This window comes from Aotus nancymaae, unplaced genomic scaffold (genome assembly GCF_030222135.1).
Source record: "Aotus nancymaae isolate 86718 unplaced genomic scaffold, 86718_ANA_hifiasm-v0.15.2.pri h1tg000067l, whole genome shotgun sequence".
In the NCBI taxonomy this organism is placed as follows: Eukaryota; Metazoa; Chordata; class Mammalia; order Primates; family Aotidae; genus Aotus; species Aotus nancymaae.
In genome coordinates, this window is record NW_026988482.1 from 8,136,211 (window position 1) to 8,424,568 (window position 288,358).

The window sequence follows — 288,358 nt, forward strand, 5'->3', positions numbered from 1 at the left end:
TCAGCCTCCCAAGTAGCTGGGCTTACAGGAGACCACCACCACACCCGGCTAATTTTTGTATCTTTATTAGAGATGGGGTTTCACCATCTTGTCCAGGCTGGTCTTGAACTCCTGACCTCGTGATCCACCTGACTCGGCCTCCCAAAGTGCTAGGATTACAGGTGTGAGCCACCGTGCCCAGCCGCCTTTCTTGTTTTGAAGTTGTAGACTGTTTGCACAATAAAATAAAGTTCCTCCCAAATCAATAATCTGTCATCTTAGGTTCTTCCACCTGCATTATCCTTCAGCCCACATTGTTCCATTTGACCATCAGAACGTTTATATATATGTGTACATATGTATGTACATATGTTGTATGTATACATTCCCTTTATTCAATACCTTTTTCCTGAGCATTTCTTTAGCCCGGGGACCGCCTGCCACCAGGTAGAGACCAGGGAGGTATGAAGATGAGTGAAGCTTTCAGTTCTGTGGTGAAGACAGATGTGGGAACATGATCACAACACAATGTGACAAATTCTCTGGGAACACAGAACACCATCACTGACTTTTCCTGATACAGTCAGGAAGGGGTGACATTGGAACTGGGTCTTAGAGTCATGTTTCTTCTCCTGGTGGAGAAGAAGGGCACCCTGGCAGAGGGAATAGCATGAGCTCAGGTACAGGGGCACGGGTGTGCAAGGCAGGGAGGATGAGTTGATGGGGCTGCTGGGTTGCAGGGTTCAGAAAGGCACTAAGTTTAAGGACTGACCCTGGTGCTTGACAGATCCTGCCTCATCTGTTCCTGCCGCAAGTCTGCAAGGTAGTAGGGAGCAACCTCAGGAGTCCCGTGCTTCTCCTGACTTTACTGTTCCAAACACAGCTTACATTTCTGGATATCTTAAGCACCTTCCCAACTTTCTTCTTCTCCTGCCCTTATTTTCATTTGTCTACTGAAGGTGAGTCCCTCCTTCCTTCACCTTTTGATTCCTGCTTTTTAAACATCTGTAGGGATGGAGGAGGGTTGAGACCAGCAGGCTGTGAAGCACAGGAGACTTCAGCTGAAAAGGGAGGTGGAGAAGAGCAGAGCAGAGACCTGCTTGTGGGAATGGAGTGCAGAAGTTCTGCAACCAGCATGGTGGGGAGTGGGCTCCGGGCATCACCAACTGTGACTGCCTCCAGCTGCATTCAGCAACCATTGAAAGATCACGGGGATGCCTTTCCCAAGGGGGAAATCTGCTTTAGATCCAACCCAGGCATGTGAATGCAACAGATTGGAATTTTTAAAAGCACACAGAGCCCTTTGCAGCATTAACAGCAATGGACATGTCTCCCAAGTCAAAAGAAAACATGGTCTTACACAATCTGTGGTGGTGTATTTTCACACTTTTTATAATACATATCTATGCATTCAGTCTTGACGTGTGTGTTTCTCTGTGTGTGTGTATGTGTGACTAACTTAACACACTGAATGCATTAGAATACATTAAAAAGTTTTTCAGCAGGCTTCTCTGCTTTGGCCTCTGCTATGGTCTGAATGTTTGTGCACCCACCAAATTCACTTGTTGAAATCCTAACCCCCCGGGTGATGGTGTTAGAAGGTGGGGACATAGGGAGGTGATCAGGTCGTGAGGGCAGAGCCTTCATGAATGGGATTATTACCCTTTTAAAGGAGGCCTGAGAGAGACTGCCTTGCCCCTTCCACTGTGTAAGGACACAGGAAGAAGGCACCACCTATGGGCCAGAAAGAAGGCCCTTGCTAGATGCTGAATCTACTGGTGTTTTGATCTTGGACTTCCCAACCTCCAGAACTGTAAGCAATAAATTTTTGTTTTTTTTTTAAAAAACACCCAGTTTATGGTATTTTTTTTTATAGTAGCTCAAATGGACTACGACAGCCTCTCTGACTATCCTATCGCAATACATCCATTTCTCCATGAGAATCCATTTCTGTGTGAGAATATATAAGAACTTCAGGTGATTCATGCCATAGTTGCACAGAGGAGTCTCCTGGGTTCTGGCCGCTTGCCTTGGGAAGCACATCACTTGGAGCCTCTCAGACACATTTGGCCACTGAATAGCCAGCCACTCACTATGGAAACACAGCCCAAAGCATTCTCAATCCTTTGGACCTTAGCTGTTTTCTGGATCTATGAAAATGTCCATGCTTGATGGTGCTGGCAGAGTGCAGAGCGCCCAAACCTCCTATGCTTCATAGGAGGAACCTCTTTGTAAATCTCACATAGCAGGTGGGTGACCAGAGGAGCCATTCCAATACCAGTTATTGCTGGATGTTTCTGGAGTGCCATGCCCAGGTGCCCGGGAACTTATCTACTCCATCCTTCCACTCCAGTCCAATGGATGGTGTGTCTTCTTCTTCAGGCCCTTGTTCACTGTTGCTGCTTAGGAAATAGTTGCAGAATGAATTGTTGTTGTGGTACATTCTTAAAGCCCTTTGAAAGTAAGATAAAAAAATGAATGACTCTTCTGTGGGAGAAACTTTTATCATCTTTCCACTTGTTTAGATGAGAAAGAATACAGAGCAATGAGATTAAAGTCTCCTAAAACTTTTGGAAAAATTGTTCATATCCTCTACAGTGTTATAATTTTACTATTGTCCCCCAAAGGGACTCAGATAAACAGCCTTTGGATGGAATGGTGAGCTAAAGGCAGCTTTGAATCCGTACAATTTCATGGTGTTCTGAATACAAACTAAACACTAGCTATGCATTATGCAATATTTAAAGGAAGTAGAAATCCTCCAAATCAGCATCTCCAGAGTGTTTTTCAGAATGAGCAAGAGAATACAAGAGATCAGCAGTTTTCTCCTTCAAGTTGTTCTATAGGAAAAAAAAACTATCTGGCCTCAGAGAAATTCTATAGGAATTTATTAACCTGTCATTTATTAACCCTATCATTTTCCAATCTCTGAACTCAGAAGTCATGGTGGAGTGCCACATGGCATGTGTGTTAGTAAGCTGCTATACCAGAGACTCAGCCATATAATGACTTAAACAATAAGTTTACTACTTCTTCTTTTTTTTTTTTTGAGATGGAGTCTCACTCTGTTGCCCAGGCTGGAGTGCAGTGGTGCGATCTTGGCTCACTACAGCCTCTGCCTCCCAGTTTCAAGCGATTCTCCTGCCTCAGCCCCGAGTAGCTGGGATTACAGGCATGTGCCACCACACCTGGCTGATTTTTGTGTTTTTAGTAGAGACAGGGTTTCACCATGTTGGTCGGGCTGGTCTCGAACTCCTAACCTCCGTTGATTCACCTGCCTTGGTCTCCCAAAGTGCTGGGGTTACAGGTGTGAGCTACCGCGGCCGGCCTTAAGTTTAACTTCTATCTCATGTCACAGTCCAGGACAGATTGGAAGACTGCTTGCTCCATGCAGTTATTCATGATTCTCTAGCTTCTTCCATATGGGTTTTCCATCATGCCCTAGAACAACGTCTTTATCTGTATGGTCAAAACGGAGTCACAGGCATATCTGTGTTCACAGGTAGGGGAAAGAGACTGAAAGATCACATGTGCAATATTTTATGACTCAACCTGGAGGTGGCACACATCACCTTCTCTCACATTTAATTAGTACAAACTTAGTCACATGGTCACTCCTCACTTCAAGGAGGGGTAGGAATTATGGTCCCTAATGGGGAGGCCATTTCTATATTATTTCTCACAACTACAAGTCTGTTATTGTGTATCATGGTTGCCCCACTAGCCTGCAGCAGAGCAGGGGCTGGAAGCTAGGTCTTCCAACTCCTAGTCCAGAGTTTTCATTACCACACTATCATTTCTGTAGAGTAAGTTCTCACTTAACTTTGTCAGTAGCTTCTTGGAAACTGCAATTTTAGGTGAAATAATGTATAACAAAACCAATTTTGAAATTTCTCATCAACATTATAACTAAGTGATGTTATTTGAGGAACTGCTTACATAATTTTGCTTGAAGTCCAAGTTTCCAAGAACCTATGGATGACATTAACTGAGGACTGTGTTCAGCTGACATATCTCGAGTCCTCCTATGTGCCAGGCTCTATGTCAATATGAGGGTGGAAAGTCTTACAAAACAGAATCTCCTAATTACATATTTACTCTAGTATCAAGTTTTATTAATGGATAAACGTTCAGATAGCTTTGTAAAGCTATCCCAAGCTATCTGATAGATTCGCATGATGTTCCTTTCATTTATTGAGAACATACATATTTTTAATGAGGAATTAACACATATAATGAACAGAGTAGAGAATGTGGAAGGAGACCCCAATGCATTTGAAAAATGGGTATATAAAAAAGGCACTTAAGGCTGGGCACGGTGGCTCATGACTGTAATCCCAGCACTTTGGGAGGCCGAGGTGGGCGGATCACAAGGTCAGGAGTTTGAGACCAGCCTGACCAACATGGTGAAACCCTGTCTCTACTAAAAATACAAAAAAATTAACTGGGCATGGTGGCACGTGCATATAATCCCAGCTACGCAGGAGGCTAAAACAGGAGAATCACTTGTCCCTGGGAAGTGAAGGTTGCAGTGAGCTGAGATTGCACCATTGCACTCCAGCCTGGGTGGCAGAGCAACGCTCCGTCTCAAAAAAAAAAAAGAAAAAGACATTTAAAAAATGGAACCAAGGCCGGGCGCGGTGGCTCACGCCTTTAATCCCAGCACTTTGGGAGGCTGAGGTGGGTGGATCACGAGGTCAAGAGATCGAGACCATCCTGGTCAACGTGATGAAACCCTGTCTCTACTAAAAATACAAAAAAATTAACTGCGCATGGTGGCATGCGCATATAATCCCAGCTACTCAGGAGGCTAAAACAGGAGAATCGCTTGTCCCTGGGAAGTGAAGGTTGCAGTGAGCTGAGATTGCACCATTGCACTCCAGCCTGGGTGGCAGAGCAACACTCCATCTCAAAAAAAAAAAAGAAAAAGACATTTAAAAAATGGAACCAAAAACATAAAAAACATAAATATGCATTAAAATGGAGGATGTTGGGTCCACTAACTGAGAATATATATATATGTTCTATATACATATATTCTATATATATTCTATATACATATATTCTATAGATATTCTATATACCTTTATATTCTGTATATATTCTATATACATATATATTCTATATACATATATATTCTCTCTATATATATTCTATATATATAGAGAGAGAGCTGGATTTTCCTTCAATTCCCTCTTGAACAAGGAATTGCTTATGCAAGACTCCAAAGCTGAGAACCAGATTGTCTTTTAGTTGAAACAGGAAAACCATATGACCTTGTGCAACCTGGAAAGCTCCCACTTATGTGCCAACAGATAGTGAGGCAATCAAAGACTACTAAATACAATTTAAAGCCAACGAGAAAGACTCCCTCACTTCCAAGTATCTTACCCTATTAGAACTAGAATATCTCACCCTAAAAGAACTCTCACCAAAGATTGGATTAAGTCTTCCTCCTTTTAGTCTGTAAAACTTACTCTTCTAGGCTGGGTGCAGTGGCTTATGGCTGTAATTCCAGCACTTTGGGAGGCCAAGGTGGGTGGATCACGAGGTCAGGAGATCGAGACCATCCTAGCCAACATGGTGAAACCCCATCTCTACTAAAAATACCAAAATTAGCTAGGAGTGGTGGTGGGGGCATATAATCCCAGCTACTAGGGAGGCTGAGGCAGGAGAATCGCTTGAACCCAGGAGGCAGAGTTTGCAGTGAGCTGAGATCGAGCAACTGCACTCCAGCCTGGGCAACAGAGTAAGAATCCATCTCAAAACAAACAAACAAAAACAAAAACACAAAAAAACTCTTCTTTCAAACTCTTTCCAACAACTACTATAATGAAAGTGATAGTAGCTGACTCCCTTATAACAGTAAGTTTTGTATAAACAGCCTTTGATTAATTCTATTTTGTTTGTCAAAGAAAATAATTAAAGTTTGGTCAAATAAAATAATTAAAAGAAAAAGAAATCATGGACATTCTAGAAGAAAACTTTTATTTGAGCTTTACTGCTGAAAAAGAAAACATTTTAAAAAGTAAACTTGACTGCACAACAAACTATCAACAGAGTAAGCAGATGACCTATAGAATGGGAGAAAATATGCACAAACTCTGTGTCTGACAAAGGTCTAATGCTCAGAATCTATAAGGAACTTAAATCAACAAGCAAAAAACAAATAACCCCATTTATGTCCTTTGCTCACTTTTTGAGCAATTCTCAAAAGAAGACATACAAATGGTAAACAATCATATGAAGAGATGCTCATCATCACTAATCATCAGAGAAAAGCAAGTTAAAACCACAATGAAATGTTACACACCAGTCAAAATGGCTATTATTAAAAATAATACATGTTGACAGTGCTGCAGAGAAAAGGGACTGCTGTTGGTGGGAATGTAAATTCGTTTAGCTACTGTGGAAAGCAGAAGATTTCTCAAATAACTAAAAATATCATTCAGCCCAACAATCCCATTACTGGATATATATCCAAAGGAAAATAAATTGTTCTACCAAAAGACAAATGCACCTATATGTTCATCACAGCACCCATGGCTGATTTTTTTTTGTATTTTTAGTAGAGGCGGAGTTCCACCCTATTGCCCAGGCTGGTCTCTAACTCCTGGCCTCAAGTGATCCACCTGCCTTGGCCTCCCAAAGTGCTGGGATTACAGGCATGAGCCACTGTGTCCGGCCTAGTGTTGTACATTCTATGGGTTTTGACAATTGTATCTAACCACATGTATCCACCATTAGAGTATTCCTATTTTTACTTTTAGCCATTGTGGTAGGTATGTAGTGATATCTCATGGTGATTTTCATTTGCGTTTCCCTAATGGTTAATAATGCCCAACATTTTTGCATGTGCTTGTTTGTCATTTGTGTTTTCTACTTGGTGAAATAATTGTTTATGTCCTTTGTCCATTTTCTAATTCAATTTTTTTACCATTTTGTTTTGAGAGTTCTTTATACAATCTAGATCCAAATCTCTTGTCTCAAATACGGCTTGCAAATATTTTCTTCCAATCCATAGAGTACCTTTTCCTTCTCTTAACAGGATGTTTCACAGAGCAAATGTTTTAGTTTTGTTGAAATCTCACTTTCTGTTTTTTTCTTTAACGGATCGTGGTTTTGTTGTCATATGTAAGAACTCTTGACTGGCCCTAGATCCTGTATTGGTTTCCTAAGATTGCCATAACAGATCACCACAAACTTAGTGACAAAAAACCAGAAATTTATTTTCACTTTTTACTGTGGGCAGACTAGACTTTAATTATTTTCTTTCCTTCCTTCCTTCCTTCCTTCCTTCCTTCCTTCCTTTCTTTCTTTCTCTTTCTTTCTTTCTTTTCTCTCTCTCTCTCTTTCTTTCTTTCTGAGTTTCATTCCAGTGCAATGGTGTGATCTTGACTCACCGTAACCTCTGCCTCCCGGGTTCAAGTGATTCTCCTGCCTCAGCCTCCTGAGTAGCTGGGATCACAGGCATGCGCCACCATGCCCAGCTAATTTTGTATTTTTAGTAGAGATGGGGTTTCTCCATGTTGGTCAGGCTGATCTCGAACTCCCAACCTCAGGTGATCTGCCCACCTCAGCCTCCCAAACTGCTGGGATTACAGGCGTGAGCCACCGCGCCTGGCCCACATCTTTCTAAATATAATAATTATACTTAATCTTAAGCTTCATCTTTTTTTCTATTAGTTTTCTTTCCTTGGGTGTCACTTCTTCTTTTCTGACATTGTGACCTATACCAGATCAGGTCTGTTGGTGCTTAGTCCTCCATTCACCTTTCCATAATCCCTTTTGTTTTCCTGGAGCTTGATGACTGAAATGACACATCCTACATTCCTTTGACAGATGGGTACCAGTTAGGTTGTGCGCATGGGAGACAACCGTGAAAAGACTGAAGTGGGGAAGAAGGGAGGAGTTACTGTGTTTCAGTGAGTGCCATTAGCGGTGGCAGTGACAGTGGCTGCTGTCAGTGGCAATGGTGGGGCAGCTAGCAAGACACGTGGTAAGCACAGGCTCATAGGCTACGATCCAGGGACAGTCACCCATTCTTGGTCCTTAGGCAGTGCCATTTCCTTTTGCTTCTCCAGCCTTTCTGAAATTATTGTAACAAATTCCTTGACTGATACAATTTTTAAAGTGGTCCAGGGACACAGGCTTTCAAAAGTATACATGCAGCGTTGTCTACCTGCATTGACTGGGCTTGAATCATCATGGTGTTATGGCCGGTGAAAGGAGGTGACAGTCCAAAGCATGCAATGGCAAACCAGATACTTAAATTATCATCTGAGATACCTTGGAAGCAGTGCAGCTGTAGCCATGTCTTCAGAAGAGATAAAGAAATGTTCTCCTGGCTGGGCATGGTGGCTCATGCCTGTAATCCCAGCACTTTGGGAGGCCAAGGTGGGTGGATCACCTGAGGTCAGGAGTTCGAGACCAGACTGGCCAACATGGAGAAACCCCGTCTCTACTAAAAATACAAAATTAGTCGGGTGTGGTGGCGCATACCTGTAATTCCAATCTTGGGAGGCTGAGGCAGGAGAATTGCTTTAACCCGGAGAGGCGGAAGTTGTGGTGAGCTGCATTGCAGCTCAAAAAACACACAAAGTTGTGTGGAGTGCCATTGCACTCCAGCCTGAGCAACAAGAGAGAAACTCCATCTCAAAAAACAAAAACAAAAACAAACAAACAAAAAAGAAATGTTCTCGTTTCTTGCCATGTCTAGGGATTTGGGGATGGCGTAGATTGCTGCCGGGCGCACTGACTCTAGCACCTTGCTCCAGTCTTCTGTACTATTATCTTGCTTGGTTACTTCAGTTAAGATTATTTTTAAAAATAATAATTAAGCAAAAATATATGGCAATACTTAATCATACTTAAGAGAAAGTAAGTGATTTGGCCTGTTTCAGTATCCCAACTCGCACACTAACCAGGGCTTGAACTGTAGCTACGACACCCTGGAGGAAATGATTGCGTTTATTTGGTTATTCCAGTCTAAGTAGTAATAGTTCTGTCCTGGGAAAAAGACTAGCCTCAAGGCATTTCTGATTGAACATTTTTCAGTTACAGTCTGTAACCGGTAAGCCACAGAACTGCCTCTTTCTACATGATGGCCTTTGTGGTGGATGGCAGATTTCCCTGAGGCCTCACAAAATGACAGGCTTTCACAATGTCACTGGCTGACAGCCACAGCCAGATCCAGCACAGTCTTGGTGTGGTTTTGGGGCTAAAGTTATTCCACCTTGTGCAATAGCTAAAGCCTGCTCTAGCCAGCTGCATTCTTATAAGTTTAGAAGAAAATACTTTTTTTTTTGAGATGGAGTCTCACTCTGTCCCCCAGGCTGGAGTGCAATGGCTCGATCCCAGCTCACTGCAATCTCTGCCTACCGGGTTCAAGCGATTCTCCTGCCTCAGCCTCTGGAGTAGCTGGGACTACAGGCGCACACCACCACACCTGTCTACTTTTTTGGAATTTTTAGTAGAAATGAGGTTTCACCATGTTGGTTAGGCTGATTTTGAACTCCTGACCTCAGATGATCCACCCACCTTGGCCTCCTAAAATGCTGGGATTATAGGCATGAGCCACCATGCCTGGCCAAAGAAAATACTTTTTATGCCAACCCTGAATCACATACATCAACCTTGAGGCCTCACAGTCCATCAGGAGGGGTGAAGGATGTGGGGAATTAGAAAGCATATGGATTTTGTCGTTAGACAGATCTGGTTCAAATCTCAGATTTGTGCCTTAAACAAATTACTTACTCTCATTGAACTCTAGATTCTTTATTTGTAAAATGAAAGACAATAATAGTTATCACCAAAGGGAAATTGAATATGATCATTCATTTATTTACTAATTCAACATTTATTATTGCCTACCTTGTGCAAAATCTCTGCTGTACTGAAGTTTACATTCTTTTTTTTTTTTTTTTGAGACAGAGTCTTGCACTGTTGCTTGGACTGGAGTGTGCAGTGGCATGATCTTGGCTCATTGCAACCTCTGCTTCCAGGGTTCAAGGGATTCTCCTGCCTCAGCCTCCCAAGTAGCTGGGAGCTACCATGCCCAGCTAATTTTTTGTATTTTTAGTAGGGATGGGGTTTCACCATGTTGACCAGGCTGGTCTCAAACTCCTGACCTAGTGATTTGCCCACCTCGGCCTCCCAAAGTGCTGGGATTACAGGTGTGAGCTACCATGCCTGGCCATTTTTTTTTTTTTGAGACAGAGTTTTACTCTTGTCACCCAGGCTGGAGCGCAATGGCGTGATCTCAGCTCACTGCAACCTCTACCTCCTGGGTTCAAGTGATTCTCCTGCCTCAACCTTCCAAGTAGTTAGGACTGTAGGCATGTGCCACCATGCCCAGCTATTTTTGTATTTTTAGTAGAGATGGGATTTCACCATTTTGGCTAGGCTGGTCTTGAACTCCTGACCTCAGGTGATCTGCCTGTTTCAGCCTCTGAAAGTACTGGGATTACAGGCGTGAGCCACTGCACCTGACCTGAAGTTTACATTCTAATAAGTAGCAACAGACAGTAACACAAACCAAAAATAAATAGGAAACACCATAACAAATGAAACAGTGATGTAATTGACAGTTGCTTCTGTTTCTCTTTGTTTTCTTCTTGGTTCAGTCAGCCTGCTAAACTATATGGAACCTCATTTTCATGGGCCACTTATCTAAGCTGGGGGCCCTTGGAAAGTCTCTCATGTCTCTAATCTCAATGTCCTAATGTGACTTCTCTAGAAATATTTGGACATTAGCAGGAGGCCAAGGCTTTAGATCAGCTCCTTACTTTAATGGTGGACTTGACTTTCCTGGTAGAATTTTAGGCTCTGTGTGGACTGTGGAGATGATATTTGGAGGCAGGCAGGCACTTACCCTGCCTCTGCCTGAGAAAATTCTGTTTTGGATGTCTTGTTGAAGTTGTTGCTGGCGTCCCAAACCCTTGCTGGGGTCATAATTTAATTCATCAGAATGTGTGGCTTGCAAGAACCGCCTCTGATCCTTCCCTTCAAACACAAAACGTGAGTGTGCCAAGAGAGTCCAAGGTGTTGAACGTTGCCACTTCAACCCTAAACTTTCTAGGAACATATAAGTGGGTGGCAGCTTCCAGTCCTTCGGGCTGCTTCTAGGCCGGAGCTGGGATCCACAAGAGGCAGAGTAGGCATATACATGCTTAAGGAACTGGCAAAACAGGTTCTCTCTCTCTCTCTTTCTTCCTCTCTCTCTCTCTCTTTCTCTCTCACACACACACCCACCTACCCACACCCCAAGGTAGCTCTCAACATGTTCTCCTAAATTTTGGAACCAAAAAATCTTGAAAGATGATATTTCAATATCACATTTTGTGTAAGTTTTCGATTATATTAGATTCAAATTACAATTCAAGGCCACAGACTTTTAAATTCAGGGCCTTTTTAACTTGCCAAGCCCCACACCACTCCCCCGCATCCCAGTTCTCAGAATTCATTCACAAGGTCTTTCCTAAATCCAGGGTCCAGGCCAGAGAGTGGAGGATGTGTTCTATTTCTTTCTTTCTTTTTTTCTTTTTTTGAGATGGAGTCTCACTCTATCATCCAGGCTGGAGTGCAATGGCGTTATCTCTGCTCACTACAACCTCCACCTCCCGGGTTCAAAGAATTCTCCTGCCTCAGCCTCCCAAGTAGCTGATACTACAGGTGTCCACCACCACACTCGGCTAATTTTGTGTGAGCATGTGTGTGTTGTGTGTGTTTGTGTGTTTTTAGTAGAGACGGGGTTTCACTTTGTTGGCCAGACGTGTCTCGAACTGCTGACCTCGTGATCCTCCTGCCTTGGCCTCCCAAAGTGCTGGGATCATAGGCGTGAGCCATGGCGCCCAGCTGGATGTGTTCTATTTCTTACCCTATTGCAGTCCCCTCTGACAGTTCTCCCTTCTGAAGCACTCACTCTCTGAACTTACACAGCCTCACACTTGGTCATGCACAATGAACAAGACTGTGATGTGATCATTCGTGTCCCTGACTTATTAGGGCACATCTGTAGGAGGGAGAGGCCTCCTGGACCACCGAGCAATTCATTTACATTAGGAAATTTCTCTCTCAGATGCAGAAAACACATCTTGTTTTCCTGCTGTGGTCTTGACCCTTGTCCCACCTTCTGTTGCTGTTGTAGGGGGCAAAATAAGGGTCAAGGCCTGAAACAGAAGTGCTGTGACTGAAGCTCCACTTGGCTTCCCAAGCCCAAGCTGGGTTGCAGCAGGCTCCCGAGGGTGGAGGCTGTGGGCAGCTGCCAGGCACATGTGTCTGCCCACTGGCCCCTGGCCCTCACTGCATTGGCCAATGGGAAAGGGCGATTGTGAGGTGGGGACTGCTTGCCCCCATGAGTACCAGGCTGTTGAGGCTGGGCCATCTCCTCCTCACTTCCATTCTGACTGCAGTCTGTGCTTCCGATCCATAGCAGAGGGTAAGAGCAATTCTATGAAGTTCCAGGCCGGGCGGGGGACGCCATGCATAGCCTCTGGCTGGCTCTCCTGTCCATAGCAGGGTGGGGGTGGATACAGGCAGACCTCTGGCCAGGGCAGCACTAGTGGAGGCAGATACGCACTAGGCTTCCTCCTCAATTCTCCCACAGCTCCAAGAGAGAAAGGGTTATTTCAGACATTCCTTCCAAGATGCCTGGAATAATCCTTTTGAATTTTGCCCAGTTCTCTCTGTGGCAGGATGCCTACTTAGAAAAAGTTAGGGTCAGTGAGGTGGGAGGTGTGTCCGTAGATGAAGTCCAATTTGATCAAGAGGGACAAGGGAATATATTGTCTTTTAGCTTGACCAGGTAGGGCGAAGGAAGAAGCTTATGTGAAGGCAGTGTGAGAAAACCAAGCTGAGCGCTGACTTCAGACCAGAATTTGGAATCCAGCTCTGCCACTTTATTCTATTCAGCAAATATTTACTGAGCAGATTCTATGGGCCAGACACTAGGTTGGGTTCATGAGATACAATGATGAGTGTGACATGACTGCTGTCTATAGATTTGGGGATATCTATAGGTATGGGGTTATCTTACAGGGTCAACAAGAGGATCTGAGGAGGCTGGGTGCAGTGGCTCACGCCTGTAATCCCAGCACTTTGGGAGGCTGAGGTGGACGGATCACCTGAGGTCAGGAGTTCCAGACCAGCCTGACCAATACGATAAAACTCCGTCTCTACTAAAAATACAAAAATTAGTCAGGCGTCATGACAGGTGCTAGTAATCCCAGCTACCCAGGAAGCTGAGGCAGGAGAATTGCCTGAAACTGGGAGGTGGAGGTTGCAGTGAGCTGAGATCTCAGCACTGCTTTCCAGTCTGGGGGACAGAGTGAGACTGTGTCAAAATAAAGAAAGAAGGTCTAATGAGATAAAATGAGAAGACCCTGGCATGTAGTGGGAACTTATGAAAAACTGTAATTAAAAAAAACATTTTCTGACAGAAGAAACTGGATCGACCTGGTTTTTGTGATGCCTAATGCCATTCACCACAGTGAGTGCTGTTTCTGAGGCATCCTGGTGGTTCTGAGCTGTAGATGCTGAAGGTCAGAGTGGGAGGGATTTGAGAGGTTAGGTCAGCTCCTCTTGTGTTTGAGGACATGGACCCCTGGTCTGGGGAAATTCTGGTTTTTGGATCAAGCCTTACAAGGGGTGACACCAGCTCACTCCTAGGGACTCTGCTAGAAGGAAGGCCAGCTCTGCCTAATTAGGTTGGGGAGATCGGGGTCCCTTTATGCTAGCAGAATATGTCCAAAGGAGCATGATGGTGTCAGCTTGGTCCAGCAAGGCCAAGGCACAAAGGGAGCCCTGCAGCTTCCTCAGCTGTCCCTGCTGCCCTTGGTCTTGAGGAGCCTTAAGGATAGACACAGACTGGCTCCTTGTCTTTTTTTTTTTTTTTTTTTTGAGATGGAGCTTCACTCTTGTTGCCCAGGCTGGAGTGGAATGGCACAATCTCGGGTCACTGCCACCTCTGCCTCCTGGGTTCAAGCAATTCTCCTGCCTCAGCCTCCCAAGTAGCTAGGATTACAGGCATGCACCACCACAACCGTCTAATTTTGTATTTTTAGTAGAGACAGGGTTGGGTTCACGAGATACAATGATGAGTGGGACATGACTGTTGTCTACAGATTTGGGGATATCTGTAGACAGAAGTCCAGAACATTGGGAACTCCATGTTGGTCAGGCTGGTCTGGAATTCCCGATCTCAGGTGATCTGCCCTCCTTGGCCTCCCAAAGTGCTGGAATTACAGGCATGAGCTACCATGCCTGGCCTTTTCTTTTCTTTTCTTTTCTTTTTTTTGAGACAGGGTCTCCCTCTGTCACCCAGGCTGGAGTGCAGTGGTGCAATCACAGCTCACTGCAGCCTCGGTTTCCTGGGCTCAAGGGGACCCTTCCGTCTTATTCTCCTGAGTAGCTGGGACTACAGGTGTGTGCCACCATGCCTGGCTAATTTTTAAATTTTTTTTTTGCAGAGACGGGGTCTCACTATGTTGGCTGGGCTGACCTCAAACTCCTGGGCTCAGCAGTCCTCCCACCTCAGCCTCCCAAAGGGCTGGGATTATATCCTTGCCCTTTTTAAGGTGGCAATAGCGACAAATTTTCTATCTACTCCTCAAGCCAGCGGACCGGTGGTCCCAGACATATGGCTAAAGTCAAGAGGTGATGTCTTTTGGAGAGTAGATGCCTTCAGTCAGGAATTTCAATCAGAAACTCCTTCATGTGGAGAGAGACTTATCCTAAAAACGTGGTGGGGGGGATGCTCTGCTTTATTAGTTCCTTGAGAATGTGTGTGTGTGTATGTGTGTGTGTGTGTGCTCATGTGGATGGGCATGTCTGTGTGTGTGGGGGGCGGTGCATATGTGTATGGATGTGTGGGTGTGGCGTGTGGGTGTGCCCGTGCCTAGGTGGAGGTGTGTGTATGGGTGTGGGAATGCAAGCGTGTGTGTGCTCACGTGGATGGGCGTGTATGTGTGTGGGGGGTGGTGCATATGTGGATGTGTGGGTGTGATGTGTGGGTGTGCCCATGCCTAGGTGGAGGTGTGCATATGGGTGTGGGTATATGTGTGTGTTAAGGGCTGAGTGAAGGCTCTCAGGCAAAGCTCCTGGGAGCTAGGCAAAGCTGAGTTGATTCTTGGTTATGCCACTTATTATTGGGTTGCACCATGTGAAACTGTCAATATTTTACATTTTGACTTTTATTTATTTATTAATTTTTTTGAGGTGGAGTTTCACTCTTGTCACCCAGGCTGGAGTGCAGTGGTGCGATCTTGGCTCACTGCAACCTCTGCCTCATGGGTTCAATGATTCTCCTGCCTTACCCTCCCAAATAGCTGGGATTACAGACACCCGCCACTACACCTGACTAATTTTTATATTTTCAGTAGAGACGGGGTTTCACCGTGTTGGCCAGGCTGGTCTCGAACTCCTGACCTCAGGTGATCTACCTACCTTGGCCTCCCGAAGTGCTGGGATTACAGGTATGAACTACTGTGTCCAGCCCATTTTGACTTTTAAAAATGGCAGTTACATGTAATTCAACCCAGTGGTTGAAGTAGCTAGCATCTTTCGCTCTCCAAGTCTTAGGGTCTCCTACACATTAGAGTCAAAAGCAGGGCTATGGGAAGATTCAGGGCTATTTCAAGATTCATTTGAAAATGCCTATGAAAATTACACTCCAAGGAACTCTTGCCAATGTCAGTGTTCTCTTGTTCCTCATCTCACATGATCCCGTTTAGCGGATTAGGAAGCTGAGTCTGAGAAGCTCCGTGTAATGTTTTCGGAGGCACTGTGATGTGATGGAAAGCTCATGGGTTTGGGAGTCAGAACAGAGTCTCTCAGGGATCATTTTCTTAATACTCAGTTTCCTCATCTCTGAAGGTGAGGTCATTTTCCTTCCTTCATGGAATTGTTGTAAGATGAAAATAAATAATGTGTAAAATCTAGCATGGGAGCTGGCTTCTCTAAGGTTCTAATAATTGCACTCCTACTTCTTCCCCTCAGCTTTCCCATTTGTAAAAGCAAAGCAGGGGTGAGGTGATTTTGGGGGCCCCTTTTGGTTCCGACATTTGAGGATTTTGTATGCTTTTATTTTTTTTAGACAAGAGTCTTGCTCTGTTGCCCAAGTTGGAATGCAGCTCACTGCAAATTCTGCCTCCCAGGTTCAAGTGATTCTCCTGTATCAGCCTCCTGAGTAGCTGGGATTACAGGCAGACATCACCACCACCAGCTATTTTTGTTGTTGTTGTTGTTGTATTTTTAGTAGAGACTGGATTTCACCATATTAGCCAGGCTGGTCTTTAACTCCTGACCTCATGTGATCCATTCATCTCAGCCTCCCAAAGTGCTGGGATTACAGGCATGAGCTACTGTGCTTGGCCAATTCTGTGTGCTTTCATGCCCTTTTCTGCTGGAGGAGTTGGCACCAGGTCTGGTGACCTCTTTCCCCCATACAGCTCTGCCTCCTGCCAGTCCCAGAGGGGACCCTGTCCCTGCATTTCACGGGATTCTGCTGTTGCAACTGAAATTCCAGTAGGTCAAAGTGAAATTTCTCATACATTTTAACATGAAGATAAATGATCACACTATGGCCCTGTAGGGTCCCAAGAACAGCATGGTCCTCCGCTTATACAATTTTAAAAGCAAACAAATCCATGCAAGTGCGAGGTTTGCCAGGAAAGCCAGTGCAGGACAAAGCCAGTACAGCGAATTGGACTTCAAATTGCACCTCTGCCGTCTTTTACTTGTTATCTTTGGGCAGAAATTACTGAACGTGTTTGGTCCTTGGATTTCTTCTATAGGAATTGAGTCTTACCTCCCAGAGTTGTGTGGTCAAATTGAGGTTAAAGGGATGATGGCAGCTGGTGCAGTGGCTCATGTCTGTAATCCCAGCACTTTGGGATGCCGAGGCGGGCAGATCACCTGAGGTCAGGAGTTCAAAACCAGCCTGACCAATATGGTGAAATCCCGTCTCTACTAAAAATACAAAAATTAGCTGGGTGTGGTGGAGAGCGCCTGTAGTTCCAGCTACTCGGGAGGCTGAGATGGGAGAATTGCTTGAACCTGGAAGGCAGAGGTTGCAGTGAGCCGAGATCGTGCCTCTATACTCCAGCCTGGGTGACAGAGTGAGACTCCATCTTGACAATAACAACAGCGATAACAAAGGGATGATGGCTATATAGCAGTGGTCCATACACATCTGCTTGCTTCCGTTCTCTTCACTTATGTGTGGAGCACTTTATAAGTTTATAAAATACTTCTTCATACTTTCTGTCAATTGGCTTTCACAGTGATATCGTGAAGGAAGGAAGGAAGGAAGGAGAGAGTGTAACGAAGTGTAACAATGGCTATATCTAAAACACACAGGTATTTTTAGATGTTTGTCATTTTATATACATGACCCCAACTTCAGAGATGAGGAAACTGAGACTGTGTTCTGACTCCCAAACCTGTGAGCCTTCCATCACATCACAGTGCCTCCGGAAGTGTTACGTGGAGCTTCTCAGACTCAGCTTCCTAATCTGCTAAATGGGATCATGTGAGATGAGAAACACGAGAACACTGACATTGGTGACGGTTCCTCAGAGTTTAATTTTCATAGGCATCTTCAAAACTTGTTTCGCTGTATCTTCCCATAGCCCCGCTTTTGACTCTAACATGTAGGAGAACCTGAGACTTGGAGAGGGCAAGATGCTAGCGATAGAGCAAGACTCCATCTCCAAATAAATAAAACATAAAATAAAAGCAGAACACGAATTATTTTGAAATAATTTTTTTAAATTAGGTACATCTGCACTGATCTTCAGTTGTTATTAATTGCTGATTTTCCATCCAGAGTTAAGTTAGAATGCAACCTTCTTTTTCAACTTTTTCAATCAGAATCCATACTTAGTCTCAGAAATTTCTGAGGCTCCTGTGCTTATTCCCGCTCTTGTATTTTCAGCACTTCTACCCCATGCCACTGTCATGGAGCCCAGACTGATTGCTCCTATTTGTGGAGAAATCTGTCCATAATACTGAAGTGTTGGGGACAAAGTGTTCTCTCAGGGTAGGAGAAAGGGATCTTTGTTTTTAACAAAGAGGGAGGAACCAGAAAACTCCAGAGACCTCTGACTTTGCCCTCTCTCCAAGGTTTGTGTAAACCCCCACTCACCCTTTATCTTTGCGGCCTTCCTTAGCTGCCTCCACCAGTTCACGTATTCTGGATTCTCTCCTCCTGTTCCCCAGTGGAAAAGGACAGAGCCTCACAGATTCTTCCCATTTTAGGAGAAAGACATGCTTGGAGCTCAAAGTTCTTCTCAGGAGTTTTATTGCTTAAGCCACAATAAGAAAGGGCGGAGGTGACAAGCAGTGAGAAAGTTTAAAGATGCGTGAAAACTTTAATGTCTCAGAACAAGAATTCTCCTTAAATACAAAAGGGGCTTTGCTGGTCTCTCCTTGGCTTCTCAAGCAGCTCACCTCTTTTTTCTTATCTTGAGGCTAATCAAGCCTAAGCTGTTTCTCATTTTATTTCCAGCAGCTATTGAGAACACTCTCCTGAACTCTTCAAATTCAGTAGAGGGCGACAAATGTACGTAAATGATAGGAGTGGGTCTTAAAGACCCGTGACACCTGCGGGGCAGCGCCTCAGCCTGATTGCACCTGTTTCTGCTGCTGTTTCGGTCTCGCTTCTCCTCTGTCTGCCATTTCATTCTCAATTGTTGCTTTACTTATAAGATCACATTAGAGCCTGATATTTGATAAATGATGCATCAGATCTACAGCGAGAGAAAAGATTAACGCAATTAAAGATGTCGTAACAGGTAGTCTTCAAGTGGGGATAAATCCTTTGAGTACCTTAGGTCACACTTACATCAAAACAAAAAATCAGTTACATTACAGAGTGAAATTTTAACTATACCAAACAATAGAAAAAAAAAACAGGAGAAAATGGAATACTTACCAAATCTTAGCATGAATAAGAACTGTTTGACATTTAGAGGCAAGGGTCAGGGATGGTGGCTCATGCCTTTAATCCCAACACTTTGGGAGGCCGAGGTGGGCGGTCACCTGAGGTCAGGAGTTTGAGACTAGCCTGGGCAACATCCGAACTGGGTTCTAAAGGCTGAGTGGAGATTAGACAGGGGAGGAGGGGCAGCTAAAGGTGGCCCAGGCAAACAAAGGGTCAGTGGATGTCTTCATGGGACAATGTGTCTCTCGTTACCTGTTTAACTCAAGGTGAGGCTGCCTGTGAATGTGTATATGTGTGCGTGCGTGCGTGCAAGTGTAATATACCAAATGGTCAAACATGTGCCCAGGAGAGGGGTAAAGGAAGACAAAGAATAGGAAAGTAAGAAGGAGGAATAGACACAGAAAATGAGAGAGAAGGAGGGAAAGGAAAAGAAGAAAGGAGCCGGGGAGAGAAGCTGGTTAGCTTTGAATGGAGCAATCTGGGTCATCATTCTTGGGAAACTCAAGGATGGATTCTTGGCAATTTGACTCTTGGAGCTTTCCCTGTGCCTGGTCCTGTGCTCAGATATGGAAAAATTAGAGGAGTGTCATCCATTCAATCACTGAATTCATAATCCTGGTGAGGAAAGGAGACCACACAGGGAATAATGGGAAGTATTACAAATTTCGGGGCAGAAAGAGATCAAGGTGGGCTGCAATATTCAGAAAAGCCTTCCTGGAAGAGTTAAATGCTGAGGAAGCAGTTCGTAGAGGTGGACTTTGGTGAGATGGATGGAGTCCTGTGTAGGTGCCAACTGGGTGTGCTGTGTGGGGTCTGTCTCTCCATGACTGACAGTGCACATGTGAATTCCAGAGCTCAGGATGCTGTTGCTGGGAGCTGTTCTACTGCTATTAGCTTTGCCCATTCGTGGCCAGGATACCATAGCTGAAGAGCCCGGAGTCCTGCTTCCTCCGCCCAAGGGGGCCTGCACAGGTTGGATGGCAGGCATCCCAGGGCATCCAGGCCATAATGGGACCCCAGGCCGTGATGGCAGAGATGGCACCCCTGGCGAGAAGGGTGAGAAAGGAGATCCAGGTAAGAATGTTTTTGTCCTCTTTTACCACAGACCTCCTGGACTGATATAAACTATATAAAGGCATTCATTATTAACTAAGGCCTAGACACAGGGAGGAAGTAAAGCTTTTTTTATGTAAACCATAAGCAACCTGAAGTAGATTTTGGGTTGGTCTTCCAAGGACAAGAATGGGCAGTGCCTCTATAACCAAGACTTTGACTTTGCTGCATCTGCATCTTCCTTCACCATCCCCTTTCCCATCTTCACCCTCATCCCTATTCCAAATACGTTCACATTCTGGTTCCTCTTTCTGTCTACTTAATTTCCATTCCATCCAGTGGCATTCAACCACACTCACTGCATGCCCCCTCAAGGGCACAGTCCGGCCTTTGGGAAACTCTTGATCTAGTTAAGATATCTTGATCTAGTTAAGATGTCTTGATCTAGTTAAGATGTACAAGGCTCTGTTGGTGGTTACTACAAAAAAGTCTACTCTAAAAATGTCACAACTGAATGTGAACAAGTACTCAAAGTATAGAGCATCGAGAAAGTGTGCTCACTGATGACCTGGATGAAGAATAAAAGCTTCAAGGAGGAGGCAGAGCTTCAGCTAGGCCTTGAACGATGGGCAGGCAGAATAGAGGAGGAGAGACATCCTAGATGAAGGGGATAGAGTTGCAAAACCAAGGTTCATAGTGCCAGCACATAAAGGGCTGGCCGGGTGGAGGGTCTATGAGAGAGTCCTGTAGGAGATAAAGATGGAGATGAATTTATGGGAGCCTGCCTGTCTGTGGGAGATGTAGTAGGAGGAATATCTCTCCCCTTTTGGGAGCTCTTATTGATTTCTTGCTCTGTAAGTCAAGCAGGTTGTGAGTAGGAGTCACAGGGACGGTACTTTAGGCTGTAACCAACCTAGGCAGGAGTTCTGTTCTCTGTGGTCACTGAGGTCTTCTTATTCCTTAGGTCTTATTGGTGCTAAGGGAGACACTGGTGAAACTGGTGTAACTGGGGCCGAAGGTCCTCGAGGCTTTCCGGGAATGCAAGGCAGAAAAGGAGAACCTGGAGAAAGTGCATATGTATACCGCTCAGCATTCAGTGTGGGATTGGAGACCCGGGTTACTGTCCCCAATGTGCCCATTCGCTTTACCAAGATCTTCTACAATCTGCAAAGCCACTATGATGGCTCCACTGGTAAGTTCCACTGCAACATTCCTGGGCTGTACTACTTCTCCTACCACATCACAGTCTATATGAAGGATGTGAAGGTCAGCCTCTTCAAGAAGGACAAAGCTATGCTCTTCACCTATGACCAGTACCAGGACAAGAACGTGGACCAGGCCTCTGGCTCGGTACTCCTGCATCTGGAGGTGGGTGACCAAGTCTGGCTCCAGGTGTATGGGGAAGGAGAGCATAATGGACTCTATGCTGATAATGTCAATGACTCCACCTTCACAGGCTTTCTTCTCTACCATGACACCAACTGATACCACTAACTCAGAGCCTCCACCAGGCCAAACAGCCCCAAAGTCAATTAAAGGCTTTCAGTACAGTTAGGAGATTGATTATTATTTAGTCGAAGGCATTTGAATATTATTCATTCATTTACTCATTCATTTGTTCATTCATTCATTGAGTAACTTAAAAAAAATCATATGCTATGTTCCCAGTCCTGGAGAGCTTCACAAACACGACCAGATAACTGATGAGAAAGAAGTAGTTCACAATGCTGTTTTCTGCCCACTGTCTCTCCCGATGCTCACGTCAATTCCGTAAGGCACAGGGAACAAGCATTCTCCTGTTTTTACAGATTGAGTTGAGGCTGAGAGAGTTAAGTGAATGTCTAAGGTCGCACAAGTATTAAGTGACAGTGCTAGAAATCAAACCCAGAGCTGTGGACTTTGCTCACTAGACTGTGCCCTGTTGTAGAAGTACATGGTCTCTGGAGTGTTGGCAGCTGCCTGTTGCCCACCTCACCTGAGAGCCATTGAATTTGCCTTCCTCATGAATTGAAACATTCCCCCCAGCAGAGCTCCCTCAGAGAAAGTGGTTCTGTGATGAAGTCTTGTCCCAGGACTGCTACTCAATGGCCCCTGTGCTAGTCTACTTCCTCTTACCTATGTCCCTTCTCATGCTCTTCCCTCCAGCTGGGAAAGCCAACTGCATCTCAGCGTGCTGAACTCCTCCTTGCTCCTCAAGACCACCTGGCCAGGAGCTTCTCTGATATGATATCTTACTTTTTTTTTTTTTTTTTGAGACAGAGTCTCACTTTGTCACCCAGGCTGGAGTACAGTGATGCAATCTCTGTTCACTGCAATCTCCTTCTTCCGGGTCCAAGCAATTCTTGTGCCTCAGCCTCCTGAGTAGCTGGGACTACAGGCACACACCACCATACCTGGCTAATTTTTGTATTTTTAGTAGAAATGGGGTTTCACCATTTTGGCCAGGCTGGTCTCAAACTCCTGGCCTCAGGTGATCCGCCCGCCTCAGCCTCCCAAAGTGCTGGGATTACAGGCGTGAGCCACCATGCCCAGCCAATATTACTTTTTTTTTTTGCCATGATGAGAGTCCTGGGTATTAGAAACACCTCCAACCAGGCTAGAGGCAACTACCCAGTAACAAATGTGCTTCCTTCACCTCTGAATCCCTTGCAGATCCTTGATAAATGCCTCATGAAGACCAATCTTTTGAATCCCGTATCTACCCAGAATTAACTCCAGTTCAGTCTCTGTGTGTAACCAGTTTTTATCCACAGAAACATTTTCATTTTAGGAAATCCCTAGTTTTTTTTTTTGAGATGGAGTCTCGCTCTGTCGCCCAGGCTGGAGTGCAGTGGCAGTGGCGCAATCTCAGCTCACTGCAACCTCCGCTTCCCTGGTTCAAGTGATTCTCCTGTCTCAGACTCCCGAGCAGCTGGGATTACAGGTGGATGCTACCATGCCCAGCTAATTGGAAATTCCTAGTTTTAAGTATCCAATGCTTATTCAGCTGGATAATATGAATCTTTTCCGCTGAGGTTAGGGATGATTGTGCTTTTCCGAACACTTAAAGAATTTTCCATCAAGAAGGTAGCTTGAGCCTGAAATGCAAAGCCCATTGAGGAATTTTGAAGTCATTCTTTCCTTGAGTGCCAGCAGGGTCAGGGAAGACTGGGCCTGCTGAATTTATTCTTGTTCTTTAAGAATTACAGGTTGAGGTAGTTGATGGTGGTAAACATTCTCTCAGGAGACAATAACTCCAGTGATGCTCTTCAAAGATTTTAGCAAAAACAGAGTTAATAGCATTCTCTATCAATATATAAATAAAAAACCTATTGTTTTGCTTACAGTTTTAAATTCTGAATAATTCTCTCTTACATGTGTATTGCTAATTATTAAGGTATTATCTTTTCCCCATGTAAAGTTTTGTCTTTTAAAGTGTTTGCATATTATTTTCTACAAGTAAAGATACTATCCAGGCTGGGCACGGTGGCTCACGCCTATAATCCCAGCACTTTGGGAGGTCAAGGTGGGCAGATCACCTGAGGTCGGGAGTTCGAAACCAGCCTGGCCAACATGGTGAAACCTCGTCTCTACTAAAAACACAAAATTAGCCGAGCATGGTGGTGCATGCCTGTAGTCTTGGCTACTCAGGAGGCTGAGGCGGGAGAATCACTTGAATCCAAGAGGTTGCAGTGAGCTGAGATTGCGCCATTGCACTCCAGCTTGGGCAAAAGAGTGAAACTTCATCTCAAAAAAAAAAAAAAAAAAGATACTATCCAGTATTAAACATAAAAACACTTGCTGCACATCACTTTTGTTTTTATTTTTGGAGAAAGATAGATATGAGGTTTAGAGAGGATGAAGAGGTGAGAGTAAACCTTGTGTTAGTCAGGACTCTATGTTGTAAATGTCATTCACAACAGAAAACACAAACTATTATGCAAACTATTGTAAGCAAGAAAAAAAAAAGGAAAAGTGGAAAAATCTATTCCTTTGCATAACAGAAATTACCAGAGCTGCCTGTCTTTAGATAAGGCTTGAACCGAGGGCTCAAAACAATCAAGACCCTTTTCTGTATGTCCTTCTACTCTGCCTTCCACATGTAGTCTTTACCCTCAGTCTTTACACAGTATAGTTCTAAGCTTTTCCTCATGATATCAAAAAGACCATCTGGCTAAATGAACATCATGTTTTCTGGTGGTGCCCAAAGAGGAGAGAGGAATCTCCCTTTCCCAGATGCCCCAGCAAGTATAACCTTGGATCTCATTGGCTCTGGCTAAGTTGTGTGCCTGTCTCTGACCAATCACTGGAGTCAGGAGGATGAAATACTCATATTGGCTTAATTGTGGCTTAAGCTATGGGTATTTAGAGGATTTTTTTTTTTTTTTTTTTCTTTTTTTTTTTGAGACGGAGTTTCGCTCTTGATACCCAGGCTGGAGTGCAATGGCGCGATCTCGGCTCACCGCAACCTCCGCCTCCTGGGTCCAGGCAATTCTCCTGCCTCAGCCTCCTGAGTAGCTGGGATTACAGACACGCGCCACCATGCCCAGCTAATTTTTTGTATTAGTAGAGACGGGGTTTCACCATGTCGACCAGGATGGTCTCGATCTCTTGACCTCGTGATCCACCCGCCTCGGCCTCCCAAAGTGCTGGGATTACAGAGGATTTTTTTTTTTTAAGCAAAATTGGGACACTGTTACCAGAAGTGAGAGAATGGATGATAGATGCAAAGTGATACCTGTCCACAACAAACTCTTAATGCTGTGTTTGAGCTTCCTTGAATTTCCCAGAGAGACATTGCTGGAAAATTCCTTTTGATTTTCCCTAAAATTTCAACAAGTATCTAATGTTTGGCCATGCTTACAGTCTCACATCTGGTTGGGGTGGGCTCCTCACAGAACACGCTTTCACAGTTACCCTAAACTCTCTGGGGCGGGGTTATTCCTTTGTGGAACCAGAGGCACAGAGAGTCAGCTGAGGCCAAAACAGGCCTGGGAGAAACTGAGGTCAAGATTTCATCAGGATTAATGGTCCTGTGATGCTTTCAAGTATAATTGCAGATTTGTCCAATTCACTTTAGTTCTGTCAGCTTTTGCTTCATGCATTTTAGAGCTCTGTTGTTAGATACATACACATTTAGTATTATGTCTTCTTGGTGCATTTACTCTCTTATCATTACGTAATGTACTTTTTTATCTCTGATAATTTTCTGTGTTCTGAAGTCTACTTTGTCTAAAAATAAGATAGGTACTCAAGTTTCTTTTGACTAGTGTTTTCATGCTTTACCTTTTTCTATCATGTTACTTTAAATATATCTATATTATTGCATTTAAAACGTGTTTCTTACGGACTACATGTAGTTGGGTCTTATTTTTATCCAGTCTGAAAATATCTGTATTTAATTGGTGTTTAGACAATTTATATTTAATAAAATTGTTGAATTTGAGATGGATGATCATTTTGTTTTCTGTTCACTACTTCTGTTTTATTCTCTTTCTGAGATTCTTTTGGAACATTTAAATCTTTCTCCTCTTTTTTTTTTTTTTTGAGACAGAGTTTTGCCCTTGTTGCCCAGGCTGGGGTGTAATGGCATGATCTCGGCTCACTGCAGTCCCTGCCTCCCGGGTTCAAGCGATTCTCCTGCCTCAGGCTCCATAGTTGCCTGGGCAACAAGAGCAAAACTCTTGTCTCAAAAAAAAAATTAACGATGCCTGGTTAATTTTTTTTTTTTTTTGTATTTTTAGTAGAGAAGGGGTTTCACCATGTTGGTTAGGCTGGTTTCAAACTCCTGACCTTCAGTGATCTGCCCACTTCAGCCTCCCAAAGTGCTGGGATTACAGGTGTGATCCACTGTGCTCGACCTATTTAAATATTTCATAATATTTTATCTTAATTTACTTATTGCGTTTTTGGCTATGTCTCTTTGTGGTATTTTTTTAGTGGTTGCTTGAGGGATTACAACGTACTTAACTTTTCACAGTATACATAGAGTTAATATTTTGCCAGTTCCAGTAAACCACAAAAGGCTTATGATCATATTAGTTCCTCTATTTCCCTTTATGTTATAGTTGTCATATATGTTACAGCTATATACATTGGAACATTATAGGCAATGTTATGATTTTTGCATTCAACAGTCATATATATATTTAAAATAATTTAAGAGGAGAAAAATACTTCATTCAGATATTTATTATTTCTTTTGTTCTTTATTAATTCTTAATGTTCTGTGTTTCTCTCTGGTGTAATTTCTCCTCAACCTAAAAAACTTTATTTAGCATTTATTTTAGAGCAAGTTTATTGATGAAGAATTCTCTTAGTTTTTCTTCATCTGAGAATGACTTCATTTTTTTTTGCATTCCTGAAATATATTTTTGCAGGATATAGAATTCTGAGTTGATATTCTTTCCTCCAGTGATTTATTTTATTTAGTTTAATTTTTCAGCACTTTAAAGTTGTTTTTGTCTTCTGGGGCCCATGGTGTGTATATATATATTTCCCCCTTCATCTCAAAGGCTCTATGGTTTCAGATGAGAAATCTGTAGTTATAGTTTTCCCTCATGTGTAATTTATCATTTTTTCTTCCCGCTGCTTTCAAGATGCTTTCTTTACCTCTGTTTTTCAATAGTTTGATTATGATGTGTCTGGGTGTTTTCAAGTTTCACCTATTTTAGGGTTTATTAAGATTCTTGAATCTATAAATATAGCTCTTTCAGAAAATTTAGAATGTTTGCTGCAGAAGTTTTTTATTTTTATTTTTGAGATGGAGGTGTTGCTATATTGCCCAGGCTGGTGTCAAACCTCTGGGCTCAACTAATCTTCCTGCCTTGGCCTCCCAAAGTGCTGGGATTGTAGGTCTGAGCCGCTGGATTTTCTGGCCCCCAGAACTGTGAGCCAATAAATTTCTGTTCTGTATAAATTACCCAGTCTGTGGTATTCTTCTACAGCAGCACAAAATGGGCTAAGATACTGGGCTGGCCAGATTCCTTCAGGAATATGAATTAGGATGGATGTAAAACATGCAGATTCTGGATTCATGGGTCCTTCTGCCCTGCAGTATAGAACAAGAAGAGGCCCAGCTGTGAGAAAGGAGAGGCTTTGAGAGAGACAGAGTTGAAAGTCAGACAGAGAGAAAGAGAAACAGAGAGAGAGAGAGAGAGAGAATGAGAAAGAGAGAGAGAGATCTTGGATGCCTTCTAGTTTTCGGTTCAGTCCTTCCTGAGCTTTAACTGTATGTATCCCCATGCATGGGTGCCGTAAGACACCAGTTCCTAGATTTTTATGCCATCTCCCCTTTTAACTTACATTAGCTTGAATTTATTTCTTTTATTTACATCTAAAAAGTACACAGGGGGCTGAGCTCAGTGGCCCACGCCTGTAGTACCAGCACTTTGGGAGGCTGAGGCGGGCAGATCATTTGAGGTCAGGAGTTTGAGACCAGCCTGGACAACATGGTGAAACCCCATCTCTACTAAAAATACAAAAAGTAGCTGTAATTTCAGCTACTTGAGAGCTTGAGGCAGGAGAATCACTTGAATCTGGGAGACAGAGGTTGCAGTGAGCCTAGATAGTGCCACTGCACTTCAGCCTGGGCAACAGAGCAAGACTCTGTCTCAAAATAAATAAATAAATAGGAAATAAAAAGTACACAGGGTTAGAAATTACAGTGTGACTGTGCCCAGGTACCAGGCTCAGGCTTACTTAGGGAGAATACTTGGCAACAGGATAAACAGACAAGTCATTAGGCCCCTACAAGATCAAATCTAAAACGTGGCTTCACTTACATGTATTTTATTAGCAATTACCCTCCTAGCTTAGAAATTCCTTGTGGACAGAGATTTTGTATTCCATTCTGAATTATTTACAGAGATCATTGATTTATTCAGTAAATATTTACTGATATGTACTAGGCACATCATCATCTTAAAAATAGAAATAGTAATATAATTATCACTTTGAAGTAGGAGCTTGAAATACATTATTTTCTTTACTCCTTATAACATCCTGTACATTAAATATCATTGACCCCATTATTAGATAAGAAAACTGAAGCTTAGAGAAGATAATTAACTAGCTTAAAGCTGCAGCTAGTATATTGCACAGCAAAGATTCAAAGCCGTAGCTGCCTGATACCAAAAGCCATGCTTTTACAAAAAATAAACCTCGATTTCATTGAACTTTTTTTTCTTTATAGTTTCAAGACATTGGGGGATAGAGTATTTATACAACCTGTAGCCTTAATATTAACAATCCTGTAAATACCAGTAATGGAAGAACTTGCCTTTGTAAAATGAGTCATTCAATTTGCTGTGTGGCAGAAAGTCTGGTTGTTTAAAGAAAATATGATGAAATGTCTCACTCATCATTCATGTGAACAAGTTCTGAGGATCGTACTGAGGTTCTTTGTAGTGTGGTGCAAGGAAATCAGGGTCTTCCAAAATTGTTTATGCCAGTGAAATAGGTTAAGTCAACATTCAACCTTTATTTAAAGAATTCTATAACTTAATGCTGGGTACAGTGGCTCTTGCCTGTAATTCCAGCACTTTGGGAGGCTGAGGCCAGCAGATCACTTGAGGTCAGGAGTTTGAGACCAGCCTGGGCAACATGGTGAAAGCCCATCTCTACTAAAAATACAAAAACTAGCTAGGCATGGTGGCGGGCACCAGTAATCCCAGCTACTCGGGAGGCTGAGGAAGGAGAATCACTTGAATCTGGGAGGCGGAGGTTGCCGTGAGGCGAGATCGCAACCATTGCACTCCAGCCTGGGCAACAGAGTCAGACTCCCTCTCAACACAACAAAAAACCCCAAACAACAAAAGACAAAAACTATAACTTAAAAGTAGAATGCTATTTCCCTAGTTTGATAAAGAATAACAAATTGTAAATAATATCCAACATTATAAATAATAGCGAAACACTAAATAAATCCCCATTAAAATTGGTACAAAACAAGGGTGCCTGCTTTCACCATTCTTACTTTAACAATGTTCTGGGAATTCTGTTGCTCCGTCTTCTTATCTTTGAACGTCCTCTTGTTTTATTTTATTCATGTTCTTATCACAGTCTTCCATAAAACCAGCATTCATGGAGAGCTTTGTGGGTTTTTCTACATTTTGCTATATATGTATATATTTCCCAGCCTGGGTTCTTGGTTCTTCCTTGGGATTCTGCTTGCTTCTTTTTGTTGTTGTTGCTTTCCTATAGCATACTTGGCTGATCCGGCTGGCTTGTGTTGAGCGTGGGTCTTTCCAGACTTTGTTTGCTCTGATACAGTGAGCATGACCATCATCTCTGATACTTGCATGTCTCACCTCCGAGCTACAGAGCAAGAACTGAAATCTCACTTCCTTTTCACTTTTCTGAGATGGAGGGAGGAGAGCAAAGAAGCCGACTCTGCTGGGGCTTGCACAGCCTTTGTTGGGTAACCTGGCTTTTACTCTGTCTTCCAAAATGCTGTGCTGTTTCTTTCTTTCTTTCTCTTTCTTTTCTTTCTTCTTTCTTTCTTTCTTTCTTTCTTTCTTTCTTTCTTTCTTTCTTCTTTCTTTCTTTCTTTCTTTCTTTCTTTCTTTCTTTCTTTCTTTCTTTGTCTTTCTTTCTTTGTTCTTTCTTTTCTTTCTTTCTTTTTCTTTCTTTATTTGTTTTCTTTCTTTCTTTTCTTTCTTTCTTTCCTTCTTTCTCTCTCTCTTTCTTTCTTTCCTTTCGAGGTGGAGTCTTGCTCTGTTGCCCAGGCTGGAGTGCAGTGGCATGATCTCAGCTCACTGCAACCTCCATCTCCCAGGTTCAAGTGATTCTCCTGCTTCAGCCTCCCTATTAGTTAGGACTACAGGCATGCGCCACCACGCCCGGCTAATTTTTGTATTTTTTAGTGGAGACAGGGTTTCACCATGCTGGCCAGGCTAGTCTTGAATTCCTGACCTCAGGTGATCCTTCCACTTGAGCTTCCCAAAGTGTTGGGATTACAGGTGTGAGTCACTGTGCCTAGTCCCATTATTATTCTAAGACAAAACAGATCCTTTCAAAGGAATGGAAGGAATGGTAAACTTGGGTTACGCAATATATTTGTTAAAAAAAAAAAAAGGGATATCATGCCTGTAATCCCAGCGCTTTGGGAGGCAGGAAGATCTCTTGAGTTCAGGAGTTTGACACCAGCCTGGGTGAAACAGGGAGACCTTGTCTCTACAATTTTTTTTTTTTAATTGGGATCATCCTGAACATCTATTGTTTGCTCTGCCTTTTCAAATGACTTGAATGTTTTCCTAATCACAAAATATAATTTTCAAATGTGATTTCTTTCAAATCTGATTGGTACATGTATGCATAATGTTCCATTATATGGATGTCGCTGTGATTTATCTGAGCAATGTTTATGCCTAGAAATGAGACTTGTTGGCAGTGTGTATGCAGATGGAGCAAAATGCCAGACTACTTTGGAGAGTGGTGTCAGAACCCAAATGACAAGGGCGTCTCTACTCTGAGCCAGCTGGCTCAGTGTTAGTCACAACTGGAAAAGGGAGATGGGGAGAATGCCTCACGGACTCATGAATGTGTTTGTTTGTATGATGTTATTAACAGAGTAAATTATAAAATCCAGACCTATAAAAGCTCAACTATTTTGTATAATTTGAGCTTGTAGAAAACTTCCTTAATATTCCACTGCTGCACACACACATCTGTTAACTGGCTGAGGTTTGGCAGAGGCAAATCAGTGTGAAGAGCTGAAGTAGCAGCTCTTTCTCAGATTCACACATTCCTTTTGACTTATTGGAAGTAAGATATTATCTGATTCCTAGTCTTGCTTACTTGGCAGACACCTTTCAGTAAATATGAATACATTAAATCTCAGCCTTAAAGACAAAGCCCTTACTGTCTTCCTTATTCAAGACAAAAATCACAATCACAAAATAGAAAGAATGAATTCTGGTATTCAACTGAAGGAAAAGTTTGATTGGGTTGCTTTCCCACCCTGGAAAACTTTCTCTCAGAGTAATTTCATGATGAATGATTCTGTGAGGAATGAAACAATGCTGTATCATCGCTATAAATGCTGAAATGTCTGCATCCCAAACTGCTTTCAATGAGTGTTTTCTCTGGAAACTGGAAATTGTGACACAGTCCAGGCATTAGCACGTCCCTATCTTCAGTAACAAAAAGAAAGAGTACTGAGTAGAACTCAGGTGTGATAGAGATTTGAGGTATTTCCAAGTGATGCTTGCCTGACACTCTGTCAAATAAAATTAAAAAGAAAAAATCAAAGAGCAAAAAAGGTATTTCTAAGCAGTATAGCATGATTTCCCAGATACAGCAAAAAAGGCTACCGTTATACCCTGCCTTTTCCTCCATCTCGTCTAATGCATCTAGACATATAGACTCATAATTACCTTTTCACTTAATAAAAATCTATAAAATATGATACAGGAGTTAAGCGGGGGGATGCTTTAGGATGATAGAACTGTCAGGAGGTCTTTGTATTGGGGACGACATTTGAACTAGGCCTTAAAAGCTGAAAAGGAATTTGCTAAACTGAGAAGGAGTAAAGAAAGATATTCCATTTACAGTGAAGAGCAGATGCAGGGTCAAAAAACAAACAAAGCATAAACAAGTTGATAAGGCAAGGTGAGAAGTTCGATGTAGCTGAGAGAAGAACATGTAAGACAAAGGTCAGAGACAAGGTTGAGTGTGGCCAAGCGAAGCAGAAACTGGTAGGGTAGAAAGTATCGGATTTCATCTTTCCATAATGGAGGCCAACAAAGAACTTTTAAGCAGGAGCAAAATATGATCAGATTGACATTATGTTACGGTCACCTGCTGGGGTTATTGATAATTGGAGGATATTTGTTATTGGTCTCTGTAAATGGAGACAAAAGCAGTGGTTATTGAATTGAAGAGGAAAGACTCAATCCTGGAGAAATTTCTGCATTAGAATTATACAGTTAGGGTATAAAATAATAGACCACTGCTGTTTAATTCCACTGGAATGGTGGTATGAGCCAGATGAAAGTATGAGTGTGTATCAGGTGGAGGTGGGAGACTTGGCCCCCACTCTCAGAGAATAAACAGACGCGGAGTTTGGCACATATGTCTATCCTATCAGATAGGGACTGTGCTCTTGAGAAAGTGTATGTATCAGTCCATTCAGGAAAATCCTCTCTGACTTCCCTAACATTTGAGCAATTGAAATGGCAGGAAGAGTACTTCCTCTTAAGAAGTCCACTTTAGGCCGGGTGCGGTGGCTCACTCCTGTAATCTCAGCACTTTGGGAGGCTGAGGCGGGCGGATCACGAGGTCAAGAGATCGAGACCATCTTGGCCAACATGGTGAAACCCCATCTCTGTTAAAAATACAAAAATTAGCTGGGCTTGGTGGCACGTGTCTGTAGTCCCAGCTACTCGGGAGGCTGAGGCAGAATTGCTTGAACCCGGAAGGCGGAGGTTGTAGTGAGCCAAGATCGCGCCACTGCACTCCAGCCTGGTGCCTGGCAATGGAGAAAGACTCTGTCTCAAAAAAAAAGAAGTCCACTTTATTAAATATGCCCTTTGGATGCTACCTTTGTATTGAGAATTAGTGCTTTGTAGTGCATTTGTTTTGTCATCTTAGATTTCCATGCTGTTCCGTGAGTTATCTTAACAAAGGGCTATCTGTATGTTGAGGGATGATGCTATGAATAGTCAGGGGTGAGGTCCTTAGAACTGATGTAACTATGAGCCTTATGAAAATGTCTTCTGAGGCTGGTGGATGTCTTTTGACGAAGAGCTTTCAGGGGTTGATTGCAACCAGTAAGAGCCTGATTCTCCAACTATGATAATATTTCTGCTTTACTTTTCAGCCTGTCCAAGCAAATGTTCAGATCAACTATGGTTTCTCAGAAAAGGGCCGGAAGTGCAAATGGCAGAGTCAGTTGGCCAGGTTATCCAGACGCAGCACTTCCCTTTGTCAGCTTATCACTGAGTCTGGCTTCCTCCTCGATTGGGTAAACATCCTTTCCTTATTCCCCTTTTCCCACCACATCAGCACTTTCCGAATGATTCCTGTTTCTGAGCAAAATCTTCCAGAGATCAAACATGAAATCAAGCAGGAGAAATCAGTAAGGCTGGCTGTGGTGAGAGAATTTGAAGTCCTACAATTTGTCTGGTATTTGGAAATTTGAAGAATTTGAAGCAGGTAGCATAACCAGGGCCCACAGCCTGCTATCCCTTCCCTCCTCACAGGGCTGTGTGTCATAATAGGAGACATTGAGAGACATAAAGCTCTCCATGAAAGTTAACTAAGATTACAAATAGATGTTTCTCATTTAAGAGTGTCAGGTAACTTCTAATTAGTACAGTGCTTATATCCAAGGTTGCGGGATAAAACTGCTTCAAAGTGAATTCATTTCTACTATTTCCTGTATAGAACTGGTAATTTTTTCCTGAGCCACTGACAGTTTTATTAAAGGAAGAGTTTTCTTCTAGTGATATCAATTTGATAGCTGTCTTAGTCTATTTTATGCTCCTATAGTAGAATACCTGAGACTGCATAATTTATAAAGAACAGTCCAAGATCAAGGTGCTGGCATCTGGTGAGGGGCTGGTTTCTGCCTCCAAGATGGTGCCTTGCATGCTGCATCCTTCAGACGGGAGGAATGTGGTGCCCTCACATGGCAGAAGAGCAGAAGAGAGGAAACATGGTCAAACAAGCTTTTTAAAATAATGGCATTCATAAATTCATTAGGGAAGAGTCTCATGACTTAAATACCTTCCAAAAGACCGTACCTCCCCACACTGTTGCGTTGAGGATTGAGTTTCCAACACATACCTTTGGGGGGATACAGTCAGATCATAACAATAGCTTGTTTTTTGATATGTCAAATGTATTTTTCAAAAAATGTTTCTGTTAAATAGTGTTCATATTATTTGCTAAACACAGTGGCACATGCCAACCCCAGCTACTTAGGAGGCTGGTGTGGGAAGATCTTTTGAGCCCAGGAGTTTGAGGCTGGAGTGAGTTATAATCACATCACTGAACTTCAGCCTGGGTGACAGAGTGAGACTCTGTCTCTAAAATAAAATAAATAAAAACATTTTTTGTATTATGTATCATAAGTCAGTGTCTAGTAGGAGAACTGATGATGAATTCAAACTGTCTTAGTTGATGTAAATGTTAAGCAGTAAGTTTACTAATCTTTTCTTAAGGCTGCAGGGTATTAAAATATGTAAAACTCAATTTTTCATGGGATCAGGATGAACACTTTACTTGGATCCTTTTCTGTAACAAAAGAAGTAAAAGTGATTCTGTCAGTTTTCTTGATTATTAAACACATCGAGACCAGGCACTGTGGCTCACGCCTGTAATCCCAGCACTTTGGGAGGCTGAGGCAGGCAGGAAAACAAGACTAAGAGTTCAAGACCAGCCTGGCCAACATAGTGAAACCCTGTCTCTACTAAGAATACAAAAATTAGCTGGGCGTGGTGACTCGTGCCTGTAATCCCAGCTACTTGGGAGGCTGAGACAGGAGAATTGCTTGAACCCAGGAGCCGGAGTTTGCAGTGAACCGAGATTGCACCACTGCACTCCAGCCTGGGTGACAGAGCAAGACTCTGTCTCACACACACACACACACACTGAACAAAACCTTTGTTTTGTTTAAATTGGTTTTGACTCAAGGAAAAAAATTTTAAAACAGTTTTGATGGTCTCTCAAATCAACCATTCCTCCTTTTCTTTCTTTACTGGGCCAGCTATTGGGTTGCTTGATGGAGATCAAAAGATAAGTTTGAAAGTGAGACATAGTTTATGGACAGAAAAAGCTCATTAATATAAATAGGTCATTCCCCCACCCCCAAGTTAATCTGTATAGTCAATGCCATTTTAATTAAAGTCCCAACGAAGTTTTCATGGAATTTCCTAGGCTGATTCTAACACTTTTATGAAAGATGAAAGGACTGAGAAAAGCCAAATTTTTCTAAATAAAGAACATGGAGAGAGAGTTTGAGAGAGTTTGTCCTTCTGGAAAATGAGATTTATTCTAAAGCCATAGTAATTAAGACAATGGAGTTTAGTTCATGGACAAAAAATAAATAGAACAAGACATGAATTGGTGAACATACGAGAATTTTATTTTATATATTCATGTAAAATAATCCATAATGAAGGCTTCTTAACAGATCAGTGGGAAAATTATAGATAATTTAATTACTGATACTGGGATTATTGACTTTGTAGATTTTTCAAACCATGAAGTTGAATTCCTTCCTTGCTCCATACAAAGAAGTTAATTCCAAGAAAGACTTGGAATTAAGTTAAAGACTTAAATATTAAATAAAAACTTTAAAGTTTTACTTATTTATTTACTTATATTTTAGAGATGAGGTGTTGCCCAGGCTGGAGTACAGTGGCACAATGATGGCTCACTACAGCCTCAAATCCTGGGCACAAGTGATCCTCCCACCTCAGCTTCCCAACTAGCTGGAACTACTGGTACATGAAAAAGAAAATATTTTATAAACATGACTCAAAAGATATAAATGATAAAGGAAACTATTTATATATCTTGTTACAGTAACATTAAAAACTTCTGTTAATCAGAAAATAATCCTCAAGAAAGTGAAAGAGACAACACATAAATGGGGGAAGTTATTTGTACCACATATCACCGGTAAAAAAATTAGCATTCAGAAAACATAGAGAATTAAAAAACAGTCATATAAAAATTAAATGAATGTATCAAAAGATACATGATTGGTCATTAATATGCAAAAAGATGGCTATTCTTATAAGTAATTTAGGAAATTAAAACTAAAACCACAATAAGATACCATCTAAAAATTCAATTTATAGTAACATCAAACTATTTAAAAAATCTACATTGAAAACTATAAAATATGCTGATATTTTAAAAAATCAAAGTAACTGAAAATATATCATGTTTACGGACTGGAAGTTTCAATATTACTAAGATATCAATTCTCCCCAAATTGATTTATAGATTCAATTTAATCCATGTCCAAATCCCACCAGGCTTTTTGGTAGAATTTCACAAGCTCATTTTAAAATTTATTTGGAAAAGCAGAAGATCTAGAATAGCCAAAGCAATTCTGGGGAAAAAGAGAATCAAGTTGGGTGACTTAACACTACCTAATTTCAATAATATGGCTACAGAAATCAAGAGTGCATGGTATTGGCAGAGAATAGCCATATAGATCAATAGAGAAGAGAATCCAGAATTAGACTACACTTTAGAACACTAAGAACTCAGTAATAAAAAGACAAATAACTATATTTTTAAAAGAGAAACATGAACAAAGATACATAAATGTCAAAGAGTTAATAAAAACATGTTCAAAATAATGAATCATTAGGAAAATGTAAATTAAAATCATGAATATCCCTTCATAAGCCCTAGAATGACTAAAATTAAAAAGTCTGATTATGCCAAGTATTGGTGAAAATGTGGAGCCACTGGAACTCTCTTACTTTGTTGTTAGAAATGTAAAATAGCCAACCACTATAGAAAAGCAATTTGATAGTTCCTTATAAAGTTACACATTTTTCACCCAACCCAGAGTAATGAAAACATCTGTCTGCAAGAAAAGTTGTACATGAATATTCATAGTGTGTTTATTCACAACTCGCAATAGCCTCTAAAAACAAACCAAACCTTCATCGATAGGCAAATAGTAAACAAACTGTTGTGTATTCACCCACTCAGCAATTAAAAGGACAAAATTTCTGGTATTTGAAATAGTATCGTATAGAGCAATTGAAAAAATGTTACATTGAGTGAAAGCAAGCTAAATTCAGAATTGTGAATACTGTATGATTCCCTTTATATACATAGGTGTAGATTGGGCAGAATAAATGTATAATGATGGAAATAAGATCAGTGGTTGCTACATAAGGTGGTGGTGGCGAGGAGGAATTAACTGTAAAGGAACATGAAGGAAATCTATATTTTGATGCAAATGGGAGTTTACACTTTCAAAGCTTACTGCCTCATATACTTAAAACGTGTGTATTTTATTGTATGTAAACTATACTTCAATAAACTCGATTAAAAACACACTGAGGTACACAACAATGTGAGTGTACTTAATGCCACTGAACACTTAAGAGTGGTTAAAATACTAATTTTTATGTTATGTACGTTTTACCACAACAAAAAAACAAAATGAGATACATTTTTCTTTTTCTTTTCTTTCTTTTTTTTTTTTTTGAGATGAAGTCTGGCTCCATCGTCCAGCTTGGAGTGCAGTGGCATAATCTCGGCTCACTGCAACCTCTGCCTCCTGGGTTCAAGCAGTTCTCCTGCCTCAGCCTCTCAAGTAGCTGGAATTACAGGCACATACTGCCACACCAAATTTTTGTCTTTTAGTAGAGACAGGGTTTCGCCATGTTGGCCAGGTGGGTCTCTAACTCCTGACCTCAGGTGATCCACCTGCCTCGGCCTTCGAAAGTGCTGAGATTACGGGCATGAGCCACAGTGCCCAGCCTGAGATACATTTTTCTAATATTATGATATTTAACTAAGAATTTCAAACAGACATAAAAATAGAACCATAAAATTATTCCCTTTATATCCATTCTGCATTGTCTAGATTTAACCATTGTTAAAGCAAATATGGTAACATTTTAACAATATACACTATTAAATTTATAATTAGTGTATATTGTTAAACTATTAAACTATTAAATTTATAATTATATTTATCATAATTATTAAATTAATCAACATCTATTGTTACATTTTTTATATCTGCGTGAAAGGACTTTCCCAGTCTCCAAATTGCTCTTACATCCCAATTAGGATTCAGTCAAGAAGTGTGTTTTGTTTTGTCCTCTTGGTCTCATTTAATCTAACACAGTTACCCTCCCTTATGATACTGATTTTCTAAAGTCACCATGCCAGATGTGTAAAGTCCTATATTCTGGATTTGTCTGGTTCCTCATCGTATCATTCACCTTGTTACTTGATCCCCTTTACTTCCTGTAAAGTGGAAACTTCTCCTAGAGCTTGATTGATTCAGATTGCAATTTTTGACAAGAATTATTCTATAGGTAAATCTACAATAGTTAATGTTGCATTACATCAGGGGACCCATAATGCCAGATAGTCTCATTGTTAGTGATGCCAAATTTGGTCACTCAGCTAAGGTGGTGACAGACAGATCTCTCCATTGCAGTGATGCATTTTTTTTTTTTTTTTTTTTTTTGCATTTTACAAGCAATAGTTTTGACATCCACCAATGATCCCTTGTTCTTTTGGAAGTGAGATACTATTTTAAACCCACTAGGTTGGCGAAAATTTAAAAATCTGATGACATCAAGGGCTAATGGATGTGCAGAGTCATTATTAATTGCTGGTAAGAGTGTAAGTTTATCTAACTACTTTGGAAATTCATATTATCTGGTAGAACTGAAGAGGCTTATAGTTTCTAATTCATCCTCTCTACCTTCCTTTTAAGAGAAACTCTCACGCAGGTGTACAAGGAGACACACACAATAATTTTTAAGCAGATTTTTTTGTAAGACCAAAACTTGGAAACAACCCCAATGTGTGTAAAAAAAAAATGAATAAAGTTTTATGTAGTCAAACAATAGAATACTGTAAAACAGTAATATTGAATTACCTAAAGCCACAATTATCAGCCTGATGAATCTCACAATCATTACACACACACACATATACATACACTCTCTTTAGGAGGAAAGTTGCAAGACTTTTGATAAGGATGCTGAAATTAACACATGCATTTGCCTCTGCTCTTTCTCCAAATTCCATTAAAACAACAGTAAATTTTTTTAAAAGGCATAAATGTTTGCACAAAAGCAAATGAAGAAGAGGGTAGACAGGAGCAATAACAGCTTTTAGGCATAACTAATGATACTGATTTAGCAGCCTGAAAAAGTTACTCTTAAGCCAGCAGGGAAAATGCAAAGAAGTATTATATATGTTTCCCAAAACACACGAACAGTTCTGGAATTGGCAGCACCAAGTATCTTTTGCAATAGGAGTAAATATGGACTAAAAAAAGACAAGTTGGTTTCAATTCTACTCTAAACCTGCAGCATGGTGACTGCCCCTCTCTAGTCTGGTGGAAGATTGAGAGGGTAAAAAAAGAGCTTAGGTATTGGCATGGAAAAGTGGTGGTTATAGCACTAATTTAGCGTTGGACCAGGAGGGTGCTAGACCCTAGGATGCCTGTGAAAATAGCTTAGGTATTCAACAATGGGGTACAGACACGGAGGCCTACACAAGTTCAACAGATTGGTAGAAAGGAGACAAACATAACAGAAATGAGAAGGGAGAAAGGTGTAGTGAGAGTGAGGGAGAGAGAGAATGATTTGCAGATGTGAGGTAAGATTTCAGAGGTGAAGTTCTAGGTGATGACCAAGCCTTTGGTTTCTCCTCAAGGAAATCTTGTTGAGAAACATTCCCCTAAAACCAGGCTTTGATGCCTTGTGATTAAGGGTGATGGCTTTCACTATTTTCGCCACTCTCAATAAGCACCAACAGAAAAAAGATACTCCAGAAAGAATCTTTGTGGTTGCAACATGAGGCAGAATGAACAAAATTGTACAGGCTACTGTTGTAATAGGAAGTAACAATGGGGCAAGAGGTAGTTTTGACAAGCAGAAGAGGCCCTGATGCATCTGGTTTGCCCTCTGTGAGGTACCAGAGTGTTAGCTAACATTTTCAGCAAGCCTGCCTGCTGCATCTTGACTTTATCAACATCTAGAGGACTTTTTTAACCTAACAAGAGGAAGATGAACTGAGAACGACATCTTGAAAAAACCCGAGTCAGGTGGCTAGCAAGATGTCAGAATAGGAACAGCTCTTGTCTGCAGCTCCCAGTGAGGTCAATGCAGAAGGCGGGTGATTTCTGCGTTTCCAACTGAGGTACCCATCTCATCTCATTGGGACTGATTAGCAGCAGGTGCAGCCCACTGAGGGCGAGCCGAAGCAGGGTGGGGTGTAGCCTCACAGGGGAAGTGTAAGGAGTCAAGGAATTCCCTCCCCTAGCCAAGGGAAGCTGTGGGGACTGTGCATTGAGGAATGGTGCACTCTGGCTCAGACACTATGCTTTTTCCATGGTCTTTGTAACTCACAGAACAGGAGATTCCCTTGGGTGCCTACACCAACGGGGCCCTGTGTTTCATGCAAGACTGGGTGGCCATTTGGGCAGACACCAAGGTAGCTGCAGGAGTTTTTTAATGCTCCAGTGGCACCTGGAATGCCAGCAAGACAGAACCATTCACTCCCCTGGAAAGGGGGCTGAAGCCAGGGAGCCAAGTGGTCTAGCTCAGCAGATCCCACCCCCACAGAGCCCAGCAAGCTAAGATCCACTGACTTGAAATTCTCGCTGCCAGCACAGCAGCCTGAAGTCGACCTGGACATTTGAGCTTGGTGGGGAGAGGGTTGTCCGCTGTAAGGTATATTGCCAAGTTAAAATGAGGAAACTGAGGCCAGTGTGAGAAAATGAGAATCCAATTTATTCAGCTCCCGGGTGAGGTTCTGTGGTCCGAGAAGGGGCCAGAGAAGTCGCACTCGGCTTCTCAGGGTGTGGGGTTTTATAGGGAGTGGAGGTAATTGATTGGTCTTTAGGGAAACAAAGAGCAGACAGTTTCATTGGTGAGGAGGGTTGATTGATTATTAGGGAAACAAAGAGCAGACAGTTTCATTGGTGAGTTTCATTGGTGAGGGGGTTTGACTGATTACTAGGGAAACAAAGAGCAGAGAGTTTCATTGGTGAGGGGAAGTCAAGGTGCTGATGGGGCGAGCTGCCATTGGTTGCCAGGTGGGACTACTGGTGGGTTGACCTGCTGGGGAGGTCAATGTTAAGCTGCCGTTGGACAAATCTTTGGTGGACTTTTTAAATTTTGAAGAGGTCGAGTGAGGAATGCAGGAGTGGGTGTGTGGAGCCTGCATAGAGAGACCAGATAGGAATGGGTGTGGGGAGCCAGCATAGAGATGCCAGCATGGGGAGAGATAAGTGTGTCAGCATGGAGAGGCCTGCATGGGGAGAGATAAGTGTGTCAGCATGGAGAGGCCGGCACAGGGAGAGATAAGTGTGTCCATTTAACTCCCAGTGAGGCAGCCGGCCTTATATCCACCATTACTAAGGCATTAGTAGGAGATTTCTCCCTCACACTGTAAACAAAGCCACCAGGAAGTTTGAACTGGGTGGAGCTCACCGCAGCTTGGCAAAGCTGCTGTAGCCAGACTGCCTCTCTAGATTCCTCCTCTCTGGGCACGGCATCTCTGAAAGAAAGGCGGCAGCCCCGGTCAGGGGTTTATAAATAAAACTTCCATTTCCCTGAGACAGAGCACCTGGGGGAAGGGGTGTCTGTGGGCGCGGCTTCAGCAAACTTCAATGTTCATTGCAGCACTATTCACAATAGCAAAGACCTAAATGCCCATCAATGATAGACTGGATAAAGAAAATGTGGCACATATACACCACGGAATACTTTGCTGCCATGAGAAAGGATGAGTTCATGTCTTTTCCAGGGACTTGGATTAAGCCGGAAATGATTATTCTTTGTGAACTAACACAGGAACAGAAAACCAAACATTGCATGTTCTCACTCATAAGTAGTAGTTGAACAATGAGAACACGTGGACACAGGGAGGGAAACATTATACACTGGGGCCTGTCAGAGGATGGGAGGCTAGGGGAGGGATAGCCTTAGGAGAAATACCTAATGTAGATAGATGACAGGTTGATGGGTGCAGCAAACCACTATGGCACGTGTATACCTATGTAACAAACCTGCATGTTCTGCACATGTATCTAAGAACTTAAAGTATAATTTAAAAAAAAAGGGAAGACCAAATAAAAAGAAAACACCCGAGTCAGTAGTTTTCCAAGTGATTTTCAGACTATCAGCATCAGCATGGGAACTTTTTAGAAATGCAAATATTTTGGCATCTATCCTAAACCTATTGAATTGAAAGTTTCTGGGGTAGAGCCCAGTCATATGAGTTTTTAAAAGCTCTTCAGGTAAGCATACTAAAGTTTGAGAATCACTGACCTGGATGTAATTTTTTACAATTAAAACAAATTTTTTTTGAGACAGAGTCTCTGTCACCCAGGCTGGAGTGCAGTGGTGCAATCTCGGCTCACTGCAACCTCTGCCTCCTGGGTTCAAGCAATTCTTGTGCCTCAGCCTCCCAGTAGCTGGAATTACAGGAGTGTGCAACCATGCCCAGCTAATTTTTGTATTTTTAGTAGACTCAGGGTTTCACCATGTTTGCCAGGATGATCTCAAACTCCGCCAGGCGATCTCTCAAGTGACCTGCCCACTTTGGCCTCCAAAAGTGCTGGGATTACAGGCATGAGCCACTGTGCCCAGCCTAGCTGTAATTTTTAGTCAACTTAAGTATGTGTAACCATATGCAATTATGTGCAAAAAACACTATAAATAGAGCTGACGTTAATCTCTAGCCGCTGTTGTATTGAATATTGGTGAAACTCTTTTATTTTGTAATCCTTTTCTTATTTAAGGGGATGTTTCTATCCATTCTCTTCTGTAACTGCTGTTTCCTCTTTTACTGGAAGACAGTAAAGCAATTCAGAATTTTAAAAAAATATATTTTTTGTTATACTTTAGATTCTGGGGTACATGTGCAGATCATGCAGACTTGTTGCATAGGTACATACGTGGCAATGTGGTTTAGTGCCTCCATCCCCCTGTCACCTATATCTGGCGTTTCTCCCCATGTTATCCCTCCCCAACCTCCCTCCCCCTGACTGTCCCTCCCTAGTACCCCCCAACAGACCCCAGTTTATGATACTCCCCTCCCTGTGTCCATGCGTTCTCACTGTTCAACACTTGCCTATGAATGAGAACATGCGGTGTTTGATTTTCTGTTCTTGTGTCAGTTTGCTGAGGACGATGGTTTCCAGATTCATCCATGTCTCTACAAAGGACATGTTTTTTTATGGCTGCATAGTATTCCATGGTGTATATGTGCCACATTTTCCTTGCCTAGTCTATCGTTGATGGGCATTTGGGTTGTTTTCAGGTCTTTGCTATTATAAACAGTGCCAAAATGAACATACATATGCATGTGTCTTTATAACAGAATGATTTATAATCCTTTGGATATATACCCAGTAAAGGGATGCTGGGTCAAATGGAATTCTATTTCTAGGTCCTTGAGGAATCGCCACACTGTCTTCCACAGTGGTTGAACTAATTTACATTCCCACCAACAGTGTAAAGTGTTCCTATTTCTCCACATCCTCTCCAGCATCTGTTGTCTCCAGATTTTTTAATGATCATCATTCTAACTGGTGTGAGATGATATCTCAATGTGGTTTTTATTTGCATTTCTCTAATGACCAGTGATGATGAGCATTTTTTCGTTTGTTTGTTGGCCTCATATATGTCTTCTTTTGAAAAGTGTCTGTTCATGTCCTTCACCCACTTTTGAAGTGGTGAAATTTTTACAGAGATATAGAGGATTGAAAATGTCTGTGTTGTGCTCTTCCAAAGCAGGAATCATGTCATAGTCATCTTTTTATTCTTGTTAACAGCCTTATTGAAATATAATTGACATACTATACAATTCACCCATTAAAATAAGTTCCCTCTCCTGCCATTCGATACTTTTGGGTTTCACGGAATTGTGAAAACATCACTACAACCAATTTTAGGCTAATTTTATCATCCCAAAAGGGAACCTCATACCTATTAGCAGTCACTCCTCATTTCTTTTGAAATCTTCCAGTCTTAGGCTAATCTAGTTTCTGTTCCTATAGATTGCCTAGCCTGGACATTTCATGTAATGCATTACACTATGATGTTTCATGACTGGCTTCTTTCACTTAGTATAATGTTTTGAAGTTTCATCCATGTTATAGCATTTACCAGTACTTTATCTTTGTCAATTGCTTATTATTCCCTTATGTGGATCACAGTAATTTCCTTTTATCTGGGGGCATGTGTTCCAAGCTTTCCAGTGGATGCTTCAAACCACAGATAGCATCAAATCCCGTATATACTACATTTTTTCCTATACATGATAATGTTTAATCTGTAAATTACAAGACAACATAAAAATAAATTAGGCTCAGTAAGAGAATAATAACAATAACGAAATAGAACAATTTATAAAAATATGCCAGCATCACTACTTTTGTGCTTTGGGGCCATTATCAAGAAAAATATGGGTGACTTGAATACAAGCACTGTGATACTGCAACTGTCAATCTGATAAGTTACTAAGTGACTAACGGGCAGGTGGCTTAGACAGCATGGATGCACAGGGCAAAGGAATGATTCACTTCCTGGGAAGGACAGAGTGAAATGACATAAGATTTTTATCATGCTACTCAGAATAAGACACGATTTCAAATTTTTTTTTTTTTTTGAAACAGTTTTCACTCTGTCACCCAGGCTGGAGTGCAGTGGCTCAATCTCTGCTCGCTGCAAACTCTGCCTCCCGGGCTCAAGCAATCCTCCTGCCTCAGCCCTGCAAGTAGCTGGGACCACAGGCATGCGCCACCACGCCTGGCTAATTTTTGTGTATTTTATAGAGATGAGGTTTTGCCATGTTGGCTAAGCTGGTGTTGAACTTCGGGCCTCAAGCGACCTGTCTGCCTTGGCCCCCCAAAGTGCTGGGATTACAGGAGTGAGCCACTGTGCCTGGCCTGCACAATTTAAAACTTCTAAACTGTTTATTTTTGGAATTTGTCATTTCACATTTTCCCACTACAATTGACCGTAGGTAACGGAAACTGCAGAAGGTGAAACTGCAGATAAGAAGAAGCACTACTGTACATTTCATCCACCCATTCATTAGTGGATGGACATTAGTGTTGTTTTCACTTTGGGGCTGTTGTGAATAATGCTGCTAAGAACATTTGTGTACAAGTTTTTCTGTACACATATGTTTTCATTTCTTTGGGTATATACCTAGGAATGGTAACTATGTTTAATATTTCGAAGAACTACCAGGCTGTTTTCCAAAGTCACAAGACACTATTTCAAACTTTGTGTGTGTGTGTGTGACAGATTCCCCACTCTGTCACCCAGGCATTGTACCATTTTGCCTTCCTGGCGTCAGTGCATGAAAGTTTCAGTTTCTCTACATTCCCATCAACATGTGCTATTATTTGTCTTTTCACACCCACATCCTAGTGGGTGTGAAACGGTATTTCATTGTGGTTTTGGTTTGCAGTTCTTCAAGAGCTAATGATGTTGAGCATTGTTTCTGTGGTTACTGACCATTTGTGCATCTTCATTGTAGAAGCGTCGATTTAGATTTTTGCTGTTATTTGTTTATTTAGTTTTCAAGACAGAGTCTCGCTCTGTCTCCCAGGCTGGAGTGTAATGGCACGATCATGGCTCACTGCAGGCTTTGCTTCTCAAACTCAAGCAAACCTCCTGCCTCAGCCTCCCTAATAGCTGGGACTACAGGTGTGTGTCACTACGCCCGGCTAATTTTTGTATTTTTTGTAGAGACAGGGTTTTGCCATGTTGCCCAGGCTGGTCTCAAACTCTTGGCCTCAAGGCATCTGCTCACCTCAGCCTCCCAAAGTGCTGGGATTACAGACTTGAGCCACCACTCCCAGCCTGCTATGAGTTTTATGGTTTCACCTCTTCTGTTTAGGTCTTTAATCCGTTTTGAGTTAACTTTTGTGTATGGTGTTAGGTAAGAGTCCAACTTCACTCTTTTGCATGTTCCTATCCAATTGTTTCAGCACCCTTTATTGAATTGTCTTAGCACTTTTGCTGAAAATCAATTAACTCTAAATGTGAGACTTATTTCTAGACTCTCAGTTCTATTCCATTGATCTATATATCTGTCCTATTGTCATGCTACTCTGTCTTGATACTGTAACTTGGTAGTAAGTTGTGAAACTAGAAAATGAGTCCTCCAACTTTGTACTTCTTTAAGATTGTTTCGATTCTTTGCAAAAGAGTTCCTTGCAATTTCATATGAATTCCCAAGTAGACAGTTTCCTGTTCTCCCACCCTGAGGAACACATAGCTTCTCAGACCACAACCACTCCTTACTGATCCACTAGCATAGACTTAATTAGTAACTTCCAATTTCAATCATTATGGACGATTATTCACCCAGTTCTCAAATCAGAAGGGCCTGCGTGGGTAAGGGGCTCCTATTACTGATGATGAGTGGACACAGACTGGGCCCCAGGGTCACTGTCCTGAGCATAGTAAGAATGAACTTGAGAGTGACTCAACGGGGCTGTCTATGGAGCAGATTCCCTCTCCATAAGACAGAGGCCCAGATACAGAGCAGCCAAGCCAGCACAAACTTCTCAGTGTGGGGATGGAGAGCAAACCTCCAGGCATTCCTGCATTCTGGGGAATATGCACACTGGCAGCTTTTAAACAAGAAAATGACATCATACTAGACAATCTGAAGTAGTTATCTCTTCAAAACCTCTGAAAGAGTTGAATAAAATAAGTTAACGTTCTTTTAAATGCACAGGTGAACTAACAGAAAAGTGAAGAAAATCACCAGGGGCCAAAAATAGAGAGAGAGGTAACCAGAGCAATCGTCATGAGCCCGGGCTAAGGCTGTCTTGGGGTCTTGGCCTCAGTAACCCGGGGCATGGCTTTTAAAATAGCACGAGTAAAGAACCTGTGCCCTGATGAAGTGAGAATTAAGAACATAATAAGAGTAGACTAGAAAGCAATGCTGTTTCCACCCCATCCTAGAAAAAACCAAGGCAACTCATTTGTTTTAGCTTGTGTCTGGGTAAAGACTAAGAAAAGAGTCTCCTGAGAATTTCTAACACAAGCCTGCTACTCCTGGGAATCAAGGGTGTCAGTTCACGCTACCCAAGGAGGGCAGTCCTTAAACCAACAACTTGAAAGTAAAAATTAGCCCCTGATCATTTGCTTGGTAAAAATTTTAAAGGGTAAGAATGAACGTGGGGAACGAGGTGTAGATCCTCAGGATCTTTCACACACTGCTAGTGAAAATATAAATTTGCGCAGTCACTTTGGAAAATGGTTTGTCATGACCATTACCTCCTAAAGTTGAAAATTCACACACTCTATATGACGGAGAAGCTCCTCTTGTAGGTAAATGCCCAAGATAGTTGGACATGAACAAGAGATACAATGATGTATATGAATGTTCATAGCAGCATTCCTCATAATAGCAGACATTTGAAGAATCCAAATATCTCTCAGTGGAATAAGGGACAATATAAACTTAGTGAAATTTATCCAATTAAATATTAAACAGGAGTCAGAATGAATCAACTGTAGTGACATGCAGTAATATAAATGAGTCTTAGCGATATAATATTAAATGAAAAGAGCAAATTCCAAAAGATGATAGATTATACATAGCATAATACCCTCTGAGTTACCAAGGGAAAAAAATATATGTTTCTTTGCATATATACATATTTATGTATATATATGTATATAGCAAAATTCATGAGAATCAGAATTCCATCCCCTTTGGTAATTTATTGTTTGGTCCTAAATGCATCTTCCTGAGGGCTTTGTTTCTAAGAGTACTGTTTGTTTTTAACATGAAGTATGGTGCCATCAATGCGAATATGCATCATCATGCTCTCTTTCCCCACAGGACTGTGCCAGTGCCTACAATCTCCCCATCAGACCCTTATCTCTTCCAGTCAGATGTTGACATTGCCAGTTCCTCCTTGGAACTGCTACTACTTCTATTTATATCATTGCGTTAGTGTATGACTGTGAATTCTAGCCCAGTCATGGGCAGAGAGGGGTAGGAATGAAGAGTCCTCAAGCAAGGGGAAGAGTGAAAAGAGACTGACAATTCAAACACGTACAGAGTGATTTAGGGACAGGATACTAAAGAATAGAGCACAGGAAACCTGAAACCTTGCAGATGTAATGAGAGACAGGACTCAGGGTAAGATTTCTTCTTTGTAAATAGATTGAGGCCTCCCTTCCCTGGCCACCTCTGCCTGCTTCAATATCTACCTCCTTAAAGTCCCTCGTACTGTGCTTATTGTCATAGTTACACGTAATATCCTTGGGACACTTCTTTTCACTGTGGCCCTGAGCTGTTATTGAGGTGATAAATTACTGAACATTTCATCAGTTTATATCTCTGATTTCCAGGTAAATCATAAGAAAATTGTCCTGAAGTAATATGCTTACTCATCCATTTGGCTTCGTCCATTCATCATTATAGCCTCAGGTGCTGTACGGACTTCAGAAATCTCGTCCAACCATCTCATTTTACAAATGAAAAAGTGAGGCTCATATTGGAGGAGTGACTCATAGTAGGATCTACAGGGGGAGTTGTTGGTATGTACAAAATGTCAGTTACTGGTGACACTGAATAGGCCTGACATCTTCAGTCACTAGATGAAACATTCAATGTTACCTTCGCCAGTGACAAGAATCTACAGTACAGCAAAGTAACCTGAATGGACATACTGTAGTCACTTCTGTGGAATAGCAGAGGAAAGGGGCTATTTTCTAACATACACCAAACCCAGAGGGCAGGACAAATCCTTGGGGGCTCAGGATAATATGTCCACCTTTCTAAGAGCCCAGGGAGAACCTTTCAGAACTTAACTTCATCACAGAAACTCAGAGAGGAAAGGTACCAATGACCATCTCAGCCACATCTCCATTTTTACTCACTAAGAGGGAGATGCTGCCCACTCTGCATAGGACAAATCTGGGAGGCTTGAGGTTGAGGAAGATGTGAGAAATAAACTTCTTCTTTTTTTATTTTTTTGAGATGCCAAAGCTAGAGTTCAATGGCGCAATCTTGGCTCACTGTAACCTCTGCCTCCCGGGTTCGAGCGGTTCTCCTGCCTCAGTCTCCCACGTAGCTGAGACTACAGGCATGTGCCACCACCCTTGGCTAATTTTTCTATTTTTAGTAGAGATGAGGTTTCACCATGTTGGCCAGGCTGGTCTTGAACTCCTGACCTTAAGTGAGCCACTGGCCTCGGCCTCCCGAAGTGCTGGGATTATAGGCGTGAGCCACTGCACCCAGCCTGGAATAAACTTCTTAAATTGAAAATCGTGTCAAGGTGAAGGGAGGTAATGGAATCTAAGAGGCAATGAATAGAAGTTGTTCTTTCTCAGGAAGACCTGGCCAGCTTGGGGTCAGTTCAACAGTCACCTGATCAATCAAAACATGTAATGACACAAAAAATATAATAACCTTGATGTTATACATAAATATGCAAGGTTGTCCATTGTTGTGATGTTTGTTTAACAGCCTAAATGTCCATAAGAGAGAATTAGGTAATGAATTATTGTACCTCTCTTTGTGAGAGCACATTGCTTGAAGAGAGGGAAGTCCAGAGAGGAAAAGGGGTAGGTCATGCTTGTGGGTGCTGAAGCAAAGCCTGAGCTTAAACGCCAGAAGCAGCTGTGATCACCGCCATTTACAGACCTTTATAAGGAGGCTGAGGCTGCCAACCACATTCTTTCCCACTTTCCATTCGATGTCCTACCAGACTACGTGATGTCCCAAATATGTAATGTTCTGAATTGTATGCCTTTTTATCTGCCTAGTGTGGCTTCTTACCTGGCTCATTTTTATCCATACTTCAAGTATCACCTCCACTTTAAAACCTTCCTGGGCTCCACCAGGTGGATATGAAATTTCAGATATTTGTTTATACATCTGCTAAATGTGCTAGACTGTGACTTTCTCAGTAACAACCACGGTGATGATGATTTTAACTGTGGAGAAGCCAGAAGAAGCACACTGTGGTATTAAAGAATAGCCAATACTGAGGCCGGGCACAGTGGTTCACGCCTGTAATCCCAGCACTTTGGGAGGCCGAGGCAGGCGGATCACGAGGTCAGGAGTTCAAGACAAGCCTGACCAACATGGTGAAACCCTGTCTTTACTAAAATTAGCCGGGTATGGTGGTGTGCACCTGTAGCCCCAGTTACTCGGGAGGCTGAGACAGGAGAATTGCTTGAACCCAGGAAGTGGAGGTTGCAGTGAGCCGAGATTGCGCCACTGTACTCCAGCCTGGGCCACAGAGTCCAGCTTCATCTCAAAAAAAAAGAATTAGTCAATACTTTGTTTAGCAGGAAGATAACACATCAAATACTACAGAGTAACACACAGCTAGGGCCAGGTTAGTGGTTATGCTAGCCAGACTTCCATGCAGGGTAGAAGATGAAAAATGCCAAAATTTCAATCCTCAAGTTAGATGAAAAACTTAAACATGTGAAAAGTCACTCAGCCTTGTCGACAATAAGTACAACATCCTATTTTTCATCAACTTTATTGGTAATAATAAAAACGTTTTATGAAGCAACATATTGGTAATGTTATGGAGAAATGGAAATATTTGGCCAGGTGTGGTGGCTCACGCCTGTAAGCCCAGAACTTTGGGAGAGGCTGAGGTGGGCAGGTCTCTTGAGCTCAGGAGTTTGAGACCAGCCTGGGCAACAAGTCAAAACCCTGTTTCTATAAAAAATACAAAAATTAGCAGAGCTTGGTGGCACATGCCTATATTCCCAGCTACTCAGGAGGCTGATGTAGGACGATTGCTTGAGTTTGTAAAGTCAAAGCTGCAGTGAGCCAAGATTGTGCCACTGCCCTTCAGCCTGGGTGACAGAACAAGATCTTGTCTCAACAAAACCAGAAATACTTGCTGGTGGGAGGGTAAATTGGTATAAATTTTTTGAAAGGCAATTTGGCAATATTTGTCAAAATTTTAAATCCATTTATTTTTAGTGAAGCTGTTCTGATAATTTAATATTTTACTCATATGTGTACACATCTATTTAATGACATGTAGGCAAAGTTACTCACTGTAGCATTTTTTTGTAATAGCAAATTTTGTAAACAACTTGAAATTCATTAATAAAGAAAGGTCAAAATCATTCACACAATGGAATATGCTGCAGTCTTTAAAAAGAATAAAGGAGCTTTATGTGTACTGACTGACTTGGGATGATCTCTAAGATGTAATTTAAAATGAGAGAAATCAAAGTGCATGATAGAATTTACAGTATGTTAAAAGTTGTGAATATTAAGGGATATATATATATTCACCCAAATGAACAAAAAGTGAAGATACACACTTTTGAAGCCTTAGTTAGCTAGGGCTGCTATAACGAAATACCACAGACTGTGTGGCTTAAGAAGAGAAATCTATTTCTAACAATTCTGGATGAAAGAAATTTGAGATTGAGTTGTCAGCAGGGTTGGTTTTTTCTGAGACCTCTCTCCTTGGTGTGTTGATCACTGTCTTCTCCCTATGTCTTCACATGGTCTTCCCTCTGTGTGTGTCTATGTCCTATAATCTTTTTTGTTTTTTTGAGATGGAGTCTCTCTGTCACCCAGGCTGGAGTGCAGTGGCGCGATCTGGGCTCACTGCAACCTCCACCTCCCGGGTTCAAGTGATTCTCCTGCTTCAGCCTCTCAAGCAACTGGTATTGCAGGCATGTGCCACCACATCCAGCTAATTTTTGTATTTTTACTAGAGACAGGGTTTCACCATGTTGGCCAAGCTGGTCTTGAACTCCTGACCTCAGGTGATCTGCCCGCCTTGGCCTCCCAAAGTGGTGGGATTACAGGCACGAGCCACCGTGCTGGGCATGAGTCAGACTGGAGCCTGCCCTAATACCCTCACTTAACCTTAGTTTTTTTTTTTTTTTAAAAGACTCTATGTCTAAATGTACCTCAAGCATATTCTGAGGTTCTGGAGGTTGAGATTTCAACATATGAACTTGCGGGGAGGAAGGGGACCACAGTTCTACCTGTAACAATAAGGTCCACACACACTCTTGTAGATGCCTGTGAGAGGCTGACAACCCGTGGTGACCACATTGCTCCTGTCAGAGGGGAACTGTTGGGCCAGTGAACAGGTGACGGGGAGACACACTTCCTACCCTTTAGTATTTTGAAGTTTCTATGCTATGCATGCAATATCTATTTTGAAATTTAATTGGGTAAAAATAAAGGGAAAATTTAAAGTCTCAATACTTTTCTTTGCTCTGTATTTTAAACATTCCGTCTTTTATTTTCATTGCTAAAGATTAATGATTTACTTATTAAAATAAGCCTGGATCTGTACCCTTTTGAGTTTCTCTCACCTAGGAAGGCATTTGTTTTACGCAACCCCAGCAACAGCCTGCTGAGACTTGTTTCACATAAAACTACGTCATCTATCCTGGAAGATTCCTTTATACCAACTATACGGAATGGCAGTGGAAATTTCTTTTATGGATGCTCAGTGACCCGTCCATGCTCTCTGGCCCCTTCCTCACTCACCCGGCCACCCTGACCTCCTGGGTTCCTGGAGAGACTGCACCAGGCAGGGTGCTGCCTGAGGTCGCCACTCTAGCTCTGGGTCTGCTATCCCCCAGGTGTCCAGCAGACTTCACTTCCTTTAAGATTTTGCTCAGTCTCACTTCCTCAAGGACACTTACCTACCTTGGCCATTGTGTTTGCATTTGCAACCAGCCCTTCTGTCTCCACCCCACTTCCTTTCCTTAGTCCTAATCCAGTTCATGCGTACCTTGGTTATTTTTCACTTTCTTCTTCTTCTTTTTTTTTTTTAGATAGAGTCTTGCTGTGTTGCCCAGGCTGGAGTGCAGTGGTGAGATCTCGGGCTCACTGCAACCTCCGCCTCCCAGGTTCAGTGATTCTCCTGCCTCAGCCTCCCGAGTAGCTAGGATTACAGGTGTGTGCCACCACACTCGGCTAATTTTTGTATTTTAGTAAAGATGAGGTTTCACCATGTCGACCAGGCTGGTCTCGAACTCCTGACCTCGTGATCCACCTGCCTTGGCCTCCCAAAGTGCTAGGATTACAGGCGTGAGCCACCGCACCAGGCCACTTTTTGGTTATTTTTCTACAGCACTCATCACCTTCTAACATACTGTTTATTTTTCTTGTTTGTCTTCTCCACTAGAATGTCAGCTCCACGAGGTCAGGAATCTTTGCTTACGTTGTTCACAGGTGAATCCCAAGCACCTAGAATTGTGCCCGGCACACAGTACGTACTCCATCAAGATCGGCTGAAGGCCTAACTGAACAAATGAGTGCCTGAGAACAATGTGTATTTTTTTGTGCCTGAGGAAAGCACCTCTGAGTCCCAGCCTTCATTGCCACTTCTCTCCTGACAACTCTCCTCTGTGGTGAAACTCAGATCTCCGTTTATTACGATGAACAACAACCACAGTCACCACCTCAAGTATCAGGCCTCCCTTTAGGCACTTCACCTGTTAGCTCATCGATTCTCACACTTTGTGATTTTGGTACTACAGATGTGCTCCTTCTACAAATGAAGGCTCAGTAGTGACAAGTAACTAGCTCAGGGACACCAACAAGTAAGCAAGAACCCCAGGGCTATTGCACAATTTTTTTTTTGAGACAAATTTAAGAGATTTTCTTTTTCAAATCCAGTTGAACATTTTTTGACCCTCTCTCCATCAAATGATTCAAGTGCCTCAGCTTCCCAAGTAGCTGGGACCACAGGTGCGTGCCACCAAGCCCAGCTAAGTTTTGTATTTTTAGTAGAGATGGGATTTCGCCCTGTTGGCCTGGCTGGTCTCTTAACTCCTGGCCTCAAGTAATCCACCCGTCTTGGTCTCGCAAAGTGCTGGAATTACAGGCTTGAGCCACTGCCGCCTGACCACAATTTATGAATTTCTATCACACACTGAGGTTAGAAACTACCCTTTGGGAAGATCCTCTGTCCCTCCATCCTTGTCTGTGTCTCTAACTGCCTGCCTATACCCGTTTCTAAAAATAAAATCTGCTTTCTCCTTTTTAGAGGAGTTTAATGACTGGTGGTGGGGTGGCTGAGAGCTGTGCTCATGTCAGATAAGGTTCATGGCAGAATTAGATTCCTGAAGTCAAGTTTCTAGGTCAGGCACGGTGTCTCATGCCTGTAATTCCAGCAATTTGGGAGGCTGAGACAGGCAGCTCACCTGATGCCAGGAGTTCAAGACCAGCCTGGCCAACATGGTGAAACACCGTAATTTTGTAGAAATACAAAGATTAGCTGGGCGGGGCGGTGGGTTTTCCAGCTACTTGGGAGGCTGAGGAAGGAGAATCGCTTGATCCCCAGAGGCAGAGGTTTCAGTGAACTGAGATCGCACCACTGCACTCCAGCCTGGGCGACAGAGAGATACTCTATCTCAAAAAATAAAAAAGTTTATTTCAGCGAATATCAATGGTGCTCCTGCTAGGCACCTAGAAATGGGCTGGACTCCCTGGATTCTAAAGATAAGCCTCAGGGAGAATTGTAGACTAACAGAAATTGCTCCTCAAACCCCATTTCTGTTTAATTCAAGTTTTACTGGACAAGCACAGGCCTGGTCAGTGTTAGCCCCAAATCTGGGTGAGTGAGGGGTGTCCAAAGCTCAAGAAGTCCTTATTTTCTTGATGATTAACATTCTTGATTTTAGGTTATTTGATGCAGAGAGGGAATCACATACAATCTATAAGAGCAGAAATCCCTAGGTATGTTTTAGCAAGGAAGGCATTACACAATTTCTTCAGATGTAAACTCATCCTCCTAATTATGGATGCCTGGGGCTACAATTACAGCTAAATAGCATTTCCAAAGTCTAAGGTTTCCTGCTTCCTTCTCCAAAGCAATTCTCGCAAAGCTACCTGGGCCCTAGGTGCTGCAGAGGTGGGTGAGGCAGGCTGGGGAGCAGGCCTGACCAGAGGTCCAGAGGTGAGAGCAGGACAGGAGTAAGATGCCTTGTCTATATTACCCTAAGAAGGGAGGGCTTGCCACTCAGCTGCAGGAACTCCAGGGCTCAGCTCTTTTGCGCTTTGCCTCACCTGTAAAGTGGCCTCACACGCAGTCATGCCCCTCCTGGGGCAGCCTGCATCTGGTGACCGAGTGAAGTGGGGAGCTGATCTGAGATACTGACAGGCAATCCTCACTCCCCACCTCCACTGCAGGCTCCTGAGCATCCTGTCAGGCCCGCATCACAGTTCAACTTGTCCCTGGGCCTGATCCTGCTTCTTCCCTTTCCTTTCAGAGGTGCTGATCCTTAATAAACATATTGTGTCCCCAAACTCCCTTTTAATGTCTGTTGGAAAACCCACCCTATGACAGTGAGTTAGGGAATAGAGGGTAGGCGCAGCTGCTGATACAGAAAGAAGAGGTCTCTTTGGCCAAGCCTAACCCACATCAACTCTGGGGCCCCGTTGGAGGAAGAGATGTTCTAACTGGTGGGCAAAGCACAGCGCTGTACACAGAAGGGCCAGCGATGCTCAGCTCCAGGGAGCCTGTCAGAGGCAACGTGCATCTTTACTGTGACTCTGTTCTCTTCCTCGTCATATCCTGATGTAGGCCTTTACCATATTTCCCCTGAGTCATTTCGTAGTCTTTTAATTCTTCTTATCTTCCACTAGACTGATCTGTCTGAAACCCAAATCTGATCATGTCATTCTCTTCCATAAAACCTTTCAAAGACTCCTTTTAAACCTCAGGATCAGGCCCCCAAATGACTTAACTTGAATTATCATTGCCTTGAGATCTGGCCTTGGTTTGTTATAAGTTTATCTCTCAAAGCTCTGGGCTCAGCCAGTCCCTTTCCCATTTCTCACTATTGCTACCTAACAGGCTGAGGGGGCTTTTCCCACTGCTCCAGGTACCAGAGCCATCAGCTGAAAACAATAGTATTCTCCCCTTTTAAAGAGAGCTCCAAATTAGGCACAGCCATCTTCCTGGGGCTTAATAAGAGGTAGCAGAACCGCCCTGATGCTCTCACCAATCGTCACAAACACCCACCACCACATTCCCAAGTCTGGGGAGAAAGGAGGGTGGTAGAGTGATGGAGGACCGTCAAGGCAGACAGCAGAGTTTCCTGAGGACAGGGGTTGCCGCATCTCACACTGGAAGGCTGCGCACTGGGCCAGGCCATTCAGCAGAGGGGCAGACTATTGGCTTGGGAGCAGTGGAGGTGGGAGGAGAGCACAGGTGGACCTCTCACCTGGGAGCACCCAGAAGAGTTCCCACCTGAGCCCATGGTGGACCCGGCACTTAAATGCCTCCTACCCTGAGGGAAAGGGGGCCAGCCAGAGAGTCACAGTGACCACGGAGAGGATCACGACAATGGCTGGTTAGAGAGTGACATTCGCCCCTTGCCCTTCTCTCCTGCTCACCCCTCGCTGGAAGTGCTGGTTGTCATCAGAATTCCAGCTCCAGTCTCCGTAAGTGAGTTTGAAGTTTTAAACTACATTTTAAAAGCTAGAGAGGGGGATGTGAAGGAGGGTGGCTGAAGACAGTGACTCGGAAAGAAGACAGTTGTGTTTGTGCCTCATCTTATACTTTAGAATTCTGCCAACTTCCTAAACCCCAGCAGGACCACCTGCTTCTTGTATCTACTTCAGGAAAGGGTGGCATGCCAGGCAGGAGCCAGCTCCGCTTTGTCCCTCCAACTAGGAACTGGGATGGGCTATGGATGCAGCATTTCTCCCTTCCCTTCAGTCTCAGCAGTGACAGTAGTTGGCTGAGCAGTTTCCAGGCAGTGTTTTAAATTATTGATGTGTGGCCCGGTGCGGTGGCTCATGCCTGTGATCCCAGCACTTTGGGAGGCTGAGGCAGGCAGATCACCTGAGGTCAAGTTTGAGACCAGCCTGGCTGACATGGCAAAACTCTATTTCTACTAAAAATCTATCTATCTATATATTTGTATGTATATACATACAAAAAAATTAGCTGGCCATGGTGGCACACACTTGTAATGCCAGCTACCTGGGAGGCTGAGGCAGGAGAATTGCTTGAACCAGGGAGGTGAAGGTTGCAGTGAGCCGAGATTACACTACTGCACTACAGCCTGGGCAACAGTAAGACTCTGTCTCTAAATAAATAAATAAATGAAAAATGAATGTCTGCCCAATTCAAGCTCGTTACTTAAAGAGCAGATCATACCTGCTTCCTCCATGACTTCTCCCACTTGCTCTAAAACTGCTCCCAGCCAGGCAGTGATGACGCAGTTGGTATCTTTACAATATTTGCTGACATTAACCCCTCCTTCCTAAATATTCGGCCTTATTTGGTTTGTGTGACATCACCCCCTGTGGAGTTTGTCTTCCCACTGAGTACTCTTTTTCAGACCCGTAGATTGGTTTCTAGCCAGCTTTCTTGCTATGCCTTCATATTGACATAACCCTGGACTCCATTCCGAGCACTGTTCTTGCTTGATTCTCTACCTTAGTAATTGTCTCTGGGGATTTAGTTACTGAAGCTATATATGAATTTTATATATTCAGACAGCTACACTCCAAGCCCATGGATCTTTGGCTAATGGTTGGCTCTATCAAAGTGTCCTTCGGGCAACCTAAACTGATCATTTTTAAGGTTGAACATGTCATCTTCTATAAAGCCAGTTCTTTTTGACATAACCCAGTCAGGAGAATAATTCCTAAGACTGAACCAAGAATGCCCTCTCTCAACTCCACCAACCACTTGCCAAATTCTTTTATTTCTACCATTTTTTTTCCAGAGATAGGTCTCGGTCTGTCACTCAGGCTGGAGTGCAGTGGTGTAGTCATAGCTCACTGCAGGCTTGCACTCCTAAGCTCAAGTGACCCTCTTGCCTCAGCCTCCAGAGTAGCTAAGACTACAGGTGTGTGCCACCAGGCCTGGCTAATTAAAATACAATTTTGAGTGTGGTGATCTGGTGATCTCGTTATATTGCCCAGGCTGTCTCAAACTCCTGGCCTCAAGTGATCCTTCCGCCTCAGCCTCTCAAAATGTTGGCATTACAGGTTTGAGACACCACACCCAGCCGTTATTTCTACCTTTTAAACTAGTGAGTCTCAAACTTTGGTCTCTGAATCTTTTTACACTCTTAAAAATTGTTGGATATCTCAAAGAGATTCTGTGTAAATGAGCCATATTTATAGATATTTACCATACTAGAAGTTAAATAAAAAATTTAAAAATGTTTATTTAAAATAGTAACCCCATCACATACTGAAATACGTGATAAACCCACCATATATTTACATGAATCACACATTGACATATTAACACTAACATTTCTATGAAAAAACTATTTTCCAAAACAAAAAAAAAATGAGAGGAGTTGCATTGTTTTACATTTTTGTAAATCTCTTAATGTCTGCTTGACAGAGGAGCTGAATTATATCTGTTTCTGTTGCAATATATTCAGTAGCAGCCAAAATGCAATGGTTTTATTTGAAGTATACAGAGAAAATGTCATCTGCAAACTGATAAGTAGATGGAAAAGATAGGGGTGTTATAACGTCCTTTTTAGATAATTGTAGGTAGTTCTTTTGATGCTACACCACAGCTCAGCAAGTGGTATTTTCTTAAAGGTTAGCTGTAAAGTAGATTGGGAACCATGTCAGTGAATTTTTTGTACTGTGTTATATTAAAATCTACTGTATTATTTTACACTTTGAATGACTCTTTTCCCCATTCATGCATGACTTTGTGACACTGTGCACTGGGCTTTGGAAATTTTGTTCACTGAGTTATGCATATCTTCCTGACATTGACCCATTTCTCTCTAAATGTCAAATGGTCATATGTGATGTTTGCACCACTAGATTGCCTGGTAGGGCTGCCATAACAGAGTACCACAAACTGAGTGGTTTATAATAACAGAAAGCTATTCTGTCACATTTCTGAAGGCTGGAAGTTTGAGATCAAGATGTTGGCAGGGTTGTTTCCGCCTTAAAGGGCTGAAGGAGAGTCTCTTCATGCCGTTCTCTGAGCTTCTGCTGTTTGTATGCAGTCCTTGGTATTTCTTGGCTTGTAACTACATCACTTCAGTTTCTGCCTCTGTCTTCACAGGCCTACTTCCTTGTGTGTGGCTACATCTCCGTATCCAAATTTATACTTATAGCATCAGCTCATTGAATTTACGGCCTATCCTAATCCAGTATGACCTCATGGTAACTCAAGTATATCTGAAAACCCTGTTTGCGAAGGTCACAATCAGAGATAGCAAAAATTAGGACTTTGACATGTCTTTTTTGGAGACATAGTTTAACCCACAACAACCATTGGTGTCATCAGAAAAATCTTCAAGAATTGGGAAGCTGTCAGATTCACAGGGGTGGATACAAGTCTTCCAAAATTCTAATTTTTACCTGAAAACTTAAATTTCATCATCGGCAAAAAATACAACTAGTAGCAAACACTAAAACAAATCTAGAAAAATTTGTTATTCTTGAAGTGAGAGGTTTATTCTGTTGACTTTTAAGAAAACATCTCCCAAATATGCAAGTCTGATAACCTTAGTTTATTAGTCATTTGCTTTCAGGTATGGAAATGATATTTACCATACTAGAAGTTAAAAGTATGGTAAAACTTTAAACATAAAACTTTTTTCATGTTCCATGAAGAAAACAGTTTGCTCAGTTCATAACTACAGAGTGCTTTTCCTTGGGACAACCATCATATTTTACTCTGCAACTAAAATGCTTTGTATGTCCTTCATATATTGCATCACACAGAGTATTAAAAGGTTTTGGGCATAGTGGCTCACTCCTGTAATCCCAGCACTTTGAGAGGCTGAGGTGGGCAGATTCAGAGCCCAGGAGTTTGAGACCAATCTGGGCAACACAGTGAAATCCTGTCTCTACAAAACAAACAAACAAACAAAAATTAGCTGGGCATGGTGGTGCATGCCTGTGGTCCCAACTACCAAGAAGGCTGAGGTGGGAGGATCGCTTGAGCCCAGGAAGTCAAGGCTGCAGTGAGTTGAGATTATGCCACTGCACTCTAGCCTGAGTAATACAGCGAGATCCTACCTCAAAAAGAAAAAAAAGTAGGCTGGTGATTCAGGAAAGATAGAAAAGAGAAAAAGATGGGGTTTCTCCATGTTGGTCAGGCTGGTCTTGAACTCCTGTCCTTTATGAAGCAATAAATATTATTAATTTTTATTAAGTCTTATTGGCCAGGCTGGTCTCGAACTCCTGACCTCAGGTGACCCGCCTGCTTTGGCCTCCCAAAGTACTGGGATTACAATGGCTGTGAACCACTGCACCTGGACAGCGTTTTAAATACTATACTGTCGTATTAAATAATGATAATTACCAATGGTGTGATCTCGGCTTACCACAACCTCTGCCTCCTGGGTTCAAGAGATTCTCCTGCCTCAGCTTCCCAAGTAGCTGAGACTACAGGGGCGCGTCACCATGTCCAGCTAATTTTTTTTTATTTCTAGTAGAGATGAGGTTACACCATGTTGGCCAGGCTGGTCTTGAACTCCTGATCTCAGGTGATCCGCCCACCTTAGCCTCCCAAAGTGCTGGGGTTACAGGTGTGAGCCACCACACCCACCCTATCACAGCATTTTAAATACCATACTATACCATTATTATAACAGCAAACATCTATGTACTATGGGTTGGACACTGTGTCAAGCACTTTAAATGCATCATAATTTCTGGCATATTAATTTATTAACCATATTAAGGCTTCAAGTTCCTTAACCTCAGGGTATGGGAGGTAAGAGAGGTTCACAGTTTTTCTTTTTATTTATTTATTTATTTATTTATTTTTAGAGGGAGTCTTGCTCTGTCACCAGGCTGGAGTGTAGTGGTGTGATCTCGGCTCACTGCAACCTCCGCCTCCTGGGCTCAAGTGATTCTCTTGTCTCAGCCACCTGAATAGCTGGGATTACAGGCATGCACCACTATGTCCAGCTAATTTTTGTGTTTTTAGTAGAGACAGGGTTTCACCATGTTGGCCTGGCTGGTCTCAAACTCTTGACCTCAATTGATCCACCTGCCTCGGCCTCTTAAAATGTTTGGATTACAGGTGTGAGCCACCATGCCCGGCCAGGTTCATAATTTTTAAAGTTTGGGAGATACCAGTTCCCATCCCAGCTTCAATCTATGTGAATTTAAACAAGTTTCTCATTTCTCCTGCTGAAACAAATAGTTGTTGGGTTTTTTTTTTTTAAAATTAAAGTGATAACATGATATCCAGAAAAGAAGAAAGAAGAAAATAATAAATGACCTCTACATCCCACCATTTAGAAATAAAATTAATATTTGTGAGCGTGCTTATAGATATTTCCAAGTGGATTTGTATGTTAGAATGGTACACAAATAAATTAAAACTCATAACCTAGGATTATATTCTATATTCTGTTGTTTAAAGTAAAAAAAGAGGGCCAGGCACAGTGGCACAGGCCTGTAATCCCAGTACTTTGGAAGGCCGAGGTGGGCAGATCACCTGAGGTCAGGAGTTCGAGACCAGCCTGGCCAACATGGTGAAACTCCGTCTCTACTAAATTACAAAAATTAGCTGGGCGTGGGGGCATGTACCTGTAATTCCAGCTACTCAGAAGGTTGAGGCAGGAAGATCACTTGAACCCGGGAGGAGAAGGTTGCAGTGAGCCAAGAATGCACCACTATACTTCAGCCTGGGCAACAGAGCAAGACTCCATCTCAAAAAAAGAAAAAAAAAAGTGAAAAAAGGATTGCTGAGATTCAGGTAACATTTCTTTACCGTGAGGGATATTGGGTATTGGCTGCTTTTTTAAACCCTTTAAGCAGGGCCCCAGCCTGGGTCCAGCAGGCTACATATTAACCCACAGAGGCATTTTAATTGGCTTCACACAATTCATTTAAAGAAATAGAAATGAAATGCCTTGGTGAGGGTCAGGGGTATTGACACTCCAATTTGCCAGGTTTCTGCCCACCCCTTATTGTCTCGCCCTGGCCACTTCACATGGTCACTGAGGGATAGGAAAGGGTGGAGGAGAAGTCCATGGGCTGTGGAGCCAGACTGTCTGGGTTTGAATTCTCACTCTATGACTTGCTAGCTTTGGGGCTTTGGGTGGGTTAGTCAACCTCTCTGTGTTTCATTTCCTCTAGTATTAAATGGGGCTAGAAATAGACTCTACTTGATGGATTTATTGACAGGATTAGGTAAATCAATGTATGTAAAGAGCTTAGAAAAACTTACGGTTTTATATGTAAATGGATTTGATGCTCACCACCAGGATTTTTGCCCTAGCATTTTTATTTCTGAGTTTTTAATTCTGATTCAAATTTTGATCAGCTGGAGTTTATGTTTTCAAGAAGAAATTATCTTGCACGTTACACTCTTGCATTCTTGCAGATTTGAGAATGCCTGCCTTTTGCGTTTATACTTGAATGACATTTTTGATCTGATGTAATGTTTTGGGGTCATTTTTTCTTTCCTTCACAACTCTGTAGGCGTTACTCCACTGTTCTTTTTTGTTTTTGAGATGGAGTCTTGCTCTGTCTTGAGGCTAGAGTGCAGTGATGTGATCTTGGCTCACTGGCTCACTGCAACCTCCGCCTCACGGGTTCAAGTGATTTTCCTGCCTCAACCTCCCGAGTAGCTGGGATTACAGGCATGTGCCACCACACCCAGCTAATTTTTGTGTTTTTAGTAGAGATAGGGTTTCACCATGTTCACCAGGATGCTTTCGATCTCCTGACCTGGTGATCCGCTGCCTCGCCTCCCAGAGTGCTGGGATTATAGGCATGAGCCACTGCGCCAACCTATTCCACTGTTCTTTAGAGGAAAGTCTGATTAAAAAAAAAAAAAACTCTGAGAGGTGACTGGATTTTTCTTTCTGAATAGTTAAAGAATTTTTTTTTTCAGTCTTCAACTTTAACAGGCACATGCCTAAATATCTTTTTTCAACCAGTATTGTTGGAAAACAATACATCTTCTTGATTGAAAAACAGAATCACTTTTGGAGAGATTTTCTTGTATTACATTTCCAAACAGTTTCCCTACTTAATTGTTGTAACTCTATTTCCAGGACAGGAGTAGTCCTTATGTTAGGTGGGTGTTGTCATCTATCCTTTACATGTCTTAAATTCCTTGTCCTTTCTTTCCATTTTCATTATGATTATAACAAGCCTTCCTTCCACAAAAATTATCTGATGCTCCGTTGGTTCTACTTCGTGGCTTGGTTATTTTTCTAAGTTGTCTGTTAGATATGCATTGGGATTTTTCTACGTAACTTGCTCTTTAGTACTTGAATCTCCCTTTTAATTTTATGCTGTTATTTTATCCTTTTGTCTTTGTGTTCTTATTTTATTAAAATCCTATGCTTTATTAGAATGTGATCTATGTCTGCAGAGTGATGAATTCACAATGAGTATTCCTCTGTTCCTCGGCTCGGGCTATGTTTTCTTCTGGATTGGATTACATTTCTCTATAGTGAATGCTTTCGTAGCTTCTGCCCTGTTTCCTTTTGTAATCTAGCCCATGATTGACACAGATTGGTAATTTCATTACATTATTTGATTATTTATGAGCGACTTCTCCTTGAAGCCCTTCTATCACATGTAGAACCCAATAGTTTTTTAATCAGGACTATAGGAGCTGCTTGCTGTCTCCTTTTCTGTAGTTTGAGGGCATGGGGAAGGGATGGAGCTGCCCACAGCCCCTGCTAGAGGACCTGGGCATGGCACTTTTCTGAGATCTCATTAAAATGTTCAATTTTATAACCCGCTCTTGTGTGCCTGCATTATCCCAGCACATGTTCTGGAAGCTGTCATGCCCTGGCTGTTCTGCAATTACTATGGTGGTATGTAGTGGCTTCTGCTTCTAAGCATTTTGTCTTGACTTTTCTTCAAGCTTCGTTTTCATCCTCTCAGTCAGATTGTCTGCAGATGGAAACGGGGTGAGCAATTCCTAAAAATTATTAGGAATATTGCCATCGTTATCTACTTCCTTTCACACTACTTATAGAGAAAAGGTAAGTATGAAATTATGATCCTTGTGTCACCACACCAGAGCTTTCTATTTCTTTCCCTGACAACTTCTTTTCAACAGCTAAGGCATAAGCTTGAACCTCTTTGCTTGTTGCTGCTGGTAGAGTTTTTGTAATGTCACTTGGGAAGGATATTTTCAATGAATGTAGAATTCTAGATTGCCAGGTGTTCTTTCCTTCCTTCCCTGCAAGCATTTTAAAGATGGTCCACTATCTGCTGGTCTCCATATTTTCTTTTTTTTTTTCTTTTTGAGACAGAGTCTCTCACTCTGTTGCCCAGGCTAGAGCACAGTGGTGCCATCTCAGCTCGCTGCAACCTCCACTTCCCAGATTCAAGCAATTCTCCTTCCTCAAGAGCCCAAGTAGCTGGGATTACAGGTGCACATCATACCTGCCTAATTTTTGTATTATTTATTTATTTTGTTAGTAGAGATGGGGTTTCACTATGGTGGCCAGGCTGGTCTCTAACTCCTGACCTCAGGTGATCCACCTACCTCAACCTCCCAGGGTGCTGGAATTACAGGCGTGAGCCACTGCACCCGGCTCTCCATATTTTCTAATTCAGAAGTGATTCAAATGGCTCCTCCACTATGTGAGGTATTGTTTTTTCTCTGGTTGCTTTCAATATTCTCTCTCTAGTTTTCAGCAGTTTGACTATGATAGGCCTATGTGTCTTTGTTTATATGTATGCTGCCTGGCGTTCACTGAACTTGAATTTATAAATGTATGTCTTTCAACGCATTAGGGAACATTTAAGCCATTTGTTCTTCAAAAAATTTTTTTCTGGCCTCATTCTTTCTTCTACTTCTGGAATTCAATTACATGTATGCAGGTATTTTTATATTTACAGGTCCCTGAGACCCAGTTCATTTTTTTCAATTTTTTTTGTCATCAAATTGGATAATTTCTATGGATATAGAAGTCTCTGACTCTTTTTTTTAAATCAAATCTGTCCAGTGAATTTTTAATTTAAAATATTGCATTTGTCAGTTCTAAATTTCCACTGGTTCTTTTTTACATACTTTCTATTTCTTGTTTGAGATTTCCTGCCTTTCATTCATTCAAGTATATTTTCCTTTACTTTGTTGAGACGAGATGTAATACCTGCTTGAGAGTTCTTATCTGCTGCTTGGGGTTAGTCCCAGTTGATTGTTTTTTCTCTTAACCCTGGATCATATTTTCTGAGTTTGTGCATGGCACGTGATTTTGGAGGATATTTAGGCATTACAAATTTGATGTTCTGGAGATTCTACATCCTATTAAGTTCTTCTGAGAGGGTTGATGTTTGGTTTTAGCAAGCACTTAACTTAGTTGAACTCAAACTGCAAAACTCTATCTTTTGGACAGCAACTCACCTCTCGGGTTCTTTTCCCTGACATTAGCCAGGCTGCTTTGAGTATGCCTTATGTGAGTGTGGTTCGGGAATCTGCCCAAACCTTGATCAGCGTTTATACACAGAATCCAGGTCTCTCTCACTCTGGCTCATTTCTTTCTAGTATCCTCCCACCCCTGCTTTCTAGCATACTGTATTAGAGTTTTAGCTATCCCACATTGTACCAACCTCAGCCTGTGCTCAGGCTACAAAACCACAAAAATAGGACACTCATCCCTTGCCATTTCTCTTATCCAAGATTTGACTCCCCTCAGATTCTGTCTGCTTCTATTTACTCTTCAGTGCTTTCAGGCTTTGTTCGTTGGTTTATTTCATCCAGAGTTGATTATCTGTAGGAAAGCAGGATCTGGTAGATGCTTATTTGTCGATACCAAAAGCGGACATTGCTGCTACTTTGTTTTTCTGTTGCTTTTACTTTTGCTGTTCATTGTGTTAAATGTTGGGAGGAGAGAGATTGTGTCATCTAGAGTCATTTTGCCATCTTTATCCAGAAGTTTTCTTGTGTAAATGGTTTATTCTTCTAGAGCCTCAGCTTTATAATCTATAAAATAAGGGAAATAGTTCTTTGTGGAGTTGTTAGAAGGTTTAGGTAAGACAGTGCAGGTAAAACATTTTAGCCCAGAGCTTGGCAGTTAATAAGATTATTACCTTCAGTATCAGTGTCTCATCAGTGTCAGTATCTCATCGCTAGCATGGTGCTGAGTATGTAGTATGAGGCAATGATTGTTGGATAAATGAATTGGATACATGAAAATAGAGACCGAAGAGAATGGATACAAGAAATGGTGAAACTAACTACAGGAAACCGAGAAGCTGCTTCAAGGCTGGCATTTCCCCATTGGACCCGGGCACATAGCAGACACACAGGCCTGTGGCCAGGTAGTTCTTCCCTCTGGCCAGGCTCTGTTACACAACATGTTCTCTTTAATTTGTGCGGTGATTCATGACACAAGCTGCAGCATGAGGCCGGTCCTGCAGAGCTGGGGGAAGAGTCTCCACATCCCCACTTTGTACACTTTCCAGAGGGCACAACGGAATTTGGGTGGGGGCGGGGGGCAGATTCTGGAGCCAGAATGCAACTCCCTTGATTTGTGAGCATTGGAGAAAATGTTTGAAAACTGCTTTTGGGTGGGGCGGTTGCAGAGACAGAATGGATAAATTTGGGGATGGAGGAGGCCTTCATTCTCCAAGCATGACAAGCTTGTAACACCCTGACTTCAGGGAGGAACAATTACCCACACCAGAGGGTTGAAATGCCAACCCTCAGCAGGCAGTTGGTTGCATGCTCCAAAACCATAATTTACCAGGGTGAAGGGGTCCAGCATTTAAGCACTATCAGGCTGTGCTTCCACTCACAGCACCTACCACAGCTACTCTAAGAGGACAGTAATGTGAGCGAGTTCTTTGACCCTCGGAGTCTTCTTTGCTGGATAAAAATACAAGCACCGTATGTTCTCACTCATAGGTGGGTGTTGAACAACGAGAACACGTGGACTCAGGGAGAGGAGCATCACACACAGGGGACAGTTGGGGGGGTAGGGGAGAGACAATGGGGGGTGGGGGGGTTGGGGAGGGAAAACATGGGGAGAAATGCCAGATATAGTATGCACCTAAAGTAAAATAAATGAAAAAAAAAATAAGATTCTACAGGGATTAGAAAATATCTGAATAACTAAGTTTGTGTATACGTACATTAAGTTTAAATAACCGTGACATTATTGTGTTTCTGTGTACTAGAGACAAAAACTTCAAAACAAATTTTTATGAATATATGTTAAATTAAAAACTACTTTCATTAAAAAACACACATACACACACAAAACAAAAAGACTTTTGAAAATATTATTAATTAACATGTTTAAAATGGTAAATTTTATGTTATGTATGTTTTACCACAATGACAAACAAATGGGTAAAATAAGATGCGTTCATTATAGGCAATTTGAAAAATTAACAAAGATTTAAAGAGGAAACGAGGTTACTTAATTCTTTCCTTCTAATACTTTAGCATATATATTTCTTTTCTTTTTCCTTTTTTTTTTTAGCTGCAAGATTTAAGTCAATGTTGTTCTGGGTAGGTAATATATTTTCTTTTCTGTATCTAAATGGGCTTTTTTTAAAAAAATTTAAATTATGCTGCCTATAATGTGGGATATTTTTTGGCAATTTAGTATTATAATCTCAGCATATTTGTCATTAAGCATTGTTTGAAAACCTTTTAATGGATTCAGATAAATTCATTTACGGATGCATCAAATTGTGCTTTATTATTTCAGTGGCTATTTAGGCAGTTCCTAGTATTTTGCTAATAAAATAACACTTTAATAAACATATTTAAACATGAATCTGTGTGTAAAAGTGGAACATTCTTCTGAAAGTGGAAAATTTTTTCTTCTCATCTTCTTTCATCCTGCTTAGATTCTACATCTCCTTAAATGCCAGGCTCAGATCTGGCCTCTGCTAAAAAACCTACCTGAGAATTTCAGCCTGCAAGAATCCCTTCCTTTTCTGACTCTAATTCATTTATTCTTTCATCAAATCTTGTTTTATGACATATCAAATATGTATATGTATATGTTTAGCAAATATTAATTTCTTCTTTACTGTAATTGTTTAGTACAGTGATTATGGCTAAGCCTATTGAGTACTTTATGTTGGCCCTTTTTACAGCACTTTACATGGATTATATAATTTCATTTTTACAATACTATCCATGCTTTACCTATGGGAAAACTGAAGCATAGAGAGGTTAAGTAATTTATCGAAGATTGCTCAGCTGTTCCTTGGGTGAGCTGGGATTTAACTCCAGCCACTGTGGCTCCGAGTCCATTAATTGTATTAACAGTTATGAATACTGCCTCAGCTGGACTATTCTAGAAAATAGAGTAGACAGAGCAATTATATCTCTGTCCTCTGGAGTGAATTCACAGCCTGAGCTGCCCTCTGAGCTCTGGATCAGAAAGGATCTTGAGCCATTTCCTGATGGTGGTCTGTGGGTAACTCTTGTTTTTTCATTCTGTGAACGCTACAAGGCTGGGATATTGTCCCCTTCTGCCTTCTACCCCCATAAAGCACGCAGTTAGTGCACAAGGGCTACTCAGTAACGCCCTCAAACTGATGGCTGGGAGGTAGCAGAAAGAGATCCGAGCTCCTGGAGACCAGGGTTTGCTTCTGTCACTGTGAAACACAAGCGAAGTTTCTCTGACGGTCTGGTGTCTGTTTCTCCATGAGGGAAATGAGATCAGAGAGTGTGGGAAGATCTCCCAGTAATACCTTAGGTTTTTCTCACATGGTAAAGAGGGGAAATACTAACATAAGACCCTCCTGTGGCCCTGAGCTCTTTGATCTGGCCCACGGGCTATAATTTCTGGGTTAAACATGAGAAAGCTGTCTCCACGCTGCTGCTTTTTCAGTATGCACAGATGTGAGCGGGAATCTTTTAGAGGCTAAAAAGCAATGCTAACTTTATCACTGCTACATATTTGTTTCATAAAGTAGGCGATCACGATTGCCTTGCCCTATTGCCCAGGCTGGAGTGCAGTGGTGCCATCTTGGCTCCTTGTAACCTTTGCCTCCTGGGTTCAAGCAATTCTCCTGCCTCAGCCTCCTGAGTAGCTGGGACTACAGGCGCCTGCCACCACACCTGGCTAATTTTTGTATATTTAGTAGAGACTGGGTTTCACCATGTTGGCCAGGCTGGTCTTGAACTCCTGACCCTAAGTGATTCACCTGCTTTGGCCTCCCAAAGTGTTGGGATTACAGGTTTGAGCCACTGTGCCCAGCCCAATGTTTTGTTTTGAATGTGATTAAAACGAAAGAGGAACAAAAAAGAAAGAAGAGGAGGAGGAAGAGGCTTCTTATGCCAGGCCATAGGCATCTGGCTTTTTTGAATTGGTTCTAGGGATTAAAAAAAGTTAGTTGTTCACCTCCTTTTGATCAGTTTTTCACCTAATAATTATAATACCGTTCACCTTTTGTGTATGCGGTTGATATACAGCCTGGCACTGCACATACCAGCATTATTGCTGATTCTTATTATTCTCTGAGGAATGCAATATTTCCATTTCACAGTTCCAGAAAAGCTAAGGGCCATTTTAAAAGCTCTCTGGCTAGTAAAAGCAAGACAGGAAGTGAACTCCATTCTGCTTGGCCCCAAAGAGCTACTGAAGCACCACAGCACTGAGTTGGCTGCTGTCTCATTAGTTACTGAAGGAATGAACCGTCAGCAACTGATGGAGAGGCACACTGCAGAGACTTGGGCTTTTTGGAGTTTTATTAAATAACTTGGAGGGAATCAGAGATAGAAATGTCAACTAAGAGGAGCAAGCCTATTTCCTGGCCAGGAATGGAGCTGGGAGAGACACTTGCTTCCCTCCCAACCTCTGTGGTCCTGGGCCAAAATTTGGGGAATGGCTAAGTGAGGAGGGAAGGTTCCGATCTGATTTAATTTACAACTCTAAGTCTGATAAAGAAAATTCTGTCCTGATTTGTGGACTTATTTATATAAAACAAAGTGTGTTTCTATGAACGTGTGTTTCTATTTGAAGGGTATTAAAAACCAAATTCCATTTAGCTATGCATCAAATAAATGAGAAAACAAAAGGTACAGTCCCAGGAATTTCTGCATGTGTCTACAGGACTTCAAAGAAGGAAGAGATCAATGTGGATGCCAGGCTTCCAGGAGGAGCTTAGGATTGAACCAGACCCTAAAGGATGGGTTGAAGGCAGAGAGAGATGAAGGAGGCATTTCAGAGCAATGAAGTACAAGGAAGTCCTAGTGGTAGAGACAGTGAGGAGACGGTCAGGTCATCCTCTCATCACTTCGTCTCCAACAAAAATGGATGAGCCTAGTGGTCAAAGAATTGCTTTGAAGTCATATACATTCTAGTTCAGTTTCCCGCTTTGGCAATTTCAAGACTTTGGCCAGTTATTCAAACTTCTTAAGCCCATAATCTCATTTCCAAATGCGGTTAATGACGCACATCTCACAGGGTCTTTATGAGGATTAAATAACATAACCATTTCAGCTCCTGCTTCAGTAATTTGAGGAAGTCATTATCTCTCAGATCATTCTGGAATATCCAGATCCTAATGATCCTAATCTCAAGCACGCTCTATTTCACCTCAGAAACCAATGGAAATGACAATTTCTTCTAGCTCATGAGATCTTTGAAGCAATAAAACTACCTTGACTCTCTATGCTGAAAACACTGGGGTGAAGGAAATGTGTTATCCTAAGTCCAAATTCACACAAAGCCATCTCAAATGAGTGACTTCCTTCTTCTCCTCAGCAAAAACAACATCCCACCAGGCTTCTGGCCATTTTCTGTAATCGCCACTTATCACGTTACGTATTTTTCTTGGCACTTCGAAGAGACAGGATGAAAACCTAGTCTAATGATCCCTGAGCACTATGAAAAGTCAGAAAATAATGAGCAGGTCCTGATTCCTCTCAGGGGCCTCATTATGAAGGACAAGCCACTGCAATTTCTGCTTTTTCTCAAGTGTTTTGTGCTTTCTACATTTTTCTGGGCTACTCTCTGGCCCCTTATTAGCATTTGCAACAGAGTCAGAAGATTTGGGCTCTAGTCCAGATGCTGCCACTTATTGGCTAGGTGATCTTTGGCAAGCTGTTGTACTTTCTGGACCTCTGCTGATTTATCAGTAAAATAAGGGTCAATCGAAAAATGTATAGGAATGCACCTTGCAAGTCCTCTAAATGTGTAATTTATATTAAAGTGAGTAGATTAATCAACCAGCTGCACTGTTGATTAATCTACAGATTAATTAGCAAGCCGGCAGTCTATGATTATAATAAGAGCTTCTAATTATCCTTTCACCTTAACCCAACCACCAGAGAAGACCCAGATTCTGCAATAAAACACCTCTACAATAGTCCACTATGAATGTGGACTTAAGACCTCTGCATCTATTGTGGGGAAGGAAATGAGTTTCCTAATATCCATCTTTTCTGTAAGTTTGAGAAAGGCCTCACAGAAGAGCTTGCTCTCTGGAATTACAGCCCAACTGATACGGTGGGACCCCAAGCAGATTGGATCCAACCCTTTGAATGTAATTATATACATGGTTAATGTAAGTGCCTATGCTTACATTCCCCCAAACACACACACACACTCCCCTTCCACCTCAGAGGGCCTGAGCTAGAGTCCCTGCCTGCTGGATGAAGTTCTGGGGCCTTCAGGTCATGGCCTTGTCTGAGCCTGTCTGGTTAGAGAAGTGCAGGCTCTTATTATCATTATAGACTGCTGGCTTGCTAATTGAACTGGACAGTTGAGTGCTTTATAGTATCCCCAAGGAAGACTGTAACGGATAAGGCTACACTGTTCAGGGGCTGTTTCCTGCAATGAACCATTTCAGTGCTTCCCAAATGCACATCTTATTGTCCATACACTTAGACCTTAGCAGAGCTGGTTACAGGTTAACCCAAATCACCAACTCCTCCATCAGCTCCTGCCAGGAGGATGCTGTGGCTGTACACTCAGAGATTTTTTTCCCTCTTTTTTCTTTTCTTTCAAGAAACAGAATCAATACCCATGTGCACTCAGGAGCTGTCAAAGGTTTTGCCTTGAGCCCTGTACAAAGAGGGACTGAAAAATTAATGTAGTTTCATAGGGTGGCATTTAAACTTTAGGAAATACTTTAATGATAAGAAATGTGGCTTTTTCCAAAGGTTATTGCCCAGCTATTTGTGCTCAATGAACTACCGGTGATGATAATCCATGAGAATGTGGCTGAGGCTGCAGCCATGCCTCCGCTGTCTAAAGCCCACAGTGCCCTGGCAAAGGGTTCCTCATTCAGGGCCGCACCAGCAGAGAGGGCTCCCTTGGTGATGGAGCACGAACATGTTCAGGCATAGTTGGTGGCTTTTTACCCTTTGGAGGAATTTCTTTGTGAGAAGCTAGGAAGAGGCTTAGAGGTAACCCAGTTGACTGGTCTGTAAACCCTGCAGCTCCCTGCAGCTCCCTGCAGCATTGCTTGGAGAATTTGTCAACAAGTATAGATTCCCGGTGTCTGACCCCAGAACAATTAAATCTTGGGGAGGAGAATGAGGATTTATATTATAAACAATTTCAGCAGGTGACTCCAAAGTACAGCCAGGTTTGAAAACAACTTATTTTGTCCAACTGCCCTTGTTTTATAAAGCAGTAAACTGAAAACAAGAAAGAGTAAGGACCTTGGCTGAGGTCTGCAGGCTGGGTTGTGAGAGTTTAATGTAGAATGTGGGCCTGCTGACTCCTAAACCGGTGTGCTGTGCGCTGTGTGGCCTCTCGCAGAAAATATTGGCTCTCCTTGGGGAGAGATGTATAAAACACGTGTGAGAAAACACCATCAATGATGGGATAATCCTTTGAATTGAATTTTCAAATCACCAGGACTCAGCTCTGGCCATCACTTGCCATAATTACTCAAAAATTTTGGTTAAGAATTCAGCATCACTGGCCACATGCCATGGCTCATATCTGTCATTCCAGCACTTTGGGAAGCTGAGGGCGGCGAATCACCTGAGGTCAGGAGTTCGAGACCAGCCTGGCCAACATGGTGAAACCCCATCTCTACTAAAATACAAAAATTAGCTGGGTGTGGTGGTGTGTGCCTGCAATCCCAGTTACTCGGAAGGCTGAGGCAGGAGAATCACTTGAACCTAGGAGGCAGAGGTTGCAGCGAGCCAGGATCGCGCCACTGCACCCCAGCCTGGGTGACAGAGCAAGAGTTGGTGTCAAAAACAAAAACAAAAACAACTCAGCTTCACTGGCTGGGTACCATGGTTCATGCCTATAATCCCAGCACTTTGGGAGGGTGAAGTGGGCGGATGGCTTGAGATCAGAAATTGGAGACCAGGCTGGGCAATGTAGTGAAGCCCTGTCTCTATAAAAAACACAAAAAATTAGCTCATCATGATGGCATGTGGCTGGAGTCCCAGCTACTGAGGAGGCTGAGGCGGGAGGATTGCTTGAGCCCAGAAGGAGGTTGCAGTGAGCCGAGATCACTCCACTCCACTCTAACCTGGGTGACAGAGTGAGACCTTGTCTCAAAAAAGAAAAAAAAAAAAATTCAGCCTCACCTCTTAAGTACTCTTGTTACCCAGGTTAAGTTCCTTATGCTGTAGTTTCCTCAGCTATAAACTATAAATAATAAAATGAATACAATCTGCCTAAGAGGGTGGCTGCAAGGCTAAATGATAGTATTTGTAAGTGCATCGTGTAGTGCCTGGTGTGGCTTGTGGCACGCGCTCAGTCAGTGTTAGCTATTAGTTTTTGAGCATTCAGTAGGTGCAGACGCCACACTGAGTGCTTTATGGGTGTCGTCCCTAATGTTCACAACAATTCTTGGAAGTGGGTGTTATTCATCAAACCTCACCTATAAAGGAATAAGGAAGGATTGGCTAAGCTTGTACTTTCTGTTGTATTGGTTGATTGAAATCAGATATTTTGTAATCTCTGTCAATATACAGGATAATGTAGAAATACATTATTTTAACAATACCTTCCTGGAGTAATGATTGTGACATTTTTGTAAATCTTGCTAAAACTCCTTGAGTGTGGGGCCTGTTGCTTGTTCGACCTGGCATCCCCTGACCTAGCCTACACCCTCTCTTGGGCCACTGATCTCAAAAAATATTTTTGAACTGGAAGTAAATATCATTTTGTCAAAAAGAGGAGTTTTAAAAATTCTGAATGCCTTACTTTGGCACTACGGTCCCTTCATAATGAGGTTTCAATCCTCCTTTACTCTCCTCACGCATACAGTAAGTGGTTTATTGCAGAATTATTTGTTAACAGTGGAGAAGCCAAAAACGACCTTTTTTTTTTTTTTTTTTGAGATGGAGTCTTGCACTGCTTGCACTGTGGCCTGGGCTGGTGTGCAGTGTCACAATCTCGGCTCGCTGCAACCTCCACTTCCCGGGTTCAAGCGATTCTCCTGTCTCAGCCTCCAGAGTAGCTAGGATTACAGGCACCCACCACCATGCCCGGCTAATTTTTTTGTGTTTTTAGTAGAAACGGGTTATCACTGTGTTGGCCAGGCTGGTCTTGAACTCTTGACCTCATGATCTGCCTGCCTTGGCTTCCCAAAGTGCTGGCATTACAGACGTGACCAAAAACAACCTTAATGTCCAGCTGCAGGAGAATGGTTGAATAATTTATAATGCATTCACATATTGTTAATAGCTACTGCTTATTCTGTGCTTACTGTGCCAGGTGTTGCTTTAAGCACTTTTGTTATTAACTTACTCGTTACTTATGTATTTATTTTTTGAGACAGATTCTTGCTCTGCAATGGTTCGATCTCAGCTCACTGCAACTTCCACTTCCTAAGTTCAAGCAATTCTCTTTGCCTCAGCCTCCTGAGTAGCTGGGATTACAGGCACCCACTACCAGCCCCGGCTAATTTCTGTATTTTTTAGTAGAGACAGGGTTTCGCCATGTTGGACATGCTGGTCTTGAACTCCTGACCTCAGGTGATCCATCTGTCTGAACCTCCCAAAGTGCTGAGATTACAGGTGTGAGCCACTGCGCCCAGCCTATTTATTATTTAACATAACTTTTTGGGGCAGACACTGTTATCCTCACTTTACAGATGAAAAAACAGAACCAGAGGAGTTAAGTAATTTGCCCAAAGTCACAAAGCTAGGAGGTAGCAGAGTCAGGATTCAAACCTGACTTGAGAGTACTCTCAACCACTAAACTGTCTCTTGTATAGCCAACGATTATACAATAAATCAGTAATAATTTGCTGAAGAATGCTTGCTTTGCATGTAATAAGAGCTAAACTGAACGAATACATTTGTTGTTAAATGCACATAGGAAATGCTTATGACATATTTAAATGGAGGAGGAAAGCAGGATATCACTTTATAATTTTAACTATTGAAAGTTGCAGAAAAATGCCCAGGAAATAACTGGAAGAAAACAGGTCAAATGGTTAATTCTGTTTGTGGTTGACGGGCTGACAGCTTTCCCCCCTTGCTTCTTTAACCTTGTCTGACTTTTCTGGATTTTCTAAAGCAAATGTTATGTGTAACATCAGGAAAAAAACCCAAAAACAAACACTATTAAAAACTGATTTTTGAAAATATGAGATCTTACAGATACAGGCTTGGGACAGATCATCCACAAGCAGCAAGTACTGATCCTCCTCCACCCAAAGAAATTGTTCACTGCAAAGAAGTTTCATTGACCCATGTAACCTCTTGCACAAAACACTGATCATTCCTATAAGTTATTCTGTCATCCTTAGATCATTAATACATAGGAGGCAATTTCTGCTTTCGTTCTGATAGAAGTCTCCCAGGAGAAGCCAATTTCCTGAATCTTTTTGAGAGAATGTATTACAAGCATCTTTGCTTCCCCAGAGTCTCCAACTCTTGTATTCCCTGCCGTTACCAGTGTATCTGGTCTCCCGGGCATAGCTTATGAGCAGATGTTCAATACATGAAAATTATTATTACGAACTGAGATATTTTGCTAAAACATATGTGATTTGGGAACAGTGACTTGGTTTCTCCTCATATCTTCCCAAGGACCTAGGATGGGGTTGGACACAGAAGATGATGGGGTGAAGGGCAGCATAACTACTCACGTGCCCACGTGATATGTTCCTGACCTATCCTGATCTCACCATGCCCATATTCTACTCTGAGGTTTCTGGAGCCAGCAAGTCACTTGTTGCTGTACTCGGGGCTGCGGGGCCAGCCATCCTCCCAGTCTTTTGGCTGTGATCCTTTCATGAGACCTGTTCCTAGTTTTCAGCCTCTGCATTCTAGCACTCTTCTTCTCTGCCCCCACTCTGCTTTATCAGCCCATCTGTGCAGGTCTGCTTCACAGCAATCAGCAGGAGCCATCCTGTGTGCTTAAATTAGAGATGCTGTTATTCTGTCTCTCTCTCTCTTTTAATAGAGAAAAGGAATTCATTTCTTACAGTTATGGGGGCTGAGAAGTCCAAGGTCAGTGGACTGTATCTGGTGAGAGCTTTCATGCATGTGGGGAGTCTGCAGAGTTCCATGGTGGCACGGGGCATCACATGGCAAGGGGGCTGAGCATGCTGTTATTTTCTTTCTACTTTTAAACTTGAGTTCTACAGACTTAGTAGACCAGTTGAGTATATATATATCATCATCCTTAAGGCTGGTAGCACTGAAAGCCAACATAGTGGGCACAGGCAAATCACAGTTCTTTTAGGCCCCTGAAGAAATCCTCATATTAGACAACATGTACTGAAGAGGAGACACGACGTGAAGAGCAGAGCTGTGATTGTCATTTAAAGGTCTTGAGGAGCATCTGTCGTGGGTGGGGAAGAAAGATTTAGGAGGAAATTTTCAACTGCTTACCGTCTTCCTCCCACCCATGAAATACCACCTCCAGTTCAAGAGTGTTATGAACATATTATCTGCAGGTGAACTGTTGTAAATGAAAATTATGTGTAAGGTATTACGTATACTAATTAATCTGTAAGCTGTCTAAAATGATGACTGAGAAATGCATTACCTAAAAATAGCTTATATTAGCTAAGGTTGAAGTCAAGGGTTGAGGAAGGGATAAGGAATGTTTTAGTCTGTTTGGACTGCTATAACAAAAACACCATAAATCAAGTGGCTTGTAAACAACAGGAGTTTATTGCTCGTGGTTCTGGAGGCTGGTAAGTCCAATATTAAGATGATGGGCCACTTGATGTCAAGGGAAGGCTCACTCTCCTGGTCATAAGTGGTATCTTCTAGCTGCATCCTTACATGTTGGAAGGGGCTAGCTAGCTCTCTGGGGTCTCTCTTATTTTATTTTTAGAAATATTTATTTATTTATTTTTGAAACAGAGTCTCACTCTGGTGCCCAGGCTGGAGTGCAGTGGTGTGGTCTAGACTCACTGCAACCTCTGCCTCCTGAGTTTAAACAGTTCTCCTGCCTCAGCCTCCCAAGTACCTGCGACTACAGGTGGGTGCCACCACATCCAGCTAACTTTTTGTATTTTTAGTAGAGATGAAGTTTCACCATGTTGGCCAGACTAGTCTCGAACTCCTGACCTCAGGTGATCCACCTGCTTCAACCTCCCAAAATTCTGGGATTACTGAGCCACCACACCTGTCTCGGGTCTCTTTTATAAGGGCACTAGTTCCATTTGTGAGGGCTCTGCCCTCATAACTGAATCACCTCGCCCAAGGCCCCATGTCCTAACACCATCATCTTGGGGGTTGGGAATTCACTGTACGAATTTTGGGGGGATACAACATTTAGACCAAAGCAGGAAGGTGTGGGTGGAACACTATCCCAGAACTGAGATAGTGTCCAGAGGGAAAGTGGGTATCTGTACTCCTTAAAAAAACTGAAACCAACCAGTCAAGGCAGGGACCTCAGAGACAATGGGAGGAGAAGCCTCACACATATAGACTGGGGAGGACAGGTTCATCTCCAAAGTAATGTTCCAGCCTCTGCCTCTTGCTTATAGGTCAGAGGGTCCCAATCGATGAGAGAGAAACTTGGTGGAGGCTTCTCCACAATGACTCTTATCCTGGAATTATACCAGGAGTATATTTGTCTCAATGACTCTCACTCTGGAATTTTACCAGGAGTAAATTTGTCTGCTGCCCGCTCATTTGTCTCAGAGTCCCTGGAAATTTTCACACGTGTCCTATCATCTGTGCTTATCTCAGTGCTAAGATAACCTTTTCCCTTGTTTTCTCCTTATTTTGGTTTTCCATTCTCTGGAAACGAGAACCGTGCAGTGGGGACTGGACAACCGTTTGAAAGAGCCCCCCTTCCTTTGCTGTTCATTCTTAAGCAGTGTTGATAAATGGGTGAGGATGAAGGAGATGATTAAGGCTTTTTATTTTTAATTTTTATTGTACTTTAGGTATTGGGGTACATGTGCAGATCGTGCAGGATTGTTGCATAGGTACATACATGGCAAGGTGGTTTGCTGCCTCTATCCCCCTGTCACCTGGATCTGGCATTTCTCCGCATGTTATCTCTCCCCAACCTTCCCATCCTAAGGCTTTCAAAGCATATGAAAGCATGTGTCAAATTCTGTCTTCTCCACTTCCTAGATGACTTCAGTTTCCTAATCCATAAAATAGGACTAAGACTGCTACTTATGAAAAGGAGAGACAATGTAATAAACAAGGTGCTTTTAATCCTGTATTAGTCCATTTTCACACTACTGAGAAAATTATAAATTACCTGAGACTGGGCAATTTATAAATAAAAGAGGTTTAATTGACTCAGAGTACCGCATAGCTGGAGAGGCCTCAGGAGACTTATAATCATGGTGGAAGGTGAAGGGGAAGCAAGGCACACCTCACATGGTGTCAGGAGAGAGAGAGAATGCTGGGGAAATGCCAGACACTTACCAAACAACTAGATCCCGTGAGAACTCCCTAACACAAGGACATCGTGGGGGAATCTGTCCCCATAATCCAATCACCTCCCATGAGGACCCTCCCCTGACACACACAGATTACAATTCAAGATGAGATTTTTGGGTGGGCACACAGAACTCCCAATGGAGCTCCCCAAATGGTAGCTATTATTTAGATGTCCTTCTTTTATGTCTTGACAGTCACTGACACAGTTCAGGCTCTTATTATATCTCGGTTGATGTCAGCTTCCAATCTAGTCTCTGCTTCTGCCATCTATTTTCCATTGTGGTGCCAGAGGAATCCTTGTCGAATACAAAGATGCATGTCATGCTACTGCACAGAATCTTTTAATAGCTTCCTCCCCCCACCCCTTTTTAGAATAGGGCCTAAAATCTTCAATGTAGCATCCTTCCAGAAATAGTCTTCTGAACTTGTCTGCTTCTATTCATTCACTCATACTTACATTTTAATGTTAGGAGTACCTTCTGTGTGCCAGACCCTAAGCTAAGTGTTCCACATAGGTCATTGCACATAATCCTGAAAGCAACGCTTTCCTTAATATCTCCACTTTGCAGAAGAGGAAAGGGAGGTTCACAGGATGTGGAACTCACCCAAGAAGGCACAGCTAGTTGGCCATAAAGATTTGAATTCACTCTATCTGGCACTCCCTTCAATTGGAGCTCTTTGTATTGAGCAAAAAATGCCTCAAGGGCAGAGGGAAGGGAATAACAGCATCAGCAGAAGGGAGCCAGGATCAGGGCAGGGAGGATGCAGTGTTTGGAAGAAGGGTGCTGGGGACAGGCTGAGGGTGTAACTTCCCTTTCCCAGGTTGGTGATGGGGAGTAGCCACCTCATTTGGAGACAGGACTCTGGGCCTGGGCTGCAGGCACTCTAAGTACACACTGGACTTTGTGTTCCCAGAGGACTCCCAGACCTTTCAGCCTCTCCTTCCTTTCCCCCTTTCCCACCCAGCACACAGCCTGATGCCTGGTGGGCACTCAGTAGACATCTGGGATACGACTATTGCCTCTAGTAGTCACATCCTCTCTCTGGGCTATGGGAAGCTGGAGTGGAGGCCTTAAAGGCCCCTCCCGCCCTCCTGTTGGGCAGCTTTTTCGTCTTAAGGAAATCACCTTGGGGCCACCGGGGATGGTCAGCAGGCAGCTTGCTCAATCCTCTTTCCTTCCCCAGCAGCCCCATCTTCGTCCTGGTGAAAAGAAATAGTCTTCCGAACTTGTCTGCTTCTATTAATTCACTCATGCATACGTTTTACTGTTAGGAGCACCTTCTATATGCCAGACACCAAGATAAGTGTTTCAAATAGGTCATTGCACATAATACTGAAAATAACGCTTTCTTTACTATCTCCATTTTGCAGAAGAGGAAAGGTGGGTTCCCAGGATGTGCCGCTCACTCCCTTCACCACCCGCCGGAGGCTTCGGTCTTCCGGCTTGCAGCTTGGGGTGAAAGCCTCTGAGTGCAGGGGTTCCAGGACGCGCCTCTCCTTCTGTATTTGCCATTTGAGAGCGCCTAGTACGAGCCATGACCCAGTGTTAAGAGGTTAATGCCAAACGCAGGGAAAGATTTTGTTCTTTCCTATTCTACGTAAGAGGAATACGAGTCTTCAGAGAGGTTAAGTGACTTCCCCAGGGTCTCGCAGTCAGTCGGTGGCAGAGCCCGGGTGTACAGTGCCCGCTTGTTAGGACCAAAAACCGGACACGGCTGGATTCACCCCTCGTGGCCAAGCTGGGAAGAGGCATTTAGGGGTCCTTGCGCAGCCTCGTGGCCCCTCCCACTCGGTCCTGGAGTCACACTCCTTGAGGGAGGCAGGATTCTAGCATCACCCGGTGCCTTCAACAGGAACCCTTAGCCCCGGGCCCGCTAGCTCGCAACCTCCGGGCGGGTTTGGGGTGCGGTGTGGTCTGTGGGGCGAGGTGGAGCGGGGCGGAGACGGACCCAGTCTTCGCAATCCATTTGCATGAGGCGGCGACTCGCTTCCTTCCCGCCCCTCCGCCGCGCTCTTCTTCCCTCCTTCTCCCGTCCCTTCCACTCTGCGTCTTCTGTCCCCTGTTCCTCCCCAGCGGACCCCTCCTCCGAGACTCCCTCGTGTGGTTCCCAGCTCCCGGGTGCTCTGCCCTTGCTGAGCGCGTTTTCTGGAGTCACCTGGGGGAGCGGAGTCCTGGGCAGGGCTGGGTTGGGGAGGTCGCCTGGGGCACTGCCCGGCGCTAACAAAGGGAGCCGGTACCGACCGGCGTGGGCGTGGAGCGGGCGGAGCAACCGTAGCCTCCGCCGGCCGAGAGTGCAGCGTGTGAGTAGGGGGTGCGGCGGGCGGCGCGGCTCGGGCCCTCCCGGGAGGAGTGTGATGCAAAGGGGCGAGGGAGGAGAGCCGAGCCGAGGGCCCCGTGGCGCGCCTAGGGCGCAGGGACTCTCTCTCCAGCGCCGCCTCAGCTGCCTTGGCTCCCCGGCTGGCCACCTCTTGGCTGGGGCTCTGTGTATATTTGTCTGGGCCAAGGGGCCACCCTGGTTTCTCTCTGGCTCCACGAGCCTGCGGATCCACAACAAACCCACGTGTGCACAGCCCCGGGGAACACCGATTTCTCCACCGCACCGTCAGTATTGGGTGGGGTGGGGAGGCCGGTGCGCCTCGCAGAGTCCGGGTTCCTTCAAATCCCCCCTGCCTGCTGGGTTTACGGCTGGAGAAATTGAGGCCCGCGGCAGCGGAGGGGGCACAGGCACCATAACAAACGCACGTGCGCCCTGCCCAGAGACCTGGACGCACCGCGAACCCTTAGGAGCCGCCCTGCGGTGCCGGGCCATTGTCTCAGCCTCTGGGGAGGGAGTGTCTCTAGAGGCGCCACTTGCTGGAGGAGGGCGAGAGAGACATTTAAAAGGCACCGCTTGGGCATCAGACTAAACTGTCGGACTTAAAAAGGGAAATTAAAACAAGAAAGCAGCTACGAAAAGGTTACCCCAGGCTGAGAGTCCGTCCCCGGCCGTGGCGCATTCCTTTGGGTGAAGTGGACAACCCCTCACCTCCACTTCCTGGAGGTCTCTTAGAGATGTGGGATGGATTAAGGGTCTAACGGTGCCCCTCAAATAAAGATCGTGCTGGATCTACTATTGTCCCCGTTGGCGATTGCCTCCGTGGGCATATTTTGGGCCCTCCTCAGCCTGCGGGAAGAAGGGTCAATGTACGCGTCACCCAGTGCGGTCTTGCGCTTTGCCTCTGAGGCCCGGGTCCTTGTGCCCAGACACCCCAGATGTCACCAGCCCCTTTTGGCTTGTTAGGCATTTTCACAAGCAAGGCCAGCTGAGACCTGGTGTTCTAGCTGGGTACGTACAATGTTCAGTTCTGAGTTTATTTGAAAGAAATTCCGAGGTCCGCAAAGAGAGGACTCTTGTTTGTTTTGCCTTCTCTTTGCTTACATATGCTCAGCTCAGCTTTGCAGATGTTACTTAATCAGACACGATCTGCAGCAGGGAGATGGTTTAGGGGTGAATTGGTCTCTGAGGCGTTGGTGTTGGTCAGGTTGTGGGCGTGCAGTGGCGCAGGAACCGAGGCGCTGCGGCCTGAGTGTGTGCCTGCGAGGCCGGTGGGCTGCTGCCTCACCTTGGCTAGCGTGGCTGAAGATTAACCTGTCCCGGGGGGTAGCTGGAGAGCCTCCAACCCTATTCCACTGTTATTGAAAAGGTCTACAGAGCATCTAGGGAACCTTCTTGTTTTACAGGTAGGAAGCTGATGCTGGAGAGTTCAGCTTCCTGTCCAACTTTAAACCGGGTGAAACGGGCCACAGAGTGTGGGTCTCCCAACTCCCACACTGCATGGCCCTGCTGGCAACTAAAGGCAAAACCGGGATTCTGTGGTTGGCTTAAAACGCAATGGCCTTAGGCAGAACAGAGTTAAACAAGAGAGTAATTCAAATCGAAAGCTACACCCTTCCATTATCCCTTTCAAGAGTTCTTTATTCTGTTGAGAAAAAATAGATCTAGTAATTCCTTACTTTCCTTCTAGCCTTTCAAAAGCTTAGTTATTTTTCTCTCCTGGCCGCCCCTTCCCCTCAAATTGGAATAAGGCCAAGTATGGAGACTCAGATGTTTTGCCTCTCATCCCTGTGCCAGGAGGCCTTTGTTTGGGCAAAAGCATGGGCTGTTGACATCGGCCCCACTGGGAGGAAAGTGTCTCTTAGCAAGCTACTCCTGAGCCACTCGTGGAAAAGCATTGTTTTCATTGATTTTATTTAATTTTTTTTTATGAGAGTCCCATGGAAGTAGCTGCTTATTTTTGTATTTGGCAGAGAAGTAGGAAAACCAAAAAAACACTGAGAAGCCGGGTTTCCCCAAAGTTAACATGTTGTTTTGCACTGTCCCTGTTATCTCCTGGTTACACTTGTTTCTTTTCCTTAGAGTTTCCAGGGTGTTTCACTTTCACGACGATTCTGATAGCAACAGGAGGCAGCCAAATGCCTAGGCAGATAGGGGCAGGTACCCGGCGAGATCCCCACCTCTAGGCCAAAGACAGTTTACAGTCTGAAAAGCAAGCTGCAAGTTAAATCCTCAGGCCAGACTGAGAACTCGTCTTCCTGTTTGGCGTGCTTTCCCCTAACTGGTCTCTACCTTTCACCTATTTTACATATACCTACCCTTTTTCCTAATTGGTTTTCTACACTGCCGTGCCCACCCTTAAGTGGTGTCTTCGCTTTAATCTTTTTTTGCATACTCACAAACCGGTCAGCCTGCGCTCTCCATTCTGAGTCCTTAAAAGGCCCCTGATCCAGCCACACTGGGGAACTTTCCTGTCTACAAGTAGGAGACCAACACCGGGTCCCCTCTCTGCTGAAAGCTGTTTTCATCACTCAATAAAATTCTTCTCTGCCCTCCTCACCCTTCAATGTCCAGCGTATCCTCATTATTCTTTGCTGTGGTACAAGAGCTCGGAATTCAGGTACAAGCTATAACACAGGTGAGCTGAGGCACACCAGCATGGCCGAGCGAGGCACAGGTGGGGCGTCACTGGCCAGGAGACCAAGAAGAAAAATCCTACGTCAATTCTACTTGGCACTGCAGTATAGTTTTCTCACCAGGACACTGACCCTGTAAGGAACTTCAGAGATCATCTGACTGGACCCTTTTACTTTTCAGATGGGAAAACGGAGGCCTAGAGAAGAGAAATTACTTGCCCAATGATACACAGCAATGCACGGTCTACTTTTAATGCCCCTTTTTGCATAAAAAGGAAATGGTTGCATCAAATCTGTTGTGGTTGGTACTCCAGAGAAAAGTCAAAGTTATGGTTGTTATAACAACACCCTTTAAGTCAGAGAACCAATTCCTTATGGATTTAAGCAGGTTTGGTTATTAAGCAAAGCCAGGGATCCCAGTGGTAGGTATGGTGAATATCGCAGTTATCGTTGGGGATCAGCTTTCTTTAGTGTTTGCTAAATGGTTTACTTTACTCTTGTGCTGGGTTCCTCCGTCTCTCTCTTATGCTTCCCCATTAGGGGTCTGCATTGTGTGAAATCATAAGGCTAGAGGCAGTGAGAAGACAGAAGAGAGAGGCTCCACTTAGCTGTTCACGCTACTTAACCTCTTGGGCTCCGGGTTTCCTTCTTTGTACAGTGAGAGTCCTCCCTGCCCAATCTCTGCACAGGCTGTTTCAGTGGAGTGGAAGATACCTAGGCTTTAGAGGCACCTAAATGAGGGGTGGGGTTTGGGGTCATCTTCCTCTCTTGCAGAAGATATGATCTCTTGCAGAAGATATGGTCTTTTTTATGACTGCATAGTATTCCATGGTGTATACGTACCACATTTTCTTTATCTAGTCTATTGTTGATGAGTATTTAGGTCTTTGCTAAAAGACCTAAATAGGAGGTGTTTGGGGTCATCTTCCTCTCTCCTGTGTTACTTTAAAACCAGCAGGCTGGGCTGGGCGCGGTGGCTCACCCAATAATCCCAGCAGTTCAGGAGGCCAAGGTAGGAAGAGTTCAAACTCCTTGAGCTCAGGAATTTGAGACCAGACTGAGCAACATAGTGAGATCATCTCCCACCACCAGCATCTCTACGAAAAATAAAAGAACAAAATTAGCTGTGTGTGGTGGCATGCACCTCTGGTCTGAGCTACTTGGGAGGCTGAGACAGGAGAATTGCTGGAGCCCGGGAGGTGGAGGTTGCAGGGAGCCGAGATCATGCCACTGCACTCCAGCCTGGGTGACAGAGCGAGACCCTGCCTCAAAAACAGAAAACAACAAAAACAACAGAAACAACAACAACAAAAATCCCAGCAGGCTGCCTCTGCATTGTGTAAAGTGAGGGGAGTAGGGTGTGTGACTCTCCTGGGCTGTTGGGGGCATTAAGTCACATGACATGTGCTTATGACTAGTCAGACCTCTTGGCAGGCTTGAGTGCTCACCAGCTTTTAAAAAACTTTACTTTTTAAACCTTTTATTTTGGGTTCAGGGTACATGTGCAGGTTTGTTATATAGGTAAACTTGTGCCATGGGGGTTTGGTGTACAGATTATTTAGTCACCCAGGTACAAAACCTACTACCCAATAATTACTTCCCCTGCTCCCTTTCTTCCTCCCACCCTCCACCCTCAAGAAGGCCCTGGTGTCTGTTGTTTTCCTCTTTGTGTCTATGTGTTTTCATTATTTAGCTCCCACTTATAAGTGAGAACATGTGGTATTTGGTTTTCTACTCCTGCATTAGTTTGTTAAGGATAATGACCTCCAGCTTTACCCATGTTCTTGCAGAAGATGTGATCTTCTTTATGGCTGCATAGTATTCCATGGTGTATACGTACCACATTTTCTTTATCTAGTCTATTGTTGGTGGGCATTTAGTTCTTTGCTGTTGTGAATAGTGCTGCAGTGAACATATGCGTGTATGTGTCTTTATGGTAGAACAATTTGTATTCCTTTGGGTATTTACCAAGTAATGGGATTGCTGGGTCAATGGTAGTTCCTGTTTTTAGTTTTTTGAGGAATCCCCACACTGCTTTCTACAATGGTTGAACTAATTTACACTCCCACCAACAGTGTATCTATATTGCCTTTTCTCTGCAACCTTGCCAGCATCTGTTACTTTTTGACTTTTTAATACTGTCCGTTCTGACTGGTGTGAGACCAGCTTCAGAGTGGTGGAGAGTGACAGTGGGAGAATGTCCCCATAGGGTAAGCTTATGTGCTCAGGTTAGAAGACCTCACCTGTCACAAAGAGACGTAAAGCAAGGCCTGTCAAAGTATCAAGGGAGGCTTTGAATAGTTGTGAAGTTTGTGTGACTCTAAGGTGACTAGAACTTGAAAAAAAAAATTAATAGAACCAGAACCTTCAAACATAAGTGAGTAAAATCTCAAGTCACTGTTTTTATGTATTCTGTATTTATTGACAAACAGGTGGTGGGGTGGAGGGTGTTTTGTGCTTAGCCTGGGATTACAAACAGCATGGAGACCCATTCTCTGCCCGAGGGACGCCCAACCGAGCTCCACCATCCTTGCTTAAAACACTTTTGGCTCTCCCTTAGAAATTGCCCTCAGGAGCCTGAGAAAATTGATCTAATTTATCTCAGTATTGACCTGTGGGGTCCCCTTCTCTTCATGAATGAAGGTAAGAGCAGGTGGTAAATGACAGAGTAGAAGAGGGAAGACTTCAGAGAAAATCTGGCTCTCCATAAATATGGGACATGGTTACATTAAAAAAATACAGGAATAATTCATTAGTGAAATTCACAAAATTGTTCTGGACCATTAGAGTCCTGGGAATTTGGACAGGGAGTTAATTGTTCAGATATAGTATCAGTGACTTGTTCCGTAAGAACTGAATTAGAGGCAAATGAATTTTTTCTTGCTTGTCTGCAGAAAACTACAATGGCATTCTGACTCCTATGGATGTACTTTTGAATAGGCTTATATCATCTAACAGTAACATTGGTACAGTTTCACCATATTAAAATACTGAGATGATTTTCTAAGTAATTATTATACTAGAAAGGTCAGATTAGCCCTCAAAATCATTGCAGTGAATTAAATTTTATTTATTGTTCTGATTATAAAAATAAAGCTAGGGCAGGGCACAGTGGCTCATACCTGTAATCCCAGCACTTTGGGAGGCCGAGGTGGGTGGATCACCTGAGGTCAGGAGATCGAGACCATCCTGGCCAACATGGTGAAACCCCATCTCTACTAAAAATACAAAAATTAGCTGGGTATGGTGGTGCATGCCTGTAATCTCAGCTACTCTGGAGGCTGAGGCAGGAGAATCACTTGAACCCGGGAGGCGAAGGTTGCAGTGAGCCAAGATCGCACCACTGCACTCCAGCCTGGGTGACAGAGCAACACTCAGTCTTAAAAAAAAAAGAAAAAAAAAGAAGAAAAAAACCTGACCAATCAGGATAATTTGGAAAGTACTGTGCAAAAAAGCATAGAGAAACAGAAAAAAAATCCGCTATCCAAAGACAACCCCTCTTAACAGTTGGCAGTTTTTCTTCTTCCTTTAAATGGATTTATTTTTTGTAAATGGTTGGGAGCATACTGTATGCGCGGTTATGTCTCTTGCCTTCTTGCTTAACCTTCCCATATATACATTTCATGGTTAACATTGTATTAAAGCTGTTCTCTTTCATTCGTCACCCATATCAGCTGTTAGGCATCCCCAAGGTCACATGGGCCCCTGGGATCTGATCATTTCAGTGAGGGCCTGTAAAGGAAGGAGCCTCCAACTGCCCCTGCCTTTCCCACCCTTGCCTCAAGTGTTCAACCATCCGCCATTGGTTCTTTAGAAGTCTGCAGGTACTGGCAGTACAGTGGAGGGAGAGGAGCCCTGCATGGGGCCTTAAGTTCTAGTCCGCCCTGTGACCTTCAAAAACTTCACTTTAATACCCAGTCTTCAATGTCTGCATGTGCTAAATGAGCAACTCCAGGGTCATTTATTAATTTATTCACCACGTAGTTGAGTGCCCACTCTAAACCAAAGGCAAATAGGAAGAGCTTAGTTTTTTAGAAGATCATAGTTCAAAGGAGGAGGCGGGGGTAACGAGAGATTAGTGCAGGATGCTGTGTGACCATGAGGAGGGCGTCACCAATGACAGGAGCAGTGGGAGAGACTTCCTGCATGAGGCCACACTGGATAGCCAACCACATCTAACTTTCAATTATTGTAATTGACACTGTGATTAGAATATTTGTGAAGAGCCAGAGGCTCTTTATACTTTAAAAGGTATGACCATTTTTAAAACTTCACAGATTGAGTTCGATTATCTACAAAATCTTAAAGTATCTATAAAGTCTTAAAGTAGCCAAATATATATTGTGGGAATGGGAAAAATTAATAACACAAGCAATTCGGGATTTGCATTCTTGCTCATTATGTATCACCTATATAGACTTGGACAAGCTACTTGAGCTTACTAAACTTCAATTTCCTTCTCTGTAAAATGGGGATAACAGATCTTATTTCATAGGGTGATTATGAGCATTAGATGAAATCATAGGTAAAAGGCTCAGTGCAGTGCCAGGTATATGGCACTCAGTTAAGCAATGGCTGTTGTTGCTATAATTGGGGTTTTCACAAGCCACACACTTTCGCTCCTGGTATTTTTTCTTACCATGATAGCAGGCCATTGTTTGGCTTTCTGTGCTGAGGGAAGCAGAAAGTTAATTAAAATGGAAACCCCCACCAAGTGACAAGTTGAGAGAGAAATGATCACTCACATGATACGTCAAAAAAAAGTATTTTTTATTATGGAAAAATTGAAACGTACAAAAGCACAAAGAAGAGTGTAAGGAACCCTGTATCATATCACCTAGCTTCAACTATGACCGACACTCGTGGTTGATTGTAACGCCATCCTCAACCCCAGATTACACGGAAGCACATCCCAGACATCTTATCAGCTAAGCCACAGATATTTCAGTCACATCATGCATATTTGAGGCATTGAGTTGTGCTGGCTAGGAGCCTGTCTCTGCTGTCATGGTCATGGGACTCGTGTGTGTGTGTGTGTGTGTGTGTGTGTGTGTGTGTGTGTGTGTGTCGTTGTGGGGGAGATTGGGAGTTAGGGAAGAGACAGAGAGTCAACCTAGGAACTTCTTTTTTTTTTTGAGACCTGGTCTCATACTGTCACCCAGCCTGGAGTGTGGTGGGATGATCATGACTCACTGCAGTCTCTGACCTCTCAGGCACAAGCGATCCTCCTGCCTCAGCCTCCTGAGCAGCTGGCACTACGGGCATGAACCACCACACCCAGTTAATTTTATTTGTTGTAGAGATGGGTGTCTCTCCATGTTGCCCAGACTTGAATTCCTGGGCTCAAATGGTCCTCATACCTTGGCCTCCCAAAGAGCTGGGATTACAGACATGAGCCACCATGCCCAGCCTCCAACCTGGGCATGTCTTAAGCTTTACTGCTCCAGTAAGGAGGCCTTGCAGTGTCCCAAAGAGACAGGGTGGAAGGAGCACTGAATTCAGCGTCAGGAAACCTGATTTCAAATAAGGGCCCTGCCCTTTAATGGTTGTGTTTTTAGAAAGTGACTTTTGAATTTCTTGGAGCATGCTTGTAAACATTTTGTGAGTGTTAAATGAGGTAATCCATGTGACAGTTCAAGTGGCTCAATATGAGTTGGACCTAAATCGGACTTGAGCCCAGCCTTCCTTTCCAAAGAGGCAGAGTTTCCATATGCAGCTAAGGTCCCTGACTGCCACCTGCAGCCTCACCAGAATGCATTCAGGGAGCGTTGCCACTGGTCTCATGCTGAAGATGTGGTGGTGGCTCAAATGAGCACGTGGCACATAGAACACCCCATGCCTGCAAATCCCCATCCCCTCTCTTAGTTAGCCCCTTCCCTCTGCTTTATGGATGAGGGCGGGGTGGGGGTGGCTAGAGAAGGTCCCAGCCTTTGGTAGCAGCAGGCTCTCTCTCACGCTTCTTCTATAAGAAGACAGGTTCCTCTTTCCACCTCTGACTTTGACTATTCTTGGTCTCCTTTAACTTGCTGTTACATCCAAGTAAAAATTTTTGACTCAAATAAAATAGGGAAGTCGGTCTGATTTAGTAACCAAGTCAAAGTCCTCTCCTGAATCCACTGGGACACCCATTATGTGAAGACCTGGACTGTGACTTGGGGTCTCTGGCTGTTGCTGGCTAGCCGTGTGACTGAACAAATGCATGCCACCTCAGAGAATCAACTCTCAGCCCTGTGCAGCTCCTTCCAGCTCTGAGATTATCCAATGGAAGATGCGTGTAAGACTGGGAGGCTTCTTCCCATAAATAATAAATGAAATGGCTTTATTTCTAGAATATTTAAACAGGGTAAAAAATTAATCCCCTCAGCTTACGCCATTCCTCCCTCATTCTACTTCTCTTTGCAGTGACTACTGTTTGCAGTTTGATGTCGGTTCTTCCAGCCCCTTTGTGCACATTTATATATGTATTCATGGTTATATGCAAATACATTTTTAAAACTCAGTAGATAGATTACAATCAAACTTGTTTAACACATTTGGTTTGCACAAGTTTGGTCTGGGGGCCGAATGTAGTCCATGGTGGCCTTGAATGCAGCCCAACACAAATTCATAAACTTTCTTAAACCATTATGAGATTTTTTTTTCTTTTTTCTTTAATCTCATCAGCTATCATTAGCGTTAGTGTATTTTATGTGTGGCCCAGGACAATTCTTCTTTGGCCTAGGGAAGCCAAAAGATTGGACACTCTGGCATTACACTGGCCCATTTACAAACTTGCCTTGTTCATTTCACTGTATGTATTCGATGTCTTCCTATATCAGTGTTTTTTGTTCATAGCTGCATTGCATTCTATATTTTGAATGTGTTTTTCTCACCAGTCTTCTGTTGATGGACATTTATGTATTCCCATAAAAATATATTTCTAAGTGTTTTTAGACCCCAAACATATGGGAAGATGATTGTAAATGTCAGTGGGTTAAATGAAGCTAGTCCATCAAGTCTTGGAAAGGGTGGTGACAGAGTGGGCACAGTAACACTGAGACCTGCATTCTGGAAAGCTGAATTGAAGGGCTCTCAGAAAGCTACCAAGAGGCTGTTTGCATGGAAGGTTATTTTTGGAGGTAGCCTGCCTGGTTTGGTGTCCTCAGCTGCAAGTGCAAAAGCTGAGCTGCGTCATCACCTTCTCCTCCCCCTCCCACCATCCCTGGGCCTTCCAAGTTTGCTTCTGTTCTCAGGGTCAGGATCGGGACCTCGTGGGAGAACTGGCACTTAAGTGATAGGGAGGAAGGAGAGAGAAGTGAAGAAAATGCGTTTTCGATCTCAGGCTCTGGAAGAGGAATTGTGACAGTTATACTGTACTTTGTCTGGTTGTTTAAACCTATTTGGGGTGTTATGCTTCCCTGGGTCCTCTCCAGAGAGTGATAAAATGATCTAACACCCAGAAATTGGCTACTCAGAAGACAGTGGCTTAGGACAGCATCTCGGAGGTGGAATAATGGAATAACTGTGGAAACTAGGGCTTTCTAGTCGCAGGAGATAAAAATAAGAGGCATCCTTTTCATGTGGAAGAAATCACACTTCATTAGAGTCACACTGAGTGGCTGCTGCAGAGGACAGAAGCAGTATAGGGGTGGGTGAGGAGGGGACAGAGTTGCAGGAAGACAAATAAGCAAGAACTGACTTAATGGAGCTGCCCAACAATGGAACAAGCTATGCTACAAGGAAGCCACCGCCCTGTTACAAAGTTATCCAAGCAAAAGTTACAAATAAACTTGTTTGCCATCAGAGGATTTCTGCATTGCAGAGGGTTGGCCCAGATGCCCACTTAGGCCCCCTCCAGCTTTGAGAGTCTGTGACTATGAGGCAAGAAGCAGAAAGGTGCCAACTAGAACTGAAGGGGTGGGGCAAATTATAGACAATGTAATGAAGAAGTTTTCACCTGCTCTGAAAAGGTGGAATAAGATGGAAGCATCAAAGGAGGCTTAAGCATTGTTTCCCTTGGATCTTGGCAACCATCTCCCTGTTCTGTCCTTGGCTTCAGCTCCCTTTGACCTTATATTCATAAATTATTTCCACAGGAATAAATACATCACATACACTTTAGATGACCAGGAAATCTGGCAACTGGAAAAGAACTACATGTCCCAGGAGGATGACTGATTTTTTTTCGTTACAGTCTTTGTAAATCTGCATCCATCTTGATGGAGTCTTCCTTAGCACAGTGCTGAGCTTCCAGCTTTAACTTTAGGAAGATTGTAGCCTTTACAACCTCTCGAAGGTCCTCTGTGCTGGAATTGAGGGCATGCACTGTGTTTAAGAGTGATCTCTTTCTTGCAAGTAAGGAAGAATGTTCTGATTTGACTTGGCCAAGGTTGGTGAAGGAAATATGGCAAAATTTACCATCTTCTGGGCTTTTGCTGTGTGCCTGGCCCTGATCAGGCATGATGTGTGTTCTCTTATCCAATCATCATAGCCAGATCTGCTGTCTCAGTATCATTAGCTCCATTTTGCAAATAAGAAAACCAAGCTTCAGAAAGGGTTAGAAACTCGTATAAAGTTTCACTGCTGCTGAATGGTGAAGCTGGGATTGGGTGCAGTACAGATTTTTCCACTGCTAATAATTCCCAGTCCCCTGGGTCTGAGAAAATGGTTAGTCCTTTTGGTTCACTGGGGACTTTGCTGGGTAATTTCTCCTTACAGAGTCTTTGTACCATTTCTCTAAGAACATATTAAAGAGCTCATGAGATAGTCCTGTGTGAATAGCATGCCTTTTGGATTCAGCATACGTTTGCTCCTTTTTCTTTTTAATAAGAGTTATTTGGGTCAAGCTTGGTTTGTACTTTTTTAATTTTTTGCTCACCCTGTGATATCTATCTGTACTCGTTATCTAGGTAAGACTGGGAAGAAACACACTGCGCGTGAGCATGGCCATAGACTGATAGGCACCACTACTTGGCTACCTTGAATTTTTTTTTTTTTTTTTTTTTTTTTAAGAGACGAGGTCTCGCTATGTTGCCCAGGCTGGAGTGCAGTGGCTATTCACAGGCTCTATCCCACTACTGATCAGCACTGGAGTTTTGACCTGCTCCCTTTCCGACCTGGGCCGGTTCACCCCTCCTGAGGAAACCTGGTGGTCCCCCGCTCCCGGGACGTCATCATATTGATGCTGAACTTAGTATGGACACCCGATCGGCATAGCGTACTACAGCGCAGAACTCCTGGGCTCAAGCGATCCTCCAGCCTCAGCCTCCCGAGTAGCTGGGACTATAGGCACGTGCCACCGCACCTGGTGGCTACCTCGAATTAAGCTTGTAAATGGAACGCAGTATTAGCATTGTTAACGGCTTATCTTATAGTTGTGCTTCAAGGTTCTTAAACAGTTTCTTCTTTTGTAGAATTTATTCAACAATTCAACATTAATTTGTTCATAAAATATTTGTTGAATGTCTCTTATATGCTCAGCATTGGGAATACTTAGCTAAAGAACATACACTGTAGATATGCACACACATGTATTCAGTTTAAGTAGCAGAACCATGGAGATTCGTGGCAGACAAACCACCCATATCACCCTCTTCCTCTTTTCCCATAGTCTTTGCTTGGTCCTTTCGTTCAACAAACATTGAGTGCCTGCTGCAGGCCACACATAATGCTCATTTTATTTTTTTTTATTTTTAAAATTTTTAAAAATTTATTTATTTATTTATAAGACAGAGTCTTGCTCTGTTACCCAGGCTAGAGTACAATGGCACGATCTCAGCTCACTGCAACTTCCACCTCCCGGGTTCAAGCAATTCTCCTGCCTCAGCCTCCTGAGTAGCTGGGATTACAGGCGCCCACCACCACGCCTAGCTAATTTTTGTATTTTTAGTAGAGGCGGGGTTTCTCCATGTTGGCCAGGCTGGTCTCAAACTCCTGACCTCATGTGATCCACCTGCCTTGGCCTCCCAAAATGCTGGGAATTATAGGTGTGAGTCACTGTTCTGAGCCTAGAATGCTCGTTTTTAGAAGAACATAGGTCCAAATAACCCCCATGGTCTGTTCCTTCCAGAGCTTAGTTGAAGGTAGATATGCATATATTAATTACAATATAGTGTGATAAATATTATGATTTGGGTGTGCACAGATGATGAGAAGAAGATACAGTGAGTTTGGGAAAGATTTCTGAAAGAGGCAACACACAGGCTGCATCTTAGAAGGTAGTAGCTGTTAGCCTCTGGGAAATGGGCATTTTTAGGGCAGGGGAAGGCTGCAAAGCAAAGATTTGAGGGTGAGGACTGGCTCATTCATGTGTCAGGGAAACTCCAGCAGGTTGATATTCCTGGAGAGACATGCATGAGGCACGAAGTGGTGGGAGTTGAGGCTGGAACCATTACATGCATTATTTAACAGAATTCTCATAACCTCCTTATATGGCACACACAATTATTATCTCACATTAATAAGTGAGGAAACAAAGGCTGAAGGAGATTCAGTGACTTGCTCAAACTCAGACCATGAGTGTGTTGAGTTGTGTGGACTTGAATGTAGGCCTGCTTGCCTCGAGAGCCCATGTCTCAGCCTCCACTCCAGTGCCTGCAGAGGCAGGCTGTGAAGGTCTGGCTTGCTGGCTAAGACAATTGTTCCCTCTCTCTTAGTCTTTCAAGGACAACATCCCTTGCCGAATCCTCTTCTTTCCACCTGCCTCATGGTGTTATCCAACTTTTTGTTAAACTGGGACTAGTAGATCTCATGTTGATAGCTTTTCTGAGTCTTGGTTCTAGTGTTTACCTTTCTTGTTATCCAGCCAATCAGTAATCCAGAAATCTTCAAATAAAATCTTCATGTGCCCAACCATGTGCGAAGAGGGAGAAGATTCATCCTGTTTCTTAAAGCTCCAGGTTCATTTGGGAGCCCAGGTAGTGCCTATGAATCCTTTAGTTTGGAGAAATACTTTGGGGACTGGAACAGGAACAATCGCAGTCGGCTGGAGGAACGTGGGGCAAATGGGCCATGAGCTGTCCCTTTAAGAATGAGTAGGAGTTGGGAAAGTGCAGGGCATAACATATGAGCAAAATTATTGTCTCACTTAATGGTGAATGGGACATCTTTTGCCCATTCTCCCCATCCTCCAAGATAATTCCAGGGTTAGAGTTGGCTCTTGGGTAGGAGAGGCAGTATGGGGAATTCATTCATTCAAAATAAAGATTATTGAAACTGATTAATCAGAGCCCAAAGACAAGATGATGACACTACAGAATGAAGTAAAAAAGGTAGTTACAGTGCCAAGAAAGACATCGAGGATAAAAACAATATCCTTACAGAAAAAGGTAACAGGAAGCGTAATAGAGTTTGTTGAAAATTAAATTGCCAACAGAGAAGGAAGGCTTGAGGAAAATCACAGCTTATGCTGAGAAAAAGGGCAAAGCACTTAAATCGAAGATCTAAAGCTCATACAAGGTGACCCTGCGAAAGGATGATTGGAGAATCTGTGGAGGCACATGTCACTTTCGCTCATGTTCCACTGGCCAAGACTTAGTCACACAGATACACTTGGCTGTAAATAACTCTGGGAAAAAGTCTCCAGCTGAGTGGCCATATGCCTTCTTAAAACTCAGATTTGGAGAAAGCTTTCTATTACTGAAAGGAAAACCTGGATATTGGGATCAACTAGTGTCTGCTTTAAGGGAAGTCATGTTGGTCTCAGACATGAGTAAACAGGTTTACAGAGATCAGGTGAGGTGGCTCATGCCTAAAATCCCAGCACTTTGGGAGGCCGAAGCCTGAGGATCGCTTGAGGTCAAAAGTTTGAGACCAGCTTGGACATTGTAGCGAGACCCTAATGAAAATCATTAGCTGGGTGTGGTAGTGCATGCCTGTAATCTTAGCTACTTGGAAGACTGATGTGGGAGGATCCCTTGCCCGGGAGTTCGAGGCTGCAGTGAGCTATGATTGTGCCACTGGTCTCTGGGCTGGGTGAAATAGCAAAATCCTGTCTCTATTTTTTTTTTTTTAATTGTTTACAGAGTTCTGGGGCAAAGGCAATGGGACTGAAGACTTTTACACTCAAATTACTTTGCAAGTATATGACAGGCAGACATCCTCACACATGCAAGAACTTAGGGAATTTAGCACTGACCAGCCCTTCTCGGGGAAACCCACTTGAGGATGAAAAAGATTAATCAACAAACACACTTAGGAATGCATAGTGAGAGGTCATTTGGTGAACTTTTAATCCATTCAAATAGAGAAGCAAAGCTAAGTAGGGGAAAGGATGGGCAGTGAGGGATAGGGAATAGAATGTGAGGAAGTAGAAAGAATATACCAGAAATAGGGAGCTAGGGGAGACGTGGAGGAAATGAAGTGCCAACTTTGTAAAATGAAACAATAAAATTAGCCATTTTACTTAAAAAAATTATTATTATTATTTTTTGAGACAGCGTTTCATTCTGTCACCCATGCTGGAATGCAGTGGTGCGATCATGGTTCACTGCAGACTCCATCCCCCTGGTTCAAGTGATCCTCCCACCTTGGCCTCTGAAAGTGTTGGGACTACAGGCCTGAGCCACTGCTCCTGATCCAAAATAGCTATTTTATAAAGCTATCTCCATCTATCCTTTCACATATCTTTCCTTCCATACTCCACACTTCTAACCATATACAAATAGAGAGATGTGAGGAATCATATCAATTCATTTATTTTTTCCTGGATAGAGGGCTCTTGGGTGATTTTTAGCTCTATATAATTTAGCATATTGATCTGCATTTTATAAAATGATGAGCTAGTGTTACTTAAATAAGACCACTGAAGCTATTCTAAAAGGCACCATTATATACTAGTTCCCAGAAAGTGAAGAGTGGGAGGAGAGATACAAATGGAGGAACACCAGGGGGGATTTGAGAGTCAGTTATGCAAACACCTCACTCTAGGCAGAACAAAACGCATTGTAAATCGCATGGACAGCTGGGGATTGGGGCCTACAAGGCAATGGGAACGCTTTCACAGAGGAGACAGATGGAGTTCTGATAGGTGTAGAATGGGAGAAAGGACCTTTCTGGCCTGGGTGGGTGGTGCAGGAGCAAAGGCCTGGGGGTGAAGGTGTGTGGCATGTCTGGGGTTACTGAGAGCAGTTTGTTGGTGGTTGGTGGCTGGAGAACCAAGAATGAACGAAAGTGTAGCTGCTGTTCATATAGTGTCCATGGCACACCAGGTACTACACATAGATGTCTCTAGGTTGTCCAACAACCCTATAGAACAGGTACAGTTGTCTCTACTCTACACATGAGGGGACTGAAGTTAGGGGTGAGAGATCTGTGCTTGTTTCAGCAGCACAAACACGGAAAGTACAATGATTCAGAGAAGGTGAGCATTACAAAATAGTGCTGTAAGGCTGGGCACGGTGGCTCACACCTGTAATCCTGACAATTTAGGAGGCTGAGGCGGGTGGATCACGAGGTCAGGAGTTCAAGACCAGCCTGGCCAAGATGGTGAAACCCTGTCTCTACTGAAAGTTACAAAAAAATTAGCTGGGCATGGTGGCAGGCACCTGTAATCCAGCTACTCAGGAGGCTGAGACAGGAGAATCGCTTGAACCCGGGAGGCGGAGGTTGCAGTGAGCTGAAATTGCACCACTGCACTCCAGCCTGGGCGACAGAACAAGATCTGTCTCAAAAAAAAAAAAAAAAAAAAAAAAAAATAGTGCTGTGTATCTGCCCAAAGTCACATGATGGTGAAACGGATTTGAATGCCCTGTGCTGCTGGCACAGCATGCCCGTGGTTTTTCTATTGTGCTAGGATTTGTGGTGCAGAGACCTGAATTAGCCACCTTTGTGAAACATAAAATGCAAAAATAATTGTATAGGGAAATATTTTATAAGTAAGTCTACTTTATACATTTATATTTATATTTATTATTTATATGTACCTATAAAATAAAAGAGGTTTTAGATGTAAATTTTGTAGGTAAACTTTTAGGTAAATATAAGAGCCTACATTACAATCCAGACTCCACCATCCAGCAGCTGTGTCGCCCCAGGCTACTTAGTCAGAACCCTCATTTCCTTACCTATAAAAGGGGATCATAATTGTGCCACTGCCTAGCCTGAGATTAGTTTTTATGTTCAAATTAGATCATAGATGTTAAGGAAGAGACAGTATGAAAGAGGCACACAGAAGGGTTTGTTATTGCGGACACACCCCTTGCTCTTCTGAGAGCATACATCTGTTAAAGCACCCACAGGTGTCTGTAAAAACGTTCACAGTCATGGACACAGCCCCTACAGAGTTGAAACAAACAACTTGGTCAACAGGCAAGAAGCTGTGCTTCCCTGACTCAGAAAACCAGCTGGGGGCTGTGGTGAAAGGGAGCAGAGACAGAGGCAGGGAGCGTGTGGGGCTTCCCCCTGCCTGGGTGTGAGAACGCTCCTGCCTGCCTTCCTGCTTGCTGGGGAATGTCTGGGCCAGAGAGTTGCGTGGGGATGGCTGTCAACAGCTTGGTGAGGGTGGAGGAGGCTGTTCCAGACGTGCCAAGCTGCAGGAATGAACATTGGAGTTGCCACGCCAGCGGGCCCTGCCACGTCTGGTAGAGGCCAGTGTCCTCTACCAGAGGGTTGTCTGAAAAAGGGACAGAAGGATAGGGTTGTCAGGGGACTTTGGTGGCCAGCTTTATTCTCTAGAAGTACTGATGGGGACAAGGTAAGGCCCTGACCTCAAAGAAATTGGGCTTCTGGCAACACTCATCAAGGCAGGTGGGCAGCCAGACGTCTGCACTGAGGTAGTGTAGCTTCAGGCACCTGACATTTGCTCTGGGAAGGATCAGGATGGTTGTAGGGTGTGTGTTGGGCCTAGTATGCTCTTGGGGATTCAAAAACTCTAGTGTGTGTGTGTGTGTGTGTGTGTGTGTGTGTGTGTGTGTGTGGTGGGGGGTCAGGTGGAGCTGCTGGAGAGAGACCCAGGCTATTCCATATTGCTGAAGAGATCCATTTCTTCCCATTCCACTGGTCTCTTGGCTATACCAGCACCTTTTGGCTCAGCCTCAGCTCCAGCCAGCCTTAGCTCAGGAAGAGCCCCCTCAAATTCATGGCCCACAAAGGAGAGAGAAGACCTTTGATCTCTTGCGCCATGCTCACTATGCTATGTGAAGTTTGCTATGTGAGACCGTGACATCCTAGACAGTGGGGATGATGATGGGATCCTCTGCACAGTCCTGGGGCCAGCATCCCTTCCAGCCCTTAGGAGTCCTCATGGAATGAGCTCAGCCTCCCTGATGCTCCTGTTTGTCCACTGAGGTAAGAACACATCCAGCCACCAGTGAGATGAGCAGGTGCTCTCTCGGTAAGATCAAGGTGTGAGAGCAGGCAGTGGGTTTGCAGTAGCCCATGGTAGGAAACCCGTGAGGCTGTAGTGGGCCCTCCTGCTCCACCAGAGTTGTTTTTCCTACCTGCCAATTCTAGTCTTGGAAGTGAAAGCCAAGCAGCCAGGTGAAAGAGGGAAAATTCTCTGGGATGGTTCATGGATCTGAGTCCTAAAGGGGAGTCAAGCGTGGGACCTTTTTCTTCTTGTTTTATTCTTTTGGGAACCAAGGTCACAGGAGTTTGTTCCAGGTGAGAGGGAAGAAGGTAGCCAGGGAGCTGTGAGCGGCAGCCAGCCTGAGTCATCATTTACCTAAGAGCCTGCTGCAGGGATTGCCTTTGTGGATTGCACAGCGCTGGTGCTGGGAGGAGGCCGGCCTGGGGCCTGAGCTGGAGGTGGTGGCCGACAGTGTGAGGAATGAATCCCTGCCACAGGGCTTGTGACGGCTTCTTTTTTGGTTTTCCCAATGAACATCTTATTCTGGGCTGCAAATTTGGAAAAGAGGAAAAAACTGGCCAGGAGGAGATGAACCAAAGACGTCTCACGGGGAGTCCTTCTGCACTTGAAGAGTCCTGCCCTTGTCTTGAAGCCAGATCCAGTGCCACACAGTCGGAGGGCTTGGAGGCACCTCACTGCCTTCCCTGTTAACTACCACTTACAAGGTCACCTTCCTCAGAAAGGCCTTATCATTTGGAAAAAAACCCCCACACGCTTTGTAGCCAGACAGACTTGGTTTTAAATTCCAGATGTGCCACTTCTCAGCTGTGCAGACTTGGCAGCTCGGCCTCTCTGGTCCTCAGTTTCCCATCTTAGTCTATATTCATCCTTCCTGCCTCATAGCATTGGTGTGAGTCCTAGATGTAGTGCTTAGCCTAGTTTTGGGCACATGGTTGGAGGTGAATAAGTGGTGGTTATTTTTCATATCATAGCACATGTTAATGGTTATTCTCTGTTATCAGCCACCTGATGGGCCACTTTGCTAAGGGCTGCGAACATAAGGAGAAGTGAGATACAGCCTCTCCCTGTAGGAGCTCTCCGTCTAGGAGGAGAGCCAGGCCTGTGGAATGGGGCACAAAGAAAAGGGAGCTGCATAGGTTGTGGAGGGAGCAAGAGGCAGAGGCAGAAAAGGCCAGAAAAAAAAAAAGAGATGACATCCTCACCGGCTGAAAAAGAATGAAGAAGAATCTGCTGGGCAGTTGGGGCAGGGGTGCATTAGATCCACTCAGAAGGGAGGGCAGAGCTAACAGTAGAGGCTCCATAAACAGGTAAGCCCTCGGGGCTTCCCCTCTCTGCTGGCATTTAAGCTCACTCAGTTTGGGTCAGGATAGAGTCTGCAGTTATTTTCCAGCACGTGGTTTTACATGGGCAGGGACCCAGCCAGGCTTGACTGGAGGAGAGGGCATTGAGGTGCTTGTGTCATCACAGTGATCTCTCCATAGGTGTCTGGGTCCAGGCTCAGGGCTAGGAGCATGAGGGAGCCTCCTCAGAGGGAGTGGGACAGGAATCGCAAAGGCAGAGCCCACTACAGTGTAGGCTCCAGGTAGTGTGGATGGAGGGGCTTTACCAAATGGCGGGACAAAACTGTTGTTATCAAATTCAGACAGGTAGGTAGGTGGAAGGAAGGGTGACCTGTGACTTCTGTGATTGCTGGAAATCCAGTGACCCTTTGTGCAGTGCTCCGTGTCAAATAAAAAGAACTAGCCGGTTGCGGTGGCTCATGCCTGTGATCCCAGCACTTTGGGAGGCTGAGACGGGCAGATCACCTGAGGTCAGGAGTTTAAGACCAGCCTGACCAACATGGAGAAACCTTGTCTCTACTAAAAATTCAGAATTAGCTGGGTGTGGTGGTGCATGCTTGTAATCTCAGCTACTCGGGAGGCCGAGGCAGGAGAATTTCTTGAACCCAGAAGGCAGAGGTTGCAGTGAGCTGAGATTGTGCCATTGCACTCCAGCCTGGGCAACAAGAGCAAAACTCCTTCTCAAAAAAAAAAAAAAAAAGAAAAAAGAAAAAAAAACCGGAGAAGACCACCTTGATAGTTAAGGATATACACTTGTGGTTTTAGTTATTCACAAATGACTCTAAAACTCTATGATTTAATATGATTGGGTGAATCATTTGGATGCAATAAAAACAGAATTTTGTTTGCTGGATGCATACTGTGTGTCACTTAGGTGGTGATAAAAACAAATGTAGGAGCTTTCATTTACGGAACTCTTACCATGTCTAGGCAAGATACACGCTTTACAAGTATCTCATGTAGCCCTGGCTAAATCCAGCCCTCTCTATACCATACCTACTCCACAACTCTGAGTGTGACTGTAGAAAAGCATAGTGTCATCCTAAATGGTCCAACTCTAATTCTTTTTTTTTTTTTTGAGACTGAGTTTTGTTCTTGTTGTCCAGGCTGTAGTGCAGTGGCATGATCTCAGTTCACTGCAGTCTCTGCCTCCTGGATTCAAGCAATTCTCCTGCCTCAGCCTCCTAAGTAGTTGGGATTACAGGTTCCTGCCACCACGCTTGGCTAAGAATTTGTATTTTTAATAGAGACAGGGTTTTGCCGTGTTGGCCAGGCTGGTCTCGAACTCCTGACCTCAGGTAATCCACCTGCCTCGGCCTCCCAAAGTGCTGGGATTATAGGTGTGAGCCACCGTGCCTGGCCATAATTCTTGGCCAAAACTCTTAAGTGGACATTGGTGTTGCAGCCATCTCACTTCATTTTGTCGGTCCAGTGGTTCTCAACCCTGGCTGTCATTAGTGTTACTGGTGGGAATTATAACAGGTATTGCTGCTTGAATTCCTCTCAAACTAATGAAATTAAAGTCTTTGTGTGGTTGATCTGGGCATCAGTACCTCTTTTTAAAGCTGTGCCGTTAATTCCAATGAATGATAGTTGAGAACCACGACCAGTCTCTGTCATCTAGGTGACTGTTTCACACCCTTCTCTCTCTTCAGACGTCTAACACCTTCTTCCCCATCCATACTCTTCATTGATAACCTTGTTTTAAACCTACCTGAAAAAATAATGGCAGTCGGAAGAAAACCTCCATACCTTTTCTCTAATCCGTTCAGGCTATGATAACAAAATACTATGATACCATGAACTGGTTAGTTTATAAACAACAGAAATTTATTGCTCACGGTTCTGGAGGATGGGAAGTCCAAGATGAAGGCAACCGCGGATTTGACATCTGCTGAGAGCTTGCTTCCTAATTTACAGATGGTGCTTTCTCACTGTGTCCTCACATGCTAACAGAGCTTGCTAGTTCTCCAGAGCCTCTTTTATAAGGTGCTGTGTTAGTCCATTTGGCATTGCTATAAAGGAAAACCTGAGACTGAGTAATTTATAAAGAAAAGAGGTTTATTTGGCTCATGTTTCTGCAGGCCGTCCAGGCATGGCACCCACATCTTTTGGTGAGAACTCAGGAAGCTTTTACTCATGGCAGGAGGTGTGCCTAATTTTTCTGCTCCTGGAGACAGCTGTCTGCACTTGCATCCTGCACTTCCTCTTCTCTCCTTCTCATTTAAACTCACTATGGTCAGTCTATTGCACTCATCATACCACCAAAACTGTACCTGTCAGACTCACCGGTATCCTCCCTTGCCAAAGCCAGTGGTCAGGTATCAGTCCCTATCTTGACTGATCATCAGCTTTTGACACAGTTGACCATTCCATCCTGCTTGAAATAGTTTATTCTCTTGGCTTCTGGAACATCACTGTCTTTGCTTCTCCTCTTCTCTTACTGGCTTCTCCTTCTCAGTTCCTTTTGTTGGCTCATTTTCATTTCCTTTTTATTTTTGAGATGGAATCTCACTCTGTCACCCAGGCTGGAATGCAGGGGCAAGATCTCGGCTCACTGCAGCCTCACCTCCCAGCTTCAAGCAGTTCTCGTTGTTGGCGCTTTTCACTTGGTCACTGTGGAGTGCCCCTGGGAGTGGCCCTTGGACTCGGGCTTTTCTCGGTCTCCTCACATTCTGGCAATCTGATAACATCCATTTACTGACAACCCTCAATTTATATTTCCAACCTGACCTTTCCCCTGAGCTCCATGCTCATGTGTTCAACATCTACTTGACAAGTTTCCTTAAATGTCTAATATACATCTCAAATATGACAACCCCAAATTGAACTGCTGCTTTTCTCCCTAAAAGGGTCATCCTCATTTCAGTGGACAACAATTTCTTCTTTCCATCTTCTAGGGCTTAAACTCTAGAGTCATTCTACATTCTCTTTCTCTCATGCTGCACCCACTCCATTAGCAAACTATGTCAGGTGTGCTTTCACAATAAATCGAGAAACCAGCTATTTACTCAGTTCACCAGATTCATGATGGTCCAGGACAGAAGACCTGTTCTAACTTTCTCTTAGAATCCTTTCATGACTGGGCCTCCTGCTTATAGTCTTGCTCCTATGATCTGTTCTCAAAACAGCAACCAGAGTGATCATTTTAAAAGACATAGTAATGTCTCATTCTTCTGCTCAAAAACCAATAAAGACTTCCTCTTTTACCCAGAGCCAGTTCCCAAAAAGGCCTCCAGGGTTCTGTGTGACCCAACCTTCACACCCTGCAGACTTCATATCCTGCTCTTTTCCACTCCTTCTTTCTGCTTCACTTCACTAAACCTACTCCTCAGACATAAAGCACACTTTGGTCTCAGAGCCTTTGTACCACCTCCTCCAGATGGGACACCTTCCTTCTTGTTATCCCATTGTTTTCATCCCTTCTTCAGGTTTCTACGTAAATGTCACCTTGTCAAACAGGCCATTTGACAACCTTATATAAGGTTGTAATCTCATGCCTGTCTCCTCCCACTGCCGTATCTGATGCTCTCCCTTTTATCCTGCCTCGTTCCTCTTCAATAGTATAGGTGGTTGTCTGACTTATTACCCTGTGCCTGTTCTCACTAGTAACTTGTTTTCATGAGGGCAAAAATGTCATCTCTTTTGCTTACAGCTATTTCTTTAGGACCCAGAGCAATGCTTAGGAATCATACGCATAATCCGTATTTGTTGGCTGAATTTAACAAAGTCCTCACTATGACACGTTGAAATTAGTTGTAATAACCCCAAATTTATACATGAGGAAACTGAGGCACAGATAATTTTTTTAAAATTAAATTAAATTAAATTTTAAGTTCCAGGATACATGTGCAGGACATGCAGGTTTGTTACACAGATAAACATGTGCCATGGTGGTTTGCTGCCCCTATCAACCCGTCACCTAGGTATTAAGCCCCACATGCATTAGCTATTTATCCTGATGCTCTCCCTCCCCCACCCCCTGCTGACAGCCCTCAGTGTGTATTGTTCCCCTCCCTGTGTCCATGTGTTCTTATTGTTTAGCTCCCACTTATAAGTGAGAACATATGGTGTTTTGTTTTCTGTTCCTGTGTTAGTTTGCTGAGGATAATGGCTTCCAGCTCCATCCATGTCTCTGCAAAGGACATGCTCTCTTTCCTTTTTATGGCTGCATAGTATTCCATGGTGTATATGTGCCACATTTTCTTTATCCAGTCTATCATTGATCAGCATTTAGGTTGATTCCATGACTTTGCTATTGTGAATTGTGCTGTGATGAACATATGCATGCATGTATGTTTATAATAGAAGGATTTATATTCCTTTGAGTATATACTCAGTAATAGAATTGCTGGGTTAAATGGTATTTCTGATTCTAGATCTTTGAGGAATCACCACACTGTCTTCCACAATGGTTAAACTAATGTACATTCCCACCAACAGTGTAAACACCTTCCTATTTCTCCATAGCCTCATCAACATCTGTTGTTTCTTGACTTTACTAATCGCCATTCTGACTGGCATGAGATGGCATCTTATTGTGGTTTCAATTTGCATTTTTCTAATGATCAGTGGTATTGAGCTTTTTTTCATGTTTGTACAACTGACTCACAATCCCCCTCCTGTAAGATCCACCAGTTTGGAAGTCCTGACCATGCACACAGAACATCTGATAAGTTTTGTGTCTCACTTTTCAATTTAAAAAGACAGTAACGATCACCAGATATTTGAGAAAAGCTTAAACATGAAAGGCAGAAATTAAAAGAGACAACAACACTAGAAACTCACAAGAAATAAAGAAAATATAGAGAGCAGAAGAAAACTTCATAAAATCTGTAATTACTAGTCTGAGAGAGATAAGATGTTGCATTAATAAAATAAAAGCAATGTGCAACAAAAAGGAGCATCCAGAGACCAAAAAAGAACTTTTGGAAATTTAAAGTGTGAAAGAATAATAAATCAGTAGAGGGTTTGGAATGCAGAATTGAAGAAAACTTATGGAAACTTGCAGAAAGTCAAAGAAAGAAAGTGTGCTGGGCATGGTGGCTCATGCCTGTAATCCCAGAACTTTGGGAGGCCAAGGTGGGTGGATCATTTGAACCCAGGAGTTTGAGACTAGCCTGGCCACATGGAGAAACCCCTTCTCTACCAAAAAATACAAAAATTAGCCAGGCATGATGGTGCATGCCTATAGTTCCAGCTATTTGGGAGGCTGAGATGGGAAGATCACTTGAGCCAAGGAGGTCGAGGCTGCAGTGAGCTGAGATTGTACTATTGTACTCCAGCCTGGGCAAGAGTGGACCCTATTCCCCCTGCCTAAAAAAAAAAAGAAAAAAAAAAGAAAGGATTATTCTAAGACACCCAATATCAGAATAGAAAGACTTGCAGAAAAAGAGAATAGAGACAATGGAAGGGAACATTTATTGAAGAAATAACACAAGAAAAACTTTGAGAACTGAAGGACATTGAAAAGCCCACTTGAGTACCTAGGACTATGACTGAAAAAAAGACATACGCCAGAAGAAAAGCTTCTAGACAGGAGAAAATTTTCCCCAAAACAAATGGATTATACATAAGAATAGAAATCTGATTGACATCATTGATCTCCACCGAAGCTAGGAGACAATGAAGCCATTCCTTAAATTCTGAGAGGATATTATTTCCAACTGAGAAATTATATCCTGATGAATTATTAATCAATTATGAGGCTGGAATAATGGCATTTTTAGGTATGAGAAGTCTCAATTATCTCCCATACAGCCTTTTCTTAGGAATCTACTATGCATCCATTCCTTCCAAACTAGAGAGTAAACTAAGAATAAATGGGATCTTCCTTTAAGCACAGAGAGCAACCAGTTCAGGTTGAAGCAGGAGAATGGAAGTTTCCAGAAGGGAGATTTTTAAGAATTAAGAAAAAAAAATCGATTGAGTACATAACGGTACATTTAGTGTGCTGTGATGAGTTTTATAGAGTTGTTGGAATGTTGAGGGCTGAATTTGTGGCAAGTACATAGAAAGTTAAACAAACCAACAAATGAGGCAGTAATGGACTCTACAAATGGCAACTGAGGAATGTACACGAAAGGCGTTAGTCAAAGCTCCACACGAGGCTCAGCTCTGAACAGTAACATATCTGGTCATAATAATGTAACTTAATAACAACAAAATAATGGAACTTATTAGTGTTGACAATGAAAAAGGGTGTAACTATTGGGAGAATGTGGGACAGGAGGTGGTATATGGAATGGTGATAAGGAGCTAAATCCTTATTTTCTATACTAGGAAGTCAATGAGTAATATCTAACATTGAAAAAACCTCAGAGCCATATAAACATGCTATTTAGATACACTGAGATGACTGGAAATAGATACAGGAGTTCAAAGACAGAATTAGGGATATGAAGGGTGGGGCAGGGGCTGCTGTTTCTCCTTACAAGCCTTGCAGTACCACTGGACCTTACAAATCATGAGTGTGTGTCGCTTTGATTTTAAAAAAGGGCTCACTGGGCTGGGGGCAATGGCTCACACCTGTAATCCCAGCACTTTGGGAGGCCAAGGCTGGTGGATCACTTGAGGTCAGGAGTTCGAGACCAGCCTGGTCAATATGGTGAAACACCATCCCTACCAAAAATATAAAAAATTAGCTGAGTGTGGTGGTGTACGCCTGTAATCCCAGCTACTTGGGAGGCTGAGGCAGGAGAATGGCTTGAACTCTGAAGGTGGAGGTTGCAGTGAGCTGAGATTGCACCACTGTACTCCAGCAGTGAGATGGAGAGCGAGACTCCATCTCAAAAATAAATAAATAAATAAGTTAAATTAAATAAATAACAAAGCATTCAGTGTCTCCCCTTGTATCCAGATTGGCACCTAAAATGGGCACCTGATCAAAGCTGAGTGATTGTTTGTTGTAGAGAACATATTAACAACACAATCAAATAAATGTACAGAGCCACCCTCCTTTGGGAGTTTTGCATATGGCAATGGCAGAAGAGCTTCCTTTTTCTGGTTCTCTAAATGCATGTACCATTTCTCTTTTTATCAGAACTCACCCATGTACTCAGTGTGCAACTCATACTTAGTTTCAGCTCTTTGCTGGAATCTCTTGGCCTAGCACTAGAGGGAAGAAAAAGAAAAGATCCTGGGAGGCAGCTTTGTATGTGGAACTCTGGCTTAGTCACTTACCTGCTTTGTGCCCGTGCTGGTCACTAAAGCTCTTGTCACCTCATCTGAAAATGGAGAAAACACTCCTTGCTTCATAGGATTGTGTGAGGAATAAATGAATAACTTAGTATGTAAAGAGCCTGGCACATAGTAGTTGCTAAAAAAAAAATGGAAATTAAAAATAAGGAACATTTATGGTGAACATTATTAGGTCTGGGACAGGAGCCCTATAATGTTGGGTCTGGGCTCCACATCAAGAAGGGATGTGAGCCCTGGGAGAGGAAACGGGGGACAGAAATAATCCAGGAAGTCTCCTTATCTTGGCCGACGTTTTTACCATGTTTTAGGTGCAATGTCTTCTGATTAGACTGCTGTGCTCAACAGGTTTGTAGAGACCCAGACCCTGGAATGTTTTATGCACAACGATCAATAAAAGCTCTTAGCGGCCGGGCGCGGTGGCTCACGCCTGTAATCCCAGCACTTTGGGAGGCCGAGGCGGGTGGATCACGAGGTCAAGAGATCGAGACCATCCTGGTCAACATGGTGAAACCCTGTCTCTACTAAAAATACAAAAAATTAGCCGGGCATGGTGGTGCGTGCCTGTAATCCCAGCTACTCAGGAGGCTGAGGCAGGAGAATTGCCTGAACCCAGGAGGCGGAGGTTGCGGTGAGCCGAGATTGCACCATTGCACTCCAGCCTGGGTAACAAGAGCGAAACTCTGTCAAAAAAAAAAAAAAAAAAAAAAAATGCTCTTAGCTTATTTAGCAGGCTGGGTGCGGTGGCTCATGCCTGTAATCCCAGTACTTTGGAAGGCCGAGGCGGGTGGATCACGAGGTCAGGAGATTGAGACCATCCAGGCTAACGCGGTGAAAACCTGTCTCTACTAAAAATACAAAAAATTAGCCAGGCGTGGTGGCAGGTGCCTGTAATCCCAGCTACTCAGAGGCTGAGGCAGGAGAATCACTTGAACCCAGAAGGCAGAGTTTGCAGTGAGCCGAGATCGTGCCATTGCACTCCAACCTGGGCAATAGAGCAAGACTCTGTCTCAAAAAACATAAAACAAAAACAAAAACAAAACCCAAACCAAAACAAAGGAAGCTCTTAGCTTATTTAGCTTCCATGTTCAAACATAATCAGAACCATTGCTGACATCTCAGACAACGTGGAAGAATGGCTCCAGGCTTAACAGGGTTCTCTTACCCTAAGGCTCCTGTGTGGTGGAGGTGGGTGGGGATTGCTTCTTGAAGCCAGGGGCTTGGGGCCACAGCCTTACTCCTGTGACAGGTGAACCCATTCTCTGACTCAACACAGAGTGCTTGAGCAATGGTTCTCCTTTGAGGGGCAGGGCCATGAAATTCTTGGCTCAATTTATGAACTTCTTCAGGTTCCTTGGTTCCTGGTGGGCTCCCCAAATCCTGGTTCTGGGTCTATGGTCGGTGCCTTATACGTTGTGCACTTACTTGAAGGAAACACTTGCTGGAGGCCCGAGGAGTCACTGCGCCCAATGCATCCTCTCATTTAACCACACGCTTCCTTAGCATCATCTTCCGTGTCATCTAGATGCTTCTCGGTCTAAGGGTGGAGGAGAAAGGGGATTGGCTGAGCTGCTGCCAGGGGCTCTAGTGTGGGGGGACAGTGCAGTGAGAGCTGCCCCAAGAGATAAAGCAGAGAACAGGCCCCGAGCACAAGGAAGGAGTCGAGCACAATCTTGGGTGGCTGGGCCTCGAGCGGGAAGTAGGGAAACCAAATCTGGACATCAGGCCCAGTGACCTTGGTGGGATAGGAGGGAGGTCAGAGAGCAGAACTTGTGGCAATAGATTACAGGGGGTTGTGAATTAAATGGAAACTGTATTAAAATGGCCAGGAAACCCATGAGTAAGTAGGAGGCTTGGGGACCCTATGATCAGCTAAATGTGCAGTGCTGAGTATGGTGACAGGAGTTTATATAATCTACTTAATAGAAAAAAAATTTTAGAATTTAAAATAGAAGAGTCATCCAACTACACTTTAGCAATCCAGCATAATCCCATCAGTGGATTTTGTTTGTTTTGTTTTCTGTTTTTTTTTGTAGATGGAGTCTCGCTCTGTCACCCAGGCTGGAGTATAATGGCACGATCTTGGCTCACTGCAAACTCCACCTCCCAGGTTCAAGCAATTCTCTTGCCTCAGCCTCCTGAGTAGCTGGGATTACAGGCACACACCACCACACCTGGCTAATTTTTGTATTTTTAGTAGAGACAACACATTTAGTTGATCATAGGGTCCCAAGCCTCCTACCTACTCATGGGTTTCCTGACCATTTTAATACAGTTTCCATTTAATTCACAACCCCCTGTAATCTGTCACCACAAGTTCTGCTCTCATGACCTCACCGTGTTGGTCAGGCTGGTCTTGAACTCCTGACCTCATGTGATCCACCTGCCTCGGCCTCCCTAAGTACTGGGATTATAGGCATGAGCCATCGCACCTGGTCCCATCCAGTAGATTTTGATTATCTGTCAGAAGTTCAGCTACAAACTTCAGAAAAAAGTTAAAAAAAGACAAAGGCTTTCGAGTGCCACAATGGATGGCTCAAGCCCTGCCCCAAAGCCGTGCACTAGGTCACAGGGGAGCCCCCAGTCTCACTCAGAGCCCCCTTAGGCTTCAGGAGCCAGAGCCAGCTGGGACCCCAGAGCCCTTTTAAACCAAGCTCTTGCACAAGATGAAGAAATCGAGGCCCATGTGAATTCCTTTCTTGCCTAGGCCTCACAGGCTGGGTTACTTGCAGCACCTGCCCTCAGTACTAGGACTCTAATTTGCATAGCTTTGCTGTGGGTTGAGCAGAGCTGGAAAGAAGTCTTGCTCTTTCCATCCTGATTTCCCAGTCCAAGATTGCTGCAGCCTCAGGGCCTTGGAGAGATTGTTTTAGGTGGAACAATTTGGTTGCAAGAAACAAAGACACCTTCCCAAATTGAAGGAGGTCAGGGAGTGTGTGCAGGAGTAAGACATATGCACAGAAGAGTCTCGCGGCCACTAGACTCACTACATATCTGCTGTCCTGGGCCTGCATGGTGTCCTGTCTACCTTTCCCTGGGCCTCCATCCTGCTGTCTTTGTAGGGCAGCTTCCTCTCCTTCCGTAGGGCCCCTGCAGCTCCATCACTTGACCTTTTTTTTTTTCTGGTTTTGTTTTGAGACAGAGTCTCATTCTGTCACCCAGGTTGGAGTGCAATGACGTGATCTCGGCTCACTGCAACCTCCACCTTCCAGGTTCAAGCAGTTCTCCTGCCTCGGCCTCCCTAGAAACTGGGATTATGGGTGCACGCCACCACGCCCAGCTAATTTTTGTATTTTTAGTAGAGACAGGGTTTCATCATGTTGGCCAGGCTGGTCTCGAACTCCTGACCTCAGGTGATCGGCCCGCCTTGGCCTCCCAAAGTGCTGGGATTACAGGCCTGAGCCACACGCCTGGCCTCATCACTTGATCTTGTGCATGGCATTTGCTTGTCATGGTTCCAGCACCACTTTTCCTTTAACTCCAGGGTCTACCACCAGCTGACTAGAGTCTTTTTTCATAGTTGCAATTTTGAAAGAGTATCAGATCGGCCCAGCTTCCTTATGTATGGATGAATTGTCTTTAAGTCAAAGTTCTATCCTTTGTCCATCAGTGGAAGTCCAGGTGTATGAGTAGGTGGGGTAGGGGCAGGGTAGGCAGGTAGAATGACTCGCCTTAATACTGGAGATCTGCAAGCCATTTTCCAAAGGACTTAAGAAGCACGAATGGAACCTCCCATTCCCTCATGAATCTGCAGATTGCTATGGCTGGAGTGTAGGGTGCAGGGGAGTGGCAGGGCAGGGGCCTGGTCAGCTGGAAAGGGGCATGAGAGAGGTCCCCAGGGCCTTTGCCTGGGCCATAAGGCTGAGAAACCTTGTTATCTGTGTAGGTGGGTTATCCATCTCTCACTGAAGGTTTGGCCTGGAGTGAAAGGAAGGATACAAGAGGCTGACTAGGGAGAGATGGAGAGTGGGGTCTTCCTTCCTGTTAAGGAGGTAGAGCAGTCAGCACAGCAGTGCCCACCCCCAGCCCCACCCCAGGAGCACTTTGCTCCTGTTCCCCTAGGAAGGCTCCTTGTGGGTGGGTCCCAGCTGACCACTAGCTCAGCTGTTTGCCTGCAGAGACCTCTTCCCTGATGGCTCTCCTTTCCCTTCGGTGACTCTGGCTCCTGGTGTTTAGTTGGCATTAATTATAAACAGCAACAAAGTGCCCAAGGCCTTAAGCAACTTTTTCTTTTTCCATCTCACCGGATGCCTTTGTCGTTTGCCCCATTCTGCCCTGAATCTTTGTGAGGTCTTGATGTTTCCACCTGTCACATGGCTCACTTCAGCTTCAGTTCTGTCTATCAGCATCTGCCGTCTTATGGGATGACTCTTGTTTCTCTTTGTGTCTAAGAGTTTCTTTCCCCTGGACACCATCCTTGCGTATCTATCACTCCCCTGTCCCTCCATGGGTTTCTCTTTCTCTCCTTACTAATTATCATTCATGTATCCCTCTTTCCCGAGCTTGATTAGGGGAGTTAATTTAGCATAATGGATCTTATCTTAGGCTTGGGCTGAGCTGAGTGCGAGCATGAAAAATGAAAAGTCAGACTTTGGGAATTCCACCTTTATTTCTACTAGAAATGGTTACATGAGGTGAACGAAGATATGTGGGTGATGAGGGACTTGGGGAGAGAGGAGTGTTAGGGGAATGGGCACATTTCTCCATTGCTGGGAGCAGTCTCTATGGTATCAGTCCTGAAGTTAGCACGCCAAGACTGTTCAAAAGCCTGAGAAATTTGGAAACTCTTCGACCCAGCACAATTTTATTCCTAAGGCTGAGTCAGAAGAGAATAATCATGGGTCTCCCTAGAAGATTTTGTTTCAAACATTATTTGCCATTAGCCAAAAAAAAAAAAAAAAAAAAGTGTAGAGATGACTTAAATGTCCAACCTCTGAGGACTGGGTACAATTTATGGTACAGCTATTTAGGGTATGCTACATGGCTCATTAGAGATCCGTGGGTACACATCTATTATGTAGCTATTAAAATGCTGCTGAAGATTACTTAAAGACAGAGCACTTACTAAACCATGCCTGGCTTTATTACATCTTTATAAAACATCTGAAAAACCAAAACAAGAAACAGGCAGAGTATGTTATCTGTAGTTACCTTGGATGAAGAAAGAATGGGTACATTTTGTCCTTTTAATTATGTTTTCTAAAATTTATAGATTGAACATACATTTTTTTGACACAAGGAAAAACAATTATTTTAAAAACAAATGCTCTCTATTCAGACAACTATAGTACTATATAGGTTGAAAATTTAGGATCAGTTAAAAATGCTTCCAAAATGAATTAGAAATTGAATTCACATTTGTAACAGCTGAACAACATACTATAGGTAAAAAGAAACTGTGAACCAGTTTGATGTATTTGTTGATTGAAATCCATTGTCCACAAGCCTTCTCTAAACACAAGACTTGGGCCCAATCTGTAGCTTTCTTTTTTTTGAGACAAAGTCTCACTCTTGTTGGCCAGGCTGGAGTGCAATGGAGCGATCTCAGCTCATTGCAACCTCTGCCTCCCAGGTTCAAGCGATTCTCCTGCCTCAGCCTCCTGAGTAGCTGGGATTACAGGCACCTGCCGCCATGCCCAGCTGATTTTTTGTATTTTTAGTAGAGACAGGTTTCACTATGTTGGTGAGCTGGTCTCGAACTTCTGACCTCAGGTGATCCGCCCGCCTTGGCCTCCTGAAATGCTGGGATTACAGGCATGAGCCACCGCGCCCACCAATCTGTAGCTTTCTAACCCTTGCTTTTTCTTACCGTGACTAGTGAGTAACACAAGGATTCCATGACTATAGTAGAGTTTGCTTTGCCTAATCTACAATTCGCTCTGAAATTGTGTAGCCCCAGAAGGGACGGGTATGGGTGAACATGTAGTTCATTTAGGTCCTGGGAAGGAGGCCGGCTGCTTCAGGTGAGGGTTGTGGTTCTGAAAGATGCTTTGAAGTGGCACGAGTGACCAGAGCTGTCAGTGGGAGGGGCAGAGGCTCTTTTCTCTTGAATGTATTAATGCATGTGCTTCTGGTGAAACTTTGTTGTTCTTTTTCCCCGCTGCAGGTGAGAGTAAAGCCAATTGTGCAGAGCCCTGCAGCCAGCAGTCCAGGGAGAAGTGGTGAATGTCATGGAGCCCAGCTGAAATGGACCGGCCCCCTTGAGCCTGTCCCAAGCCCTGGTCCCAGCTTTCCATCCCAGTGCTGAGGTAAGACCCCTTGAATCCCAGCCTGAGGAAGAGAGGACACAATGCCTTTTTGCAGGGGCAGGAGGCAGAGGGCCTTCTCTAAGGCTTAGGAAAGAAGGAGCCATTGTTTCTGGTTCAGTCAAACCATCTGCTTCAACCTCAGCCCGTGGGGAGGTGAGGTCATTTGGTGGCCAAAGAGGCTTCTGGTTTGTCAGAGCAGGTCTTCTGGAATCTTGATGGGAATTATATTTTCTCAACTACTGGTGAAATTTGAATTCCAAAAAGAATAAATTTATACTCCAGGTAAGACTGAACCAGATTCAGGTGAATGCTTAAGTATACCTCCTCTGCTCTGCAAGGGCTCTATTGGGACACACACACACACACACACACACACACACACTCTCTCTCTCTCTCTCATATTTATCCTCCAGGTAAGACTGAACCAAATTCAGGTGAATGCTTAACTTAAATATACCTCCTCTGCTCTGCAAGGGAGCTATTGGGACACACACAGACACACACACACACACACACACGCTCTCTCTCTCTCTTCCTTCAACCCAAGGGTGACAGAGTGACAAATTATGCAGAGACAAATTATTCCAAAATATTCTGGGAAGCTCACTAAAAATTGATTTTAATTACCTGTGTATGTTCTGATTATAAAGGTAATATGTGCTCATAGGATGATTGGAAAAATACTGTTGTGGAAGAAAATAAAATATATCTGAAATCCTACCCCTGTTAATCCTTCAGATGGTTTCCTGTTAAGGTTACTCTTTAACCTTCCACAGGATGTTGATTTTTCCTTCGTGAAGGTAGAAAGGTGAGGCAGGAGGAGAGTTTGCCCCTAATTTAGAAACTCTGTTTCCCAATTTTTATATATTCAAGAATTTTGCAAAGTGCTTGTTAAAAACTATTAAACACGATTGGTGACTTGAAATTGACCACAATGGGAAAACTTATGCCATGGAAATGAGCAAATGCTACAATCCAGGTCTTTGTGTTTTGGAAATTCTGATTAGACAAGCATGCCACTGGTTTCAGGGCTTACTTGACCCCAGGCTGTGCGGCATCTGGCAAATCACTTCCTCTATGTGTGCCTTCATTTCCTCACCTGTGAACAGTAGGTGCCCGGCAACATCAGTCGCGTGAATAAATGAAAGTGAGATTTCCATCATTATTTCATGAGACGATCGTGAGGGTCCCATAAAACAATGAAAGCAAAAATGTTTTGCCCACAGTGAGCCTCCTTGCCCGTGTAGGAGGGGCTTAGTTGAAGGGGAGACCTAGCGGTAGAGAGAAGTCGGCTGCATTTTCTCGCTTTGGCTCCTGCTCCTTGGGGAGCCTGTGAGTTACTGACACCCTTTTATAAAGGCAGATGAAAACCCACCATTTACTGACCAACATCTGGGGCACATTTCCTTCCTGGAAAAGTCAAGAAGTTGGTCAGAGAAGTGTGAAAAGGAAGCCTCAGCAATGCAGGATGTGAGAGCCAGAACTGAAATGAGAGCTTTTGACTCATAATCTCTAATGGGGGTGTGGGGAACTTCCTGCCAAATGTGAAATTGCAACAAAAGCCTCTTTCTTCAAAGCCCTGCTGTTGCAGCGGATTAGAGCTAATACATTAGCATTATGAAGTTCCAGCCACTGCCCCTCTCCCTCTGCTTCCTGAATCTCCTTCATGTGTCCCAAAGGAGGGGTGGGGAGTGGGTGGGACATCGGTTAAGCATCAGTTTATCTTTGTAGAATTGTAGGTTTGGAAAATTATAAAGGTGGGAAGGTCTACAGAGTCCATCTGATCCCATGTCCTCATATTAAGAACCCAGGCCACCGATTACTGGTGATTACCAGTGCCTGAGGCGAAAGTACGTACTCCTGGGAGGAAGGGAGCCAGGTCGAGGGGTGGAGGATGGAGGGCTGCTCAGGAGACCGCCTCATCGTGGAGCTTGCATTTGACTGGCAGGGGACGTGGTGGGTGGTCTCCAGATGCCAGCCCTACCTACCCCCTTTCTAGTCCCTCCTCTGTATCTGAAGCCCCAGTGTACTTCCTGAGGTCCCTCTCTCAGGGGCTTGGTTTCCTGGTCAGCAAAATCAACTAAGATCTTACTTTTTATTATTTTTTATTTTTTGGGACGGAATGTTGCTCTGTGCCCAGGCTGGAGTGCAGTGGTGCGATCTTAGCTCATTGCAACCTCCACCTCCCGGGTTCAAGTGATTCTCTTGCCTCAGCCTCCCTAGTTGCTGGGATTACAGGCGTGCAAACCACACCTAGCTAATTATTTTGTATTTTTAGTAGAGATGGGGTTTCACCATGTTGGTCAGGCTGGTCTCGAACTCCTGATGTTCTGATCCACCTGCCTTGGCCTCCCAAAGTGCTGGGATTACAGGAGTGAGCTACCGGGCCTGGCCTAACTGAGATCTTATTCTGAGAACCTTTAGGTCTATTTATGACAAAGGGAAGGAAGGGAAGGCTGTTGACTTAGCTCATGTTCTTGATGAGCTCCATCATTATTTCATACGACAATCGTGAGGGTCCCATAAAATAATGAAAACAAAAATGTTTTGCACACAGTGAGCCTCCCTGCCCATGTAGGGAGGGGCTTAGTTGACTGAGCTCATGATGGTTCCTGGCATAGTGTTTTGTGATCTGTCTCATTATCTCATTTAATTCTGCAATGAGCTAACGAGGTATCTATCCCATGTCACGAGTGTGGAAATTGAGTCTTACAGAGGTAAAGAGACTTCTGCAAGATTTCACAGCTCATAAGCAAAAAAGATACCCTAAGGCTGTCTGTGATCTCCACAGCTTCTCAAAACTAGTGAGTGCTCTTTATGGCAAGCACTTGCCCACGTGGGGGTTCCCAAATCCAGTTCCGACACTCAGAGCCTTTCCCCTCGGGGAATATCATTCCATCTCCAAAGCTCTGTGAACAGCTGCAGCTCAAAGTGCTTGGAGCTTTACAATATACTGCACTGTTCCTTTCAAATCCCAAGGGCTCTTCCATGTAGAGTAAGATAGCACCAGAGCTAGGAGCATTTATAGAGTGCTATAGTATAGTCCTCTCATTCAGCTGATGCCCCAGGAGGTGAGGCCCAGTGGCACCGTGCCCCCAGATCTCCCTGCCACTTAGAAGCAAGGGGTATCTCGGTCTCTTGACTCTCAGAACTGTTTCCAGGGGAGTGCACAGAGATCTATACGCTTGCTTCTCCTCTGCAACTCGGGAATAGATTGTTCCTCTTACAAGAGGGATTTAATTCAGTTCCACAGATACTTACTCAAAGCCTACTATGTGCCCTGCCAAATATCCCAGCCTGTCTGGGCAAGAAATTCTGGCCCACACTTGGACATACAGATCTGTCAGGGAACAAGAGGAGGTGCTTCCGTGCTTCAAGGCTGCTTACGACCTTCTCTTTCCCACTCACCCTGTCACTCATAGCCAGCCTTTCCTTCAAGAACTCTAAAGGGAGAAATTATGTCTCAAGTAGCTATGTGTCCCGGGTTCTTAGACTCCTGAAGACAGTTTTTTTTTTGAGACGATATCTCACTCTGTTCCCCAGACTGGAGTGCAATGGCGTGATATTGGCTCACTGCAACCTCTGCCTTCCAGGTTCAAGCGATTCTCCTGCTTCAGTCTCCCAAGTAGCTGGGATTATAGGTGCCTGCCATCACACCAGGGTAATTTTTGTGTTTTTAATAGAGACAGGGTTTTGTCATGTTGGCCAGGCTGGTCTTGAACTCCTGACCTCAGGTGATCTGCCCACCTCAGCCTCCCAAAATGCTGGGATTACAGGTGTGAGCCACTGCGACTGGCCTGAACACAGTTTTAAGCGCCTAACTTGCTAACTGGGGAACAAACCAGCTAATGGAGGAAGGAGTCAGGGTCTTTGGAAGATACTTGCTGAGGGACAGGACGGACGGGCTGAGGCGGAGTGGCAGAGGGAGTGATTTGGGGGGCACTGCTAGGTGGAGGCAGTGCTCTGCCTTCAGCTTCGGCTCAGTAGGGCACTCAAAACACGAATTACAGCCAAAAGAGCTCCTTGGAGGGCTTGATCGTTAGTCATCACGTCTTTCACTGGAGGAAGTGGAGGCGCAGAAAGGGGAAGGGTCTTGTTTGCAGCATGAGAGGAACTGGAGTCTGTTCTGCTGACTGTCTGGTTAGGTCCTTGACATGAAACCGCCCAGTGGCAGTAGAGGAAAGGGTGTCCTGGGAAGCAGGCACAGCCCGCTTCCTGCCTTAGCCCATCCGGCCCAGCATGTGCTGGCTTTGGCTGTTGGAGGTAGTTGTGGCAGTGGCAACCCAAGAGGGAGAGTGTGCATTTCAGTGACGTCAAAGATCTCCTGCAGCCCCGCCCCTCACTAGCTTTTGGAGCCTTCTTTTTTTTTTTTTCCAAGGTGGAGTCTTGCTCTCACCCAGGCTGGAGTGGCCTCCTGGGTTCAAGCGATTCTCCTGCCTCAGCCTCCAGAGTAGCTGGGATTACAGGCATGTGCCACCATGCCTGGCTAATTTTTGTATTCTTAGTAGAGACAGGGTTTTATCATGTTGGCCAGGCTGGTCTCAAACTCTTGACTTCGTGATCCACCTGCCTCGGCCTCCCAAAGTGCTGGGATTACAGGCGTGAGCCGCCACGCCCGGCCTGTTTAACTTTTAAGGAAGCTGCCAAACTGTCATCTAGACCGTGTACCATTTTATATTGCCACTGTGTACCAGAATTCCAGGCGCTTCACTTCCTTGCCAACATTTGGTATAGTCCTTTTTTTTTTTTTTTTTTTTGAGACTGAGTCTTACTCTGTGGCTCAGGCTGGAGTGCAGTCGCATGATCTCAGCTCACTGCAACCTCTCCCTCTAGGGTTCAAGCAATTTTCCTGCCTCAGCCTCCTGAGTAGCTGGGGTTATAGGCGCCTGCCACCATGCCTGGCTTATTTTTGTATTTTTAATAGAGATGGGGTTTCACCATGTTGGCCAGGCTGGTCTTGAACTCCTGACCTCAAGTGATCCACCTGCCTTGGCCCTCCAAAGTGCTGAAACTACAGGCTTGAGCCACAGCACGCAGCCCATCTCTTTCATTTTAATAGGTGTGTGGTGATATCTCCTTGTGTTTTTTTGTGCATTCCCATAAACACTAAGGATACTGAGCATCATTTCATGTGCTTATTTGCCACCTGCATAGCTCCCCTGGTGAAATGCTTAGATTTTTTTACCTATCAAAAAAAATCGTGTTGTTTGTCTTCTTATGATTGAGTTGTAAGGGTTCCTTATGTATTCTACAGATAAGTCCTTTATTGGATATGCTTTGCAAATTTTTTTTTCTAATCTGTGGCTTGTACATGGCAGGAGACAGAAGCAAGTAAACTAATCCTTACAATTCAGTTGAATAAGTGCTGTGCATAGGAAGTGCAGAGGAAGAGCAGTGATCTGAGGACGGGGAGTCAAGGAAGCTTTCTTAAGGAGAAGGTATGTGGATTGGATCTTAAAGGACATGAAAAGTTATCTAGGTGAGAGAAGGGTAGTCTCAGTAGAAGTCTGTATGTGTAAAGACATGGAAGTATGAAATGTCATGGTACACACAGAGCTATGAATAATTTGACCTGGTTGGAACGCCAGGATTTTGGAGCAAAGAGGTATGAACTGGAATCCCAGTTTTCTTCTGGCTGTGTGCCTTTTCTTTTTATTTTACTTTTTATTTGGAGACAATTGTAGATTCACGGGAAGTTGAAAAGATAGTACAGAGACTCTGGTGCATTCTTCATTTAGTTTCTTGTTTCTTCTCACATAATTATAGAACGGTATCCAAACCAGGCATCTGAGATTGGTATACGTGTGTGCATAGCGTTATTTTCTTTGTGTGTAGGTTAGTGTAGGCATCACTAGACTCGAGATACAGAACTATTTCATCGTCAAAAACGTCTCCCTTGTTCTGACCCTTTACTGTTACCCTACCCCGCCTTTGTTTTTCATCTCTATAATTTTGTCATTTGAGAATATTCTATAAATAGGATCATACAATATACAACCTTTTGAAGTTGGCATTTTTTGCATTTATCATAATGCCCTTCAGGTCCACTAAAGTTGTTGAATTTATCAACAGTTTGCTTTTATTATTACTAAATAGTATTCCATGGTATGCGTGTATCACAGTTTTACTGTTTATCTTTGGAAGGACATTTTGGTTAATTTCAGTTTTTGGCTATTACAGATTAAGCTGCTATGAACAGTCGTGTTCAGATTTTTGTATGGACATACATTTTTGCTTCTCTGGGATAAATGCCTAGGAGTTCAATTGCTAAGTTGCATGGTAAGCATATTATTTTGCTTTTGAAGAAACTGCCAAACCATTTCCTAGAGGGGCTGTATCATTTTACATTCCCCCCAGCAACTTAATCCACTTCCTCCACATGCTTGCCAACATTTGGCGTTGCCACTTTTTCTTAACTTTAGCTGTTCTCTCTCTTTTTTTTTTTTGAGATGGAGTTTCGCCCTTGTCACCCAGGCTGGAGTGCAGTGGTGCTATCTTGGCTCACCACAACCTCCGCCTCCCAGGTTCAAGTGATTCCTCTGCCTCAGCCTCCCGAGTAGCTGGGACTGCAGGCGTGTGCCACTGCACCTGGCTAATTTTGTATTTTTAGTAGAGACGGGGTTTTACTATGTTGGCCAGGCTGGTCTCGAACTCCTGACCTCAGGTGATCCACCCGCCTAGGCCTTCCAAAGTGCTGCGATTACAGGCATGAGCCACTGTGCCCGGTCAACTTTAGCTGTTCTAATAGATGTGTAGTGATAGCTGATTGTGGTCTTAATTTGTGTTTCCCTAACAGTTGGTTGTGTGCCTCTCTTTCTGCTCCCCTGGTCTAGCTGTCTGAATCTATACTGCAGCCTGTCCTCCTTCAGTGTGTAAAGCAAGAGGATTTGGTTCTGACAAGCCCCCTCCCATAATTTCTGGAGCTGCCCCAGAAATTTGACTTCCTGGTTTTTCAGCCCAGTTCACCAGTTATAGGAAATCTCTTAATTGTCCTGGGTGGCCCATGAAAAGTGATATTTTACAGAGCTGTGTATTGTTCCAGGGAGGATTGTTTGTACAGATGAGCAAACAACCTGTAAGTGCTGATTTTTTTTTACTATGCTTTCCACCCTGTTCCTCCCTGGTGCCAGTGTGCCAACATCTGTACTTACTGGCAGCCGAGATGAAGAAACCTCTAGAGTTGGCGCAGGAGGACTGTTTTCTCAGTGTTTGGAGATGAGACAGTGCCAAAGGCAGCTGCCAGGGCCTCAAGCCTTCCTTAGCTCAGCATCTTCTGCTCTTTCCCCTTATAGATGAAGAGGCAACTTCACTGCCCTGGGGAAAGAAACGAACAATGACAGCTAATGATTATATTGCACTTCTTATGGACCAGGCGCTAAGTGTTCTTCATATATTCATTCATTTAATCCCCATGACAACCCTGAGAATTAGGTACAATTTATAGCTTCATTTTATAAATGAGAAAACAGGCATAGCAAGGTCTCATAGCTAGTAAGTTGGAATTTGAACCTCGGGAGTATGACACCCAAGTCTATCCTCTTAGTCAGTATGCTATGCTACCTGTTACTACCTTTTTTTTTTTTTTTTTTTTTGAGATGGCGTCTCACTCTGCCCAGGCTGGAGGTAGTGAAGCGATGTTGTCTCACTGCAACCTCTGCCTCCCAGGTTCAAAGCAGTTCTCGTGTCTCAGCCTCCCAAGTAGCTGGGACTACAGGCATGAGCTATCATGTCCAGCTAATTTTTTGTATTTTTAGCAGAGACAGGGTTTTGCCATGTTGATCAGGCTTGTCTCGAACTCCTGACCTCAGGTGATCCACCTGGCCCGGCCTCCCAAAGTGTTGGGAGTACAGGCCTGAGCCACCGTGCCTGGCTGCTACCTGTTACTACTACCTATACACTACCTGCCCCAGGGTGGGTAGAACCTTGTGGCACACACACAGGAGGTCATGTACCATGGCTCACGTGTTCAGAGTGCCCAGCACAGAAGCAAGCACATAGTAGGTGTTTATTTAAAAAGTTGATTGAATGCTGAATGAGTGAGTGGGCACTCTTCACTGACGAACTGGGGTAAGGCACATACTCCCTGTTTTACTTCAATGCAACACTACCCTACAGCTGGGCAGACACCTTGGTGTCTTCCCTTAGGAGCATGTGGGAAGAAAAGGAGGATTTGCGAGGAGCTTTCTCTGGGGCAGGAGCAGTTTGGGATGTTGGGATGGGAAATGGAGCATGGAGAAGTGAGTGTATTTCCAGGGTGAAGGGAGAGGCCTTTGGAGACCTGCACTGGGCATGGGCTGCCCAGGTGTGTGTGGACTCAGGCTTTCGATCACGACTGGGAAGACCCTCTTTTGTTTTCTGAGTCTCCTGTGTGCTCAAGGCTGGCTCACATACACTGCAGGAAGAGGCTGGAGGAGGCTGACACAGGGCACCGGACCTCGGAAGGTAGCACGATTGCACCGGCCGTGAGATTTTCAATCCCTGCCTGTGCAGCGGTAACCTTGACTGCACTGTAGGGACGCCCATCCCCCTCACCTCACCTCACCCTTGCCCATCAGGGATGTCTGGGAAAGAACATGGACTTTCTAGCCTGACAGATCTGAGTTCCAGTAGCAAAGCCTTCGTTGCCTCATCTGTAGACAGAGCAATAATAATAGCTAGTCTGTTAACGAGTACCAGCTCAGCCGTAGGGACCCCCACCCAGGCGGCGCTGAAGGAAATGAGAGGCAGACACCCAGATAGCAGAGCAAAGTGGGCTTATCCTGTGGGGATCAGCCAGCAGCCTCCGGAGCTGAGAGCCTCAGGGGCTGACGGCCTTCCAGGCTGAAGGCCCCCAGCAGATTCTGATCCATGTATTTAGTCTCTCTTAACAGGTGATTATTATTAACAAACAGGTGTTCTGTATTTTCTCATAACTCAAAAAATACCAAGTAGGCAGCTGTTACCCACTTACCACTGATCACAGACAAACTAAAAGATATTCTCCATGAGGGAGCCACGGGGTCAGATATCTCAAAGAACTGTTGTAATTGGTGTATGATATTTATACATTGTTCTGCCACTTTGGAATGCCCCAAGTGGTTTTCCACTTGAGGGGGGCAGCTAGGTTTTCCTTGCCATTGTTCTTCCTAGCAAACAATATATTCTATCATACACCCAGCATTCATCAGTATTCATAAACTTAATATTTCTCAACAGTTTGTAGATTGTTGTGAAGGCAAAGTAGAGAAGTGTCTTAGGGAGTGTTGGCTCCCTCTTCTAACTGTTTGCCTCTCCTCCTCTCTGGGAGGCCCTCATCATGAACACCCCGCTATAGGGCAGTGCTGCACTGAAAGAAAACAGTGGACTTGTGCCTTACCCTAGTTCAGTCAGTGAAGAGTGTCCGTTCATTCATTCAGCAATCAGTTTAAATGAACACTTATTATGTACTTGCTTCTGTGCTGGGTGCTATGAACACATGAGCCATAGTACTTGACCTCCTGTAGCGTGTGGTTTAAAGAGAGAGAGACCAACACTAATTAAATAGTAACACAATCAAATGTAAAACCATGAATTGTGGGGGTTGCTGTGTGAATGAACCACAGCCTGGAAGCCAGTGGATACCTCCGCAGGAAAGTGATTTCGGCCTGGGCTTTGACTCCCTAGCTTTGGGGCACTAGAGAGCCCAATGTGGACGCTTCAGTAGGATCAGTGCACTTTATGCTATATCCTGACTACAGGCTGACCTGGCGCCTGGTCACCCCAGTGGTCTCACCTCCCTGCAACCTAGACTGTTTCATGAGATTGCCCATAGCCAGCCATTCACAGGTGCCCGCGGATTGCAGGAACCGAGACTGAGATTGTCTTTCAGACCTGGAGCATCTTCATTGAGGTACAGTTTATATTCCATGAACCAACCTATATTAGGTATACAATTTGGTGTTTTTTTTTTTTTTTTTTTTTGAGATGGAGTCTCACTGTCACCAGGCTGGAGTGAGGTGGTGCGATCTTGGCTTACTGCAACCTCTGCCTCCCGGGTTCAAGTGATTCCCCTGCCTCAGCTCCTAAGTAGCTGGGACTACAGGTGTGCACCACCATGCCTGGCTAGTTTTTTGTCTTTTAGTAGAGACAGGGTTTCACCATGTTAGCCAGGATGGTCTCCATCTGGCTAACGATCCACCCGCCTCGGCCTCCCAAAGTGCTGGGATTAGAGGTGTAGTCACTGCGCCTGGCCAATTCAGTGATTTTTTTTTTTTTTTAAGTAAATTTACTGAGTAGTGCAACTGTCACCACAATCCAGTTACAGAACATTTCCATCGTTGGTGAAGTCAGCTTTAGATGCAAAAAGCAGGAGAATTATTTTTGTTTTTATGGGATTAGTTCTGTGCTCCCAGCAGGAAGAGCTCTTTAATTAATTAATTCAATTAGTATTTACTGAGAGCCTGTGGGACCCACAGCAGGGCGAGGTGCAGAAGGGAATCAAGAAATAAAACAAGTGGTGGTGGCTGCTTCACCGTGGCTGACAAGCTTCCCACTGAAGGGACACTGTTACACGTCGCCTAACTTGCCTGGTCAGATGGGGTTCATGGCAGCCACGGGGCAGGTTGCTGCTTTCTACCCTGTGGCTCTGACTTGAAGGCAAGGCAAAGGCCTTGCTTTTGCCATACCTGGCAGTGCAGTGAATTATTGACCGAGCCGACCAAGAGAAGTGTACTTGCCAACATCTGCAAATAGCTTCAGGCTTTGGCAGGCCTGGATGCAGGATCTTGGAAGAGAGGAGAGTGGATGTGCTGTTTACAGTGCAAAGATTTGACAGGTGAAATTGGGGCAAGGGCGTGCTGAGGGAGGAAAGGGGTGCAGGCCAAGTCAGGGCCGTTGGCCAGGGTGAATCCAGGGAAGTGGTGCTGTGTGCACGGTGGGTGTTGCTTGGAGGCTGGGGAGTGGGAGGGAGCATGGTCTTGTGTACTAGACTGAGGCAATTTGCACTTAATGGAGTAAATCTGGAAGATGCTATTTAGGTCTCTGAGGAGGAGCTTCGTTATTCAGAGCTGGGCTTCAGGAGATTCATCCTTTGTGAGGAGATAAGAAGCAGGCAGGTTAGGAGACTGTCGGGAGGGTTCTAGTGTTAGATGATGCGGACCTGACTTGGACGGGGCAATGAGGAAAGGAAAGACATGCCTGGAGAGAAAGTTCTGCCAGGTGATGGGGAGTGAGTCTTCTCTGTCCCTGAGGTCTGTACCTGCCTGTCCATCTGCCTGTTGCCCTTCAACCACCCTCCCTCTGCCTGTCCACAAACGAAGCTTCCCCACAGAGTGTTCTCCCCTGGCCTCTTTGTACTTTCCCATCCACTTCTTCCCTCTTGTTCTACTCAGAATTAAATAAAATGATATATGGAAAGACCTCTAAAACAATGCTTGGTAGAAGTAGGCACTCAATAAATGGACTTCAATCTTGAGCTACATGTTAGACCTCAGCCTTCAGCTATAAATCAGACCTCGACTATCAACTCTCTGTTTCCAATTCTTTGGTCTCCCGGAGCCTCTATTTCTTCATCAGCAAAATTGGCTAATGACACTTACTTTGAAAGGTTCTCATAAGAATTAAGGCCGGGTGCAGTGGCTCATGCCTGTAATCCCAGCACTTTGGGAAGCCGAGGTGGGCGGATCACTTGAGGTCAGAAGTTCAAAACTAGCCTGGCCAGCATGGGAAGTGGGTCTTCCCTTGTTCTACTTCTCTTGCCTAGGAGGAGGGAGAGAATCCAGTGAAAGAGATGGAGAGAAACAGAACGCTGTACCCATGACAGGCAGTGCCAGGGCAGGCAGTGGAGAGAGACTTCCAGAGAGGGTGGCCGGTGGTGCCAAATGCCACAGGAGTGAGGCTGGCACTGAAGGAGGTCTGGGGGACTCAGGATTGGGACAAGGTTGAGGCCAGCTGGGTGCCCCACCCAGGTGCCAATCCCACAGTTGCGTGGCCCTGAGAACGTGCATCCCAGGCACCTCCCTTACCTCACCCCAGTCCTGGCCCTGGGGGAAGCTGGGGACCTCGGAGAAAGCATTAGATTACACAGGCTGGACCAAGTGTGGGACTGTCCCTTCCGAGGACAGCCTCCCATAGAAAGCTGCCTGATCCTGCTTGGGGCCCACTGGTCTCATTCTTTCCCACCCCAAGGCAACCCCTCAGGGTCTCCATGGGCTTGCTGGAGTTCTGCACACAGTTTGAAGACCACAGATCAACCCACCTTCCTGCGTTCTACCATTGAGAATTCTGAGACCCAGCAAAGCACCTGACGGGGAGGTGTGGCCTTGTGGGCCTTCCTTCGCTTTCCTTTGATTTATCATCTTCAGTTGGTTTACACTCCTTTTTTATTCACCCCCCCACCTTCCCCTCCTCCATAAGAATTGGAAATAGAGAGTTGATAGTCGAGGTCTGATTTAAAGCTGAAGATTGAGGTCTAATTTGTAGCTGAAGATTAAAGTCCATTTATTGAGTGCCTACTTTCTACCATGCATTGTTTTAGAGGATTTTACATACGTCATTTTATTTAATTCTTTTTTTTTGAGATAGCATCTCGCTTTGTTGCTCAGACTGGAGTGTAGTGGCATGATCTCGGCTCACTGCAACCTCTACTTCCCAGGTTCAAGCGATTCTCCTGCTTCAGCCTCTTGAGTAGCTGAGATTCCAGGCGCGTGCCACCACACCTGGCTGATCGTTTACATTTTTGTTAGAGACAGGGTTTCACCCTATTGGCCAGGCCGGTCTCGAATTCCTGACCTCAGCTTCCCAAAGTGCTGGGATTACAGGCGTGAACCACTGTGCCTGGCCTTAATTCTTATAAGAAGCTTTCAAAGTAAGTATCATTACCCCATTTTCCTGATGAAGAAATAGAGGCTCCTAGAGACCGGATGGCTGCTTACCTCTGTATAGTTACTAACTGGAGCTGCTGATTTGTATTTTCACCCCACACACGTATTTCTTCAGTCACTCATATTTACTGAGTGCTTTAATGCCAGGCACTGTTTTAGGTGCTTATACAATATGAACAAAGGACACAAAAATCCTGCCAAGAGCTTCTCCATCTGTCGCTTGCTGGTGAGGTTAGATCGGCTTGTTCTTTATAAAGCCTCCTGTGCTAGATGTCTCAGAGTATAGCAGTTGCTGTGTTTATTGGCTATTACTGAGATGAAATCCATGGCCCAATTAGCTCCTCAGCCGGCAAGGCGAATGGACTTCTTTCTCTCTGTTCCCGCGGTCTCTGAAGGCTTCTGCTGAAACTGCCCTAGGCGAGATAGTTTATTCCGTAAGGAGTGTGACTGTGGCTCCCTCCCCTGTGGTTCCTCCTCCACTTCTCTGCTTTTATCACCAGCAGTTTCCCTCGGCCACCACCCCTAGCAGAGCTCTGATTTAGTTCCACAATTTAGCCTTGATAAAGGCGAGCTATTTTGGCTTCCTCTGCCCTAAGCCCCAGTGAGAATTTGGACTCCGTGTTTTCACTTGTCATTTTACACTGTTTGCCAGAGTTTGCGGAAAAAGGCCTGTGTTATTAATACCCTTGCCGGGAACAGCTGCACCCTGCCAGGTTGTCATGTGAAACCTCTGAAAAGCCCTGAGCTACAAGGTCCACAGCGCCCCTGGGCCCACTGGGTCAGGTGGGAAATGTGATCTTCCAGAAACTGCAAGCAGCCAAGGAGGGCAGAAAGCAACTTGGAAGGAACTGATTAGAGTCTCACGTAGGAGACGCAGCAGCACTGGGAGCGTCTGAGGAGGGCTAATTCCAGCCCGCGTCTCCATGGGCCTGCGATATTTGAAGATCCTTTAGCCTGAGGGATTTTATCACATCATATAAAAGACACATAAGATAAAAATGAAGATACTAAGAATCGGTTTAATAACATTTAGAGAGCCATTATTCCCTACAGTGGCTGCTATCCTCATCACCTGAAATAAATCAGTTTTAATTTTCAGAACAAGCCTTTGAAGTGAATGGGATTTGTTATTGCCATTTAATAAGAAAACAGTCTCGACCAGGTGCGGTGGCTCAAGACTGTAATCCCAGCACTTTGGGAGGCCGAGGTGGGTGGATCACCTGGGGTCAGGAGTTTGAGACCAGGCTGGCCAGCATGGTGAAACCCCGTCTCTACTAAAAGTACAAAAATTAGCCAGGTGTGGTGGTGCATGTCTGTAATCCTAGCTACTTGGGAGACTGAGGCTAGATAATTGCTTGAACCTGGGAGGCGGAAGTTGCAGTGAGTGGAGAATGCGCCACTGGTCTTCAGCCTGGATGACAGAGTGAGACTTCATCTCAAAAAAAAGAAAAAAACAGTCTGAGAGAGGTTAAGTGAATTACTCAAGGTCATGGCAGGTAGTAAAGGGTAGAAGTGGAATATGAACATAGTCTATCTAGCTGGAAGCTCATGAGCCACTAGACACGGCATCATATTTCTCTGACTCCTCCTCAGTTTATCTCTGCAGTTGCTTCCCCCTCCTCACCTTTCTGTCTCCCCTTTACTCTGTTAACAGCTTCTGGAGCCTGGTGTTCCAGGGACTTGACCAGAGGTCACTATCTGCTGAGCCAGGGGTTAGTGGGTTGGATGGTGGGGCTGCAGACCAGACCAGGAGTGAGGAAAGACGGTCTCTGGCACCCTGTCCTCTATGCACTGAAATGGCCCCTCTTCACCTCTTCATGCTCCATCAAAGCTCCTTTTTAGTGCTGGGAGCTCACCACTGAGTTTAGAGAAAACAATCTAATAATGTTACTTGCTTACTTAGAAAACCTCCACCAGTCCAAGTTGCTTGCAGGATAAATTAGGACTAGAAATACCTCTGTCTGGAGTAGATATCCAGTTGAAAACCATTTCTCAACACTGCAGCCCTCATACCCTCCCCTACCTCACAGCTTCTCACCGTTCCTGAACACAATGGGCTGCTTTCCTGAATGAGCCTTTGCACTGGTATTCTCTCTGTTGGGCATGCCTTGCTCTGCTTGATGAACTCCTATTTAAACTACAAAACGCAGGGCGAACTTTACCTCTTCTGACTTCCTGTAGTAGAGTTGGCACCACCTCAGCCCTTAGTTTTTAATGCTTTATATAATTTTCCACCTTCTAGTTTATGGTCTTTCTCTAAGGCCTTAGTAGCAGGAGCTGGGCCCTGTTTATTTTTGTATCATCTGTATTTGGTGCATATTTGTGTGAACGAATGAATGAGGGCTCATTATAAAACAAGCTCTGTATAAAGTATGAGTCACAGGTGGCCCCACTTTAACTGAAATATTAGGTTAGGTTGGGGGAATTCAGAGAAAGGATAGGTGGTAGGCTGAGGCCTAGCGTTATTGATTAGTTGACCAGTGAGCTATGCGCTCTGCCTCGACCATTATTGCAAATGAGCCTAGGACCCATTGAGAGAAGGTCCCAGGAAGTGAAGTAACTGTGAGAGGCCTTATAATTGGGAAATGAAGCTTAGGTCTTCCCTGTTCTCCAGGCCAGACTCTCAAACTCTGTACCTGATCTGCCTCCCAGGAGAGGAACTCCTTGGGCAGAGCTGGAGAAAGAGTGGGGATTCTGGATGGTTCCCAAAGGAGGGTAGGTGTGTGTATTGTGCAGAAGAGGAGTCGAAGCAGATACAAGAGTCAGTCCAAGTCAGACTTTCCTACCTTAATACATAGGGCTCGGGGGCATCTTTCTGGGTGTAGCACGTGCCTAATGGCTGCTCCTAAGAATGCAACATGAGCTGAATTCAGACATGAATTTGGAGCTAGTACCTGAATATATGGGTTGTTCTATGCCACTGGGCCCTTTGCCCGTTTAATTTCTCCTTCTCCTGCTGTGAAGGCTTCTGAGAAGTTGCTGTGCAGGCGCTTAACGCTTCGGAGATGATCAGGTGTGTTTAAATCCTGGTCTCAGGCACTTTCATTGCTAATTGTGTGGCACGGAGCAAAAATCATAGGGATGATACTTTTATAGGGCCGTTCAGATCAGTGATGTTGGTGATACTGTTGAGAGCTTGCTATATGCCAGGAATTAGTCTAAGTGGTTAATGACCATTATCTCATTTATTCCTCTGAATACCCTACAGGCAGATGCTGTCATCATTCTGAAATCCCAGATATATAACTGAGGTTCAGAGAGGTTAAGTTGCCTGAAGCCATAAAACATGTAAATAGTGGAATCAGATCATGGACCTCACACCTTAACCACTATGCCATTGGTCCACATTTTGCCTGATGCTAAGAATAACCTGAGATTCCTGTTAAAAGAGCAGTTCCCGGGCCCTGTCTCAGATTCTGATTCAACTTAGCAGGGGTGGAGCCTGGGGAGCAGTGGATGCAACAGGCACCCTGGATGATATGAGGATCTGGCAAGTTTAAGAAACACTATGTTGTGCCTTCCTGCCTGTAAGGTGTGGCTCATGGTTGGCCTTCAAGAAATGTTAGCTGTTAGTATTATAATATAAATGGATTGAAAGGACAGCTTATTGTGAAAGAATGTACATCTTTAAAAAGCTTATTAGTCCTGGCAGTAGATTTTAAAGGTAGAAGTCAAGGGGAAGTAGATTCTGGATCAGTGAATCTATATTTGAATACTCTAAACTCAAAACTATCTGCAAATGGGATGAGTGCCTTTAAAGGTCCCTGTCACTTGTGGCCAAGTAATCAGTGCCATCATGTGTTGGGTGTGATGGCTGAGCTGTTCTTCAAGGAACCGCTCACTGCTCAGCTGTTCTTCAAGGACTCAGTGCTGTATACATGCAGGCTGCAGAAGGCATTTGTGTACTGAGGAGGGCCTTGGGTGTGTTAATATTCTAGAAGAGGTGGAGTACAGCAGCTATGCAAAGGAAGAAGGCAGGAGGTGTTAAAAGAAAAACTTTAGACAAAATAAATGTAACAGAGTTATATTTGTAATATGTGGTATGAGTAATACATCTGTAATATGTAAACAGTTTATTTGCACAAAGAACCATTCATGAATTGGGCAGCGCTCAGAACCAGAAGAGGTTAAGAGACCTCTGCTGCATTAGTGAGGACAGTGACCTTTTATAGACTGAAAGTGGAAGGAAGACTAAGAAAGTATATATATATATATATTTTTTTTTTATTGCATTTTAGGTTTTGGGGTACATGTGAAAAACATGCAAAGTTGTTGCATAGGTGCATTCATGGCAGTGTGATTTGCTGCCTCCCTCCCCCTCACCCATATCTGGCATTTCTCCCCATGCTATCCCTCCCCAACTCCCCCCACCGCTGTCCCCCCCACTCCCCCGCAACAGACCCCCGTATATAGTGCTCCCCTCCCTGTGTCCATGTGTTCTCCTTGTTCAACACCCTCCTATGAGTGAGAACATATAGAAATTCCATTTGACCCAGCAATCCCATTACTGGGCATATATCCAAAGGATTATAAATCGTTCTACTATAAGGACACATGCACACGAATGTTCATTGCAGAAAGTATATTTTATTAGAGTAGGAAGACCCTAGTTAGAGGTGAGTTGGTGGTTTCTGATTGGTGAAGTCTCTAGTTTCATTTTACTGTTTACTGAATTGGAGTTTGGCTTGCTTATGTAGACACTGGTTATGGAGACAACCCTGGCTAATCGCCTCCTTATTTGCTTTAACAGAGGGATGGCAGAAGTGGAAGTGAGCAGATATTTTAGGGCCATCACTACTGCCTTGCACCCTGGGTAACCTGCACTGAAGTCTTCTCTGTAGCTTCAGAGCATCTAGATTCCCTCATGCCACCAATACACTAAAGCACTTCATTTTCCTCAGAGACTGATGATGTCTTGTTATCTCTTATTAGCATTCCAAGTCTTGTCTTGTTTTTGAATTCTCAAGGTCCATTTGTGGACATATAAATTTCCGAAGGCAGTCAGGAAATACTGTCTCATCAGAGCCGGGAGAAAGACTCAACCCTTATCCTGGTCCATTGACCTTCTATTTCCAACCTCAGCTTTGATGACAAAACTCAGCAAAAGCTTTCCTGTAGACTAAGAGCATAAGACACTACTTAAAGCTGAAGGAAACCCATGGAAAGATCACCCTTGAATACTTCCTTATCCTACGATCCATGATTATCTGGGAGTTAGAATCCGTAATAATAGCTACCACTATGCACAGTGATTGTGTGCTGGGTGCTTTACATACATTTTCTCATGTAATTCTCCTAACAGCTCTATGATAGCAATCACACTATGATACAGGTCACACTGCTCTTTTTTCACAAATGAATAAACTGAGGCCCAGAAAATTAAATTAGATTTCCCTAGGAGGTGACAGACCTAGGTAGCAGTGGAGTTGGACTTCAAACCTAGGTGTGTGTAGCTCACAAATGAACACTTATTATGCCTATGCCATTTTGCCTTATTATAATATTAGAAAGTCCTTCCTTTTTTGGTGAGGAAGAAATTTAGAGATTGGTTACCCTGACGGGTGATACAGAGCAAAGCTTTGTACAAATTGCATCAAAGGGTGGCAGATCCCTACATTCACATTTAAAGTCATTCCTAACCTTTTTAAATGTGGATAAGCATGACCTTACTCAAGTCATTTCTTTTCTTTTCTTTTTTTTTTTTTTTTTTTTTTTGAGACAGAGTCTTGCTCTGTTGCTAGGTTGGAGTGCAGTGGCGTGATCTCAGCTCACTGCAATCTCCGCCTCCTGAGTTGAAGCGATTCTCCTGCCTCAGCCTCTCGAGTAGCTGGGATTACAGGTGCCTGCCACCATGCCCAGCTAAGTTTTGTATTTTTAGTAGAGATGGGGTTTCATCATGTTGGCCAGGCTGATCTCGATCTCTTGACCTGGTGATCCACCCACCTCAGCCTCCCAAAGTGCTGGGATTACAGGCATGAGCCACCGCACCTGGCCTATTCAAGTCATTTCTTAGTAAGATAGATTGTTGCTTGCACATGACTCTCAGTGAAGATCGAGTAATGCTAAGAATCATGGCAGACTATGTGTATCTGCAAACTATGGGACTCTATGGCAAAGGTGTTAAGGGCCAGAAATTTGACTAGTTTTGAGGAGTAATGACAATCAGGCACAGGGAGTAAGAGGAAGGGAGCATGTACTATGCATCATTTTATCAACCATGAGCTTGAGACCAAAGGGAACCTACCCTAAGTTTAACTAGGATGGGTTTATCCAGATGTAATGGCATTGTAAGTTGAAAAGTTTCTGTGTATAATTCTCTCTCTCTCTTTTTTTTTTTTTTTGAGATGGAGTTTTGCTCTTGTTACCCAGGCTGGAGTGCAATGGCGTGATCTTGGCTCACTGTAACTTCTGCCACCCGGGTTCAAGTGATTCTCCTGCCTCAGCCTCCCAAGCAGCTGGGATTACAGGCACCCACCACCACACCCAGTTAATTTTTATATTTTTAGTAGAGATGGGGTTTCACCATGTTGGCCAGCTGGTCTCCAACTCCTGACCTCAGGTGATTCACATGCCTCGGTCTCCCAAAGTGCTGGGATTACAGGTTTGAGCCCCTGTGCCTGGCCCCAGTTCTCTCTTTTTTATAGTAATCTAATTACATTTATTTGGCTGCTTTGTTTTCTGCCTCAAGTATGCTAAGTTTGTCTATCAAAACTCTTTGTGGGCAAGAATTGTAGTTTATATGGTAGTGATGGTTGTATTTTAACTTCACAGAGTTGTCTAGCACGTAATAATTAGCCAATAAAATGTTTTCATTCATTCACCCAATATTTATTGTATAGTTACCATGGTTTGGGCACTAGACATAAAGGTGCTACGACTACAGTGATAATTATTACTTGGCAGTTGAAATGTTTACAGTTTTAAGGGAAGACAGACATGTAGGCAAATTAAAATGACATTTTAATTTGATTAGAATATAATTGAAATTTAAGTAAAATTTGTTGGGAACTCAGATGAGAAATAATGAGAAAAGAAGGAGAGGGAGGCAGATTTAAGAAATGTTCTGAGAGTAGAAATAGAAGTTTGTGACCTCTTCAGCTGGAATCAACACTGTTTATAGGATTGCTCTAGGGGCAGTGAGGTGCTGGCGTGGACAGTAAACCAGAAGCACTCAGGGTGAGGGATGAGTTGAATATGGGGTGAGAAGAAAGGAAAGTCAAAGATACTAAGCTTAGCAAGATAGTAAGAGGTGGAGAGAGGGAGGCAGGGAATTATAATGGTTAACATATAGGGAGTGCGTATTACTAGTGCAAGATAATTAACACGAATTGCCTCATTTTTTCCTCGTAATAACCATAAGAAGTGGGCACTGTTGCAGAAACAGACACTGAGAGCAGCTGAGTAGCCCGTCCAAGATCATACCTCTGAGGAGTGGAAGAGTTAGGTTTACGCCCAGGAATCCTTGCTCCAGAGTAAACAGTCATGCAGCTGGGTGGAGAAAAATTCCACTAACTGATCAAGAACATCCAAAAAGCTCTCATGCTGATAACTCCCAAATATGTGTCTCCAGTGTACACCTTTCTCCTGACCCCTAGACTTTCCTATCGGGTTTCTACTTCACGCTCTGTTTGAGTCTCTTCTGAAACTCAGAATATTGCAAACTGAACTCCCAGATTTCCTCTGCCCCCAAGCTCTGCTCTTCCTTTGTCTCCTCTTTTTCCACTGAAAGCAGCACCCTCCATCTAGGTGCTTGGTTTCCAATCCTTGTCATCATCCTTGACTCTTCTCTCTCTCACACTCATGTCCAAAATATCAGGCATGATTGTCAAAGCACATCTGAAATATACCCACTTCTCACTGCCTCCACTGCAACCACCTGGTCTAAGCCGTGAGCGTCTCTCACTGGGACTACTACTGTCTCCTTGCCAGTCTCCTATTCCTGTTTCCACATGGCAGCCTGAGAAATTCTGGCATATTAAGTCAGATCTGGTTGTTCCTCTGCTCAGCCTCCTGCAGCAGCTCTTATTTTATTTGCTAAAAGCCAGAGTTCTTGCCAAGACCTCAAAGGCCCTGCCCCATCTCCTCCACCTCCCCAGCTCCATTGTTTCTGCTCCTCTCGGACCCCATCTCCATGTACCCTCTTTCTTGTCCTTTCCTTCCAACTAGTACACACCAGTGCACTCCAGCCTTCAGCCTTGCTGCAAACTCTTCTCCTGATATCGCAAGGCTCATTCCTTCACCATCTTCAACTCTTTGTTCAAATGTGCCCTTCTTAGTGAGGTCTCCTCTGACTGCCCTTCTGAAAATGGAAACCTGCCTCAATCTAGTACTTCTGATCCCCACTTTCTTTTTTTCTTTTTTTCTTTTTTGAGATAGGGTCTTGCTCTGTTGCCGAGGCCAAAGTGCAGTGGCGTGATCTTGGCTCAGTGCAACCCTCGCCTCCTGGGTTCAAGTGATTCTCATGCCTCAGGCTCCTGAGCAGCTGGGATTACAGGTGCCTGCCATGACACACAGCTAATTTTTGTATTTTTAGTAGAGATGGGGTTTCACCATGTTGGTCTGGTGGTCTTGAACTCCTGACCTCAAGTGATCTGCCTATTTTGGCCTCCCAAAGTGCTGGGATCACAGGCATGAGCCCCTGAGCCAGGCCTGGTCCCCTCTTTCTTGCACTATGCTCTACTTTGTTCTCTGAGCACTTAGCATCTTTTAAGATACTGAATAATTCTTTTATTTGTTAAGTTTATGGTTCTTAGTGTCTCCCTCTGCTAGAATGTAAAACTCTAAGGATGTTGATCTTCATCTGGGTTATTTACTTTTGTATCCTACACACTAAGAATTATGCTTAGCACTTAGCAAATGTTTAATACATTTTTTAAAAATGTAAATGTAGAATATAAAGCTTTTGTGCAGGTCTCTACTTTAACATTTTTTGAAAGGATATGGTCTGAGGCTAGGCACAGTGGCTCACACCTGTAATCCCAGCACTTTGGGAAGTCAGGGTGAGTGCATCTTGAGCTCAGGAGTTCGAGATCAGCCTGGGAAACACGGCAAAACCCTGTCTCTACAAAAAGGAAAAAAAGATTAGCTGATCATGGTGATGCATGCCTATAGTCCCAGCTATGCAGGAGGCTGAGGAAGGAGGATCACTTGAACCCAGGAGGTGGAGGTTGCAGTGAGCCGAGATCACACCACTGCACTCCTGCCTGGGTGGCAGAGTAAGACCCTGTCTCAAAAACAAACAAACAAATAAAAGATGAGGTCTGGAGTCTGGCGGAGATGTCACTGGGGGCTGGCCATGTGGAGGCAGGAATCTTCCCTATGTAAGAAGCACAGAGTGAGGGGAGCCCACCTCTAATCTGGACCCCTGAGGATGTGGGCATTTCAGGACTGGCAGGAAGCTGGATCCAGAGGACTTTAAGCTGGGGAGAACGCCTATAAGGCATTAGAGGGAGGGAGTTTGAAAAAGACCCAGAGAGGCCTGTTTGAAATAAGTATTGGAAAAGAATCCTTAGATTTTGCAACTAGAAAGTCAGTTTCAGTGGAATGATGTGAGCTGACTTCAGTTATTTGAGGAACCAGTGGGAAGTGGGGAAGAGTAAGCAAGCATAAGCAAGTCAAGAGACCTTGCCATGAGGAAGGAGAGATTACGTTGCTGTTTGAGGAGGAAGTGATTTGTTTGAGGTATTTTTTTTTAAGCCCTACAAAAAATCATCTTTTGGGTGTGAGCGAAGATGGGGAAATGACACAGTAAGCTAATAACATCCAAACCAGCTTGTGAAACATCATGCAAGTTATGTCTGGTTCATACCAAAAAGTGGTTACTCAGTCCAAGCTTCTATCATGGTTAGCACATAGTAGGTCTACAATAAACATCTGTTGAATACCTATTAAATGCTGTAGAATTTAGACAGGTCTTTGTATCGACAACAGCAACAATAACCACTACCACCACCACCACCACAGCAACAAAATAAAAAGAATGTCCGATGCAGGGGGGTGCTTTTTGATTCACTTGCCTTTGGCTAGCAGTGTCTCTCTCTCCGTAGCAACATACTCTTTAGCTCTTTGAGCAGCTGTATGTGGTTCATTTTGGCTTCCTCTTTACTGCATGGTGATAATGTTTTCAAGAGGCAAATCGTCAGGGTGACTAGAGTGACATATTACCTGAGTTCTGCATAGATGTAAGGGAATATCACGGTGAGTTTAGGGAAGCAAGGGGACAAGAGAGATGACCAAATGAGGCGGAAACACCCCTGGACTTGCGATCAGAAGAACCTGATATCAAATCAGCTCCATCTTACAGCGAGTTGAGCCACTTCTCTAAAAGTTGGATTTAACTGATCTGAGGTCATTTCCTTTGGATTTTATAAAAAGAATAGTGTCAGGAGAAAAAGAAAAACAAGGAACCATGACTTGCTAAACATATTCAGAACCACAGTTTTTCTTTCTTTCCTTTAGAAAAAAAGTGATATACAGTGAATACAGGCTTAGTTCCCTAATGGTGGCAAATGATGCAACGTTCACAGATGTCCTAGGGGAAAACAGAACAATCAACTTCTACTTTGCTCTTACTTTTTCTGAGAAAAGTCAGTCAGACTGCATAGGAAATGAAGAAAGGAACAAAGAGAGAGAAGGAAAGGAAGGAAGGAGAGAGGAAAGGAGGAAGAGAAGGGAGGGAAGGAAGGGAAGAAAGGAAAGATTGAAAGGAAAGAAAAGAAAGCAAGGAAGGGAGAAAGGAAGAAAGAAAGAACCCCTAAGGTTGGTAAGTATCTTCTGTCCCTGGAACTATGCTAGACACATGTGTACCTCACCACCATACTTACCAGGTGAAGGGCATTACATCAGTGTTTTAGGTAACCTACCCAAAGTCCGTAGTTAACAATGGGGAGAGAGGATTGAAACCCATGGCCCACAAGAAATAAAGCCAAGAAACGCAGTTGCTTAAAGTCAGCCAGATTCCCCAGCACCCAGCACAGTGCCTTACTCTTAGGAGAACTTGAGAAATATCTATTTATCTGAGGGATGGTTGGTTGGTTGGTTGGGTGAATGAATTACCTGAGGAAACCTGAAAATGTTTTTTGCTGAAGTGCTGTTGGAGGTCCTCAAGGTCTTACGGAGATGGGAGCAACCTAGGGGGAGAGAAATTTAATTTAAATTTTTAAAATGAATAATTATAAACCAACTGTATCAGGCAGTAACTGAGATGACATATGTAAAATGCATAGCACATGGTACTAAACAAGTGATAACTATGATATTTAAGGGAATTATTATTATCATTAGATAAATATGCTTCTGCTGCTGCTGCTTACACTGGGACATGAGACAGAGTTATCATGCCCTGATACTTTTAATTTGGGGCTCCTATTGAAAAGCCCTTTAGCTTTTCTCTATCTGTAATGTCTCATGGTGTAAGATGACTTCTTTCCCAACTGGCAGTCATGCCCAGCTTCTTGTACCTCTGCTTTAGTTCCTCTTTCTGGTGTCTGCACAGTAAAATTTCCATACAGCCATATAGCCTCTATGTTAAAGACCATCCCGAGTATCTCCTCAGTGATCAGGCATTTTTGTATGACACAGAAGCATACACTTTAATTTACATTGATTGTGATGGTAAGAGTTAAAACTCTTCTATTAGTGAGCACCTTTGTATCCTCAGTTACAGGGTTTATGTTCTCATAGACGAGATGGTAAGTGTGTACTGGATGATGGTTCAGTTGGTTTAGATGTAGTGCTTCTGGAACTGCCACTAAAGGTGCTAATTTGTATTGGTCATGGGGATAGTGTCTCTCCTTAGCTCTAACCTATGATTTAGATGAATAAATAAAGGGCTTGTCGATCACATTTATGGAACGTTTAAAGCTGAGAGGGGTAGAAAATATTGTATATGCCAGAATCGAGATTCCCTATAAACTTAAACTGCCTGGAGGAAGGACTGAGTGAAGAAAGACAGGCTGCACGAATGTAAATGTAAACGCCTAGCTGTAGGCTCCAAATACCAGTGGTTAAGCAAGGCACTGGGGAGGTGGGGCTAAAGAGTAGAACTTGTAAGAAAAGAGAGGCTGTCAGTTGCTCACATCCTGTAATCCAAGCACTTTGGGAGACCGAGGTAGCGGGGATTGCTTGAGATCAGAAGTTCGAGACCAGCCTGGGCAACATGGTGAAACCTCGTCTCTACAAAAAATACAAAAATTAGCTGGAGGTGGTGGTGTGCCTGTATTCCTAGCTACTCAGGAGGCTGAGGTGGAAGGATGACTTGAGCCTGGGAGGTGGAGGTTGCAGTGAACTGGGATCATACCACTGCAGTTCAGCCTGGGTGACAGAACGAAACCCTGTCTCAAAAAAAAAAAAAAAAAAATTCTACTGCACTTGATTTCAACTGAGAGTCATTAGCATGAAGCTACTAAAAACTAACCAGAAACTTTCAGTATTTGCATCATAGAGGTGTAGTCATTCCTCTTGTTTTATACTAGGTGGGTCACACCTGGAAACTGAGTAGAAAAGTTTCTCTTCAAAGTTTCCTTTCTTGTGAAAAAATAAATTTGCTAATAACTCTTTGTTAAGCCCTATCCTATGTAGCTGTTAGACATGCATGCTTACAGCATGTAGTATATTCTATGTCCTTGTACTTTAACCAAGATATCTGTGCTGGACATGCTCACAGGCATGTCACTCACAGCCTATGCCTCTTACCTGTTTAAAAAAGTTTTAAGTTATTAGCCAATTGGGTTTTAGTTTAGTTGGAGGTCAGGCTCCAACCAACAGAGATCAGACGTAGCAGTAGGGATAACCCCAAATATGTAAGGGATACATATGTCTGCTTTTCCTTTGTTCATTGTACTCTCATGGCAAGATGGCTAGTGAGGCTGCTCTTCCTGCAGTGCAAGAAGTAAAAATTGCTTTGCTGAGAGATCCTTTGTCTCAGTGCTAAATTTTCTTTGCAGCACCAAGCATCTGTTTCCAACACATGTCATTCTTTTAAGAGTGAGGTGGGCAAATGGAAATAGGCACAGAGGACAATAAACAGAAAAGTTAGGAGCTTCAGAAACCATGTTATCTAAAGAATGATTCAAAGACTGAGAATGTTTAGCTTGAAAAAGAGAAGGTTTAAAAGAGTGCCATAGTCACTCCAGCCTGGGTAACAAGTGTGAAACTCCATCTCAAAAAAAAAAAAAAAGTACCATAGTCTTAAAAGATTGTTTTATGGAAAAAAGAACAGATATTTGTTAGAACCAGAAAATGGATGCTTAGGGAAATGGGGAAGAGTTCAGTCCAACGTATAAAAAAATTCATAATTAATATTTGGCTCTCTGCAGACAGGCTGTCTTGAAAGAAAGCTTATCATTATTACAGATGTGGAAGTAGATGCTGGCTGGCCACTTTTTGTTGCTGTGAGAGTGGGGAAGTTTTATTCATCAGGTAGAGGAGTAGGCTGTGTCCACTAAGGTCTTTTCTGACTGTGATGGTGTGATGCTAGGCCTTAGAGAGCATGAAGCCCATGCACCATGGTCAGAGGAAACTGGGTAACATTGTTGGCAGGCTAATGGGAGCTGGTAGTGTAGAAAGCTTGAGCTTTGGATGGAAATCTTCCTGTGTTTGACTTTCTGTCAGCATAGAGAGAGAACATATCAATTTGAATTTATGTAAGATAATTAGTATTCCAAGGTGCCCACCAGATAGCATTTACTATTTGAAAAATATAAGAATAACTACAGGGCATTTGATTTTGTGTTTCTTCTCCCAAGGGATCTTGGGGACCCTATGGACCTCCTGGATGTCCTTCCAGCATTGCTTCATCAAGGTCAAGGTCCAACACTCTTTCTTCACAGGAACCCTTTCTTACCCACCCTTACTTATAGGGGCAGTCTTTCCTCTGGGTGCTGTAGGCATGGGCTTTGGAGTTAGATGAGTGGGTTGAATCCTAGCTCTGTACCAGCTCTACGACCTTGGGCAAGTGGCTTAGTTCTTCATGTAGAGCTTCTTTTTTTTTTTTTGAGACTGAGTCTTGCTCTGTCACCCTGCCTGGCGTGCGGTTGTGGGATCTCAGCTCACTGCAATCTCTGCCTCTCAGGTTCAAGTGATTTTCCTGCCTCAGCCTCCCCAGTAGCTGGGATTAAAGGTGCATAAGACCATGCCTAGCTAATTTTTGTATTTTTAGTAGAGACAGAGTTTCATCATGTTGGTCAGCCTGGTCTCAAACTCCTGACCTCAAGTGATCCACCCACCTTGGTCTTCCACATTGCTGGGATTACAGGTGTGAGCCACCAAGCCTGGCCTACAGCTTCTAATCTGTGTCTATTAAATGCAGGTGACTGGTTTCCACCTGCCAGGTTCTTAATGATTATTGGAGAGAGACAAGCTGCCCAGCAGTACAGCACTAGCACGTTGTTCATGTCCAGTCAATGGTGTTAATATGTGTGATGATAGGCAGAGACTACTGATAGACTTGGTAACGATATTCAGTCTCCTGTGGGTAGCTACTTGGTGTGAAGAATTTCTTGGGGGAGCGCTGAGGAGAGTTCTCTACCTCACCTCAACTGCAGCTCACCCTCTCTAGTCGCTCCCTCTCAGACCATTGCAATCCTTTCCTTCAGGATGCTCTTCTTCTTGATTTCCTCTAAAAAATTTCAATAAGGAATATAAACTAGGAGGCTGAGGCAGGAGAATCATTTGAACTGGGAGGCAGAGGTTGTGGTGAGCTGAGATCCTGCTATTGCACTCCAGCCTGGGCAACAAGAGTGAAACTTCAGCTCAAAATAAACCAAACAACAAAAACCCAAGATGCTTGTTCCAGCAAGTTCTCCATCACTCCCTCTCATGCTTGTCCACCTCCCCACCTCCTCCACCCCTGCTTCCAGGTCATCTGCAAATCACCGGGCTGGGTTTCACAGGACTGGCGTGAATCGCCTCACCAGGCTTCTGCCCTTTGTAGTTGGTGGTAGCTAACTAACTAGTTTTTTTCTCATGTCAGGATTTTTCCACTGAAGCCTTTTGTTTATGATGTGGGAGAGACAGGTAGCACCTAGCTAGTTAACTTCTCTTGGACTTGCTGTGATTTGGCTCTTCAGTCAGGCCAGGTATTTATTTCATTTTCCCTTGGATGGAAATCAGGTGTACTAGACTTTTTTTGGTTTTTTTTTTTTTTTTTTTTTTGAGATGGGGTCTGGCTCTGTTACCCAGGCTGAAGTGCAGTGGTATTCAAATTAGGATCCAGATAATGTCCAAGTGCAATAGATTGCTATGACTTTAAGATTGCTAAAATGCTGGCCAGCCATGGTGGCTCACTCCTATAATCCCAGCAGTTTGGGAGGCTGAGGTGGGTGGATCACCTGAGGTCAGGAGTTTGAGACCAAATACAAACATTCCATAGGTACCTCATTCATGATTCATTTGTTCAGGGCATACAAAAGGGATTTCTTAGGACCTAGCCTGGGCCTAGTGGTGTGGTAGGTGCCTGGGCTTCAGAGAAGGCTGGGACGGTTCCTAATCTCTGAAAGTCATGCCCTAATAGAGGAAACGGACATAGAAACTGTGAAGGGAGTGGTTTTGGGGTCTGTACAGGGTGCTGTGGGAGCACAGGGGAGGGGTTCCTAACTTAGACTGGGGATCAGGGAGGCTTTGGCTCCTGATACTAAATTACTTAATATTTGACATACTTTTTATGTCAGACTCCCTGGCTCTTTCTACACATTGAGTCAAAGGGTATCTCTGGTTCCTCCCTGGATGGACTGATATAGGCCATTTCACTCGCCCTCCCAAGGGATTATCTCTTCTGGCCTCTCCGGGTCTCACGAGTAAAGGTGTGTGTTCCTGTGGCCTGGGTTGCTTGGAAGCATGGGTTATTCACTGGCTGGCCTCATCCCATACTGATCCTCTGGGGTGATCCTATTCACCTGTCTCCTTTGCTCTCATAACTCCGCTGCTGGGGACAGAGGTGGGGATGTTGAGCTTGTGGGCAGAAGTAAGTTCAACCGAGCCACAGAACTTGACTCTGCTCACCTTCCTGCAGTGGAACTCAGGGTTGGAATCCTTTCCCCAGCCACCTCCTCTCCCATCTGAGGACAGAGGGTAACCTGCCCATCTTCTTTGGAGTTATCAGTGGGTCCAGCTCTTTGAGAGGTCTTTTAGATAGCATACCCTTCTATTGTCTCCAATCTCTCTCATCTCCAGCTGACCTCCCATATGGCCAAAGTGATTCTGAGGTTGGGAATCTAGTTCTTCAAACTGAACTCTTCCAACTCTGCTGTGGTACATGAAAACAGTTTCAGTATTCAGTCATAAATACCTTCCAAAATTCTAAACGTAGTACATGACCATTAATATGGTTTGCCCGTGTCCCCACCCAAAATCTCATCTTGAATTGTAATCCCCATAATCCCCACGTGTCAAGAAAGAGACCAGGTGGAGGTAATTGAATCATGGGGGCTGTTTTCTCCATGCTGTTCTCATGACAGTGAGTGAGTTCTCACAAGATCTGATGGTTTTATGTGTTTGGTAGCTCCTTCTGCCGCCTTGTGAAGAAGGTGCCTTGCTGACCCTTTGCCTTCCACCATGACTGTAAGTTTCCTGAGGCCTTCCAAGCCATATGAAACTGCAAGTCAATTATAAATTATCCAGTCTCTGGAACTTCTTTGTAGAAGAGTGAGAATGGACTAATACAATCATGACCTTAAAAACGAAACAAAACAACAACATGGCAGGGCACAGTGGCTCATGCCTGTAATCCCAGCGCTTTGGGATGCCGAGGCAGGCAGATCACCTGAGGTCAGGAGTTTGATACTAGCCTGCCCAACATGGCAAAAACCCATCTCTACTGAAAATACAAAAATTAGCCGGGCATGGGGGCATCTACCTGTAATCCCAGCTACTCAGGAGGCTGAGGCAGGAGAATCACTTGAACCTGGGAGGCAGAGGTTGCAGTGAGGTGAGATCTCGCCACTGCACTCCAGCATGGGCAACAGAGTGAGACTGTCTCATAAACAACAAAAATAACAACAACAACAATTTGAGGCCTACTTTTTTGAGAACACAAAAGCAAATTAGACATCATCCTTGCCCCTAAGGTTCTCACCGTCCATTATCTATCTAGGTCATATGGTTTCCACTGCTGGTCAGCGTTTATGAGGCAAACCCTTTACTAACTTGCGTAACACTGCCCGTCCCATGCAGTTCTTCCTGGGAGACAGCAGCTAGGTCCCGTGGCAGAGGACGGCTGTTCCTTCCTCCCTCCCATCACTCCCTTCCTCTGTCTCCTGGCGATAGCTGCGGGCTGCAACTCTGACTTGAGTGTTTGTGTCCCTACAGCCTCTAGCTTTGGGAGCTTTGGGTGGGGGCTACCTTTGCAGCTACTTGATAAACACCTGCATGAGAAGTCGAAATTACAAGTTCATAAAGGAATCTAATTCGAGGTCGCACTGCTGGTGGGTCCCTGTGATTCCTGTTTGGTGGCCCTCGGGCAGAGCACATCCCTTGGCAGTTCACCCTCATAAACATTCAGTCTGGTTATTAAGTGGCCATAATAACCCAAAGGAGTTAAGATGGAAAGAAAGAAAATTACTTCTCGCTTTTGGCATAAGGTCACCTGTACGTCTTTCGTTCTAAACAACAGTCATTTCCTGTCCTGTTCTCTCAAGCATGTTAGTGGGATGGAAAGGAAGACGTCATCGTAGCAGAGAAGCTGGAAATGAAACTGAACGGTGGCGCAGACTTGCAGAAGCGACCCCTTGGGAATCACAGGGTGCGGTTTTCTCTGCTTCTCAGTTAGATAACTTGACAAGTTGATTTTTATTTATTTATTTATTTATTTAATGTTTTAGAAAATGAAGAGACCTAGGTAAATAACTGTGCCTTAAAGGACTTCTTTCCACCCAGGGGTAGCAGCATGCTAGAAAAGAAAAGGGTAGGCCTGGGAAACTAGATTTGAATTTTGGTTTTGTCACTTTCCAGCAGTGTGGCATTTCGAAAATCATTTGATTATTCTGAGCTTCAGCTTCTTCATCTGTAAAATAATCAACCCACAGGGCTCTTCAGAAGATTTACAACAAAAGATTTACTTTGTGTGAGTGATGCTTGTACCCATGATGATAATGATAATAACAATCATCATAATAACAATTGAATGCTGGGCTCTCCGCTGCTGCATGTAGGTAGACATGGCTCTACTTCCTCATCAAAGAGGGTCTCTGTGGCCCTAAGTACTTGGCAGGTTCCTTGCCTTCCCCATATTTCTATGTGTTGAGATTAGATTGTCTTCAATCCTTAAATATAAACTCAAATAGTAGAGGCCTAGTACAGCTTCACCTTGGAGGAGAAAAATATGAGCATATAGGGTACTGTGTCAATTCAGCCCTACTCAGCAATTTTTTAAAAAACGGAGAGACTGAGAGAGAAAGAGAGTAACTGAAATAATGCCCACGGTTCTGGCAGCCACTTGGTCAGCTTAGAGCCCACAAGTGCAGATGGGAAGACATGAATGAGAGATTCTCTCCGTCTCTGTAGGGAGAGCAGCTTGTTGAGTCAGGTGTGATTCCAGTGTTTAAATGTTTGTCTTTTTAGTGTAACATGGTAGTCAACTGAAGATAATTATTTCTTCTGGTACAAATCCTGATCTCTTTCAGGGCTGGAGTCTAATGCAGCTGTGTTAGATTCACTGAGTGAAATTTTATATGAGTGTCTAGGGCTGTATAAACAGACCATATATTCTATATTTTATAGGTGATTCAAAGTGGGGGGACTTTTTGTTTGTTTAACTTTCTTTTACTGCACGTGAATAGTCATACAAAATAAGATGTTATTTTAACTGACTTCCAATTCAGCTGTTTTTTTTCATTTTTACCATAGATATTTCAGTATGTGTATTTAAAAGATAGAGACCCTTTAAAAATAGGCCAGGTGCGGTGGATTGTGCCTGGAGGTCAAGGCCAGCAGATCACCTGAGGTCAGGAGTTTGAGACCAACCTGGCCAACATGATGAAACCCCATCTCTACTAAAGACACAAAAATTAGCCAGGCATGGTGGGTACCTGTAATCCTAGCTATTCAGGAAGCTGAGGCAGGAGAATCGCTTGAACCCTGGAGGCAGAGGTTGCAGTGAGCTGGCGTTGCGCCACTGCACTCCAGCCTGGGTGACAGAATGAGTCACGCATTTACTCTTATTGCATATACTATCCGTCTCACAAACACTTGCTTCCTGATGTCTTTTTAAATAAGAATAGGATCTTTTGAGATTCTTTTTCTCTTTAAATATTTGAATACAGGTCTACTTGAAGGACCAGTATATCGAAGGACTAGTCAGCTGCAGAAACCCTGACTTCAGATCTTCACCCAAGAAGCTTTGTGTATTTGCTTTTCCTGGGCCATTCAGATAGAACATTGCATTTTTGAGACAGTGAGAGTTTGCAGCTTAGCTTAACTAGAAATAATCCGGATCTTATTTTGGAATTAGGAAGAAACATGTTATGATGTAGAGAAGCCCACTCTGTTACCTACATGATGGCATAGCTTTGTGCTTTTCATGCTTTGTGGCCTTGCAAGGAGGTAGATAGAGTGTAGGTGGTTAGAAGGTATTTCCTAGCTAAAAATAGGAACGTGATATTGTGTCAGGAGCTCCTTCTCTCACAAACCTCTGTGCAAATAGCTGAGGGTTATGCATTTGCTGCAGGTGGTACTTAAGCTCCAAGAACTTACGGCACACATGCTCGAGTGGACCATGGGTGAGCTGGAGAACCTGAAGTAGCAAAGGCAAGAAGGCAACGGCGTTCCATCTGTGGAAGGACCTACCAACCAGGTATCTCTGATGACAGGGCCCATCTCATAGGTGGCCCACTGTGCGTCCGACCCTCATGTTTTCTTTGCAGTAAGTGCTGTAGGATTCCAGGCTCATGCATACCTTTCTGCTCCCCTGTTTTGCAAATGTTTGCACTCTAGGATCCTTCTTGTTGACCACTACATATGTGTCTTCTGCTTCTCGCCCCTCTCTGCTTGGGTCCTTGCTACACTGGTACTCTGCTTGGGTCCCTGGAATGTGGACCCACTTTCCACATTGTATTGCCAGTTTGTTTGCAAAGCCGTCTCCACTTTGAGCTTCTTCATGACTGCCTCACACAGCACCCTTGTTCTGTGTGGTGGTTTGAGGAGTTCCATCTGTAGCACTGGGCTTTGGCTGTGTTGGAAGAGGGCAGCTGGGAAGGAGGAAGTGTACTCTTGGGGAAATTCATTTTTAGAGACATGAGATGTGGAAAATAGTTCAGTAATAATATAAAATGGGAGGCATGGACTCTCAGAGGAGGCTGGGCAATCCTGCCCAGCTGTACACATGATGCTACTTCCTCCTGACCTCTATAGTCCTTTGCATTTATCAAGCACTGCCGCGCGTGCTACGCTTTACCAGGCACTGCCGCGCGTGCTACGCTTTTCCAGGCACTGCCGCGCGTGCTACGCTTTACCAGGCACTGCCGCGCGTGTTACGCTTTACCAGGCACTGCCGCGCGTGTTATGTTTTACCAGGCACTGTCGCGCGTTATGCTTTATTAAGCACTGTCATACGTGTTATCTCATGCAATGACCTGGGTGTCATCACGCCCTGTTTTGTAAGTGACAAAACTGTCACTCAGAGGAATGAAATGACATGCTAAAAGTCATGTAGTTAGTAATGGTAGAACCAGAGCTGGAGCCCAGGCTTCTGATGCTAAGGCTAGTTCTTTTTCAGCTCTTCATCATGTGTCTCAGGATGCGACACTGAGGCCTGGAAAGGAGAAGGAACTCACCCAGTCTAGAGATTAAGGATTTTAGGTTGGCCACAGTAGCTCATGCCTCCCAATATTTTGAGAGGCCAAGTGGGAGGATTTCTTGAGTCCAAGAGTTGGAACCTGGGTAACATAGTAAAACCATGTCTTTACAAAGAATTAAAAAAAAAAATACCCAGGTGTGGTAGCACACACCTGTAGTCTCACTACTAAGGAGGCTGAGGCGAGAGGATCACTTGAACCTGGGAGATCGAGGCTGCAGTGAGCCACAACGGAATCATTGCACTCCAGCCTAGAACAGAGTGAAACTCCGTCTCAAAAACAAAAAACAAAAGGGAAGGATTTTAGACAGTGCTGACAATATTGAGACAATCCTGACCAGTGAGCTGAGATGGAGAAAGAGAGAAAGAACTAACGTTGTGCAGAACTGTGTTCTAAGCCAGTGCTATCTAATAGAAATAGAAAGCAAGCCACAAGTGTGGGCTGCTGCATATGTAGTCTTCAAATTTGTAATAGCCACATTCAAAAAGCAAAAAGAGGCTGGGCTTGGTGGCTCACACCTGTAATTCCAGCACTTTGGGAGGCTGAGACAGGAGGATCGCTTGAGCCCAGGAGTTAGAGACCAGCCTGGGCAACACCTTGTCTCTATTATTATTTTTATAAAATTTAATTTTTTTAAATTAAAAAAGTAAAAAGAAACAGGTGAAATTAATTTAAACAATATAGGATAACACAGGGGTTAAGGGCATTACTGAGTGCAGTTGAGAATCTGTATTTTCTAAAAGTAGACTGTGAAAAAAAAAAAAAGAAAATCCATGTATAGCTTTTGACTCCCGCTAAACTTAAAACAAATAACCTACTGTTAACCAGAAGCCTTACTGATAACATGAAACATGGATTAACACATATTTTATATATTATGTGTTTTATATACTATATTCTTATAATAAAGTAAGCTAGGGAAAAGAGTGTTATTAAGAAAATCACAAGGAAGAAAAAATATATTTATTATTCATTAAGTGGAAGTGGATCATCATAAAGGTCTTCATCCTCATCGTCTTCACATTGAGCAGGCTGAGGAGGAGGAAGAGGAGGGGTTGGGCTTGTTTCAGAAATGGCAGAGGTACAAGAGGTAGAAGGAGGTGGGGGGAGGCAGGAGAGACAGGAACACTCAGTGTAACTTTGATTGAAAAACATCTGCACATAAGTGGAACTGTGTTGTTTAAGGGTCAACTGTGTTTTATTTAACCCAATATATTTAAAATACTGTTACTTATTCATGTACTCAATGTAAAATTACAAATCATACTATCTACATTATTTTTTCCATAAGAAATCTTTGATGTATACTTTTACACTTACAGCACATCTCAATTTGGCCTAGCCACATGTGACTAGTGGGCTGTTGCATCGTGGAGCTCAGTTCTAATCCTTTTACAAATATTATTTCACATAGTTCAACAGTCAGTGAAAAGTTCATTACAGTACTACCTAATGGTTGAGGAAATGGAGCCCAGAGAGGTTAGGTAACTTGCCTGGGGGTCCCGAAGCTGGATCCTGGCCTCTCCTTCCTCTTCCCACTCTGGCCAATGGCGAGCCCTCCAGGAAGGGGAGTGGAGGGGGGCGGGGTAATGCAGGGGTAGCTAATTTCCAAACCATTGTTAAACTTGCTCCTACGGAGGCGGCTGCTCCTGGGGCAGTAAAGGGAACCCTCCTCTTTAGATGCATATGCCAAAGTTAAGGGAATCCTTTCACTAGGCAGTAAGCCTCCCTCAGGGCACATGGGACCATTAACACCACTTTCCTCTTTGAAGGTGAGCGCCATTCAAGTTGATAATGCAAAGGAAGAGCGCAGCTGTGCCAGAACCAGGTCACTGTGGATGCTGAATAAATTGTGTTTTCTGTCCCCTGTGCTAAGGCAAGAGACCTGGGGGAGTAGGCCCGGATTTGTAGCCTTCAAGGAAGAATGCTATATTTTGTATTTTTATTTTTATTATTTTTTTGAGATGAGTCTTGCTCTGTCACCAAGTTGGAGTGCAGTGGCACGATCTTGGCTCACTGCCACCTCCGACTCCCTGGTTCAAGCGATTCTCCTGCCTCAGCCACCCGAGTAGCTGGGATTACAGGCACACACCACCACGCCCAGCTAATTTTTTTTTTAGACGATGTTTCGTTCTTGTTGCCCAGGCTGGAGTGCAATGGCGCGATCTCGGCTCACCACAACCTCTGCCTCAGGGTTTAAGCAGTTCTCCTGCCTAGGCCTCCTAAGTAGCTGGGATTAGAAGCACTCGCCACCACGCGTGGCTAATTTTTGTATTTTTAGTAGAGGTGGGGTTTCTTTATGTTGGTCAGGTTGGTCTTGAACTCCTGATCTCATGTGATCTGCCCACCTTTGCCTCCCAAAGTGCTGGGATTACAGGCATGAGCCACCACGCCCAGCTAATTCTTGTATTTTTTAGTAGAGACGGGGTTTGACTATGTTGGCCAGGATGGTCTCCATCTCCCAATCTTGTGATCTGCCCACCTCGGCCTCCCAAAGTGTTGGGATTATAGGCGTGAGCCACTGCACCCGGCCAAAACTACTATGTTCTAATGGAGGGGAAGTGAAATAGGAGGGCCATGTGCGTGCTCTGGGGGCAACAAAGTTGGTACCAAACTTGCTTTTCCTGTTTTACTTACAAACGTTGTGACAGCAGTAAAGATACACTTTTATTTCTTTATGTATTTTTTAGCGACAGAGTCTCCCTCCGAGGCCCAGGCTGGAGTGCAGCGGCTATTGTAGTTCACTGCAGCCTTGAACTTGTGGGATCAGGACCTCCTCCCGCCTCAACCTCCTGAGTAGCCGGGACTATAGACGTGCACTATCACACAGAGCTATTTTAAGAAAGTTGTTATAGAGTGTGTTGCCCAGACTGGTCTTGAACTTATGACCTCCAGTATTCCTCCTGCCTTGGCCTTTCAAAGTATTGGGATTTATCAGCATGAGTCATGGTGCCCAGCCAAGATACATTTTAAAAATCCTGCATCCTGACACAGTACTGTTCGCTCGTGACAATGGTCCCTCGTAATCATAGTCTGTTTGCAAAGCAAGCTTTTAATAGGATTACAATTTTAGTGTTGATCAAAAGTTTATTTTGGGCCAGGTGTGATGGCTCACGCCTGTAATCCCAGCACTTTGGGAGGCCGAGGTGGGCGGATCACCTGAGGTCAGGAGTTCGAGACCAGCCTGGCTAATGTGGTGAAATCCCATCCCTACTAAAAAAAAAAAAAAAAAAAAAAAAATTAGGTGGGCATGGTGGCTCATGCCTGTAATCCCAGCTACTCAGGAGGTTGAGGCAGGAGAATCGCATGAACCAGGGAGTCAGAGGTTGCAGTGAGCTGAGATTTCACCATTGCACTCTAGCCTGGGCAACAAGAGTGAGACTCTCTCAAAAAAAGAAAAAAGTTTATTTTGTTTCTCCTGTTACCGTGAACATAGTTTTTCATCTTTATAGTGCATGTCGTGGGTTAATGGCTTCACAGGCAATCCTGGATTTCTCCATCACAATTTGCTTGTTCCTATGGCCAGACATTTAGGTTGTTCCAAAATTTCTCAGCATTACATTTGATGCTACAGTAGGCAACCATATGCTTATGCTTCTTTTCTGTTTTTGAACTACTGTTGATTGTTCTGAGGTATTTTCTGAAGGTTTCACTTCTGTTTTCCCAGCCATGAGTGAGGTATGAGCACAATAGTTTTGCTGTAAATCACCAGCATTGGGTATGAAAATTTGCTCAAAGTTTTGCTAAATTTAACTGGAGTAAAAATGGGCCAAGTATTTGTTGTACTTCCCTAGGTGCTTCTTAGAACACTGCTCATGTAACTGACCAGAGTGACAGGTGAAGCCATAGTTGGCAGAAAGATGCCTTCCTTGGGAGAAGGTTGCTTAAACAGTTTTTCTTTGCAGATTAACGGTGAGATCCAAACCCAAAGATTGACAGGTTTCAAACTGGCCATATGGCTTCCCTAAGTGTGGCCTCAACTTCCTACAGTGGCACAGAAGCAGGGTAGAACTCAGTTCTGAAACGTCCTCAGCCCAGGGAAAGGGGTGGCCTGCACGTCCCCTTCCAGACCCTCCGCTGCACATTGATCTGTCTCGGGCATTGAATTGGAGGGATGAGTGACTTTGGACACATTATTTTACCTCTCTCTACCTCATTTCTTTATCTAAAGTGGGGTGACAGCAATGTCTCCCTGTAATGTTGAAGTGAGGATTAAATCTGTTAATACTTGAAAAGTGCTAAGATCAGTGCCTGGCACATAATTAGTACTCAATAACTGCTGTAAATGTGGGTTTAGGTCTCACTTCCAGTGCTTTCTAGAGGCCCACTTTGGACAAATGGCTGACCGTTCTGGACTTCAGCTTCATCTGTAAAATGCGATATGGCACCTGCTTCAGCAGCATGTTAGGGGTTTAAGTGAGAAAGTCCATTTCACACGGTGTCCTGCACATAAAGGGCCCTCTATAAATGTAATGAAAAGCAAACAAACAATGTTCTTGGCTTTATTTTCTACTCTACAAAAGAGAGAGCTTTGTTGCCTTACATTGGTGTTGTAATTAGCTCTTAGATTTGACCACAGTTTTTCTTACGGTGTATTTTTAAGTCCACATTCTAGATTTAAGGACATAATGAAACAAATGGAAGGCAAATCAACATTTTCATGTGTCTGAAACTTTTAATACAGTTTTGTTTTGGAGATGAATGAGCTCATAGTTCTGCAAAGAAGGGATGATGTTTCGTATACTTATTAGTTTAGTGATTTGCCTCCCACACTTAGTATCAAAAGAAACTGTCAGGTTTATGGAAGCTATCAAGTGTTCCTTTATGCTCGGCAACACAGATCAAAGTCGTCTACATGATAAGGTAAAAAATATATTCTTCAGGAAATGCAGAGAAATGACCAAGGAGGCCCTGGAGCACAGCTCATTCCCCTCCAAGTCTGTCCAACATGCCCTCATCTTGTCTGAGCTGAGACGTGTCTCCCCGGCAGCTTCCCTGAACCACCCAGCCTGGATGCCAGGCCCTCCGAACGGTGAGCCACTCTGCAGCTGTCATGTCCTCCTCCCTGCCTCTTTCTGGAGACAGAGGCATTTTTGGAGTGCTGAGATGTTCAGGCAGGGTGTTAGGTGATGGGTGTTTGTTGGCTGAGTGAACTTGTAAAAATCTTCCTGTGATGCTAGAAGTATGTATAATAGACAGATGGATCTGCAAAGCCAAACAAGAAGAGAGGTGCTATTATCTGCTGAGGCTAAAAAAAAAGTGAACCTAGTCATCACGTCGGGAAAATGCCAAGGACTTTCCCACATTTTTTACGTGGCCTTGCACTCTGTGAGGCATTGGCTGGGAGGCGTTGGTTCACTGTGGCTTTCTTGCCCCTAAGCAGTTTCTCTCTGCCAACATCTCACCAATTCCTATCTGTGCTAATTACCTTTGCCTAGGATTTGGGGTTAGGAAAGTTCTGTGATGTGTCTGTTCCTGTTTCGGGGTGAAATCTCAACTCTGGGCATATCATCAGAAAGACTTCTGAAATGGCCCTTGATTCAGATGATTCTGAATCAGTAGCATGCATATGTGTGTGCATAATTACCCTCATCCAAAAAAATTCTGCATTATAATTCTTTAAAAGCACAGGTTCACAAATTATTAGAAAATGTATTTTATGTATTATTTACAGTAGCAAAATATCCAATGCAAGAAGCAAATTTAATTAAAGATAGGCAAGACGTTTTACTGAAGACCATAAAACATTAGTAGGAGAAATAAAACAATGGCTTATCCAATTATGGAAACTGAAAATTACCAAGATCTGCAGTTGGCAGGTTGGAGGCCCAGGAGAACCAACACAGTTCGAGTCTGAGTCCAAAGGCCTGAGAACCAGAGAAAGCCAATGGCCTAGTTCTGGTGCAAATGCTAGTAGCCTTAAGGCCTAGAAAAAGCTGATGTTTCAGTCTGAGTCCAAAGGCAGGAGAAAAAAAAAACCCAAACCAAAGCAACAACAACCACAACAACCACAACAACAACCAACCACAACAACAATGCCCCAGCTCAAAGCAGTCAGACGGGAGGGGTTCCCCCTTAGCTGTGGGAGGCTCAGCCTGTTTTAATGCATTCAGGCCTTTAACTGATGGGATACAGCCCACCATTAGACAGGAGGCGATCTGCTGTACTCAGCCTGCAGATTCCAATGCTAATTTGATCCAAAACCACCTCATTGAAACACCCAGAATGTTTGACTAACTATCTGGGTACTCTGTGGCACAGTCAAGTTGACACATAAAATCAGCCATTACAATCTGTTTGGGGGAAAAGTGACATTAACAAAGTTGAATCTTTCAGTTTAGAAACGTGGTTTGTGCTCCCCATTTATTTAGATTTCTTTTATTTCTCTCACTAGTGTTTTGTAGTTTTCAGGGAAAAGTCTTGCCTATCTTTAATTAAATTTGCTTCTTGGCATTTGATGTTTTGCTACTGTAAATAGTATATGATATATTTTTTAATAATCTTGAAATTATGCTTTTAAAGAATTATAATACAGAATTTTTAGGAGAAGGGTAATTGAAAATCCATCAGACAGCAGTGAAGTTTAGGAACGACCATTCTGGACATAACCATAAATCATTAATAAAATATTCCTTACATCTCTATGCTACTTTATTGTTGCCAAAACATTTTTTTTTCCTTTGGTCCTTATAAGGATTCTTAGAAAGAGACAGAAGAGCTATTATTTCTACTTTCATACAAGGCAATGTGGCCTGAGGGATAGATATGGTTTGACTCTATGTCCCCACCAAATCTCATGTTGAAATGTAACCTCCAGTGTTGGCGGTGGGGCCTCCTGGGAGGCGTTTGGGTCATGGGGGTGGATCCCTCATGGCTTGGAGCTGTCCTTACCACAGTGAGTTCTCATGAGATCTGGTTGTCTAAAAGTCTGTGGCACCTCCCCTGCCACTGCCTCTCGCCATGTGCCTGCTTCTGCTTCACCTTCTGCCATAAGTAAAAGCTCCCTGAGGTCTCCCCAGAAAGTGAGCAGATGCTGGCACCATGCTTGTATAGCCTGCACAACTGTGAGCAAATTACATCTCTTTTCTCTATGAATTACCCAGTCTCAGGTATTTATAGCAATGCAAGAACAGACTAACACAGGGAGACTATCTAAAAGTCCTATGACTAGCAAGTGGCAGAGCCAGCCCCAGAACCCAGGACTTTTCCCAAGACAGAGGTCCTGCTTCTGCTGCCAAAGTTATTTTGTGGAAAGATGGCTTTTTATAGCCAATACTGAGAACACACCTCCAGGGGCCCAGCTGTATGAAGAATCCCTGCCTGTAGCCTCCATAGGCACTATAGGAGGAAGGGAAGAAGACAGCAGAAGGAGCAGAGTGGACCCAGGTAACAATGTGTAATACACTAGAGTCAGGAGCGAGCACAGTGTCCTGTAAGCCCATATAGCACTTTTGTGCTATTGAGAAAGGGTGCCCTGGGCAGGCACGGTGGCTCACACCTGTAATCTCAGCACTTTGGGAGGCCAAGGTGGCTGGATCATGAGGTCAGGAGATCCAGACCATCCTGGCCAACATGGTAAAACCCCATCTCTACTAAAAATACAAAAATTAGCTGGATGTGGTGGCACATACCTGTAATTCCAGCTACTCAAGAGGCTGAGGCAAGAGAATCGCTTGAACTTAGGAGTCAGAGGTTGCAGTGAGCCGAGATTGCGACACTGCACTCTAGCCGGGTGACAGAGCGAGATTCCATCTCAAAAAAAAAAGGGTGTTTTCCCAGCCAGGGCCAGATGCCATCTATGTGACATCCCAGAGAGAAAACAACAATTACAGAGACCTTATTTATTCAGGAATTGATTATTGATGAGGAAGCTAAATTGGTATTTTGTTTCTTTTCTTTAGAGAAATTCAGCAAAAATACTTTCAAGACGATTCAAAGCTAAAAGAGAAAAAAAAGTCTTTCTTTCCTCTTCCTTTGACAACCTTTCTATCTTCTATCCTTTCCCTTTCTCCTCTTCTTCCTTTCGTTACTCAGCACTCATTGAGTGCCAGGTCATGAAAACGCAGAGATAAATGAGGTGGCGTCTCTCCCTAGGAGCTTCTAAGTCTTACAAACTTTTATGACTGCCACCATCAATAAGAAGTACATTTTATGGTATTGGAGTTATTATTTTAGGTGTTTTTTTAAGGGTTACATATTGAAATATTTATGAATGAAATGACGAGTTCAGGATTTGTTTCAAAACCTAGGGATATAGGTGTGAGTGGAGTATAAACAAAACAAGATTGACTGTGAGTTGATAATATGGAAACTGGGTCATGGGTCTTTGGGGGTTCATTATCTGTTATCCATCTTTTTTTTGAGATGGTGTCTCATTCTGTTGCCCAGGCTGGAGTGCAATGGCACTATGTCAGCAATCTCAGCTCACAGCAACCTCTATCTCCCAGGTTCGAGCGATTCTCCTGCCTCAACCTTCCAAGTAGCTGGGATTACAGGTGCGTGCCACCACACCCGGCTAATTTTTCTATTTTTAGTAGAGATGGGGTTTCACCAAGTTGGCCAGGCTGGTCTTGAACTCCTGACCTTATGATCCACCCACCTCAGCCTCCCAAAGTGATGGGATTACAGGCATGAGCCACTGCGCCCAGGCTGTTATCTATCTTTCTAATGATTTATTTGAGAGAAAAAGTTTCATGAAACTCTACTTTCTCTTATTACATGCAATGAATTTCGATATTTAAAAATCTAGTTTATTGTCTTTTTAAAAACCTGGTCCCTGTGCCCTAAATTGTTTTTGAGACTCACTAATGTAAAATAATACATGTTTTGAAAAACACTGGTGTATTGAGGGAGAGAGGGACCCATAACATAATTGATTACACCAGAAAGTGCTACTAGAAAGATGGTCAGAGGGCTGTGGGAGCACGCGGGAGGGAAAGACTGATCAACAGGGTCCTGGGGAGTCTGGAAAAGTCTACAGAAGCCCTTGAGTAATTTGCATGGAAGAGGAGACATACGCATCTTTGAAAGATGGTGGGGAGGGATATTAGACCTTGAGAATGGGGGAAGTGGTGCCCGTGGGAGGTGGAGAGATGGAATGGGCCAACCTGAATTCAGTATGACTCGAATGTGAAGGCTGTTAGGGAGTGGAAGGAAATGAGGTTACAGATAGCAGGAGCAGCAGCAAAATCTCAAGTCTTCTCAGACAGCCTAAGGAATTTAGATTTTCTTCTGTTTCACGGAACCATCGGAGGGTAAACTGAGAAATGACCCAGTTCCATTTGCCTCTTACAGAGATCATTCTGTCAGCTCTGTGTAGGCAGAGCAGTCTACCTATGGGGTCATGATTTAGAACATAAAACCTAGACCCAAAGGAGAGCCAGTGTGGAAGCAGCTCTAACCTACCCCGTATGATTATGCCTCCACTCTGCCACGTGACTTCTCAGATCCACACAGAGCACAAGTTGGGCCTTTTCAAGTATTTATCAAAACAAAAATTATGGTCACTTTCAGGATATAGGAAGAGGTGGAAATAGAGCCAATTCCCTGTCTGCTCCTTTCCCCTTTTTCCTGCTTAGAGTTCTCTCATCTGTTGGAATCGGGTTTATAACATCAGGAAGAATCCACACCGAGACAATGGATCACTCAGCAAGGCTAGTTTACTTCCTGCAGGAAGGGTGCAACTCGCCAGCAGTCTTGCCATGAAAGCACACTTGAACAAGGCAGACAGGGACATTTATAACTTGACGCAGTCGCCCTGCTGCTGTGTCCAGTTTCCATCGGCTGGAACAGGACCTCACGTTCTATGCTTGACCCAATTGGCTAAAAACTTGGAAATTTCCTGAAGAGATAACAGGAAAGAACAGGAGGAAGAAGACAAGGAAAAAGAGGAAGCTAGTCAGGAGAAGGTCAGGAGGGTTTCCAAATAAGGAATAGCATGCGCCAGGGTTTGGAGCTTGCCCAGTTCTGTTTAGACATGCCGGAGAGAGTCAAGATAGCTGATTTCAGACATAGCTGATTTAGAGACTACATAAACATGGGTATATGTTTATGCTAATAGTGGATAATGGCCATAGAGCAAGAGATTGTAACTTCTTTTAATGTAGTCTGTGATATAAACTTTGAAGAACTTTCCCATCTTTCACACATCTGTAGAGTAAAGTTGTGGCAACCTGTGAGAGATTCATAATAGTCACAATGCGGCATTAGAAAAGGTGCTTTACAACCATTAACTCACTTCATCTTCATAATAATTCCATGTGGCAAGTCTTATTATTAGTCCTATTTCATAGATGAGGAAACTGAGGTATAAAGAAGTAAGTGACTTGCTAAGGTCACACATCTAGCAATTAGCAGGGCTGGGATTTTGGCAGTCTGACTCCAAAGTCCACTCTCTTAACCACCGTTGTGCTTCTTGATTAAGCTTGATTTCGTTCCAGTCATCTCGTTACACTCAGATGTTTAAATAAAGAGTGGTCTACACCTGTAATCCCAGCGCTTTGGGAGGCCGAGGTGGGTGGATCACCTGAGGTCAGGAGTTTGAGACCAGCCTGGCCAATATGGCAAAACCCTGTCTCTTCTAAAAATACAAAAATTAGCCAGGCGTGGTGGTACACGCCTGTAATCCCAGCTACTCAGGAGGCTAAGGCGGGAGAATTGCTCGAACCCAGGAGGTGGAGGTTTCAGTGAGCTGAGATTGCACCACTGCACTCCAGCCAGCCTGGGCGACAGAGGGAGACTCCGTCTAAAAAACAAAAACAAAAACAAAAGACAGTCATGAAAAAATTTGGCTCTAAGTTTTATACTCAAGATTGCCAAATCCCTTTCTTTCCTAATGAGAAGAAGAGGAAAGTTTTCTAGCTGAGACAAAAAGGATGGCTTTTTAGAAAAAAGTAATATTTTAGTGGAGCTTTGAGACATGGGTGACATTTTGAGAAGTAAATTGCTGAAGAGGAAGAGTTGCTAGTACAGCCAAGGTGAAATAATCCAGCCACAATCTCTACCAATGTTTGCAACAAGAACTGGATAGAATGCAAAAACCGCATGAGAACTCTGAAAAGTCATAGCATGTAGACTGGGTAGTGCGTTCAAAACTTGAACAATGACTCACACCAAACATGGAATTGCAGAACAATGTGGAAAGCTAAGATTCCGAGATAACTCTGGCTCTCCAGCTGGGGGTAGCGGGTAGGGAGGGGAAGGGAGTGGGAAGGGGAAGGGGGCGGGGAAGGGGGAGGGGAGGGTGTGAATCACTGGTGGCTGGAGAGTGTGAGGAAATTCTTGAGAAGGGAGAGCTGGAAAAAAGGATCCACTAATTGGACTGACAAAAGTCTTGAGCACACTACAAGGTGTGCATGCATGGAACAGACCCAGGAAGCACAGAAGAGGTTTTGAGAATCTAACTATGATATTAACAACCACTGGCTGGGCGCAGTGGCTCACGCCTGTAATCCCAGCACTTTGGGAGGCCAAGGTGGGTGAATCATCTGAGGTCAGGAGTTCGAGACCAGCCTGGCCAACATGGTGAAACTCTATCTCTAAAAAACAAACAAACAAAAACAACCACCCAAGTCCCAGACAAACTCTTGAGTGGAACATGTGACAAATTGACTCAAATGGCATAGCAAAAGCTTTGAAAACTGATCTGATACTGGAGCTAACATTCATAAAAAGCGAGACAGTACTTTCAGTGGGAACCTAAGTGGGTTAATTTCCTGGTAAAACAAATAAAAAAAAAATCAACATTTTTCAGATGATTTTTAACAGGATCCAGAGTCTCACAACATAATATTAAAAAATCCAGGGTACAATTCAAATTTACTCAATATCAAAACAATCAGAAAAATCTAAACAGCACTCAAAGGAAAAGACAATCGATAGGCACTAACACTGAGATGACTTAGATAGTGAAATTATTAGACAATAACTTAAAGTAGGTATAACCGTTCTTCACTCTTGAAATTAATGGAAAGATAGAAGTTCTCAGCAAAGAAATAGAAACTGCAGAATAACCAGATAGAAATTTTAGAACTGAAAAGATGATATGGGCTCAGTGGCAGAATAAAGATAACAGAGAAAAGAGTCAGTAAACTTGAAGGTAGATCAATAGAAATTATATGCTATGAAATATACATTATGAAACAAAAAAATTGGAAAAAATAAAAAGCATCTCATGGTACTGTGGGATAATATCAATAGGCTGAAAATTCACATTATCGGAGTTCCATCTCAGAAGGTATAAAGAAAAATATTGGTGCAGTAAAACAATTTGAAGAAAGAATGGCTCAAATAGCTTCAAATTTAGAGAAAGACATATCTTTACAAATTGAAGAAGCTAAGTAATTTCAAACAGGATACATTTAATCACAACTCCTCAGCCACCTCATAAGAAAACTTCTGGGAATCAGGATTAAAAAAATATTAAGAATATGAAAGACACGTTATACATAAGGAAGGAATCAAGAAAGAGAGAGAGAAGAAAAGGAAAGAAGGAAAGAAAAGAAAAAGTAAGAAGGAAAAGAAAGAAAGAGAAAGAAAGAAAGAAACCTACTCAAATGATTGTCGATTTCTCATTCAAAACCATGGTGGCCAAGGACAAAGACAGTGAAACTACATCTTTAGAATACTGGAAGGGGAAAAAAAACCTGTCAAACCAGAATTTTATATCCAGAAAGAATATTCTTTGGGAATGAAAACAAAATAAACATATTTTCAGGTAATGGAATACCAAGAGACTTCATTTCCAGGAGACCTGCTCTTAAAGAAATATTAATGGAAGTTTTTCAGCCAGAAGGGAAGCTGTACTAGAGGAAAAGTGAAATCTTGAGGATCAAAAGAGCAGGAGAAATAATAAATATCTAATATATTCCCCTTGATAAAAATGCACACACACATACACACACACACACTGGGTATGGTGGCTCACACTGTATTCCCAGCACTTTGGGAGGCTGAGACAGGTGGATCATGATGTCAGGAGATCGAGACCATCCTGGCCAACATGGTGAAACCCTGTCTCTACTAATACAAAAAAATTAACTGGGCGTGGTGATGTGCACTTGTAATCTCAGTTACTCAGGAGGCTGACACAGGACAGTAGCTTGAACCAGGGAGTGGGAGGTTGCAGTGAGCTCAGATTGTGCCACTACATTCCAGCCTGGTGAGAGAGTGAGACTCCATCTCAAAAAAAAAAAAAAAAATACACACACACAAACATAAATCTCATGACACTGGGAACTACAAACTACTGGCAGTATTTAGGTTGATGTCCTTCAAGTCATTTTTTGTTCTGTGAATAAGCATTTCTCTCTCTCTCTCTTTTGGTTTTTCTCTCTCTGAAACAGTGGGAGAAAAAACATTTTCTTCCTTTCATGTGGACATTTCATAACATATTTAAATACTCCTTTTTGTTGGGATTTGAGGTTGTTTCAGGTTATGCATGGACGGAAGTGAAACTATAGTCTTTGGCAGCTCCTCCGACTGTTTCTTTTTTGGATATAGAATTACTGAGTTAAAAGAGGATGGACGTTTTTAATGCTTTGATACCATTTGTCAGATTGCCCACCCTCCCTCCCTTTTCTTCTTTCCTTCCTTACCTCCCCCTTTCTTCCTCCCTTTTTTCTTTCAACTAAGATTATACAGTATATAGTTTTATAATATTCTTTATTTATTCACATTACATTGTGAGCATTTTCCTGTTTTGTTAAAAAGTCAATTGAACTGTGAAGTAATAGACATTTATAGAGAAAATGCCTGCAGCACAATGGTCAATCTGAAAATGATAGCTTTTGTTGTTCTTGGGAAGCTGAGGCTCAGGATGTGAAACAGCCTCCTGCTGTTTTTTGCAGAGGTGACAAGGAGCTCAGAGCTGGTTCCTTCATACACGGAAGGCCCCTTGCAGGAATTGCTGCTGGTACCCTAGGCATTGCTTCTTTACCTTTGATTCTTCCAGCCTCCCGGCTCTGCAGTCTTTCATTCCCTACTGGGCATCAAGGCAGCCATCACAGGCCAGGAAATTCATCTGAGGCGATTGGGTGATCTTAGGGAACTAATTCAAATTGCTAATGGTGTTTATTTGATTCAGTGAAATGCACCTTGCAGTACTTGATTCAGAGGACTGGGTTGAATTTCAGGAGGGTTTGTTCGACACTGTCTCATCTTACTCTCCGGAGCAGGATTCAGACCTGGAACGCTCTCTTTCCAGGGCAGCCTAGCCAAGCTATGGTCTCTGCCTCAATTGATTGCCCTTTCCCCAGGCCTCTCATCTTCCTCCCCACTCACTCTTTGCCCAGGGTCAGGTCCTCTATGTTAGACATGCTCTTGCTACTCACATGCCACCTCTTTCAGAAGGTTGAGAGCAGCCAAAACAGAAAAGGGAACTGTGGCTCTCAATAACCTGTCTGCTCACAGGCCATGAGAGAAGCAATAGTGTTTTGTCTGTATTTACTGCATTCTTTTTTGTTTTTTTTTTTGAGACAGGGTCTCACTCTGTTGCCCAGGCTGGAGTGAAGTGGTGCGATCTTGGCTCACTGCAACCTCCGCCTCCTGGGTTCAAGTGATTCTCATACCTCAGCCTCCCAAACAGCTGGGATTACAGGTGCCCACCATGACAGCCAGCTAATTTTTGTATTTTTAGTAGAGATGGGGTTTCACCATGTTGGTCAGGCTGGTCTCGAACTCCTGACCTCAAGTGATCCGCCGACCTTGGCATCCCAAAGTGCTGAAATTACAGGCTTGAGCCACTGCGCCTGGCCTGTATTTACTGCATTTTGATTGGTGGGAGAAAAGTGTGCACTTTTTAGGTTATTTGAACCCCAAGCAAGTAGTCCTCCTGGTCCCAGGCTCACAGATGAGGCCAGAAAACCCTACCACACACTCTCAGCCATGAGCAAGGGTGCTGCTGATTGGGCACAGAGGCACTTCTCCTGAAATCAAGACTGGGTGCCAGGCTGTAGGGGTGCCAGGCTGTAGGGCTGCCAGCCTGCCCATGGTTTCTCTCTGAGACCATCTCACTGATCTCGCATTTTCTTCCCTGAGCACATTTCAGTGCAAGAGGTCTAAGCATGAGAGTGGGAGGTGCAGTGAATTTGACCTATTTTCCAAATGGAGGGAAAATCCAGAGAAGTCAGCAGGCTTCATTGTGAGGAGTCATGTTGACCAGCGTTTCCTGTTTCGGGCAGTGAGCGCCTGCTCTGTGGAAATGAAAGCAAATCTTCTCCACCAGGTGGGGGTTGCAGAGGGCTGGCAGGGGTAAGGTGGAAGGGCTTGGGGAGAATTTAACAATGTTGGGTTTTCATCTTGATGATCACACAGAAATGATTCTGTACCAGTTACAATGACTTCAGTTCATAATTGGAGGAGATCTTTTGTGTCTTAAGTGTTTCTCGAACACTGTTCCTTTTTCTTCTTTAAAATGGCAGCGTACTTAATATATAAGCCTATTTCTGATGGCTCTATAGAAGTGACGAAGTAACTGCACTGTCTAAGGAGACTTCAAATAACAGACATTTCCTCTGCAGTTGAAAGGCTCCTCCCATCTTACTTCCTTGCGCTTTGCCACAACTCTGTGAAATATGGACTATTAAGCCCTTTTTTTTTCACGTGAGGAAACAGAGACTCAGAGAGGATAAGTGACTTTTCTGAGGACACACAGTGATTTGGTTGGAGAGTCAGAGGACCTCACATCTGTGCCCCAGTTTCAGGCTTTTTCTATTAGTTCAGTCTTCACAGTGAGAACTCCTTGACCCTACCTCCCATGAAGGTCCCACATTCCTATTCTCTTTGCTGTGGAGCAGTGTTTGAAATAGTTAATACTAAAAGGGGTAAATATTGTTTTGTTTTGTGTTTGTTTTTGTTTTTGAGACAGAGTCTCTCAGCCTGGAGTGCAGTGGTGCAATCTCAGCTCACTGTAACCTCCACCTCCCGGGTTCAAGTGATTCTCGTGCCTCAGCCTCCTGAGTAGCTAGGACAACAGGCATGCGCCACCACACCTGGCTAATTTTTGTATTTTTAGTAGAGACGGGTTTCACCATGTTGGCCAGGCTGGTCTCTAACTCCCGACCTCAGGTGATCCACCCTCCTTGGCCTCCCAAAGTGCTGGGATTATAGGCATGAGCCACCGCACCCAGCTGCAAATATTGGTTTTGTTGAGATGAACATCAAGGTCACGTGTCTAGCCAAAGGTAAATACCGATTCATGACACTCCCAGAAATTTCATCTCATCCTTGAAAATGAAGACCTTCTATAGCCAACAGCAGTCAAGCCGGGCCCCAGCCTTCTGTCCTTCCTCCCCTGCTTCCTGCCAGGCCTAGGTTTACCAGCTCCCATTTATTAAGCACCTGGCATGTGCCAGGCACTGCACAGTCCTTACTTCTAACCCTCACTGCAGTCCTGTGAAGCAGGTGGTTGTATACACATTTTACAGATGAGGAAACTGAGACCCCAACTGTTTTGTAATTTGCCCAAAATTGCAGGCTGATTAATAATAAAGCTGGGGTCCACATCTAGATTTGTCTGACTCCAAGGCTTGGTTCAAATGAAATTTAGCACCATTTTTCCAAACTGAGCCTTGTCTGAGGGTCTTTCCCCTTCTCGGTCTTGGTCCTTGGTCCCCTTTAGTTTTTTCTGAGCCCACTGTTCTGAGCTCCCAGTTACCAGCCTCTTGATTGAATTGATTGACCTGGACAATGTGGTCAAAACAGGCAAGTTCACGGCTCTGCCTTTCCCAGGCCAGCACTGGGGTGGGGTGTGGGGAGTGGGGACAGCCCAGAGGCAGCCCTCTTCCTTCTTTGGGTCTCCCTCTTCCGTCTCCATCTTCCTAAGTCACATTCTGTGCTTGGTCAGCATGCAGGAGTTGGAGCTGTTTGGAGGACTTGCTTTCGGGTTGTGGGGCAGGAAGTGCACTGGCATGATAGCCATACATTCCTGGGCAGTTCATCCGGCCTCTCCCAGCTGCGGTTCCTTCATCTATAAAATGTTGACACAGTGTGTCAGAATGTTGATATTCACGAGTGATTTTTCCTGAGATCTTTGCCAATTCTCAGACCAACATCCTTATGGTCATTGTGGCCAGGATCTCATTTATTGTGTACAGTAGCCTAAGAGGAAGCATTTTGTTCTTGCTCGACAGATGACAAAATCATGCACACACCACCGGGCACATAATTCCCCCTTATACCATAAGTGCAATCAAGCCAAGTTGAAAATCCAAGTGATTTCTGTTCCTTATTGTTTCCATAAATAAAAGGCAGTAGGAATTTCCAAATCTGTTAAGAGAAATTCGTCACTGAGTGTAAACTCTCCTTAACATGGACTAGCACTTTTGTTTCCCTGGGAGCCATAATTCACAAGCCAACAGTTATTTCTGTCACTTCCTAACACATGGAGGGTATAGTGTCCCCTGCATGGTGGGTTCCAGCCTGAGTGTGAGCTCTCTTACATGAGAAGGGACTGGCCCTTGTCAGCTTCTTACTGTACACACTTCATAAATACTCCTCAGCAGACTCAGGCTGTTTTGTGTCTAGGATCTTTAGAGTTGCTCTAAAAAGTAAAAATCCCAAATGTTGATTCTATAAATGCCAAGGGTCAACTGTAATATTAGCAATGATCCAGGGCTGCCGGAGGATTCAATGAGATAAAATGCAAAGTGTCCAGCATCCCAAGTGTGCTCTGGGCTTGGGACCTTCCTTGTTCACTGAAATCCTTTGCTTCCAGGGTTAGGTGGGCATGGCTGTGGCTGAAAGAGTCACAGGTCAAACAAGATGATTGTCTTAGTACTGGCATTGAGAGTGCAGTTTTTCCTGGGTGCAGTGACTCATGCCTGTAATCCCAGCACTTTGGGAGGCTGAGGTGGGCAGACTGCTTAAGCCCAGGAGTTCAAGACCAGCCTGGGCAATGTGGCGAAACCATGTTTCTACAGAAAATACAAAAATTATGTGGGTGTGATGGTGTGTGCCTGGAGTTCCCAGCTACTTGGGAGGCTGAAGTTGGAGGATTGATTGAGCCTGGGAGGTCGAGGCGGCAATGAGCTATGATTGAGCCACTGCACTCCAGTCTGAGTGACAGAGTGACAACTTGTCTCAGGAAAAAAACAAAAAAGTCTTGGATTCAGACAGTTCTGGGTTCAAACATTGGCCCTGCCATTTACTAGCAAAAGTCCTTTCACTTCTTTGAGATTTGGCTTTCTTATCTGTGAGATGGAAAGGATAACATGGTGCTGGCCTTGGAGGACTGTGGTGGGATTGAATGAGCTGTCGGATGTCCAGGGCTGGCACAGTGCCTGGCACATGTGAAGCCCCCAAGAGGCAGTTACAATCACTTTCCTCCCTTCCTTTCTTTCTGCATGGAGTCATAGACCCAGTGGGTGATTCATGTTTGTCGATGATTTCATTTCCTCTCTAAAACCATTTTCTTGTTTACAAACTAACCATCTTCCACACACACCACAGTCCCTGCAGTGGATGCCAGCCAGACATTCTGTTCATCAAGCGCCACTTGCATCTCCTGTGCTTGGCAGTGCTAAAAAGGAGACAGAAAAGGGATATAATCTTACTTTTCTGATTGGGAAAACAAGATTTCCACACGCAGGACCTGCAGAAGCATGCAGGAGTGCAGGAGAGTGTGTGAGCATGTCAAGGGTGTAAGTAGAAGTCTACACTGGTAGAGGACTCCTCACTGGAGAGTCTGAGAAGCTTCCTCCAGGGACATGGGCTGGAGCTGGGGCTGCCTTTGGGGCCCTACAGTGAAGGGAAAGAGTAATGTGGGGAGGCAGTTTGGGTTTGAGATGAACCATTGAGTGATGACTTTTGTGGATCTGCCCCCCAGAGAAAAATGCCCAAACATTGGTCAATATGCTCCATTAAGCACCCAGATATAAAATGTTCTTCATGTGTGGTGAGGAGGGAAGCAAATGTGAAAACCTCCAGAAAACTAGCCCCTGCCTCCCAGGAGGGAAAGACATGGGCCAAAGTCAGAAGCTGAGTTCTGGCCTTTGCCTGGGATTGCTCGGAGTGTAGCCGTCCCTTTGCCCAAGAGCTTGATCTGCAGCCATGTTGCTGCCTCTTCATTTGGTGACCAAAGACAGGACCAGGTCACCATGTGGGGAGGAGGGAGAAGTGAAAGGCCCACCTCGATGCGAGGGCTATGAGCTCTTTTCCAGCAGTGCTGACTCACCTTGGCCTACTAATCAATGTGAATTCTGCAGAGGAGGTGATCCCCTTTGAGTCCAGCAGGACAGAGTTGATGACAACAGTGTAGCCTGAAATTCCTGGGGGCCTGGATTGCAGGAGTGGCCCTGCCATTTCCTCAGTAACTGTGGGCTGTTATTGGGCAGCAGACTTCCTAGGTGTGGAGGAGTCTGGGTTAACTGGAGACTTTAAATGCTTGAGCCATGTGTTGGCTCACTAACTGTGTCTACTCTAGCCTGAACTGGTGTTGCCCCTCCCTTCCCGGGAAAGGCCTGGTCTCGCTCTCATTCTGCCCAAGACCACCCTCTTGTGAACTTTCACATTCTTCGAAACTCTTTTGTTGTTTATTGGTCCAGATCAATTAACTCAGAAGCTACTGAGGATAATATCAGGCATCTGTATTTTGAAAATGCTTCCCAGGTGATATTAATGCTCAGGCAAGGTAGAGCAATGATGTTCTAAGTGGTTTCCTTCGCCTATACCACTCAATCTTTATGGCTATGAGATTAGGGGTGAGAGGGCAGGGGAGGGTTTCACCGAGGGCCTTGAAGCTCTCAGGATAGACTGGAACAACTTTTTCTGCTCCACGTTCCCTTCCCCTTTGTCTTTGCAGGGGGCCCATTTGGCCTTGGACTGGTTCTAGCAAAGATATCAGTTTGTTATGATGAGAGAGTTAAACAGTTGTTGCCTTGGTGACTTTAAGGAGTGGTAGTTGCACTTCAGTGATTCTGGCAATTAGAAAATGTCAAGGAACACTGGCCCAGACTTCCTCCTGCTGAGATTGGTAAAACTAAAACTACGATGGCCATGGATGGGAAGAGCGGCTGCCTGGCACCATCCCCAGCCCTGGAATTCCTTGAGGAAATGAGGTTTAAGAAGACATGAGTAGACATCGTTCTCACTGAAGACACAGTTAAAGTGGAGTCTGAAAAGGTTGTCAGACCCACGTTAGTAGGATTTCAGAGAAAATCCTTCATCTGTGGTATTTCAGTAGAAATCTTTGCCTCCTGTTTTTATTGCCATTTGGTTCTCCTTTGCAATTTAGCATGTGAGAATTCTGGGCAGCCTGATTCCCTGCCCATCTTTGACAGCTCTGCTGCTGTGTCTCGGGGGAGGCAGGTTTCCGAAGTAACTGCTGCCCTGCCTTTGCCTGGTGAGTGCTGAGATGGAGAGGCAGGCTGGTATCTGTTTGATCCAGCAGTCCAAGAAAATTGTGGTTTTACATTGCTTTTCTCCTGATTTCTAAACACTTGCAACCGGATTCTTCTGGAGAAACAGAATGCCTTAATTTTGCCTAGTTGGGGGCTGTTGGGGGTAGTTTTCCTCAGCGCCCTTCTGTGTCTAGCCAACCTGTAGAACCTGTTTTTTTGGGAGGTGAATTAGTCGGAGTCCTTTAGAGGGACAGAATTAACATGATAGATGTATATATAAGGGGGAGCTTATTAAGGAGTATTGACTCATGCGATCACTAGGTGAGGTCCCACAATAGTCCATCTACAGGCTAAGAAGCAGGGAAGCCAGTCCAAGTCCCAAAGCTGAAGAACTTGGAGTCCGACGTTGAGGGCAGGAAGCATCCAGCATGGGAGAAAGATGTAGGCTGGGAGGCTAAGCCAGTCTAGTTTTTTTTACATTCTTCTGCCTGCTTTTTATTCTGGCTGCACTAGCAGTTGATTAGATGGCACCCACCCGTCTACCTTTCCCAGCTCACTGACTCAAATGTTAATCTCCTTTGGCAACACCCTCACAGACATACCCAGGATCAATACTTTGCATCCTTCGATCCAATCAAGTTGACACTCAGTATTAGCCATCACAGGGGGTATGCTAGGCAAGAATTGTGTCTATGGCTGTAATAAAAAAATTATGATTGTATTGGAGTAGGCTACACAAACCAGAGTCCCTTGTTCAGGGTCTCCAGGGTCCCACGAGACACTTGAGTATCTCAAAAAGCCCGATGGGAGAAGCATGTTCACCACAGCAAACCTGCGTAGCCAGGAAAGTCAAGTTTCTTTGTTTTCTGCTAAACTTTTATCAACTGACCGTGGTAGTCATGGCATGACAATCTCATGCCCTTCAGAACCTCTGATTGGCAAGAGTGTCTTTGTTCATTTGATAACAAACAAGAACTCAAATTTTAAATTAAAGTTAGTTGACAACATCTTTCAAAATCTTGGAATCATGTCGGGGGAAAAATACAAGAGGTATTATTTGATGTGGAAGAATTTAGGAGCTCTTGGCCTTGATTAAATCAGGGTGTGCATCTGTTATTTCATGGGGCTTGTGAAATATTGGGATGAGGAGATACAAAGAATCTATAGCTGAACATTCTAATGATGTTTTTAGACCGTAGAAATAAATATTCAGAAAGTGTCTAGTGAGTAGCTCTATAGGGTAATGCTAGCTGCTAGAGCAAATAAACTCTCAACTCTCTTGGCCCAGAGGTGATAGATGTTATTTTTGCTCACATTTCTTTGCCAGTAACTAGTAAAATGATCCGTCTACATGCTGTGTGTGTTTGTGTGTGTGTAAAATGCAGTCCCTCTCTGGGCAGTAATTTACACCAATGACTCCATATGGCAGAAGGAGCAAACTTTTGATGGGGCAGCCAGCTATCCCTGATAGGAGGAAAGAGAAAGCAGTCAGAGCATTAAGTGGCAGATCAGGTGACACCCATTAAGAATCCAAGCTCTTAGAGAAATGACGGAGGGTTTCTGGTGGCCAGGACCCATGGAGCCCCTCTCAGAGGCACTATGGCTAGTGGAGTTGCCCTCTGGAGGCAACAGGATGTCAAACACTCTTAAGTCTAAGAGCAGAAAGTTTGGGTTCTAAGGTCCCGATGAGGGTGAGGTTTGTGCATTGAAGGTTAAGGAGATGAAGATCAGGGCAGAGTAAATAGGTGTCCCAGAGGGTCAATATAATGATTAGCAACTGTAGTTGATGTGGTAAAGCAGAGAGGTTTGCAGTAGCCCTTGGAAAGGCCTGAGCAGAGGGACATAGGATAAAAGGCACGACCAGTTTGTCGGTTAAAATAATCTAGTCACACCTTGGTTTGACCATTTACAGTGACATCTTGAGCAAATGACTTAAACTCCCTGGGTTTCAATTTCTTTGTTTAAAAAAGGGGATTGTTAATACCCTACCACACAGGGTGGTGGTAAGGATTAAGTTTGGTAACAGCTATAAGATGTTAGCACCCAGTGAGAGCTCAGGACTGGGACCCTGCGCCATTCTCACCTGGATTATTGCAAAGGTCTTCTTTTCACCTTTCAGGACCTGCTGCTTATCACAGTTGATTCTCAGGGCAGCATTCACGATGCTTTTCAAACACATATCAGCCAAGTCTTACTCAGATGAAAGTTAAAATTCCTACACCTGTGTAAGGCCCCACATGATCTGGCTGCCCCTGTGTAGGTATCTTGCTGTTTCCTCTGCCTGCAACCCTCTTTTCTCAGAAATCTGCATAGTTGTCTCCCTCATCTCTGTTAACAGAAAAGCCAAAAATCTGTAAAATATTTTAGAGAAGTTTATCCTGAGACCATAATGAGTTACTGTAGCCTACAGAAAGCACAAACCCAAGAAGCCTTGAGTAAGTGGTGCTGAGGTGGTCAGGTCCCCGTGTGGTTTTACAGATTTTAGGGAGACAGGCATTACAGGCAAAGATGGAAATTAATACATGGAAGGTAATTGTTAGTTCTGCTAAAAACATATGAGACCTCTGAAAGTGGGGGAGGGGGTGTGGTATTGTGATATATGAATTGGTTTTCATACATGGTTCCTGGATCATAACCCCGTTCCCCGTGCTATAGTCTTGCTATAATGTTGGGGGTTTTAGGCTTCAGGGGCAGGCCTCAAGAAACAGTCTCTCTCCTGCCTTCCTTTCACTTGCCCCAAGGCACGATTCTAATGTTTCCTGGCCTGACTGTGGGCCTTAAGAACTTCCCATGAGGCTGGGCGCAGTAGCTCATGCTTGTAATCCCAGCAGTTTGGGAAGCCGAGGTGGGTGGATTACCTGAAGTCAGGAGTTTGAGACCAGCCTGACTGACATGGTGAAATCCCGTCTCTACTAAAAATAGAAAAATTATCCGGGTTTGATGGTGGGCACTTGTAATCCCAGCTACTCGGAGGCTGAGGCAGGAAGAATTGGTTGAACCCGGGAGGCGGAGATTGCAGTGAACCGAGATTGTGCCAATGCATTCCAACCTGGGCAACAGAGCGAGACTCTGTTAAAAAAAACAAACAAAAAAAAAAACAAAAAAAAACCTTCCAATGCGAGGCTCCCACCCTATACCCTGGGGGAAGGAGTGCTGACGTCAAGAAGCTTCTATAAAAACCCAAGAGGACAGGGTTCGGTGAGCTTTCCGATAGCTGAACCAGAGGAGGTTCCTGGAGGGTTGCGCAACCGGGAGGGCATGGAAGCTCTGCCCCGCTTCCCCCGTGCCTTGCTCTACGCATCTCTTCATCTGTATCCTCTGCAGCATCCTTTATCATAAACCAGTAAATGTAAGTAGGTATTTCTCTGAGTTCTATGAGCCGCTCCAGCAAATTAATTGAACCCACAGAAAGGGGGACCCCCAATTGAAGCTGGTTGGTCAAAAGTTCTGGAGGCCTGGACTTGTGACTGGTGGAGCAGGGGATGACTTGGACCCTAAGCCCTCAATCTGTGGGATCTGACACTATTTCCAGGTAGATAGTATCAGCACTGAATTGGAGGACACTAAGCTGGTGTTGCTGCTTGGTGTGGGGGGGAAGAGTCCCATACATATGGTCACATACGTTATCTTCTGTGTTGATTTTGTGCTGCGAGAACAGAGGAAAGATGGTTAGAGACAGTTTTTCCCTACACAGGAGTTTGGGGGTTGAGGGTTTGGGGAGGGCTGAGGGTACCTTACAAGTCATAGTTGCATTTTAGGGACTTTTTATCTGACAGTAGCTGAGAGAGTTAAGCTATTGTCTACTGACTTGAAGTCTGTAGGAAGAAATATCTGAGTTAAGATAAGGAGGCTGTGGGGGCCAAGGCCCTTGGTTGGGTGGTTGAAGCCTCATAGATAGCAGCCCTCAGGGTGCATAGACAGTGATTGTCTCTTCTCAGAGACAATCTGTTGTCTGACGCTCAGTTAATTTCTCCTAGATCTGGGAAAGGCCTAGCAAGGGAAGGCATTAATATAGATTCTCTAGAGATGCAGGCTTCCCTCGCCAAAGATGGCTTTGCAGTCTGAAGGTTCTGTGGCAGCCATTTCCAAGTATGTCAACAAAATGTATTTTGGGGTAAAATGTTTTAATTTCCTTCAGAGTCAGCCATCTGTCATGTGATACTATACCAGAGTCAGGTTGGAAATTAAGCTGCAGTATACTGGGTTAATTAAAAATCCCCACTTAACGAGACTTTATTGTTTATAGGGTGTGACTTAATCGTGGGCTTCCATGGCCTCAGGTGTTGTGTATAGTTTGGTATCTTCTTGCCACAAAGGGTCTGTTTTGTCAGCCTTATGATCTCTATTTTAACTTTAATACTGGTCAGTGATGCCTAACCCCAAAAGGAATGGGTATGATGAGGGTGTAACTCGCTTCCGATCGTGGCTGGGAATTCCATTTTTCAGGTTTCTTGGGGGTGCCTGTGGCCAAATAGGAGTCCATTCACTTGGTTGGTGGGGGGCTTAGGATTTTATTTTATTTTATTTTATTGAGATGGAGCTTTGCTGTTGTTACCCGGGCTGGAGTGCAATGGTGCAATCTCGGCTCACTGCAACCTCTGCCTCCCAGGTTCAAGAGATTCTCCTGCCTCAGCCTCCCAAGTAGCTGGGATTATAGGTGCCCGCCACCACACCTGGCTAATTTTGTATTTTTAGTAGAGATGGGTTTTCTCCACATTGGTCAGGCTGGTCTCGAACTCCCGACCTCAGATGATCCATCTGCCTCTGCCTCCCAAACTGCTGGGATTACAGACGTGAGTCACCGCCCTCGGCCCAGGATTTTGTTTTTGGTTTACATCTCCTTCCAACTCTTGCTCAAATGTCTTCTCAGTGGGGCTTTCTCTGACCATCTGATTTAAATCTCCACCTCACCCACCCCAAGCTGTCCCTATCCCTCTTCCCTACTTTGTGTACGTATCAGTTATCTTCTTGCAAAGCACCACGTAATTTTTGTTTGCCTCCTTTATTTATCCTCACTAGAGGGTGAGTGCTGGAGGGGTTAGGGATTTCTAGCTAGTTTCTCTACTGCTGTATCTACAGTCTGGTTCACAGTAGGCAATCAGCATTTGCTGAATGAATGAACCTATCATATGAGTATTGGTGTATGTTTTCTCACAGGCCCTAGGGCCACCACAAAATAGAACTCAGCCTTCCCTGTTCATTTCCTCACCTCCAACTCCCTTAGACTACCAAGACTTAGATCCTTTTGGGTATATGTATATGTTTTGTGTATATACCTATATATATGTTTTCTATATAAACATGTTTTCTACATAAACATATGTTTTTATATATACATATATATACGTTTACTATGTAAACATGTTTTCTATATATACATGTTTTATACATACATGTTATATATACATAATATGTTTTATATATACACATATATATTGCATATATGTATATATTAAAAAAAAACGTGGGAGAAACATTGAATTTGAAACCACCAAATCTCAACAAGCCTTGAAATCTAACACTCAGTTTAAGGAAACACAGAGCAAAGAGGAGAACATTGAACACCACCATGAAGAAGTCATGAGCCAGGCTCAGAACAGGAGCCATTCCACAGGAGAAATGACAGTTTTCTCAACAAATATATGCCATGGAAAAGAAAACGTAAGGGAGTGAGGAGCTATGACAGATAAGAAAGAATTGAAAATGGCATGTCATCCAAACAAACTGTGCCGTCCTTGATTGGATCCTCTTTCGAGCAGGTTAGCGTAAAAGACATTGTTGAGAGAATTGGTAAAAATTTCAAAGTGGATTGGAGATTAGGTGATAATGGCATTGTGGTCATATTTAATTATTATATATATTCATATATTCTCTGGCAGAACCTGGTGTGTGTGTATATGTGTGTGTCTGTGTCTGTGTGCGTGTGTCTCATAGTATAGAGAATTTGTGGGTCTACATTCTCAGTTCTCCCAGGGGTGGTACAAAGCTAATTCTAGATGCCAGGGGAGTAAGTTATTTCTTTGCATGCAATGGAGGTCTTAGAACATTTAGACTTAATTTTTTGTTGGATCCCCAGTTGTAAAGAGCTGGTAGCAGGAAACTGGTATGAAGTCTGGCATTTGCTTTAAATTACTCCAGGCAAAAAAGGAAGCCGTGTAGTAAAGATTAGGAGGAGGTGAGACGGTTCTTCTTTCTGAGGGGTGACAGGCCCATTTGCTGTTTTCTCTGCCTCTCTGTAGCACAGGGGTGGGGTGTAGTGTAGGGGTGTGGAGGAAAGAGTGGGTGGCTATGTAGCTGGGGAGGGGTGCAGTGTGTTTACAATTCTCTTTATAGGCCCTTTCTGCGCTTTCCTCTGCTCAACACTCATTTACCAAGTGGAGTGCAGACTGTGTGGTAAGCATATGAGAGATGCCGGCTGGGGCTGGGCTCATAGTGGGGAGTGGGCATTATATAGAAGGGGAACTCATGGGACACGAAAGACCTACTTTTTGCCAGGTACTTGTCAAATAGGAAGGCAAATATTTGTTTTTTTTTTTTTTTTTTTTTGAGCCGGAGTCTTGCTCTGTCGCCAGGTTGGAGTGCAGTGGCGCAATCTTAGCCCACATTAACCTCCAGGAAGGCAAATTTTTCTACAAATATATGTCTGTCTGTCTGTGTTTGGGGTGCAGTGTTGAAGACAGTAGCAAATGGCTCATGATTTCCCTTTGCCATGGCTGTGTCAGTCTGGAGTTCAGAGCTCTCCTAATCAGTTCCGAGTGGTTGGCTCTGGTCAGGGACCGCTGCCTGACCTCATGGTGCGGACAACACCCCCCACAGAGTTCTGTTCTCCAGGCTCTTAGAAAACCTCTGGGGAAATTTACTCAGGGAAATGTTCTGAGGACCTCATTATCTTCTCCATCAGTGCTGCCTGGCTGGAAAAAGACGTAATCTCCGGTAAGAGACCCTTGGCAGGAGCGAAAGCCCCTTTATCTTCAGGGCTGTGCTCTGGGCGGGGTCTCCCCTCCCCACCATGAGCCCTGCAGGTGGGCCTGTCCATAAGTAAACATTTGCAAGCAGTCACAGCCTCTCAGACACTGCACGCCTCTCATGGCTTCCTTCCTTTCACTCTCTTCTCAGACTGACGAGCTACAAGTCGGTTTCTTGTTGCATATCAAGCTTCCAACCTTTGCTGTGCTTTTGAGCAAAATAGTGACTTGTCAGAAATGTTTTGACTAAACGATTAATGCTTTGACCCATGTTGGCTCTCACTTGATAGAGCTCAGTGGGTAGGAGCTGGGGTGTTGGAGCCAGACAGCCTGAGCAAGCTCTTCTGGGGACTCTGTGAAGCATATGGTGATAACAGTCCTGGCCTTGGGCACTATTGTTGCTGCAGGAATTAAATGAGCTTCACCAAATTACAGGACCTTTACTGCCTATAAATTACTTAGCACATAGTAAAAGCTCAATAATTACTAAACTAAAGTGATAAAATTTATCTATCATTAAATTGTCAGCACAGCCCTCCAGAGGTAACCTTTTAAGTATTGTTATCCTTCACAGATGAAGACACAAGGTTGACTAACTGGCCTAACATAACTTACAGTATAAAAGCCAGGGTTTCCATCTAGGTTTTTGAGAATAGAGCCTGAGCGAGCTGTTTCTCCAAAGCCAACGCTTCTCAAATTATTGGTGGTGAAGAACCAATTTTTTTCCCAGTTTCTATCACACCAATAGTTTTGTAAAATACAATAAAAATGCATTCTGGAAGAATGAAATGAGGAAAAAGGACATTGGAAATAAAAGCCTCATTTTAAAAAGTATCGATTTAACAGGCATACTATTACTCTTTAAAATTATTGTAAAAGTTGCTCACACTCCATTTCTGTACTTTTCTCGTCTTGTATCTTGAAAAGCTTTCTCAGCCTAGCACTTCTCCGCAGATCTCACTTTGAGTAGCACTGTCCTCAGCTACCTGTTTCTCATCACTTGCCCGAGAATCAGCTACCTGGGATGCTTATTAAATGCAGATTTCTGACCTCCCCTCAATGTTCCCTCAACCCACCTCCATTCTGAATCGGAAGGATTGAGACAGAATTCAGGAACCCACATTTTGGCACATGATTTTAATACTTTGGATGTGCTCTACGTCTGAGAATCACTGTGTTCCACACCGTTGCCTCCCCTCTACAGATAATAGATAAGAGGGTAAATAGTGAAGTGAGTGCCATGTTTTATTCCAGCCCCCCTTCTTGCCCCCTCTTCTTTTCTCAAAAAAATTTTTTCAAAGGCTTCCTTTCTGTAGAAGCTCACTGACAGAACCTACTTTCTACATGCAGTGCACTTCAACAAACAGGTATTGAGTGCAAACTGCAGGCTGCGTAGGTGGAGAGCAGACCACAAGATGCTCGCAAGCAGTTGAGAGTGTGTGTAGGTAGAAAAAGGGCAGGCCTAGGGCATTTCTGTGCATAAAGGTGGGGCAGAAGACGAGGAGCCAGCAATGAGACCAGTAAGGCATTACCGGTAAGGTGGGGAAAAACCAGGAGAAGTGTAGGTTTTGGAAGCTAGGTGAAGAGTATGCATCAAGGAGGAGGAAGTGACGGACTGCTAATGGGTTGAGTAAGATGAAGACTGAGCACTGACCATTTGGTTAGCAACGTGGAGGTCATAGAGATCCTTGTGACTCTGACAAGATCAGGTTCGTGAAGATAGGGGAGGCCTGGTTGGAGTGGGTTCAAGTGAGAGTGGGAAGATAGCCATCGCAAACAAGACTATGGACAGTCTTTCAAGGAGTTTTACTGTAAAGGAAACAGAAACAAGGCATTTTAAGGAAGATAAATGAGGTCAAGAGGTTTAGGGTCAGGGCAGTGAAACGGAGTTTATTTAGAACTCATGCAATGAATGGCTCAATATGTGACTTTTCTAAAGTCATCTATCTTTTAGTTAATTTCTTGAGTAAAACAGAAACAATTATCAGTCGTAACTTTTTTCTTCAAGCTCTTTAAAACTCTCCCCACTCCCAAACTATATCATTGTCTAAGAAGAAAGGAGTTTGAAAATCAGTCTTTTTACATAGCTTAATTTGAATACCTATAAAAAATGACATTGCGTTTTTTCATATTTGCTGAATCTATATTTTGGCTGGAGGATTTTAAAGTAGATTTTTAAAGTATATTTCATCTCTCACTACTTCACATGGACTTTAAAAAAATATAACCACAATACTTTTATATATCTAACAAAATTAACAATAATTTCTTAATATCATATAATAATCTATGTTCAAATATCCCTATTGGTCCCCAAGGTTTTTTTCAAACCGAGATTCAGGCAAGATCTATGTATTACATATTATTATATCTGTGAAGCCACTTTTTTTTTATTCCCATTTACTTGTTGATGAAACCAGTTCAGTTGTCCCATAGGAAGTCCTGCCTTCTGGATTTGTCTGATAATTTTCCTATGGTGTTATTTAACTTGTACTTCTTTCTTCTGTGTTTCCTACGAGCTGAAATTGTGTGTGAAGGCTTGATAATATACAGATTAAACGTTTTGGACAAGAAGTTTTCATAGGTGGTTAGCCAGGGGTGGTGGTGCGTGCCTGTGATCCCAGCTACTCAGGAGGCTGAGCGGGAGAATCGCTTAAACCTGGGAGGTGGAGGTTGCAGAGAGAGGAGACTGCACCATTGCACTCCAACCTGGGTGACAAAGCGAGACCTCGTCTCTTAAAAAAAAAAAGAATTAGGTGGTGCCATGCACCTCACATCACATCACATCAGAAGGCACATACTGTGTAGGTGTCTCACTATTAATGATGCTAAGACTGGTCAGGGTCAGGTGGTGGCTGCTTGACTCATAAGAGGTGTTTTGTTTTTGCTTTTTAAGATAGGAGAACACTAGCATGTCTATATGCTGATGGGAGTAATCTTTTAGAGAGGGATAGTTAATGATAAAAACAAAAAAAAGGAGAGGTTTTCTAGAACAACTTTCTTAAGTAAGCAGTAATGTGTAGGATCTAGTGGACAAGTGTTGGTTATTGCAAGTGTTGGACATAGCCAGTTCATCTACAGTAACGAGGCATATGGGCATAAATGCAGATAAAGTGGGCTGTGTTAGGGGCTGTGAGGAAGTTCTAATCTGGCAGCTTTGTTTTCTCCAGGAACAAGTAGCAAATTCATCACAGGAGAGTGAGATTGAAAGGAGGAAGTCAAATAGTGGGTATGCGCCAGATGAATAGACTGGAAAAGTAGCCTGCGATTTCTGAGAAGCATTAAGGTCCTCCTGGCAGTTAGAGATCATGCACTTGAAGTGAAATCAGTAAGCATTGTTGTGCAATTTTTTCTCTAGCCATGCTCAGTTAGTTGCATGTTTGCCGGCTGGATTTAACCAGGATTGGGTTTTAGCCAATCACGTGTTGATAAGAGAGGGCAGGGGACTCATTTTAATGATTTTGACCATGGAATTTAAGCTGTGTAAGAAGGGAAGTAAGAATATGAGGAAAGCGAGGAACAGTGACAGGTGGTGGAATTAACCACAGAAGCTTGTTGGAGTTGGGGTACTAGTTGGAATAAGCTGCATAGGCAGGAGTGGTAATTGGAGATGGGATGCCTGAACTCAAGATTATGGAAGGTATTTTTGGGAAATAACAAGGTCACAGATATGACTCTGGGAGTGAGTGGCCATGGTCACAATCACTGGGGTAGAGGAGGTCAAAGAACTGTGAGGCCAGAGAACTAGAATGTCCTATAGGTGGATGTTAATATCACTAGGAGTTATGACAGCAACAGTGTTGGAGCGAAAATATTTAGGCAATGAAGCACAGTATTTTGGGTGGGGGAGAAGATGACTGCAACCAGGTAAGTGGGGTCATAGGTAATGTCCTGTGAGGATGAAATGCGTTGATGGTGCACATGAGGCTCTTCACTTTGAGCCTGACAAATAGCATGTGCTCAAGTGTTGGAGGTTCTCCATCTGAGTGTATGTGACTCCAGTGCGTACAGCTCAAAACACTGGGTTTGTTATTTATTTTTTATTTTTGAGATGGAGTCTTGCTCTGTTGCTCAGGCTGGAGTGCAGTAATGCAATCTCGGCTCACTGCAACCTCTGCCTCCTGGGTTCAGCACCTCAGCCTCCCCAGTAGCTGGGATTACAAGTGTGTGCCATCACACCCAGCTAATTTTTGTATTTTTAGGAGAGATGGGGTTTCACCATGTTGGCCAGGCTGGTCTTGAACTGACCTCAAGTGATCTGCCCACCTTGGCCTCCCAAAGTACTGGGATTACAGGTGTGAGCCACCATGCCCAGCTGCAACACTGGATTTATTTTTACAGGGAAGTTGATTTTTCCTTAATTTTAAGATATTTCTAAGAGGCAAGCTGCTCGCACAGTTGTGTGTAGTCTGGGATGGTAGTAAATTCTCTGTCATTTAGTGGATCCAACAGACAAAATGAACATTTGCAATGATGGTGCTGTAAAGGAGATTCTGGCAACTGCAGGTGATAGGTGGGTAAGTGGGAGGGGTGATCCTAACAATTGAAGGCAGTGGGCAGTGAGGAGGGATGGTGTCAGGACCTAGCTTCATTCTTGCATTCAAACATGACTGAGCATTTCCTAGTTGTGGTCCAAGAGCTCTCAATCTGGTTGGGACAGATTTGCAAACAGATAAATGTCACAAAGTTTGATGAGGGGAAGAATGGGCACCATGGAGTCATGCTGATCTCTGTGGGGCCAAGGAAGGCTTGAGAGTCAAGGAGCACTTGAGCTGGTGCTGGAAGCTGAGTGGGCATGGCCCCATGGGAACAGGATAGGAAAGGACACTATGCTGAAGAACGTCTTGTGCAGAGCTGCAAAGGCATGAAAGAGTCTCTGACATTTAAAGTGCCATTCCACTTAGTCTGGGTAAATTACTTATCTTCCCTGTCTCCGTCTCCCTGTTTGTAAAAATGGGGGTAGTGATGGTATCCACAGAGGAAGAGATGGTGACTATTGTAATCCCTTTGAGTGGATTATCTTTTTCTTTGAGATGGAGTCTCGCTCTGTTGCCCAGGCTGGAGTGCAGTGGCGTAATCTCAGCTCACTGCAACCTCCACCTCCTGGGTTCAAATGATTCTCCTACATCAGTCTCTTGAGTAGCTGGGATTACAGGCACATGCCACCATGCCCGGGTAATTTTGTATTTTTAGTAGAGACGGGGTTTCACCATGTTGGCCAGGCTGGTCGAAAATGCCTGACCTCAAGTGATCTATCTGCCTCGGCCTCCCAAAGTGCTGGGATTACAGGTATGTGCTACCTCACCTGGCCGAGTGGATTATCTTACCTGATTCTGTAAGTCACACTATGAGGTAGGATTTATTATTATTATTATTTCCATTTTACAGATAAAGATGCCTTAACTCTTGAATCTTAAGGGGTTGAGTAACTTGCTCCAGGTCATGTACCTGGTGAAAGGCAGTTTGGGGTCTTGTCTTGATCAGTCTGATTCCAAAGCTTGTATTATTCATTCCTAAGCTATAGTCAGTGCTTGGCACATAGCTAGTGCTAAGTAAATGATAGCTGTTATTGCCAGGATTGCTAGAGTTTCTCACCCAGAAAGTTGAGGGTTCTTTATCACTTCTACAGAGGGTTGAAGATCAGTAGTGCTGCTATCCCGTCATCAGCAGGGACTATTTGTGGAAAGTCCTCATCACCTATGATAAATCTAGAGAGCTGCACCACTTTTGTTTCAATTGGTTGATTTTTAGAAATTAAAAGTAGAGAGTGATTTTTATTTTCTTCAAGAGCAAGGTTTTCTGAACAGATGCAGTTGATGTGAGGGAGGAAGAGCTGGGCTTGATGCAGTCTTCTGATGTCTGTGGGCTGTATCAGACAAAAAGTTTTATATCCTGGCTGCCAGCTGGAGGATGGCAGCAAACCAGCATTCACAGGCAAGAGGTGTCATCCAAAAGTCTGGTGACCGCCCACAGTGTTTTCTATAGGGGGCTAAGAAAGAGCCTCTTCCATGAGTGATGCCAGAAGTAAGAGCTGTCAACCCTTCACCCATTTATTCATTCAACAAATACATACTGAGTGCTTGTTACGTGCCAGACACTCATCTAGTATCTAGAGATACTCACTGGAAATAATAGAGAAGAAGGTTGATAAGATTCCTATTTATGAAGTTTATATTTTTAGCGTACAGAGACAGACTAATTAAATACTAAATGAATGCCTGCATAATCATAAACCCTCATGCCACAAAGGAAATTCATGCCATAAAAATGTCAGAGGGATAACTATCAGAGAAATTTTCTGGCTCTTCCCAGGATGCTGCCCAGAAACCTGTTCTTTGAGTTGATGGGGAGAGCCCCAAATGTTTTGACAAAGGACAGAATGACACCTTTCATTTTTTCCCTGGTAGTCATACCTAGGGCTTGTCTGCCTGCCTACCTCCTGGTCATGAAGAGCTGGGGTTCTCCCAACCTGAACTCCTAGCCTTCAACAGAGGATTTTCTCTTGGTTCATGGGGTGAAGTCAAGTATGTCCATATGGCTTCCTCTTAGTTCTGTTAATGCTAGATCTCCCAGGACAGGCCTTGAAGCCAGGTTAATATCGTGCATCAAGTTGATACACAAGGTTGAAGTGTATTTTTAGAATTGCCCCCAATAGTTTTGCCTTAATTATTCAAGTAACATAATAAAAATAATAAAGGAAGTTGGTGGGCGTGGGGGCTCATGCCTGTAATCCCAGCACTTTGGGAGGCCAAGGTGGGTGGATCACCTGAGATCAGGAGTTCAAGACCAGCCTGGCCAACATGGTGAAATCTTATCTCTCCTAAAAATACCCAAAATTAGCTGGGTGTGGTGGCGGGCATCTATAATCCCAGCTGCTCAGGAGGCTGAGGCAGGAGAATCACTTTGAACCTGGGGGGCAGAGGTTGCAGTGAGCTGAGATTGCACCACTTCACTGCAGTCTGGGCAACAGAGTGAGACTCCATTTCAAAAACAAAGAAAAAATAAAGTAAGTCAAACTGATAAGAATTAATCTCTCATCAGTTTTCCTGTCAATGGTATTCAAGTCTCAACCATTTGCATTTTTTCTAGACAGTTGGGCATCATACCTTTTAGTCACAATCTGAGTACACAGATAACATTTCTATTTTGCTTTTGTCATTATAAGATTTCAAGTATTTTCTTCCCTGTGACTGTATAAATTCATACACAATTATATAAATTCTTTCAGGTGGCTACACTATAGTTTTCTTATTTCCTTATTGCTGGGTGCTTAGTTGTTAACAGATTTTCACCATGATAAATAAGTTTGACATCAAAAACTTTTATTTTGGGCAGTGTTAAGAGGAAAGCTTGTAGTGCTTAACACCTACTTAAAAAAGTTAGAAAGATATCTAATTAACAACCTAAAGGAACTAGAAAAACAATTATCCCAAAGCCAGTAGAAAAAGGAAAAAAATAACTAAAATCAGAGCAGAACTGAACAAAATTGAGACTCAAAAACCCGTAAAAAGAATCAACAAAACCAAAACTTTGTTCTTTGAAAGGATAAACAAGTTCGGTAAACCAGTAACTAGATTAACAAAGAAGAAAATAGAGCAGTTACAAATAATCACAATCAGAAATGACAAATATGACATTTCAATTGATCCACAGAAATACGAAAGCTCTTTGGAGACTATTATTAATATCTCTTCACACAAACTAGAAAATCTAGAAGAAATGGACAAATTCCTGGAAACACACACTCTTTCAAGATAGAATCAGGAAGAAATTGAAACCAGAACTTGAAACTGAATCAGTAATAAAAAAGTTAGCATTCAAAGAAAGCCCTGGATAGAGAGATTCACAGCCAGATTCTACCAGACATACGAAAAAGAGCTGGTACCAGTTCTACTGAAACTATTCCAAAAAAGTGAGGCAGACAGAGCCCTCTCTAACTCATTCTATGAAGCCAGCATTACCTTGATACCAACACCTGCAAAGACACAATAAAAAAAGAAAACCACAGGCCAACATCCCTGATGAAAATAGATGCAAAAATCCTCAACAAAATACTAGTAAACTGAATCCAGCACATCAAAAAGTTATTTCATTGTGATCAAGTAGGCTTCATTCCTGGGATGGAAGGTTGATTCTACATACACAAATTTATAAATGCGTTTCACCCATAAACAAAATTAAAAACAAAAGCCATATGATCATCTCAATAGATGTAAAAAAAGATTTTGATAAAATCCAAAATCCCTTCTTTATAAAAGCCTTCAAGAAACTAGGCATCAAAGGCACATACTTCAAAATAATAAGGATCGTCTATGACAAACCCACAGCCAGCATTATACTAAATGGGTAAAAACTGGAAGCATTCTCCTTGAGAACCGAGACAAGACAAGGACACATTCTCACTACTTCTATTCAGCATAGTATTGGAAGTGCTACCCAGAGCAATCAAACAAGAGAAAGAAATAAAAGGCATCCAAATAGGAAAAGAAGTCAAACTGTCTCTCTTTGCTGACAATATGACGCTATACCTAGAAAGCTATAAAGACACTGCCAAAAGGCTTCTGGAACTAATAAACAGTTTCAGCAAAGTTTCAGGATACAAAACCAATGTATAAAAATTCATGGCGTTTCTATACACCGGTAAGTTTCAAGCTGAGAGTCAAATCAACAACACAATCCCATTTATAATAGTAGCAACAGTTTTTTAAATACCTAGGAATACATCTAATCAAAGAAGTGAAATATCTCTCCAAGGAGAACTACAAAACCCTACCGAAAGAAGTCATGGACGACACAAACTAATGGAAAAATATGTCATGTTCATGGATTGAAAGAATCAATATCATTAAAATAGCCACACTGTGCAAAGCAATCTGTACATTCAACACTGTTCCTTTCAAGCTACCAATGTCATTTTTCACAGAACTAGAAAAAAAACTATTCTACAATTCATGTGGAACCAAAAAAGAGTACAAATAGTGAAATCAATCCTAAGCAAAAAGAACAAACTCAGAGGTATACCAGTACCTGACTTAGAATCGTACTGTAGGGATGCAGTAAGCAACAACATGGTACTGGTACAAAAACAGACACATAGACTAATTGAACGGAACAGAGAATCTAAAAATAAAGCCACATACCTTTAGTCATCTGATCTTTAACAAAGTCAACAAAAATAAGCAATGAGGAAAGAACTCCCTATTCAACAAATGGTGCTGGAATAACTGGGTAGCCATACGCAGAAGAATGAAACTAAATCCCTTCCTTATACCATATACAAAAATTAACTTACGATGAATTAAAGATTTAAATGTGAGATCTCAAACTCTAAGAATCCTAGAAGAAAACCTAGGAAACACCATTCTGGACATCAGCCTTGGGAAAGATTTTATGACTAAGTCCTTAAAAACAACTACAAAAGAAACAAAAATTGACAAATGGAACCTAATTAAACTAAAGAGCTTTTGTGCAGCAAAAGAAACTATCAACAGAGTAAACAGACAGCTTACAGAACGGAAGGAAATATCTGCAAGCTATGCATCCAACAAAGGTCTAATATCCAGAATCTATAAGAAACTTCAACAATTGAACAAGGAAAAAACAAATAACAACATTAAAAAGTGAGCAAAAGGCATGAACAGACAGTTCTCAAAAGATGCATATAAGCTACCAACAAAGGAAAAATGCTTAGCATCACTAATCATCAGAGAAATGCAAAGCAAAAGCACAGTGAGATACCATCTCACATCAGTCAGAATGGCTATTATCAAGTCAAAAAAAAAACAACAGATGCTAGAGTGGCTGCAGAGAAAAGGGAACACTTATACACGGTTGTTGGGAATGTAAATTAGTTTAACCACCATGAAAAGCAGTTTGGAGATTTCTCAGAAAACTTAAAAACAGAACTACCATTCAACTCAGCAATCTCGTTACTGGGTATATATCCAAAAGGAAATTAACATTTCTACCAAAAAGAGTCATGCACTTGTGTGTTTATTGCAGCGCTATTCACAATAACAAAGAATGGAATCAACCTAGGTGCCCATCAGTGGTGGATTGGATAAAGAAAATGTGGTGTATATACACCATGAATACTACACAGCCATGAAAAAGAACAAAGCCATGCCCTTTGCAGCAACACGGATGCAGCTGGAAGCCATTATCCTAAGCAAATTAATAATGCAGGAACAGAAAACCAAATGCCATATGTTCTCACTTACAAATGGGAGCTAAACAACGGATACCGATAGACATAAAGATGGCAATAATAAATACTGGGGACTACAAGATGGGGGAGAGAGGGGAAAGGGTTGAAAAACTATTCAGTACTTGGGTGTCAGGATCAGTCATCCCCCAAGCCTCAGCATTGTGCAATATACCCAGTTAACAAGGCTGCATACGTACTCCCGAATCTAACATAAAATTTAAAATTATTTTTTAAGAACCTTTTCTTCTTTGTGTGCATATTGCTTTATAGATCTCATATTCTTTATCTCATCAATCCTCTTTCAACTGTCATCACAACTATTTAAGGTAGAGAATCATTTTACATGTGGGGAAACTGAAATATATAGTCTTTTTCTTCTTTTGAATTATTTATTTATTTGCTCTTATTTCTTAGAAGTACAGTAGCGTGATCCACGGTCATGAGCTGTTAATTCTATGGCCTGAATACATTCTAGAAAGGTTAAATTAATTTATATGCTCTTTTGAATGTATATCAATTTAATTATAATCTGTCCAGCAATGAGCATTATCATGTAGAAAACTGCTGACCAATGTAAATTCTATAAACTAGTATCTTAATATTCTAGTTGCCTCTCTTTGGTTTTTCTCAAGATTAACCATAACTTTATATGCTTGTTAATTGTGCTTTTTATTTTATTATTTGTCTGTTTGTGTTGATTACCTCTTTATTTTGGGAGGCTTTTACTATATTAACCCTTTTTATATTTTGACTTTTCCTTTTCATTGGAGTTACGGTATTTTTCATTGTATAGGTGTCGAAATTTTCTTGGAACTGAATGTATTAAACTTTTCCTTTGCTATTTTTCTACATTGGAAACAAAGAAGAAAAAACTAAGAATATAATTATATTTTTAGCTGTTTGCTGGTTTGTTTAGAGACAGGGTCTCACTCTGTCACCTAGGCTGGTGTGCAGTGACAATTAACTCCTGGGCTCAAATGATCCTCCCTCGTCAGCCTCCTGAGTAGCTGGGACTACAGGCATGCATGCCTGGCTCATTCTTAGCTTTTTAAAATTACATTTTTATACTTATATATATATATATTTAAAGGCAAAGGATAATGGGATGTACATTTTAGAAATTTTGGAATATATGTAAAATTATAGAAAATGAAAACATGTATTATTCTTACCATTCTGGGTGTACTTTTTTCTAGTACTTTTTAACATTTTTGTTTTTTTTTGTTTGTTTGTTTTTGAGACAGAGTCTCACTCTGTCGCCCAGGCTGGAGTGCAGTGGCATGCTATCTCGGCTCACTGCAACTTCCGCCTCCCCAGGGTTCAAGCAATTCTCCTGCCTCAGCCTCCTGAGTAGCTGGGATTACAGGCACCTGCCACCGTGCCTGCTAATTTTTGTGTTTTTAGTAGAGACGAGGTTTCACCATCTTGGCCAGGCTGGTCTTGGACTCCTGACCTCGTGATCCACCCGCCTTGACCTCCCAAAGTGCTGGTATTATAGGTGTGAGCCACTGCGCCTGGCCTTTCACATGTTTTTTTAAACTTTTTTTTTTTTTCTGAATTTGGATAGTATTTACAGTTTTATAACTTATCTTTTCAGTTAAAATTATACTGATTGAGCTTTCACATATTATTAAATATTCTTTGAAAATAAATACTTTTTTGAAAATCTGTCTGAAGTTTACTTCAGGATGGACCTAACTGCTCCCGATTTATCTCTAAGCCAGCGATTAAACAATCTGATCTTCCTAGGTTGGTTCATGGTGACTGCGTCAGCTTTCTAGCACATTGCACCTTTAATAGGCTCTTCTTTCTCTTTTTTTTCCTAAGTCCTGGAGGCTTCCTGGGTTGAGACCCAGCCTAGGTTTGCAGAAGCACCTTTCCATCTTGTTAATGTTTAACCCTGCCCCTGCCGGAAAACAGCTCTCATCTCTTCTCTCATTCTTATTTTTTGCCTTTGCTGATGATTTTTGATCATCCTGAGCAAAACGGGCCTTGGTCTCCGGACCCAATAAATCTTCCCTCGCATGGAGAAGAGTACTAATTTCTGAGGACCTGGAGGGCCTGTAGCTCCTGGGGGATTTGCGAGAAGAGGTAAGGAACGCACAGAGGCATGGGCTAGCAAAGGGGTACATTCTTGAGTCAGAACTGGTGTGGCAGATGTGCTGGCAAAGAATCTCGGGATCTCAGTATCTGGCTACAGCTTTGCTGTTTTCTTTCTTTTTCTTTCTTTTTTTTTTTTTAAGAAAGAAAGAAAGAAAAAAAAGAAAAGAATGAAGAAGAGGAAGAAAAAGGAAGAGAAAGAGGGAGAGAGAACGGGAATATTGCTTTATTGCCCAGGCTAGAATGCAATCCAAAAATGGGAATTGAAAACCTCTTTTATGCCAATAATTGTGCTTAACAATGGAGACAGGAAGGAATAAGGGAAGAAAATAACAAGCAGCCAACCAATATTTCATTTAAACCTATGAAATGCTATGCAATTATTGAGGAGTGATTTTCTTGCAATTATGTAGTCACTTTTGGAATAGGTGTGATAGGGTACTGATAAGAATGTATGTTTTGTGTATTTGAAGTGGAGAGTTCTATAAATGTTTATTAAGTTTACTTGTTCCGGTTCTGAGTTCAAGTCCTGGATATCCTTGTTAATTTTCTATCTCGTTGGTCAGTCTAATATTGACAATGTGATGTTACAGTCTCCCACTATTATTGTGTGGGAGGCTAAGTCTCTTTTTAAGTCATTAAGAACTTGTCTTATGCATCTGGGTGCTCCTGTATTGGGTGCGTGTATATATAGGATCGTTAGCTCTTCTTGTTGCATTGATCCTTTTACCATTATGTAATGTCCTTCTTTGCCTCTTTTGATCTTTGTTGCTTTAAGGTCTATTTTATCAGAGGTGATAATTGCAACTCCTGCTTTTTATTTATTTATTTATGTTTGCTCTTCGTTTGGTTGGTAAATCTTCCTCTGTCCCTTTGAGTCTTTGTGTATCGTTGCATGTGAGATGGGTCTGGATACAGCGTACCGATGGGTTTTGGCTTTTTATCCAGCTAATAATATATATGAGTTTAATACTGCCATTTGATGCTAGCTGGATATATTTTTGGAAAGGCTGATACTGGTTGTTCGTTTATATGTGTAGTGCTGTTTTCTTTTTGCAAATATATTTTTGGTCCTCTTTAACTGCTGATTCAGTTTGGGTTTGGTTGAGGGGGAGGTATAGATAAATGGCTTGTCCATTTCTATAAACTATAAGATTTAAGTTATTCTGTATTTCAGTCAACCATTTTGAGTACCTACTACATGCCAAGAATGCAACTGGTACTGAGTATGTCGTGATGAGTGGGTCAGGACAGCATTTCCTTACTTTGAGCATTCATTTCTGTCGGTTCAGTGTTGGCCGGCTCTTTGTAGGTGATAGTGCAGGTTGTTGTGCTCTTCTTCTAGAAGCGTCATTATGACTGTAAAGATTCTCTGATACAATTGCATCAGTTCAATAATCTTTTATTGAGTATTCATTCTGGTCCAGGCACTGTGCTGGGTACCAGGGTTTCAGAAATGATGTCGGGAGGAGTTTTCTTTTAGCAGCAAAGTCAGGCATGAAAAGCAAGCATTACAAAGCACCGGTCGGCAGCAATGGAGAGCAGGGATAGTGTGGAAGGGGAGGTGGCCTCCACTCACCTTCAGAAGCAGAAAGGTGATGCTGTCAGAACTGACAAGCACATGGACAAAGAGAGAAAATGCAGCAGTACAGACACCTGGAGGCTTAAGAACATGGTCTGGTGTGAGTGGAAAATTCAGAGCTTGGTGTGTATTTCCAAAACATTTGTAGAGAAAAGTTTGCTATTCTTTTCCCTCGGTTGCGCCATTCAGAGAAAGCTTCTTTGGCCTCTGCCTTCTTCAAACAACTTGAGAGATGAGAAAGGGTCTTGTAGCTCTAAGTGCCTGTGTCCAGAAACTCTAGCCACCTGCTAGACTTGGAGCCTTCACAAGGGTGGTGTCAAGGGACCACATGAGCCCCGATGTGAGATTTCAGATGAGCGCCCTGAGGCCATGACAGGGTGCAGGCTGTGAAGGCTGAGGCCAGCTGATGGTTGCAGGATTGTTGTTGGACCCAGCTGTTTGGAGGAACTCTTCCTTTCTGGGAAACCACACCTTGGAGAGTAGGTACTGGGCTGCTGCTCCTTGAGCTTCCACTCCTGAGACAGTGAATCAGGCCCTTCCTGCCATCTCCTTTCATTCAGATATATCAAAGTGAAGTTCCAAGTTCACTATTTCCAAATCACTCATGCAACTTTGAAAATTACTTGTATTTTTCAAACCTCAGCATATTCAGCTATAAATGGAGCTCATAAAATCTGCTGTGCTTATCTCACAGGAGTATAGCGCGTCTGTAAAACCTTATTAATACGAAAAGTCCCAGTGAGTGGTAACACGGCGCACAGCAGGGATGGCAGGTGCAGGACTGATGGCGAAGGTGGCTTGTCTGCAACTGTCTGACAGATCAAGTTGCCTCTCTAGTGACCTTGAGTCCCACTTGGTCACACTGACGACATCTCACTGCACCTTATCGCAGATGCATGTCCTTGGGTGGAAAGAGGATGAACTTTTAGAGTCAGATAGACCTGGGCTGGAATTCTGGTTCTGGAACTGACTTGCTATTGACACTGGAGAAACCCTATAACCTTGCTAAGCCTCAGTTTTTTCATTTCCTAAAATAGGGTTGTCAATATCTCTATCATAGTGTTGTCGTAAAGGTTCAATGAGATTTTCCAAGGAAAGTGACTACCATGTAGTAGGCCCTCCCTAAATTCGACCTTCCTTCTTCTCTTTAGTTCCTCTTCAGCTGTCATATGGTCATGTGATTAGCTGTGTTAGGCGTCTGCAGAAATTGAATTCCTTAGTTTCTGGTAATACAGCAAGCTTCCCACCCCTGACTTCATGATCTTATATCTGAATTCTTCTTCCTCTATGTACATTTAATCATTTACACAACTTCAGCAGCCCAAGGTAGAAGCCCGTTGTTCCCAGAGCCACTGGTTCCTGAGGTCTGGGCTGGAGGAAGTGCTGCTTTGTTTGGTACTGCCAATGGATTCCAGGAATGAGCTGGATGTCAGTTCATGAAGGAGTTCCCAGGGAAGACCCTGGAGCTCAAGTCTGCTGAGTCGTGGCTGTGGCTTCATGCTGTCGTCTTCACTGTCCTCCATCACCTCCACGTGGTCCCCATGCTGTGCAGGTGCTTTCCTCTCTCTGTTCAGAATACCGCCTATGCCTTTTTGCTTACCTAGTTCAAATCCAATTAGCGACATCCCCTTGTTTGGTCCTCCTAACACTGCAAATCACATAAGGCAGAGATAATTATTCTAAAAAACTCAGGGGCCGAAATATTAGCTGACCTGCCCAAGATCACCAAGAATGGGGGTGAGAACCCAGGTTTCGTGAATACCCGATCCAGCACTCGCACTACCTTATACTGATATCCTTAGGAGCAGGATCCATGGGAAGGGACCTCAGTCCCCTGGTGGGTTACCAAAACCCCTGAGGTGACTGCTTTGAATTATTATTATAAATAAACCCAGTGATTAGGGAAAGAATGTAATGTTTTCCAAAAGATACGGACATTGTTTGAGTTCAAAGTGCTTCCAGTTTCCATTCAGTTACACAATAAATTCTGGGAAAACAAAGTAGGTGTTTACCCAGAAATAAAGAGGACTACGCAGTCTCTGTTTGCTCAGTGGACTCTGGTGTCAGAACTTTCTGCAGTTCTGTACGTGTTGCAGGGGAAAGGACGTGGGTTGTGGAGTCAAGTACGTTTGGATTTGAACCTCGGGGCAACCATCTCCTCGGCTCTGTGATCTCGGGCACTTACTCTGAGAGCCTCAGGTTGCTAATCCATGAAATGCAGATTATAACACCTTTGAAATGAACGCTGCACGGGTTAGGAGATGCCCTTCATATTAGACTATGATATGCCTGGTGCCCCTGGAGTTGCGTCTCATGGTGGCCCTGGTTATGCTGAAGTTAAGTGAAATAACATGTAGCATGCTTAATGAATCTTTGTATTCATTTCCTTAGTTGGCTGCATGTCTGCTCTCTTACCTATATATCCTAACCTCTATCGTGAGGTGAGTCAGCTTCCTGTCTCAGTGGCACTCTTCTTGCAGGGCAGCGCATGGAACTGAATATTTTGTGGTGGAGCTAAGCCTTCATATTCTCACGCAGGAGTCCAACATCACAGCCCTTAGGGAGATGCATCAAAAATCTATGGCATCGTCTATAACGAGGAGTCTTTTTCTGGCTATGTTGAAAGGGTGTTGGGCCACTTGATATTTTAGAAACCTTAGGTTTGGTGATGTAAAACAGTCAGCCTGCTCTTTTTTATTCTATTTTTTTCCCCAAACATGCATGGTTTCCCTTAACAGATAAGGACCTAGGAACCGAATGATTTGTAAGGTGTGGTTTAACTCAGAGTGCAGTCAGGGAGGTAGACCAAGGCAACCAGAAACTAAGATTCAGTGTAGAGAAAGTAATGGTGGGAGGACATATAAAGCGTTCACGGCTGAAGAGGAAGAAGGGAGTGTCTGAGGGACTGCTGTCTACATTCAAAGCCCAAATTGAGGCTGACTTTTGTCGAGAGTTGCTGAACAGGTTGCATAGGTGGGTAGGAGGTAGATCAGGGCTGGAATTCACCTCACTTGAAATCGATCGCTCAGCCCATCGCTCCACCTCATGCCACGTTGGGTTTTCTTTACATCATTTTGTTTTTTTCCTTGTTTCACTTTTTTTAGGCTTGTTTTCCTGCTCGGAACAAAGTGGCTTCCCTGAACACATCTTCATTATGATTCACACCAACTTGAAGAAAAAGTTCAGCTGCTGTGTCCTGGTCTTTCTTCTGTTTGCTATCATCTGTGTGTGGAAGGAAAAGAAGAAAGGGAGTTACTATGATTCCCTTAAATTGCAAACCAAAGAAATCCAGGGGCTGAAGAGTCTGGGGAAATTGGCCATGAGGTCTGATTCCCAGTCTGTATCCTCAAGCAGCACCCAGGACCCCCACAGGGGCAGTCAGACCCTTGGCAGTTTCAGAGGCCCAGCCAAGGCCAAACCAGAGGCCTCCTTCCAGGTGTGGAACAAGGACAGCTCTTCCAAAAACCTTATCCCTAGACTGCAAAAGATCTGGAGGAATTACCTAAACATGAACAAGTACAGAGTGTCCTACAAGGGGCCAGGACCCGGCGTCAAGTTCAGTGCAGAGGCCCTGCTCTGCCACCTCCGGGACCACGTGAACGTATCCATGGTAGAGGCCACAGATTTTCCCTTCAATACCTCTGAATGGGAGGGTTACCTGCCCAAGGAGAGCATTAAGACCAAGGCTGGGCCTTGGGGCAGGTGTGCTGTTGTCTCATCAGCAGGATCTCTGAAGTCCTCCCAACTAGGCAGAGAAATAGGTATGTTCTAGGGTGTTAAGGTTGTTCTGTGAATGGCAGTACTGATTGGGACTGGATGGGCATATTGATGGTGTTGGAGACAGGGGCCCAAGTCTGGCTCAGTGGACCAGTGAAGTGAGCCCAGGGCAGTGTCTCTTTCAGAGTCACAAGTGACACAGAGGGAGTTGAACAGATGATGCTCTACAACCTGGCATCTTTATCAATTAGAAGAGCTTCATTATTGTTTCCTTCTATTTTTAGTTGATATATAATAATTATATATATTTATAGGGATACTTTGATACATGTATTCAATGTATAATGATCCAATCAGGGTAATTAGAATACCTATCACCTCGAACACTTATTGTTTCTTTGTGTTGGGAACAGAATAGTTTTATTTTGATCTGTTTTAAATTTTGGTATTCTTCAGAAGATTTCATTTGAATAGAGAGTTCTGCTGCTACCAATAATCAAAAGCCTACAATTGACCTTTGGAAAGTTCTGAAGCATAGACCTCTACATATTTCCAGGTTCTGAAATTCTGTTGTTTTACCTGATTAATGCAGGACTGTTTTGGCCTCAGCTACCTGGGTAATTTTCAGCTTTTCTCTTTGAAAAGATTTAATTCTGTCAATAATTCTTAACTGAGGGCTATGGACCAACTTCAGAGGGTCATGAATCCCTGCAATTGCATGCAAAATATCTGTGGATTCAGTGTGCATAATGTGTGTGTATGTGTACAAGTGTGTCGGTGCATTTTTCCACGAAGGGAGTTTGCAGATTGAAGTTTATTCTCCAAGGGATCTGTGACCCAAAAAGGTTTCAGAATCACTGGTCACAATATATTAATTTGCTTTTCTTGAAATCCTTTGTAGTGAATCGAGATAGAAACTCTCTCCATGTTTGTAAACCTGTGTGACAGGGAGCCTTATTTCTCTTATGCTGAATGTGTTTTCCATTATTTTGAAATGAATCAGCTAAAGAAAGCAAAGCACAGGAAGTTTTGCTCCTCCGTCAGGCTGGAGGTACTGGAGCAGGTGAGGTCATACGTCTCCTTTTTTATTTCCTTCAGTTGACTGCCAGGAAAAACGGTCTAAAACCAAGCACAGGCTCTCAAAGAAGAAAAGTAGGCCCAAATTGGATTCTCTAGAGCAGAAAGAAATGGTGAGATCACAGTTTCTACCTCCCCGAATAGGCAGTACTAACTCATAAAAGCCGCCCCGCTGGCCAGCCCCACCCCAACTTTTGCTTCTGCTTTTTTGGTTTTTCTTGGACTTTGTTGTCAAGAAACTAAATGTGATTGGTTTTTGTTCATCCATAATGGAACTAAATTTCTTTCTTTCTTCTCCATTTTTGCTGCATAAAGGTAGTGTTTGAGGTATCTTAGGTATTAGCTGATCCTTCTTCTGCATGTCAAGTTAACATTACCTGCCTGGCTGAAATTGTACTGAAGTTTGAGACAGGGCCTGATACCTCTGTGAATTGGAATCACAGCTTTAATTTTATGCACTCCTTAAAGGTTTGGAGTGATTTAAGTAAACATTAATAAAAATACTATTTTTCTATAGACTGCAGTTTCAACTTCAAAATAAGGATTTCCACGGAAGGACTTTGATCTTGAGATGTAATAAAAATTGCATGTTAGACTTCAAATATTCTGCTGTTATAGGGTATATATCCTCTTGGCATTTTGTCTAACAAATATTTTAAGACATTCATTCATTCATGTATTCTTTTATTTATTCATGGATTCATCAACAATACAAAATAAGAGCTTAGAACACTAAAGGGAAGGGGAAGGGAAAGGCCCTTTGTTGAAGCCTCTGAGTTGCAGGCAGCGTGCCAGGCCCTTACACTTCCTACTGTGTGTAGAATTTGTTGAGTCTATTCCCAACTATTGAATGGATCAGATTATTTCAAATGATTTGCTTTTACAAATAACATTGCTAACAAGGGTTTTCTGCAGATACCTTAGGTGACCACTGTTGACATTCAGCAGGGAAATATCCCCAGAAGTGAGGCTAGAAGACGCGAGTAAGAGACATTGTATGACCTTTTTTGTCCATAGCAAGATTTTTTAACAGAGAGAGTGTAATAACATACTCTGCCTCTAGCAGTCTCACAGACCAGCCAATGGTGGGCTCAGTCATTTTCAATGATTTCTGATAGTTTACTCATACATGTTAAGTAGCTTAGATTTGCTGGAATTTTCATGTCAAACAGTAGCATAATTTTAAAACACTGTCATCCATAGAAGTGATGCTTATCACACATCTGCTGTGCTCCTAACATGCCTTGCTCTTTTAATCCTCCCAGAAATCCTGTGAGGTTGGTAAGATTATTGGTCCCATTTTGTTGGAGAGCTAAATGTGGAGGCTCCAGTGGTTACACAACTGGCTAATAGCAGACTGGGGTTTGAAAGCAGAGGGCTTGCTTCAAAGACCCCACTCTTAGTCCCTCTGCTGTTGTGCCTCATAGTAACTGTAGCTTCATCATAAAATTTGGTGTGATTATTCTTTTGTTATAAAAAGTTTCTTATATTCTTTTTTTTTCTTATATTCTTGTCTATTAGCTTTCCTAAAGAAAAAGAGAAGGGTATTCTGAATTAAGACAAGGGCAAGAAGCAAGGAGAATTGTTTTGTTCATTCAACAAATACTGATTGAACCCTTCTCATGCCTGGCTATCCTTTGGGTCTCAGCTGTGTCTTTCTCTTGACTGAAGGTTTCAGATTCTGCCAGGAGGCCCCCTCAGTCTTGGTTCTGCTCTCTTCCTTTTTCTTTCAGGACTGTGAGATCCAAGGGAAGGAGCAGAGCAAGGTTGGAATATTGACTCCCTCAGGCTCATTCTTGCCGACTGGAGGTTGGCAATAGCTGTGTTCCTCTCCTAGAGGCAACAACTCCCGACAGGCGTCCCTCCTCAGCTCCGGGTCTCTGCTCATCATCCCACAGTAGACCTGGGGTAGTCTTGACTCTCTGCGGTCATCAGCCCTGGGGACTTTAGCCTATTCCATGTTGATTTCTTTAGACTGTACCTCAAGTTGGTAAACAGTTCTTTTATGAATCTCTCAGTTACTCCATTTGAGCTTCTCATCTCTTTTCTACTGGGATTCTCACCAGTAATTTATTCATCTGTGAAATGGGAAAGCTAAGTGAAGTTTCTGATGGACCTGTGTTTCTCATACAATTACTACTAATTCCTGTCAAACCAGTGACTGATTCTGACAAAATGTCTGGCAATTCTGGGTTGTGTAAAGATATATCTCCTGCTCCAAGTGTACTTCAGTGTACCTGCCCTGTGAGATGATAACAGTTTGGACTATGTACTTTTCAGGTAATTTTCAAACCATTTTGATGAAATTTTGCCCTATGAGTGAGGATAGGGTGGTGATGTTTTCATGAATGAGATTTCTGCATTCCTGAGGTTTAGTACATACACTGGAACTGAAATAGAGAGGATTTCATCCTTAATTCTGTGGACATCTTCTTTCTTTTCTTTGTTTCTTTCTTTTTTTTTTTTTGTGCTTTTCCTGAGATGGAGTTTTGCTCTGTTGCCCAGGCTAGAGTGCAGTGGTGCAATCTTGGCTCACTGCAATCTCCACCTCTCGGTTTCAAGCAATTCTCCTGCCTCAGGCTCCCGAGTAGCTGGGACTACAGGTGCACACCACCATGCCTGGCTAGGTTTTGTATTTTTAGTAGAGACGAGGTTTCACCATGCTGGCCAGGCTGGCCTTGAACTCCTGACCTTGTGATTCAGCTGCTTCGGCATCACAAAGTGCTGGGATTACAGGTGATGAGCCACCGTGCCCGGCCTGCACAGCCTCTTTCTAAATCATGTTATATTGAACCAAATGCCCTCACTTCCCCAAATCCTATCTATGTGGATAAAGAATGACCCAAAACAACCCAAATAGAACAATAGAGGATTCAACTGACCCCCAGATCCAGTACAGATTTCAGTGATGAGCCCCACACTTGACCAGGTAAGATGGAAAGAAGCTCTCATAGGATCGTAGGGTTGGGATGGCTCCTTAAAGTCTTCAGTTCTCTCCTTCACCAGTTTGGTCAATGTTGGATAGAGAAGCTTTTCCAAGTCTTCCAAACACTGCTTAGACAGTTGCAAAGACAAGGAGCCAGAGCCCAGGAAGCTTTTAGGGTTTTCAAGGTGGTCTGTTTGATTTTGACTGGATTTAGAACATTGTTTCTGACTATGGCAGAAAGAAAGAAAGAGAGAGAAAAAGAAAGAAAGTCAGTTTAGCTCTGTGACCTCCTCTTCCTTTTCTGCCACACCAGGTCTTGTGACTCTTCCCTGGGCCTAAATGGAACACCTGGGGGTTGTCTTGGATGTCATAGTTAAATCCTGTCCATTTGCTGAGCACTGCATGCTTTTCAGAGTACTATGGGGTCCTTTGCACTTGTGGGAAACGCTGAACATATGGTAGTATTTTCGCTTTTCTGACAGAGATAGAAATAAAATCTGATGATACCAAGAGAAAATTTGGTTTGTTGCTTTGATAACTGGAGTAGCTATTCCACTATAAGTAGCACACTGGCTTTGTTCACGTTTCTGCTGTGCCCAGGCACAAATGAGTGTCTTCGAATGGGTTTCAGGAATGCCACAGTATGGATCCCTTCAGCCCTTATGGTGGCTGGCAGGCAGGTGGTCATCTCTGCTTAGGAGCTTTACCCGAGCACCACATAAATACTGCCATTTCGCGCTGTGGATCATGATGGGGTAAAGATTGGGAAGCATTATTCCGTTGCTCCCTTCCCCGCCTCCTGCCTGTTTATTTTTCTGCATATTGCCAGTGCTCATCACCTCTTTTCTGTTTCTTTATGGTTTATAGATGATCACGATGCAGTCCTGAGGTTTAATGGGGCACCCACAGCCAACTTCCAACAAGATGTGGGCACAAAAACTACCATTCGCCTGATGAACTCTCAGGTAAAATTTCTTCTGTGCAGATATGGAGTAAGAGAAGGACCACAGTGTGAGCGCTAATGTAAAATGTATCTACTAGGAGCACATCTAAGCTGCCGATTAAGTCTCTTGATCTTCCTGAGCTCCCGATTCCTCACCGGAGAAGGAGAAGACAGTGATTCCATGACCCAACCTGATGATGTATTTATTTTATTTTATTTATTATTATTATCTTTTCTGAGACAGAGTCTCGCTGTCACCCAGGCTGGAGTACAGTGATGCAATTTCAGCTCACTGCACCCTCCGCCTCCCAGGTTCAAGCGATTCTACTGTCTCAGCCTCCTGAGTAGCTAGGATCACAGGCGTGCGCCACCATACTCAGCTAATTTTTGTATTTTTAGTAGACGGGGTTTCACCATGTTGGCCAGGCTGGTCTCGAACTCCTGACCTCATGATCCACCTGCCTCAGCCTCCCAAAGTGCTGGGATTACAGATGTGAGCCACCGCGCCCTGCTGATGTTTTTTTTTTTAAAAAAACCCTTTGATATTAGTCTTTGCTGATGAAGGTATATGGTGCCCAGGAATATAGAGTTCAGCTGTTCCTGCTGCTGCAAGGTCCTATCTGGAGGCTTGCATGAGGGACAGCAGAGCCCAGAACATCTAGGGGAGAGTGGGAAGTGTTGTAAAAAGTGAATGAAGCAATGGACGTGAGAGCACTTTATGAACTGTCAGATGCTGTACAACTACTATAAGACGTTACCACCATATGATTATGTGTAATATGGCACTAGATTTCATGTATTATTTCATAAATTCTCCTGGATGAAGAGGTTCCTGAATTATTTTCAGGCAGCACGTGCTGATTTCTCAATACCAATGGAAACTTGAGAAAGTCTTGCCACAGGATTCTGTTAATAGATTGTATTAGTGGGAAAAACTGTATTACACATATATCAAAAATTGCACAATAGGGCTGCAACCTACTCATCTCACATCCACCGTTTGCCTCTTTCTGAATAAACATATGCGCTCTGGGTGTTTTTACAACAGTGTTTAGTCTGCACACTTCCCTAGGAGTTGTGGGCGTGGGGTGGATCCTGGAACAGATCAGAAATACCTTCTCAGCAGTGTCCAGTGGATTGTGTGTTTCTTTCCTTCTCTAGGAGGGCTCCACTTCCCTGTTTCTGTCTCTTCACTTCCTTACTTTCAGGAACTCACCAGCTAGGCAGAAGCTGCTTCTTGTGTAGCCCACTGTCCATTTGAAGCCCACAACCTTAAGAATATTTTTATAATGGGATAGAAATTGAGGAACTTAACTTCTTTGTAAGTGGTCGCCATCTCGTTTTTTTGTTCTTCCTCTGATACCTTTTAATTTTTTTAAAAGAGAATCACTTTCTATCACTGTCACGTCACATCTTCCAGTAGCCTCTAGGTGCTTCCAATACCTGTTTGTTGTTCAAACTTATATTTTGGGTTTTGGTATTACTTTTATTATTGTTGAGATGAAGTTTTGCTCTGTTACCCAGGCTGGAGTGCAGTGGTGTGATCTCAGCTCACTGCAACCTCTGCCTCCTGGATTCAAGTGATCCTCCTGCCTGAGCCTTCTGAGTAGCTGGGATTATAGGCATGCACTACCAAACCCAGCTAATTTTTGTATTTTTAGTGGAGATGGGGTTTCACCATGTTGGCTTGGCTGGTCTTGAACTCCTGACCTCAAGACACCAGCCTCAGCCTCCTTACAGGCGTGAGCAATCATGCCTGGCCTACTTCTATTATTACTAGAAGAGATAGGATTGAAAGGAATGGACTGGGTAGCAAGAAACTCTCTGGGGTAAATGACACACTTGCGCTAGACTTTGAAAGATGGGCAGGACTTCGGGAAATAGCAATAGAGGGGCATTCCAGAAAGTGGAACTGGCAAGACAGAGATGCATAGGAAATGAGGGAGACATTCAAATACCCCTGGCTAAGTTGGAGCTGGAGGTGTGGAAGGAGTGGCTGGCATTGCCCTTTAGAGAGGTGAGGCTGGACCTTCATGTGTGCTTGTGCTCTGGCAAGTTTGGAAATTCAGACAGAGGGTTAGGACCAGCTTTGCCCATTTCCCTTCTCATGCCTAGTCAGAAATCCTGGAGCTGGAGAGCACTTTACGGAGCACTAAAACCTCATCTTTACTTCTGTATAAGATGTTACCTAAATATCCAGGAGAGATGTTTATTTACTCTTCATTCATTCATTCAACAAATATGTTCAGTATTGAGTAGAGTGTGGCCGTCAGTACATAAACTCTATAGTTAGCCTGCTTGGGGTTGAAATCCAGCTCTGTCTCTTACTAGCTGAAGGATCATCAAGTTATTTCTCTCTCAAGAGGGGAGAATAATTCCCTTTCCTTACAGAGTTGTTGTGAGGTGTAAATGAGAAGAATCTGTGCAAAGCACTTGGGACACTAGCTGGCACATATATTAATAAACGTTAACTGCACTTACTATTGATATTCGCGGACATTGAGCTGGTAGTGGAGGATACAATTGTGAGCAAGACAGAGCCTCTGTTCTTATGATGCAATCAAATAGTTTTACAAATTAAAGTTGCAACAGAGAACTAGAGAAGAGAGGGTCAAGGTTCTAGGAGAGCCCCGAAAGGGGAGATTTGAGCTATTCAGGGAGGTTGGAGTCCCCAAGCAGATGGTACTTGGCTGAGTAGAAGGAATGTGTAGATGTCGAAAAGGGTGGGATAAGAGCTTTTCAGGAAGAGGCAAGAGCATAGGCCCAAAATTCCACAATAAAAGTTTATGTAGAAGGAAATGGGGGACTGGAAGGACTCAGGAACAGGTGAGTATATGTGGGGCTGTGTGGTAAGAGACAAGGCTAAAAGTAAGAAGGAGTCAAGCCACGGTCCTGCACTGAGGCATCTTCTTTACGGCAGTGTTGGATTTGCATTTTGCAACCATCACTGGCTTCTGTCTGATCAGAGGGGCTGCAGTAGATGAAGAGACATAGTTAGGAGGGTCTTGCAGTAGCCTGGGCTAGATATGCTGGTAGCTTGCACAAGAGGAGGGGTGAAGGTGAATGTGAGAAAAGAATGTCTTTAAGGGCTACTTGGGATTTGCAGTCAACAGGTTTTAATGTCGCATTGGATGTGAGAAGTAAAGGGAGAGGGGCCAGAGGTACAGCTCGGTTTCTGTCTTGTGTAACTGCAGGAAGAAGTCACTGAAATTGTAAGTCAGCCCCTTATCCATGGTTTCACTTTCTGCAGTTTCATTTACCTGTGGTCAGCTGCAGTCTGAAAATATTAAATGAAAAATTCCAGAAATAAGCAATTCAGAAGTTTTAAATGACACATTGTTCCGAGTAGCGGGATGAAAGCTTATGCATCTTACTTTGTCCCTTCATCACAGGAAGAAGGATGAGTACAGCAAAATAAAATATTGTGAGAGAATAGAGAACACATTCACATAACTTTTATTACAGTCTGTTGTTATAATTGTTCTATTTTATTATTAGTTCTTGTTGTGAATCTCTTACTGTGCCTAATTTGTAAATTGTATCATGGGAATGTATGTATGTTTAGTAAGAAACATAGTCTTTATAAGGTTTGGTACTATCTGTAATTGCAGGTATCCACTGGGGCCTTAGAACATATTCCCCGTGGATAAGGGGGGACAAGTGTACTTGAAAATATTTTGGGTGATGAGGGCTAGGTTCGGGGGGAGGATAGAGGTTAAAAATATAGGTCTACATAAGGTCAGTGTGCATTGCCTTTTAGGTATCTGTGAAGAGATGTCAAAGAGGCATTTGCACCAATAAGTCTGGAGTTTAATGAAAAGGTCTGGGCTGGAGATGAGAGTTTGTGAATTGTCTTTATCTAGGTGGCAGTGAATCAATGGGACTGAATGAGAGCACTAGAGAGAGACAGAGTGTGGAGAGAGGAGGGAAGGCTTATCCAGGAGCTGTGGATAACAAAAATAGAGAGAAGGAGGCAGCGGTCTGTGTCATCCGTTATAACTGAGGGGTGAATTTAGGTGAAGATTGAAATGCATGATGAACTCAAAATATCTGAAACAGATCTCAACCAATTTAGAACATTTATTTTGCCAAGGGTAAGGATGCAGCCTCAGGAGGTCTGACATGTTACCAGGGTGGTCGGGGTACAGCTTGCTTTTATATATTTTAGGGAGACATGAGATATCAATTAGTATATGTAAGATATACATTGGTTCGGTCTGGCAAGGTGGGACAGCTTCAGGTGGGGGGTGGGCGGCTTCCAGGTCATTCCAGATAAGAGACAAAAGGTTGCATTCTTTTGAGTCCTTGATCAGCACAATTTCTTCTGGCTCAGTGAATCTGCATTTTTACATAAACAATAGGGCAGAGGAAGCAATCAGATATGTATTTGTCTCAGGTGAGCAGAGGAATGATTTTTCTGTCCCACACCTGTGAAGATAAGCTATCAGTTTACATTGTCAGGGTGAAATTCCACAGAACTGTTCTGGGGTCAAGATCTTGAGGCCCACAAGGAATTTCCTTGTGGACAAATTGGTAGGAAGGTATATGCTTCTTTTATCTTTTTAGCTATCTTATTTAGGAATAAAATGGGAGGCAGGTTTGACTTGCTGTTTTTGATTCCTAGCTTGACTTTTCCGTTGGCTTAGTGATTTGGGGGTCCTGAGATTTCTTTTGCTTGCACTGGATCTGCTCTCTAGCAAAATGCAAGGCCGCTGGTGACCTTAGCAAAACTGTTTGGGGAGAGTGATGAAGCAGATTGAAGAGTATCAAGGAGGGAGTGGGAGGAGTGAATGGGGAAGGCAAATTTGGATAGGGTTTTCAAGAAGTTGGTCTCTAAAGGTGAAGAAAGAGAGAGAGCACTTAGCTAGAGAGCACTGAGGCCAGTTTTTGTTCCATTCAGCTGTTAGTACAGTAGCAGCCACTCACCCCTCACCCCTCAGCCCAGGGCCAGCGGCTGTGCACATGTTCTGGGAGCAGCCTGCACACAGCTTCTGGGAGCCAGAGTGAGCGAAATGGATCCTATCCTTTGAATACTAGGGATCTGTGCTCTGCCTTCTGATTGTTGCTGCTTATCACAGTGATACAAACAAAGAAGATAGCCCTTTTTTTCTTTCTCTTTTTTTCTTTTTTGAGATGAAGTCTGGCTCTGTTGCCCAGGCTGGAGTGCAGTGGTGTGATCTTGGCTCAGTGCAACCTCCGCCTCTTGAGCTCAAGTGATTCTCCTACATCAGCCTCCCGAGTAGCTGGGATTATAGACACCTGCCACCGTACCCGGCTAATTTTTGTATTTTTAATAGAGACAGGGTCTCCCCCTGTTGGCCAGGCTGGTCTCGAACTTTCTGACCTCAGGTGATCTACCCACCTTGGCCTCCCAAAGTGCTGGGATTACAGGTTTCAGCCAGCCATTTTTATTACACCTCTCCTCCACCCACTGTTACAGCTACTTCCCTCTCTGGCTAAGAGACTTTCAGGAGAACCTAGAAGCTCCTCCTCCCAACCTTTATTTTTATCTTACTCTTTTTTGGAGCTAGACATTGAAGAAAGGACATTTAAACAATCTGAAATGAAAGTGAGGACATTACTTCTGATTCTACGGAAATAAAAAGGATTATAAGAGAGTACTGTGATCCATTGCACACCAACAAATTGGGCAACCTGAGTGAAATGGATAAATTCCTAGAAACACAAAACCTACCAAGATTAAATATCTCTTACAAGTATTCATCTTCAACAAAATACTAGCACACTGAATTTAGCAGCATGTTAAAAGGAGTATATACCATGATCAAGTGATATTTATTCCTGGAATGCAAAGATGATTCAACATACAAAGTTGATCAAAATAATACACCACATTTGACAAAATTGCATACCTTCTTATGATAAGAATACTCAACAAACTAGACATAGAAGGAAACTACCTTCACATAATAAAAGCCATATGTAAAAAACCCACGACAAGCATCATACTCGATGATGAAAGCCTGGAAGGCTTTCCTCTAAAATTAGGAATGAGGCAAGGATGCTACTTTTGCCATTTCTATTCAACATAGTACTGGAAAGCCTGGCAGAGAAATCAGGCAAGAAAAAGACCTGTGTCATGTGAACTGGAAAAGAAGTAATTTTATCTCTGTTAAGATGATGTGATGTTTTATATAGAAAACCCTAAGGATTCCATAAAAAACTCATAGAACTAATAAATTCAATTAAGTAGCAGGCTCCAAAGTCAACATGCAATAATATTTTTTTCTACTTTATACAATAATAATGAATGATCTAAAAAGGAAATTTAAAAACAATTCCATTTACAATAAAATAGCATCAAAAAGCAAAAAATACTTAGGAATGAATTTAACCAAGGAGGTGAAAGCCTTGTACAATGAAAACTACAGAATATTTCTGAAAGAAATTAAAGAAGACACAAAAACCTGGAAGACATCCCATGTTCAGATTGAAAAAAATATTGTTAAGGTGTCAATAATACTGAATATGATCTGTGGATTTGATGTAATCACTATGAAAATCCATATAAATTTTTTTTTTTTGTAGAAATAGAAAAACCCATCCTAAAATTTATATGAAACCTCAAGGGACCCCAATTAGCCAAACAATCATGAAGAATAATAATAAACCTGGAGTTCTCTCACTTCTTGGTTTCAAAAAATACATGTTACAATAGTTGAAACAGTGAGATAAAAAGACAAACACATAAACCATTGGAATAAAATAGAAAGTGCAGAAATAAACCCTTGTATATATGCACAAGTGATTTTTGACCAGTGTGTCAAGATCATTCAATGATGAAGAGTCTTTTTAAGAAATGATACTGGGAAAAGTGCTACATGCAAAAGAATGAAGGTAGACCCTTACCTAACACCAAAAATAAAAATTAACTCAAAATGGATCTATGACCCATATGTAGACCTAAAAACTATAAAACTCTTAGAAGACAACATGGGATAAAAACTTTATTACATCAGATTTGGCAATGATTTCATCATTATGACACCAAAGGTATACATAACAGAGGAAAAAATATACAAGTTGGATGTAATGAAAATTAAAAACAATTGTATATGAAAAGATACTCTCAACAGAGTAAAAAGACAACACACATAACAGGAGAAAATATTTGCAAGTCATCTATCTGATAAGGGATTAATATACAGAATATATAGAAAACTCATAAAACAATAATAAAAAATCAAACCATCCAATTTAAAAATGGGCAAATGACTTGAACAGACATTTCTCCGAGATATACAAATGGTTAGTAGGCACATGAAAAGAGACTCAACTCTTTTTTGTTAGGGAAATGCAACCCAAGAATACAATACAGTGCCGCCTTACACCCATGAGGATGGCTTCTGTGATCAGAAATTGGAATCCTTGGGCACTGTTGATGGGAATGTAAAATGGTCAGCCACTGTGGAAAACAGTATGGCAGTGCCTCAAAAAGTCAAAAATGGAATTACCAGGTCATCTAGTAATTCCGTTTTTGGCGTATACTTACAAAAATTGAAAGAAGGGTCTTGAAGAGATAGTCATACACCCATATTTAGACTACTGTTATTCTCAATAGCTAAAATGCAGAAGCAACCCAAGTGTCTATTGATGCTGAATGGATAAGCAAAAGCTGGAATATACATACAATAAAATATTATTCTTAAAATGGAAAGAAATACTGATATTAGCTACCACATGGATGAACCTTGAAGACATTATGCCAAGTGAAATAAGCCAATTGTGCACGTGCACAGGCATGCGTGCACGCACGCGTGCACACACACACACACAAAATACTATGAATGGTGGTTGCCAGGGAATGTGAGGTGGGAGGGGGTATGGGGAGTTACTGTTTAATGAATATAGAGTTTCAATTTTGCAAGATTTCAAAAGTTTTGGAGATGGGAGGTGGTGTTAGTTGGGCAGCAATACAAATGTACTTAATATCACTGAACTGTACACTTAAAAATGGTTAAGATAGTCAATTTTATATGTATTTTAATACAGTTTTTTGAATTGGAAAGAATGTCAGTAGAGGAGACAGTCACAAAAGGACAAACACTGTATGATTTCACTTTATATGAAATACCTGGAGTAGAGGCAGAAAGTAGAATCATGTTTGCCAAGGGCTAGAGGGAGAAAGGAATGTGGAATTGTTGTTTAATGAGTACTGTGATTCATTTCGGGAGGCTGAAGAAATTCTGGAGACGGTGGTGATAGTTACACGGTATGAATGTACTAAGCTGAATTCTTAAAATTGCTAAAATGGTCAATTTTGTGTTATGTATATTTTGAAAGCTTTTTTTTTTTTTTTTTTTTGAGACAGTCTCACTCTTGTCCCCCAGGCTGGAGCTCAATGACCCAATCTTGGGTCACTGCAACCTCCGTCTCCCGAGTTCAAGCAATTCTCCTGTCTCAGCCTCCCAAGTAGCTGAGATTACAGGTGCCCGCCACAACACCTGGCTAAGTTTTGTATTTTTAGTAGGGACGGGGTTTCACCATGTTGGCCAGGCTGGTCTCAAACTCCTGACCTCAGGTGATCTATCTGCCTTGGCCTCCCAAAGTGGTGGGATTACAGGTGTGAGGCACTGTGCCTGGCCTAAAAGCTTTTTTTTAAAATCAACAAGGAGAAGCCAGTTGATTAAGGGAGAAGAGGACACAATGAGTAATTACTGAGAGCATGATGCCACGTGGTGGAGCCAAAGCTAGTAGAGGTAGAGGATGAACTCCAGCAGGAGGGAGTCAGAGGGAAGACAGTGGGAGTGGGGTAGCTGGTGGTAGTCTGTATTAGAAGGATGAGAGGGCTTCTATTTTCTCTGCAAAGCGGGATGCAAGGCCAAGTCAGAAGAGGCTGAGGGGAAACAGGTTTTAGTAGAGAAGGTTTGAGCAAAGAGATTTGAAACTGTCATTGAGGTGACTGAGTTAGTAAACCTGAGGAATGGAGTAGGATTTCCAGGCCAGGCTGGGCTACTTTGAGTATCTTAAAAATGGTTAAGATAGTCAATTTTATATGTGTTTTAATACAATTTTTTTAAATTGTAAAGAATGTCAGTAGAGGAGACAGTCACAAAAGGACAAACACTGTATGATTTTACTTTATATGAAATACCTGGAGTGTTTGAGGTTGAGGAGAATGAATTTAGAGAGAAACCAATCTCTGTTTGATGCATGGATGGTAGGACCTGGAGGTGAGCAGGCAGCAGCAAAGGCGGCAGGGGAGAGTGAAGCAGCCCTCCCTGAGCGTTCTCTTGGACTGCAGAGGCGACCTACTCTCTGAGTACCTTTTCGTGATGTTTCAGTCATCCTCACTGTAAAGAACAGAATCCCAATCCTGTAAAGATTCTGAAACTTTATTTAATGCCAAAGTAAGGTTGCCTGGGGATTAAGAGTACTGGAGTCAGACATCAGATTCCTCCCCCAGCACTTCCTACGGGAGTGACTTGAGCAAGCTGCTTTACTTGACCTCTCTGAGCCTCAGTTCCCTTATTTGTAAGGTAGAAATAGGAATAGTTACTATCCAGGGCCTTTTTTTTTTTTTTTTAAAGATCAAAGGAGTTACTATGTATGGAGCATTTCATCCAGAGACTGGGATGCAGCAAGTGCTTTGTAAATAGTAGCGACGGGCACTGCTGAACCGTGAAGGCCTGCCTCTGCCTGTTTGAAATAACTCTACCTTCCCAAATCCCAAGCAAATGGGCATCTTCTCTCCCAACAGGGAAGGTGAGTCAGCTTGAGACCACTTGAGAGGCATCTAGCAGAAGGGAGGCAAAGCTTCTGTAAAGGATAATTTTTAGGAAAAAAAAGTAAGATGATAACTCTCATAGAGACATAAAAATGAATTCATAATGATTTTATTTTAGTCATCAGATGGACCCAAACAGATATTACAACTGGTTCAGAAGAAAAGTCGAAGCAAAGCAAATTTGGAGTAAAGAGGAGTTAAACTAGTTTTTCTGTGAGATAAGGCAGGGGAAGGGGAGAAGTCAATTGAAACTCTGCTGGGCAGCATGCTGCCCAGTAAGCACATGTATCAGTTGCCTGCAATTAACAACGGGTTGTGAAATAGCTCCCGTAAAATCTGATGGGGAGGAAAGGTGTGCTCAGAAAATGCAGATTTTTTCCCCTTGCATGTCTAGATCTCTGTGCACCATTGTGTCAGGGCTGAGAGGAGGGTGGCCCACTTCCCGGAATACACTACCCACCCTCAAGAGAACCTTTCCTGCTTCTTCTTAGGCAAATCAACTCTTTTCTTGCCTCTTGTAAGCAATACTAAATATCTGGCTGTTCTTCAGTACTCGAGTCCTGGGCAGCTCTGTGACAGTCCTTGTGGTTCTGAACTGTGATGGACACTTTCTATCACTGCTCTTTCTTACCTTGATATCCTAAAAAGCTGGTGGTCTGTCTTCTCTATCTTTTGTCCTGGTCAGTTTTCCTATTTTGTGTGTCTGTTTCTGTGGATGAACAAATGGGTTCCCCACCCCCATTGCACAAGGAGAGCATCTGGCACCCAGAAGTCAGAGAGAATAGCTGTTGCTTTGGTAGAATTCTCCCTGTGAGTGGCTGGTTCTCTTCCCAGATGGAGACAGAGAGGTCTTCCTGACAGCAGCTGCCCTCCCCCTCCCCCACTCCCCTTCCCCTCCTTCTCCCCCTCCTCCTCCCCCCCTCCCCCACTCCCCTTCCCCTCCCCCACTCCCCTTCCCCTCCTTCTACCCCTCCCCTCCCCTCCCCCACTCCCCTCCCCCTCCTCCTCCCCCTCCCCTCCCCCCTTCTCCCCCTCCCCCTCTCCCCTCCTCCTCCCCCTCCTTCTCCCCCTCCCCCTCTCCCCTCCCCCTCCTCCCCCTCCTCCTCCCCCTCCTCCTCCCCTTCCTCTCCTCCCCTTCCCCTCCTCCTCCCCCTCCTCCTCCCCATCTCCCTCCCCCTTCCCGTCTTCCTCCCCCTCCTCCTCCCCTTCCCCTCCTCCTCTCCCTCTCCCTCCCCCTTCCCCTCCTCCTCCCCCTCCTCCTCCCCCTCCTCCTTCTTTCTTCGTTTTGCTCTTGTCACCCAGGCTGGAGTGCAGTGGCACAATCTTGGCTCCCTGCAACCTCTGCCTCCCGGGTTCAAGTGATCCTCCTGCCTCAGCCTCCCAAGTAGCTGAGATTACAGGCACGCATGACCACTCCTGGCTAATTTTTGTATTTTTAGTAGAGACGGGGTTTCACCATGTTGGCCAGGCTGATCTCGAACTCTTGACCTCAGGTGATCCACCTGCTTCAGCCTCCCAAAGTGCTGGGATTACAGATGTGAGCCACCGTGCCCGGCCAGCAGCTCTCTTCTAAGGCATCTGGACCTACATTTTTTCAGCTCCCCTCCCTTGGGCTGTGATGAAGGCATAGAAAACAAAAAGACACTTTTCTTATTGAGAAGGTGGCTTTTTATAGAGAATGGTGTCATACCGTTAGGTTTCAGGCCAGCAGACCTAGTCAGGCATGTATGCCTCTGTGCCAGGTGTGGCTCTGAGTCAACAGGAAAACGATATATTTAAATGTGGGTCTTTAAATAATGCTGTTTTGACTATAAGTGTAAGAAGTTTTCTTTGAGACTCAACTCAGTACCTCCTGTACCCAGTGCGCCTGAGAGAGGAGACAATGGGACCAAGAAGACACACTGGCTTCCTTGGAAGCTTTTGTGCTAGCTGGAGAGAGAAAACCTACTTCCTGTATGCCTGGATGACAACCGGGACATTTCCAGATTACTCAATGGGGCTTCTCTTGAAATAATAGCGGTTGCCATTTGTTAAATATATTGTATATACCAGCTAAGGGTCTTACATGCCTTATTTCATTTGATCTTCATGGCAAACCCTGTGAGGTATGACCACCAACCACCATTTTACCTCAGAACTCGGCTCCCAGAGTTTGAGTGAGTTGCTCAGATAGCCCAGAAAGTAAGTGACAGAGGTGGGATTTGGGTCTAGGTGTTTGACACCAGCACCTTAAATCACCAAAGCTTTCTTGAAGCTTCAACTTTACTTCTCAAGACACTGAAAGACAGGTGTCTGTGAGATTTCTATCCACAACAGGTCTAAAAACAGCTATGATGACCTGGGTGATTTTGATGGAACCCCTTCCATACAGTACATTAATATCATGATTGGAACTAAAATTTAAACATGATGGCAATCATGAATTCTGGGACTTCTTGACTTGGGCCAGCAGACATACTCTCAATTACTATCTCTCAGAATCAGAGAAAGGGTGTCTTCAGGCTGTGTCTTCACACGGCTTTTCCTCCGTACGTGGTGGAAAAAGAGAGCTCTGGGGGTCTCTTCTTGCTGTAAGGACACTGGCCCCATTGGATTAGGCCCCACCCCATGACACATTTAATCCTAACTACCTCCCTCACAGCCCTATTTCCAAACATTAGTCACATTGGGGATTACGGCTTCAACATTTGAATTTTGGGGGAGCACAACTCGGTCCATAACAGGGAAAACAGATTTGAGAAGTGCAAAATATGCACAGTGGGAATATCTGACAATCTGTGTGTGTGTGTGTGTTTCTATTCTTGCATTTTCTTTTTATTTTTTATTATGTCTTTTTTTTTTCTTTAAGTTCTGGGTTACATCCGCAGATCTTGCAGGATTGTTACATAGGTATACACATGTCATGGTGGTTTGCTTCCTCTTCCCCCCGTCACCTACGTTAGGTATTTCTCCTAATATTATCTCTCCCCAATCTCCTCACTGCCTTTGAAGGCTAAGGGTCTTAGATGCCTTATTTCATTTGATCTTCACCTCCTATAGCCCTCCCAACCCCCAACAGACCCCAGTGTGTGATGTTCCCCTCCCTGTGTGCATGTGTTCTCATTGTTCAACACCCACTTATGGGTTAGAACATGCAATGTTTGGTTTTCTGTTTTGTGTCAGTTTGCTGAGAATGATGATTTCCAGATTCATCCATGTCCTTGCAAAGGACATGAACTCATCCTTTTTTATGGCTGCATAGTATTCCATGGTGTATATGTGCCACTTTTTCTTTATCCAGTCTATCACTGATGGGCATTTGCATTTTCTAACTGTCCTCAGTGAACATTCGTTACTTTCTGAGGAGGTTACTTTAAACAATGTCTTAGCAGCAGTGCGCCACGGCCTGGTGTAGTCTTTTCCTGGCAGAGGTTCCCCAGGGCTCTGCCGCTCTGGCCATGACTTATTCTCGGCATGAACTCCTCCCCTTCCCCTCAAGAGGATCTCCAAACCCAGGTCACACCCTGCCCCTGCAGGTAAGTACAGGCGTTTGAGGAGAGCTTTATTCTTCCAGGAACAGCTGGTCCCCCCAGCAGGGCCTAACAAGATGGTTATGTCTAAATAAGGCAGCTGAGGCTGGGAGATGGGAAATGGTCCATCTAATACCACAGAGTGAGTTAGACACAGAGCAGGACTGGAACCCATACTTCCAACTCTGCATCCAGTTTTAAGGCAATCTTCTTTTTTTTTTTTTGAGAAAATCTTTGAACCTCATACAGAGGGAATTAATGTGGGTAAGTTCAGACCCATGTCCATTTAAAGTTCCGGGAGGGGAGTTCCTTTTCCCTCCACCAGATCCCAGCCCCAGCCACTTTCTATTTCTCTTTCTGGATAAAACTATCATTTATCTTCACCTATTGCCATTTTCATGATTACTGTCTCATTCATCTCAAGTAGCTCAAGTGAATGACTGTTTCGCCACTGAGTACAGGAGGACTGAGGGTGACCTGACCCTCATGGTGTGCTTGCTTATTTGAATGTCTGATGGTTTTATGGGTGTAGTCCTGTTGGAGCAGAAAGAATATTCAGGAGCCTACCTCTGGACTCTGGTCTTAGCTGTGCCCCAAACTCTCTCATTTGGACAATTCTCTCGTCTCTCTGGGCCTCAGTTTACCTATCTGGAAAATGATGGGTTTGAATTTAATACCTTGAGGATCTTCCAGCTGTGACATATTACAACTCAGGCATGAAGCAAATTCTCCTAACACTCTGTTCTCCTATCTGGTGCTCTGACGTCTTCGCCCAAGAGCTGTGGTACCCTACCCTGCCCACATTGTGTGAGGCATTGTAGCACCTAGGTTAGAAGTGTGATCTCTGGAGCCTGACATAAGACTCAAATTCAGACTCACGGACTATGTAACTTGGAAAAGTTATTTAGCATCTCTATTTCTTTAATTATAAAATAAGCATATTAATGCTTCATAGGGCTGTTGTGAAGATAAACTGAGTCGAGGTATGACGGTACCTAGTGTATCGTGAGCATCATTAAATGGCATCTGTTGTTTTCATTTATTGTAAAGAAGAAAGCTTCATGCATCTTTTGGAATTTCTGAGGACAGTGGAGCCACAGCTGGGAAAGTCTCAGGGAGCCAGGAGTTGCTGGCCTCCTGCTTTGCATACTAGAAAATTGCTGGAAAGGGGCTATAGCAGGGGGAGACATTTTAAAAAATACCAGTTACTGCTATTCCTCATGACTATGTATATATCACCGGGCATTACTACTCTGCATAGAAAAAAGCTTAGCTAAAGAAAAGACATTTTGCTTTTAATATACTAGCTGTTTTCAGGGGAATAGGGTAGGATGGGGATAAGGAGTACAGTCACAGAATTCAGTCTTAGAAGACATATAAAATAGTGGACGATGGCCCTCTGTCCTCAGGCCTCCCTGTCACCAGCTCAATCACGTCTATCTTGCAAAGCCCCATCTAGGAGGAAGACTGCTTTTCCTTTGGACTGTAGTGCTGAATTGCTGTTGTAAAGTTACAATGTTTCCTATGGAAGGAAGACAGTACTTAAAGTTACAAGATATGGGTTCTGTTCTTAGTTCTTATGGCCTGTCAGCCAGGGACGTCTAGGCCAGTAGTCTCATCCTTGAACTCTTTTTTTTTAGTTGGAGTCTTGCTCTGTTGCCCAGGCTAGAGTGCAGTGACATGATCTTGGCTTACTGCAACCTCTGCTTCCTGGGTTACTGGGATTACAGGTGTCCACCGACACGCCTGGCTAATTTTTGTATTTTTAGTAGAGATGGGGTTTCTCCATGTTGGCCAGGCTGGTCTTCAACTCTTGACCTCAAGTGATCTATCCGCCTCAGCCTCCCAAAGTGCTGGGATTACAGACATGAGCCACTGTGCCTGGCCCTCATCCTTGAACTTCAAATTCCCACCTACCTCACTCCCACAGGTATATACCAGTTGTTCCTTTTTCTCTGTTCTTATGCAGGAAGTGGCCTGAGGTCCAAAAGTCCCCTGGGTCCCCTTTTTCCCCTCACTCTCAACATTCAATTAGTCTTCACATCTACAACCGACAACTGTAACTTCTTTTCTTTACTCCATTATTTCTTAGGCCATAACGGGAGCTTCTATGCATTCTTCTTTTTTCTAAAAACACTAATCCAGAACTCTGGTGTTTTTCAATCTTCTTTACATAAAACCCTTTCCTGGTCCCCATAACTTACTGAAGAAATCCTAAGCTCCCTGGCTTGGCCTCTATCTACATTTCTCTGATCCCTTCCAGCTCCTTCTCTGTCTCCTAGCCATACTGAACTACTTGCAATTCCCATACAGGGTACTGGTACTAGTACTCACTGTACTAGATGTTCCTGCAAGACAGGAATGCACATCCCCCCACACTAGCTTAACAAGACAAAAAATGTATTTCCCTCTCATGTAAATGAAGTCCAAAGGTAGACATTCCAAAGTTGGTATGGTGTTCCAGTGTCAGAATCCAAGTTCTTTCTACTTTGTGGGTTTGCTGTTCTCAGCATCTGACTTTACAGTCCAAAATGACTGCTCAAGCTCCAGCCATCACATCCACATTCCAGCCAGCAGGAAGGAAGAAGGAACAAGGAAAGGCATAACCTTGGCTCTAAGGATAGTTCCTGGAAGTCATGCTTGCTTACATATCATTGGCCAGAATTAGTCACCCAGCCATATTTATCTATAAGAGAGGCTATGAAATTTTTTATTTCGGGGAGTCTAGGTTGCCATGTGCAAAAGTCAAAACCAGAGGTGCTGGTGATCAAAGCAGAAAGAGAGAATGGATACTGGGTGACATCTAGCAGTCTCTCCCGCACACTCACACATCCAGGAGTCTGCACTTGGCCCCTTTGTCCTGGACATCCCCTCTCTCACGTTTACAATCTCCTTACTTGGCATGTTCTTTTTTGCCCCTCATCATGCGCTCATTTTATGGCCATTCCCTCATACTACCCCTATTGTTGCAGCATCACAGCGTGTTAATCATTGTTCAATTATCCACCTTTCCCACTACCCTGTGACCTCCTGGAAGGCAGGGACCTTTGGCTTCTTAGCATCCAGTACAGCTGCACAATCTCCAGCCAAGGTGGACCCACCACCAATAATTCTTGTCTTAAAAATATATTGAGGACATGAGAGTATATTCTTCAGGTTCCTAGGAACTTCCTTACATCTGCAGGAAGGTGTCGGGGTGGGGATAGCTCAGGGATTGTAGAGGCTCGTGCAGATTGCTATTCTTTGGGTTGCACACAGGCCATCTCACTTGCCATTTTATTTCCACATGCTGCAGTGACATTGAGTAGGTCCAAGCCTTGGTGATGAGGACCGAGGTGGATAGAGAGGGATTATTGTCATGATTCTGGTTTTCATTTCAGTCCGTTCTTGATTTGATTTCTGCCATTTATTCCTCTCAGTTTTTACCTGGGCAACATCATCTCCCACCTGCTTTTTAAGGTGAATGTTGACGGCTGATCTTAGTTCCGGCTTTCTTAAGAGGGACATGGCTCCCTTCATTCTTAAGTCTTTGGGGCTACTTTTTCTTTCTCATTTGCCCATGATCTCCATTTGATCCACAAGACAGCTCCTGTATGAGAGAGCAGAACAAACGTGTTATTCCCATTTCACAGATGAGAAAATGAGAGCCTAGTAAGATTATTTGCTCAAGATCATAGGAAAGTTAATGGCAAAGCCAAGAGTGGATCCTGGATCTTTTTGTACCTGAGACCAGTATCTTTTGCCATACTTTTCTTTATTTTGATAAATAATTAACATTTACATGCATAATTTTCCCCCAAAATTTGGATTCTTTCTTAGGATTCCCAAACATGGAATTATTGAGTTAAAGTATATAAATGTGCTTTTTTTTTTTTTTTTTTTTTTTTTTTTAAAAAGGCTTTTAATACCCTTTGCAGAATTGTTCAAGCAAGGCTATCACACTCATATTTAAGTCAGGCAGGTATAACTACTCATGTGCAGGCCAACCCAGGAGCCAGCGTGGTGGGAGAGGCTATGGCTGGTTCCCCCAGCCAGCACAGGCACTTGTGAGCTTATCACCAGCCTGGTGAGACTCTCCTGTTGGGAGATGCACATTTTTGCATGCACTCTGGGCCCTCCACACAAACTGTATATTTCATCTGGTGCTCAAGCCATCTGTTCCAGTGCTGCAGAAACTATTGGCTGTGTTGGACTTCGTGAGATCCTATGTCAGTCTCCATCGTGAGGTACTGGACTTCGTACATCACGATGTACTGGACGTTCTAGGTGATGGAAAGGATTCCAGAGATAATTTTAATTCTATGAGACCCTGGCTTCAAACTCCACTCTTGTGACCCTCACACAAGGTGTGACTCCAGGGGGCTGGGGTGCCATGCTATTTTCACTGTACCCTTGCCCCCGTAATCTCAAATAATCTCAAAGCCTGGGTGGAACCCTTTCTAGTCTATGGATATTGGCTTGTGATAAATGTCCTTTGAGGTCAACACAGTGCAGGCTGGCATCTTTTTCTTTCACTGAAGTTAAGTGCTGCACCAGAACTTAGAAGCCTCAAAGGGGGTTCTGGGGACTCCAGTTGTACCTTGTGCTATATCAGCTATTACTTCGTGTTAAACATTTGCATATGAATGTTCCATGACAGCTTGTCTCTTTCTTCTTACAGTTGGTCACCACAGAGCGGCGCTTCCTCACAGACAGTTTGTACAATGAAGGAATCCTAATTGTATGGGACCCATCTGTGTACCATTCGGATATCCCGAAGGTAAATGGGTGTCCATGGGAAATAGGGGTTGAGTTTCATGTCTGTCTACAGATTTTCCTAATTTCCTAGGTTTTTCAAGTCTTGGCTGTGATTAACTGTCCCTAGAGGCTGAGTATTTGAGTTTTAGGGTACCCCATTTCACCTGGACTAGCAGATTCAGAAGTATTCCTGTCCTATGCCAGCTACTCTCCTTGCCCTGCCAGGTATTGCCAGGTATTGTCTCCTAGTTATAGTATTTACTGGGATAGTGGCTGGACTTCCCAACATCTGGGGTAGATTGTTCATTAATGCAATTATTCCTCATGAGCATCAGCAGAATTAGAGAGTAGATGATGTTACTCCTGTAAATAATATGAGCACACTTTTGTTTCCCATTTCCAATATCCAGAATTCTTCCCATTTCACTCTCATAACAATGTAAGGGGATAGATGGAAGAGTGGTTGTTCCCATTTTACAGATAGGGAAATTGGAACGTGGAGAATGAAAGTCCCTCATCCCAGCACTTGATTTACTAAGCAGAAGGTGCAGATCTGCAACAGCAGCTCTTCCCCGGGAAGGAGACATGAGTGGCAGGCCTGCTGGATTCTAATCCCCCTGGAACAGTCCTCTCACTGTTATGTATGCCAGTTGACCTCTCCCTGATATAGGCTGCTGTGGCCTCAGGAGCATGACTTTAAGGAGGAAGGGCAGAGAGCACTAATCTTGGGACATGTAACTCTTAACTTGGATCCACCAGTGCCTGACAGGCTCTGGTGACCACTGGCACCCTCATTATCTGAGTTTCTACAGTTTCACACTGATCTCACTTAGAACTCAAATTTGCCTAGGTCAGGACAAGGACTCTGAACCCATAGATGTGGCAACCTATGCTCCAGTTTTCTCCCCTTTAAAAATGAGAGATGGGGCTAGATGGTACCTGGGACTCCTTTCAGCTCTGATAATGTTCCTGGGCAACATCATCTCCCACCTGCTTTTTCTTTTTTCTATGCCTTCTTCTTTTTTCTAAAAACACTAATAGCTGTTTTTAGAAGCCTGAAGCCGATCTTGGTTCGCTAAGGTCAACACTCCCCAAAAGCACAGGCTACATGCTAGGCCTTACACTGCTATCCAGTGAAAGCTGTGAGTGGAAGAGAAGCCTGTAGTCTGCTGCAAGAAAAGGGCTGTGCCCCAAGAGAAACCCTTGTTGGTCCTTTCCCCTCCCCCAGCCCACTGCTGAGGATGACTCCTGTGGGGAGCAGCTCACTGGCCCATTTCTCCCTTGAGAGGACCATTTCTTTCTTTTTCAGTGGTACCAGAATCCGGATTATAATTTCTTTAATAACTACAAGAGTTATCGTAAGCTGCACCCCAATCAGCCCTTTTACATCCTCAAACCCCAGATGCCTTGGGAGCTATGGGACATTCTTCAGGAAATATCCCCAGAAGAGATTCAGCCAAATCCCCCATCCTCTGGGATGCTCGGTGAGTTCATGTCAGGGAAAAGAGCTTGCATGTTTGTTTCTAGAAGAGATGAGCTTGTCTTCTGGGGTCTCATTCATTCACTCATTCATTCGTTCATTTGTTCACTAAACAATTGCTAGGATTTTGCTTTGCTTGTCCACTGTGCCAAGTTCTATTTAAAATACAGAGGTAAGTAAGATAGAATTCTTTTTCCTCAAGATATCTATTGGGGGAGTTCAATCAGATGTCTGAGGCAATATTCAATTTGTGCCAGGAGGGAGAGACAACCTGGTGTCATAGGAGAGAGGACACCTTCTCGCTGGACAGTCACATATAGCCTCATGGAGGAAGTCATGTTGGGTAGGCTTTTGAGAGGGGAGAATTTAGCAGAGGAAGATGGAGGGAAGGGAAGCCATGAACAGGGGAGGGAGGGAGGTGGGAAAACATGAGGAGTGGGACTGCCCCTCGATGAGGGCAGCAAGACACTTTTCTCAGGTGTACAATTTAAGGGGGTACCCCAAGACTCAGTCAAGATAAATAATATTTTAATACACTATCTTCAAAAATCACAATTAATGTGAAAATTATGATGAATGAAATATCAACTATTTAAATCAAGATAGGATCAGTAGGATCAGGATCCAAGATGGCCAATTAGGAGCAGCTCAGGATTGCAGCTCCCAGTGAAAGCGTGGAGGGTGAGTGGACGTCGCATTTCCAGATGGATTTTTATTGCCCACAGACCAGGAGATTCCCAGGCGGAGGAGCCCCATGGGTCACCAGCATGGCTGTTTTGGCTGGTGCAGTGGGTCTCCGCACAAAATACAGGGGTCCGGCGCCGTTTTAGCTGGTGATTGGAGCTTCTGGGAGACAGAGTTGCCCATTCAACTGATAAAAAGGGGACTGAAACAGGGAGCCAGGCCAGGAGATTCTTGGGTGAAAAAGCACCACGAGTCCCCAGTGCGGCTGTTTCAGCCGGCGCAGTGGGTCTATGCACAAGAAATCACACAAATCTGGGTGCTGTTTCAACTGGTGACTGGGACGCCTGGGACAGTCACCTGTTCAACTGGGAAAAAAAAAAAAGGGGGGGTCTGAGGCAGGGAGCCAGGTGATCAGGCTCGGCCGGTCCCACCCCCACAAAAAACAGCAATCTGAAACACTCTGGATTGAGAGTTTCACAGCAAGCACAGCTGAACCCGGGATGGTCCAGCTCCATAGGGGAGGGGCATCTGCCATTACAGAGGTGGGCCGCCATTGCCGAGGCAGTTCTAACTATACCCCTATAAACAGGACTGCAGGGAAGTTCAAATAGCAGCTGGGCAGAGCCCACAGCAGCTCAGCAAAGCCTCTGGAGGCAGACTGTGACTAGGCTGCCTCCTCACTGGGTGGGGCAGCCCTGAAAAAAGGCAGCAGCACTATAGAAACTTATAAATAAAGCCCTAACTCCCTGGGACAGAGCACCTGGGGGAAAAAAAATGGCGTTTATGAGTTCTTCTGCAGCAGACTTAAACATACCTGCCCAGCAGCTCTGAATGGAACAGTGGAGCTCACAGCTCAGCACGTGAGCTCCTATAAAGGACAGACTGTCTCCTCAAACAGCTCCCTGACCCCGGTATATCCAAAGAGTCACCTCATAAAGGAGAGGTCAGACTGACATCTGGTGGGCATCCTTCTGGGACAAAGATAGCAGAAGAAGAAACTGGCAGCAACCCTTACTGTTCTGCAGTTGCTGCAGGTGATCCCCAGGCAAGCAGGGCCTGGAGTGGACCTCAGCTGTCCTACAGCAGAGGGGCCTGACTGTTGTTAGAAGGAAAACTAAGAAACAGAAAGAAATAACTTCATCAATAACAAACTGGACGTCCACTCAGACCCCATCCGAAAGTCAACAACTACAAAGACGACAGGTAGCTAAATCTACAAAGATGGGAAGAAACCAGTGTAAAAAGGATGAAAACACCCAAAATCAGAACGCCTCTCCTCCTCCAAGGGATCACAGCTCCTCACTAGCAAGGGAACAAGGCTGGATGGAGAATGAGTGTGATGAATTGACAGAAACAGGCTTCAGGAGGTGGGTAATAAGAAACTTCTCTGAGCTAAAAGAACATATTCTAACCCAATGCAAAGAAACTAAGGAAGGTGGGTAATAAGAAACTTCTCTGAGCTAAAAGAACATATTCTAACCCAATGCAAAGAAACTAAGAACCTTGAAAAAAGATTTGATGAAATGCTAATGAGAATAAACAGCTTAGAGAGGAATATAAGTGAATTGATGGAGCTGAAAAACACAACATGAGAACTTCACAAAGCATACACCAGTTTCAACAGCCAAATTGACCAAGCAGAAGAAAGGATATCAGAAGCCGAAGATCAACTCAATGAAATAAAATGAGAAGGCAAGATTAGAGAAAAAAGGGTAAAAAGAAATGAACAAAATCTCCAAGAAATATGAGACTATGTGAAAAGACCTAATCTACGTTTGATAGGTGTACCTAAATGTGATGGAGAGAATGAATCCAAGCTGGAAAATACTCTTCAGGATATTATCCAGGAAAACTTCCCCAACCTAGCAAGGCAGGCCAATATTCAAGTCCAGGAAATACAGAGAACACCACAAAGATATTCCTCAAGAGCAACCCCAAGGCACATAATCTTCAGATTCACCAGGGTTAAAATGAAGGAGAAAATGCTAAGGGCAGCCAGAGAGAAAGGTCGGGTTACCCACAAAGGGAAGCCCATCAGACTCACAGCAGATCTCTCAGCAGAAACCCTACAAGCCAGAAGAGAGTGGGGGCCAATATTCAACATCCTTAAAGAAAAGAACCTTCAACCCAGAATTTCATATCCAGCCAAACTAAGCTTCAAAAGTGAAGGAGAAATAAAATCCTTTACGAACAAGCAATTACTCAGGTTTCATCACCACCAGGCCTGCTTTACAAGAGCTCCTGAAAGAAGCACTACACATAGAAAGGAACAACTAGTACCAGCCACTCCAAAAACATACCAAATAGTAAAGAGCATTGACACAATGAAGAAACTGCATCAACTAACAGGCAAAACAGCCAGCTAGCATCAAAATGGCAGGATCAAATTCACACATATAAATATTAACCCAAAATGTAAATGGGCTAAATGCCCCAATCAAATGATACAGACTGGCATGTTGGATAAAGAGCCAAAACCCATCAGTGTGCTGTATCCAGGAAACCCATCTCACATGCAAGGATACACAAAGACTCAAAATAAAGGGATGGAGGAAGATTTACCAAGCAAATGGAAAGCAAAAAAAAAAAGCAGGAGTTGCAATTCTAGTCTCTGATAAAATAGACTTTAAACCAACAAAGATCAAAAGAGACAAAAAGAACATTACATAATGGTAAAAGGATCAATGCAACAAGAAGAGCTAACTATCCTAAATATATATGCACCCAATACAGGAGCACCCAGATACATAAAGCAAGTTCTTAATGACTTACAAAGAGACTTAGACTCCTACACAATAATAGTGGGAGACTTTAACACTCCACTGTCAATATTAGACAGATCAATGAGACAGAAGATTAACAGGGATATCCAGGACTTGAACTCAGACCTGAACCAAGCAAAACTAATAGACATCTACAGAACTCTCCACCCCAAATCCACAGAGTATACATTCTTCTCAGTACCACGTCACACCTACTCTAAAATTGACCACATAATTGGAAGTAAATCACTTCTCAGCAAATGCAAAAGAATGGAAATCATAACAAACAGTCTCTCAGACCACAGTGCAATCAAATTAGAACTCAGAATTAAGAAACTAACTCAGAATTGCACAGCTTCATGGAAACTGAACAACTGGCTCTTGAATGTTGACTGGATAAACAATGAAATGAAGGCAGAAATAAAGATATTCTTTGAAACCAACGAGAATGAAGACACAACATACCAGAATCTCTGGGACACATTTAAAGCAGTGGAAAATATATAGCAATAAATGCCCACATGAGAAGCAAGGAAAGATAAAAAATCAACACCTTATCATCAAAACTGAAAGAGCTAGAGAAGCAAGATCAAAAAAACTAGAAACCTAGCAGAAGACAAGAAATAACTAAGATCAGAGCAGAACTGAAGGAGATAAAGACACAAAAAACCCTTCAAAAAATCAATAAATCCAGGAGCTGGTTTTTCGAAAAGATCAACAAAATAGACCACTAGCCAGATTAATAAAAAAGAAAAGAGAGAATAATCAAATAGATGCAATAAAAAATGATAAAAGGGATAATCACCACAGATTCCACAGAAATCATAAGAGATTATTACAAACAACTCTATGCACATAAGCCATCCAAACCATCATCAGAGATTATTACAAACAACTCTATGCACATAAACTAGTAAACCTGGAATTCCTGGACAGCTGCCTCCTCCCAAGCCTAAACCAGGAAGAAGTCGAAACCCTGAATACACCAATAACAAGTGCTGAAGTTGAGGCAGCAATTAATAGCCTACCACCCAAGCCCAGGTCGAGATGGGTTCACAGCTGAATTCTACCAGACATATAAAGAGGAGCTGGTACCATTACTTCTGAAACTATTCCAAACCATCCAAAAAGAGGGACTCTTTCCCAAATCATTTTATGAGACCAACATCATCCTGATACCAATACCCAGCAGAGACTCAACAAGAAAAGAAAACTTCAGGCCAATATCCATGATGAACACAGATGCAAAAATTTTCAATAAAATACTGGCAAACTGATTGCAACAGCACATCAAAAAGCTTATCCACCATGATCAAGTAGGCTTCATCCCGGGGATGCAAGGCTGGTTTAACATACGCAAGTCTATAAACGTAATTCACCACATAAACAGAACCAAAGACAAAAACCACATGATTATCTCAATAGATGCAGAGAAGGCCTTTGACAAAATTCAACAGCACTTTATGCTAAAAACCCTCAATAAACTAGGTATTGATGGAACGTATCTCAAAATAATAAAAGCTATTTACGACAAACTCACAGCCAATATCATACTGAATGGGCAAAAACTGGAAGCATTCCCTTTGAAATCTGGCACTAGACAAGGATGCCCTCTCTCACCACTCCTATTCGATATAGTATTGGAAGTTCTAACCAGAGCAATCAGGCAAGAAAAAGAAATAAAGCGTATTCAATTAGGAAAGGAGGAAGTCAAACTGTCTCTATTTGCAGATGACATGATTGTATATTTAGAAGACCCCATTGTCTCAGCCCGAAATCTCCTGAAACTGATAAGCAACTTCAGCAAAGTCTCAGGATGCAAAATCAATGTGCAAAAATCACAAGCATTCTTATACACCAATATCAGATGTAAAGAGAGCCAAATCAAGAATGAACTGCCATTCACGATTGCTACAAAGAGAATAAAATACCTCGGAATACAACTAACAAGGAATGTAAAGGACCTCTTCAAGAAGAACTACAAACCACTGCTCAACGAAATGAGAGAGGACAAAAACAGATGGAGAAACATTCCATGCTCATGGTTAGGAATAATCAATATCATGAAAATGGCCATACTGCCCAAAGTAATTTAGATTCAATGCTATCCCCATCAAGCTACTGATGACCTTCTTCACAGAACTGGAAAAAACCACCTTAAACTTCATATGGAACTAAAAGAGAGCCCGTATAGCCAAGTCAATTCTAAGCAGAAAGAACAAAGCTGGAGGCATCACACTACCAGACTTCAAACTATACTACAAGGCTACAGTAATCAAAACAGAGGTATAGACCAATGGAACAGAACAGAGGCCTTGGAGGCAACACCACACATCTAGAACCATCTGATCTTTGACAAACCTGACAAAAACAAGCAATGGGGAAAGGATTCCCTGTTTAATAAACGGTGTTGGGAAAACTGGCTAGCCATGTGCAGAAAGCAGAAACTGGACCCCTTCCTGACACCTTACCCTAAAATTAACTCCAGATGGATTAAAGACTTAAACATAAGACCTAACACCATAAAAACCCTAGAAGAAAACCTAGGCAATACCATTCAGGACACAGGCGTAGGCAAGGACTTCATGACCAAAACACCAAAAGCACTGACAACAAAAGCCAAAATAGACAAATGGGACCTAATTAAACTCCACAGCTTCTGCACAGCAAAAGAAACAGTCATTAGAGTGAATCGGCAACCAACAGAATGGGAAAAAATTTTTGCAATCTACCCATCTTACAGAGGGCTAATATCCAGAATCTACAAAGAACTAAAACAGATTTATCAGAAAAAAACAAACAAGTGGGTGAAGGATATGAACAGTGGCCCATTCAAAAGTGGGTGAAGGATATGAACAGACATTTTACCAAAGAAGACATATATGAGGCCAACAAACATATGAAAAAATGCTCAGTATCAGTGGTAATTAGAGAAATGCAAATCAAAACTACATTAAGATACCATCTCACTCCAGTTAGAAGGGGGATCATTAAAAAATCTGGAGACAACAGATGCTGGAGAGGATGTGGAGAAATAGGAACACTTTTACACTGTTGGTGGGAGTGTAAGTTAGTTCAACCGTTGTGGAAGACAGTGTGGCGATTCCTCAAGGACCTAGAAATAGAAATTCCATTTGACCCAGCAATCCCTTTACTAGGTATGTATCCAAAGGATTATAAATCATTCTACTATAAGGACACATGCATACGAATGTTCATTGTAGCACTGTTTACAATAGCAGAGACTTGGAACCAACCAAAATGCCCATCGATGATAGACTGGACAGGGAAAATATGGCAAATATACACCATGGAATATTATGCAGCCATAAAAAACAATGAGTTCATGTCCCTTGTAGGGACATGGATGAACCTGGAAACTATCATTCTCAGCAAACTGACACAAGAACAGAAAACCAAACACTGCATGTTCTTATTCATTGGTGGGTGTTGAACAATGAGAACACATGGACACAGGGAGGGGAGCATGACACACTGGGGTCTGTCGAGGGGAAATAGGGGAGGGACAGTGGGGGGTGGGGAGTTGGGGAGAGAGAGCATGGGGAGAAATGCCAGATACAGGTGATGGGGAGGAAGGCAGCAAATCACACTGCCATGTGTGTACCTATGCAACAATCTTGCATGTTCTTCACATGTACCCCAAAACCTAAAATGCAATTAAAACGAAACAAAAAAACAAAAACAAGAAAAGGATCAGTAACAGTGCTATGCAGAGTTTATTGGAACAATGCTGGCCAGTGGTCCTCTTCTTGGATTTTCTCCACACCTCATGGTCTGTCTGCTATTCCCCTCCTTTCTCCTTGAGTTGAGCTGGACCACTAAGCAATTTTTAATGGGGCTCTAGGATCTGCATAAGCAGAAGCTCACCACCCCACCCCCTCCCTTAACATGCAGTGGGCCCTTTTTCCACCAAATGGCTGTTTTGAATAAAACTCTTTGAGTTTCTCAATGAACTTAACTGGTAGCTACTGTCTCCAGCAGCCTGTGGGGGTTCCTTTGGGGCAGCCTTACTGTCAGGGGTTGGATTGTGGGAACAGTTTCAATGACACAATCAGAATGCGAGAGTGTAAGAGGTTTTTATTACTTACAGATCCTCAAGCTAGGCAGGGCGATCAGAGAGGGGCAGACAGCAGTTCTCTGTCCAGAGGCTCATGGTAGCAAAAGCAATGTAGGCATGAAGGGGAGGGCTTCCCCTGTTTAAGGGTCACCTAGGGTGGGGTGTCCTAATTTCACCAGGTTATTTTTCTGCTGGGTACTTTAAATAGCAGATTGGCTCAAAGCTGGATTTAAAACGGGGGGCTCCATGGAGGGACTTCTGTCTACATTAGTCAGCCTTGGCTGGACCTAGGCATCAAGCAACTACGGTTTCTCCACTACTTGTCAATGGCCCCAGCCACTCACCACTGTGTCACTTGTCTGCCTACCTCCCCTACTAGACTGCAGACTCCTTTGGGGTGGGAACTATTGTGTCTTCTCTGAGTCTGACATGGGATAGCCCTTTGGTAAATGTTCCCTGAGTAAGTGAATAAATATGTGTTCAATATGAGAGGCACTCCTTTATAGAGAGATTGGGGTTCTTAACCATATCACATCTTCTTCATACCTTTTTCTTCCACTTTTGGTTGGGTACATTTGGGGCTCTTCCTGGAGCCCGGTTGAGCAGGAGTCATTGGCATTTTGGGAGACATAGCTTCCCATCGCCCTGTGTTGTTACCTTTACCACCAGTCCTCCCCTTTCCCCATCTTCATGGCCACTACCCCTTCCACATCCCACACCAGTGCTTCTGGGAGGTTTACTTGTCTTCTCCTGTGGGAAGTGCTCCTTCTCATAATCCCCAGGAGCACGTGTGTGCCTTCATCAGTTAGTTGCAGAGCTTTCTTTTCTCTCCCATTCAACCAGGGGCAGCCAGAGGGCAGAGGCAAGGTTTATCTCATCTCTAATTCTTTTGGAACAAAGTTGCTGCTAGCAGTTTCGCTTTCAGCGAGAACTACTCTATTATAAAGATGCCATATTTATGGTATACAAAGGGGGTTTTAAAACCATGATCTTATTTAATCTTAACAGTGACCTGTGCAGTAGGAGCATTGGGTGGATCATTCCCTTGGAACAGATGAAGAGTCTGAGGCCCAAAGAGGGGAGCATGAGTCTTCTCCCTCCTGCTAGAGCCTGAATCCCAGAGTTCTGCACAGCCTCCCTGAAGAGCACCAACCTCCTACGCTCTAATTGCAGTGCCTGAATGAGTAGAGTCCATCAGTACAGACTGTGGAGTGCTCTTGTTCCAGTTGTCCTTTCTCCCAGCTAAGGGAAGAGAAGTCTTGCCTCCCCAACACTGTTTCATGCAAGTGCTATAAGGAATAGTCTGTTCCCAAATTGCACCATCCAAGAGGCTCTCCAGGATGTCACAGTGTGAGAAAGTGCTAATTATACATGATGGCACTGTCTCCTCAATCAGCTCAGTGACTTTGTCCTCTTTCTTCAAATAAATTATTCCACGGATACATTCATTGGTTGATTGATGGAGTAATTTAATCTACTGGCATTTGGGGAGGCTCTTTTATTCACCAGGCCCTGGTCTAGGTGCTGGGGATTCAAAGGTACATAACGCTCATACGGCCCTGCATCCTAAGGAACACTGCTGGGCTTGGCTTGTTGAAACTTGGATTGGGAATCACAGCCATAAATAAAAATTCCAGAGGGGAACCTCTCCATATTGGGGGTTATGAGCTTCTGGACCCTGGACAGAGCTCTGGGGTGCTAGGGTTGTCGGGCATAACTCACCTCTGCTCCCCTCTCCAGGTATCATCGTTATGATGACACTGTGTGACCAGGTGGATATTTATGAGTTCCTTCCATCCAAGCGCAGGACCGACGTGTGCTACTACTACCAGAAGTTCTTCGATAGTGCCTGCACGATGGGCGCCTACCACCCGCTGCTCTACGAGAAGAATTTGGTGAAGCATCTCAACAAGGGCACAGACAAGGACATCTACCTGTTTGGAAAGGCCACACTGCCTGGCTTCCGGACTATTCACTGCTAAGCACAGGCTCCTCACTCTTTTCCATCAGGCACTGAATGGATGGTCTTTGGCCACCCCAGCCTGGGAAGACCATTTTCCTGAACAATTCCAGCCTGCTCCTTTTATTCCAGGGACCTCTGTCAGCAAGAGCAGTGGGGCTTCAGGAGCCTGTGGTCAAGAAATCAGGTCCAGCCTTCCCTGTGGCCAGTTTATGAGCCCAGAGCCTCCTCCCACACACATGCACACATACCTAGCATTGTTTCCAGACAGCATCCTCCCCACCTTCCACCATGGTAGATGCAAAGTCTACCTCTCCCATCAGGGATGCCAAAGCTGGGCTTCGTTTTTTCCAACGGAATGATGCCATTCTCACAGACCAATGCTCTATATTGCTTGAAATCTGCATCTATATATTGATTTCACGTTTTAAAGAAATTCTCCCAAATTACAATTGTGCCCAATGCAGGGTGGCTCTGGGGGGCAGGTGGGTGGTACAGGGGATTGGAAACATGCTCAACTCCTTCAGAACAAAGTTGCTCCCAAGGTCCATGCCCCTGGAACATGTTCCTATCACTCTGGCTGGTTGGGCTGGTCCTTAGACTGGGTGCTTATGAGCAAAGTGTCTTGATTAGTCCTCTTTTTCTCTCCACGTGGAGATGGAAGATACGGAAGGATACAGTCTGTCTTCAAGTTGCTCCCGTTCAGTGAGAGAGACAGACATCTGAACAGGCAGGTAGGATTCAGTGTGCTCAGTGCACTGGGGACTTGTAGAGAGATGGGCTTGCTCTCTGAGCACCCAGGAGGGTCACACACTTAAACTGTGTTTATGGATCAGAGAAGACTTTGTAATACCGGGGGCATTCAAATGAGTCTTAGGGGGAGAGAAGAAGTTTGGCAAGCAGATTACATCTGAGTCATTTGAGTTGTGTTTTTTTCTTCCCATATTTATTCTCTAAGATCTACCTAAACTTAGAGACTCAAGATATTTTTTTGAGGAAGCCTCCTACCCATGTCTGAGGTAGCAAGTGCAGCCTCACGACAGATACCAGGTAATCCAGATCCCCAAAACCTGATTTCTCCAGGCTCGGCCGGGCCTGACCCTATCCTACCAGCTGGGTTTGCACACCATACTCCCACTCTTCCTTTTTAATACCTACCCCCAAATCTCCTCCTAACCACCATCTGTTATTTTTTTTCCCTTTTCAAGTCATCTTCCCCTCCCAAATTTCTTTTAAGCATTTTTTTTTTTTTTTTTTGCTTTAAAAGCATCATGACCCCAATTTATTTGAGCTCATGGGCCTTTGCAGGTCTCTCAGGGAGTACTGGTGTGGCTCCCCAGACTTATGTCACCCTCAGAGGTCAGAACCTTGGAGATTGTAACTGATTCTCATCAGGTGTGAGAAGTGTTATATCAGATTGCAATGCCCTGCACTTCTTCTTTACCAGAAAGCAACATCGGGGGCTCTGGGCAGAGGCTGGCCCACTGCGGTTTGCAAGCATGCTTTCCAGATGGTTTTCCTAAGTCCCCTCTCCCTGATAGGAAATCATACTGGACCCATGCATTCCCTGGTGTGGAGCAGTTAAAAGACTTGCACAAGATCACCAAGTCATACTGTAGAGCCAGGATTCCTAGACCCAGGCCTCTGGACTCTCAAGGCTGGCCCCATGTGCTCAAGGGGATCTAATGTTTGGGCTCCACACCAACCATCTTGGAGCCGGGATCCTCACTTACTACCAAACCCTCAGCTTATGTAGCTAGAAAGGCCTTGATTTTCGAATTGATGCTCCCCTACTGACTAGCTATGCCACTCTGGGCAAATGCTCTTTCTTGAGCCTCTGTTTTCACATCTGTAAAGTGGGGATGATGATCCTATCTCACAGTGCTGTGGTGAAGGTGACAGGAAAGCACCTGTCCTGGCTCTGCACCTGGCACACAGTAGGTGCTCAGTACATGCAGGTTTCCTTCCTGCCTTCAGTAGGGACCTGCTCTGTGTTCACACCTGAGCTGCATGCACCCTGTTGTGACTGAGGCTAGCAGGGAAGAGGTCCTGCCCTCAGGGAATTAACTGTCATATTGGGAGACAACAACCCTCCTTGGAACACCCAAGAAACCATGCAAAGCAGTGGACAGCACAGAACAAGCCTCTCCTCCTCGCTGCCCGCAGCTCCAGTCTGATTCTGCTTGGGAATGGGCGGAGCACGTGGGCTGCTTCACTGCTGTATAGGACAAGTCCTTTACCCCTCTCTGGGCCCAGGAACTCCTGGCTTGGTTTATGTTCTGATTTGACACGCTGATTTTAATCTTTGAATCATGACCACTGAGTGCCGAGGAGGTACCATTCTGACAGCTGGACATCCATGTTGGCGTGGAGACTGAGATGACACTGGGTAGAATCTAGTTTTTAATTATTAATATGAAGGATCGAATTAATTTAAATATAAATCTGAAGTCTACAGAACTTTTAGTTCTGTGCTGTCTGTATGTGGATGCTTTGGTAAAATGCAAAATTATGAGATGGATGTTATTGATGGTCTGGTGAGATGTTTCATATTTTTGACAGTTAATTTAAAAATTATGACTGAATGCTGCCTCTGTCTATGGGATTCTGTCTTCTTTGATAGCCATTTATTCATCTGCATCATGGGGCCCTCTCTAATCCTTCCACCAAACAAATAAGCTATTGCTATTGGTTTAGAGTTGGGACATTAGTCTCAGAAACTTCTGAAGCATGCCTAAGCTAATTCTGAATTACCCAAGGATTATGTCAAATTTTAAAATAAATGTGTGTGTGTGTTTTTAAACTGCTTCTCTCTTTTTACTTGCTAAGGGAACAACTGCTGATTGCCAAATTTTGTTTCCAACAAGGACACAACTGAGATCCTGAACCCCCCAATCCTTAGCCACTAGTCCTCTTAGCCTTAGACTTACACTTCAGTTCTCCAGGAAAAGAAATGTGTACTTTATTGAAAGAATTGCCTCTTTGAAATATTTTACTGATTTGCTGATTTTGGTGGGTTTTTTTTTTTTTTTTTGCTTTTGCTTGGATTCACATAACTAACCTGTTGCATCAAAGGAGGGATGGAGTCAGGCAGAAAGCAAATATAAGGACGGTCCTTCCCTCGGTTTCCAAAACTCTAAATTCCTTAAATGAATGTTGTCTTAAAAGGACAGCTGCTAAAATGTCTGGACACAAATCCTCAGGAGGAGCATGAGTTAAGGGAGAGAGGACGATTCCTTTCTCCTGTGAACTGCCCATCCCCTTGTTACAGGTTGACTTGTGTCCCCCCCAAGATTCAGAAGTCAGAAGTCCTAACCTACGGTACCACAAAATATGACCTTATTTGTAATTAGTTAAGATGAGGTCATATTGGACTAGGTTGGGCCCCTACTCCAGTATGGCTGGTGTCCTTTAGAAATGTGGAAATTTGGAAACAGACGTACATACAGGGAGAATGCCATGAAGGCTGAGATCACAGATAGTACCCACCTGCAGCCTCCACTCCCACTCCACTAGTAGGGTTCTGCCCACTGACAAAGCCTAACTCTCAGTGTCTTAGATACTGTTCTTAGAGAGGGCTTCATGCCCTGGCAGTGTGCTGAACCTGTACCAGTGCCTGGCCTCTAGAGCCATGAGCAAGATGAGGAGAAGGGACACACAGGACTTGGAGACTGTCACCTCCTTCCTAGTCCCAGATCCTCCTCCTGAGTGCTTGGTTTCCACTTCCCTTGTGACTCCCTGTGCAGCCCTCAGGGATGTGTTGTAATGTGATGGAGAGTGCACTGTGACTCTAATGGCACCTTCCCCTCTCACTTGGGGCAGGAACACTGGCTCAGAAAACTCATATTATGGGATGGGATAATGTAATCAGCTCAGGAGAGAGGCAAAGGCCTTCTCAGGCCTGAAATCCCACCACCCAAAGCATTAGTGTCTCCATCCAGATGTTCTCAGGATGAATTAGAAAACAAGTTTATAATGGGAAGAAGAATACTCTTTGGTCCAGTGAATACACATTAAATAGCCACCATGTGCCTGACACTGGGAATAGGATGAAAACCCACAGCACCTGCCTTTCAAAGAAATGGAGGGCTACAAGAATGGGCCTACCCTGCCTGTGGATAGTTATTGTCATGCTAATGTGAGATTAGTGATGTTATTTTCTGGAAAACTAAGCCTGGATAACACTGCTATTGTTAGGCACACATTCATAACTGCTTAGAAGAAAAATAGTGTGTGAAAAATAGTGTGCAAATGCCAAATACAGAGACATGATAATACAAGGTAAGGTAGAATAATGACGTTATAGAGGAAACATTCATTTTTACATGGAGATTTGGGGAGTCTTGAGGAGGGGCAAGATTATTTTTTCTTTAAAATGCACTTTCTATGAAAGTAATACACATTCAGTGTCAAAAGAACACAAAATTTTAAAAAGAGAAAAAGAACCATGTTCTACATCCTAAGATCCCAAGGTAATTTCTACCAGCAATTTCCAGTCCTACTTTAAAATACAATATTTTTATACAAATGAGAACACATCCTTTTTATTTAAAAAATACATCATAAAAATGATTCTGGATCGTTAAGGACCTTTTCAAAAATAGGCTTTGTAATGGTCGACTGATATTCTATCATAAGGATGTGTTGTAATTTTCACACAACTTGTTCCTAGAGGTGGGCATGCAGCTTATTTATATTTGTTTTCTCCAAAATAACCAAATATATAAGCACATGTTCTCATCTCTGATTGTATCCTGAGGTGGGAAGTGGGTTTAGGGAGTGGGATGAGTACTATCTTCCCCTCAGGAAATGTGGCTGGGAGACTCAGAATCATATTAGGGGAACTTCTAGAACAGTCTTAGAGAACTGGAAACAGACCAGGTAATAAACTGATGGCAGATATTTCAAGATAGCTGAATAGGAACAGCTCTGGATTGCAGTTCCCAGCAAGAAGAAGACAGAGGGTGAGTGATCACTGCATTTCCAAATGAGTTTTTACTGTGCACAGACCAGGAGATTCCTGAGCTGAAAAGTGCCATGTGTTTCCAGCATGGCTGTTTCAGCTGGTTCTGCGGGTCTCTGCACAAACATTCGCACAAATCCAGGTGGCTGTTTCAACAGGCGCCTCGAATACCTGGGATACAGAGCCACCCATTCAACTGAAGAAAAGGGGGTTGAAACAGGGAGCCAGGTGATCTGGCTCAGTGGGTCCCACCACCTACAAAGTCCAGCAATCTGAAATGCTCTGGATTGAGAGTTTCACAGCAAGTGCAGCTGGACCCGGGACAGTCCAGCTCGGTGGGGGGATGAGCGTCAGCCATTACTGAGGCAGTCCACCACTACGGAGGCAGTCCACCACTACGGAGGCATTTCACCATTACCGAGGCAGTCTGCCATTACTGAGGCAGACCACCATTACCAAGACAGTTCTAACAGGAAGTTCACACAGCAGCTGGGCAAAGCACACAGCAGCTCAGTAACACCTCTGCTGGCAGACTGTGGCTGGACTACACCCTGCTGGGCAGGGCATCTGAAAAAAGGCAGCAGCACAACAGGAACTTATAAATAAAGCCCCACCTTCCTAGGACACAGCACCTGGGGCAAAAGGTGTTTATGAGTTCCGCAGCAGCAGACTTAAACGTATCTGCCCAGAAGCTCTGAATGGAACAATGGAGCTCCCAGCTCAGCACTTGAGCTGAGACAGACTGTCTCCTTAAGCAGCTCTCTGACCCCTGTATATCCAAAGAGACACCTCGTAAAGGAGAGCTCAGGCTGACATCTGGCGGGTATCCTTCTGGGACAAAGATAACAAAAGAAACTGGCAGCAACTCTTACTGTTCTGCAGCCCCTGTGGGTGATCCCCAGGAAAGCAGGGTCTGGAGTGGACCTACAGCAGGCCTACAGCAGAGAGTCCTGATGGTTAGAAGGAAAACTAAAAAACAGAAATAACTTAAATAACTTCAACATCAACAAAAAGAACGTCCACTCAGAGACCCCATCTTAAAGTCACCAACTACAAAGACCACAGGTAATATGAGAAGAAACCAGCACAAAAAGGATGAAAACATCAAAAACTAGAACGCCTCTCCTCCTGCAAGGGATCACAACTCCACACCAGGAATGGAACAAAGCTGGATGGAGAATGAGTCTGATGAATTGATAGAAACAGGCTTCAGAAACTGGGTAATAACAAACCTCTCTGAGCTAAAAGAACATGTTCTAATCCAAAGCAAAGAAACTCAGAGCCTGAAAAAAGGTTAGACAAAATGTTAACAAGAATAAACAGCTTAGAGAAGAATATAAATGACCTGATGGAGCTGAAAAACACAAGAGAACTTTGCGAAGCATACAAAAGTTTCAATAGCTGAATCAACCAAGCAGAAGAAAGGATATCTGAGATTGATGATCAAATCAATGAAATAAACAAGAAGGCAAGACTAGAGAAAAAAGAGCGAAAAGAAATGAACAAAGCCTACAAGAAATATGGGATTATGTGAAAAGACCTAATCTACGTTTGATAGGTATACCTAAATGTGATGGAGAGAATGAATTCAAGATGGAAAACACTCTTCAGGATATTATCCAGGAAAACTTCCCCAACCTAGCAAGGCAGGCCAATATTCAAGTCCAGGAAATACAGAGAACACCACAAAGATATTCCTTAAGAAGAGCAACCCCAAGGCACATAATAGTCAGATTCACTGGAGTTGAAATGAAGGAAAAAAATGCTAAGGGCAGCCAGAGAGAAAGGTCAGGTTACCCACAAAGGGAAGCCCATCAGACTCACAGTAGATCTCTCAGCAGAAACCCTACAAGCCAGAAGAGAGTGTGGGCCAATATTCTACATCCTTAAAGAAAAGAACTATCAACCCAGAATTTCATATCCAGCCAAACTAAGCTTCATAAGTGAAGGAGAAATAAAATCCTTTACGAACAAGCAATTGCTGAGAGATTTCATCACCACCAGGCCTGCCTTACAAGAGCTCCTGAAAGAAGCACTAAACATAGAAAGGTACCAGCCAATCCAAAAGCATACCAAATGGTAAAGACCATTGACACAATGATGAAACTTCATCAACTAACAGGCAAAACAACCAGCTAGCATCAAAATGGCAGGATCAAATATACATATAACAATATTAACCTTAAATGTAAATGGGCTAAATGCCCCAATCAAAAGACACAGACTGGCATATTGGATAAAAAGTCAAAACCCATCGGTGTGCTGTATCCAGGAAACCCATCTCACGTGCAAGAACACACATAGGCTCAAAATAAAGGGATGGAGGAAGATTTACCAAGCAAATGGAGAGCAAAAAAAACAAAAAAAGCAGGAGTTGCAATCCTAGTCACTGATTAAAAATAGACTTTAAACCAACAAAGATCAAAAGAGACAAAGAAGGACATTACATAATGGTAAAAGGATCAATGCAACTATCCTAAATATATATGAAGAAATATAAATATATATTAAGAAGAGCTAACTATCCTAAATATATATGCACTCAATACAGGAGCACCAAGATACATAAAGCAAGTTCCTAACGACCTACAAAGAGACTTAGACTCCCACACAATAATAGTGGGAGACTTTAACACTCCACTATCAATATTAGACAGATCAATGAGACAGAAAATTAACAGGGATATCCAGGACTTGAACTCAGCCTGAACCAAGCAAACCTAATAGACATCTACAGAACTCTCCACCCCAAATCCACAGAGTATACATTCTTCTCAGTACCACGTCACACCTACTCTAAAATTGACCACATAATTGGAAGTAAATCACTTCTCAGCAAATGCAAAAGAATGGAAATCATAACAAACAGTCTCTCAGACCACAGTGCAATCAAATTAGAACTCAGGATTAAGAAACTAACTCAGAATTGCACAACTTCATGGAAACTGAACAACTGGCTCTTGAATGTTGACTGGATAAACAATAAAATGAAGGCAGAAATAAAGATGTTCTTTGAAACCAATGAGAACAAATACACAACGTACCAGAATCTCTGGGACACATTTAAAGCAGTGTCTAGAGGGAAAATTATAGCAATAAATGCCCACATGAGAAACAAGGAAAGATCTAAAATCGATACCCTATCATCAAAATTGAAAGAGCTAGAGAAGCAAGATAAAAAAAAAAAAAAAAACTCAAAAGCTAGCAGAAGACAAGAAATAACTAAGATCAGAGCAGAACTGAAGGAGATAGAGACACAAAAAACCCTTCGAAAAAATCAATAAATCTAGGAGCTGTTTTTTTGAAAAGATCAACAAAATAGACAGGCTGCTAACCAGATTAATAAAAAAGAAAAGAGAGAAGAATCAAATAGATGCAATAATGATAAAGAAGATATCACCACCAATTCCACAGAAATACAAACCACCATCAGAGATTACCACAAACAACTCTATGCACATAATTCAGTAAACCTGGAAGAAATAGATAAATTCCTGGACACTTGCACCCTCCCAAGCCTAAACCAGGAAGAAGTTGAAACCCTGAATAGACCAATAACAAGGGCTGAAGTTAAGCCAGCAATTAATAGCCTACCAACCAAAAAAAAGCCCAGGTCCAGATGGGTTCACAGCCAAATTCTATCAGACATACAAAGAGGAGCTAGTACCACTCCTTCTGAAACTATTCCAAACAATCCAAAAAGAGGGAATCCTTCCCAAATCATTTTATGAGACCATCATCATCCTGATACCAAAACCTGGCAGAGACTCAGTAAAAAAAGAAAACTTAAGGCTAATATCCATGATGAACACTGATGCAAAAATCTTCAATAAAATACTGGTAAACCAATTGCAACAGCACATCAAAAAGCTTGTCTATCATGATCAAGTAGGCTTCATCCCGGGGATGCAAGGCTGGTTTAACATATGCAAGTCTATAAACGTAATCCACCACATAAACAGAACCAAAGACAAAAACCACATGATTATCTCAATAGATGCAGAGAAGGCCTTTGACAAAATTCAATAGCCCTTTATGCAAAAAACCCTCAATAAACTAGCTATAGATGAAACATATCTCAAAATAATAAAAGCTATTTATGACAAACCCACAGCCAATATCATACTGAATGGGCAAAAACTGGAAGCATTCCCTTTGAAATCTGGCACTAGACAAGGATGCCCTCTCTCACCACTCCTATTCAATATAGTATTGGAAGTTCTAGCCAGAGCAATCAGGCAAGAAAAGAAATAAAGCGTATTCAATTAGGAAAGGAGGAAGTCAAACTGTCTCTATTTGCAGATGACATAATTGTATATTTAGAAGACCCCATTATCTCAGCCCAAAATCTCCTGAAACTGATAAGCAACTTCAGCAAAGTCTCAGGATACAAAATCAATGTTCAGAAATCACAAGCATATCTATACGCCAATAACAGACTAAAAGAGAACAAAATCAAGAGCAAAATCCCATTCACAATTGCTACAAAGAGAATAAAATACCTAGAAATACAACTAACAAAGGATATAGAGGACTCTTCAAGGAGAACTACAAACCACTGCTTACGGAAATAAGAGAAGACACAAACAGATGGAGAAACATTCCATGCTCATGGTTAGGAAGAATCAATAATGTGAAAATTGCCATACTGCCCAAAGTAATTTACAGATCAATGCTATCCCCATCAAGCTACCTATGACCCTCTTCACAGAACTGGAAAAAGCCACCTCAAACTTCATATGGAACCAAAAGAGAGCCCGAATAGCCAAGACAATCCTAAGCAAAAAGAACAAAGCTGGAGGCATTATGATACCTGACTTCAAACTATACTACAAGGCTACAGTAATCAAAACAGCTTGGTACTGGTACCAAAACAGAGATATAGACCAATGGAACACAACAGAGACCTGGGGGGCAATGCTGCACATCTACAACCATCTGATCTTTGACAAACCTGACAAACCTCCTCTTATAAGGAGACCAGTCAAACTGGGTTAAGACCCACCCTAATGACCTCATTTTAAACTAGTCACCTCTTTAAAGGCCCTCCGTCCAAATACAGTCACATGCTTAGGATTGGAAATTAGGACATCAGCATGTGAATTCTGAGGGGACACAACTGAGCTCATAACAAACAATAAACACTATTTTCTCTCACAGTTACTATGAGTCAGAAATTTACGAGTCATTTAGCTGGATACTTCTGGCTTGGGGTCTCAAAGATTGCAGCCAAGATGGCAACTAGGGCTTTCATTATCATCAGAACTTAATATATACCCTATATTTCATTCTGCCTTTCAAACTACCAAGTTTTCTGCTGCCATACATTTTACAATATGTTTTAACCTATATTTCATCCCTTATCACAGTCAGAAACGAAACAGTATCTTGTATTTTTCTAAGTAGTTTGACACACTTTTAATCACCCATTCTTAGATTTTATTAACATTAGAATTTTGGATTCAGAATATCATTATTCTCTGGCAAAAAATTTTTGGTATTATCATTTGGTTTTATAATGAAAATTACAATGTATTTTTAATGCACATTTCTATTTTAAATTGGTTAATTACTCAGCAGCTACCCTTTTACACATGACAGCTCTATTCTTTTCAAGACAGAGTCTTGCTCTATGACCGAGGCTGGAGTCCAATGGCACAATCTTGGCTCACTGCAATGTCCACCTCCCGGATTCAACTGATTCTCCTGTCTCAGCCTCCCAAGTAGCTGGGATTACAGGTGTGCACCACCATGCCCAGTTAATTTTTGTATGTTTAGTAGAGACGGTGTTTCACCATGTTGGCCAGGCTGGTCTCAAACTCCTGACCTCAGGTGATCTGCCCACCTTGGCCTCCCAAAGTGCTGGGATTACAGGCATTAGCCCCTGCACCTGGCCAACAGCTTCATTCTTAATGCTCTTTATTTGCTCAATTTATCACCCTACTGTAGTACACCTTCAAATAATTTTTTTCAAGGATACATGAATCCTTGCATATCTGAGAATGTCTGTTTTAATACATGAAAGTTAAATTGGGTGTAAAATTCTAGGGGTAACAATTATTTTTCTTTTAAAACACTATAGTGAAATCATATTCTGATTCAGTTGCAAGGTCAAAAAAATAGCATAGAAGGAAAAAACCATGCATAGAAGTTAAAATCACTCCTGAATTTAATTTCTTAAAATGTCTATCATCCCAGGTCCAGGCCCTTGAAAACTCAAAAGCCTAGGATTATCTTCTATTTTGCCTTTGACTGAAGTTTCCCTTTCTCTGAGGCAGAGAAGGTCAAACATCTGCTGGCAAAGCAAAAGTCTGAAATTGGATTCTTGTTAGGCAAAACATAAATTATTCTACGTAGTTATGTAGATTGTTCCCAAAGGCCCAGGTCTTGGAAGAAGTTTGTCAGCTTGGAAGGACCACCAAGCAAAGTCAACTAAGATTGAGCACCATCTGTTCTGGGAAGCCTTCCTTGATTCTGCAGCTCCCTCCCCTTCTAAGAAAGCTTTGGTAGGTGCCCCTGTGCTTTCCTTTTTCATTCTGTGGTTGTCTCTGCATACATTGCGTTATAATAAAGCAATGTGTTATGCCTCGTTGGGACAGGGCTTGGGTCTGATTTGTCTTTAGTGTCTATAGAAGATGAAGATGGGCCGGGTGCGGCGACTCACGCCTGTAATGCCAGCACTTTGGCAGGCCAAGGAGGGAGGAGGGCTGAGGCTGGGAGTTCAAGACTAGTCCAGGCAACATTGGGAGATCCTATCTCTATAAGAAATAAAAAGTTTGTTGGATGTGGTTATACACATCTGTGGTCCTGGCTACTCAAGAGGCTGAGGTGGGAGGATTGCTTGAGTCTGGGAGGTGGAGGCTGCAGTGAGCTATGATGGCACCACTCACTGTAGCCTGGGTGACACAAAAAGATCTTGTCTAAAAAAAAAAAAAGAAAAAAAAAGATGATGATGGTTGATTGGTTGAAAGTTTGTTAAACTGAACCGGAAGATACAGTATTCTAGAAACAATACTAACCAATTTCCTCGGGTTCTGTTATTGTCAGGTAAACTTTTTAATTGTGCTAACATTGTGACTTCAAAAACTGTACATTTCACATTGAAAAAAAAAAAAGCAACAGCGAACATTTCATCCCTAGATGTTTCATGTCCTATGCTAAGTGGGCCAGTGTGAGGCCCAAGGTAATATGGATCAATAAACCCACTTTGTTTCTAAAGCAAATACTTGTTTTCTCAGAACAGTGTTTCATCACCACAGCCTTCCAGAGGAATAAAATAATGGTAAGTTTAATAAAATAATTAAATAACCAAATCCTTATTGGTGGGGTCTCAATGGTTGGAGAGCATTCCACATTTCTGTTATAATATCACACCTTTGCAGACACGTTGTAGCTTCTTGTATCATAAACAATAGTCATTTGCTCTAGCAACATTATCCTGTGAAATTCTCTTTTTTTTTCTTTCTTTTCCTTTCTCTTTTCTTTTTTTCTTTCTTTTTTTGAGACAGGATTTCACTCTGTCACCTAGGCTGGAGTGCATAATATTGGCTCACTGCAACCTCTACCTCTTGGGCTCAAACCATCCTCCCACCTCAGCCTCCCAAGTAGTTGAGACTATAGGCATGCACCACCATGTCTGGCTAATTTTTTGTATTTGATAGAGTTGGGGTTATGCCATGTTGCCCAAGTGGGGCTTGAACTCCTGAGCTCAGATGATTCACTCACCCCGGCTTCCCAAAGTATTGGAATTATAGACTTGAGCCACCACACCCAGCCTATCTTTAAATACATAAAAAGGGGCTTTCAGTGAAAAAGAAAAATACATCCAGAGGATGTGCCATATTTTCTTTTAATTACAGAATTAGTTCATGTTCACTGTCGGAAAACATAGTAGTATAGATAAAAGGAAAGGAAAAACACATTTTGTTACATTACCTTCTAGATCAAAATTTACCATGTCTTTCTTAAGAGTGAATAAGTGCTTCCTGTTATTATTATTTTTACAACTTCCTCTGCACAATGGAGGTGGCACAACAAAGCCCGAAAGATTCCTAGAATTTCATTTCCAGGCAGCTTAAACTAGGAAATTAGTGTTGGGGGTGGCCAGTTCTTTTCTGCACTGGAAAAAAATTTAACAGTGAGGTACGATTGGCATAAAATAAACTGCACAATTTGACAAATTTTGGCTTATGTATACAACTGTGAAACTATCACCACAATCAAAATGTGAACATATCTATCACCCACTAAGGCTGTTTCTTCATTCCCTTGATAACCCCTTCCTTCCATCCCTCCCTGCTTCTCCCCATTCCCAGGAACTTTCTGTTTTTGCACTACAGATCAGTTTGCATTTTTTCAAATTGTATATAAATGCAACCATGCAGTATGGACCCTGTATCTGTATCAGTCAGGATTCAACCAAAGAAAGTGAGATCGGGGTAAAATGTATATATGAATCTGTTACAGGAAATTGGCTTCATGCAGTTGTGGCAGCTGGTCAAGGAGTCTCTTTAAGGCTGTTTCCATGTCTGATTCTAGAGTTGGAAGTCTACTGGGCAAAAAGTCAAGACGATCACAAGCGGGCTGGCATGAATAAGCATGAGCTGGAGCCTCACAAGGATAGGCTGAAACTCTCGTCCATTCCTGTTGCCTCTGATGTTGGTGATGAGGGTATCTTGCAGAAGCCAGGGCCCTTTATCACAAAACTAAACACATACATGATCTCAAAGTCAGAAAAACTGGTGAATCCAAGTGTAGGTAGTAGAGCAATTGTAGGCCTAGATGCTGCTTCAAAATAACTGCTGCCTTTTCCCCACCCTCTGAAGTCCCTTGTTGCTAACTCTGATAGAAAACAGAATTCTTGGACAGTTTAGACTGGCCAAGCATAACATTACAAATCTATCACTTTCCACATACTCTTTTTTTTTTTTTTTCACAGACAGGGTCTGGCTCTGTTGCTCAGGCTGGAGTACAGTGGTGTAATCTCAGTTCACTGCAACCGCTGCCTCCTGGGCTCAAGCAATCCTCCCACTTCAGCCTCTTGAGTAGCTGGGATTACAGGCACATACTACTATGCCCGGATACTTTTTGTATTTTTTGTAGAAATGGGGGTCTCATTATGTTGCCCAGCTGGTCCTGAACTCCTGAGCTGAAGCAGTCCACCTGCCTCGGCCTCTCAAAGTGCTAGGATTACAGGCATGAGCCACTGTGCCAGCCCACATACTCTTTTTTGTCTGGCTTCTTTTACTCAGCATGATGTTTTGAGATTCGTCCATACTGTAGTGTATATTAATAGTTTATTCCTCTTATTGCGGAGTAGTGTTCCACTTTGTGGATATACCATATTTGTATAATAGTTATCTTTGTTGTTGAATATTTGGATTTTTTTCTAGTTTGGAGATACTATAAATAGAGTTGCTATGACTATTTGTATACCAGTCTTTTATTTCTCTTGAGTGACTTGTAGGAGTGAAGTGATTGAGTCACATTATAGGCATTTAGTTAAGTTTTAAAGAAGCTGTCATATTGTTTCCTAAAGTGGTTGTACTATTTTAAATTTCCACCAGCATTGCATAAAAATTCTAATTCTGCCACATTATTGCTAAACTTAGTACAATAAGTCTTTTTAATTTTAGACATTATAATAGGTGTGTTACCTTATTTTAATTTGCATTTCCCTAATGGCATACAATGTTTATCTTTTCAGGTGCTTATTTCCTATCCATTTTCTTTGATGAAGAATCTTTTCAAATAATTTGTCCATCTCTTAATGGACAATGACTGTTTATTGTTATATTATTGGGTTTTTAAGAATTTATATATTTATGTATAAATTTATATATTATATTTATATATTCTAGATACAAGTCTTTTATGAGGACTTGTGATTTGTAAACATTTTCTCTCAATCTGTGGTCTGTTTTTTTCATTCTCTTAAAAATGCCTCTAAAAAACAAATTTTAAATTTTGATGGAGTCCAATTTATCAATTTACCTTTTATTGATCATGTTTTGGTGTCATAGTTAAGATGTTTTTGCCTAACTCAAGGTTATAAAGATTTTCTTTTAAAAGTGTTAGTTACATTTAGGTCTGTGATCCTAATTTTTTTGTATTGGTGCAAGGTACGGAACAAAGTCGGGGTTTTTGCATATGGGTATTCAATTGTTCCTGTACAACATGTTGAAAAGACTATGCTGTTTCCACTTAACAGCCTTTGCACTTTTGTAAAAAAAAAAAAAAAAAAAATCAATTGACCTAATGTGGATTTACTGCTGGACTTTACTCTGTTCCATTGGTTTATTTGCCTATCGGGATGCTAATTACACACTGTCATGATTATTGTAGCTTTAAATTTCTATACATTTTTGCGGGGGGGGGTGGGTATAGCCAGGCATGGTAGTGCATGCCTGTAGTACCAGGTACTTGGGAGGCTGAGGCAGGAAGATCACTTGAGTCCAGGAAGTTCAAGGACAGCCTTAGCAACATAGCAAAACTCTGTCTCAAAGAACAACAACAAAACTGGGAGGGAGAAGGTATCTTTGATTCTTTTACATTTCCACATAAGTTTTAGAAATAGCTTGTCAGTATCTACAAAAAAAGCCTGCTAGATTTTGACTGAGATTGCATTGAATCTATAGATCAACTCAGGAAAAATTGACATCTTAACAATCAACAATCTCAAGTCTTCTAGTTCATGAGCACAGTATATTTCTCCACTTATTTAGGTTTTCTTTAATTTCTCTCAGAAATGCTTTGTAGTTTCTAGTATATGAGTCTTGCACATCTTTTGCCAGATTTATCCCTAAGTATTTCATATTTTGGGTGCTATTGTAAATATTTGTTTTTAATTTCAATGTCTGAATCTTTGTAGCTAGTATACAGACATACAGTTGACTTTTGTATATTGATTTTATATTCAGTGATCTTGTTAAATTTAGTTCTAGGGGCTTTTTTAAAAATAAATTCTTTTTAATAGGTAGTCATTTCATTTGCAAAAAAAGACAGTTTCTTCTTGCATTGTTTCTGGTGAAAAATCTGCTGGCATCCTTTTCTTTGCTCCTCTGTGTGTAATGTGTCTTTTTAAAATTTACTTTTACTTATCATATTTTTAATTGACAAATCATAATTGTATTACATGTATGGAGTACAATGTGATGTATACACACACATACATGTGGAGTAATTAAGTTAAGCCAATTAACATATTCACTACCTCAAATACTTGACTTTTTTGTGGTAATACTTCTGAAATTTAGTTTTTTAGTTATTTTGAAATATACAACATATTCTTATTGACTGTAGCCATGCTGGTGTCCAATAGATCTCAAATCTTATTCCCGCCGTCTAGCTCAAACTTTGTACCCTTTGACCAGCAGTAACTCCCCATTCTCTCACTCCCTTGACCCCAGTATCTGTTAACCATCTTTCTACTTTCTACTTTTATGAATTCAACATTTTTAAGATTTCACATGTAAGTGAGATCCTGCAGTATTTATCTTTCTGTGCCTGGCTAATTTCACTTAGCATAATGTTCTTCAGATGCATCCACATTGTCACAAATGACAAAATTCCATTCTTTTTAAAAGCTGAATAGCATTATTCTATTGTGCATATATAGATTTTCTTTATCCATTCATCTATTGATGGACACTTAGGTTGATTTTCTATCTTGGGTATTGTAAATAATGCTGCAATAAACATGGGATTACAGATATCCCTTTGACATACTGATTTCAATCCTCTGGATATGTTCCCAGAAGTGGGATCGCTGGATTAGATGGTAGTTTTATTTTTAGTTTTTTGAGGAACTTCCATACTTTTTTCCATATTGGCTGTACCAACTTACATTTCCATCAGCAGTATACAAATGTTTCCTTTTCTCCACATCTTCACCAATACTTGTTTCATCTTTTTGATAAAAGCCATTCTAACAGGTGTGTGGTGATATCTTGTGGTTTTAATTTGCATTTTCCTGATGAGTGGTAATGCTGAGTATTTTCTTGTAAACCTGTTGGCCATTTGTATGTCTTTTTTTGAGAAGGTCTGCTCAAGTCTTTTGCCCATGGATTATTTGTTCTCCTGCTATTGAGTTGTTTGAGTTCATTATAGATTTTGAATATTAATCCCTCATCAAATGTGAGGTTTCTAAATACTTTTTCTCACTCTGTGTGGGCTGTCTCTATTTGGCTGTGCAGAAGCTTTTTAGTTTGACGCAATCTTATTTGTCAATTTTTGGTTTTATTGCCTGAGCTTTCAGCATCATATAAAAAAATCCTTGCCCAGACCAATGTTATGGAGTTTTTCCTCATGTTTTTTTTTCTAGTAGTTTTATAGTTTCAGGCCCGACATTTGAGCCTTCAGTGTATTTTGAAATGATTTTTGTGCTTGGTATAAGGTAAAGGTCTAATTTCATTATTCTGCATGTGGATAACCAGATTTCCAAATGTCATTTATTAAATAGACTTTCCTTTTCTCATTGTGTACCTGGCACTTTTTCCAAAAATCAATTGGCCATAAATAGGTGGGTTTATTTTTGGGCTTTCTACCTGTTCCATTGGTTGATGAGTCTGTTTTCATGCCAGTACTATGCTGTTTTGACCACAATTGCTTTATAATGTATTTTGAAGTCTGGTACTATGATGCCTCTAGATTCATTCTTTTTACTCAGGATTGTTTCAGCTTTTCATGATCTTTTGTAGTTCCATACACATTTAAGAATTATTTTTTCTATTTTTGTGAAAAATGACATTAGAATTTTAATAGGGATTTTATTGAAGCTATAGATTTCTTTGAGTAGTGTGGACATTTTAACAATATTAATTCTTCTCATCTATGAACATGAGATATCTTTCCACTTATTGGTGTTTTCCTCAATTTCTTTCATTAGTGTTTTATAGTTTTTAGTATACAAGTCTTTTACCTCTTTAGCTAAATTTATACCTGTGTATTGCTGTGGCTCCTCTCATAAATTCATTTTCAGGTGTATATTGCATTACTGGTGTATAAAAAAATCACTGATCTTTGTATGTTGACTTTGTATATTGCAACTTTACTAAATTTGTTGATTGGTTCTAACAGTTTTGGTGGATTCTTTGGGGATTTTCTATATTTAAGATTATGTCATTAATGAGGAGAGACAATTTCACTTCTTCCTTTCCTATTAGGATGCCTTTTATTTCTTTCTCTGCCTAATTGCTCTAGCTAGGTCTTCAATCAGTGTACACAAATCAGTAGCACTGTTATACACCAACAATGACCAAGCTGAGAATCAAATCAAGAGCTCAATTCCTTATACAACGGCTACAAAAAAAAAAAAAAAGTAAAATACCTAGGAATATACTTAACCAACGAGGTGAAAGATCTCTACAAGGAAAACTACAAAACATTGCTGTTAGAAATCACAGATAGCACAAACAAATGAGAACACACCCATGTTTATGGATAGAAAGAATCAACAATGTGAAAATGACCATACTGCACAAAGCAATCTATAGATTCAATGGAATTCCCATCAAAATGCCATCATCACTTTTCACAGAACTAGAAAAAAAATCCTAAAATTCATATGGAACCAAAAAAGAGTCCACATAGCTAAAGCATTACTAAGCAAAAAGAACAAATCTGGAGGCATAACATTCTGACTTTAAATTATACTACAAAGTTGTACTTACCAAAACAGAATGGTACTAGTATAACAATAGGCACACAGACCAATAGAACAGGATAGATTACCCAGAAATAAACCTCATACTTACAGCCAACTGATCTTCAACAAAGCATACAAAGACATAAATTGGGGAAAGGACATCCTATTCAATAAATGGTGTTGGAGAAACTGGCAAGCCACATGCAGAAGAATGAAACCATCTGCATCTCTCACCTTATACAAAAATCAACTCAAGATGGATCAAAGGTCTAAATCTAAGACCTGAAATCATAAAAACTCCAGAAAATAAAATTAGACAAACTCTTCTGGACATTGGCCTACACAAAAATTCATGACTGAGACCCCAAAAGCAAATGTAACAAAAACAAAAATAAATAAATGGGACCTAATTAAGCTAAAAAGCTTTTGCACAGCAACAAAAATAATTAGCAGAGTGAACAGGTAACCCACAGCCTGGAAGAAAATGTTTGAAACTATACATCCAATGGACAACTAATATCCAGAATCTACAAGGAATTCAAACAAATCTACAAGTAAAAAACCAAATATTCCCTTCAAAAAGTGGGAAAAGGACAGGAATAGATAATTCTCAAGTATACAAACATATGAAAAATGCTCAACATCACTAATCATCAGGGAAATGCAAATTAAAACCACATGAGATACAACCTTTCTCCTGCAAGAATGGTCATAATTAAAAATGTTTTAAAAAATAGATGTTCATGTTGATGTGATGAAAAGGGAACACCTTTACACTGTTGGTGAGAATGTACGTTAGTACAACATCTATGGTGATCCCTTAAAGAACTGAAAGCAGATTCACCATTCAATCCAGCAATCCCCCTACTGGGTGTCTATGCAAAGGAAAGGAAGTCATTATATGAAACAGACACATGCACACACACATTGATAGCAGCACAATTCACAATTGTGAAGATATGGGATCATCCTAAGTGCCTGTTAATCAATAAGTGGATAAAGAAAATGTGGTACATGGAATACTACCCAACCATAAAAATGAATAAAATCATGTCTTTTGAAGCAACTTGGATGGGGCTGGAGGCCATTATTCTAAGTGAAGTTACTCAGGAATGGAAAATCAAATACCGTATGTTCTCACTTATAAGTGGTAGCTAAGCCATGAGGATGCAAAGACATACAGAGTGATATAATGGACTTTGGAGACCTGGGGCAGGGAAAGTTGGGGATAGTGAGGGATAAAAGACTACATATTTGGTACAGTGTACACTGCTCGTGTGACGGGTGCACTAAAATCTCAGACTTCACCACTATAGAATTCATCCATGTAACAAAAAACCACTTGTACCCCCAAAAGCTACTGAATAAAATAATTTTAAGAAATTAGAAATTAAATTTACTATATGTATAAAAGAAAAGACTGTAGTATTAAGGGCATCAAGTACAGAGAAAGACAATAATACATGAATTCAAATAATTTATGGAAAATAGCTAGTGTTAATAAAATGTCTCCTTAAAAAAAAAAAAAATCGAAACTGCAGGCTGTGCTCTGGAGTCTGATGAGACCAGTGTCTGGACTCTGCAGTAACGCTGAGCTGTTTATTGCACTCTTTGATTGCTCCTGGTCAGGCGGTGTTGTAGGTTGTCTTCTCTGGTTGGCCAGTACTGCAGTTTTGAATCTGTAGTTGGGCAGGGCTGCATGCTGGGCTCTGAGGCTGAGCAAGACTTCGGAGATCACTACTTAACTTATCGGAGTGGACAGGGCCAGAGGTGATGCTTCGTAGATATGTGTGAACTTGAGCTTACCTCTCATACCAGGGTAACCTTCAGCAGAGCACTGAGGCTTGGTGTTTTAGCTGTTCGACTGATGGACCTGGGTGAGGCCAGATACTCCCTTTGCAGATAATCACTGACTTGCCTCTATCTCCCAGCCTGGGTAAATTTCAAGGAGAGTAACAGGACTGACTGTGGAAGCTGGCCAGATACCTGAATTTGAGAGACCAATTGACTGTGCTTTGTGCAGAGCAGCACTGTTGGCTAGCCTCTCTAGTTGTGTACCTCCACTGGCCTGAATGCAGGACAATTGCCAGGATGCCTGCACTAGTTGAGGTGAGCCCCACATCTGTTCCTTGTCTCCAAACGATCTCAGATGGTCTAGCTCTGCTGATACTCCCAATGCTTCCTGTGTGATGAGACAAGAGAACACTTCCTGTGAAGGGTCCCAGAATGGTGGCAAAGCTGAATGTTCACTTCCAACTCTCTCCTCCCTGAGTAACAACTGTGGGTTCCAGAGAATCCTGTGTGTGTGGCACATTGCCAGATTAGGGGAGGAGGAATGTGGCCAAAGTGAAATGAATCCTCTTACCCTTGGCATGTGGCTGTTCTCAGTTCTACGGTGCAGGGGGAGTGTCTTAGCTTCATTCCCAAGTGCTGGAATATTCACAAGAGTGTTTTTGTCTGTGGGTAGGTGCCAGTGGATTTGTGTATGGGCATGTGGGGGAGGAGAAATACAGCTGGAAAATTCCTATTCTGTTATCTTGCTGATGTCACTCTCAATGTCTTTTTTCTTTTACTGCTTTTAAGATTTTTGATCTTTATCAATGTTTTTAAAACTACATATGCCTTTATGTAGTTTTCTTTGTGTTTTTTTTTTTTTTTTTCTGCTTATGGGTATTTGAGTTATTTGGATCTGTGTTTATAGTTTTAATCAGATTTGGAAAATCTTTTTTTTTTTTTTTCCGAGACAGAGTCTTGTCCTGTTGCCCAGGCTGGAGTGCAATGGTGTGATCATAGCTCACTGCAGCCTCAGTCTCCTGGGCTCAAATGATCCTCTGACCTCAGCCTTCCGAGTAGCTGGGACCACAGGTGCATACTACCATGCCCGGCTCCCTCAACATAGGAAGACCCTGTTTCTCCACAGAAAATTTTTATTTTATTGCTCAGGCCGGTCTCAAACCTCTGGGCTCAAGTGATCCCCCTGCCTAGGTCTCCCAAAGTTCTGGGATTATAGGTATGGTTCCCCATGCCCACCCTCCTTTGGAGAACCTAGTAACATGAATGTGAGGTTGCTTATGACTGTTCCATAGCTTATTGATCTCCTTTAATTTTTTAAATTGTCCTTTCTTCTATTTTATTTTGGGTAATGTCTAGTGCTATGTCTTCAAGTTCACTTATATTTTCTTCCACAATATCAAGTCTGCCATTAATCCCATCCAGAATGTTTTTATCCAAGATATTATAGTTTTGATCTTTCCTTTAGCTTCTTGAATATGTAAAATGCAGTTTTAACAACTATTTTTATGTCCTTGTCTAGTAATTATGTCAAGTGTGTCATCTATGGGTCAGTTTTAGCTGATTTTACTCTTAACTATGGGTAACATTTTACTGCTTCTTTGTATGACTAGCAATCTTTTGTTGGATGTCAGACATTGCAAGTATTTTCTTTTAGGGTGCTAGATGTTTTTGTATTTTGATAAATATCTTGAGCTTTGTTATGGGATACAATCAAGTTTCCTGGCGACAATTTGTTCCCTTTGGATCCCACTTCTAAGTTAGTTTGTTTCCTGTTCCTCAGTAATCCGCTGTTCGTCGTTATCTGGTTTCCAATGTCTTAAATATTGTTGTTTTTCTCGTGTTCTTTATTTGTTTCACTTAAGAGGGTAAATCTGGCTTCTTTTACTCCATCTTGGCCAGAAATTGAAATATCTCTTCATCAAAACTTAAAATAAATATGTTACAGGAGTTATACTTCAGCAGAATCTGGGTTCATTCAAGCATGTGGCTCTCTCTCAGAGACTGGAAATAGGGATCCTACGGGCCTCCCTGTGCCCCACCTCCGTCATCTGAGCAGTATACACTGTACCAAATATGTAGTCTTTATCCCTCACTGCCCCCAACCTTCCCTGCCCCAGGCCCCGCTGGTAAGGAGCTTCCATAGAGGAGGAGGCAGAGCTTAGGTGAAACTGACACGTAAGTTCAAGAAGCTACAATAGAAGGGAATAGGGACGCTGATTGTTCTATGGCCCTGTCTTGTGGGCTAGGAAGAGAGGACTATAGTGAAAATATGAGAAGACCCCATGAGTTCCGATTATCTGTAATCTCTATGAAATAATGAGATCTTGGTGTGGCATGAGAAGTCTTTAGCTTCAATAGCAGCATCATGGTAATAAGAAGAGGCTACAAGAATGGTTGGTGTCTGGGATTAGAGCTCACAGAAGAAACACAGAAAAGGAGGAAAGTGATGGCTGTTATAATGACAGGTTCACTTTAGATCAGTGCCTCTCTGTCCTTTTTGGGTAGGCATTTGAGGGGACTAGATCCCCAACTAAAGGATCTGGGTCAAAGCAAGGCCTTGGGAAGCAAAAATGGCCGGTGACAGGAAGTCCTTGTGAGTGCATTTACCCAGGCCAGTCAGGATGACTGGGAGTATAGTGTGGTTGCCTGAGTAAGTGAATTTCTAAAGTCATTAGTGACAAAAGTGACTTTTTGTTTTCCGGACATGAGATCTGGCCTGTCTTTCTGTGGTGATGAGGTCCTATGTGTTTGTCACTGCTGGCCACATCTCTGCTCTGTGGAAGCCTATAGGTGGGTCTGAGTAAACAGAGGTAAACAGCCCAGCTGAGTAAACAGAGGCCAGAACTGAAGGCTCAGGGCTGGGCATGATCGAAGCACTCACTGGTGCTTCCTCAGATGTTTGTTTTACCATTTTGCCAAAGAGAGACTGAAGAAGCCTTAACACAGGTGGGGAAAACTTCCACAAAGTTCTTCATCAGGAAGCTTGGAAGACTGCTTGGCAAAGGCACATATGGAGACCCGGTTACACGAATGGAAAAGGATCGGTCTGTAGGCACAGGCACACTCCTCCGAAAATGCTGAAAATCCATTAAATTCTGCAGCTCAGGTTGAGACAAATGCTGTGACAGCTTCATAAATCACAGTAGAAGGAAGTCAAAAGAGAAATGTCTGTGAGGACTTTATATGAGTATTTCTTTTCCAAATATGGAACATTTCATTCTTGGAACATTGCACAGGGTAAGTGTGTGGCCCTGGGAAGCACTGAGTTATAAAGTAGTATTCCACTGAGAGTTCTAGGAGAAAGTCAAAATACAGAGAAACCCTGAGTAGCTGCTTTTCCAATCAAATAATCCAACAGTGGTAGATCATAATGTCCCAGGCAGTATTCACCAAGAGAAAAGGGTTAGTGGTTTGGCCTGTGGTAACCAAGCTGACTTCACTGTCTGCTGTGCTTGGCCAGCAGTTAGTAATCTCCACCTCTTTTTCCATCATTTCACTTGTGTGAGTTATTTCTCACCAGACCACGGTAAATTCCACTAGGAGACTCATAGCAGTGCTTCACGTTTACTAGCAGGAAGGACACCAATGCCATCCCACTACTCAAGAGTGGACAGAATTGAAATTGCATTTTGAGGAAACAGGTCCCAAGTGCACTTTTTGTCGACTCTAAGTAGTGACATTTCTAAGTCTATTGAGCCCTGGTATTAACATGAATATCCAGCCCTAAAAACGAGAAACAAGCTATCTCTGAAAATGCTTTGTTATGTGCTATTTTATATAACACAATAAAACCTGTGTTTTGATTCAACAAGTTCAAAACACAGTTTTTGTGGAATTTAAGAAGTGTAACACTTTCCAAATTTATCCTTACATTGAAGTTTTTTTTACTATTGCCTAACTCAGCAACTTTCAGTTATAACAGATTCTCTAGTCTAGACCTAAAGCACATTTTAAAATATTTGAACATAGTGCCCCTAATCCTGCCAGCTATCTCTGCACCCTCCTCTTTTAGAACTAAAAAATTTTTACATTTGTTCTGTCATCCATCCATCCACCCATTCACTTGTTCATTCAACCAAGAGATATTAGCATAAATACATTGTCCCTAATCTTGGTGTCATGTGAGGGAGTTACAAAAATAACAACAACAACATTAGTGACAAACTCTTATGTATCACTTGCCACTTGCCAGGAAGACTTCCATGCACTTAATGTATTAACTGTTAATCCCTGTAACAACTATTGAGACGTTGTTAGCTGCTGAACTGTGAGAAGATACTATTATTACATGTGCAGACAAGGAAACTAAGATTAATAAGACATGGTCTTTGCTTTCAAAGGAGTTTACAGAGTAGTAAGAAGTCAAATTATATGTGCATAAAAGAGTGAAGCTAATATTGTTGGTTCTAAATATCAACACAAGCTTGCAAAATTAATGGCATAGGATAGTTTCATACAGTACAAGGGAGTGTGTCTTACATCAGGTTCTCCCAAAAGTAGACAGTGAGTTAAGGAACTGAGTGGTTGTGATTGATTAAGAAAGTGCTCTCTAGAGGAATCAATAGGGAATGGATGCAAGATAGGAAAGAGGAAGAAGCCAGCAAAAGGGTACTTTCAGGTGAAGGTCTAGCATCAGTCCGATCCCATGGAGAATACTGGAGTATAAATTACACCTGGGATGTAGTCTTTTTACTATCTTGGGTTTAAGCCATTTGCAACAAAGCATGCAGAAGCTGGGGTACACAGAATTGGTAGAAGAGATCTGGAGGGTATCAACGTATCTGCTATAGTTCACCTCTTGTACCTCACAGATGAGCTTGCTTCTCTCACTCCATCCTTAAACTCACTCCATCTCATCACAGCTTCTTCAAAACTCTGGTTGGTTAAAGATTCTGAAGGAAACTTCTAAGAAATAGATTAATGGAATAGGCTACAATGCTCACTACTGCGGTTGTTCCTGGGATTGCACCATCTATTTGTCCTTTTCTTCCTCTACCACCCTTTCTAGAGTTCCCTTGTCCTTGGCTACCACTTCTGCTAGTTTAGCTGGCTTGCTTGGTGACATGACCCAGACCTTCAATCCTGAGAGCCCTGAGCTCCTGGCTACCATGCTTTTATCAGGCCGTGGTTGCTGTAACTACCCATCCTCACTGCTGGCCATGGGAGTATCAAGAAATGTCCCAGTGAACCACCTGAATTCTACACATATTCCTCCACATCTTCATTATGTAGCACAATTCTACCTCCTCATGATGTCAGAGTCAACTCTCTTGCTAATATGGTGACTTTTATTTCTGTGTCTTTTGGTATAGTGGCAGCAACTAGTTAGCAGTCATAGCTTTTTAAATGAAATTCTTAATGTGTCCTCTGGTGGAAGTATACCTCCTCTGTGAAACAGGACTTGAGACCCTCAGTGACTGAGTTTGGGGAGACAAGAAGTACAAATTCCCCAAGTGGGAATGATGGTGAGTCGGTTCGCTTTCTACTCTCCACACTTGAATTCTGGAATCAAATATTCAATGTTGACAACATAGGACCCCACCTTCAGAGAATTACTATCTCCAAGCTGGCACCTCAACTCTGCCTAACACTATTAGGCCAGCAGCCTCTGGATTCCAGTCTTGGGCCCAGGGCCAGACATCCAAGGCATTGTCACATAGTATGCCCTGCTGGTAAATCAGATGCTGTTAGCCTTCATCAGATAGTGATGTTGTTTGAGGCCTGTGGGCAGGAAAGGCAAGCTCATTCCTGGAATACATGACAGTCCCAGTGGGAAGAAAATGTGTGGCTTTCCAGAGTGCATGGAGTTCAGTGTAATCAACTTCCTGCCAAGTGACTGGTTGTTTTACTTGAGGGTCAGTACCATATTTGGGCCTCAGTGTTGGCTTCTGTTTCTGACAGCTCAGACATTCAGCAACGCCAGTAGTTAGATATGTCCTGGTAAGAGGAAGCCCATGGGTCTGTATGCAGTGCCTTTGTCTCTGCTATCCTGGCTTCTCTGTTCCTGGGCCTATTGCACATACATTGGTTTGGCCAAGGACCAAGGTGAGCTCACATCCATTGGAAGAGCTACTCTGTCCAGTTGGTTAATGTTTCTTCTGGGTAGACGCTTACTTGTGGGGCTTAAATATGTGCTATAAAGATGTTCATGCTTTGAGACCACTCCCACAGGTTAATCCACTGTTCATCTCTAGACTATTTCTTCCTGATTTTCTAATTTTTCTTCCTCTAGGCCCCTGGTTAATCGGCCAAGCCATTCACTACTGTCCATGAGTCCATATACAGTCATTCCTTGGTATCTACTGGGGATTGTTTCCAGGATCTCCCTTGGATACCAAAATTTGTGGATGTTCAAGTCCCTTATATAAAATGACATGGTGTTTACATATAACGTAAGCACACCATCCATATACATTAAATCATCTCTAGATTGCTTATAATACTCAATACAATGTAAATACTATATAAATAGTTCTTATACTATATTGTTTTTAAAATTTGTTTTATTTATTGTTGCATTTCTTCCCCCAAATATTTCTGATATCTGCAGTTGGTCGAATCCACAGATGCAGAACCAGTGGATATAGAGGGGCTACTGTGTACATATCATTGCCACAGAGCACTTCCCTCTCTACACAACATAGGTGACCAGATGCAATGTTCAAACTTTGTCCACTTAGAGAATTTCTCTTACCATTGTCTTTAGGGCCACCTATGAGTGGGGATACAGTTCAGAAATAGCTAATTTTTGGTTCATACCAAGATATTCAATAACATATCCATGAATCAGACCTGATAATCTTCCTCCTCTCATAGCTTGTCGAAGGAAACTCCCACATGAGGCCAAAGCAAAAGAGAAGTATCACTGTGCTGGTGATGGGTGATGGGAATTTGGGCCATCTGTTCATGCAGATTACTGTGCCCTCTGGATCTGCTGTAGCTCCACCTAGAATGTACCACTTCTGTCACATGAGAGACTGCTGCTGAGCCTGCCCAAAAGTTTGCCTTGGTAGTTCAGAAAGTTCTCAGCTCAAGATAAGCAGCTCTGATCCTAGAGTCACTTGATAAGATGCTCTGTCTCATGAGAGCTTAGTACCTACCATACCAGGAGCTGCATTTCATATGGTGTATGACTTTATGCTTTGAATGGCATGGTCTTTCTCTCTTCAGTGTATTGAGGACACTCAGCAATAGTCATCAAATTGTTCTGCAGTAGCTATAGATGATTTCCCTTGTATCTTTCAATTGCTGAAGATGTTGAACAAGTCAGAGCATTCCTTCCTGTTTCCTGTCTCAGCCACAGGTGAAAGTTTTAGGAATGGCATTGCTACAGCCTGCCAGGGCCTATTTACACAAGACATGAGGTCATTTTCATCTGGCCAGAATCTCATCCATAGAGGGTGCATCCCAGGACTACTTTTGGTACCAACTGTCTTAAAATAGGCTCTCCTGGAATCAGATCCTGAGTCAAGGATTCAGGTGCTAGTGGTTTATTAAGGAAAAAACCAGTAAAGAAGTGGGAGAAACAGCTTAGGAGAGGAAAAGAGACTAAACAAGGCTTCAACTTTTGGTAAGGTCTCAGTTTCAACCCAAATTTGTAGAGTAATGACTGACTCCTTGTTATTAGTTCCACAGCAAAGGAGCTGGGGAGGTGGGTAGAAGTAGATACAGAGCACCCAGGCCTCCTGTTCTCAGCTGGGGAAGGCAGCCCTAGTGCCTGGGAGAAGGTCTCTGAAGGTCACAGGTATTGGCTGCTGCTGCAGAGCATGTAGAAGCTGAGGGATGGAGGCACAGAACTGGGAAGAGGGATCTCAGGGGATCTGGCCAGGGCACTCTAATGCCTACTCCAAAGTGATACAGGAAGAAACGTGCTGAGTTCAGGGAATCAAGCAATCCTGTGTGAGATGGAGTGGTCAAAGAAGGCTTCCTGGAGGAGGTCAGACTTAAGATAGATTAATCTAGAGTCAGTGGACACTTGACTCCAATTATTACCAATGGCATCACAGTTAACGTTTAGTGGTGCTATCAATAGTGGCTAGAACACAAAAGGGTATGAGGAACAGGATTTGATCATCACAGTATTTGCTGTTGAGATTCTTTGACACTTTCATTAGCACCCTTGCTAGGCTGGAGTAAAAATATAGAACAAAAACACAAACGTCCTAACTATCTCCCCTTTCTCACTAATCTCTCCTGCATGCTTGTTTCAAGTCCTCCTCTAAGAAATGTCCTCCGGAGGGGTGAGTGCTGAACATGTTTACCTAATACCCCTGCTCCCCATCCCATTCCCCACTCTTTCCTTCCCATCCCTTCCTCTCCTCTACATATTGGGTGCTGGTCACCAGTAAGGGCTCTAAAGACACCACATCCTTTCTCAGGATGTGTTTGTTTTAACTGAACAAGCATTTATGATTTCCCTGCCTCTTCTGAGGGCTTAGCATTTGCTGCAAGTTCCAAATCACTGTTACCTAACACTATGAAAGAGAATATGATGACCTGTCCAAAGAAGTCTAATAGATTATGAATACGAGTGCTCACAGACCAATTTTGTTCAAGCAAACAAAGAAAACTTTCAGGAGGACACAGGACCTGATTTGAGTCTTAGAATATAAGATGTAGAGATGGTGGAGAAGAATTGGCCTACAAAGGAGCTGTAGAGTAAGTGAAGACCCAGACGGTCCCTGGTTTACTATGGTTCAACTTCAGAGTTTTTGACTTTAGAATGGTGCACAAGTGATTGCATTTAATATGCTTCTCAACTTACAATGGGGTTACATCAGGATAAACCAATTATAAGTTGAAAATATCAGTTTGTTCAGGCTTAATCCCATAAGTCGAGGAGCACCTGTATTTGATATGGAAGAATCAGGAGAATGCTACATTAATGCCTCTTCCGCATGATCCTCAGATCATCACTTCAGTATCATAATGAAAGCACTCATTCTCCTTTCTTCTCTCCCATTCACCTATTCATTCCTGTCCCCCAGAGGAAACCACTTTCAAATATTCAGCCATTTATTATAGTATTTACTTTCATTTTCCTGAAGGATATGATTATACTGCCATGGTTTTGTTTTTCGACTTTAAAAATTATTTACTACGATGGAAGATAAAGATTTAGCCATCTTCACCCCTCATCCATACACAATGCTTCTACACCCAACTCCTAACATAGTTATAATACCATCATATTTGGTTAAGTCAATATTCAAAGATGATATGTTTTGACTATGTAAATGTTATCTATAGCTGAGCTATGTGTGGTTTGTATGGTTACATTTTCTTTACCTTGCTTTTAACCACCCCCCTACTCTGGAGTTAATGATTACATTTTTGTTTGCTTAGTATTCTTTTGTAATATCATCAATTTAATCCCCAAGTTCTGACACAGCTGTCAAAACTTTTCTTGGTACAATTCTATATAAATATTAAATATTCTATAAGCTTCATTTTAGTCCTTCCTTCCTTCCCTCCTTCCTTCCTCTTTCTTTTCTTTTGAGATGGAGTCTTGCTCTGTTGCCCAGGCTGGAGTGTAGTGGCGTGATCTCGGCTCACTGTAACTTCTGCCTCAGAAGCTCAAGCAATTTTCCCACCTCCGCCTCCTGAGTAGCTGGGACTACAGGCGTGTGCCGCCACATCTGGCTAACTTTTGTGTTTTCAGTAGAGACAGGGTTTTGTCATGTTGGCCAGGCTGGTCTTGAACTCCTTACTTAAGCGATCCACCGGCTTCAGCCTCCCAAAGTGCTGGGGTTACAGGCATGAGGCACCATGCCTGGCCTATAAGCTTCATTTTTTAGGGCAGCCTGTGGGGGCACTGTCCCTCCTGAACTGGTGATCTCTAATCCTACATTAAACAAATATTCTCCTAGAACTTCAATTTCATCATCATCTCAGGAATTTCCTTTTCTCCTCTGTGAATCTTGTTCCTTTTTTCCTCACACTGCTTCTTTCTTGGTTTACACCTCCTCGCTTTTGTGGGACATACCAAAACAGTGGTTTTGAGAGAGAAGCCACAGGGGAGGAGGCAGCAGGGTGAAGGTGGGAATGGATGGCTCAGAGAAAACATCCCCTGTAAGGAAATGTGAAGTTATCACCTGACGGTAATGCAAGAATACTGTGTTGTGTGCTCTTGGAAGTTCTTCTTTCAGAGACAATACATTTCAACTATGCTGAATTTGAAGGGTAAGGCCTTTAAGATAGAGCTTTATGTTTTTTAGTGTACATAACAGGCTTGGATTTCTCCTAGAGGACACACTATTCCGCCCCCAAATACCGCAACACAATCATTAAAGAAGCTGTACTTCACCACGTTGACAGAAGAGGGCACCATTAAACAAAGAATCTTGTAAATTAGCCCACATCCACAAGAATTACAAAAAATGGAATAAATCTATGCAAAGCTACTTAAAGAAAGAAAGAGACTAAACATACCTCAAGTGTGTTGAAAAAACACGAAGCAGAGGAAAACTGCAATGCAAAACTCCAGACTCAATTAAATAACCTTAAACAAATATACAGACACGTGAGAAGCTGTCTTTATTTATTTATTTATTTTTAGAACCTCCTAGGTTCAAAAAACAAAAATAAATAAAGATAGCTCCCAGGTTCAAAAAATAAATTTAAAAACTTTATTTATTTACGTATTTATTGAACCTCCCAGGTTCAAGAGATTCTCCTGCCTCAGCCTCCCAAGTAGCTGGGATTACAGGTGCACACCACCACATCCAGCTAATTTTTACATTTTTAGTAGAGAGGGGGTTTCACCATGTTGGCCAGGCTGGTCTCAAACTCCTAACTTCAAGTAATCTGTGAGCTACACCACTGCACTCCAGCCTGGGTGACAGAGCAAGACTCTGCCTCCAAACAAAAAAGAAAGAAAGAAAAATAAACTAAACCAATACTCTCGATTTTATATATGGATTCCTCCTTCCTCCTTCTCCAACATAGCTTTCCCAGTATGATGCCCTTAATTTTCTTAACTGTAGTACAGCCACCTCGTAATACACAGCCCAGATATTTCCTCCGCTGTTCCACCACTGGGATACGTTGTCTTAGTTCTATAACAACATTGATCTAATCCCTGAAGATGAAGGGCTCACTTAAAATTATCTATGTACTAAAAGTATATCTATGTCCGAGGCCTTCTTTGTACAGTCATCCCTTGGTATCTGCCAGGGATTGGTTCTAGGACTTCCACCGACACTAAACTCACAGATGCTCAAGTCCTTTATATAAAATGGCCATAGTTATTTGCATATAACCTATTCACTTCTGTATATTTAAAATCACTTCTAGATTACTTATAAGACCTAATAAAATGTAAATAGTATATAAATCATTGTTATACTGTATTTTTATTGGTATTATTTTTTCTTATTTGTTAGACACAAAAAAAGTTCCTCTTCAAAGGGTTTAGTTTATTTGGTTCCTTTGTTCCCCACTTTCAAGGCCAGACTTCCTCATCCTTTGTGCCTCCCTGCCCTGTTTCAATAAACAACTTTCCTACCAGTCCTAATCTACAGAGCCCACATCTACTACTCACTCTATAAATTACCCCTCCCACCACAACAGCTCTTCCCGCCAAAACTGCCCTTCCCTCCTCATGACACACACCCCTATACTCTTCAAGTTAACCCATCAAGTTCAATTTAAATTGTACAGTCCAACTCCAGCCAATAAAAACAAGATACAATAACAAAAACAAACTACATTAAAAATAAAAACCTCTTCCCTTCTTTATTCAGTGTACTCTCGTGACAACCAGCCCTACAAACAACACCCTTCTACAAAAGTAAATTTGCCTTACTAAAAATTCCTTAAGTACTTGTTTTCTTTATGACTCCAAACTTTTATTCCAACATTATTGTAATTTTTAGAGCTTTTAAATCTGTGGTCGGTTGAATTTGCAGATGTGGGATGATGAATATGGAGAATTGAGTGTATTCCATTTTTTTTCTAAGCATAAAATTGCACTCACTCATTCCTAGACCTTCACCTCATATACATGTCTGTGTTCAGGGCAGCCACATATTTAAGAGGTAGAGCACCCATTCAATTTTGAGAATAGGGAATTCCCTCCCGATATCAGAGGGAGAGATGAAGCTGCCCTACATGACATCTTAGCACAAAGAAAAACGTACCCTTCCCTCTGGGCGGATGTAGCTTTGCACAATGGTGTGGCCTGGCAAGTGGAATTCTAGCAGAGTTGTAGTCCTGATTAACTCCCTTGGCCAGCCATCTTTCTGTAACAGTCGAACTGGACAATCATACAAGGTAGCCCTGGGACTGGGACCCATGAAGATTATTTCCTTAAGATTTTTTTTTTTTTTTAAGTAACTGACAAGGCAAGTAGACACAGTAACTTCACAGTTTATAATTATATATTTGTAGGATTTAATATCTGCTCCCAGTTTAATGAATTCCATGAAAGTAGGGACTCCATTTTTACTCATTCCACATGCCAGAGTCCACTATAGTGCCTGGCACATATTAAGCACTCATCACTGGCTCAATTCTCTTAATAGCTGAGCCTGCAATACTTTTAGAAGAGCAAAAAGATTACCTCATAACTCTCAGACATGACCACTGTCCAGAATTTTATTTATGGCAAACCCAAGAACCCACATGTAGAGAAAGAAGAGTGAAAAAGACAGGCAGAGACTGCTAGCTAGAAATGTTACAAATTCTAGACCATGGTCTACCACTGCTTCTGGATAATGTCCTATTTAAATAGAGTAGCAATATAAATGACAAAATCTGTGACTGGCCCTTTACTGGTCACTTATATTTGCACTTTATCAATGGCCTCCTATTCTGTCCAATACCATTCTTGCCTCTTTCTCCAATCCATTTTCCATATCACAGCCAGTGTGAAAACTAACCTGACTGAAGTATGATTTCAGTTCAAAACCTTTCAATGGTTTCTGATTGCTTAGGAGAAAAAGGCACAATGTTCTTATAATTTATGAAGCCCTATGTGATTTTGGCCTCTGCAAATTCACCTCGAGTCCTTCCCTCTGCTTTCTCTGCTCTAGCCAGCTCCTTTCTATGCTCCTGTCACTTCCCTAAGGAGATAATGCTCACTACTTCTCAGGGCCCTCAAACACGCTGTTTCCTCTGTCTAAAAGACTTGCTCTCCCCATGACAATCTTCACTCACCTAACTTGTGCCTCCTATAGGTCCTAACTTATATTGAGTTCTGAACACATACTGAAGGCATAATGTAAAGTGGGTCTCTCCACTTGCCCAGGAACTCTGCCTTCTCTGTATCTTATTTTCCTCTGTAGTCCTGATCTCATTTTGTCCCACTGTATATATCTGCATGATATGATTAGCATCTATCCCTCTCACCACAGGCTGAAGGTCTATTTGGCTCACTAGTTATCATCAGCATTACCCAGGGGTTTGGCATAGAGCACAGACCCTGATGTTTATTGAATAAATGAAGGTACAGTTTTTAAAGGTCACAGAGACATTTTTGAAACAAAAGCTTTCACATGTTTATTGCTGAATCCACCTTACTAGCACAGAGCACATACAAAAAGAGAAAGATATATTCCAAGTAAAACATGTGCAACAGTCCAGATAGTGGTGACATTTTCAGCTCGATATTGTAAGATGATCATGATCTTGATACGCATAAATATGCATGCCATCTCATGTGCAATTCCTTAGAGACCCAGCTTGGTTCTTCTCCAGTGTCTCCTTTTGGAGTTATACCTGATTTTATTACCAGTTTTCATCTGAATCCACTGGGGAATGGGACGATTTTGCTTTTGTTTCTTGGCCAGGAATCGCTTAATGATGAAAGTCTTTTGAGAAGACATGGTGAGAAACAGTCAAACCCACACCACTATGGTGAAGAAAGAGAGAGAGAGAGACAGAGACATTACTAACATAGGCTAGGATAAGGTAACATGAAGAAATAACAAGAAAGAGGATCTTTGGTGTCACAGTGAGGGCCCATTGCCACTCAGGATCCCACAGCCGGCTCAGGCGCAGCTGATGAGCCAGCAGCAGGCTGAGGAGTCTGATGGCTGTTCTAGTGGATCAGCTGCAAAGGCAGGAGTCCCTTTGTTCCTCCTGTTCCTGACTTGATGCTACTCATTTCTCAGCAACATACTTCTGTTTCTCTTGCTAAATGTCCATCAGGAGGAATTTTTTTCAACTTCTAAAGAAGTTATGAACAGGTAATACCAGTTCATTACAGAAAAACCAAAGCAGTAGAATACTAAAAAAAACTATTATCCCATCTAGCTAGAAAAAGCCCCAGTATTAGCAACTTGATATTATAATAGCCTTCCAGTTAAGATTCTGCATGCAGAATATTGTCTTTCTATAAATTGAGATACTGTAGATATTATTTTGTAATCACAACTTATTTAACTAATATGTGACCCTTTTTTGTCAACTCTTTCTCAATAACTCTTTACATCTGGAGATCTTAAATCTTTCCCAGTGTTCTCGTATGGCAGATAGTACAGTACAGGAAAATATGACTGAAAATAGAAATCTATAAAACAAGTAATTCGTCCCCATGAAACTTAAAATATAAATGTATACATTTAAAATATGTAATTCACTGTAAACCTACCTCATGGTACTTTCATATTATTACAATTTTAAAGGCCATTGGCTGTGCATACTAATATTCTTATCTAATTATCAAAATTGACCACCTTGCCATCTACTGAACTGATTTCAAATTGCATGCTACCTTTTCTTTTAAAGATCCTGGGCCCTCTATAATTAAGGAATATCAACCTGGGGCACAGAGACACAGGTAGTTATTTTTAGTAATTTAGTGCAAAATAATGTCTACATCTCAGATTGTGAGAGTAATTAAATGATGGCAGTAAAGTCCTACTACAGTGTTGGAAATATACAAACAGTATGGCTCTGTCATGACAAAGGCATTTTTTTCATAACCCTAAGACGGTGGGAATAGTGGTAGTGTGGAAAAAGCATGGTTCCTGACTGTCTGAGTTCACATGTAGTGTCTAATCCAGTCTTTTCAGATGTGACCCACGCTATTATCTTGCTTCTCTCTCATGGTCACCTTACGGTTGTGAGATACCTATTCTAAGTCCAGCACCTCCCCTAACATGCAGGCAGGAAGAAGGGAAAGAAAGAAAGGCAAAAGAGTACATGGCATAGGGCTACTGGCTTTTAAGGAGCTTTATTAGGTCTCTCTCTTAACACCTTTGACTACACCTCATTGGCAAGAACTGTGTTCCACTGCCATACTTATCAGTAATGAGGGATGAGCACTGTAGTGTTTTAGCTGAGCACACGGTGCCCCCAACCCCATGCAAACCAGGTTCTGCTCAAGAAAAACAAAGAAGAATGAATAGAAGAGTAGATAATAGCAGTCTTTCCTATAACAATTTCGGTAAAAATAATTTAGGATACATCTGTGAATTTTAGCTCTCAAAATAACCAAAAGAAAACAGAGGGAAATTTAAAGAAGAGAAAAATGAAGTTCTCAATGGAAATACTTATTAGTCTAAGTATTGAAAAGTGGGGTGAAAAAAAGCCCAAACTGATGGGCAACCCATAACTGTCATGGTAAGGAAATACCAGAAGAAGTAAGAGTGCTAACTGTACTGTCTGCCTTTCAACCCTAATATCCAAACTTCAGACACTTCTGATGCAACTGACCTAGTTGGGAGGCCAGTGTCCCCAGATTTGTACACCTTCCCACTCGGAACTTTCAGGAGCAGTAGACTTGATGTGCAAGTAACAGATGGGTGGCCAAGTAAGTTGGGGTATAGAGTGGGGTGTGGTTGAGATACAAATGTTTCATGAAATATAAAACATTGGAAACTAAGCCACAAGTATCCTTGTAGAAGTCTACAGGTTAAGAGAATAACAAATAGGCCTGGAAATACTGCATGGGTGATAAACATGGGGAAGGCCCACTACTATTTCTGCCCAGTCCTTTCATTTTTTTTCCCATATATTAGCAGCAAAGAATCTTTAGCTACTGATCACAGTTCATCCTAAATTGACCACATGCTGACTTCAGCTAGCTATAAAAAGCATCCAGCTGACCCTGTTCTACTCTTCGTATATCAATTCCTTCTATAAAATCTCTACCAGTGGTTCCAACCACTTCAGAAAAAAGTTTTGAAGAACACAGGGAAAGAACTAGACTGGGTTGCCAACAAAGCCAGAGTCTAACACCCTCTCCCCTTGAGAACCCTGGTCATACTGGTTAGGGTTCTTGAAGCCAATCTTGTTTGAAAGTCTTCTCTAAGAAAAATTTACTATAGTAAGATTAGGAACTACAATAGGCCAAAGAGTTTACTGTACTATTCCAGGTATTAGTTTCCAGTGAAGAGGACGATAGGGTGCTCACATTTGGAGATACTTTGGGCTAGGAGCTCCGACCAGGTATTTCCTGCAAGTTCAATGCCAGTGACACACAGCTCTTGGCTAGAACTCTCATGAAAACTTTAAAAAATAAACTCAAAGAGATAATTGCTATCTGTATTGAAGACAGTGAAAGAACTGAAAGAACTGGCTGTAATACCAATGGAAATAAGCTTATAGCCAGCAAGTCAGTAGTCCTCATTCTAGTACAATAGTAATGGTTATGAGGGCAGTTTTACCTTAAAAGGAATGATTACACTCATTGCCCTAGACATCTCAGATGATGCATAGAACCTGTAGGAGTTAAATTTTCTGAAGAAAATATTGAACCATGTACCTTTGGCTATATGCTAAGTTATCTAATTAGTCTAGAGGCTGCAAATACAGTAAAATATTGATCCCACATACTGGAGATACACACTTCATTCCAGAAAACTGAGAGATATGGTACCATGTAAAAAACTGGGCAAATTCTAGAACCTGGAAAGCCTATGCAAAGGCGATGTTTATTAAGTCATCATAAATGGAAGCCCTACTGCAGTAGAAATAAAGCACATGTGGAGATGAGGCTTGTGAGATTTATCAAATCTCTATCAGATGCAATCACACTTGGCCATTTAACTGGTGCCGCCAGAAAGATGATCTACCCCTGAATGCTGAGACATACATTTCCTGCCCCTTGCTGTCCTAAGCATAATCTTCAACCATAATTAGATGATTCTGAGAGTTCAAGGGAATAGGCACCAGTGCTTGTTAACATCAAGGTGCTCATAAGGATCCCATTCTTTAACATCTGTATTGAACATCAAGAATTGGACTCTGGATTTTGGCAAAAAGTATAGGCCCACTCCTCATTCTTCTAGTTACTGGATATAGAGGTCATGTGCACACCAATGGCTGTCTGAGGAATACAGTAGTGGCAGCTATTTGGGCATAACTAGACCACTGGGGCCACTAAATGGTTCCTCAAAATTCTTATTAGGCTCAGAAACAGAATTTGTTATGTAATTTCCAAAGTTCAGTTGACTGGGCAACTTTAGCAATCCGTGATACAGCTATTATACATGACCAGCCATGCAAAAGTAATGCCAAAGAAATGGTAGCCACAATAAATGTGGTCTAAACCCATGTCTTTAGATCATATTCTAGCTGGAAAGAAAACAGGAGCACATACTACTAGATAAGGAGAATACCTGTATCCCAGACAACAAAACACAGGGGATGCAATAAGATACGTCTATAAGGAAGTGGTTAAACTGAGTGGCCTTCATGGTGGTCCTGGCTCTCTATACTTTTTCATAAAGTAGGATTTTATAATCAGAAACGGGAATTTATACTAAGAAATTTTATACTTGTGAGAGCAATATTTTAAGTGATAAGTTGTATGAAAATAATAATAAATGGTGGTGTCATATTGGTTTAAAGGTCAACATGTTGTTTTAAATAAAAGTTATCAGCTAAGGGTTGGATAGTGGTTGGCCGTAGCTTGCCTTGTAACTTAGGAAGTGCCATGGCTGGAAAGCCTCTATGTGATATGAAAAGCACCCTCTGTTATTTGTAGCTCAGACCTGGAGAGTTCCTGCATCTTGTGGCTTTCTGAATCGCTGCACCCAGACATAGAAATACACCTGCTGGCTGTTGATGACTTCCTCTTCCTTACCCATCCCTAATCACTGTCTTTCTGCACATGGTTACAGTGAGATATTACATCCCTCACTTGACCACCTGCTGCCTGTTGATCTTCCTTGCCTCTCCTGTTTTCCTTCCCCACTATATAAATCCCTAACTTTGGATGGAGGGGGGAGATGGATTTGAGGTTTGGCTCTGGTCTCTCTGGTTGACATCAACTGTGAAATAATAAAGCCTTCCCTGGCATTACTTGCTTCTTTTTGCGCAGCAAGCAATGGGACCTAGATTGAGTGCCTAGTGTTTGATATCAGTATCACAAATTGTAAAGTGGATCTTGTACTAAATATACCTCTGCACTTTGTGAGGCTTTCTGAAGTTGTGGGAAGCATTTCTTGGAACCCAGTGAGTAAATATCAGAGCACTCCGGAGTGGTTAAAGGTTATGTCACTATTTAAGGTCATAAGGTTAAAGATCATAACATAATTTTAAATATGGAACTCTGGGAATCTTCTAACAAAAAAAGAGTTTTTGTATCCAAACCATCTTGTGTGTCCCATGTCTGATTAAAGTTGTAGACTAAAAAAAGAACTTTTTGTTCCCAATAATTGCTTTTTTTTTATTTTGGAGACAGAGTTTCACTCTTGTTGCCCAGGCTGGAGTGCAATGGCACCATCTCAGCTCACTGTAACCTCGGCCTCCCAGGTCCAAGCAATTCTCCTGCCTCAGTCTCCGGAGTAGCTGGGATAATGGGTGCCTGCCACCATGCCTAGCTAATTTTTTTTTTTTTTTGTATTTTTAGTAGAGACAGGGTTTCACCATGTTGGCCAGGCTGGTTTCAAACTCCTGACCTCAGGCAATGCACCTGCCTCGGCCTCCGAAAATGCTGGGATTACAGGCATGAGCCACCACTCCTGGCCCATCTGTTGCTTTTCAATATTTTGAAAAATCACAGTATTTTGAAAAATACTGTGTGTTATTAATTTATTTTCCATTTCTAGTAATGGTGGCCCAGGTTATTAGATCAGTCTGCCAGCTGAAAACAAAACAACTAAAAAACTGGGTAAAAGATATTTCAAATAATCTTTTAAAAAGCATCAAAGAGGTTATTAAATAGTAAGGAATTATCAGACCAAAAGTAAAGAGAAGCAAAGAATCAAGAGAAGTAAACAAGCCTGAAGCCACTTTTTCACTGAAAGCACTAGCTAATCCCAGAACATTAGGACCTCCATTTTGACAGCCTTTCAGGGTACAGAGGAGATTGAAAACAAAACCCTGGGTTCATATAAGTAGGGGCGTCTGACAGGAGACCTTCTCCTACAACAATCTGGGATCCAAAATCTCAGAGTGAAGGTGAACAAGAATTGTAATAATCTGAAAGTGATGAGACGCTTCTGAGTTGACTACGAAATATCAAACTTTGAACAGGTGAACCCAAATTTATACTACCTGCAGGTACCCAACAAAAGCAAATACAGGTGCTCTTTGGGGCAAAGAATCTTAATTATAGGCCAGACAATTATTTTGACAAAATGACATTTCAAGTGCAATGACTAGCACAGGGTCAAATGCATCCAGTCTATGGGAAAATTGGAATAAATAATTAAAAGAGACAATAGAAAGAGATCATTAGAGACTCTAGGCAGGACCCAGTATCTGTGTTTTAAAAGGCCATCTAGGTCATTCTGATACATGCTAAAGTTTGAGAATCATTCCTTCATACTTTTATTATATAAACATGCATCCCATAAAAAATGTAATAGATCAGAGAATGGACCCAAGAATTTGCATTTCTAACAAATTCCCAGATAATGCTGATGCCAGACCACACTTTGAGAACCACTGGTATGAAAAAAAGAATTTTAGTATACAGGTAAAGATAGTGGTCACCTGTGGGGAGGTGAAGGGCTGTTACTTAGAAACAATATGCATATATTTCCTAGAATGCTGATAATTTTCTATTTCTTAGTCTGGGTAGTGATTACACAGGTGTCATTGTTAAATGACACATTTACACTTTAGTGCATATTTTCTTTTTTAAAAAATTTTTACTTTTATTGTACTTTAGGTTCTGGGGTACATGTGCAGACCATGCAAGATTGTTGCATAGGTACATACAAGGCAATGTGGTTTGCTGACTCCACTGCACCCCCCATCACCTATATCTGTATTTCTCCCCATGTTATCCCTCCCCAACCTCCTCACCCCCTGCTGTCCCTCCCCTACACCCCCCGAACAGACCTCAGTGTGTGATGCTCCCCTCCCTGTGTCCATGTATTCTCATTGTTCAACACTTGCCTATGAGTGCATATTTTCATGCATAATGAGATAACTGGTTTCCCTTTCCCATTTGATCATATAGTTCAAATGCCATGGCGTAAATCCTGTCTACTGTCATCCTACTATCTTCATTTATAATCAGTGCCTAAAGTCAAAAATGTAAAAGTGTGTGAAGTTCCAAGATATAGCTCTTTTCACTTTAGTTTGAAATGTAATTAGTTCACAAAATTAAATAGCTTTAAAAATCAAAACGAGAAAAGTTTAGTCGAAGTTTCTAAAAACCATATTTAAAACACTGCTTAAAATTCAGAGATATACTATCTACAGACTTCATCCCTAATTTAAAAATATCCACAAAACTAAAAAGAAAGTACCTTAAAATTTTAACAAAGTGTCCAATTTTTAAAATTATGCTTTAATTTTTTTTCACAAATTTAAAGAAAGGGGAAGAAAGTCCTACCTTTTCCAAGTCTGAATTTCCTACTCCAAAGAGGCAAAGATGCTTGCTTTTCTCCAAATCTGAAAAGAAAATATCCAGTGTGTAATAGTAACAGTAATATCCTACTATTTTCAGTGAAACCTAAACTATGGGTGAAAGTAATGTTCATCAACTGGCCTTAAATTTGTGAAAACTTTAAGAGAAAATACAGAAAGTCTTTTTGTGGAAAGAGAGGTAATGACCAAAAAAAATGAAATACATAATATTAAACTGATCAGTGAAGGCTGTGCTTGCTATTGAACTCCCACTCACAAATCCTCAAACAACATTAATAAAATCTGGGATGTGTACACCTGTTTCTTGTGTTTATGAAAAATACGCTCTTTCTGGGGATTAGATTCTTCCCAAAACTTCAAAAACGGTAATATTTGCCATTTTTTGGATTGACAGTATCAACATAGCTATTATACAAGTCCTCCTCCCTTTATTCTGTGAGGAAACCATTATAACGGTTTTTTTTAAATACACATTTCTTTCTCTCTTTTTTGAGACAGGGTCTTATTCTGTTGTCTAGGCTGAAGCACAGTAGCATGATCCTAGCTCACTGCAGCCTCAAATTCCTGGCCTCAGGTGATCCTCCTGTTTCAGTCTCCTGAGTAGCTGGGTCTACAGGCTTGTGCCAGCATGCCTGGCTTATAACAATTATTATAGTTACTGATTCTGGCAGCTAGTCAGTAGCTGCCTATGCCTTGTGATGTACCAGACAGGTATCTGAACAACCAAATAGTTCCCACAGAAAGGTCTGTGGGTAATGCCTCCCTGTGGCAAGCTACTGATTGAGGCTATGGCAAAAACATATGCAGTTGGGTTTTGTTATGCCTGTAAACATTATGACGCATCCAACATCCAGATATGTCTCCCCATGTATGTGGTAACACCTGGCCAGACCCTATTATACCTCTTGCTTTGCTCAGCCCCATTATACCTCTTGCTTGCAGAGAGCTGTATGCACACATCCCTTACAATGTCTTCTCCTTCCACTGTTGCAAAATGACTGTATGTTACGATGCCCAATCATTATCAAATCAACTGTAGGCAATGTGGCAAGACAGTGATGACAGCTTAACAAGGATTGTTCCTGGATATTGAACGTTAGATCCAGATGGCCAGGCAAGTGAAAGACAGTTTTTGCAACCATGTGAGTTAATACACTGCAATTTCAAGATAATATAGTTGAGGATAAAAGAGGTTTGATAAGCTCCCTTCCTGAGCAGATAGAATAGTAGGTTTTAACAGCCTAAATATACAACTTGGGAGGATTTGGGGATGACGTGAAAAGCCACACACACTGAACACTGTCAATCCAATGTCCTCTGTGTCCTTTACTCACAATGTAACCTTCACCAAGCCTCAAAGCCAGTCTTTCAGGGGATCACTTCAATTTAGAAAGTAATAATCATTTTTTTAAACAAAAGCATAACCATGGCTTTGGAAAACAGCTGATCTTAGGAGAGCAGTGCTCCTTCTCCTCCTCACTGACAACAATACCTTAAACACGCAATTCGTTCTTTAAAAGGACATCTTCACTCAGTTCTTTTGAGTAGAAAATTCTAAATTATCAACATTTAGCTGAGCTTGTTATATTCAATGATTGTTTACCTTGTCTTAAGGATAAATGTGCCACAGTAAAGCACAAAATATGCTATATCTTTTCATTAATGTCTACAAACTGTACTGGATTATCAACTCTCTATACCTTTTGGACTATAATGTTAACCTTAAGAAACAAACCTGGCCAGGCACGGTGGCTCATGCCTGTAATCCCAGCACTTTGGGAGGCTGAGGCAGGTGGATCATGAGGTCAGGGGTTCAAGACCAGCCTGGCCAAGATGGTGAAACCCCGTCTCTACTAAAAATACAAAAATTACTCAGGCATGGTGGCACATGCCTGTAATCCCAGCTACTCGGGAAGCTGAGGCAGAGAACTGCTTGAACCTGGGAGACAGAGGTTGCAGTGAGCCAAGATCATGCCACTGCACTCCAGCCTGGGTGGGCGACAAAGCAAGACTACATCTCAAAAAAAAAAAAGGAAACCAACTTATAAAATTTCTGCCTTATATCTTTCAACACAATCTGAGTTTTTCTCCCTACTCCCAGGTCACCACTATACCCTCCCCAACCTTTTTTTTGTGTGTGTGTCTGTGAGAATATCAGGCTCACACATAAATAAGTGCCACTTAATAAAAGCTGCATTTTATCATCTAGGTCACCCAGTAGGTATAAGAAGCTATTAGTGATTTCCCTTGGGCTAGGCTAAAATACTTCACCTCATATGTAGTTTTAATATACTTTGTTATAATAATCAGTTGGCTTGAAAAACCTATCATAAAACTCTCAAAGCATCCTACTCTTTCAAGACAGCCCTTGCCAAATGCTTTGAATATTCTTGTTGACTGTCCTATCTTTCCTATGTTTCCTCTTACAAGAACCAGTTTGGGAGTTTGGGAGATATTCTAGTCATTTGTGAATCTACTTTGCTTCACATGAGTTGATAACATCCATGATGTTACCTTCAAAGCAAAGTTCTTTATACATTCCATTCATTAGTTTTATTCTCTGATGTATTAAACTGAAATTACTTTTGCACCAACCTAATAGTTTGGATATTTGTCCCCACCCAAATCTCATATTGATTTGTAACCCCCAATGTTGGAGGTGGGGCCTGGTGGGAGGTGTTTGGGTGGTGGGAATGAATCCTTCATGGCTTGGTGCTGCCTTGGTGACTGTGAGTTCTCATCAGTTAGTGTTACTCTTGCTTTTGCCATGTGACATGCCTGCTCCCACTTCACCTTCTGCCATGAGTAAAAGCACCCTGAGGCCTCTTCAGAAGCAGAACAGATGCTAGAGCTATACTTCCTGTATAGTCTGTAGAACCATAAGCCAATTAAACCTCTTCTTTATAAATTACCTAGTCTCAGGTATTTCCTTATAGTAATGTAAGAGTGGCTTAACACATTCTCAATCATTTGATAAAAGTTTTCATCCTAAATTTCTTCTGTATGGCAAGTGGTTTCTGAGTAATGGTTAATTTTGAAATGAAAGTACTCAAGTATTTTATATGCAGAGGTAGAACCCTTCCTGCCAAGAGTTTTTTTTTTTTTTTTTGCACTTCCACTGTTACTGAGTCATCTACATCACATGACATTTCCATCAAATGGGCACAACTGTCTGTATAATTCATGGTGTTTGTTGACTTATGAGCCCAGGGCATCATCGTACCACTTGCTAACTTCTTTTCCTTAGCAAGTCCTCTTTCAGCTTTCTGTACATCCTTGGTTGGCATATGACCTAAAATCAAAGTGGTATTTACAGGCTTTTTTTAAACATATACAACTCTCATTTTCTCTACGTCGTCTTGCAAGTTGAAATATTTTTTCTCTTCTGTATTTTTGACCACTGTTAACAGTGGTTGAAAGAACTCTGGAAGGCCGGGCATGGTGGCTCACACCTGTCATCCTAGCACTTTGGGAGGCCAAGGCGGGCAGATTGCCTGATGTCAGGAGTTCAAGACCAGCCTGGCCAACATGGTGAAATCTTGTCTCTATTAAAAATGTAAATTAGGCTGGGCGCGGTGGCTCAAGCCTGTAATCCCAGCACTTTGGGAGGCCGAGGCGGGTGGATCACGAGGTCAAGAGATCAAGACCATCCTGGTCAACATGGTGAAACCCCGTCTCTACTAAAAATACAAAAAAATTAGCTGGGCATGGTGGCGCGTGCCTGTAATCCCAGCTACTCAGGAGGCTGAGGCAGGAGAATTGCCTGAACCCAGGAGGCAGAGGTTGCGGTGAGCTGAGATCGTGCCATTGAACTCCAGCCTGGGTAACAAGAGCGAAACTCCATCTCAAAAAAAAAAAAAAATGTAAATTAGCTGGGCATGGTAGCAGGTGCCTGTAATTCCAGCTACTTAGAAGGCTGAGGCAGGAGAATTGCTTGAATCTGGGAGGTGGAGGTTGCAGTGAGCTGAGATTGTGGCACTGTACTCTAGCCTGGGTGACAAAGCGAAACTCCTTCTAAATAAATAAAAAACAAACTCTAGAAACAAACTGCATAGGCTCAAGTCTCACTGTCACCACTTGCTATTAGTGTGACCTTGAACACATTTCTTAGTCCTGTTGTTCCTTATTTTTCTAATCTGTGATATGTGGACAATAACACCTAACATCACAGGGTTGTTATGAAGCTTATACACGTGAGGATACAGTGTAGTAATGAATGTAAAATGTTTAGGACAATGCTTGGCACATTATAAACACAATACAGGTCTTGGTTGTTATTTTTATATCTACAGCTGTATAAAGCCTACAGTTGTTGAACTTATAAATGTTCCCAGTTTTAATATTTCTGTGTTGATTCTATGGTACTAATGTCACTATCTTGACTATTTAATAGAAAGATAGCACATGCACAGACTATAAGCTCCTCAAGAGGTTATATTTTTCTTGAATACTCAAGGATGCTCAAAAGAGTAATTGAACAAATGATAAAGCTTTCATTGTCACACCAGATACAGTGCATTTCCTTTAGGCTGCCTACCACATAACCCCACTAGTGATGGTTGTAAGGGTCACAAACACTCCTGGTTTCCATGATATCTGAAATAAAAGAACACTATACCAGAGGTACTGCCCATGGCAACATAAAGCAAGTATGCCCCCAGGCAGCTGATAGCCACATTATACATGCATGTGTATACACATGTACTTATTCACCAAAAGTGGCCAATATTAATGTTTGAAGATTATTGCTACACTCAGCATCTTCCTTTGACAAGAGATAATATAGATTTTTTTTGAAAAAAGTTTTGCTCAAAAATTATGAAAGATGCTCAGCTGCTGGGAGTAAAGTATAAGTGGTGCTAGTTGAATGCTGACCACAGGTGTAGAAGGAAATCAGATAAATCTGCTGCTGATAGACAAAAGAATGGCAGATACTGAAATGATTTTGCTTATTCTCTATTTTAAGGATGACTTCACAAGAACCCCTGATTTAGTAAGAAACAGATGTTTCCCCCGTATGGTTTCTCACTATCTCAAGAGCCACTTTTGTCCATATTCAACATGCATAAATATTTCAGTAATTTGTCTTCTGCCTTGGATGTAGAAACCTAGAAAGAGCATCGCTCCTATGCCAACAACCAGAAAAACTGCAAAATAACTTTACTGCGGTCAGTTGCGGGGGGTGGCGGGGGTGGGGAGTAGGGGAGGGGCAGCAGGGGGTAGGGAGGGTGGGGAGGGATAACAAGGGGAGAAATACCAGATATAGGTGATGGGAGGATGAAGGCAGCAAGCCACCTCGCCATGCATGTACCCATGCAACAATCCTGCATGATCTGCACATGTACCCCAGAATCTAAAGTACAATAAAAAAAAAAGGTAATAAATTTTCCTGAAACTCAGAGGACTGAAGTTAGGGAGACCAACTGGACTTTCCCAATATTAGAAGTAAAATCCCCATATCCTGGGAAATTCCTCAGATTCAGGCAAATTGGAATAACTGGTCACCCCACCTAAGGTCACAGGCCAATCAAGTAGCTTGAAATCCAAGGCAAGACTGGCCTGGCACACAAGCAAAGGGACATGAGCACTGAAGAAGAGACATCAAGTAACTCATATGCTGATAAGAATTCAGCTAAAATTGTTAATGAATTGCTAAAGGTCAAGTGTGGACTAGCATGAGAGTATAAAACCCCTGGGAGCCTCAGACAAAAACAATTTGCTTCCACTTTCAGTCTCTCTTCCATGATCTCTACTGGGTACTGATGAAAAAGACTTGGGACAAGGCAGGAGACTAGAGAGCCTGCCTTGGTGGTGAAGATCTGTTAGGGGAATGATATGGTCTGGCTTTGTGTCCTCACCCAAATCTCATCTCAAATTGTAATCCCCACCTGTTGAGGGAGGGACCTGATGGGAGGTGACTGGATCATGGGGGTGGTTTCCCCAATGCTATTCTTGTGATAGTGAGGGAGTTCTCATGAGATCTGATGGTTTAAAAAAGTGGCACCTGCCCCTTCACTCTCTCTCTCTCCTGCCACCATCTAAGATGTGCTTTGCTTCCCCTTCTGCCAGATTGTAAGTTTGTTGAGGCCTCCCAGCAATGTGAAACTGTGAGTCAATTAAACTATTTCCTTTATAAACTATCCAGTCACAGGTAGTTCTTTGTTGCAGTGTGAAAACAGACTGATACAGGATGCAAGCTCTTAATGTGGAAAAGGTAAAAAATCTGCCCAGACCATTCCTTGCCCAAGACTGAGGTTGAACCAGGATGATCAACAGCCTTCTGGCCTCCTCTACCAAGATAGTAAGCATCAAGTAACAAGCAGAGTGAAAGGCAAAAGCATGGAGAGAGACTCCTGTGTGGTATGGGATCATTGGGAAGGCTAGAAGCTGAGAATGAAACAGAATATTGAGAAAATCCCTCCAGCACTCCAGCCTAAGCATAAGGTAATATTAGAGGAAACTGAAGCTGGTGGTGTACTGAAGATGGACCAATATAACCCAAACCCAGCTTAACTACTGAGTAGACTGATTCAAGACCCCACGTTACTGACCTAGCAGAAAAAGCATGCTTATTTTGGGTTATAGATTATCTTAACCCTGACTGTCCTACACAAGATGCTTGGCATTTATAAGAGCATGAAAAAGAGAAAAACAACTCATTGTGAAGATGGGAAGTAATCAACAGAACCGCGCTGACAGATAAACTAAGTGTTAGAACTAAGAGAGAGGGAATTTAAATTTGATTAATATATTAATCATATATATTGAAGGTCCTAGTGGAAATAGACAGCAACATGAATGACCAGAGAGGAATTTCAGCAGAGAAAAAAAATTATATACATTGAATGAAAATGCTTGAAATAGAAAGCACGGTAACAGAGATAAAGTAGACTAAAGCGGTGATAAGCAACCAGGGCAATTCTGCCTTTCAGGAGACATTTGGCAATATCTGGAGATATTTTGGTTGTCACCACTGGAGGAGTGCTGCTATCTCTAGTGGGTAGAGGACAGGGATGTGGCTGAACATCGTACAAGGCACAGGTAAGCACTATATGACAGAATTATCCAGCCCAAAATGTCAGTAGTGCCCAAACTACTTTAGCCTGACTGATAAGAAAAAGAGAGAAGACACTAATTACCAACATCTGCAATGAAGATGGGGACAATGCTACAGGTCTCAGGACATTAAAAAGATAGAACAATATCACAAATTATTGTATGCCCATAAAGTCAACTTAGTCATCAAAGTCTTGTAAAGAAATGGACAAATTCCTTATGAGATGGATACTACCAAAGCTCATGTAAGTGCATAATCTAAGTAGTTTTATGTCTATTAAAGATGTTGAATTTGTAGTTTAATATCTTGTAACAAAACTATGGGCCCAAATAGCTTCACTACCAAAAGCCAGAGATCAGGACAAGACCTAAGCCTTATTCAGTGCCAAGAAGAATGCCTGAGCTTCAACTTACAGTTCCCGCCTCTGTTATGCTTTCAGGGATTCCCAAATATTTTGCATTCTGTGTGTACACACCTCGATCCTATCTCATAGTGCTGACTTGATCATGGCTGAAAGGTGCTGTTGCATATAAGATGGACCTTTGCATGTTGGGTGAAAGGGAAGCCTCAGAAAGGCAGTAATTTGAGCCAGTAGTAGACATTCTTTCCCAACTCAACTTACCAAGGCTTTTTTGCTTAAAGCTTTATTAATTTCTTAAGAAATTATATGGCTATATGATGGTAGATCCTCCCACCCTGATGGAGTAATCTCATTTTAGTCACCTGCAGGTGTCTACAGAGTAGAGATCCAGCTTCTAAGGCTTTGTCAAATACTGTGGCTCCTGAGGCAAAGCAGTTCAGAAGCACAGCTGAGACTGAGCCTCATGATGGGACAGTGATATGGTTTGGCTGTGTCCCCACCCACATCTCATCTTGAATTGTAACTCCCACACTTCCCATGTGTCATGGGAAGAACCTGGTGGGAGGTAATTGAATCATGGGGGCGGGTCTTTCCCATTGTTCTTGTGATAGTGAATAAGTCCTATGAGTTTTGATGGCTTTAAAATCAGGAGTCTCCCTGCACAAGCTCTCTCTTTGCCTGCTGTCATCCACATAAGATGTGACTTGCTCCTCCTTACCTTCCACCATGATTGTGAGGCCTCCCCAGCCATGTGGAACTGTAAGCCCAATAAACCTCTTTCTTTTGTAAATTGCCCAGTCTCAGGTATATCTTCATCAGCAGCGTGAAAATGGACTAATACAGATGGGTCAGCAGTGAGCAGGCAAAGCACACTCCTGGATGAGGTAGCTCACAAACAGAGCCGTATCTTTCCAGAGGAAGACATAAATCAAGTGTGTCAATCTATTTTGCATTGCTGTAAAGGAACACCTGAGGCTGGGCAATTTATAGAGTTTTATTTGGCTTATGGTTTTGCAAGCTGTACAAACATGGCATCAGAATCAGCTAGGCTTCTGATGCTTTAACTCTTGGTAGAAGGCGAAGGAGGAGCAGGCATGTCACATGGAGAGAGGGAGCAAGAGAGAGATGCCAGCCTCTTTTGAACAACGAGCACTCATGTGAACTAACAGAACAAGAACTCTTTCCATCAACTAGAGGCTCTGGGAGGCCTGGATTAGACCCTCATTCAGTACACACTGATTCACAGCTAACATCTTCTCTCATCACACTGCTTTTGAGACCCATTCAAAACACTAAAGATCAAGATATTGGAGTCCACTCATTTTATATTTCATAACTAAAGGAGACTCCTCAAGTGAGAGCTTATATTTACAGATAATTTTCTGTCCCTATCTATACTTCAGACTAGAGTATCAGGCAATTTCTTCACTAAAGCTAATTACTTTTTAAAGTGGTGTGACTGTTAAAAAGAAGTCAGGCCAAGGATGCTGTAATACCAGAGTCTGTAACAATACAATTTGGAGTGAAAGTTGGGGAGGTGACCACCCTCCTTGATGACATCTTTCTTCCCTTCTCTATGATTTCTTTACAGTTCACTTATGCACAACTGGACAATCAAACAGCCAAAACAGCAGAGATAGGTCTGCCAGAAACTGAATTGGTTCTAATGCAAAAGCTGAGGAAAGTTTGAGCCTTTCTCTTAAAAGTGACTATAATTCTGCAGTCCTAGACCATCTGTAGTTAGCCTATGGTTCCTTAACTGCCAAGGCCTTTGAGTTGAGCTGGGTTAGTAAGGTTGTTTGATATGGGTCACATAGGATAGGAGTAGGTAGTGATATTTTCTAGGAGATAATAAGGGTCAATGTGAGGTTTGGGGGGAGTGGGGAAGGCAATTTTTCTGAACATTATAAGAAGTTTCCAGTATCTTAAAACATTTTTTTTTGAGACAGTCTTGCTCTGTCACCCAGGCTGGAGTGCAATGGCATGATCTTGGTTCACTGCAACCTCCACCTCCCAAATTCAAGTGATTCTCCTGCCTCAGCCTCCTGAGTAGCTGGGATTACAGATGCCTGCCATCAAGTCCGGCTAATTTTTGTATTTAGTAGAAGCGGGGTTTCACCATGTTGGCCAGGCTGGTCTTGAATTCCTGACCTCAGGTGATCTGCCTGCCTTGGCCTCCCAAAGTGCTGGGATTACAGGTGTGAGCCACCGTGCCCAGCCCTCAAAACTTTTATAAGTGTTTTCCAAAAGAAATATAATGTGAGCCCCATATATAGGTATAATTTAAAATTTTCTAGGAGTCATGTTAAAAGTAAATAGGGACAGGTGAAATTAATTTAAATATATTTTATTCAATCTCATGTATTTAAAATCTCATTTAAGCATGTAATTAATATAAAGATTGATAAAATATTTTAAATTAAAAATGAGACTTTAGGCTGGGTGCAGTGGCTTAACATCTGCAATCCTAACACTTTGGGAGGCGGAAGCATTGCTTCAGCTCAGCAGTTTGAGGCCAGCCTGAGTATGTTTCTCTTAGTGAGACTTCATCTCTACAAAAATTTAAAAATTAGCTTGGCATGGTGACGCATGCCTGTGATCGAGAGGCTGAAGCAAGACGATGGCTTGAGCCCAGAAGGTTGAGGTTGCAGTGAGTCATGATTGAGTCAACGCTCTCCAGCTGGGCAACAGAAGGACACTTTCTCAAAAATGAGAGGGCCAGGTGTGGTGGCTCACACCTGTAATCCCAGTACTTTGGGAGGCCAAGGCAGGTGGATCACCTGAGGTCAGGAGTTTGAGACCAGCCTGGCCAACGTGGCAAAACCCTGTCTACTAAACATACAAGACAATTAGCTGGGTGTGGTGGCATGTGCCTATATCCCAGCTACTCGGGAGGCTGAGGCAGGAGGATCACTTGAACCTGGGAGGCAGAGGTTGCAGTGAGTTGAGATTGCACCACTGCACTCCAGATTAGACAATAGAGTAAGCCTCTATCTCCAAAAAAGACAAAGAAAAATTGGCTGGGTGTGGTGGCTCATGCCTGCAATCCCAGCACTTTGGGAGGCCAAGGAGGCAGATCACCTGAGGTCAGGAGTTCAAGACCAGCCTGGCCAACCATGGCCAACATGGTGAAACCCCGTCTCTACTAAAAATACAAAAATGAGCCGGAAGTGGTGTTGGGCACCTATAATCCCAGCTACTCGGGGGTCCTGGTCAGGTTTTATGTCTCTGGAGGAATCCAGACGTGTAAAAGGCAAGGAAATGGAGAGATTCCTTGGGCTATCTCTGAGAAACTGGGACTGAGGGAATGTATTAACTTCTCTTCCCGGGTCCACAAGGGGTGCGGTTTCAAAGGCAAGAACTTCCCAGTTATGTGCTCAACCTGCCTTCTTTCACGTCTCCATCCGGGAGCTTAGAGGTCTTTGTTTGGCTTTACCGCGCGAGGGAAGATGGACTCCCCAGGTGAGCTTCGTTTGTTTAGAAAAGACAGCGAAAAGCTATGGGAGGGCTGTGGGCGGAACAGAGCCAATCCGACGTCAAGTCAAAGATCAATCACTCCAGCGAAGTCTGAAGGAACTCCTCTCATGGGACAAGAACTTGGATGCGGCGGGAATAACTCCCAGATTAAAAGACCCCCTGCCTCTCACCTGTGCGGATTTTCCTCTCTGGGATCCCCTCCCAGGACAGCGTGGGAACTGGCTTTCTCTCTCTCCATATTTTTCTTTCTCTGCCTAATCGCTTTTCTGCAAAAGCTCTTGGGGTCCGATATTTACTTGAACAATATCACGGCGCCAGGGCCTCCTATCCATTCTTGGGTGGAGGAAAGCCCAAGGACCTGAGCACGTCGGGCACAGCCCATCCCGGAGCTGAGCCTCCCCCGCGTCCTGCAGCCCGGTCACAGGACCTTAAAGGAAACTCCAAAATCTTGCCCATTAGAATTAATGGAGGAAGAGAAAGTGTTTGCACCTTTGAGAACGCCTTGGAAAGAGGCAATGAGCAGACGAGGCAGGTAGGTAAGACACCTGTTTTGCTGAAAACCACAGATGAATCAATCAGTGCCGCTCACATCCTGGGTAATTCTAGGGACACTAGTTGGGACAACACTGACGTCTGCAAAGGTAGCAGGCCTGAACATGGATCCCTTTAAGGCTACTTTATTGTCCATTTCCCCCTTCTCCAAGCCAGAAACAGGCGGTGTCTGAGTGGCCCTCAGAGGCCACTACTGTAGGCCAGGGGCGTTGGCTCAGCCTATAATCCCAGCACTCTGCGAGGCCGAGGCGGGCAGATTATCTGAGGTCAGGAGTTCGAAACCAGTCTGACCAACATGAGGAAACCCGTCTTTACTAGAAATACAACAATTAGCCGGGTGTGGTGGCGCACACCTGTAATCCCAGCCACTCGGGAGGCTGAGGCGGGAGAATCGCTTGAACCGCGGAGGCGGAGGTTGCAGTGAGCAGAGATCGCGCCACTGCACTCCAGCCTGGGCGACAGAGGGAGACCCTGTCTCAAAAATATAAAAGAAAGAAAGAAAAAGCTACTACGGTCGGAGTCTGCTTGAGCTGCGGCATTGTTTCCAGCCGGTGACCCTCACTCAGCCCGCTCTCTAGGCGACCCGAACCAGGCGGCGGGTGAGGACGGGCCTTTACTTACGGGCGGCCTGGCCGCTGCTTCCTTCTCACTCCAGGACGCGAATCCCGGTCTGCAAGGGCCTGGGGCGCGGGCGGAAAAGCGGGGCCCGGCTCCCTCAGGTCTGCGCGCCAACCACCGGAAGCCGCTCCGTCGTCCTGACGCCTCCGGCCTAGCAGCAGCCACCTCGTCGCAGGGGCCTTGGCGTCTCTGAGTCTCCGAGACACGTCGACCCCAACTGGCGTTCTGAGGCGGCTGCCGCGCGGGGGGCAGCGGTTCAAACTGCGCGCGCAGCTGCTAGGACGGCGGTTTCCCCAGTGACAGGCCCCGCCCCTGCCCCGCCCAGGCCCGGGCGGCCCCACCCCTACCCCGCCCCGCCCCGGCTGTCCCACCCCTCCGTGCTGTGGCGCGGGGGGCCGTGGGTCCGACTTCTGCGTGTGATGCCACCAAGTTGGCTTTGGGGTCCCCTATTCTAACTAGTTCCCTATTTTGCCTCAGCGCGTTGTCTAACTGCTGCCTGGCAACGGTACTTAGCACACAGCGTGACTTAATACCGGATAAACGAGGAAAGGATTGGTTTGCCCTGGCGGGGCCGCAGGCTGACAGCATGGGTTTCCGCGGGCCAGCGAGCTAGGAACCAATAAGCCCTCCAGGGAGCTCTGTCCCACCCATCGAGCCACTGCCGGGCCTTGGGGGACCGGGAGGACCACTCAGCTTCATCCCCGCCTCTCTCGCAATTGTCTCATCTCCCTGCCTGGAGTCAGTGTTACCACTTCCACAACACAGATTTTTAAAATGCAACTAAATTTTAAATGAGTCACTTTATTTAAAAACGACGTGAACAAAATGGGATTTCCGCTAATGCAAATATCTATACAAATTTAATGATATTGGTTCTAACTCTAGATGAAAAGTCAGATATTCTATTACATATAAGAAGTTTACCTCTTGTTACCTTTGTTGTAACTGCAATAGCAGTTTCAACTGTTTCAACCAAATATGTAGTTGGAAATGCTGTTATTAGAAGTGTATCTTCCTAGCACTTTGGGAGGCTAAGGCAAACAGATTACCTGAGGTCAGGAGTTCGAGACCAGCCTGGCCAACATAATGAAACCCCATCTCTACAAAAATACGAAAATTAGCCTAGTGTGGTGTCGGGTGCCTGTAATCCCAGCTGCTCTGGAAGCTGAGACACAAGAATCGCTGGAACCCTGGAGGCGAAGGTTGCAGTGGGCCGGAATCACACCACTGTACTCTAGCCTGGGCATCAGAGTAAGACTCCATCTCAAAAAAAAAAGTGGATATGACGTTTGAATTAGAACTAAAACCTTTCCTAATTACACCAGTTAAATCATGCAATGGTAGAACAGGTGTCTTACCTGCCTGCATTATCCTGTAAATATTGACATCTTATTCTAAATAATCACAAACTGATTGATCACACATATTTTTAAATCTAATCGTAACTTTAAAAACTGTATTTGAATAAAGTCAGCATATTTCTAAATCTGTCTTTAAGCCTATCCTTACTTAACTGATGCAAAGATGGAAATTTGAAATGTCTTGGTAAATGAGGTTAACACAACATAAATTTTTTGATGAATTCATCATAATTTGTTCATTTTAAGGTCGTTGATTTTATCTTCTTGAAGTTTAAGGAGGACTTTGACATTTTAAATGTATCTAAAAGATAAGCCAATTTCACATTTCTTTTTTTATTGATTGAAACAAAGCATTCCATAGTCATTTCAAATAGTGTACAGAATATTTTAAAACTTTTTTCTTCAAAGATGTATCTGATTTTCCTATGCAGGATAAGCCATTCAGACTCTTATTTGTTGTTAATGTAAGATTTAAAAATATTCAAGACATTCCATTTAGTTCTTTCTTTCCTTCCTTCCTTCCTCTCTTTCTTCTTTCACTCCCTCCCTTCCTCCTTCCCTCCCTCCCTCCTTTCCTTCCTTCCTTTCTTTCCTTTCTTCCTTCTTTCTTTCTCTCTCTCCCTCCCTTCCCTCCCTCCCTTCCTCCCTTCCTTCCTTTTGAAGGAGTCTCTATCACCCAGACTGGAGTGCAGTGGCACAATCTCACTGTAACCTCCCAGGTTCAAGTAATTCTCATGCCTTAACTTCCCAAGTAGCTGGAATTACAGATGCGTGCCAATATACCTGGCTATTTTTTGTATTTTTAGTAGAGACGGGGTTTCACCACGTTGGCCAGGCTAGTCTCGAACTCCTGACCTCTAGTGATCAGCCTGCCTCAGCCTCCGAAAGTGTAGAGATTACAGGGTGGGCCACTACGCCGGGCCTCCTTTTAACTTTCTGAATGGTCTTGATAACATTCCATTGTTCATTCATTAAATTCGTTGTTGTGATGTTTTAAGGTTGGTGACAGTGTTGTTGATGAATAATGCAACCAGTTGCCAAAAACCTGATGCTATACTTTACTACCTAACTACAGTTGATGCCCAAATAATGACATTGGGATATGATTTTTAAATTTGTCTTTGTGAAATAATGTGTATGTGTCAAATCTTAACACCTCATTGTATTCCTTGTCAGTAATTTTGAAGACAACAACAATAAAAAAACTTTCTCTCCCTCTATCACTGTTTTTGTCTATTTGCATTGCCATAAAGGAACAGTTGAGGCTGGATAATTTATAAAGAAAGATTTATTTGGCACATGTTCTGCAGGCTGTATAAGAAGCACAGTGACCACATCTGCATCTGGTGAGGGCCTCAAACTGTTTCCATTCATTGTGGAAGGGGAAGGGGAGCAGCTTGTGCAGACATCACATGGTAAAAGAGGAGGCAAAAGACAGTGGAGAGGGAGGCTCTTTTTAAATACCAGCTCCCAAGGTGTATTAGTCCAGTCTTACACCGCTAATAAAGACATACTGGAGACTGGGTAATTTGTAAAAAAAAAAAAAAGAAATAAAGAAAAAAAGCAGTTTAATTGACTCACAGTTCTACATGGCTGGAGGCTTCAGGAAACTTACAATCATGGCAGAAGGGGGAGCAAACATGTTTTTTATCACATGGTGGCAGCAAGGAGAAGTGCTGTGCAAAAGGGGGAAAAGCCCCGTATAAAACCATCAGACCTCATGAGAACTCAGTATAACAAGAACCGCATGAGGGTAACTGACTCTTGATTAAATTACCTCCCGCTGGGTCCCTCCCACAACATGTGGGGACTCTGGGAACTACAATTCAAGATGAGATTTGAGTGGGGGCACAGCCAAACCATATCACAAAAGAACTTAGAGTGAGAAGTCACCATCCTGCAGAGAGGACATTAATGTATTCACGAGGGATCCACCTTCAACCTCAGGACCCAAACATTTCCCATAGGCCCCACCTCTAACATTAGGGATCAAATTTCAGTATGAGGTTTGGGAGACGAACATCCAAATATAGCAATCAGCCTTTTAAAACTGAGATTCTCTGTGCCCTTTGCTCAGTTTCTCCAAAAGGTAAAATCTTGCAAAACTCTACAATAAATTACTACCAAGTGTTGGCATTGTTACAGTCAAGGTACAGAACACTTCCATCACCGTAAGAATCCCTCATGTTGCTCTTTAATAGGCACATCAACTTTCTACTTGCTTCCACCCCTCCTAGACTTCATTAGTTCTCCATTTTATAACCTTGTTCTTTCAGTGTAATATAAAGGAGAACTATAGCATGTAATCTTTTGGGATTGGCATTTTTTTGTTGTTGTTGTTGTTCAGCATAATTCTCTGGAAATTTATCCAGTTCACTGCCTGTATCAGTAGTTTGTGTCTTTTTATTGCTGAACAGTATTCCATAATGTCCACAGTGAGTTTAACCATTACCAGTTGAAGGACATCTGGGCTAATTATGAATAAAGTTGCTATAAAATTTGTGTCTAGGTTTTCGTGTGAACATAAGTCTTTATTTCTTAGAGATAAATGCCCAGAAGTGCAATTGCTAAGCCATATGGTAGTTGTATGCTTAATTTTTCAGAATCTGCCAAACTTTTCTAGAGTGACTGTATCATTTTTTATTCCCACTAGCAAAATATGAGTGATTATTTGCAGCCTCACAAGAATTTGATGTCACTTTTTTGTTTTATTGATCTTACTAGGTATATGTCAGTATCTCATTGTAGTTTTAATTTGCATTTCCCTGATGGCTAATGATATTGACTATCTTTTTTTTTTATTATACTTTAAGTTCTGGGGTACATGTGCAGATCATGCAGGATTGTTACATAGGTATACACATGCCATGGTGGTTTGCTGCATCCATCCCTCTGCCGTCATCTACATTAGGTATTTCTCCTAATGTTATCCCTCCCCAATTCCCCGACCCCTTGCTATCCCTCCCCTAGCTCCCCCATCCACCAACAGGCCCTGGTGTATGATGTTCCCTTCCCTGTGTCCATGTGTCCTCATTGTTCAACACCCACTTATGAGTGAGAACATGCAGTGTTTGATTTTCTGTTCTTGTGTCAGTTTGCTGAGAATGATCATTTCCAGCTTCATCCATGTCCCTGCAAAGGACATGAACTCATCCTTTTTTATGGCTGCATAGTATTCCATGGTGCCACATTTTCTTTATCCAGTCTATCATTGATGGGCATTTAGGTTGGTTTCAAGTCCTTGCTATTGTAAACAGTGCCTCAATAAACATATGTGCGCATGTGTCTTTATAATAGAATGATTTATAATCCTTTGGGTATATACCCAGTAGTGGGATTGCTAGGTCAAATGTTATTTCTATTTCTAGATCCTTGAGGAATCGTCATACTGTCTTCCACAATGGTTGAACTAATTTACACTCCCACCAACAGTATGAAAGTGTTCCTATTTCTCCACATCCTCTCCTGCATCTGTTGTCTCCAGATTTTTTAATGATTGCCATTCTAACTGGTGTGAGATGGTATATCAATGTGGTTTTGATTTGCATTTCTCTAATGACCAGTGATGATGAGCTTTTTTCATTTGTTTGTTGGCTGCATAAATGTCTTCTTTTGAGAAGTGTCTGTTCATATCCTTTGCCCACTTTTTGATGGGGTTGTTTGTTTTTTTCTTGTAAATTTGTTTAAGTTCTTTGTAGATTCTAGATATTAGCCCTTCGTCAGATGGGTCGATTGCAAAAAACTTTTTCCTATTCTGTTGGTTGCCAGTTCACTCTAATGATTGTTTCTTTTGCTATGCAGAAGCTCTGGAGTTTAATTAGACCCCATTTGTCTGTTTTGGCTTTTGTTGCCATTGCTTTTGGTGTTTTAGTGATAAAGTCCTTGCCTATGCCTATGTCCTGAATGGTATTGCCTAGGTTTTCTTCTAGGGTTTTTATGGTGTTAGGTCTTATGTTTAAATCTTTAATCCATCTGGAGTTAATTTTAGTGTAAGGTGTAAGGAAGGGGGGGTCCAGTTTCAACTTTCTGCAATATGGCTAGACAGTTTTTTTTAACACCATTTATTAAATAGGGAATCCTTTCCCTATTGCTTGTTTTTGTAACGTTTGTCAAAGATCAGATGGTTGTAGATATATGGTGTTACTTCCAAGGCCTCTGTTCTGTTCCATTGGTTTATATCTCTGTTTTGGTACCAGTACCCCTGTTTTGATTACTGTAGCCTTGTAGTATAGTTTGAAGTCAGTTAGTGTGATGCTTCCAGCTTTGTTTTTTTGTTTGTTTGTTGCTTTTGCTTAGGATTGTCTTGGCTATGTGGCTTTTTTTTGGTTCTATATGAAGTTTAAGGTGGTTTTTTCCAGTTCTGTGAAGAAGGTCAATGGTAGCTTGATGGGGATAGCATTGAATCTGTAAATTTCTTTGGGCAGAATGGCCATGTTCATGATATTGATTCTTCCTAACCATGAGCATGAAATGTTTTTCCATCTGTTTGTGTCCTCTCTTATTTCCTTGAGCAGTGGTTTGTAGTTCTCCTTGAAGATGTCCTTCACGTCCCTTGTTAGTTGCACTCCTAGGTATTTCATTCTCTTTGTAGCAATTGTGAATGGGAGTTCACTCATGATTTGGCTCTCTGTTTGTCTGTTATTGGTGTATAGGAATGTTTGTGATTTTTGCACACTGATTTTGTAACCTGAGACATTGCTAAACATCTTTTTTTCATGTGCCAATTTGCAATCTTGTGTATCCTCTTCAGTAAAATGTTTTTTCATTACCTTGTTTCTTTCTTTTTACTGTTGAATTTTGAAACCTCTTTATATATTTAAAATGCTATACTTTTGGTAGATACGTGTTTTACAAATATTTCCTCCCATTCTGTAGCATTTCTTTTCATTCTTTTAACAGGTTCTGTCACAGAGCAAAAGTTTTTAACAGGTAAAGTGAAATTTATCAACTTTTCTCTTATGAGTGATGTTTTTGGTGCTTAGATTTTGTCTAGCCCTAGATCTTAAATATTTTCTTTTTTTCCTATAAGTATTATCGTTTCACATTTTATATTTAAGCCTGTGAGCCCTTTTGAGTTAATTTTTTTTTCCTACTGTATGAGTCCATTCTCACACTGCTATAAAGATACTACCTGAGGCTGGGTAATTTATAAAGAAAGGAGGTTTAACTGACTTGGCTGGGGAGGCCTCAGGAAACTTAAATCATGGCAGAAGGCAAAGGGGAAGCAAGTACCTTCTTCACAAGGTGAAGGCAGGCAAGGGAGGGAGGGAAGTAGGGAGGAAGAGAGAGAGAGAGAGAGAGAGAGAGACAGAGAGAGAGAGAGAGAGAACACAGAGAAATTGCCAGACTTATCAAACAACCAGATCTCACATGTAATCACTCACTATCATGCGAACAACATTGGGGAAAACCACACCAATGAGAAATCACTCATTATCATGAGAACAACATGGAGAAAACTGCCCCCATGATCCAATCACCTTCTACCAGGTCCTTCCCTAAACATGTGGGGATTACAATTCAAGATGAGATTTGGGTGAGGACACACACCCAAACCATATCATTCCACCCTGGGTCTCTCCCAAATCTCATGTCCTTTTCATATTTCAAAACCAGCCATGGCTTCCTGACAGTTCCCCAAATTCTTTACTCATTCCAGCATTAACTCAAAAGTCCAAGTCCAAAGTCTCATCTGAGACAAGGCCAGTACCTTCCACCAATGAACCTGTAAAGTCAAAAGCAAGTTAGTAACTTCCAAGATACCGTGAGGGTATAGGTATTGGGTAAATGTTCCCATCCCAAATGGGAGAAATTGTCCAAAACAAAAGGGCTACAAGTCCCATGCAAGTCCAAAATCCAAACAGGGAAGACATTAAATCTTAAAGCTTCAAAATGATCTACTTTAACTTCATGTCTCACATCCAGATCATGCAGGGATGGTTTAACATACATAAGTCAATAAATGTAATACATCACATAAACAGAATTAAAAACAAAAATCACATGATCATCTCAATAAATGTAGAAAAAGCATTTGACAAAATCCAGCATCCTTTATGATTAAAACTCTCAGCAAAATTGGCATACAAGAGACATACTCTAATGTAATAAAAACCATTTATAATAGACCCACAGCCAACATAACACTGAATGGGGAAAAGTTGAAAGCATTCCCTCTGAGAACTGGAACAAGACAAGGATGTCCATTCTTACTACTCCTCTTAAACATAGTACTGGAAATCCTGGCCAGAGCAATTAGACAAGAGGAAAAATAAAGAGCACCCAAATCTATAAAGAGGAAGTCAAACTGTCATTGTTTGCTGATGATATGATGGTTTACCTTGAGAACCCTTAGTTCACCTCAGGAAAGCTTTTATAACTGATAAAAGAATTTAGCAAAGTTATTGGATACAAGGTTAATGTACACAATTCAGTAGCTCTTCTATACACCAACAGCGACCAAGCAGAGAATCTAATCAAGAACTCAACTGCTTTTATGATAGCTGAAAATAAAAAATACTTAGGAATATACCTAACAAAGGAGTTGAAAGACTTCTACAAGGAAAACTATGAGACACTGCTGAAAGAAATCATAGAGGACACAAACAAGTGTAAACATACCCCATGGTCATGGGTGGGCATAATCAATATTGTGAAAATGACCATACTGCCAAAAGCAATCTATAAATTCAATGCAATACCCATCAGAGTACCACTATCATTCTTCATATAATTAGAAAAAATAATTCTAAAATTCATATGAAACCAAAAAAGAGACCACATAGCCAAAGCAAGACTAAGCAAAAAGAACAAATCTGGAGGCATCACACTACCTGATTTCAAACTATACTGTAAGGCCACAGTCACGAAAACAGCATGGTACCGATATAAAAATAGGCACATAGACCCATGAATAGAGAATCCAGAAATAAACCCAAATACTTAGAGCAAACTGATCTTCAACAAAGCAAACAAAAATATAAAATGGGGAAAGGACACCCTTTTCAACAAGTGATGCTGGGATAATTGGCTAGCCGCATGTAGAAGAATGAAACTGGATCCTCATCTCTCACCTTATACAAAAATCAACTCAAGATGGATTAAGGACTTAAACCTAAACCTGAAACTATAAAAATTCTAGAAAATAAGATTGGAAAAACTCTTCTAGACATTGGCTTAGGCAAGGATTTTATGATCAAGGACCCAAATGCAAATGCAATAAAAACAAAGATAAATAGCTAGGACCTAATTAAACTAAAGAACTTTTGCATGGCAAAAGGAAAAGTCAGCAGAGTAAACAGACAACACACAGAATGGGTGAGAATCTTCACAATCTACACATCTGACAAAGGACTAACATCCAGAATCTACAATGAACTGAAACAAATCAGTAAGATAAAAACAAACAATCCCATTAAAAAGTGGGCTAAGGACATGAATAGTCAGTTTTCAAAAGAAGATATACAAATGGCCAACAAACATATGAAAAAAATGCTCGAAATCATTAATAATCAGGGAAATGCAAATGAAAACCACAATGTGATACCACCTTACTCCTGCAAGAACGGCCATAATCAAAAAACAGTAGATGTTGGCATGGATGCGGTGAACAGGGAGCACTTCTATATTGCTGGTGGGAATGTAAACTAGTACAGCCACTATGGAAAACAGTGTGGAGATTCTTTAAAGAACTAAAAGTAGAGCTACCATTTGATCTATCAATCCCACTACTGGATATCTATCCAGAGGAAAAGAAGTTGTTATTCAAAAAAGATACTTGTACACTCATGTTTATAGCAGCACAATTCACAATTGTAAAATCATGGAACCAACCCAAATGCCCATCAGTCAATGAGTGGATAAAGGAACTGTGATATATATATATATTTATTTATTTATAATGGAATACTATGCAGCCA

The 288,358-nt window shown here is 42.9% G+C and overlaps 3 protein-coding genes across 11 annotated transcripts; 2 read left to right on the forward strand and 1 right to left on the reverse strand.

Annotated features, from left to right (window-relative positions):
* The first annotated feature begins 12,355 nt into the window (after window positions 1-12,355).
* On the forward strand, window positions 12,356-25,400 carry ADIPOQ (adiponectin, C1Q and collagen domain containing). Of its 2 annotated transcripts, none has more exons than XM_012470845.2 (3): window positions 12,356-12,418; window positions 19,775-19,996; window positions 20,940-25,400. In XM_012470845.2, the coding sequence occupies exons 2-3, from the start codon at window positions 19,783-19,785 to the stop codon at window positions 21,458-21,460; spliced, it is 735 nt and encodes a 244-aa protein (XP_012326268.1). In that variant the 5' UTR covers window positions 12,356-12,418; window positions 19,775-19,782; the 3' UTR covers window positions 21,461-25,400. The 2 variants fall into 2 exon arrangements, with proteins under 2 accessions (XP_012326268.1, XP_012326269.1); XM_012470846.3 differs by lacking the exon at window positions 12,356-12,418 and adding an exon at window positions 14,618-14,634.
* Window positions 25,401-39,711: 14,311 nt separating this feature from the next.
* On the forward strand, window positions 39,712-228,639 carry ST6GAL1 (ST6 beta-galactoside alpha-2,6-sialyltransferase 1). Of its 8 annotated transcripts, XM_064366913.1 has the most exons (9): window positions 80,577-80,679; window positions 113,259-113,400; window positions 143,873-143,976; window positions 145,900-146,025; window positions 191,320-191,976; window positions 196,803-196,900; window positions 214,796-214,894; window positions 216,182-216,356; window positions 225,617-228,639. In XM_064366913.1, exons 5-9 carry the CDS (start codon window positions 191,370-191,372, stop codon window positions 225,856-225,858), a joined length of 1,221 nt encoding a protein of 406 aa, XP_064222983.1. In that variant the 5' UTR covers window positions 80,577-80,679; window positions 113,259-113,400; window positions 143,873-143,976; window positions 145,900-146,025; window positions 191,320-191,369; the 3' UTR covers window positions 225,859-228,639. The 8 variants fall into 8 exon arrangements, with proteins under 8 accessions (XP_064222982.1, XP_064222983.1, XP_012326270.1 ...); XM_064366912.1 differs by lacking the exons at window positions 80,577-80,679; window positions 143,873-143,976 and adding an exon at window positions 39,712-39,826; XM_012470847.2 differs by lacking the exon at window positions 143,873-143,976.
* Window positions 228,640-259,674: 31,035 nt separating this feature from the next.
* Window positions 259,675-279,264, reverse strand: RPL39L (ribosomal protein L39 like). The gene is made up of 3 exons (XM_012470858.3): window positions 279,082-279,264; window positions 266,979-267,037; window positions 259,675-260,090 (listed from the first exon to the last, which is right to left on the reverse strand). The coding sequence occupies exon 3, from the start codon at window positions 260,062-260,064 to the stop codon at window positions 259,909-259,911; it is 156 nt and encodes a 51-aa protein (XP_012326281.2). The 5' UTR covers window positions 260,065-260,090; window positions 266,979-267,037; window positions 279,082-279,264; the 3' UTR covers window positions 259,675-259,908.
* Window positions 279,265-288,358: the final 9,094 nt, after the last annotated feature.

Bases quoted from the DNA above. Each gene is read 5' to 3' on its own strand.
- ST6GAL1 (XM_064366912.1), top strand. From the start codon at position 191,370: ATGATTCACACCAACTTGAAGAAAAAGTTCAGCTGCTGTGTCCTGGTC. The intron at 191,977-196,802 runs GTATGTTCTAGG...TATGGTTTATAG, and splicing joins CCAACTAGGCAGAGAAATAG to ATGATCACGATGCAGTCCTG. The intron at 196,901-214,795 runs GTAAAATTTCTT...TTCTTCTTACAG, and splicing joins TTCGCCTGATGAACTCTCAG to TTGGTCACCACAGAGCGGCG.
- ADIPOQ (XM_012470845.2), top strand. From the start codon at position 19,783: ATGCTGTTGCTGGGAGCTGTTCTACTGCTATTAGCTTTGCCCATTCGT. The intron at 19,997-20,939 runs GTAAGAATGTTT...CTTATTCCTTAG, and splicing joins GGGTGAGAAAGGAGATCCAG to GTCTTATTGGTGCTAAGGGA.
- RPL39L (XM_012470858.3), bottom strand. From the start codon at position 260,064: ATGTCTTCTCAAAAGACTTTCATCATTAAGCGATTCCTGGCCAAGAAA.